Source organism: Arvicanthis niloticus, chromosome 4 (assembly GCF_011762505.2).
Source record: "Arvicanthis niloticus isolate mArvNil1 chromosome 4, mArvNil1.pat.X, whole genome shotgun sequence".
NCBI classification, from domain to species: Eukaryota; Metazoa; Chordata; class Mammalia; order Rodentia; family Muridae; genus Arvicanthis; species Arvicanthis niloticus.
The window spans coordinates 90,319,330-90,577,268 of record NC_047661.1 but is presented as its reverse complement, the minus strand read 5'-3'; the positions used below and the strand labels follow the sequence as shown (position 1 = coordinate 90,577,268).

Here is a 257,939-nt window from a genome sequence, read left to right as displayed (position 1 = left end):
ATGCTCTGATAATGGTTTACCTTGCCACTTTTTGCTGGTCTTCATTTGACTTTGGTGAAACTGGTCTTCACTGACTATGCTCTAGCACTGGTAAGCTTTGGTTCCTTCACTGATCATTGCTTGTCATGACTTCATAGAGAGAAATGCACCAAAGAACTTGTGATATTCTACCAGCTTCTTACTGCTTTTGCAGACTCAGGCCAATTAGTAGAGACTACAAGTTTCTTTCTTTTAAAAAAATATTTTATTTACATTCCAAATATTGTCTCCCTTCCAGTGTCTCCTCCATGACTTCTTTACCCCATCTCCCTACCCACTTTGCTTCTCAGAGGGTGCGCCAACTCCCACCTTACTCCACTAGCAACCCCCATTCCCCAAACTCCAACTTTCTACAGAATTAAGAGCATCCTTTCCCCCTGAGGCTAGTCCTCTGCTACATATAGAGCAGGAGCCATAGACCAGCCCATATATGCTCTTTGGCTGACATCTTAGCCTGTGAGAGCTCTGTTAGCAATGGGTAGTTGATAATGTTTTTTATTGGGTTGCCATCCCCTTTAGCTCCTTCTGTTCTTCCCCTAACTCTTCCCTAGTGGTCCTTGACCTTAATCCAGTAGTTGGCTGTAAGTATCTGAATCTGTCTCTGTCAGCTGCTGGTATTGTCCATCAGAGGACTGCTATGCTAGTCTCCTGTCTGCAAAAACATGGCATCTGTAACATGGCCAGGGTTTGGTGCCTGTGCATGGAATAGATTCCAAGTAAGACAGGTCCCTGGATGTCCTTTCTTTCAGTCACTGCTCCATTTTTGCCTCTGTATTTCCTTTAGTCAGGAACAATTGTGGGTTAAGAATTTTGAAGATGCTTGGGCTACACTATGTCTCAAATGCAAGCCATGTCTACATACTAGAGGTGGTCTCTTTAGGTTTGATCTACCCACTGCTGGGCATTTTGGTTAAGAACATCTCCATTGGGTCCTGGAAGCCTCTCTCATCTTTTTTGTCTAGGATTTTTGAGAGGTTCCCCGTGCCCTCCATCCCCTACTGCTACATATTTCTATTAATACTCCTAGCCCCCTGGGCTTCTCTCTTTTCTCCCTTCATACCCAACCCTACAAGCTCCCTTTATCCCCTCCCTTCCCTCTCCCACCCAGGTCCTTCACTCCTTTTGCTTCTGGTTATCATTATTTTTCACCCTTGTATGGGTGATTGATGTATTCACACTTGGGACTTCATTCTTATTAAGCTTCGTATGGTCTGTGAGTTATACCATGGGTATTCTGAACATTTTAGCTAATATCCACTTATCAGTGAGTACACAACATGTATGTCCTTTTTGGTCTGGGTTTCCTTACTCGGGGTAATATTTATGAGTGCCATCCCTTTGCCTGCAAAATTCATGATATGCTCATTTTTAATGGAAAGAACAATTCTTTTTTTTTTTTTTTGATAAATGAAAATATGTTTATTTGAAGTTTGGCCAAACAAAAGACTCCTAGCTTTCCCCACATTTTCTTTTTTTCCAAGTTTTTATTACATATTATAAAGCCTATGATTAACATTTTTTAAAAATGTATAAATGCAAAAAGGAAAAGGGGGCATGGGATAGGGGTTTCCTAAGGGGGGAATGGGGAAAGGGGATGGCATCTGAAGTGGAAAGAACAATTCTTAACTTTATATGGAATAACAAAAAACACAGGATAGTGAAAACAATTGTCAACAATAAAAGAAATAGGGGAATTGCCATACACACACACACATACACAGTATTGGTTCAAAGACAGGTTGATCAATAGAATAGAATTGAAGACCCAGAAATAAACCCACATACCTATGAACATTTGATCTTTGACAAAGAAGCCAACATTATACAGTAGAGCAGAAAAGAATATTCAACAAATAGTGCTGGTTTAACTGGGGTGTGGGGGGTCTACATTTAGAAGAATCTAAATAGATCTGTGTTTATTACATTGTACAAAGTTCAAGTCTAAGTGGAACAAAGATGTCCATATAAAACCAGATTTACTGAACCTAGTAGAAGAGAAAGTGGAAAATAACCTGGGACACTTTGCAACAGGTGACAATTTCCTGAACAGATAAATGGCTCAGATTATAAGAACAAAAATTGACAAATGTGACCTCATGAAACTGAAAAGCTTCTTTATGGCAAAGGACACTGTGAATAAGACAAATCAGCAACTTAGAGATTGGGAGAAGATTTTCATTAACCATAAATCCTATATAAAGCCAATATCTGAAATATATAAATAATTCAAGAAGTTAGACTCCAGAAAACCAAATAACCCAATTAAAAATAAATAAGCTACAGAGCTAAACAGAGGATTTTCAACTGTGGAATATGGAATGGTTGAGAAGCACGTATAGAAACATTCAACATTCTTAGCCATCAGGATGTTCCAAATGACTAAGGTTGTCATTCAAATCAAAATGACTAAGATTCCACTTTATATCAAACAGAATGGCTAAGACCAAAATCTCAAGAGACAGCACATGCTGGAAAGGAGGTGGAGAAAGAGGATTTGTAGTAGGGATTGCAAGCAGAAAATTGGAAATAGTTCTACCTGAAGACACGGCTATAATACTCCTGGGCATATAGCCAAAAGATGCTCCAATATATATATGTTCATAGCAGCCTTATGTGTAATACCAGAAGGTTGAAACAACCTAGATGTCCTGTAATTGACAAATGTATATAGAAAATGTGGCTCATTTACAAAATAGAATACTATTCAGCCACTAAAAACAAGGACATCATGAATTTTTCAGCCTATCAGTTTCTTCTGGAAGAAACTGCTTTTGCTGATTGTTGAATGGTTCGTTAGTGGATCAACCTCCCACTGCTGCTTCTGGTGAATGGAACTGATGATGTCCTGATAATGAATATTGGCATCACCTCTAGGAATTATTTCTAAACAATTCCACATCCCCCTTTGCCCTATCATTCTTTCCTGCCCATCACCTCTGGTGAGTTGGGCTAGAAGAGAGGTTAAAGCATGTAAGAACCCTTATTAAGCTAGATTTTGAAAATCAAAGCCTACACCCCAGCCTCTGCAAATGTACTTAATCTTGTAAATTATGTTAATAAATTGAGATTATGTTGATGGTTTCCATCTGATAAAAATTCTGTGTCATGGTGATTTTTATTTTTACACTAGTTATCACTAACACATGGTTAATGGTAGCGTGTGAATCCTCTTCTAGAAGGTTCTTTGTAAGATTGACTCAGTTTTCCCAGTATTTGCTAAATTAAAATAATTTCATGGTGAATCCATACACCATATATCACCTATTTAGCAATTATTGTCAGAACAGTGATATTCAATAGCAATTCTAACTGCTTGTATACTAAGGACTCTGTAGGTTTTAAAGCTTATTTTTAACATATAATATAGTCTGACTAAAAAGTGAATAAATATATAGGTAGATCTTTTTATTGTGCCTTAAAATCATGATTAAATGTCCTGGAAAGTGTAGTCAGCACAGTAAGTGTAATACATGTTTCATTTAGAAGCCCTATATGTCCAGGTGAAAACACAGGATCAAGAAGCCTACCCAACAAGTATGCTTTGCTTTTCCAGATGGAAAGGACAATGTGCACTGTAATCAATATCCATAATGAATAGTAATATGTGAAATTAACATTTTAGTAATATTATTGTGAATTTAAGTGAAGAATGAATTAATTTAATCCATTTTTTCACATTATAGACAAACTCTCAATTGATTTTAACTTTTAAAAAATGTACAAAGAAAATATGGTTCCCAATTGTTAGCTATGATTAGATTTTATAAAGTAAATGTAGTACAGTATAGCAGTAATTATTCTATATTCATGCGCATATTTATTTTCTTTTGCTCTACTATATATATAATGTTAATGAAAGGCATTTTTGTTTACATCTCTGTGAAATTAAAAATGAAGATTATATATAAATCTTAATTAAAATACAAAATCAGAAAATTTGCAAATCAGAAAATTTGGAGATGATAGTATTTTTATTTTTTCAAAGAATAGCTTTCTTTTTTCCGGGTTTTAAAATTTTTTAATTTGATATTTTATTTATTTACATTTCATATGTCATCTCCTTTCCCCATTTCCTCTCCCTAGAAACCTCCATCCCATACCCCTCCTCCTTTTTGCTTTTATATCATTTTAATTAAATGCAAGTATTAAGGTCAGTTCTAGGTTGAGGAACAAGCAATAAAATAAATGCAAATGGTCAAGGAACAAGTAAGACATTGAACATAAATAGTCAAAGAAGAAGCAAGGCAATAAACAAAATTTCATGAACTCTCTCTTGTTGCATTTCTCTATGATTTTATGTTAGCAAGAAATAAAGTTGGGACAGAATCTGGGTTTCAAATAAGGGTTAGTACATGTGTTAAGGCTATTTTAATTGTCAAGTTAAAATTAATTTTGTTTCTTCTACAGTATTTAATGTAAGTTGCATTGATTGTACACTTTCTAATTGTGTTAGTGTGTTGAAATCTGACATGTCAGTTATGGAGGTCTATCAACCAGCTTTTCTTTTATTGCCCTGAGTATCACAGAAGCTTAAAACTGTAAACTGGATATCTATGTAAATTACCAGAAGTTTTAATGCTCTCATCTGATTTTCTGGAAAAAATATTTTAGAATATGTAGTATTCAGTATGCTTATACACTATGAAAGATAAAACAGAAGGCATGTGATAACTTTTAGAGAAAACAATAACACAATGTATATCTAAGTGTGACAATCTATTAATATACTCACTCTCATGTTGAAAGTAGTGTACAATAGTTTTTCTATAATTTATGTAAACAACCATTTAAAACCTTATTGGAAACAGGACTTCCAGATATCAGATACTTTTTGTACAGTTCTGAGTATTGCCATTCTGATTTTGGAAATGTATTTTCTGTGACCTTAGAGTCACTGGAGTCATTCAGGGACATAAATATTGATTCTATTTCAATTTCTGAAGTTTATCATAGATACAATTCAAACGTACATAATGAAGAATTCCAAACATCCAAATCTACTTAGCTGTGTTACTGCATACCTTTCATCCCAGCACTTGAAAAGTAGAGTCACTTGGATGTCTAGATTTCCAGACTTACCGGGATTACATTGAGATCACATCTAAAAACAATCACTAAAAAAAGTTAATCTAAAATATGTAAATGTCAAAAAATATTTGCCAAGTTCAGTGCTATTTTTGTATCATACATTAAAATGACATTAAATATATTAATTAGTTGAGACTTTGTTAATTATATGTCTTATAGTTCAATAATGGACTATATTAGATTGTGAGTTATGATATATAATCAATGGATGCTGCTTTTTTCTGTCATGAGCAGTAAAGGATACATATTTCCTCAACTCATGAATAATTCATAACATTGACAAGGCTGATAATTTCTTTTTCATTATTATTATTTTATTGGATATTTTATTTACATTTCAGATGCCATCCCCTTTCCCCATTCTCCACCTCCCCAGAAACCCCTATCCCATGCCCCCTTTTTCTTTTTGCTTTACTACACTTTTTAAAAATGTTAATCAAAGGCTTTATAACTTTGGTAATGCTCAATCATAAGTGTAACCTAATACTCAGCCTAGATAAATCAACTATCTTTGACTGATGAAGACACGTGAAAAATTGCCTCCATATCCCCCCTCTCATTCTTTCTCTTTCTCTCTCTCATCACCTAGCTTCTCCTCTCCTTCTTCTCTTCTTCTCTTCTTCTCCTTACTCCTTCTCTTCCTCTCAGTACCCCTCTCAACTTAGCTCCTCCTACATATCACCCTTCCTGTTAAAATAAAACTTTTCTCTCAAAATACAATTAGCGCATAATTATGCCAATTTGTACCAGTGAGGTACAAGATAGTCCTAATACCCAGTCCATCATTTTGTTGACTAACCAGAACCTCTGTCATCTCTCCTAACTAAAACACTTAGTTCTGAACCTGGCTTTTTTCTTGGCTTTAGAATAAATGTCAGCTGAAAACCAGCCATGCAAATCTTTTCTCTCAAGTAAATAGCCAAGATTGGCTATGGGACTATAAGTTTTCAACCCTGTCAGGAATCCAGAGTGACTGAGTTAACTAAAATTATGGGAAGCACAAAGCATAGCTTCTAAAACTTAACCAACTTATAGAGACCGTTGAAACCTGGATACTCCCTATACTATAAAACGTTGGAGCATCTGCTCTTCTGCCTTCTGGCCCAGGATCATCTGACAGACCTTAGTGCTGCAGATTTATTAAGGGCTGATTACTCTGTCTAGGCAGATATAATCAATTGACTATTCTGCAAGAGTGTCTTTTTCTGAACAGTAATTTTTCTGTAGATGAAAAGAGGCAATTCTTGCCTAGTGGCTGTCTCACCACGACTGTAGTAACTCCAAAGATGCTCAATTTCTTCTTAGAATCCAAGACAGGAAGCCTTCAGGAGCAGACAGGTCTCTGATCAAAATGAACATTACTACAGAAATGTTTGTAATGTCAAAAAATTTCAGTGGACTTCTGACATTTTGACAACCAAATATCCATGTAAGGTAATCTGGACTGTTGTCTGTTAACTCCACTCAGCTATTTCTAAATAAAATATAGAAAACACCCTAACAATAAACTCCAAGCCATGAATTTTCTATAGTCCCTTAACTCACAGGCTAACCATCTCAAATCAGTTGAAAAAGTTAAAGAAGGACTGGGTCGAGGTCTTGTATTCCTAAATGTGTTATACAGGCACAATGCCTATGATAGTATCAATATTCATCTCACTTTTATGTCAATAAGAAGCTCGTACCAAAGAAAACCTTAAATTTGAAATCAAAGTAAATTTTGTACCATTTAAGAAATGATAACTTCATCTTGATAATAATTATACAGATTTCTACCAATAGGTTATGGCTATGCCATAAATCCTTGCTACTCCTCCCTATTCCCACAAAAGCCACTATTTTTCCCTAGAAAGACAGCCCAATATTAACCACTTTAGTCCCCAAAAGGCTGATAATTTCATGGACAATGAAAAAGTGATAAACAGGATCCTCATATTTTCTACATCATTTACTTGCATAAAATTTTATTCAATAAATTATTTTTTATCTTTTTTCATAGACTTAATTTTAACATGTTTAACCTATCTAATTTTATATTGACTAGTATAAACACTAATCTGAGGTTAATGATTCTAGTTTAATTGTGATATATGACATAAGTATACATAATATTTTTTTAGTCAGAACTCTCCCTAAAATTGAAAAATCAGAAACAAATATATTAGGATTCATAACTTTTCAAAAAGGTTACAATTTCTATATTCACTGCCAATTACTACTCTACAAAATAATGTCATCTTTGAGTTTCTAATGGATAACCGGAAATTTATTTCAGAATGTGTTTGGGGCCTTATATCAGTTGGTGTATGCTGCCTGATTGGTGGCTCACTGTCTGAGAGATCTCGGGGGTCCAGATTAATTAAGACTGCTGGTCTTTCGACAGGGTCACCGTCCTCCTCAGCTTCTTCCAGTCTTTCCCTAATTCAACCACTGGAGTCATCTGCAGCTTCTTTCCATTAGTTGGCTGCAAATATGTGCATCCGACTCTTTCAACACTTGTTGGATCTTTTGGAGGGCAGTCATAATAGGTCCCTTTTAGTGAGCACTCCATAGCCTCAGTAATAGTGTCTGGCCTTGGGGTCTTCACATGAGCTGGATCCCACTTTGGGCCTATCCCACGATCTTCTTCTCCTCAGGCTCTTCCCCATTTTTTTCCCTGCAGCTCTTTCAAACAGGAACAATTATGAGTCAGAATTTTTGACTGTGGGATGGCAATCCCATCCTTCATTTGTTGCCCTGTCTTTCTGCCAGAGGTGGCCTCTCCAACTTCTCTGTCCCCACTGTAGGCATTTCATCTAACGTCCGTCCTATTGAGTCCTGAGAGTCTCTCACCTCCCAGGTCTCTGATACATTCTTGAGGGTCCCTACACCTCCTACCTCCCTATGTTGCCTGTTTCCATTTTTTTTCTGCTGACCCTCTGGTCTTCAGTCCCTTTCCCCCACCCAATACCAGACCATGTTCGCATCTTTGTTCCATGTCCCATTTCCTACCCATGTCCTTCCCTCCCTGCTCCCTCCTGTGATTGTTTTCTTCTCCATCCCAAGGGATTGAGGTGTCCTCACTTGGGTCCTTTGGCTTGTTAACCTTTTTGAGTTCTGTGGAATATATGTTGGCTGTTCTATACATTATTTGGTTACTATCCACTTAGTGAGCACATACCATGCATGTACTTTTGGGTATGAAATACCCCCCTCAGGACGATATTTTCTAGTTTCGTCCATTTGCCTGCAAAACTCAGATGTCCTCATTCTTAATTTCTGAATAGTATTTTGTTGTATACATGAGCCACACTTTCTGTATCTGTTCTTCTGTCGTGGGACATCTGTTTTTTTTTCCAGCTTCTTACTGTCACAAACAAGGACACTATGAACATAGTGGAACATGTACCCCTGTTGGCCAGGTTGTGGAGAAAGAGGAACACTCTTCCATTGCTGGTGGGATTACAAACTGGCACAACCATTCTCAAAATCAATCTGGAGGTTCCTCAGAAAATTGGAAATAGATCTACCTAAAGAACCAGCTATAACACTCTTGGGAATATACCTAAAAAATGCCCCACCAGAATTCTAAATATATGGCAAAATCACATTTCCCAGTTTACACTGGTCATAATTTATCTTATTTATGAAAATGTAACATTATTTTAGACAGTTTATTTGTGAAATTAAATATGTATAAGTAGCATGTTACTTGATGTCACAAAAAGACATGCTAGCTGAAATTGCATGGTATTCTATGCCAATGTTTCTAAGGAAGTATCTTTACCAATTAACTTTAGATATGTCGCATACATCTTTAACTTACATTTAATCAGAATAACATTTATACTTTTTCTTATATAGTTTTATTTAGTCCAAAGTGATTTAAAGAACACAAAGTAATATGCATACTTCATATTAGCCCTCCATTGATTTTTTATTATAATAATGACTATAATTGTTATCCTATTAAAACTAACAAGTTTTCAAAATTAATGTTAATATGTGTTATTACAGTAGTTTACTTTCAAATGCATCTTATTTACAAATTTTCACATATTTCTGATTGATGTATTAATGATTTGTATAATTATAGATAAAACAATTAAGATGAAATTTTTAACATGTAATTGAGTTGCAAGCCAAAAGGGCTCATGGAAAACCCTAACTACTTCAGTCTGTTTCCAATGCTACTTCACGCTCTCCACAAACTGATGGCAAGGCCCCCTATAGCTGGAGACAACACTTAAATAACTCTGAGCATTTAATGAACATGGGTGAGTGCTGTAGAATATGCACCAGCTGGTCTCCAGTACACTAAAGCAGAACATTATTTGGCTTTTCTCTAAGCTCCTGGTTTTTCTAGTCTCAGATACTTGGGCACCTGAGCAGGGACAGAAATAGATTCCATCTCATGGACTGGGCTTTGCATCGAATCATATATTGGTTTGTGACTCCCACATACTGTATCGCACTATTACAACAACATATCTTGCAGGCACAGATTACTGCTGTAGAAAAGGATTTGTAACTGGGTTGCTATTTCCTTTGGTAGTATGCAATGTACCTCACAGTACCATGAATACAAACCCTCCTTCTGCTAAAGAAACACAGTGATAAAATTATTCCTAGTGACATTGTGCTGTGGTCATCTGTGCCCAGTTTAGCCATTATAAGATAAACTTCCAAGTGCAGGAACAAATACATAACCATTCAGTATGTCAGTTGTGAGAAACCTTGGAACATTCAGACCTAAATGGGATGTCTTTATTCAGTTCATTCCCTCGGGGTTCAAGGAACACTGAAAATAAGGAGGCAAAAATATTGTAAGAGTCAGAGAGGATAGGGAACAATGAGAAAATAAAACCCTCTATACAGAGGATCACCCACAAACATATAAACTCACAGAGACTGTAGCATCATACAAAGGGCTTGCATGGGTCTCTTTTTTCAAAATATTTATTTGATTATGTTAGAATTTCATATCATGTACCCCAATAACAATCATTTCCCAGTTCTTGCAAGTTCAAGCCTCACAATTATAACTCAGCCAAAGAAGGAGGTTGAGGAGGAAGATGAGGAAGAGGAGGATGAAGAAGAAAGGAGGAAGAGACACAGGCCTAATTTTTCTTACCAACACACTCCCTGGAGCATGGTCAAACTCCCAGCGGTCAGCCCTGTAAAGAAAACTGAGTCTTTGCCCACCTGTACCTCTGCCAGTAGCCATTAATTTTTGAGAGCTACATTTTAACATCTGAATTACAATTTTTAATAGTTCTCTTTGATAGACTGTTAGGATGTCACTGTCTAGGATGTTACTTTTGAAGGGTGGTGTGTGAATGGGAGAGAAGAGTTTCTCACAGAAGCCTTTTATGTCCCTAATTCTCACCTGATTCTACAGTCATTGATACTGCTGCCAAAGTAGCTTCCTTGCTTTTTGGAGTCGGTGGGAGCATAGATCATGGACTTCCACATGTCTCATAATGTTGTATTGTGCCATTATCATAACCTTAGATATCCTTTCTGTCTATATAATGATTTCTGGTTTTGTAATTTTATGGAACTCTGTGTATAAAAACATGTGTATCTCTGCATCTTTGGGTTTCTCATACTTTTTCCTTTTCACTGGCTCTTTTGCATCTGTTTATTTGTCTTTTCCTTATATTTTATTTTTTTTGTTTTTTGTTTTATTTCTATTTGTTATTCTTTATATAACTTATATAACTTTTATTCTAATGAAAACAGAAATGAGATGGGTCAGATAGTAGGGAAAGTTGAGAGGATCTCAAAGGATTGGGGGAAAACAAACTATTATCAGACTATGTTAGATGAAAATTTTCTTTAAAAGAAGAAAAGGGCATTTACAAGTAACATGTAGAAAATACTTTTTATTTAAGCAAAGAAGTGCTCTTCAATGTCTTTTGGTTTCTATGCTAGGATATGAAAATTTAAGATCAGAGGTTTGGCTGGACATGCAGGTACACACCTTTAATTCCTGCACTAGGTAGATCTGTGAGTTCAAGGCCAGTATGCTTTACATGTGAAATTCCAAGACAACCCAGATCTTCATAGTAAAATCCTATCTCCAAAAAATATAGAAAGGTTTGATAGTGACTTTAGGAATTATCAAATTATACAAATTTAAAACTAAAATTTAATTTATTTGGGGGATTATTTTTGTTTGCTTTTACTGTTTGTTTATTTTAGGGAGAAAAGTGGAAAGGGGACACATAATCAGAAAATTTTCAATGGGTAATGCAGGGAGCAGAGAAACAGGAGTACTTCAGAAAACCACTAAGTTCCTATAACATGGTTTCTGTAGGACATGTGCTCTTTGGGAGGTGCTGGTGTTCTTTGGGCGGTAGTGGGTTGACTGTTGACTTTATTTCAATTTCCTGTCATTTCTTAATTTTTTTTATTCTTTGTACAGTTAAATTTACCTTTGTTTTATGTGCATATGCTAAGGTGCTATTGAATGTGCCTGCATATACAGACTTGCACATAGCCCTTTGTCTCCACTGGTCATGTTTATAAATTCAACTAAATATGGACAAAATATATTCAGAAGAGAAAATTGTGCTTATATTGCTCATATCATTTTTCTTACATTATTCCCAAAACAATATAACATAATAAAGAGTAACATAGTAATTACAGTATATTAAATAATACAAGCAATCTAGAGATGATTTAAGCTATAAACAAAAGATGTGTATAGAATAAAAAAAAATGTTATGCTATTTAATATAAGGGCCATGAACAAATGTGGATTTGGGCATTAATGTAATTTCTGGAACCCATTGTTTATTGATACCAATAAATTACTATATTTATTAATTTAATTTATAAGAAAAATCTGGAAGGCTACATTTTATATAAAACTCTCAACTATCTTCTGGTGCTGAAGTAAGAAGAGCTTTTTCTTAATGGTCCTTTGCTTTGTTTTATAAATGTTCTTGCAATGTGTAAATAGTAATAGCAAATATGACTTATTTTGACATAGTAACCCATACAAATATGCACAAATGTTTCATGGCAAATTACATCAACATTAACTGATAAAGTTTATCTGCTATGAGCTCAGGATTCCATAAAAAAAAATACACTGTTAAGTTTTACCTCCAGAACTTTCTGTTTTAGCTGGCCATGCTCTACTCGTTTCTTTTATTTTTTCCAACAAGCCGCATCTCCCTCAGAGACAAGCTGCCTTTCTGAAGTGCACCTGCTGCTATTCTACTTGACTATCTGATTCAGCTTCACAAATCACAAATACAAGAAATCTGATTCACAAATACAAGAGAGGAAATAGTAACACTCAATGTAGAAACTCTTCTTTCTATTCAGAATCACTTATCAGTACAATGAAAACAAACTGATATTTCTAACAGCTTGAGTTTTACAAATATGTTTGTATTATGTACAATTCATATTAAAATTGTGAAGGCCAATCTTTGAATTAGTTTATTTAACTCAAAAGCCACAGTAGTTAGGAAGCCATGGGATTATCCCAAACCCAATAGATTTGCCTCAATTTAGACATTTTTTTTTTTATAATTTATTTTTAATTTTTTTTACAGACCAGACTTTATCTCACTCCCGGTGCACCTTCCAACTGTTCCACACCCCACACCTCCTCTACATCCCTCCCCATCTCCACAAGGATGTCCTGAACCCCCACTAGCACCCCACCAGACCTCCCAACTCCCTAGGGCCCCAAGTCTCTTGAGTGTTACATGCATCTTCTTTGACTTAACCCAGACCCAGCAGTCCTATGCTGTATACTTAATGGGGGCCTCATATTATCTGGTGTATGCTGCCTGGTTAGTGGCTCAGTGTCTGAAATATCCCGGGGGTCCAGTTTAGTTGAGATTGCTGGTCTTTCTTTAGGGATGCCCTCCTCCTCAGCTTCTTCTATCTTTTCCCTAGTTCAACCACAGGGGTCAGCAGCTTCAGTTCATTAGTTAGGTATAAATAATTGCATCTGACTCTTTCAAGTGCTTGTTGGACCTTTCGGAGGGCAGTCATGATAGACTCCTGGTTTTCTTTACTCTTTAAAGCTATTACTTTTTTCCAGTTGTATTTGGTTCAATCTGTGTCTCACGGTTGCCCTGCCTTTATTTTTTTTTCCTATTTATGCAGTGTCCTGAAGTAGGCTTCAAAATTAAACAGCTATTGGTTGGCCACTCACACACCTCCTGCATAACCATTATCCCAGCAAATCTTGCAGGCTGGGCATATTGTGGGTAGAAGATTTAATGGCTGGATTGAGAATCTTGTTTGATTACAGAAGATGGATAGTTCAGGCTCCATATCCCCTATTACTAGGAGACTTCCATAGGTTCATTCTGGTTCATTCCAGAATTTCTGTTTTACTATGTTTCAACATCCCCCCCCAAATGCACTCCAATACCTGATACATCTTTTTTGGATGGAGACAAGGAGGAATGGACTGAAGGAAGAGAGGAGTAAAGTGGATAGTACTAGGAGGGATGGAGTTAGGAGAAACTGTTATCAACATGTAATATATGTAAATAATAAAAGGCAAAATAAAGAAAAATGCTAATGTTTTATTCCTAAATATTCTATATGGACAATGAATTACTAAATATAACCATAACCAGATTTAAGAAACTTCCATTTCACTACTTAAACAGGACATACAAAATTGTGCATGTGCACTGAGTAATTATAAAACAAATATGGTAGCAATGAAGGAATCATGTTAGAGAGTAAACGCACACACACACAAGTATTTTCTTTGAATATTTTGTTAAATAAAAATTTTAAAAATCAAAGAAAAATTTAATAATGAAAAATATACTAACATGCTATGAAGTTACCAAACAACATACAAAATGAAAATACAAAGAATAAATGAAACAAAGTGTTCATTCTTTGAAAAAATAAAAAAGGTATACAAATTCTTAGACTAAGTAAAAGGCACAGAAAGAATATCCAAAATAACAAAATCAAAAGGTAAAAGGAGGATATAATAACCATCACTGAGGAAATCCAAAGAATCATGAGGTCTTACTTCAAAAAACTGTACCCCACAAAATTTTAAAATAAATAAAATGAACAATTTTCTCAAAAAAAATACAACTTACCAGAGTTAAATAAAGAATAGATAAACAATGTAAATAGATCTAAACCCCCAAGGAGACATTAAAATTCTCTCAACCCCCCAAAAGTACAAGCCCTTATGGTTTTAGCACAGAATTCTAGAAGACTGAAACAAAGAGTTACTACTAATATTTCTCAAATTATTTCACAAAATAGAAATAGAAAAAAAAACATTGTTAAACTCATTTTATGAGGCCATACACTTACTTTAATAGCTAAATCACACAAAGACTCAAAAAAGTAGATAGATATTTTCAGACCAATTTTCCTCATGAACTTTTATGCAAAGGTATGTGAAAAATACAAACCAAATACAAGAACACATGAAAAATATCAAATAGGCTTTATGACAGACAGGAAGAAATAGTTCAACACACGAAAATCTCCCAATATAGTCCACCACATAAGCAAACTGAAAGAAAAAATGCATAATTATCTGATTTGATGCTGAAAAGCTTTTGACAAAATCCAACAATCCCTCATGATAAAAGTCTTAGAGAAACCAGGAATATGAGGCACATGCTTCAACACAATAAAAGCAATACATAGCAAGCCAATAGTAAATTTAAAAAAATAAAAAAGCCATTAAATGATATGAAGAGGAACTCAAAGCAATTCCATATGGTCAACATCAAAGAACTTCCAGAGAACATTCTACTGGAACTTTTCACCAACATCCCCACTGGATAGCTGCAGTACAACTTTCTCCTGGTCTACATCCTCTGGGAAGACCTTATCAATATGGTAACCCTATGGAAGTGCACAAGCATTTGAAAGGATTTCATCATCAAAGACCAGGATGAACCTATGGAAGACTGAAAGATCTATAGCCTGTGCACCCTACAGAGGAGCCTCCTTTGGAATTGTACCAAAGAGAACATGATATCATGGTGGATAAACTCCAACCGGGGGTGGGAGTGAGTAGAAGGCTGAGAACCTCCCTGGGGACCATAGCACAAGCTTTCTGGACACTAAGATCAAGAAGTATTTTGTCATTTCTTATTGGATGTTTGCCAAACCCCAGATGGTGAACCCTAAATCTGAGGGTTACTGGAAGGATCTGTTGGATACCTTTCAGCCTGACATTGTGGTTAAGGAATGGTTTAATTACAAAACAGACTGTAGCTGAACCTATCACTTCCGTGTACAGCTGGCCTCTGCTGACTACGTTGTCTTGATCTCCTATGAGCCTTCACCTGTGACCACTGAATAGTGGAATAATGCCAAGTGACAAGAGATCTACCACACCTTGTCTGATTATCCTCCAGGCATCTGTCACAACCTTTTGCAACATGGGAGCAAAGAAACTCAGTTCTGGAAAGGCTGGTACAGCTCTGAATTGCCAACAGCAGGATCACTATCAGCCACAGGAACAGGCAAGTACCCTGCTCCTACCAGAACTGTACTAGAAGACACTGTAATAATAGGAGGAAGACACCCTGGTTTGGCTCCAAAATCTATGATGGCATACTTTATATATCTATCTGTCTACCTCTGCTGGAGTTGGTCAAATGATCCCTCTTGGCAAGAGCTAAGCACTTAGTGGGCAGTCAGGTTCCCAGTTTCATGAGCACCTGCCCTACACAACATTGGGCAAACCCACCGACTCAGTGGTGATACAGACACACAGCTCTGACATTTTGTTGTAATGAATGTTTTCGTTAATATTAAAAAAATTCAGGAACAAGATGAAGCTATCCACTCTTTCTCTATGTATTCAATATAGTATTTGAAGCTTTAACTAGAGCAAAATTATTACTAAAGAGGAGATGAATGGGAAAGAAGTTATTCAAAATGTTACTATTTGCAGATAATATGACAGTATACCTTAGCAAATGAAAAAATGTTACCAAGGAACTTCTATAGCAGATAAACACCTTTAGCAAAGTAGGTGGATACAAAATTAAAAGCAAAACTTAATACCCCCCATATATAGATGGTAAATGGGCTAAGGAAACAATCAAGGAAACAACACCATTCAGAATAGCTGCAAATAAGATAACTTGCTGTAATTCTAGCCAAGTAAGTAAAAGACCTGAATGACAAGTACTTCAAGTCATTGAAGAAAGATATTAAAGAAGATATCTGAAAATGGAAAGCTTTTCCATGTTCACAAATCTGTAGGACTAATATAGAAAATATTTATTTCTTGTGTTTTCTTTGGTGTATTTACCTTCCTTGTATTTGGAATTTTTCTTCTAGTATCCTTCATAGGTCTGGTTATATGGAAAGATATTTTCAATTAGATTTTGTTATGGAATAGCTTGTTTTCTCTGTCTACAATAATTGGAAATATTGTTGGGTATAGTAGTCTGGTCTAGAATCTGTGATCTCTTAGAGACAGTTAGATATCTTCCAAGGCCCTTCTAACTTTTAATATCTCTGCCTTTATATGCTACTTGGCATTTATCTCTTATGGCTTTTAGTATTCTTCATTTGTTCTGTACATTTAGTCCTTTGATTATTATATGGCAGGGAGATTTTCTTTCTTGGTCCACTCGATTTGGAGCTTTGTAAGCATCTTGTACATTTATAGACATCTCTTTGTTCAGGTTAGAAAATTTTTCTTCAATGATTTTGTTGAAGATATTTACTGGGCCTTCAAGCTGAGACTCTCCTTCTTTTCCTGTCATTTTTAGGTTTTCCGATCACTCTTAGGTATTCATAGTTTCCCAAATTACCTGGATTTTTTTTTATTTGAATCTTTTTAATTTTAGCATTTTCTTTAAGAAAGGTATCAATTTCTCTTCTTTTTTATTTCTTATTCTAAATCTAAAATTAGATTTAATGTCATTCTAGTGTATCTTCTATGCCTGAGATTCTCTCTTCCATCTCTTTTATTCTGTTGGTGATGATTGTGTCTATAGTTCCTGTTAACTTTTCTAGCTTTTCCATCTCCAGGATTGTTTCAGTTTGTATTTTCTTTATTGTCTCTACTTCCTGATTCAGGATTTAAACAATCTTATTTATTTCGTCCAACAGTTTGATTGTATTTTTATGTAATTCTTTATATATATTTGTTTCCTCTTTAAGGGTCTCAACCTGGTTTAATGTAGCTTCCTATATTTTTTATAAAGTTATTTTCTTCATTTTCCCTTTAAAGGCCTCTATCATCTTCATAATATTAGATTAAAGTCATTTTCTAATAAGTAAGTTTTGTTATTAGAGCTTGTTGTTGTAGGGTAGCTGGGTTCCATCTGTGCGATATTGCTCTGGCTTTTATTGATTGTGTTCTTATGCTAGCCTTTAGTCATCTAATGCCTTATAGATGCAGAGCTCTTGGGTTGCAGGTTAAGTTGGTTGTCCCTGATGTTAACAGGCTTCTGGGATTGCAAGTAGAAATGATTATCCCTGGTAAAATTTTGACATGGATTTTGGAGAAATCCAGAAGTAACTAACCCGAAGCTTCCTCCCTGAAAACTGGATCTCATACTTTCAGAACATAGTATGTAAACTGTCAAGGAGAAAAATATCCCTTTCTGCTGGGGCAGACTCCCAGCTTGTCTGCTCCTGTGAAGATACCATATTATGACCCATCCTAGAAGATTCAGTACACTCAGAGCAGTTGGTAAGAATCAATCCCCACAACCCAAAGTACCACAGCTGCAGTTGGGATCTGGGCTCACTTGGGACCCATCACCCAGCAAAACTCTGCCCTGCCAAATAACAATCCCCTTCTGCCTCTTCAGCTTGATTCTTTCTGCTGGGGCAGACTCCTAGATGATCTTCTCCTGTGAAGACACCATATCCTGGCCCATTGACATGGGTTCCTTCCAGTCTGAGCCAATGCCCTGAGCAGAACTTGGGTAATAGATCTGCATCCAATGTAAAAACACACAGAGAAAACTGGACTCCAGGAGCTCTAACACACACAGAATCATAAAGGAAGCTTGACTCCAGAAGCTCTAACACACCCAGGAACATAGAATCATAGGATCACAGGATTGTGCTCAGGAACTTCGTCACACCAGGATATCAGGATCCCAGAGGAAGCCTGACTCCTAGGAGTTCTTAAACTTAGGACCTCATCAGGATCAGAAAGATAGCTAGACTCTGAGGAGTTCTGGCACAACCAAGATAACAGGAGATACAGGCTCCTGTCAGAGACAGTGAGTACAGGTAGCATTAGAGATAACCAGATGGCAAAGGCAAGAACAAGAACATAAGCAACAGAAACTAAGGTTACTTGGCATCATCAGAACCCAGTTCTCCCATCATAGCAAGTCCTGGATACCCCATCACAATAGAAAACCAAGATTCAGATTTAAATTACTCCTCATGATAATGATAGAGAACTTTAAGGACATAAAGAACTCCCTTAAAAAATACAGAAGAAAACAGGTAAACAGGTAGAAGCCCTTAAAGAAGAAACATAAAAAAATCCCTGAAAGAATTACAATAAAACACCACTAAACAGGTGAAGGAATTGAACAAAACCATCCAGGATCTAAAAATGGAAGTAGAAACAATAAAAAAATTACAAAGGGAGACTACCCTGAAGAAAGAGATCAGGAGTCATAGATGCAAGCATCACCAACAGAATACAAGAGGGAGAAGAGAGAATCTCAGGGGCAGAAGATACCATAGAAAGCATTGACATGACAGTCAAAGAAAATGCAAAATGCAAAAATCTCCTAACCCCAAACATCCAGAAAATTCAGGACATAATCAGAAGACCAAACCTAAGGATAATAGGTATAGAAGAGAGTGAAGATTCCCAACTTAAAGGGCCAGTAAATATTTTCAACAAAGTTATAAAAGAAAACTTCCTTAACATAAAGAAAGAGATGCCCATAAATATGCAAGAAGCCTACAGAACTCCAAATACACTAGACCAGAAAAGAAATCCCTCCTGTCACATAAAAATCAAAACACCAAATGCACAAAACCAAGAAAGAATATTAAGAGCAGTAAGGGAAAATGGTCAAGTAGTATATAAAGGTAGACCTATAAGAATTACACAAAATTTCTCACCAGAGACTATAAAAGCCAGAAGATCCTAAACAGATGTCATACAGACCCTGAGAATACACAAATGCCATCCCAAGCTACTATACCCAGCAAAACTCTCAATTACCATAGATGGAGAAACCAAGATATTCCATGACAAAACCAAATTTACACAATATCTTTTCACAAGTCCATCCCTACAAAGGAAAATAGATAGAAAATCCCAACACACGGAGGGAAGCTATACCATAGGAACAAAAAACAAGAAAGTAATCTTCTTCCAACAAATACAAAAGAAGATAGCCACAAAAACATAACAATCACGTTTACTTCATAACTCTTAACATCAATGGATTGAATTTACCAATAAAAAGACACAGACAAAAAGGATGGATATATAAACAGAACTCAGCATATTGCTGTATACAAAAAACACACCTTAGTGACAAATACTGGAAAATAACTTTCTAAGCAAATGGTCCCAATAAACAAGCTGAAATAGCCATTGTAGTATCGAATAGAATAGACCCTCCACCAAAAGTTATCAAAAAAGATAAGGAAGGACACTTCACAGTCGTCAAAGAAATTATCTACCAAGATGAACACTCAATTCATCTCACTATAACTCAAACAATGATAGTGGGAGATTTCAACACCTCACTCTCAGCAATGGACAGATCATGAAAACAAGCTAAACAGAGACACAGTGAAACTAACAGAAGTTATGAACCAAATGGATTTAACAGATATCTATAGAACAAAACAAAGAACATACCTTCTTAGCACCTCATAGTACCTTCTCCAAAATAGACCATATAATTTATTAGTCATAAAACAGGCCTCAACAGATACAAGAAAATAGAAAGAATCCCATGCATCCTATGAAATCATCACAGACTAAGGCTGATCTTCAATAACAACAAAAACAGACAAGCGAACATCAGCCTCCATACACCTTTCTCTTGTTCTCCTCTCTCTCCTAGCTCCTCCTCTTCCTTCTCTTCCTCTCCTCCCTCCTCCTCTTCTTCTTTACTCCTCTCACCTTAGTTCCTCCTACACATGCACAATGGGCATTTGTCTTTTTTACTTCAGGATAGAGTGGGAATCAATAGTAACATGAATATAAAAATCAACTGAAAATATCAATCATAGTTACTTAATACCATTGCATGTTCAAGTCTACTTGAAGTATTGAATTTCAAAAAAGAAGTTCTGCTCATGCTATTACATTGTACTTATATAACCATAAAAATTATCAAAAACTATTTGGAATTATGTTCAGCAATGATGCTAGAGCACATATTTCCTCTGAATTTTTAATTTAAATGAAATATATCCAGGACAATATGGTTATCTCAATTGTAGTTGAAATTATTAGGTCCTTGTGAATTTATGTGTCATGCATTGAAATACTGAGAAAGGTTGTGTGAAGAGTTAGTATAATGAGCCATTGGAAAAGACACGTTCTAAAGATAAATTCCTAGGGAGTGAATAGATTATTCACGAAGCTACTCGATTAACTTGCTTTAAACATGCATTATTATTGAACACTTTGTTACTTATCTCTTTTTTCTCTTCCATTCTCTTTCTTTCTTTCTTTCTTCTTTTGAGCATACAGAGCAATAGTTTGAAGAATGCTTTTGTACAAAACTATCTGAAAAATTTATCTGTCTGAATTCCACAATAATCTTGAACATGCAGTTGTAAACATTGCTCTCAAAAAAGTAAGACATAATTTTGCCAACTTAGCATGAAATATTTTAGTTTTACTTAAAAGAAACCTTGTTATTTTAAAAGATGAACTATTTTTGCTAAAGGGTGGGAGATTATAAAGCTAATTTCTTTTATGTAAAAACCTTCATAGAGTGTAGAGATCAAACAAATACATAGTTCATGCTCTAGGACACATTGCATTTATAGCACCAGGAATAAAACTTTTAAAATCTTATATCTTACATAATTAATTTTGTTTTTCCTTTCAGAATATGAAATAATTTCAAAAGAAGATCACACCATTAAGCTATAATACTTAATCCTTAAGATGTCTTCAACAGAGTAGAGAGATTCCCTTTAGATTACAGTGCATCTCACTCGTTGCCTACTTTCTCTCTTAATACACTCCTGCTGTGTATAAACAGAAGTCTTTGGAAATAGCCTACAAATTTGGTCATGACTAAGAGTTCCTGTGTAAAACTCAAATCAAAAGCTCCCACTACTGCATACACATCTTACTTTTAGACACAAAAGTATAAGTATACTTGTTAGAAAAAGAAATAAGCAAACATCTGTCATGGGAATAAATATGTTTTAGAATTTCTACAAATATTTTAGACATAAACCAAACAACACAATGAAAATATGTGTTCACAAACAAAATAATGGCATCTTCTTTATGCAAATAGTCTTCTTGAAGATCTAATGTGCATCAGTCTACATGCTTAAGAGTCATGAAGAAACCCAAAAATCTTCATGTAAAACTTCACTGATTCGGCAATCCACTTCATTAGTCTGAATGTCGTTTGACCAGAACTGTGTGCTTATAGTTCTGAGTATATTTCACTATTATATTTTTCTAAAATATCACATATTTTTTCTTTACATAAACACAGCAATGAGTAACATCTGGTTTTGTATATGTATTACACTACCTCAAGAGGTTTATTGCTCTTACAAGATTTCATTATATCAGAATAAATTGTATAAATTATCTAGCCATAAATCATCTTTTGTTAATAAAGTGTTTAAATTATTTAACAAATTGAGTAAAGAGTAAGCTAAGGAATGACAAACTGATCAACTTCTTAAATTATTGAAGATAAAGTCCTTCTACCAAATACATATTTTATTGTACTCAATTTAAGCATTAATAATACATAGTACTAAGGAAACCACATGCATTTTTTTTTTTTTTTTTGTAAATAAGGAGTCTGTTTCAATAAATGAGATCTGTGGTTTCATGCTGTGAGCTCTTTTACTTGGTTATTACGTTGCTGTTTGATTGTTTCTTCTCCTCATTTAAATATTTAATGAAAGGTTTTATCCATTCTTTTCCTTAGGTTTTGAGGCAAAGGGCATAATTTAAACCATCGAATAAGTAAACAAATGTCATAATACTAGAAAACTTGGGATATGCAAAACATATTAAAAGCCCAGTTTTCATAATAGAATAACAAATTCTACTTTTCTCTTGAGAATATAAAGTATAAGAAATGGGATTCAATAAATCTAAAATATTTGACAACATAGCTAAGCAATACTGCCTTTTATAAATGTTTCTGTTGTTGTGTCACATTTATACTTCCAGCTAAGAAATAATTGAAGTGATGAAAATAAGTCCTATTAAACATTACTTCAAAATCTATCAAAGCTTTGTTTAATATATTCTAATACCATGTTGTATAGGCACACTGGTGAAAAGGATCTTTTAATAGCGATGAGGACAGTGAAGTATGTGAGTACTTAATAAACAGTGTGTTTACTTTTTTCAGGAAAATACATGTATGAAGTTGTATGATGTGCCTCATGTTTGTGTGTGCATCTTTACTTATGTATGTGAAGATCAGGTATTGATAACAAGCCTCTTTCCAGATGATTCTTCTCATTGTTTTCTGAGATTTGACTCTTGCTGACTTAACACTTTGAAGGCTAAAATAGTTGCCCAATGAGCTGAGTAGATTCTTCTGTCTCATCTGTATCCTGGATTTTAAATTGGTATTGGAGATATAAAATAGGGGAACTAATTAAGGAAGAGTGTTGAAAAAATACAGAAAAGGATATGCTGGGAATATAATTGTAATATACATTATAATGCACTAAGAACTTAGTAGTTTATGAGAAGAATTCTCCCATTAAAAAGTACTTAAAGCTCCTTATCTACATTGCCAAATTAATATTTATTGAAATAATACTTTCAATTTTAATCTCATATGCAGTGTAAATAAATTTTTAGGAATTTCTGTCCATATGTTTAATCTGTTCCTTTGTTAAACTTTGCTGACTTTGATTTTACTATGTGGTATTCCTGAGAAAACAGTATTTTTCCATGAATTTCAACTTTCTGCCACTTTAGCTTTAGTAATGTATGTAATTTCAACATCAGGATCATATAAAGCCTCAATAATATTAGGCCATATGTTATACCTGACAACTGATTATTTAGTTAAATGTTTTGTATAAATATTTATAGTCAAGCTTTAGTGCCACAGCTATGAATAAAAGCCCACAAATCTGCTATTTTCATTCAAGATTAATGACTTTAGTTTCAATAAGAGATTATTTATCTTTAGATTATTTCATCTCATGTCTTTCCAATCTTGGGTCTTCTAAAGGTAACTTGTACTCCTAGCGCTGACCTAAATATTTTAGTAGTTGATCAAAATGAAGCTATGAAAGAAAGACTATCACCCACATAATTAATGGATGGTAATTCAAGTATTTTTTACTTACTTAATTAATTTTGAACTTCAAATTTTATTCCCCTTCAGGTCCATCCTCAAACAGTTTCACATCTCATACCTCCTTCCCACCCCCTTGTCTTCAGGAGGATGGCCCCACCTTCCATTCTACCAGACCTCTAAACTCCCTTGGGACTCCAGTCTCTTGAGAGTTAGGTGCATCTTCTCTGACTAAATCCAGATCCCACAGTCCTCTGCTGCATATGTGTTGGGGGTCTCATATCAGCTGGTGTATGCTGCCTTGTTGGTGGTCCGGTGTTTAAGCGACTGCTCAATTAACCAGGGGTCCAGGTTAATTGAGACTGCTGGTCTTCCTACAGGGTCACCCTCCCCCTCTGCTTCTTCCAGCTTTGCCTTAATTCAACCACAGGGATCAGCAGCTTCTAATCATTAGTTGGGTGCAAATATCTGCATCTGACTCTTTCAGCTGCTTGTTGGGTCTTTTGGAGGGTAAGTCAAATATCAAGAACTAAATATACCTACTGGTTCGATTGTGCAAACAGCTCATAACTTTAAAGTGATAAAAATTATGGCTTTCTGCTACATATAAAAATCATTGTAATGTCTGCTGAATTAAAAGTTTCCAGGTGCTTTCATCTTAAATAAATGTTTATGAAGACAGCAAATTTTGTAACAGTTCTTGCAATGCTATCACTCTTTCTGAGATAGAATTTTGGAAAATGCTAAGAAACGTTGAAACTATATATACTGTCTGAAATGTGCAATATTGAGAATGTGTACACACACACACACACACACACACACACACAAGCAAATCAGTAAATATATTCTTGGCTATCACAGTAGAAAAGGCATGAGAGTAATTCTTTTGTTGTACATAAGTCCACATTAATTGGACATGAAATAGTAAAGATTATAAGGCATTTGTAGCTTTAAAAAAGCATTATGATAATTGGCAAATCTTTCTTTAAGAGTCTCATGCTCTACTGACAAAACTGTTTAAGCACTGAGAAATTTTTTGTATTAAAATGAATAAGATGAGAATAGTTCATACTCCCATTTTCATTAGTGTATGTGTAGAGATGTGCATTTCTCAGAATCAATTCAATGATATGTTAGGCCTATCAGTTTAATAAACAGAAAATCAAACTTTAGGATCCTCCAAGATTCTATAGCTCATGTTATTGTATGTATTATATTGGTTGTTGTATAAATAAACAATCTTATATTATTTTTTAAATGTTGATATGTATTTGTATAATTTATGCTTAGAGTCAATATTCATTTACTAAGAGATAATACATTTATTATTATTTAAAACTTAATCAGTATATAATGATAATATTAATTATATACATGACAGCTGTTCTTTGGAAAAGTGGCACCCCAAAAATATAAGTTTAGTTAAACAAAATCATTAAGTCTGGAAGGAAATTCCCATTTTACACATACTCTGTGTCCTTTCAGTCAATTGTCAACACTGTAGAAGGTAACTCTTGGTATTGTAATTATTGTATATGCCTAACCTCAAGTAGACTTCAAAATATGCATAAGGGTGTTAAACAAGGTTGCTGGCTCAAAATATTACTTTGTGGATTTAATATTATGGAAGTTTTAGATAATCCTCATATGGAAATCAAGGTAGAATAAAATTCTTAAAATGTGATTGAAACTACCATTTTTTACACTAGGCTCTACTGTACCAAACATGCAAAATATAATATTTTAATTTAACAATTATGTAGCAATAGATTATATTGCACATGTAAATCAAAAACCAAACAAATAAAAAATCACTTTCTCATTCTTTAAGTATACATATTTTTATGTATAACCAATAAAATAAAGCTGCTCACAATCATATTTTATTTTTCTTAATACTCTGACATCTATTTCACACAATGAAAATATACCATAATCATAACTTAAATTGATATTGTTAGTGTTGCTTTTATACTCTAAAAGAAGTAAATATATCATTACAAGAAAAATACAGAAGAAAACTCAGTGAAGTTGACAGAAAATGTTTGCGTATATTTTTAAATCTTTTATTGTCAGCACTTTAGATATGGCTGTTATTATATTCTGTAAAAAATCAACTTTCCATACCATATAAACTAATTTCCAAGAAATGCCCATATATCATGATACTATTCCTCAGAGGAAATAAGATTATAAACCTATCAGCTGCAGAAACAAATCTTATGATGTTTACATTATTTTACTTCATACTAAAAATGTAAAAAATATAAAAAGTTTATACTTAGAAAGAATGCAAGTTTTAAAAGATATAATTATTGTCCTTATTATATATGAATATAATTTTACTACTTACTTACACATAAGAAAAATATTTTTCTGTTCTGCAGAGTATTCTTTTAAATTTTATATACATTTGTGTGATCATGTCTGTACATGTGTTTTTATATGGAAAATTTTTAAAATGCTTAATCATAGAGTATAACTACATAGACACATTTCTAAAATCTATTTTATAGTTCCACTATCATAACTCAGTTATCCACAGCATATATACCTCTTTTCCAACCTGTTCTTCCACATTTCTACAGCTCCTGCTTTGCAAAGCCATCTTGAACAATGCAAAATGCCTATAAGCATGCCCAATGAAAGATATTCCAAAAATTTCAAAACAAATTTGCTTGATTCAAAAGCACTCATTGCTGTCATGTTTTTTGACTGATATTGTAGCTCAGAAATCTTATTGCTCAATATTAACTATAGTATATATCACATCTTCATGTGGCACAAGAAAGCATTAGTTTTGCTTTACTTGATCAAAGATTGAAAAAATAAATGTCACCACTGCCATGACAGAATCAACTTTGAGAATGAAATAGCTTTAATTAAGGTTCTTGTCATCCTTATTTTCCTCTTCCAGTGGTGTGTGGCAATAGGAAAAACTGCCTATCTTAAAGGCAAGCTCCTTAAGGTATACTTCTTTAAGAGAGGAAGATCCTCACACTGACCAGATTTATTAAGCCCCTATATTCTCAAACATGCATTGAAGAGTAAAAACTGCTTAGATAGTCTTAGACATACTGAATTTTCTAGAAGTATGCAGACCAGCAGAGCCATCTAGATCAGGTGAGCCACCTAACAGCAGTGAAGATTACCCAAGTAATATGCAAGTCGCTCAGAACAACTAAGCTGCCTGAAAGCAACAGTAGGATCCTGTCTGCCAGTTGTGTAGTTCACTCCAAGTTTTCTAACATATGTGAACTGTCACACATGCTGGCATGAGCTTTTGCTGATTCAGCTGCCTCTGAGTCATTTCAGCTACTATTACACCTCACCATACTCCTGTAAAGAGCCCTAATAAAACTCATTCAGAAAAAGATTGCACATGATCATTTTTCAAATATTTGCATTGCTCTATGAATAGAAAGACAAATTTAAACTGTAGTTCTCTAAGACTTGCAACATACTTTTAATGTTCATATCTCCCTTCAGGAAATTTAGGTTTTTTTCTGAATTTGTCACTATCTCAAAATTGATATATCAATTTTTCTTGTTTTTCTTTGTCTATGTCAATTATAGGCACATAACTTTAGCCACAGTTCACTCATATTTCTTTTTAGATCTTAACACTAATTTCTTATGTATAATTTTGTTCTGAATCCATTACTAATACTACTAAGTGTGAAAATACACACAAAGCATCAGTATAGTCAGTTATATTCGGTCTTGAAGAATAGCCTTTATAGCATCAGATGTATTAATATTTCATGGAAATATTTAAATATTATTTTATCATATTTATCTAGGCAGTATGAAAAGACAAACCAATTTGGCTATAATGGTAAAAAAAATATTTCTTTATAAAATGTTTTTTTCTTTTTGCTTCAGGAATATAGAATGATAATAAAAATATATTCATTTTAAATATATTTTGTTAATTTCTCAAGCCCATGGTAAACCATTTTATTCAAAAACAACTATGTAATAACATCTTTGCCACGTGACATACAAGTGTAGTGGTTTATATAGAAAAATATCTCTTTTGTTATCCCTAATCTATTCCAAAATAACATAGAGGATACTGGCTAATATTCCATATATGGGCCCCTTGCTGTGATGTAGGATTTCAAGTACTTCCTAATTATCAAATACTGTTATCAGGACAAAGATATACCATCCATTATCATGTGCTATTAGTCTCATAACTAGGGTTATACACAATATGACCCTGTTTCATGCTGTTGGGTTGTGCATATCTGTGTATGTTAACAGGCAAAATAGGAAAATTTAACATCTTTTCATCCCATTACTGATATTTACTGACAACCAAGTAAGCAAGAGCATTGGCTATTGTAGGAATTATGTTGATTTTAGTATTTAAGTAGCTTGAGAAATTATCTGTCTGTTTAATGCCATTTGCTTAAGATGTTCTTCACAATCCTAATATCTGGTCTTCTCTTTTCCTGACCTATCTGTACTTCATTTATAGCTTCTCCTTCCAAATCCATGAACTCATAATATCCTTTTGGTACTGAATCACCAGTGCTTTATTCCTGAATGCTTTACAATGAAGGCTTATTTTATTAATCAAATTCAACCCTGTAAGACTCTACTTACAAATTTTTCATATTTAAAATCATTCAGCCTTAAGAGACCTATTTGAGGTGGATATTATTTTTATCACTGTTGTAGAGGGAATTTAGAACATATTTAAATATAAAAAACATATACTTTTTAAGCTTTCCAAGTTTGCATTTAGTTTGAAATGTCTTATAAATTAAATCAAGATAATATCTGAAAGTATTTCTAATTCAATGGATTTCTGATATGAAACATGGTTGTATAAAATATGGTGAAGTGTTTATATGATATTAACAAACCTTTATTCGATCAATATATTATCTGAGGAGAAATTAAGTACACATATAAACTTAAAATATGAAATATTTTCATGAAGTTATAGAAATCCTGTAAGTTAAATATTTAATTCATTTTATATAGCAAAGAAACAAGATTAAAGTACTAATTTTAATCCTTAATTCCTACCAGGTGTGACTGCAGACTTCAGTTTCTTGCCTGTACCTATATTTAAACACATGTGCTGCTGTCATATGGGCAAACAGAAGTTTTACAGCCATTCATAGCCTTTGTCCTTTGAAATAGATGTATGTGAAAGGATAAAGATTTCAGGAAGGAATGGCCATCCTGAACTACCCCACCTAGGGACCCATCCCATCTTCAGACACCAAATCTCAGGAAGTTGGTGTACTTGTTTCCTGGGAGGTTCTGCCAGCACCTGACCAATGCAGATGACGTTGTTCACAGCTAACCATCAGACTGAGCTCAGGCACCCAGTGGGGGAGCAGAGGGAAGGACTGCAGTAGTGCATGGGATTGTAATACCATAGGAAGAATTATTTCTGCTGGCTGTACCACCCAGAGCTCCCAGGGACTAGATCACCAAGCAAGGAGTGTACATGGAGGAATCCATGGCTCCAGATACATATATAGCAGAAGATGGCCTTGTCTGACATCAGTGGGAAGTGAGACCCTTGGTCCTGTGAAGGCTTGATGCCCCAGCATAGGTTAATGCTGGAGCAGTGGGGTAGGAGTGAGTAGGGGGAAGGTGGAGAGGTCAGTTGGGATGGGGGAGTTGTGAAGGGGTAATGTGGAAGAGGGATATCATTTGAGATGTAACCAAACCAAATGGAATGATTAAAAAATAAATAAATAAATAAATAAATAAATAAATAAATAAAAAGCATTTTAGTCCTTAAATAAGTTTTAGAAGACATTTGTATTTTAAATGTTTTCCTTAGACTGTAGAGAACATCTTTTCAATAATAAATTCTGATTTAGCTTACTTTTAAAATTAAACTGTGATTGACAAGTATACATTGTATTATGATGCATGACCTAATATAGCCCATCTTAGTCAAGATGATTATGATGCTCAGCACTTCACAAAAAGGAGGCTACTCCTAACGCGAGCTCAGCGGTCTTCAGGATTTTGTTGTTTTTACTTTTATTCACTGTGTTGTACAATAAATCTCTTGACCTCATATAATTAGAATTTTGGGCTGTTTGTATTTTAAACTTTTTACCAGAACTCTACCTTCTGCACATATGCACACATGCACACACACACACTCACACACACACACACACACACACACACACACACACACACACACACACAAATTAGGAGTTACATAGAAGAAATTATTCTCTTAACTAGTATCGATATTTATGCTCTAGTTTCTTCTACAAACTATATTTTCAGATAATTTTTTTGCATTGTGTATCTTTTTTTTATTGGATATTTTATTTACATTTAAGATGATTCTTTCTTTCCACATTTCACCCATACACAGTAACCCCCATATCCCATCCCCCTCTTCCTGCTTCTATAAGAATGTGCACCCACCCATCCAACCATCTCCAGGCCTTCTAATTCCCCCACACTAGGGCATCCAGCCTTCACAAGACCAAGGACCTCCTTTCCCACCTATGCCTCACAAGTCCAGCCTCCCCTGCATATACAGCTACAGCCATGGGTCCCTCCCTATGTGCTCCCAGGCTGGTGGTTTAGATCCTGAGAGCTCTGGTTGGTTGATAATGTTGCTTTCTCCCATGGAGCCACAAATCCTTTCAACTCCTTCAGTCTTCTCTCTAACTCTTCCAGTGGGAACCCAGTGATCAGTTCAATGGTTAGCTGTGAGCATCCACCTCTGTATATGTCAGGCTTTGGCAGAACTTAAAAAGACAGCTATACATACTGTATCATACCTGTCTTATTTTACAAGGTATTTTCTATTTTTATCATGACTACTTTTTTCTTCATTTTTAATTTTTTTATTAATCATTTTTTATTTACATTTAAAGTGATATTCCTGCTTTTGGGTTATACCTCCACAACCCCAATCCCATTTGCCCTTTCCTCCATCCTTTTGCCTCTATGAGGATGCTCCTCCACCCACTCACCCACTCCTGCCTCCCCACTCTAGCATCCCCCTTTGCTGAGGTCTCAAGTCTCCACAGGACCAAGGGCTTCCCACTACATTGATGTCAGAGAAGGCCATCCTCTGCTACATATGTATCTGGAGCCATGCATCCTTCCATGAATATACTTTGGTTGGTCGTTTAGTATCTGGGAGCTCTGGGTGGTCTGGTTAGTTGATATTGTTCTTCCTATGGGGTTGCAACCCTCTTCTGCTCCTTTAGACATAATTCCAGCTCTTCTGTTTGTGACCTCAGGGCTCAGTCTGGAGTTTGGCTATGAGTATCTGTATCTGTATCTGTATATCTGTATCTGTATCTGTGAATGTTCCACTTTTTCCACATCCTCTCCATCATCAGCTGTCACCTGCTTTTTTGAACTTAGCCATTCTGACTGGTGTGAAGTGGAATCTTAGGGTTATTTTGATTTGCATTTCCCTGATGACTAAAAATGTTGTGCATTTCCAATACTTCTCAACCATTCAAGATTTCTCAGTTGAGAAATATTTGTTTAGCTTTGCATCCCATTTTGTAATAGGGTTATTTGGTTGTCTGGAGTCTAACTTCTTGAGTTCTTTGTGCATTTTGAATATTAGCCCTCTATTGGATGAAAGTTTGGTAAAGATCATTTTCCATTCATGACCATTTTTAAAAAAATTCTTTCATCTTCCCTTTAAATGTACATAGGATATTTAGTATAAAGCAACTGTTGATGTAATATAAACAACATTTAGTCATCTCACTTTGATAAGCAATCTGAAATTTTAAGCTGACAATAGAGGCAGTAAATTACCTCTAATAAGTAGTGCTGGACTAGGAGCATAGTTGAGAGCTCTTTGGCAAAGAATATAAAATGACAAATTTTGTTTTTGTAAATAGTCAATAAAAAGGTTTTAAATATTCTCAGAAATAAATTACAGGTATATGAGTTAGCACGTATACCAACCAGCTTACTTTTTCCACTTTATGATATATCCTTATTTCAAAATATCACTACTACAAATAAATATACAATATTTTTTCAGTGCACATAGAGGACTGTACCTATGACATTCAGAATTAAAAATAATTACATGCCAATTCACTGTATCTATGTAAAATTTGTACATATCTTATGTTATACATAAAATTATCTGTTTAAAACATAATTAAGACAATTTAAATGATGTATAGATTGCATTTTAGCCACACAAAAATACATATGTTCAATATATATCATATGTTTAATATATATATATATATATTTATATATATATATATATATATATATATATATATATATATATAATATATCTCCCCTTTCATTGACATTTTCCATTTAAAGTTATTGTTTTTTATGTTGAATCTACTAATAAAGATAAATGTATAAGTAGTTTTTTTATAATTAAAAATAAAGGTAAACATAGGGTCAGGAAATTGAACAGAGGTGTGTAGCAATGGGGGATAGGGAACTGGGGTTAGCCACCAGGAAATGCCAGATGCCAGGAAAGTAAGGGGCTCCCAGGACCCAACAGGTTGACATTAGCAACAAAGGGGACAGAGAACCTGTAAAAACCATATCCAGAGGACAGATAATACCCGTGGTTGAGGTAGGGGGCTACCACTCATCTCCAAAATTATAACCCAGAATTTCTCCTGACTAAAGGAAATATAGAGACAAAGTGTGAAGCAAAGACTGAAAGAAAGGCCATCCAGAGACCGCCCCACCTGCAGATCCATCCCATATACCAACACCAAACCCAGACAAAATTGTAGATGCCAAGAGGTGCTTGCTGACAAGAGCCTAATATAGCTGTCTCCTGAGAGGCTCTGCTAGAGCCTGGCAAATACAGATGCAGATGCTTGCAGCCTAGCCTATTACTGAACAATGTGACCCCAAGAGGAATTAGGATAAGGACTGGAGGAGCTGAAGGGGTTTTTAACCCCATAGGAAGAAGAACAATGTCAACCAACCATACTTCCCAGAGTTTCCAGGGACTAAACCACCACCAAAAAAAAAAAAAAAGAAAAAAACCAAAAACCCATGTCTTCATTTGTCGCAGAAGATGGAGGGCCTTATTTGGCATCAATGGCAGGGGAGGCCCTTAGTCCTGTGAAGGCTAGATGGACCAGTGTAGGAAAATGCTAGAGTGGTTAGGTGGGAGCTGGTGTATGGGGAGCACCCTCATAGAAGCAGGGGAAAGGGGGATCAGATAGCGAGTTTGTGAAGGAGAAACTGAGAAAGAGGGTAACATTTGAAGTATGAATAAATAAAATGTTGAATAAAAATAGAAAAATTGTAAAACAAAGGAAAAAACAAAAGTAAAACTTTTTTATTTATAAAAATTAGATTTACTTCTGAGTTTTAATTGTATTTCCTTCATTTATATGTTTGTTTATAACAAACAATAGACACTTTGCTACCTATTTTACAGTTTGTTAGTTTGATTCCATTGGACTTTCCCTGTTTTATGCAGGATTTTTTAATTTTTGATCTTAGATACTTATTAATTTTAATTTTTCTGACCTTCTGAAAAGTATCATTTGATTATTGACAGAAATTCCATTTGATTGAAAGATTGTTGGTAGAGTACTTACAGTTTCAATGATTTAATATTTATGAACAGGGAATATGTTTTTATTTGAGTTCTAGTAAATTTATTGTGGGTTCTATAGTTTTCAATTAAAATATATTTTCTCTTTATTGGTAAGTTTTCAAAGTAATATTTAAGGCTATTGGGAGTGAAATGTATTTTCTGATATCTTTTCTATTCTGAAAGTCATTGATATTGTACAAAATGCAGCTGGGTGGGCAGGATTCAGGAGGCAGTGTCAGGTGGTTCTGTTGAGTTCAATGGATATCTGCTTTACACAATGAGTTCTAAATTAGACAAGCTAAGACAATAAAATAATACAAATATATACTCAAAGAAAACAAAACAATATATTCACAACATAATAAGTGAAAAATATGCATAGTATCTGGTTTTTTTGGCTAACTTATTATGGACATCAATATGGTTGATACTGATTTTCTTTTTTTTTTTTTTTTTTTACTTCTTTGATCATCATTTTTGTTGTTTTGCTTACTTATTCTGAGAGATGTGGAACATGTTTTGTGTGGGCAGTGAGGTGCAGTACATTTAGGAGAAAGTAGGGAAGGTTAAATAATATAATTTAAAATGTTTTAATTAAAATTTAAATAAAAATAAAATGAAAATGATCATTTTATTAATTTAAAATATTGGTGGGTTTTGTATGTTTGTAGTATGAAACTGGATTTCTTTATTCAGCTATATTTGAGTCTATAGAGTTTTCTAAATATATCATCATGTCCCTGGAAACAATATAATTGAACTAATACTCTTTCATTTGGATCCATGTTTATTTGCTTTCCCTAGTTATTCTAGCAATGACTATAGTTATTCTGTCACAAATAATAACAAATAATAGTTTTGAGAAGCTTATTACCTAACAGGATTGAATCATGAAAATTAGAAGCATGGATAGATTCATGATGAATTGAGCATCACTCATTTTGAAAAAAAAAAAAACTCTACCATATCATTTTAAAGAAAAAACATTCTTATTTTTTTTCAAGGTAGCATTATACTGTAACTGAAGTACAAAAAGGATACAACATAAAAATGGCTGACATATCATTAGTGAGCATATCTACATACTCCATTAAATATTTATAAATAACACTGGAGAATTCATATATAGAACAGGTGGTCATGGTAAAAAGATACTTATCCCCCAAAATGCAAGTATGGTCCAACTTAAACAAATGAATAATTAGGATACAAGTATTGATAACTTGAAATTTTAAAGAGCAGAAAATAACATCTCATGAAATGGAGATAATATGGCATTATTCTTGTGATATATTCCCTAACATTGAAGTACAGAAGAGAGTTATTTTAGTTCATTCAAGACTACTTATCACGAGTTCACAACTTGAAGCATACTCAACCATTAAAATTAAATATCAGAAAATTACTTGAAACAATTTTAGATATTTTATTTTAATAATGGGAATATTTTAAGAGTTTAATATTTACATGAAAAATTTCATCACATCAATGTAATTGTCAGGATATAATCTAAATTCAAAGGAAACAGTGATCAAAACAAATTTCAGTAAATAACTATAAAATTTTCTAGAAAAAAAACTGTAAAATTAAAACACCAATTTTCATGTGAAATGCTATACTGATTAATATTATTTTGCATTATGTTCAAAAGGACATTAGTTGCTTATCTCCAAGAATTATCTGACAGAGGCAATAACAGTAGTTTTAAATTAAACAAATTTTAATATACTAAGGTATTTATTCTAGAAAAGGGAATGTTATAGGTTTTTGTTTTTAATTGTATTCACAGGATATTAAAAAGTAGCTCCAGAAAATTAAGAATCAATGATGTGTAAACTGTTGACATTTTTAATGGTTCAGTTCACACTGTTACACCATTAGGAAAATCATTGCCTTTAGGATAAAATTTCAGACTCTTTATGTCAACTTAAAAATTTTAAGTACAATAATACATGTACTTTCAAAATACGGGCAACTATCTAGCTAGGTTATTGACCTGCTATGTTTAATAATACTTTTTTCAAACTTCTCAAAAATATTTACTGCAATTTTATTTATTTTGTATTTTAGATATGAGTTATAAAATTAGTATATTAATTTCTACTATGAAACATTAGATATATAAACATATAAATTATGATATAAAGATGGTAGTTCATTAAATGTTGTAAGTAGTCTAGGTTATCATGGATAATCTTTATAACACTAAAATGCTTCTGACATATTGCTAAGAATTTGGCTGAGGATAACTTACTTTTTATTATTGTAAATATTTTTGCCAGAAAACAGCCTAACAAAATACATATTCAAACATAAACTTGGGTCTTACATTTTTAGAGAGATGTCTTCAAATATGTCTCAAACTAAATGAATGAAAGACCTCTTGGAGGTAAAATAGAATGATAAATAACTCCTGAAAGCAACGGTTTTTTTTTTTGATAATTTTTTTATTATCAAATCATAATTTTTACTTTTTAACACAGGGGTTATAAATAAAAAGGCAGGATGTGGGGAAGGGGATAACACAGGAGCATAGTTGTTCAGGGGGAGTACAAATATCTTTCAGAACAGGGTATCAGCTGGGTAAAGGTTCAGGGGACAGGTCACTATGACTCTGCCTATGATTCACTTGTCCTTATCTAAGTTGGTACTATCTGCCAAGGCTGCCTATTTACAAGGTCTATGACTACTCAGGCTAGTAAATTTTCACAAAAGCTGCCTGTTTACAATAGCTTATAGCCATCTGCTTCAGTGTTTTTCCACAGAGACCCAAGACTTTATGTTAACAGGCATGTATGTCAAGCCTATTGCTGATTTTAGGCTTTTGGATGATTTTAGGCCTTCAGTGTATAAGCAGGGCTACCCCTGACCTCTGCTCCCTTCTCCAAGTATAGAAGGGCCATGATTTGTATTCTATTTCTATGAAAAATATCATAACAAAATACAACATGGGAAGATGGTTTATTTGACTTTCTCATCTAGATTATGGTCTTTCATTGGGTAGAATCAAGGTAGGAACTTAGGCAAGATCAATCAACAAATGCTCCAGAGACTTGCAAAGAAGCAAGTATGACAGGTTATGGCTTCTCAGGTTTGTTTGGTGTAATGTCAAGTTGGCAAAAAGCAATAAGTGCACTTCTCATCACCAAAAAATGCAATGCAACCTCATGCAAGGAGATTTCCTAGTTTTGTGCAGTTCTTTCACGCTAAAAATACTTTAATAAGGTTTTCACTTAGTTTTATACTACATGAAAATTCATAGTATTTTCTCATGATGCTGTGCAATCTCTTTAATTCAATACATTAGCTGGATTCCTCCTAATGTGCTATAATCGATAGTTTAGAGAAATAAATAAATAGAAAAATTATTAAATAAATAAAACAGTTTTCTAACTAAGTTATACAATATTGACATACAATTGAATAATAAAGGTGTTCCTGTGGTGAAGTACACAAAGTTCTCTTTATTTTTCAATTCTCACTGTTGTGAATTTTAGTTTAAGTGACTTTTATTCCTATTTCTATAGAATAGTGTCTTAGTTAGGGTTTTACTTTTGCAAGCAGACAGGATGTCCAAGGCAAGTCTTATAAAGGACAACATTTAATTTGGGCTGGCTCATAGGTTCAGAGGTTTAGTCCATTACTATAAAGGGAGTAATGTGGCAGCATCCAGACAGGCATGGTACAGGAGGAGCTGAGAGTTCTACATCTTCATTTGAAAGCTCATAGTGGAAGACTGACTTCCAGGCAGCTAGGGTGAGGGTCTTCAGGCTATACCCAGAGTGACACACCTACTCCAACACAGCCACACCTCCTAATAGTGCCACTTCTTAGGCCAAGCATATATAAACTATCACAACTAGTAAAGTTCATTGTACTTTTCAGGAGAGAACCAAAGCATACAATTTCTAGTATCTTGAAGACTTGCCATTATCTCACATGAGCAACAATTGTATTCACTTTAATATAAAACAAAGCACAATGGATTAGATATCTGACAAAATTACTACTTCATAAATAACATTACAATAGGCTTAGTTACTAATTAATGATGTACTTAAGCAACTGTTATATGAAATGTATTAAGTTCTGAGATACCAAATGAAGGTAATTTAATTTGATTTATTGTATGAAGTTAGATTTATAATGACATAACTCACAACTTCTATTAGCTTCTAATAGAAAATTCCTAAAAATACTATGACTATATGGTAGTCATATGAAAATGTAAACTGGATACATTAAATTTAATAGAAGAGAAAGTGGGAAATAGCCTTGAACTGATTGGTACAGTAGAAAACTTTCTTAACAGAACACCAATGGCTCAGGCTTTAAAATCAACAACTGATAAATGGGACCTCATGAAACTGAAAAGCTTCTGTAAGGCAAAAGACAGCGTCATTAGGATAAAATGACAGTCTACAGATTGGAAAAGTTTCTGCACCAACCCTAAATCTGATAAAGGACAAATATCCAAAATTTAAGAGAATCCAAGAAGACAGACACCAACAACCCAAATAATCCAATTAACAGTGGGACTCTCAAATGGCCAAGAAACACCTAAAGAAATATTCACTGTCCTTAATAATCAGGGAAATGTCAAAATGACTCTGACTTTCTATCATACATCAGCCAAAATGACTAAAAAATCTCAAGTGATAGTCCATCCTGGCAATGAAGTGGAGCAAGGAGAACATCCCTTCATTGCTGGTGGGAGTGCAAACTTTTACAAACCCTTAGGAAATCAATTTGGCAGTTTCTCAGAAAACTGAGCATGGTTACACCGCAAGACACAGCTGTGCAACACCTTGTCATATACTTAAAATGTAACCCACTATACCACAGAAACATTTGCTCAACTATGTTCATAGCAGCTTTATTCATAATAGGCAGAAACTGGAAACAAACTACATGTCACTCAACTAAAAAAGAAATACAGAAAACGGGATATATTTGCACAACTGAGTATAATTCGGCTATTAAAAACAAAGGCATCATGAATTTTGCAGGCAAATAAGTGGAAATTGATAATATCATTTTGAGTGAGGTAACCCAATCCCAAAATGACATGCATAGCATGTACTCACTTATAATTGTATATTCATCATAAAATACAGGATACCCATGCTATGCTCTACAGACCCAAAGAAAATATATAAGAAGGAAGAACCAAGCAAGGATAGTTGAATCTCACTTAGAGGGAAAATAAAATAGTTGTAGGAGACAGACAGAGGGAGAGAATTGGGTGGGAGATTGTATGGGGAAGGAAAAGTGGGCAGTTTTAGGATCAGGTATGAGGGACAGAAGAGATATCATATGGCCATGAGAATGAAAGTCATATGCAGCTGGAGTGTATAGGGTTGGGGAGATGGGGGCATCTCCAATATATGCCAGAGAACTTGGATAAGAGAGGTTTCCAAACATCAATGGGTTGACTTTAGCTGTGACTCACATCATTGGAGATATGAAACTAGAAGAGGCTGCCTCCTGTAGCCAGCCAAGAATCCCAGTAGAGAAATAGGGACACCAACCCACCCACAAAATTTCCAACCTAAAATTTTCCTGCCTACAAGAAATACAGGGACAGGGAGATGGAGCCGAGACTGAGGGAATGGCCAAGCAATAATTTGTCTAACCAGAGACCCATCCCATGGGCAAGCAATAATCCCTGACACTATTAGTGGTATTTTGTTATGCTTGCAGAACATAACTGTCCTCTGAGATGTTCCAACCAGCAGCTGACAGATGCAGAGACTCATGGCTCAAAATTGGATGGAGATTGGGGACTCATGAAAGAGTTGAGGAAAGGATTGATGGTCCTGAGGGAGATAGGAACTCCACGGGAAGACCAGCAGAAAGAATGATCCTAAATCCTTGGGGGATCTCAGAGATTAAACTACCAACCAAAGAGAAGACACAGGATGGACCAAAACCCTTCCATATATGTAGCAGCTGTGTACCTATGTCTTCATGTATTTCCTGAAGAATGGGAGTAGGGGATATTCCTAAAGCTATTGCCTATTTGTGGAATCCATTCTCCTAACTTGGCTGTCTTGTCTGGCCTCGATGGGAGAAACAGCACCTAGCCCTGAAAAGACTTGATGTGCCAAGATGAAGTTCTGCTCTCTCAGTGGGGAAGTGGGGAGAGACTATGCAAGGGGGAGGACCAGGAGAGGAGAGAGAATAATGATAGGATATAAAGCAAATAAAAATAATAATAGTAATAAAAAGTAAACAGATTTTACATAAAATTAAGACATTAAAAGCAGTAAAATTACCATAATATATAATATATAACATACACTCTGCTTAAAATAAAATTAATCAATTATCTGTCATGATTTTCTTATAAAAATAGCACTCGCCAATAAATCTGTGGTTTGCAGTGGTTGTTATCCCATTATGGCATAAAATAAGTAATGTATAATTTCATTGCCTGTTTGTTTTTAGAAAGCAAAAGTACATTTTTAAGATTTTATACTCATGGAACTATGCTCAAAATGTTTTGGTTCCTCTTCCATTTAGTAGCATTCATGTATACATCTAAACAAATCATATATACTTTAAACATGAAAATGCATACAATTATTAACCTGTTTATAAAAATCTCGCATATTACTATAGCAACATTTCCTATGTCCAAATCATAGGAGTAAAACGTTCCTTCAGGAACATGATAAAACTTCACTTTTTATTGCTAAATACACTAAATTGAAAATAAAAACATAGACATAGGAAACAATTTAACATGCTGTTCTCAAAAACAAAAAGAAACAAAAACACAAACAAACAAAACAATAATTTAAAAAATGTTGTTCAGGAGAAATTTCTGAAAGAGCTGCATAGTAGCAAAACCAGCAATAAAGAATATATTTAAGAGATCATTAGGAGGGAGGGAGAAGAATTTCTTCAAGCTACTGTATTATTTTTGGAGGAAGAAGAAAGTCTATTTATTCTTCCATCCAAGGGAGAGAAAAGAGGTAAGCAACACCTTCCAGGAGCAGTGTTACTCAGCTGATGGAAACATTAATGTATTATATAACCTTGCATTAGTTATGTGACTTTTACTTTATTGTATTAGTCAATGATAAGTGAGTTTTTGCCCATATTAGTGATGGTGAGTGTTCAATTAAAGACTTCTCGACAACTTTAATAACTATTTTCTAGAAAATTCATGATGTCTTTGTTTTAATAGCTGAATCATATTCCATTGTATAAATGAACCCCATTTTCTGTATCCATTCTTCTTGTTGGGAAACATCTTCAACAAATGGTGCTGGTCTAACTGGCAATCTGCCTGTAGAAAAATGCAAACTGATCTATACTTATCTCCATGTACACAGTTCAAGTCAAAGTAGATCAAGATTCTCCAAGTAAAACCAGATAAATTGATTCTAATACAGAAGAACATGGGAAATAGCCTTAAACACATTGGCACAGGGGAAAGTTTTTGTGAACCAACAGATCAGGCTCTGTGATCAATAATTGACAAATGGGATGGCATGAAACTCAAAAGCTCCTCTAAAACAAAGGACACTGTCAGTAGGACAAAATGGCCACTTACAGATTCTGAAAAGATCTTTACTAACCCTACATCTGATAGAGAGATAATATCCAAACTATACAAAGAACTTTTTAATTAATTTTTACAACTGAAAACAAATTTAAATTTACCCTAGGAAATGTAGACTAATAATATTAATGAACATGACTTCTTTGTCATTATTTGCTTTCCCAACTATGCAATAATATAGGGCCAATTACTTCTTAAACTTTGGTCAGTTTTGGCATGTTGTTGATTAGTTACTGTAGGCTTAAATTCTTTTAATCCTACTTTATTTAGGGTTCTTGAACACTTTAAACTTCATTGTAGCCCACTGACCAGAAGTAGGAGAAAAAAAAAAAAAAAAAGGCTTATGGAAAAGGGGGTTTTGGAACTGTTTAGAAGTAGTTCTTTAAGGCAATTCCATTCATCATTGCCAGGATACTAGCAGTTCAGTCCAATAGCAAACACCAAACACAAAGCAGTAGTCATCAGTGGCAGTCTAATCCAATAGTAAACACCAAACAGGCATCAGTAGCAGCTCCTAGATCCAATACAAACCTCAAGACTCCACCAAATTGTCACGAGTCAGCAGAAGCAGCAAGAATCAGCCAGAATACCACAAGAAGTTCTTTGATACTTTTCTTTCTATGAAGTAAAGACCAGAGAAGTATTTCATCAACATTGAAGATGAGCAAAGACCAGCAAACTGTTGCACGGTGTCGAATACAAGAGCATCTTTTCATTGTCTGTACAGTTTCCAAGCATCATATGCCCTCTTAAATGTCTGCTCCAGCAAAACATCACACGCCCTTTACTTGTCTACTTCAACCAAACACCCTCTCATCAAACAGCTTCTAGGCAAAAATTTCATGAAACAGACTTTCCAAAGAAACCAGAAATTCTCACTTCAAGGTACTCTGTTAGTTACATGCTACAAAGAGAACTCAGCAAATTAAATGTTTCATCATTGTTTGAATCAGATAAGCTGCACTTAAAGCTAAATGTTTCCTTCTCTTTGCATATCAATTATTTCATAATTTTAACAGTTGGAATGAATCAAACCATAAAGTTTGCAGACCTCAGGTACAAAACTTTATACAGTTTGGTATTAAAGCAATTATCAATTCTGCTACAAACCTCATATATCTGAATCCATTTAGTCATATAGTTACAATTCTTGTATAAATATCAAGAAACAAATTTTCTGGATCCTTGGGTAACTTTTTATGAGAAATTACCAAGGACTTACCCAATGTGATGTTACCATTTTCTACTATTACAGAAATGATGAGAATAGGAATGCTCCCACCCATATCTTCAACTAGCACTTAAATTACTGTTCTTAAAAATTATAAAGCATGTGTAGTATTGACCCACTTAATTTGAATTTTTGAATGACCCATATTAAGACTAATTTTTAAAAACAGTGTTCAGCTACATGTGCTAATTTATGCACAAATTTTGATTTATGTTGAAATACATTTAGAAAATTGGAAATATCTCAGCTCAGACAAATATCATCTTACAAATACTTAAAGATAAGAAAAATGTTTGATGAATGTAAATGTGTATGTGTCTGTGTAGTAGTTAATGATATCACTTGATATCATTGAATAAAGGTAAGTCTACTACATAAAAAGAACATTTATCAAAGATGCTCTCTATATAATATGTACATGGTGCCTATCACTGTCCAGAAAAACAAACACAGAGGTCGATTTATTGCTAACAAATTTCTGCAAATAATATCATTTATCATACAATACTATGTTAAGTACATAAGTCCCACCTATTACTGTTTTGAATTCTAACATGATAAGAAGCATGTATGAAATAGATGTTCTTGTGACATATAAGTGGTATTTATGTTACCAGAAACACTGGTTAATGGCTAGACATTATTAATTAAGCTTATGGCACAAAATTATTTGTTATTACAACTGCATAGCAATAGGTAGCTTTTAACATGATTGAAAGATTTACTTTCCAGTTTTTGCTATTTTTTTACTAGGTTTTTAAATGAACCTATTTAGTTCATCAATATTTAGTTTTAGTGGGTGTTTGGGTTTTATATAATACTTTACAAGTACAGTTTATCATTCTACTGGCACTGTGTTTCACAATGCAGATAGGCTTTAATTTTGATAAAGTCCATTTTCTTATCTTCTCTCTCTTTTTTCTTTATCATTTCTTATTCTAAAAGGTTATCTGGAGCTCAATGCTTCCTGTGTGAATTTAAAAGTTGTGTCTTAGTAATTTTATGATATTTTACTTTGTATCCATCAGAGATACTTCTTATTTGTCTAAATACTTTTTTAAATCTACTCTTTATCATTACTCATGATTGGTTGTTAAAAATTAGATGGTAAATTAGCTTCTGATGCTTCATGCTTAACAGAATTTCGCTGTCTTTCTTACTCTGAAAAAATATATCCTGACATGCATATAAAATTATTTTACTGTGTTAAGTTCTATCTCTATTTCAAGAAGTAAATTTTTAGTCTGTTGAAGTATTTTGAGTAACCATCCTTCCTTTTTTTATCTTATTATTTATAGACATTTTGAATTTTGCCTAATGTGTAGTTCTTTATATTGTAACAGCTGTGAACACGAAGGCATAGGTGAACTTATATGCACAGTTTAAATCTGAGATTTTAAAGATGTTTCTAATTTAAAATTTTAATGTTTTGTTGTTTGAGGGATTTTTTTTAAGGAAATGTTGGAAGGCAAACATATATAATGGTCCCAAGTCAGTCAGGAACTTCAGGCTGCAATATCCTTCAGGCTAATATCAAATGCCTTGCTTATTCTGTGTAATTTTACTCATGTTTTCCATTTTATAACTTCATATTCAATGAAAATTAAACTTTTTTCATGTGAAAAACACTTTTCAAATATATTATTTCACAAACAAGCCTACTGTAATTTTTGTTTTCATTTTTAAAGGTTTTAGATATTTATTCAAGTACTTCTGAGCAATTTTATAGCCTCAATTTTTTACCATCTTAGCAGTGCTCATTTTATTTCAGCAGCTGTATTATTTAGAAGGTGAAGGTTAATTTTATTCAGTTTAATTGAACTACTGAGTGCTCACTCAAATGGGTTAAATAACTTTATGGGTGTGTCTATATGGAAATACACCTTAGTCAGGTTTTATTTTTTTCTATGAAAAGACACCATGACCAAGAAAATTCTTATAAAGTCCAACATTTTATTGCTGCTGGCTTACAGGTTCAGAGATTTAGTCCATGATCATCAAGGTAGGAAACAAAGCACCGTCCAGCCAGACATGGTGCTGGAGGAGCTGAGAGTTCTGATTCTTGTTGCAAAGGCAAAAAGGAGAAGAGTGTTCTTCATGTGATTAGGAGGAGGGTCTTTAAGCCTCCACAGTGACACACTTCCTTCAACAAGGCCATGCCTCCTAATAGTGCAAATCCCAGAGCCAAGAATATTAAAACCACCACAGTGTATATGAATGAAATTATTTCAAACAGTATGTAAAGTAAAACAGTTGATGCTCATGTATAAGAGGGCTTCCTTCTCTTTTCTAAAGGCATTAAGGAGCAAGGGGAACACTCCTCCACTGTTGGTTGGAAGGTAAACTTGTGAGGCCACTGTGACAGTCAATTTGGAGGTTCTTCAAAACCATTGGGAAGGATCAACATCACGATTCAGCTACACAACTTTTGGGTATACACACAAAATATGCCCCATCTTATTACAAGGACACCAACTCAACTATGTTCCTAGCAGCTTTATTCATAATAGCCAGATATCTTAGATGTCTCTCAACCAAAAAAGTAAACAAAAATTATGTTATATTTACACAATGGGGTTCAACTCACCTGTTAGAGAAAAATGACATCATGAAATTTGCAGGCAAATTAATGACACTAGAAAAATATTACCCTGGAAGTGGCAACCCAGATCAAGGAAGACAAACATAATATGTACTCACTCATAAGTGAATACTAGCTTTTAAGTAAAGTATAATCATGCTACAATCCAGAGATACAAACATGCTACGTGACAAGGGGTGCTCTAGATGGGGTTCTGGGAATAGGAAATAGAGTGGATTTTGAGGGTGGCCTGGTGGATAGTGTAGATAGAATAAGAGGGACAGAGGGAGAAAGTACAAGGAGAAATGACTGAAATTGGGGACATTTAGTGGGAAAGATACAAACCTAGAGTAGTGGAAATTTCCTGTAACTATGGTGCCAACCAGAGGGAAGACTACTTGTAATAGAGACTTTGGAGCATGAACTGGACATCTTCTGTTACTGGGAAAGTTGTAAGACTGGGACACCAACATAGCCACAAAACTTTCAACCCACAAACTCTCCTTTGTTAAAGAAGTAATGGGAAATGGAGGCTCAGAGCATGTGAGAATGACCAGCTGATGACTAGAATTGAGTTTTGCCTAATGTGTGGTACTTTATATTGTGAACACAAAGGCATAGGTGAACTTATATACACAATTTAAAACTTCTGAGATTTAAAAAAAATGGTTCTAATTTAAAATTTTAGTGTTTTGTTGTTGGTTTGAGGGATTTTTTAAGACAAAGTTGGAAGGCAAATATTTGTAATAATCCTAAGTCAGTCTGGACACACAACATGAGATGGAGTCCATGCCTACACTGCCTGAATGGCCAGGAACAGGAAACACAACAGCCAAAAAGAAAGGACAAGACAATACAATACAAAAAAAGATCAATGAAATGATTCCTAAACTATATTATACACTGAGGTCAGTACCTACTCCAATCATCCAAGAGGCATCCTCTCGCAGCTGTTGGGAGCAGGTGCAGAAACCCACGGACAAACATTGGATATACTTGAGGAACCACACAGAAGAAGGGGAGGAATTATTATAGGAGGGAGACAGGTCAAAAAGACAATTAAAAGATGGCTCACAGAATAAATTAGTCAGGACTCATAGGTACTCACAGAGACTGAAGTGTTACTCACAGAACTTGCATGAGTCTGCACTATGTCCTCTGCATATGTTATAGATATTAGCTTGAGTTCTTTGTGGGAATCCTAACAGTGAGACTTGAGTTATCTCTGACTCTTTTGCTTGCTTTTGCGACCCTTCTACTGGGGTTGGATCATCCAATCTTGAAATGAGGACTGTGCCCAGTCTTATTGAGTATTGTTATGGTACATTCAGAGTATAGCACAGGAAGCCCTGGTCTTTTCTAAAGGGATGTGATAGAATTGGAATGAGGAGAGAACTGGGAGGAGTGGAAGAAGGGAAGGCTGTGGTAGAGATGCATTGTAAGATTGAAAAATTAGTGAAAAGGCAAAAGATAAAATCTGTATAGTCAAGTTTGAATCAGAACTTCTATTAAGTTTTCTACTTCTTACATTTTGACACATAGAGTACAACTGTATACCCTGCTTGGTTTTCATATCTACCACTACAAGCATTGAGATTTCTTTTTTATTTTACCTGCAATGGTTAATTCCTTAAAAGTAATCAATTTGTGTGTGTGTGTGTGTGTGTGTGTGTGTGTGTGCGTGTGCGTGTGCATGTGCATGTGTGTACATGTGATAGATATATTTTTTTATATTTTTTTCTGATTACTCTAAGATTCACTGATTAAATAGTTTATGATTTGTAAATCTTTTATAACACTTTTTAAATTATTTTACTTTAATTTTTGAAGTGTAACTCCAGTGAAAACTGTATAATTTAAAATACTTTTATTTTTAGTTTGCTATGGTTGGAGTGGTGATCAGTCTCATATATTACAAGACACTCTGATCTTCTTAGAGGAGAATGATACTATGAATTAGTTCTTCAAATTGATGTTCATGTATGCTACTTCTTAAAATAATTTGTGATTCATGGACACATTCAGAATTCAAAGGAGAAAAAAGTTTGAAATCATGTTCTGCATAACAATTATATTTTCTTGATTATTTTATAATCCTGGATTTGTTCACAATTCTCATTCTGCATGGATTTCAGGCTTTCTGTTCCTCATGCAAGGTGTATATTATTTAGAGTTTTTAAATAGCAGAGGTAAATATGAACTGTAATACAGAATGATTGCTTTGTGCTTCATGATTTAACATAATTTCTGGACTCACTTTCTTATTTATTTGTGACTTATTTAAAATGATTTACCTTTAAAAATAATATATACATTTTAAATGTTTTGCATAAAAGTGGATACATTGGATAATAAAACAAACATAATAATCAAAAAATAAAATGCACATTATATATTTCTTAGCAGGTCTGAAATAAGAATCTTTATTTTCATATTGACTGAATGAACACTATTTTTAAACATATATCATATGGTTATTCATATTACATATATCTATGTAATTTTATAACATTTGAAATAATGAAACTATTTGATCATTATTAACAATCCAAATTTAATTTCAGCCATGTATTTTTTAATAAAATTGATTCAGTAATATCTTTTAGTTTAATCGTTTCAAAGCATGATGATCCCAAGCATGTTTTTACATTGGTTTTTATTTTTTAATAAATATTCTCTGGAATAATTCTTTAATGAAAGGTTCAAAATGACTATCCTTTTCTAAGAAATATATAAATATTTTATCTATTAATGGAGTATGTGAAGGGATGTAGATAATTAGCATTATTTCTCATGAGCACTAAGTGGTGATATTTGGTAATAGTAAGACAAATTAATACAGTATTTGGCAATGTTATTTGGTTGTGGTTTAAAACACCTCTCCCAAGTGGGATTGGACAACAGGAAGAAGTCAGTTGGGGATGGAGGTACTTACAATATACCTGGAAAGTTCCATGTAGATTAACATTTTTCCTTCCTTCAAATAGGCCTTATATTACCTTTGATATTAAACCACAGTTGTCTTTTAATAAAAGCTTTATATTAAATTCTCTCTCTGCTGAGCACTTCCTGAATGACAAAAGCAGTGGCAGATCTTTATACAGGGGATGTTTTTATTTGTGGGAAAAGTAATTTTTGTAAGAATGACTCATAGGTCACTCTATTCCCTACTAAAAAAGAAATGTTTTAAATTCCTGACATGTTACACTGTTCAGTGCTTCCATAGTTTATGGAAGTGGCTGAGTTTTAATCAGATGAAATTCCCAACACTAAAACTAACTGTTGATCTTAGGGCCCTAAATGTATTTGCTGCAACTTTTCATTACCTTGGACCTAGAAGAAGAACAGATATTAGAAATAAATCATCCAGTACTTCAAAGAGAAATTAGAGAAATAGTCATGATGACATTAAAGGGTGTTCTTATTATGATAATTGTCACCAGACATTATTTTAATTATAAATAATTAAATTAGTAATAATTTTAATTATAAATAATTAAAATGCATTTGGAGAATTTATATTTAATAATTATGATCATTTAAAATTTTACATTATATGTCAGTTTTACTTTTCTTAAAATTTGAAAAAATAAGTGATTCTTTTTCACATATATTTGAAACTAGTTTATGCTTGAATATAAAATTATATAAATTTGTTAAAAATCTATATTAAATATAGAAAACTATTTCTGTGGTTTTCTGAGTCTATGCTTTAGAACACAGTGTATAGTTGGTCATATGGTAACTGTTTTAATTTTTTATATGTAAACATAGATTTCTGAATAGTACAAGTTTAATTAAAGTTATTTTTTTTTACTTGGAAAATCAGTTTAGGGCATTTGTGTATTATATTTTTTAGTTAGCTCTAAATATTAATTTTTAAGCAACTCTTGTTATTCCTTCGAAAGGAATTATTCTAACTTTAAACTATTTTAAGTATTCTCATTTGGGCCTTCCTTCTTGATTAACTTCTTAGGATCTGTGGGTACCCAAGTATCTTGGGTATCCTGTACTTTTTGGTTACTATCCACTGATCAGTGAGTACATACCATGCATGTCCTTTAGGGCCTGTGCTTACTCACTCAGGATGATATTTTATCATCCCATCCATTTGCCTACAAAATTTATGATGTCCTTGGTGTTAATATGTGAATAGTATTCCATTGTGTAAATGAACCACATTTTATGTATCCATTCTTTGATTGAGGAACATCTGGGTTACTTCCAGTTTCTGGCTATTACAAATAACACTGTTATGAACATAGTGGAGCACATGTTCTTGTAGTATGGTGGCACATATTTTGGGTATATGCCTAGGTGTGGTATAGCTGTGTCTTCAAGTAGAATTACTTCCAATTTCCAGAGGAGCTGCTAAATTGATTTCCAGAGTGGCTGTGCCAGTTTTTAATCACACCAGAAATGGAAAAGTTTTCCTCTTTCTCCACATCTTCAGCAACATGTGCTGTCACCCGAGGTTTTAATGTTAGCCATTTTGGTTGGTGTATTGTGGAATCTCAGGGTCATTTTGATTTTCACTTCCCTGATGTCTAAAAATGTTGAATGTTTCTTTAAGTCTTTCTTGGACATTAGAGATTCCTCTGTTGAGAATTATTTGTATATCTCTGTAACCAATTTTTTTCTTTAAAAATGTGTTTATTTTTTAATTGTTGTATACAAAAGTGCTTCTTGGTTTTTAATTTTCAAGATAGACTCCCAACCCTCCACCCATAAGCCCACCCTGCTTCTGTGGTATTTCTTGTAATGAGCCTATTTACCCCTTACAAGAAGTTAATGGCTCAGAATAAATACTGAGTTTACCATCACTAACACACGTTTTAGAGATGTAAAGAAGCTAACAAGCAAGGTTCTTTCAAAGTGAAGTTAAAAAAATCCCAATAATGGCAGTAACTTCCACAAAGGACCATTAAATGCTGAAAGCTAAAAAATAGATAATACTTTCAATAATATTTCTTTTTCTATTAGAAAAGTCTTGTAATTACATTAAATAAGCCTCTATTGCCCCACAGAAATTGTCTAGCTTTTATTATGATGCCTATAAATTTAAGTGACTGTAAGCAGACATGATCAGTAAAAGCATAGTGCAATGACTTCAATCACTTGTCTCAGAACCATACAGACCTGTGCCACACCTAATCACAGATAGCAGAGTGGTGGCAATAACAAAGCCACAGGCAACACAATCATGGCACCTTCCAGTTATGACTACAGGCTTTGTTGGTTCTAGAAGTCTAAGAAAGCAGTAACAAGATAGGTAAGGGAAATACATCCTACCCCCCACCAAATAAACCTTGAGGTTTGTACTCTGTGTTGCAACCGTGCAAACAAAGTATATCAGTATATCACAACATATGTAAACACTGGAATTCATGCTTGAGAAAAGGCTATTTCTCAGTGACACCAACTGGTTGATAGGTACACACTTATTTAAACAGATACTGAATGATAAAAATGTGACTTGAAACATCAACTCCTTCGAACTAGAAAAAGTAATTAATACAGAACCATTTTATGAAATAAATTTAACTATGAACAGATACCTTTTTTTAATATAAACCCTGATTCCATCTATGTACAATATACCTGACTTCACCGTTTGCTTCCCAAATTCATCATAAACAACTACTCCACTAAAACTTCATTTCCAGTGCTGCTACACTAGATTGCAAAACCATCCTACTTCTCCTGCAGTTTTAAATGCTGTATGATGCTTACGCTCACAGCTGGGCTCCACTTTTTACATTCGTAAAATTGCTCAACTGCATAACCAGTAATACGTAAAATGCTGTGATATATCTTGTGAGTAAAACCTACTGTCAATTCTTTTTTGCAGATACTTAAGATTTTTGCATAGTGTTAAATGTCATCAACAATCAGAAATATAAAAAATTACAAAAAAAATGTTTTAGCCTTATTTGATAGGTTAGTTACACTTCTCAAAGTTCAAAGCAAAAATCAGCTACTCACACAATTCCATATGGTCTACAGAGTAAAACACTACCTCAGTCTCCAAACATGCATTAAAGGAACATTTAACACATTTGATTTTATGGGGTAATCTAAAGTATTAGTATTTAATAGTACCTCTTATGTTTTACATAATTCATTAAAAACTTATTGATTAAGACACATAAATATAATGTTGAATCCACTTATTCTCATTTTATAGATATTGATCTTAATTTCTAGTGTTAAAATATTTAATGGAAAATTTTATACTACAATTAGAAACTGGACATTAACATCGAAAATAGCTTTCTAAAGCATCTTGGATTTAGCACAGTCTAAGTTGACTTGATATTCAAAGACCTCCTGTGTTAAAGTTGGTTTTTTAATTAAAACTGTTTTAACTTCTAGTTGCCATTCATCTGTAAATTTAAAGACTTTCTTGTTGCTGTCATATACTATACTTCATTAGCACATATTTGATCCTTCCTTTAGAAGACATTGCAGTAGATGTTTTGATTTATTATTTTTAAAGCATAAATAAAGTTAGTCTATTAATTTTAAATGATAGCATGGTAATATTAACTACTTTAAAAATTTTGAAATAGCCTCATCATTGATATTAAATATTAATTTATTTGTGTTTTATATGTCTAAATATATGTCTTTCATATAACAGTAATTTCAATATTTTGCACACATCTGAGAATGCTAAATGTGTGATGATGGCACTATTCACAATAACTATCATGATTATTCTGGTTTCCTGCACTTAATTTTAATTAACATTGTGACATGTGATATTTCAGACCATTACTTTTTATGATTATATCAACAATTTTATTTATTTATTTTTTTTATTTTTTAGTTTTTCGAGACAGGGTTTCTCTGTATAGCCTTGGCTGTCCTGGAACTCACTCGGTACACCAGGCTGGCCTCGAACTCAGAAATCCGCCTGCCTCTGCCTCCCAAGTGCTGGGACTAAAGGTTTGCGCCACCACCGCCCGGCAACAATTTTATTTTAAAAGAAGTCTCCATTCCTGTAATCTAAAATTAGAGACTTATACCATGAATGAATGAAGGCTGTTCTACACCTGAACAAGTTTCCTTTACATTCGTTAACTCAGCCACTTAGAGAATTTTCTCACAATTTTATTTCCTACTCTGACCTGCCACTTACAATTTGGGCATGTCACTGGACCTCCTTTCTCTCATGCTCTTCACCATTTTTGTTCCTGTAGTTCCTTCACACAGGAATAATTCTGGGTAAGAGCTTTTGACTGAGGGATGGCAACCCCATCTTTCCAATTGATGTCCTGTCCTCCCAATGGAGGTTGACTATAAAAGTTTCCCCTCCCTACTTGTATAGCATTTCATCCAAGGTCCATTCTTTTGAGTCCTGAAAGTCTCTCACCTCCCAGATCTCAGGTACATTCTACAGGGTCACCCAACCTCCTACCTTGCAAAGTTGCCTGTTTCCAATCTTTCTGCTGGCCCTCAGGGCTTCAGTCCTGCCCCCTCCTAATACCTGACCATGGTCCCCCTTTCTCTCCTGTCCCCTCTACCACACAGGTCCCTCCTTCTCTCTGCCCATCCCAGGACTGTTGAGCAGACAACCCACACAATCTCAATTCCTTTGACCATGGCTAGCCATAATGAAGAGTAAGAACTCCAGCTTTGTCCGGAGTGTCTTAAGACCAAGATTAGTGCAGCTGCTAGCTGTAATGTAGCACCAAGTGCATATCTTCCAGAGACATGTCCTTAAGTTTCAAACAATTTTAGAACGATTCCTCAGCCTCTGCTTATTGACCTAAACATAGCAAAAGCTTTGCTGAAACATTTCATTCAGAAACAAACATAAAGGCTTTAATATACATTTCATTAAAAGCCAAACATAAAATCTTTATTATACATGTCACTGCAGATAATATTTATGTCTGTTTCCTTTAAATTATGAGAGAGATTAAATTCTCTATTTAGTCTTATTTACTACAACCAGAACAGCTTTGGAATTGGTCTGATGAAATGGCATTTAGATATTCAAATATACAGAGAAATTGCAATTAGGTAGGCCATGATCTCTTATGGAGATCACAAGCAGTTAGAATTATAAAGAATGAAGGAGCTAATCTTGGTTGGAGGTTTCTATAAGAAAGCAAATTAAAGCTGAAGTCAAAGAAGTTGCCATGGATGTTTTTCCTCATATTTTCAATATCCCTACTCTGACCAAGGAAAGACTTTGCCAGTGCAAGCAATCTTAGGTCTTTGATATGAAAAAGCTGTTGTCAAAAGTTCACATGTCTCTGCTTCCCACAATTATTTAAATTTATTGAATTAAATTATATATGGTGTATATATATGTATACACATATACATGTATATTATATATAAAATGGTATATGTATTTGTATATGTGTGTATGTGTGTATATATGTGCATGTATATGGGTATGTGTGTGTATGTGTGTATGGGTATATGTATATGATGTATGTATGTGTGTATGTGTATGTGAATGTGTATGTCTGTGTCTGTGTATGTGAATGTGTATGTGTGTATGTGTATGTGAATGTGTATGTGTGTGTATGTGTATGTGAATGTGTATGTGTGTATGTGTATGTATATGTTTATGTGTATATGTATATATAAAATTTGTTTGAATATGCTTGGCCCACGGAGTGGAACTACTAGGAGTTGTGGCCTTGTTGGAGTAGGTATGCCCTTGTTGGAGGAAGTGTGTCACTGTGAAAGTGGGTTTAAACCTTTGCCCTAGCTGCTTGGAAGTCAGTCTTCTCCTGTTTGCCTTTGGAATGAGATGTAGAACTCTCAGCTCTTCCCACATCATCCATACCTAAATGCTGCGATGCTCCTACCTTTATGATAATGGACTGAACCTCTGAACGTTTAAGCTAGCTCCAATTTAATGTTGTTCTTTGTTAGAATTGCCTTGATAATGATGACTGTTAACAGCAGTAAAACCCTAACTAAGACACATATATGCACATATATTTATATATAAATAATTTATATATAATTTTTTATTTGACATTTTCATACAAATATAAAATACATTCTAATTCCTCTTACCTTTTACTCCAAGTTGAATATCAACTTCCCAGTCCTCCATATCTTTCTCTTTCCAACATTCATGACTTTGCTTTGTTCTCTGACCAGTGATTTAAACAAGGCCTATGACTATGACTTAGGAAGTCTACATTAGCAATTAGTGGGCTCACTGAAATAAAAAAAATTCTAAAGACAATTACTCCTATAATTATCAGAAGACAATAATTTAGATCATATAATGATCAGGTCCCATAAACTCCCCATTCATTCATAATTCATTGAACACAAGACCATTTTTTATTATAAAACAAAATTTGGGGTTTTGATTTTTAGCAATAATAGAAAAAGTAAATTCATGTAATCTTAAAGACAAACTGGGTATTGTTTTCAGTATGAAATAGAATGAACCTTTGAGAAGTAGAAGGGGAATGTGATATACATCCCCCAAACTCCAGATGTCACCTGGGTCACAGGCTGAGCGTCCAGGTGGTAACAATTTGGAGAGCTAATGGAATGAAAGAAGGTCACAAAAGACATGCCTTTGGAAAATATATGGTACTCTTGCTCCTTCGCATTTCTGAAATTTGTTTTCTGGACCACTATGAAGTAAGGGGCTTTGCTTTCTTCAGTGGTTCTTGGAATAATAATTTGTTGTACCATGAAGATTCTGTAGTGACAATGCTGAGTAACTATTAATTGATACCTTTGAAACAGTGAACAAGATAAATCTTCCTTCCATTCCATTTTCTTATCTTGGATATCTTTACACCATGGCTGAAAGTAACAAAAAGAAACAAATAACATCAATTAGACACACTTGAAAAATAACAATGACTTCCTAATGAACCTGTTAACTCTATTAATAAATGGAGAGATATTGTTTGGAAAATGCTATAAAATATTTGTATAGCTGTATTTTAATTAAATTGGAATGTGTGAATTGAAAAGGCATGACTGTCTTAAGAATGGAATGTTCAGTGCAATTAGCAATACACAAAATAAAACCCTTGCATACCAGAAGAACAACTCTTTGTGAGCAATGTTTCATCATATATTATAAACATTCATTTATTTATTACACATTGAAATACATGCTAATATAGGAGAGAATTGTAATTTTTAGATACTATGTTTGTTGGAATAGCCCAGGGTTTGCTTGGCTTCTTCAGACACAAATCTTAGCACTATGTGAATATCTCAGCTTGCTTGAAGCTGCTCTCATAATTAACCATATGTTGTTTGACAATTTTTAATTAAAAGTTATATTATTTTATTAATAAAATATCTTAAATAATTATAAAAAGATGAATAAAATTATCCATAAGTGCTTAGTATTATTGATAGAAAGAAATATGAGTAATACATTATGAAATCAATATTATTAGCACAATTCGTTAGAATATGATATAACAATGTCACAATATATAATAGTGTTATTGTTCATAATTGTAAGATTAATGTCACAAATTAAAAGTAAATATATATGTATGGTAACACCCCTTATTAATGATATTCCTGTATATAAATTCTCTATTACTTATCAGCATACACAGTCAAAGAAACACAGTTTTATGTGTTTGTAAAAGTAAAGTGCATTATTTACACTTGAAAATATCTTGAATTATGTATATCTTCTGATAGTTGTCAATATCTGTTAGTTTATAGTCTGTTTAGAATGTCACTTATACATTTTACTGCAGATTTGTAATTTTAGTCTGTTTGTAAAAAATAAATTAGTTATTAATTTAATTTAATTAGTTATTACTTTTAATTTCATGCATATATTACCAAATACACATACTCCCTCCCTTTGATTCTAAGAGGGTGCTCCCACACTCACTTATCCATTTCTACATTATCCCTTTAGTATCCCCCTTCTCTGGTACACCAAACATGCACCAATCATATACCCCTTACACTGAGGACAGACTAGGCAGGCCTCTGCTATATATGGGCAGGGGACATGGACCAACACATGTATGCTCTTTGATTGGTGACTTAGTCTCTGGGAGATCTGAGGGGTCCAGTTAATTGCTATTGATGTTCTTCTTTGGGGTTGCAATCCTTTTCAGCTTCTTCAGTCCTGCCCTTGACTTTTCCATAGGGTTCCCAGATTTCAGTCCAATGGTTGGATGTTTAACTATCTACATCTGTGTTAGTCAGGTGCTGGTAGAGCCTCTCAGAGGACAGCCATACCAGGCTCCTGTCTGCAAGACAACATGGCATCAGTAATTGTGTCCAGGTTTGGTATCTGTACATGGACTGGATCCCAGGTTGGGGCAGTCTCTAGGTGGCCTTTCCTTCTGTCTACGCTAGATTTTTGTTGTCCATAGACTTCCTTTAGAAAGGAACAATTTTGGGTCAAATTTTGAGATGGGTAGAAGGCCCAATCACTCAACTAAGGGCCATGTTTATCTCTTCAAAGTGATCTCTTCAGGTTTCTTTTTATAAGATGGCTACTTTTACTATATTATACTTAAGTATCCATGAATCCATGAGCATGGGATATCTTTCTATCATCTACTATCTTCCTCAAATTCTTTCTTCTGAATTTAAAGTTCTTGTCATATAGGTCTTCTACTTTTTGGTTAGATTTATGGCAATATATTCTATATTATGATATTTATTATAAAGGATCTTGTTTCCCTAATTTCTTTCTTGGCCCATTTACAATTTGTATAAAATAGGACTACTAACTTTTTTATTTAACTTTAATTCAGACATTTTACTGAAGGTGTTTATTAGCTTCAGAAGTTCTTTGGTTGAATTTTTGAGTTAGCTTATATATGCTACCATAACATCTGCAAATAGTGATACTTCGACTGCTTTTCCAAATTGCATCCCTAAGATCTTTCATTGTCCTATTGCTCTGGATAGAATTTCAAGTCCTGTAGAGTATAGTTTCAAATAATTAACTAAATCTGGCTATGCAATAGCAACAATGGTCTAGCCCACCTAATGGCCAGCTCCAAATGGCCATGTTGCCCTGTTTCCAAGACCAGCTTGCTGCTGTTAAACTAATCAGGTCAAAACCTAGCTCCCAAGCCAGCTCTGCTGGACTCTACTTGCTAAACTGACCAAACTAGTCTTTCTTGAAATGCCTGGAGCCACTACTTTAATTTTCCAGGCCATCCACACCCTGTGGCTGGCCTGCATAAAGCCAGCTACCAAATATTCAGATCCTCTTAATCCTGTGAAATTAAAAGACTAGAGACTTATAATATACCAGCCTGATATATAATAGTAAATCTCTAACCACAAAATGCCTGCAAAAAGAACACAAAACTCACTTCATGTAAATACAAGCTGTACACCTAGATTGAGCAAATCTATTCTACATTACTCTATTGCCCATCTATAGAATCCCTAGCTACTTCTGCACCTCCAGGCCACATGGTTCCGGTTCATCTTCATCTTCTTCTCCCTTCATTTCTTCATCCTTCATCCTCTGTATTATCTTGCTTCTTCTTTCTCTTTCCGCTCTTTAAAATTTTCAGCTCTCTCTTTTCACTTGGATATTCAATAATCACAGGATAATCTCATTAGATGGTGAAAAATGTAATATAACATCATGTTAAAAGTTTTTAAGTGATCAAGAATTGATGGCACCTACTGAAACATAATAAAAAGCAACACACAGCAAAACGATTGTGAACATCACATTAAATGAAGACAGTCTTGTAATCTCATGTAGCAGGATGGTTTCCTGCTGCTGCTACTGTTTAGAGTGGAGCTATTGGGGAGGAGCTAATGTGGGAGGAGGAAGAGGATAAAGAAGATGAAAAGCGAGGAGAAGGAAGGAGAGGCAGCAGGAGAGATGGCTGAAGACGTCCACGAGTCTTTAGCAATTTTGAGTAGTTATTCATATCTAGGTTAGTTAATTGGATTTACAATTCTAACTGTGTGGCCATCTTGTAAATTAAGCATAACCAAATATATAAACAGTGGATAATCTTTAAGAATAAGAGTTTTCATTTTTCCATTGATATGTATGAACTGTCCTTCTCTGTCTCTTTTGATTCCATTTGGTTGAAACCCATTTCCCCAGACATGAGAATGGCTACTCTAGCTTGCTTCTTGAGTCCACTTACTTGGAAAACTTTTTATTTCTGAGCCCATTACCTTAAGGTAATGTCTAATTATATTGCTGAAGTGTGTTCATATATGCAGCAAAATGATGGATCATATTTTTGTATTTATTTTGTTAACCTTTGTCTTTTTATTGGTGGACTGAGACCATTGATGTTGAGAAATATTAATAACCAATGATCATTATTTTGATGTTGTTGTTGTTGGTGGTGGTGGTGGTAATGGTGGTGGTGGTGGTAGTGGTGGTGGTGGTGTGTGTGTGTATTTTGCTGTTATAAAGTTACTTATTTTCTGAGTTTTTGGGTTGGAGTTTTTTTCTAGCATTTTCTGTAGAGCTAGATCTGTGAATAAATATTTTTTAAATTTGGATTTGTCATGAAATATATTATATTCTCCATCTATGATGATTGACCTAGGTATAGCAAACTAGGTTGACATCTGTGGGTTTTTTTTTTTTTTTTTTTTTTTTAAGAGGTTGCGATTTATCTGTACAGGCCCTTATAACTTTTCAAGTCTCTGTTGCAAAGTCTGGCATAACATTGATACATTTACCTTGTATGTTACCTGCCCTTTTCCCCTTGCTGCTTTTAATCAAACTATCCTGAGGTTCAATCTTATACCCATCAGAATGCCTAAGATGAAAAACTCTAGTGATAACACATGATGGCAAGAAGGTGAAGCAAGAAGAACACTTCTGCATTGCTGCTGGGAGTACAAACATATGCAACCACTTTGGAAATCAATTTATTGGTTTCTCAGAAAACTGGGAATAGTTATACCTAAAAATTCACTCTATATCAACTTTGGATATACCTAAAAGATTCTCCACCACCTCACAAAGACACTTGCTCAACTATGTTCATACCAGCTTATTTGTAATAGCCAGAAACTGGAAACAACATAGATTTCTCTCATCTGTAGAATGGATATAGAAAAGGTGGTACATCTACAAAATTGAATAGTATTTAGCTATTAAAAACAAATATATCATAGATTTTGCAGACAAATGGATGGAACTCGAGAATATCATCCTGAGTAAATTAACCCAGTCTCCCAAAAACATGTGTGTTATGTACTCAGTTATAAGTGGATGCTAACCACAATCTATGATAAACTCCAAAAACTCAAAGAAGCTTAACAAGAATATAGGCACAAAGATGCTTGAATCTCACTTAGAAGTAGGAATAAAATAGTCATAAAAGACAAATGGAAAAAGGGAACTAGATGGAATAGGAGATGGAAGGAAATGGGGGGGGTCAGGATCATATGTGGGGAGGAACAAGAGAGATAGCCAGATAGCCATGAGAATGAATGAAAATTTGGAACTGACTGAGAAGGAGAAGTAGTGAGGGGCAACTCCAGGATGTGACAGAGACCTGGGATAAGGGGAGGGGCACCCAAGAATCAATGGGGGCAACTTTAGCTGTGACTCTTATCACTGGAGATATGGAACCTGAAGATGTCACTAACTGTAGCCAGGCAGAAACCCCAGTGGAGCGATAGGGACACCAACCCACCATTTAAATTCTAAGTTTAAATAAATTTTAAAAAATCTTTTGACCCAAAATTTATCCTGACTACAAGAAATGTTGTGACAGTGGATGGAGCAGACTGAAGGAATTGCCAACCAGTAACTGGCCCAACTTGAGACCTGTCCCATGGGCAAGCACCAATCCCTGACACTATTAGTGACATTCTGTTATGCTTGCAGATAGGAGTCTAGTGTATCTGTCCTCTGAGAGGATCTACCTAGCAACTGACTCACAAATGAGGACACCCACAGCCAAACAGCAGATGGAGCTTGGGGGACTCTTATGGAAAATTAGGAGCAAGAATTGTGGACCCCAAAGGGGCTGGATAGTAACTCTACAGAAAGACCAACTAAATAAATTGACCAGGAACCTTGGGGCTCTTACAGTCTAAAATACCAACCAAAGAACAAAGACCTAGACCTCCCCACACATATATACCAGATGTGAAGGTTGGTCTGCATGTGGGTCCCTAATAGGTAGAGTAGGTTCTATCCCAAAATCTGTTGCCTGTCCTTTGGACATGTTCTTCTAGCATAACTGACTTGTCTGACCTCAGTGGGAGATGATTTTCTTAGCCTGGCTGAGTTGATGTGCCAGGGTGAGGGATGACCATGGGGAACCCTCCAAATCAGAGGGGAAGAGGAGAGAGAAAAGAGGGAAAGATTATGCAGGGGGTAAGTGGGAGGGGGCAGTGAGCTGGATGTAAAATGAATAATTAAAAATAAACCAAAACAAATTTTAAAAATTAGCCATAGTGCTTGTCAATAAGCTTATCTTGTCTAAAATTTTTGACTAAAAGAATTTATAATTGGTAATATTTTGATATTGCTGCTGTGAACTGTAACTCTTTATCCACTAAGAAAAATTTAAAAATTTGCATGGGGGCTAGAAAATGGATGGGATAGTAAAAACATGTACCCCTTTTTCAGCAAGTGAGTATGGTTCCCAGGATACAAGTGGTGTCTTACAACTGCTTGTAACTCGAACCTTAAGGGATACTTCTGGCCTCTACAAGCAAAAGGACACACACACAAGTATAACGAAAATATACTTATTATAAGTTAACAAGAAACATATATAATACATTTGCAAATGTTGATACATATGAATTATTTTTGAACATAGAATAACATATTGAAAAATGCCTATCATTGATTTGAAGGCGGATTATTCTTGCAACAAGAATTAGTCGGTTGTCCTAAGTAGATTCTCAACAACACATATGCAGTCTACTAATCTGCCACAAAAGCAGATTATAAAAATCTATTGTAAAGGTACTGAATAAAAGGCTATAATTATGAAGACTTTAAATTGGGATTTAACTATCATAATATTTGATTACTTTGTTTACCTCAATTAGGAATACTTGTCTCTGGACATCAGACCATTTATAATTATAGTGTCAGTCATGTATTTGATTGGAAGTATTGTTTGTCTTTGCTGTAGGATGAGATGATGCAGAATAATAATTAACCTAGTTGTCAAATAATATGCAACATGCAATATTTGGTGTTGTGCTATTTACTATATTGATTTTGTCTTGTATGGTTTCTTTTGAAAAATCAGTGTACATAACCTTTAGCATAACACATTTACATTTATTATTTATCTTCACCTAATAATATTAATAGATATTCTCATCTGAAATTTTCTATGTAACATGTCAAATTTGAGGACAAGAAGTAAGCTTAAAAATATATATTAATTTAATTAGTCTTTTAAGTCATTTTAATGAAAATTATTCAGAACACTGGATACACAAATGAATTTTGTGTTGTGTGTCATATGATGATACTTTGGTTTATTGTGTATATTGTGTTTTCTCTTGTATGACTATTATTTTTAATGGAGAATTTTTTATTGGATATTTTATTTACATTTCAGATGCCATCCCCTTACCCCATTTCTCCTCCATAGAAAACCACTATCCCATGCCCCCTTCTCCTTTTTGCTTTTATACAATTTTTTTTAATATTAACCAAAAGCTTTATAAGTTTGGTAGTGCTCAATATCAATCAGAAGTGTAACCCAATACCCAACAGAGATATATCAACTATCTTTGACTAGGGGAGACATGTGAACATCTGCCTATATGTCCCCCCCTTTTTCTTTCTCTCATCACCTAGATCCTCTTTTCCTTCTCCCCCTCCTCTCCTTACTCCTCCTCTTTCTCTCTGTACTCCTGGCTGTCCTCAAACTCAGAAATCCTTCTGTCTCTGCCTCCTAAGTGCTGGGATTAAAGGCTTGCACCACTACTGCCCAGCTTTGTATGACTATTATAAAATGGTGTTCATGAAGTATTAAGACTTACAACAAAAAATAACTTTGAAAATACAATGCTTTTGGATTTGTGTTTTCGTTTATTCCTTTAACCCTACATCATATCAGCAGAAGCCATATGACGTAAGAATTTGTTTTCCTTTTTCTGCAATATGGTGTTTTAGATTGACAGGTGACAAGGTTTGTCATCAAGCTCCAATAAATTTTGAACCAGCTCTCTGATGTTAGGACTGTCTTAATCTTGCATAATTACGTGGACTAAAACTCGGAGTAATATATTATCAAATATTTTTAGGAATGGGTACTTTTTTAAGTGCTAAAATTTATATGAAATATTTTTAGAATTTCTCAAAAAATATAAGGTTGTAAGTTGTCACATGCAGTCTTTACTATATTAATATGCTTCATATGTATTGAACATGTTGATAGTTTTCATTAAAAGTCTAATTAGTTTAAAATGAAATTAGTTTATATGAAAGATTTTTAGAATTTCTCAAAAAATATAAGGTTGTATGTTGTCACATGCAGTCTTTACAATATTAATATGCTTCGTATGTATTGAACATGTTCAGAGTTTTCATTAAAAGTCTAATTAGTTTGTTTTATTCTACAATTAGAGATGCTCTGATGATTTTTATCCTTCATTTTTGTGGCATAATTCCTTATTTGTTTTTTAACTTGTAACATCCCTCTATATTTGATATGACTTTCAATCATAGAATAGGATCTTAATATTGTTGAATTTAATTTGTTGGTATTTATATAAATAATAAATTATTTACATCAATATTATTGTCCAATATTGAAAAGTATAGTCTTGTGATTCACAGCAACATCCAAGTACAAAATACTGTATTGTATTAAATGAGACAGATGAAGGGAGGTAACTAAATATTTTATCATCTTTCTTATATAAAGGACCAAAATTATTTAATTAGAATATAAAAGAGGTATTAAAGAACATGAAATAATTTTGGTAATATAGGATAAATAAATAATAAAAAATTGTTTGCTTAAAAATAGAAGAAATAAATGTATGTTGAGGAAATATAGACAAGATAAAAAGATGTCTGGTGTCAGGGGAGAAGGAAAGAAAGCTTATTGGATATTTGATGAAACATCCAGAAATAACAGGTTTTAATCAACACATAAGACTAAAGAGTTATGTGGCCTATACCGATTCTCAGATAAAGGTCTGTCCAGTCAAGTTTCTATGATACTTCAGAATATTTTCTCTACTTTTGCATGAATACTTATTACACTTGATCTGCTTCCTATTCTACATTCAATAGTGCAGACTATGAGTTTTAATTATTGTAAATTTATTTTGTCATCATGCATTTGTATACTATGTTATGTATACTGTGTTAAAGAGAGTCATATATGTATTTTGATACAATAAATAACATTATTTTCAGAACTATTGCCATTGTAAACAAACATCAGTAAATACTCCATTTTTTATCAGAATAAATAAATTTCTATTATGATAACAGGATTCTGATTTTCCTCTTCAAGAAAATTGTTAAAGGAGTACGTGGAAGAAAATAAACTTAGGGCTGAAATCAATAAATTTCAATCAAAGGGAACAATATAAAGAATCAATGAAACCAAGAGCTGTTTTTTAAAAAGAAAATCAGGAAGATAGACAAACCCTTAGCCAAATTAACTAAAGGCAGAGGGAGAATATTCCAATTACCAAAATGAGAAAGGAAAGGGGGACATGACAACAGACCCCAAGGAAATACAAAGTATCATTTAGGTCTTACTTCAAAATCCTATATCTTACAAAAAATTAAAAAATCTACAAAAAATGGAAAATTTTCTCGATACATATCATTTATTAAAGTTAAATCAAGTTTGGGTAAACAATTTTAATAGACCTATAACCCCTAAGGAAATAGAAGCAATAATTTAAAACTTCCATAGACATAAAGCCTAAGGCCAGGTGGTTTTATTTCAGAATTCTACCAGATTTTCAAAGAAGAGCAAATACAAATATTCTTCAAACTACTCCAGAAAATAGAAACAAAAGGAACACTGACAAACTCATTGTACAAGGCCACAGTCACACTGATATCTAAACTACACAAGACTCAACCAAAAAAAGGGAACTTCAGACCATTGCCCTTATGAACACTGATAACATTGATGTGAAAATACTCAATAAAATACTTGCAAAGTGAGTCCAAGAACACATAAAAATTTGTTATCCACCATGATCAAGCAGGATTCATCCCAGGGAGGAAGAGGTGATTGAACATATGAAATCCATTCATGTAAAGTGAAGAAGAAAAAATAACATGATTATTTCATTAGATGCTGTGAAACCCTGTGACAAAATCAAACACTTCTTCTTGGTAACAATCTTGGAGAGTCCCGGTATACAGAGCACATACCTAAAAACAGCAAAAGCAATGTCCAACAAGCCAATAGACAATACTAAATTAAATGTTGAGAAACTTGAAGCAATTCCACTAAAATCAGAGACAAGACAAAGCTGTTTCTCTCTTCAGATCTACTCAATATCATACATAAAATTTTTGCTACAGCAGTAAGACAGCTAAAGGAGAACAGATGGATACAAATCGGAAATGAAGAAGTCAAAGTATAGGTATGTACAAATGATATGCTAGTATACAAAATGACAGCAAAAATTCTACCAGAGAATTTCTACAGCTAGTAAACACCTGTAGTAAAGTGTCTGAAAACAAAATTAACTAAAAATTCAATAGCATGCATTTATACAAATGACAAATTGGCTGAGACAGAAATTAGGGAAATAATACCCTTCACAATAGCTACAAATAATATAAAATATCTTGGAATAACTATCCATTAAACGAAAGACATATATGAGAACTTCAAGTCTTTGAAAAAAATTGAAGAAGATATCAGAAGATGGAAAGATTTCCTATGCTCATGGATTGGTAGTATTCACATAGTAAAAATAGCCATCTTTTCAAAAGCAATCTACAGATTCAATGCAATTTACATTAAAATTCCAACATAATTCTTTACAGACCATGAAAGAAAATTACTCAGGGTTACAGTGGGAGCATGTTGAAGATAGAAAAGCAAGGATAGATAAAACAATCCTGTACAATAAAAGGTGTTCTGGTTATATTACCATCCCAGAACTCAAGCTTATATTGTATCACGACAGAGTGATAAAATGTAAGAAATATTATATTGGCATAAAAACAAAGAGATTGATCCATGAAAACAAATTAAATACCCAAAAGTAAACACACACACATATGGACTTTGATTTTTAAAAAAGAAGGCAAAACTTTACAAAGAAAAAAGAAAACATCTTCATCAAATGGAGCTGCTCTAACTTAATGTGTGCATGAAGAAGAATGCAAATATATCCATATTTATCACCCTGCACAGAACTCAAGTCCAAGTGCATCTAATACCTCAACATAAAACAACATGCACTAAATCTTATAGAAGACACTAAGTTAAACAATTAATAAACAGGATTTCACAAAACTGAAAAGATTCTTTAAGGGAAAGAACACTGTCAATAGGGCAAAATCACAAGATAAAAAATGGTAAAAGATCAAATATTCATACAACAGGCTGCTGACAAATAAAATAAATAAGGAACTCGGAAAATTAAATATCACCAAACTAAATAACCTAATTACACACTCGGTACAGAGCAAAATAAGGAGTTATTGACAAAAGACTCTCTAATGGCTGAGAATCACGTAAAGAAATGTTAGTCATTCAAAAACAGAAATAAAAGTTATTTTGAGAGTCTATCTTATACCATTTAAAATGACTAAGATCAAAATTTCAAGGGACAGATAATTCTGGCAAAGAGGTGGATCAAGGGGAATACTTCAAAATTGCTTGCAGAAGTACAGACTTGTATAACCATTTTGAAAATTAATTTGTCAATTTCTCAGAAAGTTGGAAATAATCTTACCTCAAGACTCAGTTACACCTCTCCTTTGCATAAATCCAAAAGATGCTCTACTGTATCACAATGACACATGCTGAACTATGTTCATAGCAGTTTTATTCTTAATAATCAGCACCTGGAAACAATCTAGATTTCTCTCAACTGAAAAATAAAGAAAATGTGGTATATTTATAAATATAATATTACTCAGCTTTAAAAAAAATAACATCATGAAATTTTCAGGCAAATGAACGTAACTAGAAAATATCCTGAGTGAGATAAATGAGACCCAGAAAGACAAGTACAATATGTACTAACATATAAGTGGATATTGGCTATAAATATAGATTAAACATGCTGCAATTAACAGATCCAAAGCTTGGTAAAATGAAGGACAAAAGGGAGGGTGGTTGAATCTCATTGAAAAAATAAAATAAATAGACTTCAGATGTGGATGAAGTGGGAGATCTGGATGGAGAAGATGATGGGGAGAAAAGAGTACATATGGGGTGGGGGGGGCACATGCCTCAAGCTGGATATGTAGCAGAAGATTGCGTTATCAGGAATCACTAGGAAAGGAGCTCCTTGGTACTGTGGAGGCTCCCAGTATAGGGGAATGCTAGGGCACTGAGTCAAGAGTGGGTGGGAAGGTGGAACAGCACCCTCATAGAGGCAGGGATTAAGGAAGAAGGGATAAGGTATTTGTGGAGGAGAAACTGAGAAGGATGATAACATTTGATATGTAAATAAATAAAATAACCAATAAAAATTTGGGAGTGAACGAAAAAGGAAAAAAGAAGAAAACCAGGAGGTATCACGTGTGGAAAGGATGCTGGGAGAGAGAACTGGTATCAGTGGAGGGGGAGCATCTCTGGGAGCAGCTAGAAGTAACAATGGAAACTCCCAGGAATCTATGAGGGTTGCTCTAGCTAAGACTCCTTAAAGTAAGAATATAGAGCCTAAAATGTCAACCTTCTGTAACCAGGCAAGACTTTCAAAGGAAGGAGGGGGACACCAACCCAGCCACAAAACATTAGATCCACAATTTGTTCTGCCTACAAGATGCTGAGGGAGAAAGAGAGAGCAGCTATTGAGGATAAGGACAACCAATGACTGGTCCAACTTGAGAACAATGACATGTGAAAGAGTGTGCCCCTAACACTATTAATTATATTCTGCTGTATTTGGAGAGAGGAGCTGAGCATAACTGTCATCAGAGAAGCTTCACCCAGCAGGTGATGAAAACAGATGCAGAGACCTACAGCCAAACATTAGGCAGAGCTCTCAAAAAAAGGGAATCTTTGGAAGAGGGATTTAAGGCCTAAAGAAGTCAGAGAGGTCAAGGACTCAACAACTTAGAGAATTAACCTTGACCCATAGGGACTCACTGAGACTGTACTGGCAACCAGAAAGTAGGCATGGGAGGGACCTAGGGCCCCTACACTTATGTTACAAATGTGCAATTCTGTATACTTGTGGAATCCATAACAGCAAGAACAGAGGCTAACTTTGACTCTGTTGTCTGCCTTTGAACCCCCTTCCCCTAACTTGACTGCCTTGTCTAGCCTCAACAGAAGGAGATGCATCTAGTTCTACTGCAACTTGTTATGCTAAGAAGGGTTGATTTCAGTGGTAGTCCTTCCCTTCTCTGAGGAGAAATGGAAGGGAGATGAAGGGAGGAGAGGAGAGAACTAGGAACTGGCAAGAAAACAGAGAAGAGAAGCTGTAATTGGGATTTGAAGTAAATAAATAAGTTAATGAAAAAATTGTTAAAATGAACACCTAAATGCAATTAAAATTATATAAATGTAGAGTTATAATTTTCATGTCTCTCCAGAAAATTATAAATTAAGATGATATATTAAGATTTATAAGTTATTACAGATAAACACATGAATCCAAAATATTTGTCATATATGGTTGATTATATATCATTTTGATAGAGTTTTCTCCATTATATTATGGTATCATTCACTAATAAGATATCAGAAAATAAAGCATGATATTTTATGTTCCACTTAGAATGTTGGGCATACTAATTTAATAAAACTGATATTCCCATGTTCTGAACAAAATAGTATCTAAGTGATAACTATCTAAATTAAAACAACCAAAATGTCTATTAACATGTAATGGTTACTGACAAATAAATGGGGTGATTAAAAGCTGAAAGCTAATCTGAGTGAGTTATCCACTTTCTAAACACTGAATTTCTAAAATATGAAAATGAATTTGCTACAAAATTGAAAAATACACTGGAGTGCTCTCCTGTTTTCATTGCAACATGGCAAAAGTCCAAGTTCTTCATTAAGCTTGAAACTTCTAAAGGGAAAATATATGAAACTTCAGAAATATTTTTCTGACCATAGAATACTTCTGTGTAAAACAAACAAATAAACAAAACTTCTCTGTACATGGCCATTGGGATCTCCTGATTTGAGAAAAGTTGCAATCAGAGACAGTCATTTTCCAAATCCTACGATTTTAAGACTCATAATCATGACAGCATGTCAAGTTTTTTCTCTAATCTAAGCTCCAGAGAACATTTATCTTGAAGGAGAGAATAATAAATTAAGATGACAAAATCCAGAGAGTGAGAATAAATACCAACATCTGTTTCCATTCTTCTTGTATGTGGGTATCCAGGAAATTACACAGACCCAGTAATGGAGAATTTAATTTACAGTCTTGTGACAAATTTTAAAAGAACTCACTGGTTAAGCCCATGTAACTTCATCTGTGCGCCTGTTGAATCCTGTCTCCTGACTCCTTCAGAGCTGCTTATTCTCATAAAGTCATGTGTGCCTCAGGCAGCATCCAGCTATCAGGGCTCTGCACACCCAGGAGCTAATTGGCGGAACCAGTTTTCATCAAATATTCATACCAGAAACTATTTTTAAACTTAATTTCAAAACTACCACTCTTTTCATTTTAATCTCACATATTGCTGTTGAAACTTCATGTGATATCTCTACTTACAGACAACCCTAAAAGGTATTGCCTGCTATGAACTTTCCTTAGTAGAAAAAGGAAGGTGACTTCATTGTCATTCTACATGCCTCTGGCTTCACTGAAATTAGGCCTGAGCCACTGTCACAATAGAAGACAGCACTGGAAATTATATATTCATTGGCGTTAATGTGGATGATGCTGTCAATAAAAATATGTATATTCTGTATATTCCCTATATTAAAATTATATTTTGTACCACTATACAAAAATTAATTGTAATTTTATTTAATGCATTTTAAAATATATTATATCATCATATACACTTGAGAAGGCCTTATATTTTTTATTAATTCTTTTTTTCATTTAAGAAAACCAAGAGAAACCATATTCAAATTCCAGGTCTAAGAGAACTTTTATAATCAACATCATTAGATTAATTGACATAACTACATACTGTTCTGTTAAATTTTAAATATTATGAACACTTAAAGTTTAGCAGTGCTACAGTTCCAACTTTATTTGTTTTAGTAAATTTCAGTGAAGTAGACATATATCAAGAGAATTTTAGCACAGAAAGAATTTTAAAAACTTGGCTCAGTTTAGACTTACATAACTGAGTGAAACAAAAATAAACAGGAAATTTAATATGCACATATCAGTGCTTTGTAGGCCCTAAGTGACATTTGTACTTTTTAAAAAAGTATTATTTAATTTTTTTTACACTCTAGATTTTATCCCCATCCTGGTCTCTGACTGTCAAAATCCCATACCTCCTTCCCCCCATCTCCACAAGGATGTCTCCAATCCCACCCGCCACCCCATCTCCCACCCCATTAGGCCTCCCCACTCTCTGAGGCCTCTAGCCTCTTAAGGGTTAGGTGCTTCTTCTCTGACTGAAATCTGACCCGGAAGTATTCTTCTGTATATGTGTTGAGTGCCTCATATCAGCTGGTGTATGCTGCTTGTTTGGTGATCCAGTGAGAAATCTCAGGGGTACAGGTTATTTAATACTGCTGGTCCTTCTAAAGGGTCGCCCTCCTCCTTTGCTTCTTCCAACTTTTCCCTAATTCAACCCCAAGGATCACCAGTTTCTCTGAATCTGACTCTATCAGCTGCTTGTTGGGTCTTTTGGACGGCAATCATGATGGGTCTCTTTTTGTGAGCAGACCATAGCCTCAATAATAATGTCAGGCCTTGGGGCCTCCTCTTGTGCTGGATACCAATTTGGGTCTGTCATTGAACCTTCTTTTTTTCAGGTTCCTCTTCATTTCCATCCCTGCAGTTCTTTCAGACAGGAACAACTATGGGTCAACCATTGGGTTGCCATCCCTCACTTGGTGCCTTCTTTCTGCTAGAGGTGGGCTTTACAAGTTCCCTCTCCCTATTGTAGAGCATTTCATCTAAGGTCCCGCCCTTTGAGTTCTGAGATTCTCTCACCTCCCATGTCTGTGGTACATTCTGGAGGGTTCCCCCAACCTTCTACCTCCCAAGGTTGCCTGTTTCTATTCTTTCTGCTGACCCTCAGGGCTTCAGTTCTTTTCCCTCACCCAACACCTGATTATTTTCTCTTCTTCCCCTCCCTGTCCCCTTTCCCACTCAGGATGCTCCCTTTTCCCTCCCCCTCTTGTGATTGCTTTCTTCTTCCTCCATAGTGGGATTGACATATTTTCACTTGGGTCCTTCTGCTTGTTAACCTTTTTGAGTTCTGTGGCCTGTATCCTGGGAATTATGTAATTTTTTTTGTCTAATATCCACTAATTACTAAGTACATACCATGCATTTTTTTTGGGTCGAGTTACCTCACTTTGGATGATGTTTTCTAGATCCATCTATTTGCCTGCAAAACATAGGATGTTCTCATTCTTAATAGCTGAGTAGTATTCCATTGTGTGAATGAACCACATTTTCTGTATCCATTCTTCTCTTATGGCACATTTAGGTTTTTTCCAGGTTCTGGCTCTCACAAACAAGTCCACTATGAACATAGTAGAACATGAACACATGCCTCTGTGGCAAGGTGGGGCACCTATTGGGTATACTCCTAATAGTGGTAGAGCTGGACCTTCAGGTAGATCTATTTCCAATTTTCTAAGGAATCTCCAGATTGATTTCCACAGTGTTTGTACCAGTTTCCAATCCCGCCAGTAATGAGGAGTGTTCCTCTTTCTCCACATCCTTGACCAACATGTGCTATCACCTGTGGTTATTATCTCAGCCATTGTGATTGGTGTATGGTTGAATTTCAAGGTTGTTTTGATTTACATTTCCCTGATCACTAAGGACTTTAACATTTCTTTAAGTGCTTCTTAGCCATTCAAGATTCCTCTGATCTAAATTTTCTGTTTAGTTTTATATCCCGTTTTTTGATTGGGTTGTTTGGGTTTTTCGTGTTAACATTCTTGAGTTCTTTATATATTTTGGATATTAGCCCTCTATTCGGATGTGGGGTAAGGGAGGATTTTTTTTCACAGTCTGTAGGTTGGCAATTCATTCTATTGACTATGTCCTTTGCGTTACAGAAACTTTTCAATTTTATGGGGTTCTATTTCTCAAATTTTTAATTGGGTATTATATTTACATTTCAGATTTTATCCCCTTACCCCACTTCCCACCACCACCAAGAAACCTCCTATCCCATCCCCCCTCCTCATGCTTCTATGAGGCTCTGTCCCTGCTCATCCCCCATCCCCACTACCCCCTCACCACCCTCACATTCCCCCCAACTCTGTGTTCATCATTCATGGGACCAAGAATCTCCTCTGCCACCTATGCCCGAAAAGGCCATCCTCCCCTACATATACAGCTGGAGTCATGGGTCCCTCCCTATGTGCTCCCAGGCTGATGGTTTAGGCCCCTATTTCTCAATTCTTGACCTTAGAGCATGAGCCATTTGAGTTCTGTTCAGAAAATTCCCCATGTGCAAATAAATTCAAGGCTCTTTCCCACTTTCTCTTCTATTAGATTCAGTGTATCTGGTTTTATGTTGAGGTCCTTGATCTACTTGGACTTGATCTTTGTGCAAGGTTACAAATATGGATCTATTTTCATTTTTCTACATACAGACAGCCAGTTAGATCAGCACCATTTATTGAAGATGCTAACTTTTTCCATTGTATATTTTTGGCTTCTTTGTCAAAGATCACGTGTCTAAAAGTATATTGTTTTATTTCTGGGTCTTCAATTCTATTCCATTATGAAAATACATTAAAGTAATTCACCATATAATCAAGCAAAGAAAAAAATCACATCATCAGCTACTTAAATGGAGTAAAACCATTTGACAAAATATAAAATGAGATAACCTGTGGTTTAAAAGTCATGTCATTCTCCAATTCCCATATTTTTGTTCTATCACTTTGTACAAAGATGTTGCAACAGATAGATATATATTAAGTATTTTAAGAACACAGTGAAACAGCATAGGTAGCAAACAGAAGAAAACAAGAATAGTGAAAGAACAATAAATAACACTATCCAGAGTAGGTTTTATAGTATAAATAATGGGTTCCATCATTATTTTTAGCATATGGCTTTATCAATTTCAATATCTCTACATTCTGCCTTCATGATATAACTACAGCTTATTCAACTACATGTTTCTCCAATTTCAGACAGAGGGTAGGCATATGAGAATAATTCTACAATAAAGAGTTCTGTTTTAGAACCAAATTAAACACAATCCACATGTAAAGAGGAGTATGTCATTACTACTTGAAAAGTGGTAGGATAGAAGCTAACTTTATTATGTTTAGTTACAGTATTTTATGTCTGTACATTATTATGTATAGGCTTTATGCATAGGTGAATTATGAAGGCACTTTTTATTTAACTCAGCAATTTTAGGTTTCATACTTGTTGTAAGTCAGTGATAGTGAGACTGTGTTTTAATTCCTGTTTCTCCCTGTGGCAGCATGCTGCTCTCTTGTGAATTACATGTCTAAGTGGTTATATCTAATGTCTTTATAAATATGTAAAGTCATAGTGACACATACTATTTCTGGCCACATGCACATATATAGCAAACTGCATTGTCTGTTGTCTCCTGCAGTAGTAATTTAGTAAATAATAGTAGATGTGTAAGTTATATTCTTCTTGCTGTCACTTTGATGAAATGAGTTTCATGAATGCAGGAAACACAGCAGCCTTACACTTTACCCTACACATGTTTTTGTGTTTCTCTTATACAATGTTTCTGTCCCTAAAGTCTGTATAATTGACATAGCTCAGGATCTTTGTAGTTGGCTATGTAAAATGAGGTTTGTCTTCTTGAGAAATAACATACACAAGATCAAAACTAATTTCTGCAGCCCCACTAAATTTTCTCAGTATGTCAACAGCTTCTGGCTGGTGCTTAGTTTTGTCTACCTCATTAAGTTCTTGAGAATGCTTCCACTCTCAGTAGGCAGTGACTTTTCAAAGATTTTTTGGCCAGGAGCCTCTGAATCTACTTTTAAAAGAAATTTAAGAAATCTTGCTGTGCAAGATGATAAATATGAACCTATTTGTATTCTTCTATATGTATACATCCAGTTAGACCAGCACCATTTGCTGAAGATGACTTCTTTTTATTCCCATTGTACAGTTTTGTGTTCTTTTTCAAAAAGAAAAGAAAAGAAACAAATGTTCATAAGTGTATGGGTTTCTTTTTGGGTCTTCAATTCAATTCCAGTACTCAACCAGTCTGTTTCTGAACCAATAACATGCAGTTTTTAATCACTATTGCTCTGTAGCACAGCTTGAGGTCAGGGATGGTGATTCCTAAAGAAGTTGCTTTATTGTTCAGGACTGCTATCGCTATCCCATATTTTTTTGTTGTTTTTTTTTGTTTTGTTTTTGTTTTGTTTTGTTTTCCCATATAAAATTTGGAATTGCTCTTTCAAGGTCTGTAAAAGTTGTTTTGGAATTTTGATGATAATTGCATTAAAACTGTAGATTCCTTTTGGAAAGACAGCCATTTTCACTATGTTAATCCTACTGATACCTGAGCATGGGAGATCTTGCCATCTTATGATTTCTTCAATTTCTTTCTTCAGAGACTTGAAGTTTCTCTCAATCAGATCTTTTGCTTGCTTGGCTAGAGTTATACCAAGATATTTTATATGGTTTATAGCTATTGTGAATGATATCATTTCCTTAATTTCTTTCTCAGCCCACTTATTATTTGAATAAAGAAGGGATATTAATTTTATATCTGGCCACATTGCTGAAATTACTTATTTCCTTAGGAGTTCTCTGATAGAATTTTGAGGATCCCTTATGTATAATATTATATCATCTATAAATAAGGATGCTTTAACTTCTTCATTTCTAATTTGTGTCCTTTTGATCTCCTTTTGTTGTTTAATTGCTCTAGCTAGAAATTCAAGTACTATAAAGATTAGACAAAGAAAGAATGAGCAGCCTTGTCTTATCCCTGATTGGTAAAAAAGAAAATCTGTTGACATAACACCAATGGCTCAGGCTATAAGATCAATAATTTATAAATGGGACCTCAAGAAAATGAAAAGCTTTGACAAGGCCAAGGACACTGGTCAATAGGAGAAAACAGCAGCCTACACTTTCTGAAAAAATCTTTACTAACCTTACATCTGACAGAAGACTAATATTCAAAATGTATGAGGAATTCAAAAAGTTAGACTCCAAGAACCAAATAACCCAGTTAGAAACAATTAGAACCCAATTAGAAAAAAAAGAAATGGTCATCATCCTCAGTCATTACAAAAATGGAAATGCAAATGCGAAGGCAAACAATCATGGGATTCAACCTTACATAAATCGGAATGGCTAGGATCAAAACCTCAATTGGCAGTATATGTAGTGAGGATGTGTAGCAAGGGAAAACCCTTTCATTGTTGGTGTGCCGGAGGCCTGCTCTGTTGTTCTGGGTCCCTCTTGAAGGTAGCTGAGGGGGAAGCATGTAGGCATGTGGGGGGGGTGTGGCAAGACTTGTTCTTGTGAAAGATTAGGGTTGCTTTTTATTATAATTGCTATCTTGAGTTTAAGTTAATCTGAGGCCAGAAATATAGACATTCATTGCTAACTGACAGGGAATTAGGTTAAGGATTTATTGCTAGTACTCACTTCCCTGGACAGGCAGCCAGGAACCCCTTATTGATTTTTCTGATTAACTCTTTTTTAACCAGAGATAAAGGAAAAGAAAGGAATTAAAATCTTTTACATAGGCAAACAAGACAGGACATACATTCATACACACATTACATTTTCTTTCAAATTCTCATTTATACATTAACACATTCACATTTAAGTTGGGCTCCACCTCGTGTCTCAAACACTCCATAAGTATTCATTCATGCTTATATGCATACACAAATACCTACACACTTATATACAGACAAAAAGACATATATTTTGATGGATGGATGGATGGATGGATGGATGGATGGATGGATGGATGAATTGGTAGATGGGGCAGAGCCCCTCAAGCCAAACATCCAACAAACTCCATTTTTTTTCCTCAGGCCTTTTTATACTGTCTTGGGAAAAAAAACTTCTTTAGAAAATTACCTCATGGATAAAATGATCCATAGAATCAGGGTAACAGAAGAATATCAATAACAAGTTCAATGCAGTGTTTCATACTGCAAGCTTGTTATAAATTCAAAGCAACAGTTTTTACATGACATTGCCTTATCAGAGTACACATGTGTCACTTTGTCCTAGGACCTAAATATTTTTCCTTGAACATAAATTTGTCTCAATCCTATTTCTACTTTTAGTGTAATTATGAAAGCTCATTGTATCTCTTATTATGCAGCCTTTACTTACTATATTAGAAATGGACACATTCTATTCTTGACTCTAACTTTATTGAATATTTCTAGCAAAGCATCTAAGACCATCTCTTAAAATTTTTCTCATAAATTTATTTGAATCAAAACAGGACTCATATTGAATCATTAATTAACCTAAACAGCATTAGTTCATCTTTATGGTGATCTGCAAGAAATCTGCACATTAGAGTGGGTTAATGCCCAGAGAGTGTTATATTAATTTAATTATGACAGGAAAGACATATCACCTGCAAGGAACAATTCTGATAACGAGTCTCCTTGGTCTTGCCATAGGACTCACCCATTCTAGACCAGGCAAAAATGATGGGAAATTTGCTTGCCTTAAGATATTCAGGATGACTCCTGTTACTGGTAGGATCACAAACTAGCACAACCTCTCTGGAAATCAATCTGAGAGTTTCCTAGAAAATTGGAAATAGTTCTACTGAGGACCTAGCCATACAATATCTGAGGATATATCTAAAAGATTCCTCAACATCCCACAAAGACACTTTCTCATCTATGTTCTCAGCAGCTTTATTCATAACAGCTTTAACATTGAAACAAATGAGATGCCCTACAACAGAAGAATTTATACAGAAAAGGTGGTTCATTTACACAATGGTAGACAATTTAGCTATTGAAAGGATATCATGAATTCCTCAGATAAATCAATGTAACTAAAAAATATCATCCTAAGTGAGACTACCCAGACACAAAAGTACATTCATGACATGAATTCATTGATTAGTGAATGTTACCCATAAAATACAGGATACCCATGATACACACCACAGACCTAAAGAAGATAATCAAAAAGGAAGGCCTAAGGGAAGATGCTTGAATCTCACTTGGAAGGGATAATAAAATAGTCACAGAAACAGAGTGAGTGAATTGGGTGGGAGAGGGTAGGGGGAGAGATGAACATACAAAGATCTCAACATAAAACAAGACACAATAAATATATTAAAAGAGAAAGTTGGGTATAGTCTTGAACTCATTGATACAGGGGACAACTTCATGAACAGAATACCAATAGCTCAGCCACTAAGATCAATAATTAATAAATGGGACCTCATGATACTGAAAAGCTTCTGTGAGGCAAAAGTCACTGTCAACAGGAACAAAACAGCAGCCTAACAGATTGGGAAAAGGTATTCACTGACACTACATCCAACAGAGGTCTACTATCCAAAATATTTAAAGAACCCTAGAAGTTAATTCCAATAAACCAAATAACCAAATTAAAAAATGTAGTACATTGTTAAACATATAATTGAAACAGGAATTTTTAATGGCAGATAAGCACTTAAAGAAATGTTCAACATTCTTAGTCATCAGGGAGATTCAAATAAAAATGACTCTGAGAATCTACCTTAAAGCTCTAAGAATGGCTAAAGTCAAAAACTCAATGGACAGTACATATTTGCCAGGATGTGTAGTAGTGAAACACTCCTGTATTATTGGTGGAATGTGCACTTGTGCAACATCTCTGGAAATCAATCTGTAATTTCTCAGACAACTGGGAATAGTTCTACTGCAAGGCCACTATACCACTCCTTGTAATGTACCTAAAAGATGTTCCACCATAACACAGGAATAATTGCTCAAAAATATTCATAGCAGATTTATTTGTAAATAAGCCAGAAATTCAAAACAACCCAGATGTCCCTCAACCAAAGTATGAATATAGAAAGTATGGCTCATTTACACAATGGAATACAGCTTTTGAAACTAAGGGAATCATAAAATTTTCAGGTAAATGGCTAAAACTAGAAAATACCTGAGTGAGGTAACCCAGACCCAAAAAGACATGCATAGTATGTTGTCACTTCTAATTGGATATTAGCCATAAAATACAGGATACCAATGTTACAACCCATAGGTCAAAGCTAAAAAACATGGAGCGTCGAAAGGAAGAAGCATAAATCAGAATATAATGTGAATAATTGATTAATTAATTAATTTTAAAAAAATGTTAGTATTTTTTTGATAATTATCTGTTTTATAGTGCATGCTTAGGTCATTTTAAAATAATTTGAAAATTTTCCATTTTACCCAGAATATAAGCAATATTATTTAGAAACACCAGTATAACTTTCACTGCTATTGTTTTAATAATAAAAGTTCCTTCTTTTTAATGAGCAGAACTCTCAGTTTTAAAATAAGACATTGGTTATGCACAATAACAGAATCATAATAATTAGCTCAAAATGCTCAAAGATGTTCTATTATATATGTTTCAAAAAGTTTCAAATGCACTAACTCTTAAAACAGAAACTTCTGCTATCCTGTGTCTATTATAAACCTCAAGTCTCCCAGAAACTTTAAAACACCAAGATGCAAATCAGAGAATATTCTGTTTTAGGCACTCCTTTTTGTCCCTCAATTATCGTAGTGTATTTCCCATACTTTCCAAAAAATTCTTGTACAAAATTAAATATATAACCATGTATGTCATTTTATTGATGATAAATATTAGGTAATATTTCTTAATAGGAAAATGCTTTTTGATATCAAACATTCATATAATTAATTTTCTCGCATAAATTGTGATATACTAGCTTTAAGATAATACAATAATATGATAATATGCCTATGCCAGAAAAGATGAGTCATCACTCCAGAGATCAAAAATCTCATTAATAGGAGAAATATAGGAGATAAAATAGGATTCACTGGATTAATGCCCATAATTGGGGTATGACCAGAATAATTTAGATAGATCTTAAAAGGATTATTGCTTATACCCTATGATGGCTAAAGAAAAACTAAGGTGGATGATATTATAAGATTGTGCACCACCATTCTAAAGGATATTACAGAGAATACTAAATATCTGTGACTCATGTAAGGATAATTTAAATATTAGAAGTTTGAGTACATAGACCCCAGCTTTAAATAAGAAGTAAAACAGACACAGGAAATATTCAGTAAAGTGTCACATGTATAACATAAGAAAGTTGAACTAATTAGGTTTTATTATTAACATAGAAATACAGTGACAATTATGATTTTTCCTTTATTGATTTAATTGTCTATAAATTTTGCAAAGCCTATTTTATAACTGTAATATTTGTCCATATTTTGTTAATAATATCACAAAAGTACATTATTATTATTCACAGACATACTTATCTTGTTGAAAATATTGCTTAACTGTGATTATTGACTGGACAATCAGTTCTTGATTTAGTCATGAACTAATAATAATCCTTACAAACATGCCCTCCCCCAAACTTTGGAAAATAACTCATTAATGTATTAATGGTAAAGGTGCTTAATATTAGGTTAAAGTACTCATGCAATTGCTCCAAGGCGATTCTTTGTCATATTCATGTTGGGCTCATATAATCAAATGTCCATAATGAAAAAGACTGAGACAAGATCGTGAATGAGACCTTAGTGGAATAAACTGAGATTTCAAAGTTCTATAAGTTAGTTCAGGTGGCAGAGGATATGTTTACACAATAGAAATTATGAAGAGCAAGGAAAAAGTTTTCTTCCCTAACAAGCAACATAGTCTTTGAATTGACCTTGGTTTCAGTCCAGTGAAACCCATTTCTAACTTGCATACCTCTATTATTACGAAATTTTCACATTTAAACTGTCATTAATAGTTGTCAACATAATGCATATATCCTATTACTCATTTTAAAAACTTCGCATGGCACAACATATTTAAGAAAAAAAATACCACAATTATATTTAAAAATTAAGTTTCTCAATGCTCATCATGATATAAAATCCCTTTTAAAATAGTGGTATAATATTGATATAGTAGACAAATGCAAAAGGTTATTTATTTAACAGCAAAATACAATTATTGAATTACTTAGATCTTCAGTCATATTTATTTAGATATGGGATACTTTTCATAAAATAAATGTAAGTTTTACATAGTAATTTATTTCACATAAATTACACACAATTTTACATAATTTATTATGGTATGTTGTACAATGTTTAACTTAATATCCTAAAGATAACTCTGTAATTCATTTAAAATTAGGTTTTTAATTATTGTGGGAATAGTATTATCTATTAATTTCTATAATTGAAGAACACTTGCTTGAAAAAATTCTTTTGAAAAAATTGGTGTAATTTTACTAGTTTTGAAACCATTAGAAGAATACTACTAAACAAAAAGGAAAGAAAGAAAGAAAGAAAGAAAGAAAGAAAGAAAGAAAGAAAGGAAGAAAGGAAGAAAGGAAGAAAGGAAGAAAGGAAGGAAGGAAAAAAGGAGAAAGGAAAGAAAGACAAGTACTTTAGATTTTGAAGAATAATTTAAACTAAAGGGAAGCTGTATGCCTTTAATGAAGATACTTTTTCACATAAAACAACCATAGAGTGTGAATTTTTATAATTCTTGCACTATAATTTCTTTTCTTTTTCTGATATTCACATTTATTATTTTTATTGGATATTAAATTTACATTTCAGATTTTATCCCCTTAACCCACTACCCCCACCCAAGAACCCCCTATACCATACCACCTCCTACTGCTTCTATGAAGATGTGCCCCCACCTACCCCCCTACTCCCAACTCCCCACCCTCAAATCCCCCCCACACACACACACACTTGGTGTCCAGCCTTCACGGGACCAAGGATCTCCTCTCCCACCTATGCCCTACAAGGCCATCCTCCTGAACATATACAACTGGAGTCATGGGTCCCTCTCTATGTGCACCCAGGCTGGTGGTTTAGACCCAGAGGAGCTCTGGTTAGTAAGTATAGTCGCTCTCTTCACCAGGCCACAAACACTTTCAGCTCCTTCAGTCTTATTTCTAACTCATCCATTGGGAACCCCTTAACCAGATCAATGGTTAGCTGTGAGCATCTGCCTCTGAATATGTCAGACACTGGGAGACCTCTAAGGAGACAGCTATATCAGGCTCTCGTCGGCATGTACTTCCTGACATCCACATTAGCATCTACCTTTGGTGACTGCACATGGGATGGATACACAGGTGGAATGGTCTCCAGACAGCCCCCCCTTCAGTTTCTGTCTCACACTTTGTCTCCATATTTGCTCCCTTGAGTATTTTGTTACTTCTTTTAAGTAGGACTGAGGTACCCACACTTGGTCTTCCTCCTTCATGAGCTTCATGTGGTCTGTGAGTTGAATCTTGAGTATTTCAAGCTTTTGGGCTAATATTCACTTATCACTGAGTAAATACCATGTGTGTTCTTTTGAGAACACACATTGGGTTACTTCAATTAATTATTTTTAATAGCTGAGTAATACTCCATTGTGTAAATGTACCCTATTTTTTGTATCCATTCCTCTGATGAAGGACATTTGGGGGGCTTCTTTCCAGTTTCTGGCTATTATAAATAAGGATGCTATGAACATAGTGGAGCAAATATCCTTGTTATATGTTGGAGCATCTTCTGGGTATATGCCCAGGAGTGGTATAGCTAGATCCTCAGGTAATGGTATGTCCAATTTTCTGAGGAACCACCAGACTGATTTCCAGAGTGGTTGTACCACCTTGCAATCCCACCAACAATGGAGGAGTGTTCCTCTTTCTCCACATCATAGCCAGCATCTACTATCACTTGAGTTTTTTTATCTTAACCATTCTGACTGGTGTTAGGTGGTATCTCAGGGTTGTTTTGATTTGCATTTCCCTGATGACTAAGGATGTTGAACATTTCTTAAGGTGCTTCTCGGCCATTCGAGTTTCCTTAGTTGAGAATTCTTTGTTTAGCTCTGTACCCCATTTTTAATAGGGTTATTTGGTTGTCTAGACTCTAATTTCTTAAGTTCTATGTATATATTGGATATTAGCCCTCTACAGAATGTAGGATTGGTAATGATCTTTTCCCAATCTGTTGGTTGCCATTTTGTCTTATTGACAATTGCCTTACAGAAGCATGTAATGAGGTCCCATTTGTCAATTCTTGATCTTAGACCATAAGCCATTGGTGTTCTCTTCAGGAACTTTTCCCCTGTGTCTAGGTATTTGAGGGTCTTCCCCACCTTCTATTAGTTTCAGTGTACCTGATTTGATGTGAAGGTCCTTTATCCACTTGGATTTGAGATTTGTACAAGGAGATAAGAATGGATTGATTTGCATTTTTTACATGCTGACCTCCAATTGAACCAGCACCATTTGTTGAAAATGCTGTCCTTTTTCCACTGGATGGTTTTAGCTTCTTTGATAAAGATCAAGTGATCATAGGTGTGTGGGTTCATTTCTAGAACTGCAGTTCTATTCCATTGATCTTCCTTCTTGTCTCTGTACCAATACCATGCAGTTTTTATCACTATTGCTCTGTAGTACAGTCTGAGGTCAGGGATGGTGATTCCCCCAGAAGTTCTTTTATTGTTGGGAATATTTCTTGCTATCCTGGGTTTTTTGTTATTCCAAATGAATTTGTAAATTCCTCTTTCTATCTCTATTGATAGAATTGATTTGGAATTTTGATGGGGATTGCATTGAATCTGTAGACTGCTTTTGGCAAGATGGCCATTTTTACTAAATTAATCCTTCTAATCCACAAGAATTGGAGATCTTTCCATCTTCTGAGATCTTCTTCAATTTCTTTCTTCAGAGATTTGAAGTTATTGTCATACAGATCTTTCACTGGTTTGGTTAGATTCACTTAAAGATATTTTATATTATTTGTGACTCTTGTGAAGGGTGTCATTTCCCTAATTCCATTTTCATCTGTTTATCCTTTGAATAGAGGAAGGCTACTGATTTGTTTGAGTTGATTTTATATCCATCCACTTAGCTGAAGTTGTTTATCAGGGTTAGAGTTCTCTAGTGGAAGTTTTAGGGACGCTTAAGTATACTATCATATCATCTGCAAATAGTGAAATTTTGATTTCTTCCTTTCCTATTTGTATCCATTTGACTTCCTTTTGTTGTCTAATTGCTCTGGCTAGGACTTCTAGTACTATATTGAATAGGTAGGGTAAGAGTGGGCAGTTTTGTCTAGTCCCTGGCCTTAGTGGGATTCTCTCTTCAAGATTCTCTCCATTTAGTTTGATTTTGGCTACTGGCTTGCTGTATATTGCTTTTACTGTGTTTAGGTATGGGCTTTGAATTACTGAACTTTCCAAGAGTTTTAACAAGAAGGGATGTTGAATTTTGTCAAATGATTTCTCAGCATCTAGTGAGATGATCATGTGGCTTTTTTCTTTGAGTTTGTTTCTATAGTGGATTACATTGATCAATTTCCGAATATTGAACCATCCCTGCATTTCTGGGATAAAGCCTACTTGATCATGATGGATGATTGTTTTGATGTGTTCTTGGATTCTGTTTGCGAGATTTTTATTGAATATTTTTGCATCAATATTCATAAGAGAGATTGGTCTGAAGTTCTCTTTCTTTGTTGGGTCTTTGTGAGGTTTAGGTATTAGCATGATTGTAGTTTCATAGAATGAATTGGGTACTGTTCTTTCTGTTTCTATTCTGTGAAATAGTTTGAAGAGAATTGGTATTAGGTCTTCCTTGAAGTTCTGATAGAATCCTTCACTAAAACCATCTGGTCCCAGACATTTTTGGTGGGGAGTATTTTAATGACTGCTTCTATTCCTTTAGGGGTTATAGGATTGTATAGATGGTTTGTCTGCTCCTGATTTAATTTTGGTACCTGGTATCTGCCTAGAAATTTGTCCATTTCATCCAGATTTTCTAATTTGTTGAGTATAAGACTTTGTAGTAGGATTTGATGGTTTTTTTTAATCTTCTCAGTTTTTGTTGTTATGTCTCTCTTTTCAATTCTGATTTTATTAATTTTGATATTGTCTCTGTGCCCTTTGGTTACTCTGGCTAAGGGTTTATCTATCTTGTTGAGTTTTTCAATGAACCAGATCCTGGTTTTGTTGATATTTTGTATAGTTCTGTTACTACTTGGTTGGTTTGAGCCCTGAGTTTGACTATTTACTGCTTTCTACTCCTCGTGGGTGTATTTGCTTCTTTTTGTTCTAATGCTTTCAGGTGTGCTGTCAATTTTTAGTATATGTTCTCTCCAGTTTCTTTTTTTAGGCATTTAGAGCTATGAATTTTCCTCTTAGTACTGCTTTCATGGAGTCCCACAAATTTTAGTATGATGTGTCCTCATTTTCAGTAAATTCTAAAAAGTCTTTAATTTCTTTCTTTATTTCTTCCCTGAACAAGTCATCACTGAGTATTGGGATGTTGAGTTTCCACGTGTATGTGGGCTTCCATTGTTTTTGTCATTATTAAAGACCACCCTTAGTCCATGGTGATCTGATAGAGTGCAAGGGATTATTTCAATCTTTTCTATCTGTTGAGGACTGATTTGTGACCAAAATATGGTCTATTTTAGAGAAGGTATCATGAGGTGCTGAGAATAGGGTATATTCTTTTGCTTTAGGATGAAATGTTCTATAGATATCTATTAAATTCTTTGGTTCATAACTTCCATTAATTCCATTGTGTCTCTGTTTAGTTTCTGTTTGCATGATCTGTTCATTGCTGAGAGTGGGGTCCTGAAATCTCCCACTATTATTGTGTGAGATACAATGTATGCTTTGAGCTTTAGTAAAGTTTCTGTTATGTATGTGGGTACCCTTGCATTTGGCGCATAATGTTCAGAATTGAGAGTTCATCTTGGTAGATGTTTTCATTTGATTAGTATGAAGTGTCCTTCCTTATCTTTTTTGATTACTTTTCATTGAAAGTCTATTTTATTTGATATTAGAATTGCTACTCCAGCTAGTTTCTTGGGTCAATTTACTTGGAAGATTATTTTCCATCCTTTTATTTTGAGGTAGTGTCTCTCTTTTTCACTGAGATGAGATTCCTGTATGCAGCAAAATGCTGGGTCTTGTTTAGGTATCCAGTTTGATAGTCTATATCTTTTTATTTGAGAATTGAGTCCATTGATATTAAGAGATATTAAGAAAAAATGAGTGTTGCTTCCTGTTATTTTTATTATTAAAGGTGAAATTATGTTTGTGTAACTATCTTCTTTTAGGGTTGTTGGAGGATTACTTCCTTGCTTTTTGCTTTTTCTAGGTTGTAGTTTCCCTTTTTGTGTTGGATATTTCCATCAATTATCCTTTGAAGTGCTGTATTGTGGGAAGATAATGTGTAAATTTAGTTTTGTCATGGAATATCTTGGTTTCTCCATCAATAGTGATTGAGAATTTTGAAGGGGATAGTAGTCTTGGCTGGCATTTGTATTTTCTTAGGGTCTGTATGATATCAGTACAGGATCTTCTGGCATTTATAGTCTCTGGTGAAAAGTCTGGTGTAATTCTTATAGGTCTGCCTTTATATGTTACTTCATCTTTTTCTCTTACTGCTTTTAGTATTTTTTTCTTTGTTTTGTAAATTTGATGTTTTGATTATTATGTGGTGGGAGGTATTTCTTTTCTGGTCTAAACTATTTGGAGTTCTGTAGGCTACTTGTATATTTATGGACATCTCTTTCTTTAGTTTAGGGAAGATTTCCTCTATAATTTTGTTGAAGATATTTACTGGCCCTTTAATTTGGGAATCTTCACCCTAGTCTAGGACTATTATCCTTAGGTTTGGTCTTCTCATTGTGTCCTGGATTTCCTGAATGTTTTGGGTTAGTATCTTTTTGAATTTTGCATTTTTTGACAGTTGTGTCAATGTTTTCCATGGTATCTTCTGCACATGAGATTCTCTCTTCTATCTCTTGTATTCTGTTGGTGATACTTGAGTCTGTGTCTCCTGATCTCTTTCCTAGGTTTTCTATCTCCAGGGTAGTCACTCTTTGAGATTTCTTTATTGTTTCTACTTCAATTTTTAGATCCTGGATTGTTTTATTTAATTTCTTCACCTGTTTGGTTGTGTTTTCTTGCAATTCTTTAAGGGATTTTTGTGTTTCCTCTTTAAGGGCTTCTATCTGTTTACCTGTGTTCTCCTGTACTTCTTTAAGGGAGTTATTTATGTCATTCTTAAAGTCCCTTATCATCATCATGATAAGTGATTTTAATTCCAAATCCTGCTTTTCCAGTGTGATGGGGTGTCCAGGGCTTGCTATGGTGGGAAAACTGGGTTCTGATGATGCCAAGTAAATTTGGTTTCTGTTGCTTATGTTCTTGTGCTTGTCTTTTGCTATCTGGTTAACTCTAGTGCTACTTAAACTCACTGTCTCTGACTAGAGGCTGTCTTCCCAGTTATCTTGCTTGTGTCAGAACTTCTCAGGGTCTAGATGCCTCTATGATCCTGTGATCCTCAGTGCCAGCTGCTCTGAGTACAGTGGCTCCTCTAGTATGTCTCAGGATATGGTATCTGTAGGGTAGCAGACAAGCCAGGTATCTTCCCCAACCACAAGGACCAAGCAAGGCGCCCAAGGGCAGTGGTATTCTACAGGAGCAGGGTTGAGTACCTGGTGGGTCCTGAGTGCACCCTGCTCCCAGTTGTAGCTTTGGGGCATAGGGTAGTAAGAGAGTGTTCTTACCTGTTGTGCTGAGTTCAGTGGCTTCTCCAGGATGTCTCAGGATATGGTGTCTTCATGGGAGCAGACCAGCTAGGTGTCTGCCCCAGCCACAAGGGCTTTAGTGTAGTTTCAATTGTTATTAACCTCATTATAGACTCTAAAACAAACATCCGTATTAATTGTAAATTTTATTTTGACCCTACTAGATATACTAGAATTTCTTTTTGAGTATGTCATATAGTGATGGTATTCAAATCAAAGCCTCTATGTTTGAGTTATAAAATAATGAAGGAAAATAAATGCTACATTAGTCAGGATATTTCATAAATTAACCTCATCATAACAGCCTTCAGGGTTCTAAGAGTAGTTCTTCTTTAATATATATTTAATATTGTAGAGAGATGAAAGGGAAATTGAGATTCAGATTGTAAGAATGGACTGGAGCAAGTATTGGAATATGAATACATAAGGACAACCCTCACAGTAACCAAGACATATTGCTCTGTTAAACATTTCTCATAGTCTAATATACAGATAAGTATATATACCACTATTAAGTCCTATGGTTTCTTTGGAGATTTTGAGTTATACTATGACCGAGTAGGCCATACATTTTCAACAACTTGATGTTCCTCTTGAAAACTCTGGATACTTTGAAGTAAAGAAAGTTTCAGTTACATGCATTGCTCTGATAGCGATAGTTTGCAAAATTACAAGAAACTTTTTGAAGATGAGACTGTTTGCTGCCTTTCAAGAAATATGTATATTATTTACATGCACAAACAGACAGACACACACACATATTCTAGTATATATATATATATAATATACATACATATATATATGTGTGTATATATATACATTACATATGAGTAGAACATATACTATATATTATATTTTTATATTATATATATATATGGCATACATATATATGTATGATATTATATATATACATATATATATATAGAAAATGCCTATGCTTTTAATTTAGACATGTTCAGAACTGGTTTGATTGAAGAAGCATGGCATTCCTCTTCATAATTTATCTCTTCTTTGTGTATGCATGTATGTATTTATGTATGTATGTATGTATCTATCTATCTATCATCATCATCATCATCATCTGTCTGTTTGTATGTATATGTTTGCCTCTATCTCTGTGAACATAGAAATTTCCACTTTATTAACTAAGAGATTATAATTATCCTGGATTCCAAAAGTCTCTGAGCATTTTCAGGATTTTATTCAGTTTGTTGGAGACATGAGTTATATAATACCAGAAAGAGACCTTGGAAATGCATTCCTGCCCATCATTCTCCTCCAAAAGATCAGACTGACATCCACCTTTAGCATTAGGAAAGAAGAAAATTGAGGTTTATAAGTATAGAAAGTAAGAATAATAAACTTAGTGAATCAATTACAGAATAATTTTCTTAGATAAAAGAGTTATGTCATATAGAGTTGAAATAAGGTACAAGGATTGGATTCTATTTCAAATTCCTAAGTGTGGCTCATTCTGTTGTAGGCTGTTTCATTGTCTTTGTTTTGTAATCTATTTATTGTAGGTCTTTTAGCTCCATTTTTATTTTATTCCTCATCATTCAAAAATGTACTTTAATGATACTATGAATTAAATGTAATTTATATTCATTCATCAGCATGAACAAAGTTGACATTATCTGTCAGACATATCTGCCATAGAGCTCTAAAATAAAATTTATTCTATAACTAGAAATTTTTTTGAGTTCATAGTTTAAGAAATAATTGGTCTCTAAAATTGTCACACTTTAAAATATTGTCCAGAAGTCATAGCGTAGACAAAGTACAATACAGCAGAACATAATATGTATTTAATCACAAGTAGAATAACTATTGATATTCTATAGAATATATTGAATATCTATAGAATATATATTTTCTACTTGTGATTGGTTCATTATATACTCTAAATATATTCTATATATATTTATGTTTTAAGGTATATATTATGCACAAATATATACATATATATGCATACAAGACAAATATGTGCTATATTTGTAATATATTAAATGTTTATTTTACTTGTGATTAATTTATTGTAAATATTCTATATTACATTCAATTATATTCAGATATACATATGAAATTAATCACAAGTAGAATATATATATGCAATTATTTAATTATGTATCAAAAGAAATTAAAATATATGATAAACATTTAGTTTGATATAATGAGAAAAATCCAAGCTAAAATGACAAAAGATTAAAGTCTAGCACAGTAATCTGGCAGAATGTGTGTTGTAATGTTGGCCTCTACGTAGCCTCAGATGAACCTTGCTTCCTTGGTTAAATATGTCTCTGTAATATACTCCTATGAATCAAACTGGCTGGAATGAGCAATGGAATACAAATGAAGTAAATTTTCTGTTTGTATTTAATATTGTAGAAACATGGTTACTTGCTTAAATTTTGATTGCTCAATCTGAGGACACCCTTGAATATGTCATTCTTAAGGACACCTAAATAATTTATAGAATTGAGTGCCACACCAAACTAGCCATCCATAATTTGCATTACATCATCATTTATCATTTTCTGTTGTCCTATACTTGATTCCAAAATACATGTGAACTACTTTAGCATCACTTTGCTTGATTATAAGCCCATAATTGAAAGAGGTATTTTGTTATAAGTTGACAAGAAATTCTAAGATATATCCACCTAACTGAATTTCTACTAAATTTCTGAGAAAACATCTAAGCGTATCACTTAATAAAATACTAATGAACAGGCAAACAAGCAAACACACAAATAAATAAATACAGGCATTGGTGGTAGCATATAGATAATAAGAGATGGTGGTATACCCATCTTATACATGATTTTAAGGTATAAGATGATAAAAAAATTCATATCAATGGAAATATATACAGCATCATAAAATAAAATTTCCATACTGAGTAAGATATATAACAAACAATTGCTGATTTCAGAAACATTAAAAATAAAGTTTGGTGATTATACCTGAGATCAAAGAAGGAAAAGAAAATATGAAGGCAAAGAAGTTAAGAGAATAAATAAATGAGCTATGGCAGCACACAATTTATTCCCAGTACTCAGAAGGCAGTAGAGACAGATCTCTGAGTTCGAGCCCAGCCTGGTCTACATAGTGAGTTCAAGGACAGCCAGTGCTTCTACACAGAAAAATACTGTATGGAAAAATCATAACTCTATCTAGAGATAGTCACCCAAGCAATATTCAGATTTTTGAGGAAATGAAACAGAAGTAGACATTGAAAAGATGCTTGCTGATGGTAGGAGGGAAAAAAAAAAAAGCATCCTTGTAACATCTGATTTTTTTTTTTTAGTTGATTGTGCCACATCATAATGGAGATGCTGGATTTATGTTTATCTCCTAATCAATACACATGTTATGCCCACTTCTTAAGTTATACAACCATTCACTGCTGTATGACAGAGGAACATAGTGAGACATTCGCTGTTAGGTGATATGGCCATTTTGTAAGATATCAGAATTCTGCAGACTGAGATATGATAGGTTAGCCACTTGATATGGCTTCTCTCATGTGAAAAAGAAGCCCAGGCAACACAGTCTGCTGTACTGTTTGTATGCATAGGATATTACTGATAGTAATACACTGCCATCATTATGTTCAGAACTATCATTGACTAAAATGCTTCTGTGCCCTGAAAGACTATTTTACATTATAAATTCATTTACTAAACACTAGTAAGGTCCTATTTTTTAATCACAAAACTTTTCAAGCACTTAATAAATTTTAAAATTCAATTTTCATAGCACTAATTATCAATATAAATTGTATTTATTTGACTTGCTGTATGAAAGCGTGAAGCCAAGACTCAGAGTACATAAAAAAAGTATTTTAGAAAAATGCATACTGTAAAAGACAATAAAAATTCACTCTCAGGCAATTTGATATTTTCTATTTGTAGATAAGTTTGTAAATATCACACTTTCTGGCTTGCACTCTGATTTTTCAATATGATGGAAGCTTTTGGCCTCGTTTTTTGTAATGGCACCTAAGAAACTTATACATAAATTGAGTTCCACACATAATAAACTACAAAAAATTTAATGCCTACTTGATGATGTTGGTGTTTTGTTGTTGTAACTATTTTGATTTCTATTTTTTTTTTGTCTGATGTGGTTGGTTATTTTTAAGTGATTTTGTTCAATTTAAGAAGAGAAGAGAGAACATACTTTGATTTTCATGGGTTGACTGCATTTTTCAACACTTACATGTTAAAACGTGTGATCTGCATCTGTATAATTCAGGTGCTGGCAAAGACTCTCAGGGGACATCTATACCAGCTCCTGTCAGCAAGCACTTCTTGGCATCATCAATAGTGTCCTGGTTTGGTATCTGCAGATGAGATGGATCCCTATGTATAGTGGTCTCTGGAAGGCCTTTCCTTCAGTTTTGTTCCATTCTTTGTCCCTATGTTTCCTTTAGACAAAAACAATTCTACATTAAAATTTTGAGCTTGTGGGTGCCCATCACTCAACTGAGGGCCTTGCCTATCTTCTGGAGGTGGTCTCTACCAGTTTACTTTCTCATTTGTTGCATATTGCAGCCAAATCATTTCCACTGGGTGGGGGGAACCTCTTGCTTCCCTGGAATCTTGAACTTTCTAGTGGCTTCTCAACTTCCCCACCCCCACTGATACATATTTCTATTTGATATCCTGAACCTCTGTACATCTCTTCTGTCCCTGCTAATAACTGATGTTGCTCCCCTTTCCCTCATCCTCTTCTCTCCCTTCCAGGTCCCTGCCTTCTTCTACCTCCTATGATTATTTTCCCCTTCTAAGTAGGATTCAAGCATCCACACTTTGGTCTTCCTACTTGTTAAGCTTCATATGGTGTGTGAGTTGTATCATGGGTATTCTGAACTTTTGGGCTAATATCCACCTATCAGTGATTAAATACCCTGTGTGTCCTTTTATGCCTATGTTACTTCACTCAGGATGATACCTGACTAATGCAGATTCAGATTCTCCTAGACAACCATATATTGGATTGTGTCAGAGGACACCAATGGAAGAGTTAGAGGGAGGACTTAAGGAGCTAAAGGGGATTGCAACCCCATAGAAAGAACAACAATATTAGCTAACTAGACCTCAAAGAGCTCCCTGGGACTAAACCATCAGCCAGAGTATGCATGGATGGGCCTTTCACTCCAGCTACATATGAAGCAAAAGATAGCCTTATCTGGCATCAGTGGGAGGGAAGGCCCATGGTCCTGTGGATGGTTGCTGCCCAAGAATAAGGGAATGTTAGATCAGTGAGGTGGAAGTGAGTAAAGGAGCACAGTCTTAGAGACAAAAGAGAGAGGGGATGAGATGGAAAGTTTGTGAGGGGAGACCAGGAAGGGGGACAATATTTGAAATGTAAATAAATAAAATAACCAATAAAAAATGAAAAAAAAAATGTGTGATCTGGTAACAGTATATAGGCCTCTCTTTTGCTTCCAGAATGTTCTGGGAATGTTGAATGTAAGATACTTTCATATTAAATATCTTAGGTATATAATTGTGGAAAATGAATTATAGAAGATTGGGTATTTGTATTGTATATACTTTAACATAACCAGCATCATTTAAGATAATTAGAAAACATATTTCTACAGATATGTCAACTATTGAATTCAATAATAAAGAAGGGGTGGAGAGAAGTCTAAAATACCTCAAATAATAAAAATTTTCCTAGTGATTTTAGTAATGACCATTAATGTCACTGAATTGCTCTTCTTAGATAAACTGCTCCAAAGAACATAAATGAGAATACTGTTATTGTGAATCCCCATATAAATTTATTGGAGATTTAAAAACTGATTTGTATAAATCACTGTGCACTGAAGTCAATTCTGGTAAATTAATTCTGTAAAACAGTAAAATTAAATTTGTGCATTGGAATATGCATAGATAAATGCATAGATAAATTATTGCAGTATATTTCTGCAATTTCTAAATAAAAATAATTTTAAAAGCTTGTAACTTACACTTAAACATAAAATATTGATAGTACCTTGACATAGGCATGGAAAATGGAAACAGGTCAATTTTATTTTGAATGCAGCAGATCTTATAATCTTATACATCTGATTTTCAAAGGAGAGGCATTGCTATGTACCAATGACAACTGATATCATAAGTATTCTTGAAAGATTCTTACAACTTTGTAACTCCATGGGTTATCTGGTCCTTGTTCAGTTTCATCTGTTGTCTATGGGTATGTGTTATCATTTTGCTTTACCTAGTAAATTTGTGTCCGTAAGTGTGTGATTTTATTTCAGGGTCTTAAATTCCATTCCATTGATCAATGTATCTGTCTTTGTACCAGTTTTTATCACTATTGCTCTGTAGTAAAGTTTGAGTATGCCCTTCCCCCAGGCCCGAGCAGGCCTGCGATTTACCCAAACAATAGGACATAGGATGAATGACATTGCTGGCCTTGGTGCCCTGAAGTCTGTTACAGAAGCTAAGAAGAATGGACTTCCTGCTGAGCTTGCCTTGATACCTTTGGGCTACTATCTCCTCACCCAGCCCCTGGGCTGAACCAAGAAGAGACTCTGGGGGGTGGGGCTCCCCCTTTATTTGTGAAAGCAAAATACTAAACTTTGGGCCTTGGTCAGAATACTGTTGTCTTGGCCCCATGCTTCTCTCACTCTCTATTCCCCTTTCATTCCCAGCCTTCTTCTCAGGTGAACCCGGTTACCCATAGCTGCTGGCAGCTACAGAATGGTGCCTAACTGTGGAACCTGAGAATGTAAGACCATCTGAGGAACACTGTCTTGGTGGAGCTCTACAGAAAATGGAAAAAAAAGCAGAGTATCTGGAGCACTTGGTAAACAACAAACAGTACTGATGGTTAAGCTATGGCTGTGTTTGCAGGAAGTATGTTTCAGTGGGATACGGGTCTAGATTGAGTGAGCATCAACCCGACTCATCTAGGAGATGAGTGATTTTGGGATTGGAGAATAATTGGCATCTGCCCACAGCCCGAGAGCAGTCTCAGGTGAGAGGAGCAGGGTTTAAAAAAATTGGAAAACTAAAAAAGACAGCACACTGAGTAGTATCCATTATTCTCCCTTCTTTATTTATTGTTTGTCCTTGGCGCACCAATGTCCATGTGTATCAATTGTCTGTTTTTTTGTTCAGTTGTCTGAATGATCGGTGTTCTATGTTTTATGGTGTTCTATGTTTGATGTTCAAAAGATCGTTTAAATTGCTTGATCCAACCCTTGGTCTAGTTTATCTTGGTTTCAAAGGCAGTCTTAATATGCAGAGCAATGGCTGATAAGTTTTCTTAACACCTGTAGCTAAGAGTCAGAGCTGAGCTGGAAAAGCCTTTCTAACAGTTGATTGTCCATATAAGCTGCTTTTAAAGGGATGAGCAGGTTTTTTGGATTCTATAAAGAAGTTAAGAGTTGTTTGTCCTAAAAAAAATCTCGATGACAAGGTGCTTTTATCTTGAAATTACAGCTAGAAAAAGCAAGAAATTTTGTTTGGTTTAAATATATAAGATGTGTTGTCACTTCATTTTTGTTTCTGATTGGTTTTAATGATATAAATATGTTCTGCATGTCTTGGATATAAATTATTGGCCTATAAGTTATTGGGTATGATTAAAAAATTTACAACCTTGGTAACAAAAAGTTGACTTAAGATTGGTAATTCAGGGTTAGAGTCATTCAGAAACCAGATGTATAAAGATAAGATTTAACAACAATGCCTCTTTAGTGAGATATTAAAAGCTGCACTATTGTGCATTCATATATAAGGACTGGCAGCAAAACTTTGTAACATAAAGGTAATCTACTTGGTGTTGATTTTAGAGAAAATAGATTGCTTACATCGTTAAAAATTGGTTTTGTTTCTCAAAATTATGGTTATACTCTAATGTTACAAATGAAGCATAAATATATAGTTAAACTGCCAATATTCCATTGGCTACAGTTGGCAGTTCAATCATGAGTTTGAGATTTTTTGATTCACCCATGTTTATAGAAAAAAAAAAAAAAGATACAGCACATAGAGTTAAATTAAAGTTAAAAACAAAAACCAAAACTTGCAGCTTAGTTCAGGCCTCAGAAAACAGCCAGAGATTAAGAACATTTACATTTGAATTAAGAGAATGCAGACTGAACTCAGCAGAAGCATAGGTGCAAAACATTCCTTTTGTACTGGGTCTTCAAGACCAGCTCCTATTTGGGGGGGGGGGGGGAGAGGAAGGGTCAATCTAAGACACAAAGACATTCACAACAAAGAGTTTATGGGCCAGGGGTTATAACTGTACCTGCTGACAAAAATATTGTTCAATTTGTTTTTGATCCTTTGCATTCACTTCCTTCCAAATTTAAGAATAAGAATGTATATTGGTTCAATCTATACTTTGGTTGCTCTTTGGTTCCTCTAATGTATATTAGATTCAATCTATTACTACAAAGAGACCAAATCTTAAGTTATTTAACAATTATTAGAGGACAAGATTGCCTCCAGTGTGGCCCTTATCTGATATTCTCACTCAGCTAAAAAAGATTGGATATTAAAATAATACAAAACAAAGTTCAAACTTAAGAGTTATGAAACTAATGGGGTATTACAGCTTGACTTGTCTACTCCATCTGCCATTCCAGTAAATACATATAGAATTGTTATAGATCTAAAAGATTGTTTTTATACCATTCCTTTACATTTCTAGTAAAGGTAGGAGGTTTGCATTCAGTAAATTTGTTTGTAATTATTTAGAGCCCATAAAGTGATATAATTAAAAAGGTTTGCCTCAAAGAATGGTTCATTGCACATATATATATATATATATATATATATATATATATATATATATATGTGTGTGTGTGTGTGTGTGTGTGTGTGTGTGTGTGGTGTGTGTGTGTATGTATGTATATATAATATTGTTGTTGATTTAATACAAGAAATTAAGAGTTTGAATTTTTTAGTGTATATTATTCATTATATTATATTTTATTAGCTGATTTCTCTAAAGAAATTTTTCTGCAAGCCTCTGCTTTAAAAATTTTGGAGTACTTATTGCTCCAGAAAAGATTCAAAGACAATTATATTTTCTTTATTTGAGACCTCAGTTATATCCTAAGAAAATTGTGGCACAGAAAATTCTAATAAAAATAGATAGTTGGGGCTAGAGAGAGGTTCAGCCTTTAAAGACTAGACTCATAACTAAAAATATAAAATTGAATTCCCAGCACCCACCTGGTGGCTCACAACCATTTGTGGTGGGATCTAGTGACCTCTTCTGGCTTACAAGTGTACATGCAAAAAAAATGGTTTGCTTTTAATTTGATTTGCATTTAATGATTTTCAAAGGTGGTTAAGCGATATTAATTGGCTAAAATCTTATCTTAAGCTTACTGAAGGAGAATTTGAACCTCTGTTTGATATTCTCAAGGGATGCAAGTCATAATTCCCCTTGACAATTAACTATAAAAGAGAGATAGCTTTGCTAAAAATAAAGTAAGCTGTTAGTTATCAACAGATAAATTATATAGACTATAAAAAATTGTTGGCTGTTTATATTATTACTACTCATGTGCTCACAGCAGCCCTTTGACAAAAGAAACCATTAATGTAGATTTATCTTTCTTCATCTACAAGTAAATTTTGAACATCCTATTATAAAACTATTATTGTAATACAAAATTATATGATAGAATCCTAAAGGCATTTTAGATAAAAGATTTATTCCTTATTCCAAATAGCAATTAAATTGGTTATTGAAAAATAATGATATTTGGCCTATTACATGGCAAACTTTTTAGGCAAATTTGATGATCTTTATCCAAAAGACAAGTTGTTACAATTTTTCTGTATGCATGCTTTTATATTTCTTAAAATTTACTACACATGCAGCCCATAGAAAAGATGTTTGCTATACTTACTATATTTACAGATGCCTCATCTATTAAAAAGGCAGTAGATGTAATTAAATCATATTTATATTTTTTTTAAGTTTACCCTGCTTCAACACAAATAATTAAATTATGTGTTGTAGCCAATGTTTAAAATGAAAAAAAAAAAAAAAAAACAAACAAAAAAAAAACCAAGCTTTCAATTTATATATGCATAGTCAGTATATGGCTCATGATTTATAATTGCTTAAAATTATTTCTTTTTTAGATATAGCTAATTCTCAAATTTTATTTATACAAATACAGATTAATTTTAAAAGACACATACTGTTTCTTAACTTTATAAGACATTTTAAAGCTCTTTGGATTGCCTGAACCCCAGGACAATGCCAGAGCAGATTTGTATACTAGGCATATTATAGGCCTTTCAAAAATAATTGGCCATACAATCTTATTCTTTACAGTATCAAAATAGTAATAGCTTAAGACAACAATTTGGCATTTCTAGAAAATATGCAAGTTAAATTGCAAAAACTTGTTCTCAATATCTTCAATTTTTCATAATGGTGTTAAGCCTTGGGGATTTATCCGTAATCAATTTTGGCAAATAGATGTTATTCATTTTTGATTTTAAAAAATTAAAATATGTACATATGACTTGACACCTTTTAAGCTTTCTAGTTGCAACTACTTTAACAAGAGAAGTAACTAAAGATATAATTAGTTATTGCCTATATTATTTTCCTGTGCTTGGTGTTCCACATCAGACTAAGATAGGTAATGGAACTGGCTATTGCAGTTATTTGATTACAGTCAAACATTTGAGATGTTTGTGGACAATTTAATATTACTGATATTTTCTTATTATCCTCAAAGACAAGAAATTGTGAAAGAGAGATTATGAAACTTTAGATTAATATCTTCATAACTCTCTGAGTATGGGAAAAGCAGCTGTTGGGAGCCGACTTTTAGCAGAAAGCAGCTATCAGCTTTCCATCCATCATGAGCCACGTACCCTGACATGAGACTTGTTTTACAATAGCCTACAACAGCTGAGCACACTCTGATAACATCTTGCTTAAGATACCCAGGATTTTCCTTGGGTATGTGAGATTAAAGGTGTGTGAGATTAAAGGTGTGTGATTTAAGAGTGTGACCTAGAGATCAGATTTAGAGACAAGACCTAAGGGCATGATTAAAGGTGTAACTTAAAGGCATGGCTTAGAAGTGAGACATATAAAAGTCGAGAGGCAGACAGGAGAGTTCAGAACAATTTGGAGTAACAGAGATTCAGACACTAGGAGTAGGAGTAGACATTAGACACTCGGAAGAGAACAATGGGAGTACAACTAGGAACTAGAAGGAGTACAACTAGGAACTAGGAACTAGGAACTCAGGACTTGGGACTTGGACTAGGAAGAGAGACTGAAGAATAAACAGAATTGAATCACACTGTCTGGTCTCCATTCTTCGAGTCTGTCCTCACTCTCTCTCTTGCTGAACCCCAACCCGTTGACCTGAGCAGCAGCTTGGGCCGGGATACAGTGGCCACCAAGCATGGAGTAGAGAAGCCCACAACATTTTTGGCTGCCCAAAGTGGGGCAACTCGGGCCCCAACAAGCAGCTAATGGTGCTTTCCTGGTTTTACAAAAAACTCTTTGAAAATTGGCCTTTTTTTTTTTTTTTTTTTTAAACTTACAAAAGCACACCTTGTTTTTGTCTTTTAAATTTTCTGCAAATTTAAATCTTTTAAATTTTCTGCAAACTGATGCTAAAGGTCAGTCTGCAGTGGATCAGCACTGGCACCCAGTTACTTCTAGCACATTTGCCACGGTCTTGTGGAGAGACCCCTTAACTAATACTTGGTGTAGTCCCGACCCTGTTTTAATTTGGGATTGTGGGTCAGTCTACATTAAAAAAAAATTGAGAGAGAATAGAGCCTGATGGCTGCCTGAAAGACTGGTCCATCAAGTGGACACAGATCTTGAGCCTAATAATTATGATTCTAATGATGAAGATGACCCAAAATCTTTATCAACCACCTGATTTAACTTGATTTAACAGTCTCCACTATTACTGGAGAGTAACAATTATTTTTATTAAGCCACCCACCTGGTGGCCAGACTTGTGTCTGATCCCTACTAATTAGCAGGTGGATTAGACCACTTCCAACTTTATTTTCTACATTGCTTGGATAATCATGTTGCTTTTAACCTTTGAACCTTGTATTTTAAGCAGACTGATTGCCCTCACCCAGGATCACTCTCAGCAAGCTCAGCTATTTATCATGGCAGTTACACATCACTGTGAAGAACTGCATCTAGTGCATGCCCACAGGTCCTTTAGTCTGAATGTGGTCTTGGTCTAAAGAGTTTGCCAATGATGGCTGGTTAGTCAACAACAGGTAATAGTGTTTTGAGTTCCTATAAACCTAAGACAGAGCATACATCATTATATTATGTATGTTTTCCTCAATGGCGGGTAATACAGGAGTAATATAAATGCCAACCTAAGCCAGGCATGGTTGCCCTGGCCACTCGAGACCCCAGATGGGATGAAATACTGTGCCCCATCCAGATATTGGCACTGCCATCTTAAAAAATTAAGGGAAGAACTGTGCCCTTTTCCTAGGCCCAAGCAGGCCTGTGATTTACCACAGTAGACCAAACAATAGGACATGGGATGTTTGGCATTTTTGGCCTTGGTGCCCTGCAGTCTGTTACAGGAGCTAAGAAGAATGGACTTCCTGCTGAGCTTGCCTTGACACCTTCGGACTACTATCTCCTCACCCAGCCCCTGGGCTGAACCAAGAAGAGATTCAGGGTGGTGGGGCTCCCCTTTTATATGTGAAAGCAAAATATTAAATTTCAGGCCTTGATCAGAATATGCTGTCTTGGCCCCATGCTTCTCTTGCCCTCCATTCCCCTTTCATTCCCAGCCTTCCTCTCAGGTGAACCCGATTACCTGTAGCAGCTGGCAGCTACATTTAAGGTCAGGAATGGTGATTCTCTCAGCAGTCCTTTTATTGTTAAGAAGTTTTTGCTATTCTGTGTTTTTTGCCTTTCTAGATGAATTTGAAAGTTGCTCTTTTCATGTCTTTGAAGAATTTTGTTGGCATGTTGATGGGGATTGAATCTGTAGACTTTCTTTGGTAGAATGGCCATTTTCACTATATTAATTCTGTCAATCCATGAGCATTGGAGATCTCTGCATTTTCTAAGATCTTGTTTGATTTCTCTTTTGAGAGACTTGGAATTATTGTCATACATGTCTTTTACTTGTTTGGTTAGAGTTACCCCAAGATATTTTATATTATTTGTAGCCTTTGTGAATGAAATTATTTTCCTAATTTCTTTCTCTGCCGATTTATATCATTCATATAAAGGAAGGCTACTGGTTTATTTGAGTTAATTTTATATCCAGCCACATTGCTGGAGTACTTTATCAGCTACAGAACCTCTCTGGTAGAATTTTTCGGCTCACTTACATATACTATTTTATCATCTCCAAATAGTGATACCTTTATTTCTTTTTTGCAAATTTGTTTCCCCTTGATCTCTTTTTGTTGTCTTATTGTTCTATCACTTTGCATCCTATATTGGATAGATATGAGGAAAGTGGGCATCTTTGTCTTGTCCCCGATTTTATTGGGATTGATTGTTTCTATTTAACTAGATTTAGCTTTTGGTTTGCAATAAATTACTTTTATTATGTTTTGGTATGGGTCTTAAATTTCTGATCTCTTCAATACCTTTAACATGAAGGAGTGTTGTATTTTGTCAAATGCCTTTTCTGCATCTAAGGAGATAATCATGTGATTTTTTTTGAGTTTGTTTATATAGTGGTTTATGTTAATATATTTTTGTATATTTAGCAAACCTTGCATCCCTGGGATGAAGCCTGTTTGATCATGGTGAATGATTGTTTTGATGTGTTCTTGGATTTGGTTTGCAAGAATTTTATTGACTATTTTTGCATTGATATTCATACATGAGGTTGTTCTGAAGTTTTCTTTTTTGTTTGGGTTTTTGTGTGGTTTAGGTATTTAGGGCAATTGTGGCTTCAAAGAACAAGTTAGTTAGTGTTGTTTCTGTTTCTATTTTATGAAGTAGTTTGAGGAATATTTGCATCAGGTCTTTTTGTGAGGTCTGATAGAATTCTGCACTAAATCCATCAGGCCCTGGGAATTTTTGGTTGGGTGGGTTTAATAACTTCTTTCATTTCTTTGTGTGATATGGGTCTGTTTAGATAGTTTAACTGCTCTTGATTTAACTTTGGTATGTGGTATCTGTCTAGAAAACCATCCATTTCATCTAGATTTTCCAGTTTGTTGAGTATAGGCTTTTATAGTAGGATCTGATGATTTTTTGAATTTTCTTCATTTCTCTTGTTATGTCTCCCTTTTCAATTCTGATTTTGTTAATTTGGATACTGCCTCTGGGCCCTTTAGTTAGTTTGGCTAGGGTTTATCTATCTTGTTGATTCTCTAAAAGGAGCAGCTTTTGGTTGTGTTGATTCTTTGTATTCTTCTCTTTGTTTCTATTTGGTTGACTTCACCCCTGGGTTTGACTATTTCTTACTGTCTACTCCTTTTAGGTGAGTTTACTTCCTTTTGTTCTAGAGCTCTCAGGTATGCTGTTAAGTTGCTAGTGTAAGGTATCTCCAGTTTCTTTACCAGGACACTTAGTGCTATGAATTTTCCTTTTAGCACTGTTTTCATTGTGTCCCATATGTTTGGGTATGATATGGAATTTTCATTAAATTCCAGGAAGTCTTTCATTTCTTTCTTTTTTTCTTACCTGACCAAGTTATCACTGAGTAGAGAGTTGTTCAGTTTCCACTTCTATGTGAGCTTTCTTTTTCCTATTATTGAAGACCAGCTTTAGGCCATGGTGATCTGATAGGATGAAAGGAATTCTTTCGATCTTCTTGTATTTCTTGAAGGTTGTTTTGTGATTAATTGTATGGCCAACTTTGGAGAAGATACTACTAGTTGCTGAGGAAAAGTTTATTCTTTTGTTTTAGGATGAAATGTTCTATAGATTTCTGTTAAATCCATTTGGTTCATAACCTCTACTAGTTTCACTATGTCTCTGTTTAGTTTCTGTTTCAATGACCCATCCATTGGTGAGATTGGTGTATTGATGTCTCCCACTATTAATTTGTAGGGTTCAATGTATATTTTGAACTTTAGTAAAGTTTCTTTTTTGTATGTGGGTGCACTTGCATTTGCAGCATACATGTTCAGAATTGAGACTTTCTCTTGGTGGATTTTCTCTTTGATGAATATGAAGTATCCTTCCTCATCATGCTTGATAACTTTTGGTTGAAAGTCTATTTTATTGGATGTTAGGATGGCAACTCCAGTCTGTTTCTGAGGACCATTTGTTTGGAACACCTTTTTCCATCCTTTTACTGAGATAGTGTCTGTCTTTCTTATTTACTGGTGTTTCTTATATGCAGCAAAATGCTGGGTCTTGCTTGTGTATCTAGTCTGTTAGCTTATGCCTTTTTATATGTGAGTTGATTCCATTAATATTGAGAGATATTAAAGTCAGATGACTGTTGGTTCCCAATGGTTTTATTTATTTATTTATTTATTTATTTATTTATTTTTGTAGTTGGTTTTATGTGCCTGTGGTTCTCTCCTTTTAGATTTGTTGTGAGATTCTTAATATATTGTCATTTCTTTGGTGTAGGTACCTTCTTTGTGTTGGAGTTTTCCTTCTAGAATTCTCTGTAGGGCTGAATTGGTAGATAGATACTGTTTGAATTTGGTTTTATCCTGGAATATATATTTTTCTCAAAATGGGTTCTAATGTGGCAATGAGGAAAGGTACTTAAAAGATGGCACAGTATGTAAATATACTTGTTTTTGTAGAGAACCTAGATTCAGTTCATAAAACCAATGTCAGGTTCACAATTGGTTATAACTTCAATTGAAGTGAATACAACACCCTCCTCTGGCATGTGAGTCCACTAGGCACTCACATGGCTTACAAACATAAAACAGGTGTTGTTTTTAAGGGAAGAATCTGTATTAGCAAAGAATAGGCAGAAGACTCAAATTCTTATCCCACTTTTACTTTATATAATCAGGAAGTCTGGAATTCAGAGTACAGATTTAAAAACTCTGACCCTTGTAGAAGAAAAATCATATGTCTGTTTACTTATGTTTCTTGTTGTGGTATCTGTTTCAACAGAAAGAGTCATGGCTGTGGATGTTTTATGATTACCACAGCTCTTCAAAGGTCAAGCAAAACTGAAGGCAGATGACAGTATATCAATTTACTAACTGAAAATGATGAATGAATTTTTAAAAAATTAAATGATTTGAATGGTCACCCAGAACCTGGTCTTGATAAGCACACTCTAATTTGTAATATAATGACCTCATCATCTAAAATAATAGCTTAGAAAACTTTCTTATTGAATTTGAACATAACATCAAGTATACAGAAGAAATAGTTATTACATTTGCAAGGTGAATCTAATTTTATTTTTAAAACCCTTGACAATCTCCTGATATAAAATAACATTGTCAGCAAAATCTAATAGGAAAAATATAAATCTTTGTGTACTTGAAAACTTATAGATATATAAGGAAAACTTTCAAAAATCATACATTAAAAGTATAATATAAAAAAATTATCTTGGAACTGATTTTACAAATATCACTCAGTAGATTGCTTTAATTTAAAAAAACAAAAAACAAAAAGAGATGGACATTGGAAACAGTGAGGAAACATACATAAAACACAATAATTTTTTTCATGTGGTTTCCAATGGAGGAGTTAGAGAGAATACTGAAGGGGTTTCAACCCCATGGAGAGAGCAACAATATCAACCAACCAGAGCTCCCAGGGACTAAACTACCAATCTGGGAGCACACATGGAGGGACCCATTGCTCCAGCTGTATATGTGGTGGAGGTTGGCCTTGTTGGGCATCAGTGGGAAAGGAGGTCTTTGGTCCTGTGAAGACTGGATGCCCCACCATGGGAAAATTTGAGGGTGGGGAGCTAGGAATGAGTGGGTGGGGCACACATTCATAGAAGCAGGAGGGGTGGGATAGGTCTTTTCTGGGGGTGGAGTGGAGAAAGGGGATAACATCTGAAATGTAAATAAATAAAATATCCAAAAAAACAAGGAAATACTAAAAAAAATTTAATTGAGTACTTATATAAATATTATGTTAGGCAATTTTAAACAGTAAGGTAAAAGATAAATATTTTTCACTAGGAAATAGTTCATTTTGAGAAAATACCATAAAACAGATATAACAGAGAACTGAAAGTTACATCAACTAAAATTTGTACAATGTCATTATAGAAAAAGTTGAAGAATCCATTCTTGAATTTGTTTATAAATACAATGAAAAAGCTTATTCTGAGAATGTGTAATATTTAATTTTTTCTAATCAAAATGTTTGATTAAATCAATAGTGAGTTCATTTATTGTTTGATGTCTAAATAGTTATTGGAAAATAAATACTGGTGATAGGTTAAAAGAAAATTTCTAAAAGAGTGTTGAGGAACATTTACATATTTGAAAGAAAGAGACAATTAAAACAAATAAAACAAACTACCTATGAAAGAACATCATGTGTTTTGCAGACAAATGGATGGAAGTAAAAAAAAAAAATCATCCCGAGTGAGGTAATTCATACCCAAAAGAACATGCATGGTATGTACTCACAAATAAGTGGATTTTAGCCAAAAAAGTACAGAATACCCAAAATACAATCCACAGATCTCAAGAAGGTTATCAAACTGAAGTACCCAAGTGAGGATGCTTCAATCTAACTTGGGAGGGAGAAGAAAGCAATCACAGGAGTCAGAGGCAGGAAAAAACCTGAATAGGAGAAAAAACAGGGAGGGGAAATGGAGAATATGATCATGTTGGAGGCTGGGGGCTACAGAAGTGAAGCCTGGATGGAGCAGAATGAATGAAAACTAGCAATGTCTGAATATGGGAGGCAGCTTGAACCTCTAGAATGTACAAGAGACCTGGGAGATGAGAGGCTCTTAGGACTCAAAGGCAAGTACCTTATATGAAATGTGCAACAGTGGGGATAGGAAACTTGTAGAGTCCACCTCCAGTAAAAAGACAGGAAATCAAGTGGAAGGATGTGGTTGTCTCTGACCCAGAATTGTTTCTGACTAAAAGAACTAACTGCAGGGATAAAAAATTGAGAAGAAACCGAGGGAAAAGAGGCCCAGTGACCAGCCCAAATTGCTAACTATCTCAGTGGGAGGCTCCAAAACCTGACACTATGACTGATGCTATGGTGTGCTTACAGACAGGAACCTAGCTAATATGGTTGCCCTCCAAGAGGTCCAACAAGCAGCTGACCAAGACAGAGGACAGATGCAGATACTTATACCCAAGCAATGGACTGAAGTTGAGGACCCCATGGTTGAATTAGGAAAATGCTAGATGAATTTGAGGACAGTGGTGTACCCACAGGAAGATCAGCAGTGTCAACTAATCTGGACCCCTAGATCACTCAAACACTGAGTTATCAACCAGACAACATACACCAGCTGGTAAAAGGCTCCCTAGACATATACTGTAAAAGACTGCCTGGTCTGGCCTCAGTGAGAGAGGATGCACCTAACCCTGGAGAGACTTGAGACCCTGGTGGGGAGGAGTGAGGACCCTTGGCAGATAGAATGGGTTAGAGGGGCTGGGGACATCTTCTTGGAGACAGGGAGAGGAAGAATGGGATGAGGCACTATCAGAGGGCAGACTAGGAGGGGAATAGAGACTGGACTGTAAATAAAAGATTAGGGATAATTAAACAAAAACAAAACAATCAAACAAACATAAGAAAACAAAAATACCTTCCACTCTGTAACTTAAATGTTGTATGAACAAAAGTCATACAAAAATTTTATTGTTTATGAGAAGCTATAGATAGTTGACTATAGATTTATAGATATAGTTTATCTTTCACTTTCTCTCTAACACATACAAATTGCACGAATGTGTGTGTGTGTTTGTGTGCACAAATGTGTGTGTATTAGATTGACATGTATAGAAACTTTAATAATTAAAAAAAAACTGAATTTGTTATATAAATTAGGGGTGCCTGGCTAAAAATTTGTGTGAAAACTCATTTGTGATTATATATACCCCAAGTTTTTAATGTATAAATACATACATTTATACTTATGCAACAATACAAAAACATTCAAAATTTTTGTTAAAATACAAAGAAATGATGAACAATTTGATTCCTGTGCCATTTTTGGGAGCCAGAAATTTTGATGCAGCAGTATTTTTGCACATATATTCTATAGTTAAAAGAAAGTTTATGTGGTGTGAAGGTCAGTGTGAAATAAGGAAAGCATCACAAAGGACTGGGTAAATTCCAGATGGGAAGAAATATGTGTGTGTTAACTATGTAGTACATTCTAGTTTGCATATCTATATATATGATATTATATTATTATTATATATTAATATTATAATATATAAATATATTATATTATTATTATATATTAATATATATTATGATATTATGATATCTCTCCTACCTGTATTGGAAGTTTATGACTGCTTAAGGGAAAGGCCTAGAGTATGTAACATGAGAGAGAGAGAGAGAGAGAGAAACAGAGAAACAGAGACAGACAGACAGAGGCAGACAAAGCGATAGACAAGAGAGAGACAAAGACAGAAACAGAGAAACAGATATAGAGGCCGAGAGGTTTCTTCAGTGATGTGCCCCTATGAGGCTATCATTGCTCCAGTAGATGGCCTTATACACATATACATATTGATAGTACTGAACAGAGCAAATGAATACTACAAGCAAACAAGCAAAATTACAGGAAGATGGCAAAATGGGAAGGAATTGAAGCAAAGGCACATTATGCTTGTAGTGGTTTGAATGCGAATGTCCCTCCTAAGCTAAAATGTTTAAATCCTTAGTCTTAAAAGAACTTTTTGAGAAGGATTAGGAGGTGTGGACTGTTTGAAGCAAGCATAGCCTTGTTAAAGGAGGTGGATCACTTGGATAGTCTTTGAGGTATCCAGACTCATGACACACATTTTCCCCTCATCACTACTGCCCTCCCTTCCTCATCCTCCCTTCCTACTCATCTGTCAGGCCTGACAGGAGGTCTGATCTCCATTCAACCTTCACCCTTCAGTCAAGTACTCAGGTGGAGGGCGCCCTAGAGAGATTTGCATACTAATGAGGTACCTGAAGGCCAGAGGGTGGAGCCAAATAAGCATTCCTCCCCAGTCCCTTCCCCCTCTCTCTTTCCCTATTTAACTAAGGTATGCCCTGAGTTTTGGGAGCACACATCCAGATCCATCCACCATCTGCCATGCCAATAAACCCGTTTTGGAAACCCATGGACTTTCTCTCGTGTGTTGGGGCCGATCCATGAGGAACAGTGGAGAGGCCTTTAATGAGCAGCTGGGTCTAACTTCCAGGTGGAGGAACCCAGAGGGTTCCCAGCCAAGGGCACACAGCCTTTTTTTTTTTTTTTTTTTCCTACACTGTCTCTCCCTCCCTCAACCTCCCTCCCTCTATCCCTCTCCCCTCCCCCAACCACCTGCTTTTCCACCTGCCTGTAGATCAGGATGTTGCTTGCTGTATCATACATTCCTGGGTCTTCACACTTCAAGTGCTTTACTTTAAATAAACAAATAAATAAATAATCCCTCATTGGTGTTTTAATGAATTCTAGATGTAATCAGGTTGACAACCAAGAATAGCCATGACAACCTACATTATATTGACAGCACCATTGCACAGTCCAGGTTCCAGTTCTGAATAAAACAGGAATGACCAGCTGTGCACCTTCCTAACTACAGATGCAAAATACCAATCTACCTCAAGATTCTGCTATACTTCCCTGATGTGATGAATGATGCCCTTGAACCATGGGCCAGAATAAATCATTACCTTCTTTCTGGTGTTGATTTTGTCAGTTTATATTATAGCAACAAAAGGAAAAGTAAATAACACTTGTGCATAATTTGGATAGCTTTTCTCATTTTCTAGGAAATGAGGAACTCATGGAATTTTGGGGCAGATACAGGGTTGAAATGCTGTATATAACTCCAGTTTTTATTTAGATTGATGCATGAGGTAGATGGCACTAATAGGTTGCATTACTCATAATACTAAGTAACTCAAGGGATAAATGTGTTTAAGTACATACTAAAACTTACATGGCTGCTATGGTACACTGTCAGTTACAGATACTGAACTTATTTGTATACATTATTATTATATTCATATAGGTTTTCAGTAGAGACAAATGGAAAGGATAACATTATAAATCACCAGCATCTGAATGGTCTTCACAAAGAATCACACAGTACTATGAATTTGCATCAAAGTCATTTATTTCCTTTGTGATATTGCCTATCCAAAATAAGGTCTTATATTTGTGTTTACTGAATATGATAGAAATGATGCCATCCTTGTTCATTCACCAGAAAAATATATACCTTTTTATAAAACAAGACCATTTGTTAAGGATCAATTTTTACCACACTTTTTTTTTTATTCTGAAAACTCTTCTCTTTTGTTCAGATTTTATAGGCTAAGTAAAGTAACTGTCACCATCCTTTCATCTTGTCTCCTCTCTCCAGGAAGGCAGATAAGCTCCTAACAGCAAACAAAAATACTGTATTTCAGTTTCAGGTGCAGTTACTACACTTACAACAGAATGGGATCATGTTTCTTTCCCATTAACTCTATTATGGGCTTGTTTCCTAGGCCAGTGGTAAACGTTTTGATTGTCCTAATATCATTCCTTCCAAGCCCATATCTGAACACTCTTCTAAATTCTATTCCTAGTTTATATGCTTTGAGATTATTTCTCCTCTTAGTTTGATTATGGTCACAAAATCTTTTAGTCTGATGACAATAATATTTTTCTGCTCTTTTTTTCAATTTATAGACACTAATAATGACATATCTGATAAAATTATTTCATTAATTCCAGTGTTCATTTTTTTGTGCTTCCAACCCAATTTTTTTTCTTTTTGTGTAAAATGAAACAAGTATATTCTTTATGCTAAATCAATCACACACTATTATAGGAAGGTATTATCTACCACTATTTTTTTTTCAGAAAAGACACTGTTATATATCGGTAAATAAATATTGCCATTCTTTCCCTTAACTTTTCTGGAGATATAGGCTTACTTAATTGCCATAGTTCTTTTTAATTTTAATTAATTTGTGTCATAGTTTATTTTGATTTATAGTGAATTGAAATCTAAGCTTTACAAAAATCCAGCCCCAGAAGGCATTCTTCATTACTTTATAATTATCACCAGCATGTCAGTGTTAATAGTTGTTGAATATAATATGAGAAATCTATATACTGATATGATTAAATTCATCATTAAAATGCAATGTTCTTTATAGAAAAAAAGTACCATGATGCTATTAACACTAGTATGGTTCTATAGCTATGAAAATAGAATATTTATAATTGAACAGACATTTAAAAATAATACAATTTATTTTCAACAACATATTAAAAAGTAAACCACAGGGAGGGATGTGTGGCTGTCATTCTGAAGGATAAATAAAATAGACATTGTACGTGGATGAAGGGAAAGAACTGAGCAACAGCAGGAAGAGGAGGCAAACAGAAGGATGGGGATCAGGTGGAGGAATGCCGCTGTGGGATAGAGTTTAGAGAGAGAAAAGAAATTGACTTCGGATCATCTCTGGGACTAGCTAGAGACTAGGGATAAGGAAGTTTCCCAGGAGTCTATGGAGGTAACCCTAACTATGGTTCCTATCAGCTAGGGATATGGAGACTGAAATGGCCACCTCGTGTATCCAGATAAGACTTCAAGGAGAAAAAGGGTGTCACCAATCCACCCACAAAACTTTCAAGCACAGGGATAAAGATGGAGCAGAGACTGAGAGAACACCCAACCAATGAATGCCCTAACTTGAGAACCCTGCAATTATAGAGAGCCAACACATGGCACCATTAATGATACCCTGTTACGCTTGCAGACATGAGCCTAGCATAACTGTTTTCTGAGAGGCTTCATCCAGCAGCACATGGAAACAGATGCAGAGACTCATAGGAAAACATCAGACAGAGCTAAAGGAGTCTTGTGGAAAAGTAGGGGATAGGATTGAACAATCTGAAGGAGTCAAGAACACCAATTAGAAGACCTACAGAGTGAACTAACCTGTGCCCATGTGGACTCAGAGACAGAACTACTAACCAAAAAGCATGTAGGGGTTAGTCCTAGGACCCCTACATATTTGTAGCAGATGCGTAGTTTGGTTTTTATATGTATTCTCTACCAATTGTAGCCATGTTTGACTCACTTGCCTAGTAATGGAAACCCTCGCCCTAGTTGGACTGCCTTGTTAGGTTTCAGAGGGAGAGGGTACCCTTAGTACTGTTGTAACTTGATGTCCCAGGGCAGGGAGGAACACAAGCAGGGCTATCCCTTACTCTGAGGAGAGGAGGAGAGAGTGATGGGATTAAGTTTGTTGGGGTGGGACTTGGTAGAAAGGAGCAGGAGCTGAGATTGGGATGCAAGGTAGACAAATAAATAAACAAGCAAACAAACAAACAAACTAAAGGAAAAAATATAGGCCACAAGGTCAGGAAGATCAGTCAGTGGATAAAGTACTTATTGTATGAGCAATACATCCTAAATTTAGATCTCCAGCACCTATGCTCAGTGTATATATCTAATTAATGATCTTGAAATTATATGAATTGTATTTTGGACTCTAGCTCAGTATTCACAACACCTGATGGAAATTAAACTCAGATCAAGTGATCCTTTTAAAGCTACAATTGAGGAGGTCACCTGAGAGTCTCAATCCTTTGCTTAGTAAACTTTAAAAGTTACTTATAGTATCTTCATAAAATACAGACATTTAATTCACTAAGAAATTAAAATGTGTAATTGGATATTGGGTTGATCAAGCAAAACTGTACAAAAAGTAACAATCTTTGAGATTCAAAAGTGTTGAATACATACCAATATTATTAAGTGAAGTTCTTTCATATATATATATATATATATATATATATATATATATATATATATATATATATATATATATTGTGTTTTTAACTTATAAGAAATAGCCAAGAATATAGAATACATGATTCCTTTGCTGACAATTTTTTTCTTTGTTGCTGCTTTTAATAGTAGATTTTTCAGTAGGTTTTCAAAACTTGAACATACATTTTAAATATGTGTGTGTGTTTGTGTATAGTGTGTGTATATATATGTATATGTGTGTGTATGTTATATATGTATACAAGATATATATGTATGTATGTTTATGTATGTATGACTAAATAATTTATCTATTTATATAACTTACTCATGTGTCTACATTACAGCAATATAATATAATAATATAATAATACCTTTACTTAAAAATATAAAATGATAAAGAGATAAGCATTTAACAACAATGAAATGGATCCAGCATTTCACATTTCTGAAAAGTCTTTATTTAGACATCCATGTATGAAAAGTCATTATTAGTCATCCATAATAACTTGGTACTAAGTTCTGAGAGAATAGAAACATCACAGAAATCATTCCTCTATGGTCTGATAAGGCTTAAATATACCCTATAATAACATTAGAACATTATATTCCACATTTCAGAAAGCAAGACCTACAGTGGAGTACAAATGCTCTTTCAAATAGATACTAACCTTGAGAATATTTTTCTAATGTTAGTATATATCAAGTAACTGCTCTCCTCAATTCCCAGTGCTTGGGCTAGAAGAGTAGTTGTCACATTTATATCCGACTCATATACACATAAATATGCTTATTATAGTGAATCTTGACAATAATGAAAGTGTTCATTGGCTTAATATGTAATATTTCATTTGTTAGATAAAAATGATAAACATTTCTATTCTATTGTTACTTTATTTACATAGAAAAATATCCTTGTATAATGAAAGATTTTAGTAAAATAATTCATGATCAGAGAGATATAATCATAGTTATTAGAATATAACCAAAAGCAACAAGAACATGAACATAGTGAACTATTTTGATATTGATCACTCAGCATTTTTTTTTTTTAGCTTTCTGTACATTTGGACATCAAGCTGAATTGTATGGTATTTTCAACAATATGCTTAAAATAGTAAAATGGCATAAAATTTTGTATAATGAATCTTTAATAAAAAATTTAAATAAAAAAAATTAGTTGACACCATGAGCAGTTACAAGTTGACTGCAATGTCCTCCCTGAAAACTCATTTAATACTGCAGTGTGATGACTGTCCATGTAGACTGTGAATCAGCCAAGTAGTTAGGAAGGCTGATCATTTTATTTACATCGTATTCACACAATCTGCTATAGTGACATAGCCACAGTTTGCCAATTTGGTGCTTATTACATTGTTGTTAGATTTTGCTGCTATTTCTTGTTTGGTTTAAGCAGTCTTGGCATTTCTAGCTTGGTAACTCCTAGAGGATTGCTGGTTATGGTGATAAGTATTCTAGGGGAGAGTTTTGGTTAGCTCATGTTTTGGAATTTGAAAAAGCTCTATTGTCACAGAGCATGTTCAATTTACTTCCCCTTTCCTCTTTCAAATATGCATATTCTTTCTGTGTTTGCAGTCTTCATCGATGTTTGCTTTCATTTCTGTTTATATATAATGTGTATTTGAGATATTATCTAAAATTATACACATACATTATGTGTTTGAGCATATTTGTGAATTTTATCAAATTTCAAGGGGCATAAGTTCCAATGAAGTTCACATTCTTTTCAGGAATTTGATGTTATGTTTCACTAGTCATTCAAGCTCTGAACTTTTTTCATAAAATGTATCACATACCCTAACACTTTCTAAGTTAGAATTTATTATCTATATTCTACATGGCAGAACTTTGGGCTTAGAAACTAAAGTATACCTCTGTGGTACTTAATATCATAAAACTGATCCTACACATTATATTTACAATTTAGAACTTGAAATTAGAGAAAAAATTTTTATAGGTAATCATTATAGCTTTAAGTAAATCCGTAGAAAAGTAATGAGTTTTTGTCTTTATATGTATTTTTAAATGGTAATACCCTTAGTCATACATGGAGGGATTCATGATTCCAACCTCATATGTAGCAGAGTATGGCCTTGTTGGGCATCAATGGGAGGAAAGGCCCTTGGTCCTGTGAAGGGTTGATGCCCCAGTGTAGGGGAATGCCAGGACAGGGAGGCTGGAGTGGGTGAGTGGGTCAGGGAACACCCTCATAGAATCAGGGGGATGGGTGATGGGATGAGGGTTTCTGGGAAGGAAACCAGGAAAGGGGATAACATTGAAATGTAAATAGAGAAAATACCCAATAAAAAGAAAGGAAAAAAAGTAAATTTCCAGACTCTAAAATTCTCAATTACATGTATAATACAATAATTTATATTGCATATATAGTAAAATAAACACAGAACCTGAAGACTTCTAAAACTCAATAAATACACAAATTATGTAATTCAAATTTTGGTAAAGCATTTAAGGTAATATTCCACCAAAGGCAGCATCAATATTTCAAACAGAACTGTAAGCGGCACAACCACAATAGCCAATCAATAAATAACAAATAAACCCCTATCCAGATACTCTGTCAATTATATGAGTAGTTAAAATGTTATAGACTAACCCCATTTATCATTGAAATGGAAGAAGAGAATCACCATTGAAATCAGAATGTTAATTACACATAATGATGGCATCCTGAATAAAGTCTACATTGTATAAACTCCATTATCCAAATTCTAGAAAGCTTCAGAAGTATTATAATGAAATAAGAATCTGCAACTTCCTGAGAAAGAGATACATACACACTCTTATTATAATCAAAGATCAGAAACATATATATAATATGTGTGTACTATGAATTTGTATGTGTGTGTTTATGTATGTATATACATATACATGTATATATGTGTATATATATATATATATATATATATATATATATATATATATTAGTGTTGGTGGAGAAAATTTGAAATATTGTGATTCTTATGGTAATATTATTCATCCTCCAACATTATTCTGTTTCTATTTCCCACAGACAAAATGCCTTATAATCATGATGAAACTGCAAAACATGCACATTAATGCAAATAGTCTCACAAAAGCTTTCTTAACACTTAAAGTTTTAAACTGCAATTATTTTTAATTATTTTGTAAAGTTTAATTATTTCTATTAATTCTAAACAATTTAAAGAATTTGATATTCTATCATGTATATAAATTTGATGAAATTAGCAACAAAACAAAAAACAAAACATCTCAGACTTGTATTAGTTACTAATCCTATTTGATTTTATGACAAAGTGCTAAAACATCCTAGAACTCTGAGATGCTTACAAATATTGATTGTTATTTAAAATAGTAGTTTGTGATCTTTTATCTTTCTTTCTCTCTCTTTCTCTATTTCTCTCTCTCTCTCTTTCTTTCTTTCTTTCTTTCTTTCTTTCTATCCTTCTTTCTTTTGTAAAATTTTTTTACTTGTAAGGTTTCAAAATGTAATCCTCTAGTCTACAGCAACAGGTAATAAGGTAATAGCATCTACCTAAAAAAATCATTTACAGAGCCCTGACATTTGAACAGCAGGGAGCTAAGTTCCCTGAAGTGTTTCTAAGAATTTCAGGCTCAATGAGTCAAGACTAAATAAAACTCAGCTTCTGTGAAACAAACACCACCAGATAAACCCACTAATGTGTGGTTAACCATTTGCATTCCTTCCCCCTCCAAGGTGTTTCCAGGTATTGCATTAAAATCTAACTGCAACAAATCAGGATACAGGACTTCCCTTGATTATTTCATATTATTATGTAAGGAGAGAAGATTGGAAAATCTGATCAGAGTACTGGTGGAGAGAATGATGTGATACTTAATAGGAGAACAATTATATTTTCATAAATACACATTTTCACAAAGTACAAAATGGAACTCTTGGTGTTGTTTTAATTCAATACAAGAATATTATTAAAGTCACAAATTACTTTCTCATCTATGACCCTTTATTGTACTTTCATTCTAGACAGAGAATTTTAAAGCAGAGGGAAAAATTAGAGTCAAAGATATTACACATAAAATGACACTCTATAGTCAATACATAGTTTTATGTGGAAATAGTTATGAGAAGAGTTTTTGTGGGGTGACTTTTAGATCTAAGAAAAAGGAAGATAGATTACCTCTCTTTCTTGGATGGATGAGGTTAGAGTCAACCTCTAGCATGCCCAGCATATGGAACAAAATAATGAATGGTGGCACATAATTTATCTCTGTGGAAGAGGGCATATGATTCGGACAAGCGACCTGCACATTGAACATTTGATCTCTTATCTGTAACACCGTTGACTGTTTCTGAGTTTGGACCTAAAGTCTGGAGATTAGACCAGGAAGTGAAGAACACTTGTTCTGTTTCTTTGTTTGTTTGTTTTTCTTTTTTCTTTTTTTTTCATTTTTATTTCATCCCCCCTCCTCATGCTTCTATGAGGATGTGCCCACACCTACCCCCCCACTCCCACCTGCCCACCATTGAATTCCCCCCTACTCGGTGTTGAGCCATCATGGGACCAAGAAAATCCTCTCCCACCTATGCCCAACAAAGCCATCCCCCCTACATGTACAGATGGAGTCATGGGTCCCTCCCTATGTGCTCCCAGGCTGGTGGTTTAGACCCTGGAAAGCTCTGGTTGGTTGGTATTGTTGCTTTCCTCAAACAACCCTTTCCACAAACCCTTTCCACTTCCTCAGTCTTCTCTCTAACCTATCCATTGGGAAACACTTGAAAAGATCAGTGGTTAGCTGTGAGCATCTGCCTCTGAATATGTCAGACTCTGGCAGACCTCTAAGGAGACAGCTATATCAGGCTCTTGTCATCATGCAATTCCTGCCATCCACATCAGTGTCTACCTTTAGTGACTGTACATGGGATGGATACCCAGGTGGGATGGTCTCCAGACAGCTCCTCCTTCAGTTTCTGTCCCACACTTTGTCTCCATATTTGCTCCCTTTCGTATTTTGTTACTCCTTCTAAGTAAGACAGAAGCATCCACACTTGGTCTTCCTTCTTTATGAGCTTCTTGTGGTCTGTGAGTTGAGTCTTGGCTATTCCAAGATCTTGGGCTAATACCCTGTGTGTTCTTTTGTGTTTGGGTTAACCTACTCGGGGTGATATTTTCTAGTTCCATCCATTTATCTAAGAATTTCTTGAGTTCATTATTTTTAATAGCTAAGTAATACTCGATTGTGTAAATGTACCACATGTTTTGTATCCATTCCTCTGTTGAAGGACATCTGGCTTCTTTCCAGCTTCTGGCTATTATAAATAAGGCCGCTATGAACATAGTGGAACATATGTCCTTGTTATATGTTGGAGCATTTTCTGGGTATATGCTCAGGAGTGGTATAGCAGGATCCTCAGGTAATGCTATGTCCAATTCTCTGAGGAACCACCAGACTGATTTCCAGAGTGGTTGTACCAGCTTTCAATCCCACCAATAATGGAGGAGTGTTCCTCTTTCTCCATATCCTTGCCAGCATCTACTAACACCTGAGTTTTTGATCTTAGCCATTCTAACTGGTGTGAGGTGGTATCTCAGGGTTGTTTTAATTTGCATTTCCCTGATGACTAAGGATGTTTGTTGCAGCCCGAGCTGCCCCATGTTTGGGGACCAAAATGTAGCAGACCGCTCTGTCAATGTTGGAACCCGTACTGCCAAAAGCCTTGGGTGCTAAATTGTTCCAACTCGAACTGCATCAACCTGCTCCAGTCAGCAGGTCGGGATTAGCAAGAGAGAATGAGGATGGACTCGAGGAATGAGGAATACAGACCAGACAGAGTGTGATTCAATCTCGTTTATTCCTCAGTCTCTCTTTTTCTCTCCTAGTCCCTAGTTCATAGTACCAAGTCTCAGGTCCTGGGCTTCAGCACTAAGTCTCAAGTCCTAATTCCTAGTTCTAGTTGCTAGTCTCTTTCCCAGTTCCAAGTTCATTCTCCAAGTGCTAAGTGCCTAATAATAGTTGCTTGTCTTGAGTCTCAAGTGCCTACTCCCTGGGCCTAATACTTAGTAATAATTTCTTCTGTCTGCCTCTTGCCTTTTATATGTCTCACTTCTAAGCCACACCTTTAAGTCACGCCTTTAAGTCATGCACTTAGGCCTTGTCTCTAAATCTGATCTCTAAGTCACACCCTTAAGTCACACACCTTTAAGTCTCACACACCCAAGGGAAAATCCTGGTTATCTAAAACAAGATGTTATCAGAGTGTGCTCAGCTGTTGTAGGCTATTGTAATCAAGTCTCTTGTCAGGCTATACAGCTCAACATGGCTGCAAGGATGATAGCTACCTTCAGTTGGCACCCCAAAGATGTTGAGCATTTCTTAAGGTGTTTCTAGGCCATTCAAGTTTCTTCAGCTGAGAATTCTTTGTTTAGCTCTGTACCCCATTTTTAATAGGGCTATTTGGTTGTATAGAGTATAATTTCTTAAGTTCTTTGTATATACTGTATATTAGCCCTCTACAGGATGTAGGACTAGTAATGATCTTTTCCCAATCTGTTGGTTGCCCTTTTGTCCTATTGACAGTGTACTTTGACTTACAGAAGCTTTGCAATTTTATGAGGTCCCATTTATCAATTCTTGTTCTTAGAGCATAAGCCATTGTTGTTCTGTTCAGGAACTTTTCCCCTGTGCCTGGGTATTCAAGGGTCTTCTCCACCTTCTCTTCTATTAGTTTCAGTGTATCTGGTTTTATGTGAAGGACCTTTATCCACTTGAACTTGAGCTTTGTACAAGGAGATAAGAATGGATTGATTTGCATCCTTTAATGTGCTGACTTCCAGTTGAACAAGCACCATTTGTTGAAAATACTGTCCTTTTTTCATTGGATGGTTATACCTCCTTTGTCAAAGATCAAGTGATCATAGGTGTGTGGGTTCATTTCTGGATCTTAAATTCTATTCCATTGATCTTCCTGCCTGTTTCTGTATCAATACCATGCAGTTTTTATCACTATTGCTCAATATTACAATTTGAAGTCAGGGATGGTGATTATTCCCCCTGAAGTTCTTTTATTGTTGAGAATAGTTCTTGCTATCCTGTTTTTTTTGTTATTCCAAATGAATTCGCAAGTTGTTCTTTCCATCCCAATGGAAGAATTGATTTGGAATTTTAATGGGTATTGCATTGAATCTGTAGATTGCTTTTGGCAAGATGGCCATTTTTACTAAACTAATCCTGCCAATCCAGAAGCATGGGAGATCTTTCCATCTTCTGAGATCTCCTTCAATTTCTTTCTTCAGAGACTTGAAGTTCTTGTCATATAGATCTTTCACTTGCTTGGTTAGATTCACACCAAGATATTTTATATTATTTGTGACTATTGTGAAGGGTGTCATTTGCCTAATTTTTTTCTCAGCCTGTTTATCCTTTGAGTAGAGGAAGGCTACTGATTGGTTTGAGTTAATTTTATATCCAGCCACTTTGCTGAAGTTTTTTTTATCAGGTTTAGGAGTTCTCTGGGGGATTTCAACACTCCATTCTCAGCAATGGACAGATCATGGAAACAAAAATAAACTGAGACACAGTGAAACTTTCAGAAGTTATGAACCAATTGGATTTAAATGATATTTATAGAACATTTCATCTTAAAACAAAAGAATATACCTTTTTCTCAGCACCTCATGGTACCTTCTCCAAAATAGATCATATAATTGGCCACAAAACAGGCCTCAACAGATATAAAAAGATTGAAATAATCCAGTGTACTCTCTCAGACTACCTTGGACTAAGGCTGGTCTTTAATAATGACAAAAACAATGGAAAGCCCACATACACATGGAAACTGAACAACACTCAACTCAAGGATGACTTGATCAAGGAAGAAATAAAGAAAGAAATTAAAGACTTTTTAGAATTTAATGAAAATGAGGACACATCATATCAAAACTTGTGGGACTCCATGAAAGCAGTACTAAGAGGAAAACTCATAGTTCTAAGTGCCTACAAAAAGAAATTGGAAAGAGCATACACTAACCACTTGAAAGCACATCTGAAAGCATTAGAATGAAAAGAAGCAAATACACCCAGGAGGAGTAGACTGCAGGAAATAATCAAACACAGGACTGAAATCAACCAAGTAGAAACAGAAAGAACTAAACAAAATATCAACAAAACCAGGAGCTGGTTCTTTGAGAAAATCAACAAGATAGATAAACCCTTAGCCAGACTAATCAAAGGGCACAGAGACAGTATTCAAATTAATAAAATCAGAATTGAAAAGGGAGCCATAACAACAGAATCTGAGGAAATTAAAAAAAATCATCAGATTCTACTACAAAGGTCTATACTCAACAAAATTGGAAAATCTGGATGAAATGGACAATTTTCTAGACTGATACCAGGTATCAAAATTAAATCAGGAACTGATAAACCATGTAAACAGTCCCATAACCTCTAAAGAAATAGAAGCAGACATTAAAAGTCTCTCCACAAAAAAAAAAAAAAAAAAAAAAAAAAAAAAAAAAAAAAAAAAAAAAAATCCAGGATCAGATGGTTTTAGTGCAGAATTCTATCAGACCTTCAAGGAAGACCTAATACCAATTCTTTTCAAACTATTCCACAGAATAGAAACAGAAGAAACACTACCCAATTTGTTGTATGAGGCTACAATTACGCTCATACCTAAACCTCACAAAGACCCAACAAAGAAAGAGAACTACAGACCAATCTGTCTCATGAATATTGACGCAAAAATACTCAATAAAATTCAAACAAAGTAAATCCAAGAACACATCAAAACCATCATCCATCATGATCAATTTTGGGGAGCCGGCAGAATGCGGCTATCATCCTTTCAGCCATCTTGAGCCATATTACCTAATAAGAGACATGATTACAATAGCCTACAACAGCTGAGCACACTCTGATAACATCTTGTTTTAGATACCCAGGATCTTTCCTTGGGTGTGTGAGACTTAAAGGTGTGTGACTTAAGGGTGTGACTTAGAGATCAGATTTAGAGACAAGGCCTAAGGGCATGACTTAAAGGTGTGACTTAAAGGCCTGGCTTAGAAGTGAGACATATAAAAGGCAAGAGGCAGACAGAAGAGTTCAGTACAACTTGGAGGAAGAACTTGGACACAGTACAACTTGGATCTAGGAATTAGGTTAAACAGTACAACTTGGAACAAGAACTAGGAACTAGGAACTCAAGACTTGGGACTTGGACTAGGAAGAAAGACTGAAGAATAAACATTATTGAATCACACTCTGTCTGGTCTCCATTCCTCGAGTTCTTCCTCACTCTCTCTCTTGCTGAACCCCGACCCATGGACCGGAGCTGCTTGGGACAGTGCAGGACAATTGAGCACCCAAGGCTTTTGGCAGTGCAGGTTCCAACATTGACAGAACAGTCCGAGACATTTCTGGCCCCAAGCGTGGGGCAACTCGGGCCGCAACAATCAAGCAGGCTTTATCCCAGGAATGCAGGGGCAGTTTAATATTCAGAAATCCATCAATGTAATCTATTACATAAATAAACTCAAAGAAAAAAGCCACATTATCATCTCACTAGATGCTGAGGAAGCATTTGACAAAATTTAACATCCCTTCATGTTAAAAGTCTTGGAAAGATCAGGAATTCAAGGCCTATACCTAAATATTGTAAAAGCATTATACAACAAGCCAGTAGCCAACATCAAACTAAATGGAGAGAAACTTGAAGCAATCCCACTAAGATCAGGGACTAGACAAGGCTGCCCACTCTTACCCTACCTATTCAATATAGTACTGGAAGTCCTAGCCAGAGCAATTAGACAACAAAAATAAGTCAAAGGGATACAAATAGGAAAGGAAGAAGTCAAAATTTCACTATATGCAGATGATATGATAGTATACTTAAGAACACTTGTTCTTATAGAACACCCATGTTCACTTCCCAGCAACACATGGCTTGATAAAACAGTCTGTCATGCCAATTTCAGGGAATCTAACACTTTCTTGCTAGAAGGAGAAATATGGGTCAGTTGGAATACAATGTACAAATTTTCAGTTTATTTTGGGATTCTGGTCTCTGCATACCTCTTAGATTTTTCTCCTATATTTTGTAAAACAAGCATTTTACTCTCATCCATGTCTCTACCATGATATTTCTGCATCATGATTAGTTTTAAATCATTGGATGCAACCATCTGTGGTCTGACATGTCCCAAATCATGAACTGAGACAAGGTCCCCACTATGAAACTTGAGTAATTCCTGTAGTTTTAAATAGTAGAAAACTGCCACACAGGTATGTTGTGAGAGATCAGATTTCTTCTTTAAAAACCTTACCTGAAGCTGAGCTCAAGTTAACTAACAGCCTGGCACCTAGCACCAATTTCCAGGTTTCTCTCCACCAAATCTACACCTCCAGATTACAATCCTGCCCCTGGCACTTCACTTTCTAACAATCACCTTTAGGAAGAAAGCAGAAGTTAAGTTTATGGTTTGGCTCCAAATACCAGCCAATTATATTAAAGGAGAATAAAATTCCATAATGCCCTCCTGCTTTCCTCAGATATGTTTCAGGCTAGATACCCCCTACTTGCCTCTATAAATACCTGCTTAAAATTAGACACAAGGATCCACCTTCTTGTCCTGCTGTGTGAGGGTTGGCAGAGAGCCCAAGCTCAAACTTGAATAAAAGACCCTTCTGTGATTATATCAAAGTCCAGTGTTGGCAATCAATAATATTTTTGGGTTAATAAATGGACACAACAGTTGCAGGTTATTTTCTACAGATTTAATAGAAAAAAATGTATTCTCTGATGGTTTGTATATTCTCAGCCCAGGGACTGGCACTATTAAAAGATATGGCCCTGTTGGAGTAGGTGTGTCACTCTTGGTGTGGGCTATAAGACCCTCATCCTAGCTGCCTGGAAGCCAGTTTTCTGCTAGCAGCCTTCAGATGAAGATGTAAAACTTTCAGCTCTGCCTGCACCATGCCTGCCTGGATGCTGCTGTGTTCCTGCCTTGATGATAATGGACAGAACCTCTGAACATGTAAGCCAGTCTCAATTAAATGCTGTCCTTTGTATGACCTGCATTGGTCAGGGGGTCAGTTCACAGCAGTAAAGCCCTAACTAAGACATGTTACCATAATAATGTGATGAGTCCATGAATAAAATTTCTAATTCCTCAGAAAATGAAAGATTGATGCCATATCCAAGCATGTATATTTATTTGACTAAAGACTATGTTTAAATGAGCCAAAGAAATTAGACCAATGTTTGAGAGGATTATCCCAAAGGGCAATGTCAGATGATCTCTTAGAGGTATGCTCAATATGAATTCGCTTTCATCATGACATTTTTCAAATAAAATTTCTCTTTGTGTTTTTTCTTTCTCCATGCCCATCTACTCAGATCTCATCTCTCCTATTGTTCCCTGCTTCCATCTGTAGTCACATTTGCCTTTTCATGTAGTCTCAGAGGTTTATCTGTCTTTGCCACTACTCAATCATAATTTCATACATAAAAACCACTCTTCACCTTTATTTTTGGGCTGCATATAAACATTAAGATTAATGCATAAAGTGAACATATTATATTTGTCTTTTAGTCTAAGTGGTCATCTCATTTAATTTAAAATTTCTAGTTTCACCTATTTTTGTTCAGATTTCATAGCAGCATTTTTCCTTAAGAGATAAAGAAAATTCCATTATCTACACATTCAGTATTTTCATTATCTATTTTCTTTGGATGATACAGATGTTATATACTATTCTAAATGTATTCATTTATTCAAACATTTTATCATTGAATTATTCATTATAGAATATAATTATAGAAAAGTCATAAGATAAAATGTATTAGGAATTGTTTTAGAAAATGAACAATTTTTAACTTTGTTCTAAAGTGAAAAACAAAGTATCACTTAGCAAACAGTGTTTGTATTTGTATCTAGACTTTTGTTTTCAGATATTAAACATTTTCCTTAATAAACTTTAGATTTTAATATACTTCCAAGTACTTAGTTTTTATTGCTATATTCAGTGAAATTTGGTATCTGTATTTCTATTTCACAAACTTACTACTGTTTCTGGATTTCATTTTCTTCTAGATTCTTAAGCTTACCAAGAGCTTTAAAGTTCCAATAGATTTAGGAAGATTCAACTAGGACAGTATCCTAAATCATCTATCTTTCTGAGCTTCATATATCCAACTTGATTGGAAAATTGTCATTCAACATAACTGAATTAGTGAACTACTCTAAGCGATTTATAGAGTAGCTAAATTTGTTTTCAGAAAATAAATAAATGGGAAAACATATGCACTGTTACATTTGATTTTTTTCCAGTGATAGATAAATAGCAAGTAGAAGAGTATAATCCAGAAAGCTCTATATACTTCCTATTAGATCTTGGTAGGAAATTGCTCATTGCCCCTCAGAACTAGAAGTGAGCAAGCCTAGCTTTTTATGGGAAGCCAGTGATGGTTACAGTAAAGATCACAGAATGACCCTTGTCAAGTCAGAAATTCATGAGGGCAATACCCTATCTTCAAGATTGCAGAGCCAGAAATGATCGTGAAACAGGACAGGTAACAAGAAGAGTCCGTTCCCTATTTTGAAACAAAAAAATACACATTGAGGGACCTATGGCTCCAGGTGCATATGTAGGAGAGGATTGGTTTATCTGTCATCTATGAGAAGGAAGTCCCTTGGTCCTGTGGAGGCTAGATGCCTCAGAATAGGGCGATGATATGGTGATGAGACAGGAGTGGGTGGGTCAGTAGGGAGCACCCTCATAGAGGCAGGGAAGAGAAGGAATGAAATAGGGAGTTTGTGGAGGAGAAACTTGGAAGGGGGACAACATTTGAAATATAAATAAATAAAATCACCAATATAAAAAAGAAAGACTTTGGTCAACATGTTATGCTCTTTCTGAAATATCTTGATCATTATCTCAGAATTGAGTTAAGATATCTTTTTCTCTTCTTCTTGTTCTTCTTGTTCTCCCTGTTCGTGTTCTTCTTGCTCTTCTTGCTCTTCTTGTTCTTCTTCCTGTTCTTCTTGTTCTTCTTGTTCTTGTTCTTCTTGTTCTTGATCTTCTTCTTCTTCTTCTTCTTCTTCTTCTTCTTCTTCTTCTTCTTCTTCTTCTTCTTCTTCTTCTTCTTCTTCTTCTTCTTCTTCTTCTTCTTCTTCATCTTCTTCTCCTTCTCCTCCTTCTCCATCTCCTTTTCCTTCTCCTTCTCATTCTCCTTCTTGTCCTCCTCCTCCTCCTCCTCCTCCTCCTCCTCCTCCTCCTCCTCCTCCTCCTCCTCCTCCTCCTCCTCCTCCTCTTCTTCTTCTTCTTCTTCTTCTTCTTCTTCTTCTTCTTCTTCTTCTTCTTCTTCTTCTTCTTCTTCTTCTTCTTCTTCTCCTCCTCTTCCTCCTCCTCCTCCTCTCCTCCTCCTCCTCCTCCTCCTCCTCCTCTTTTTCTTCTTCTTCTTCTTCTTCTTCTTCTTCTTCTTCTTCTTCTTCTTCTTCTTCTTCTTCTTCTTCTCCTCTTCTTCTTTTTCTTCTCCTTCTCCTCCTCCTCTTCTTCTTCTTCTTCTTCTTCTTCTTCTTCTTCTTCTTCTTCTTCTTCTTCTTCTTCTTCTTCTTCTTCTTCTTCTTCTTCTTCTTCTTCTCCTCTTCTTTTTCTTCTCCTTCTCCTCTTCTTCTTCTTCTTCTTCTTCTTCTTCTTCTTCTTCTTCTTCTTCTTCTTCTTCTTCTTCTTCCTCTTGTCTTCTTCTTCTTGTCTTCTTCTCCTTCTCCTCCTCCTCCTCCTCCTCCTCCTCTTCTTCTTCTTCTTCTTCTTCTTCTTCTTCTTCTTCTTCTTCTTCTTCTTCTTCTTCTTCTTCTTCTTCTTCTTCTTCTCCTTCTCCTCTTCTTCTTTTTCTTCTCCTTCTCCTCTTCTTCTTTTTCTTCTTCTTTTTCTTCTTGTCTTCTTTTTCTTCTTCTTCTTCTTCTTCTTCTTCTTCTTCTTCTTCTTCTTCTTCTTCTTCTTCTTCTTCTTCTTCTTCTTCTTCTCCTTCTCCTCTTCTTCTTTTTCTTCTCCTTCTCCTCTTCTTCTTTTTCTTCTTTTTTTTCTTCTTGTCTTCTTTTTCTTCTTCTTCTTCTTCTTCTTCTTCTTCTTCTTCTTCTTCTTCTTCTTCTTCTTCTTCTTCTTCTTCTTTTTCCTCTGCTCCTCCTCCTCCTTTATTTCCTCCTTTTTCTTCTCCTTCTGTTCTTCCTCCTCCTCTTCCTCCTCCTCTTGTTGCTTCTTCTTTCAGCTTTACTATTAGTGCTGACTTTCAAAATTTCTCTGTACTTCTACACAGCCATATGCTTTTTAAAATTATTTTTCTTATCTGATGATGTTTGAGTACTGGCTAATATCCTTGAAAAATACTGAGGAAGCTAACCCTCAGTTTTTTTTTTTATTGTATTTTATGCACTGATTAATTTCTTCAGTTTATGTTTTCTCTTTATATCTAGCTGTAGTATTAAATTTTTAACATTAATAGAGTATTTTGAAATATGATCATTTTAGTTTGTAAACAGCCACTCTAAAATGCATCTTAAATACACAACAAGTGTGGTTATTTGTTACACCATTCTAGTATTTTTGTCAAGAGAATTTATAATAATCTGAACTCACTGATTGTTAAAATAGTTAATGGAAGCATGGATCTCTTCATTTTCTAATGTTCCAATTAATGGCTTTATTAAAACTATTCCTTAGGTTAATCATTTTCTAATAATCATCCAGGTGAGCCAAGTAACAAGAACTTTATATAGATAAACATTAAATTTTGTTTGAAGAGTGATATACTGCTTTAATTTTGAATAATTAAAATTTTCCATGTTATTTGGTAACCAGTGTATCTGAATCTTAAGAATAGTATCCTTCTCAGATTCTAGTCATAACCTTTGTTTACCTTGATAAATTTAACTCCTTCTATTTTAGTACATAGCTCTTCTCAGATGGGCTTGCCACCAATTTTTGTTAGGATTTGAATTCTAAAAACTAAACAAGGAAGTCACAAGAAGAACTTTTGTCAAACCCAGTACTTGAGCTTCTAAGGGAGGCATCATGTGGATTCAGTTGTTTGAATACAGCCAAGACCAAAAAAAAAAAAAAAAATAAGTAAATATCACCATGACTTGTAGTATCATTAGAGAACGTAAATCATTCTTCAAATAACTAACAGAATAGCTGTTACTAGACTGAAACAGTTTTTAAATAATTTTTGAGTCTTTAAAAAATCAATATAAAAACAATCCTCCAGAAAATCAAATATTTACATGTACTGTCTTTTTAGTTACATTATTATAACATATATTTATAGTTTTATTTTTAATAAATTTTATGTAGGCATATATTTTCCCTAGTGGCACTTAATTATTATAAAATATCTAGAATACTTTTATTACTAATATCAATTATCAAAATATCTTTAACCTAGTTTTTATAAGGTACTTGCATTTTACATACTAAAAATAAAATCAATATGTAACAAGGCAATATCTCAAATAAATATATTATTCATAATTCATATTTAATGCAAGAACACTATATTACAACATGAAATTATAAAGCAACTTTTCACATTCTTGTCTTCATTTCTACTTTCTGTCAATTAAAGGCACAACTAAATATTAATTTATTAGTTAATGGAAAGGAAAACATTAATTTATATAAGGCATTATAACTCTAAAAGAAAAATGGCATAGTAAATTCAGAGACACTGTAAAAATTCTGAATTAGACTTTGACTTTTTCTAGGTTTTTGCCTTACCATGCCTTGTATCTTAAGTTTTGATATAGAACTAGGGTCCAAAACCACAGAAAACACAAAATATATTAAAATCTGGTTCTGACTGCAGTATAAGCATTAATATCCTTAGTTATTGATAGAGGAAAAATATTTTTACTCATGTTTACATCTTATATTTTAAATCATAGTTAAGTCTAAAATATACCTGACTCTATAAATCACCATTTTTGTTCATTTTAAATATAAAAGGTAGTTTATGATGCAATTCTAAGTAAATATGATAAGATAAATATAATAACAAACATTGCCTTTGGTGTTTCGGTGATTAAAACTAGGTAGACTTTTACACTTATTCCTTGCCTTGGAGTCCATGGGAACTTGCATGACAATATGCTTTCAATGGCTCTGAGTAAGGTTTTTATACATCTAAATCTGAGTAAGACTTTCTCCATCTTTCTTTCCTAAATCCTAATCAAAATAACGGTTGACTTTTTGGTAGAAACTTTAAAAGCAAAAAAACAAAATATACCTGAAATTCTGAATACCACTTTTGCCAACCTAGACTACAATGCCTAGCAAAAATATCTGCCAATTTGAAGGGTAAACAATTTTTTTTCTATTATATAAACAAATCCAAATCCTGTTGTATTAACTAACTCTGCAAAGAATAGTAGATGTAATTCTTCAGGCTGAAGACAGGAAGAATAGCCAATTAACAACAAGAGAAAATTAATGAAGTTATAATTACTAAACCACAAATAAGACTTAAAATGCAAACAACAACATCAAAATGATAAATAAAAACAAACTTCTAAACAATAATTATATTTTAATGATGAAGAGTCAGGAGACAAAGTATATTTAATTGTTTTGAGAAACAAAATTTATCTTTTTGTTATAAATTTATTTTACCTTTAAGGAGAAGGTGCCTCCTTAGAGTAAAAGAATGGAAGGAATACTTCAAGGGAATTAAACCATGAGCCAAAAATGGGTTACTCTCCTAATAGCATAAGAAATACTAGGGTACTGTATTCTGATAAAAATAAAACAATTAAGACAAGTGACTTCCAAAAAGAAATAAGAAGCAACAAATTTGACCCTAAAGGAAGCAATGAAGTATCAGAATTGTTTTATCAAACATAAAATAATATAGAAAAGTCATGTTCAATTACAGTGAAAGATATTCACAGTCATAAACAAAATAACCAGTAAAAAAAAAAAAATAGATGGGGAGCATTAAAAAATGTGCATTCTAGAAATATTTTCTCAAACTTCTTTGGAGACTTCGTAAATAAAAATATAGAAAAAAAGGCATGTGGCAATAAATTCAAAATCCTGATGATAATTTCTGGACAGATTTAAGAGTTTTGATGCAATCTAGTATGAAACTGCTTGAAGAAAATATATAAGGGTAAATTAAAAGCTATCTTATTATGGTAAGATTGACAGATTGGTTGATTAATTGCTTAAATTTGTTGTGGTATGTATGGAATACAAGGCCTTGTCTCTGCTGAGGAAATAATTTCTTACTGGCCATTTGATAAAGAAAGAAATTTCTTTCACATAGAATAGTAACTTTTATCACAAACAAAATTATTTTAAATCTTTTATTTTAAATTTAAAAATATATAGTTCAGCAGAAACTGATGCAGGCAAATGGTTAAAATTGAGAAGGAAAATAAAAGATTTCTTAGTTTTGTAAATATTGATTTTTAAATGGATAATAACAAATCACATAAAATTAGAAAAATAAAGCTAGTAGTCTTTCAGAGAATGGAAATTATAAATGATGATTGTACATAAAAATGGCTGAGACAGACAATTACAGAAGTAGTTGTAATTTAAGCCCATTCAATTTCCAAAGTAAAAGTATTGAATATATTAAATATTAGAGAAATACTGTACCATGGATGTTATTGTAAGAAATTAAATGGAATATATACAAAATAAAATATTTTGTTTTAAATATTTTAGCATTCCTATTGCAGAATATTATTTTACAATTTGGTGCATGCTTCAGCTAAAACGAGTTCTCATTTACAAGGCAAAGTATATGTGAAAACATTCATGAAAATTGCTTATCATATCCAGAAATAACACATAAATATTTAAACTGTATGCAGTCTAAAGCATGTTATCAGTGAACAGTTGGGAACTTCTATGTGTACATGCTGGCACACAGAGGCTAGGTAAAGCTAAGTTTTAGAGATTCTGACCTTAGACCATTGACCCAGAAGAAAACATAACATTAATTGTATACAAATTACATATGTCTAACTCTTGAGTTACGCATAGTAACTATAATTCAGTAACATATATTACATATATCCTTACTTCAGATGGAAATTTTCTATACTTTAAATTGATAAAATAAAATATATATAGCCTAAGATGCATCCTTGCATTAATCAATGAAGACAGATTTCATTTCTCCAACACAATAAAACCATGCTCAAGTTGTGACACACAGAGTATTTTCGTAATGAGATCTACTTATAAATATAATACTGAAATTTTAATACTAATTGCCTATATTTAAAATTAAATTATTTCAATTTGTATGAGATTACCTTATACATACCTTATTTTACTTTGTATCTTTTAAAATGGATAGAAGCATATGTTCTTGACATTATAGTCATTAAGTGTTTACCAAGTGGAGATCTCAAATAACAATTAAATGTAGATTAAAAAAACCCATCATTACAGAATTTGCAAGCTGATGAAATATATTATTACTAAGTAATACTTATATTATAGGCTGAGAATTGAGATATAATACTTTCTCCTGTGGGTATTTCTATAATAAAAAAATGGTCAAAGTCTGTGGAGTTTCTATTTTGAAGTATTATTTTAAATTCCTTTCAATAACAACACCAGTGCTGTAAACAGAGGATAAGAAAGTCTTGACTTGACATAGATAAGGATAAAGGTTGAAAGAAAGCTTTTAGAGCTTTTTTGATATTTTTCATGTACTAAAATAAAATCTGAGTAAATTCAATGTCTTAAAGCATAAAAGTGTATTTATAAATACTAAAAACACTAAAAAAGAGGCTAAATATATAAAAAGTAATATATGTGTGTTTTGTCTAATTACTGAATATATTTAGTTCCAGCAACACATTACATCTGTGGTTAGTAAACTACAGAACAAAAGATGTTATTGTATTTAGTCATGAATTTGCTTCTACTTAATGGCATCAATAATACAGCAAATGTATGACAAGGTTAAATGCTTTTTGCCTCTTCTTTCATAATGTCTGCTAGTTCTATTAGGGGGCTAATGTAGAAATCCTATTAAGAATGAACATTAACAGTTATTATTATCAATACTTTGAACTGCAATGACTCTAATATTAAAAGAAAATTCATCTAGCCATGGTTGAAAGCACCACAAATCTTTACATTATATACAAATATATAGGCATATATAGATATATATGTATAGACAAATACACAACTATATATTTTTGTGTAAAATGACTGTTTATAAAAATACAAACTGTAGGTTTAACACAAGTCTGAACAATCTGCCTAGCCATGTATTTCTGATTGCATTTACAGTACCAAACATATATTTTTTTCTGGGTAATAGGCTTCAAATCCAAATGGAAAACAATTGATTATCCCATAGCAGTCTTAGTATTATTGCACTGGTGAGATTATCTTGCCTGTCATTTCAATAGTGTATGATGCAAAGCCCTGTACTACATAATATCAATGATGTTTTTCTCTCACAACACCCTGCATATCACCTTCTGGCACTATGAAAGCTACTCAACATAGAGAAAGTTTTCCAGTCAGTATAAAATTAATTTGTTTATGCCTTACAGTTAAAGTGTGTGGTGTCATAAACCATATGGTCTACAGCAATGAAAAACATCAAATGAATTCAGAGGTGGTGCTCAGAATGAGATAGTCTTTGCCAGCTATTCCTCTGACAGATGATTATGTTCTAACTTTCAAAAATATCTTTCATCAGACTTCTTAACATTTATAAACAAAGACATTTAAAATCTGTGCTAATATTATTGACCCTATCCAATCTTTATTTCATTACTTGATTTTGGAGATATATTCATACAGAACTTCATATGCTATATGAGACTCAGTATGATTTGATTATTTGATTATTATAAAATCTGAGTTCATGCTAATTCTTCCAGAACAGGAATGGTTTGTGGAAATATTTCTGTCACTAAATCATAGATGTGCTAATTGATCCTATGAAAATGTAAATATAAAGTAGTGTTTATATCAAGATTTGAATAAGTACCATGGCTTCTGACAGAAGGAAAAAGTCAGCAACAGATTATTAAATAAGACTTAAAGATTAATTAAAAATAATGTCTGTCCAAGATGTGTATAAAGTTGATCATGAAGGGGTTTGTTTATGTATGTTTAAAAAGACAGAAATTTTTTGATTTTCATACTATACTTGAAATTTGTGGATATGCCAGACTAGAGATGAGGCTACATTATGAGAGTGATTGTCTAGCATGCTCAAGGCCCTATTTTTGATGCCCAGCACTGCATAAACCAGGTATAGTGTTATACCTAGTACTCTTGAGGTAAAGGCTGATTAGAAATTCAAGGTCATTCTTGGATCTTTAGCAAGTTTGAAAACACACTTAATACATACTTATATTTGTGAGTAATTTATTATCATTTACAATATGCAGAATGGCTAATATCAAAACCTAAGGTGACAGCAGATGCTGGCAAGGATGTGCACAAAGAGAAACACTCCTCCATTGATGGTGGGATTAAAGGTTGGTAAAACTACTTTGTAAAAGAATCTGTGGGTTCCACAGAAAATTGGAAATAATTCTACCTGAAGACCCAGCTACATCACTCTTGGGCATATACCTAAAAGTTGTTCCAACATACAACAAGGACACATGCTCCACTATGTTCATAACAGTCTTATTTATAATAGCCAGAAGTTGGAAATAACTCAGATGTCTTTAAACAGAGGAATGGATAGAGATACAACTCATCGATCATATGAAGCTTTAAAAGAAGGAAGGCCAAAGTGTAGATGTTTCAATCTTACTTAGGAACAAAATAATCAGGAGAGGTATAAGAAGAGAGGGACCTGAAAAGGAAAGAAGGGGTCAGGTAAAAGAGGGAGCAGACTCAGGTATGGGAAGAGGCAGGAGAGTAGTACAGAGGGTCAGGAAAATAAAATGAAATATGTAGCAGTGGGGGTTAGAGAACAAGGTATAGACATTAGAAAGTCCCAGACACCAAGGAAGTGAGTGGTTTCTAGGACCCAAAAGGGATGACATTAGTTGAAATATCCACCATGGGCAGACAGAACTTGTAGAGACCACCTCCAGTAGATAGCCACAACTCCCAGATGAGGGTTGCTCACCAACCCATCTCAAAAATTTTAATGCAGAATTGTTTCTGCCTAAAGGAAATGCAGGAACATAAAAGAATAGAGCACAGACTGAAGGAAAGGACATCCAGAGACCACCCCACGAAGGATCCATCCTATCTGCAGACTACAAACACAGACACTATTGTTGATGCCAAGAAGTGCCTGCTGACAGAAGCATGTTATGGCTGTCCCCTGAAATGCTCTGCCAGTGCCTGGCTAATACAGAAGCACACACTTGTATCCAAATATCAGATTGAGCCTAGGGATCCCAATGGAAGAGTTAGGGGAAGGACTGAAGGAACTGAAAAGGATTTCAATCCCATAAGAAGACCAATATCAACTAACTGGAGTCCTAAGAGCTCCCAGGGACTAAACCACCAACCAAAGTATATACATGAAGAAATCCCTGACTTTAGCTACATATATAGCAGACAATTGCCTTATCTCTCATCAAGTGGGAGGTCCTGTGGAGGCTTGATGCTCCAGCTTAGGGTGATGGTAGAGCGGTGAGCTAGGAGTGGGTGGGTGGTTGGGTGGAAGAACAACTTCATAGAAGCAAAGGTGAGGGAGAATGACACAGTGGGTTTGCAGAGGGGAGAGCAGGAAGGGGAATAACATATGAAATGTAAATAAATAAAATAATTGATAAAACAACAATACAATATGCATAATATTTTAAACTTAATATGTGAGATTATGCAAAATAGAAAAAATCAGGAATTAGAAATTCCTCCTGTATAAAACCATTGAACTGCCATAAATAATAAGTGTTATCTTTTTTATTGGATATAATGCCAAAAAAGAATATGCAATCATGCCATGCCAGATGAAGAAATAAATTCTTTTCTACTCACTCTCTTAAACGTTGTATTAAAGCATATTGTCATATGTAAAATGTTCAAAGCATGTGCCATGAAAGATAGACAATTAAATGGCTATAGATTAATCATTTATTTTTTGTGTAATGTTCTGTTCTTTCTGTCATCATTGGAATTGACAGCTCTTGAAATTATAGTACATGATTTTTCTTTATATAAATATTTTCTTAGTTACATGTGCATTTTACAGGTTATTTTATATTTAAATAATCTTGAAATTAATAGTCTTCTGTATTATATTGTCTGAGAGACTTTTCTTGAGGAGCCATTGTTGCGGCCCGAGCTGCCCCACGCTTCGGGGCCAAAATGTTTGGGCCCACTCTATCAATGGTATAACCCGCACTGCCAAAAGCCTTGGGGGTTAAATTGTTAGAGCCCGCACTGCCCCAAGCTGCTCCAGTCTGCGGGTAGGGTTTCAGCAAGAGTGAGAGTGAGGATGGACATGAAGAATGGAGACCAGACAGAGTGTGATTCAACCTTGTTTATTCTTCAGTCTCTCTTCTTCTCTCCAAGTTCCTAGTTTCTAGTCCCTAGTTCCTAGTCTCTAGTTCTTAGTACCAAGTCTTGGGTCCTAATCCCAGTCCTAAATTTCTAGTCTCTTCCCAGTTCCAAGTTACTTCTTCCAAGTGTCTAGTCCAAGTTTAAGTGTCTAATAATAGTTGCCTATCTCAAGTCTCAAGTGCCTACTTCCTAGTTCTCTTTCCAAGTCTCAAGTGTCTAATAATTTCTTCTGTCTGCTTCTGACCTTTTATATGTCTCACTTCTAAGCCACGCCTTTTTTGTCACACCTTTAAGTCTTATCTCTAAATCACACCCGTTCAGTCATGCCTTTAAGTCTCGCCTCTAAATCATACCTTTAAGTCTCACACACCCAAGGGAAAATCCTGGATATCTAAAAACAAGATGTTATCAGAGTGTGCTCAGCTGTTGTAGGCTATTGTAAACAAGTCTCTTGTCAGGGTATATGGCTCAAGATGGCTGCAAGGATGATAGCCGCCTTCTGTTGGTTCCCCATAAGCCATAACAGACAAACACATCTATCATCCCCGCAGAGACACATGAGAGACCAAGTTGAACATGGAGAACCAATTTTTTTTTATTATAGTTATAATAATCACTACTGTTGAGAGCTTACTTTCAGGAGCTAGGATGACTAAAGAGTAGCTGCATCACTGAAAATAATACACTAATAAAGGTGGTGACTTTTGTTTTCAAGTAAGTAACCTGAAAGTAGCTCATGTGTTCCAAGAATCTCATCTTGGAAACTTCACTAGTCAGAACTGTCTTCTTTAACCTGTTGTTTCCTTTCCACAGAGTTTAGGAGGAAACCTTGAAAATCTTACAAACTTCTTTCTACCTAGGCCCATGATATTTTGCTTACTTCTAGTTCTAATGCCCTTAACTTTCATTCCCAGGGTAATGTTGTAATATAATATGTATTTAGTTAATTTGAAAAGCAGAAGACCTCATGAATAGCAGAAATAATATCTTTTAATACCATTAAGATAACAAAAAATTTCTGTAATGTCTGGGAAGAAATGTTTAATTGGCTGTGTTCTCTGGCCTTTTGGTATCTCATTAATATAGAGATCTGTCTTGAGACTCTGTGGCCAGTAGTCATGTCCTCTACCTTTGGAGGGGCTAGAGTCCTACGTGCTTGGAGGATGTCACTCTATGGAGGTCTTCAGCCTCATGTCAGGAGCCTAGAGTCGAGGAATGTGGCGAAATGCATGCTGTCCCTTGCAGGATCTCCAGCCACCTTCAGCCAGTGCCCAACCAGAAACCATGCTGTCTTTTCACTGTCCTACAGTTGACTAGCAGAAATCATCTGAAGCAACATAAACATGGATTCTGTCTCATTAATGATTGCTGAAAATCTAAAAATGTTTTTTAACATGTTTTCTTTTTAAAAAGTACAAGACATGCCAATGCAATCTTCCAAAAAGATTTCCCTAAAAGAACAATTCACTATCTTATTCCTAACATTTTCTTTCTGGACACAACTAGTCTTACATTATAATTGCATTGGCATGTCTTGTGCTTTTTTAGAAGACATGTTAAAAACTTTTGCAGATATTCTTGGTCTTATTCCACATATTCCAGATTATGTAATGGGCCTTCACTTTAGTTTTGATGTTTCACACTTCATTTAAATGACTTGTGAAATGATAATCAACTTTTATGACAGTCATCAAACATCAAACACCTTTCTGAGTTTCCCTGATGCCATTACACTTGGTTGAGCCAGCTATTCCCCTTTACAAACTCATCTGTCATTCCGCTCTACTAGAAGGTGTGTTTCACTGATATTCCTATCACTGCACTTGTTCTCCCAATTTTGTATTTTTTGTGGTCCCACTCAATTTTGCATTTCATGTTATGCATCCCCCCCCACATGAACACAAACACTCTGTGTTTTATTGTGGGTAATATTAATTTAGTATATACATGTGTGTGTGTGCATATGCATGCACACTTTGTTCCTTGAATCTCTATTTTTATCATTTCTTTAGAAAATTGACTGTACATTTTTTTACTAAGGCCTTTTTCTCAGTGTGCCATAAAAATACCACTTGTTGTATGTCTTAAATTATATAGATTTATTTTCATGGAGTTTTTCAATGAAAATTGCAAAATAAACATCCCAGAAATCTTAGTTTTTATGAAACATTATTTCCTTAAAGAAATAGCTTTTTGCATTGTATTTTCACATTCATATTTCTCTGTGTTCTTGGAAAAACAAACAAGATACTATTACTAAACAAGGACAAGGATCAGGTGAAAGAGAGAGAGAGGAGGCAGAGATAAAGATAGGAGAGGGGGCTGAAGGAATAAGGGGAAAGAAGGAAAAGAGAGAAAATGGGACAAGAGTAAAAAGAAAGATAGATTTAACACAAAGAAATGAGGTATATATGCTGTGATTTGAAAGGAGGAAAAGATAGAATGAAATGATGCAATAGCATAAAAATTTCAAAAATAAAAAAATAACTGTTCTAACAATCTCTTTGTGAATAAATGCCACTATGTTTGCATAATGAATCTTATAAATCTGCAGATTCTTGTGTTTATTAGTTGTTTTCTTACAAAGTGAAAAATATGTTTTGAGAAACATATTACATTCCAATTTGAAAATGCTTTTTTGTTCTCAGCTCTCATGTTCTCTCTCCAATCTGGGATATGACAATAAACAATACCTCCAGGGCCAAACATGGTAACATATGTATTTCATACAATTTACATTGGTAGGTACTATAATTAGGAAGAAGTTTAATGACATGTGCAGTGTATTTGGCATAATTCTAACACATCTCAGGAAGTTTTAATGATACTTAGGGAGCTTATGAATTTCAAGAATGCTACTCTTCTGAGTGTTGATGCAGTAGACACTGCAGATAAAATTACCCATGGCCTGAGATCAGTATTTCTATTTTGGTCAAGTTTCAGAAAATGGCTTATATATAGCTTCATCATGTAGGCCCTTCTTGTCCTGGGAATACTTTTATTCCTGCCTATTATGTTAAAGCTTTTCTTCAACAACATCAACATGTTGGCAACAAAATACATGGCTTGAACCTTAAAATGGACCACCCCCCCACAGACATATTTATTAAATTAACAGGCTCGCAAGCCAAGGATAGGTAAGATTCTGCACAAAGCCTTACCAACTTAAGACAGATGTCCATTACTTTTGATAATCCATACTCCATGATGGGTAACAAAGGCATTCTTGTCAGAATGACCTAAGACTGGCTCAGTCTTGTTAATGAAATAAAAAAGGGGGAGAGGCAGAGAGCCTTTGTGGCTGCTTGGCAAGAATCTGCATGGGCCAAGGAAAAGGAAATGGGCTGTTTGGCAGGAATACGACTCTGGCCATGGACAAGGAATTAGGCTTCAAGCAGGAATCTGATATTAGGCTAAAACAAAAAAGTAATCTCAGGCAGGAACCTAAATATTAGTCTAGAACAAAGATGTAACTTCAGATATGAATCTAAATTTTAGGCTGGAACAAGGAAGTAGGCTTCAGACATTAAAATGATCTTGGGCTAGGACAGGGAAGTAGGCTCAGATACTTTGATCATTCTGATAAGCACTGAGAAACAGTATTCATGGGAGTGTTCATGTAATTGGGTTTAAAGCCTTACTTTTTCTTTGACTATTTGTGTTATTTTGGTCAATTATTACAGTTATTTTATTATAGTCAAATTAGTCAAATATTACAATTATGATTATTACTTACATTATAATTGTCATAGGAAAGTGGCCTTTGATAATAATTTTTCAATTAATTTGTGGTAAAACAATCTCTACCTTTGTAAAAAAGCAAACACAATTCACAGATTCTTTATATTTTAGTAATAATGTCAGGGTTTGTGGCCAGTCAATGAGATGGACCAGAGTTGAATTATCTTTGGATGACCTTTTCTTCTATCTCTACTCACTATTTGTCTCTGCATTTCCTTCAGACAGGAATAATTCTGGGTCAATAATTTTGAAGGCAGGTTAGTGACCCCATCTCTCCATCTGGAGGTGGTATCTTCAGGTTTCATCTTCCTACTCTTGCATATTTTGGCTAAGGTAATCCTTATACCCCAGATCTCTGGAACATTCAATAAGGATTCCAGGTCCCCAACCTTCTCCTACAGATGCATATTTCCATTTATTCCCCTGATCCTCTGGGCTTCTCTCTTGTGTCTTCTGATACCTGATACTCCTCTATGTTTCCCCTTACCCAACCTTCTGCCACACAGGTCTCTCCCTCCCTCTTCTTCCCTTCATTATTTTGTACCCCCTTCTAAATGGGATTGAAGCATCCTAATTTGAGCCTTCCTTCTTGTTAAATTTCTTATGGTCTGTGGGTTTTATCGTGGGTATTTTGAACTTTTTGACTAATATACACCTATCACTAAGTACATAACATGCATTTCTTTTGGGGTGTGAGTTACCTCATTAGGGATGGTATTGCATAGTTTCATCCTTTCACCTGCAAAATTTATGCTGTCCTTGCTTTTAATATCTGAATAGTATTCCATTGTGTAAATTAACAATATTTTATGTATCTATTCCTTGAGTCTCTTAAGAGAGTCATTGAAGAAAATCTCAAAAGATGGAAAGGTCTCCCATATTTATGATTAAGTAGGACTAACATAGTAAAAAATTACCATCTCACCAAAAGCAATCTACAAATTCAGTGGAATTCCTATCAAAATTCCAAAACTATTTTTCACAGTTATTGAAAAGCAATTCTCAATTCCATATGGAAAAACAAAAAACTCAGGACAGTGAAAACATTTCTCAACAATAAAAGAACTGGGGAATCACTATCACTGACCTCAAACTGTACTACAGAGCAACAGTGGTAAAGAGCACATGGTATTTGCACAGAGACAGACATGTTGATCAATGGAATAGAATTGAAGACCCAGAAATAAAACCACACACATATGGACACATGATTTTTGGCAATGAAGCCAAAACCATACACTCAAAAAAAAGAAAGCATCTTCAACAAATGGTCCTCGTCTAACTCATGGTCTGATTGGAGAAGACTACAAATTGATCCATATTTATCACTTTGTACAAAGTAAAGACCAAATGGATCAAGGACCTCAACATAAACCAGATACACTGAATCTAATAGAAGAGAAAGTGGAAAATATCCTTAAATGCATTGACCCTGGGGGAAAATGTCATGAACAGAACAACAATGGCTCAGGCTCAAAGATCAACAATTGACACATGGGACCTCATGAAACTGAAAAGCTTCTGTAATGAAAAGGACACCATCAATAATACAAAATGGCAACCTACAGATTTGGAAAAGCTTTTCATTAACCCTATATCCAATAGAATGATAATATCTAAACTCAAGAAGTAAGACTTCAAAAATCCAAATAACCCAATTAAAAATGAGGTACACTGGTAAACAGGGAATTCCCAACATAGGAATAGCTGATAGCCAAGAAGCACTTAAAGAAAGTTGGTTGTAGGGTGGGAGGTGAGGACATCCTTGTGGAAACAGAGAGTGGGAAGAAGGTATGGGATATGGAGGAATCAGAGGGTGAACCAGGAGGGGAAAATAAAATCTAGAGTGTAAAAATAAATAAATAAATAAATAACCAAAATCCCCCAAAAGTTCAACATCCCTAGTCATCAGGCAAATGGAAATCAAAAGAACCATGAGCTTCCATCTTACACCAATCAGAACAGCAAAGGCCAAAAAATCAATTGACAGCATATGCTGGAGAAGATGTGCAGAAATAGGAATACTCCTTCATTGCCAGTGGAACTGTAAGCTTGTACAACTACTCTGGAAATTATTCTGGCCATTCCACAGAAAATTGAAAATATTTTTCTTTGAAGACCCACCCATACTGCTCCTGGGCATATACCCAAGAGATGTTCTACCATACAACAAGAACACCTGCTCCACTATGTTTATAGCAGCCTTATTCAAGCCAGAAGCTGGAAATAACACAGATATCTCGCAAATTTTGTGTTCTATGTGGAAATTTAAAACATATTTAATAATTATAATTTTCTTTTATCGTTATATATTTTAGCAAGACATTTTCATTCCCTAATTGTGACTTCATTCTTTCATTTTCATACCATTCAATGAATAGCTACAAGTATATATTGCAAACATCAGAGTGAAGATACAATTCCTTTGAATGACAATGATAATACTTTGTTTTCATGGTCTATTTGAAATTTCCTATAGCATTTAAAAATAATTAACCTTTAAAATTGTATAATTTCACTACACCTAGATACTTTTATCTTGTAATTTGTGAGTCAATTCTTACTTAGAAGTTCAAGAATATATACTATTTACTTTAACAAATACAAACTGAAGTAAACTGAAACAATTCAGTTATAGTATAAGATATAAAATCAACTAGTTTTGTTTCAATATCAAAATAATTTTAAGGTGTTCATTCGAAATAAGTTTGTTTATTTTTAAGATTAATTACTCTTTGAATATTTAACTTATTCATTTTAATATTGAATATGTCAGTTTTATAATTACTATTTTAACCAAAGCATGACAAAATTATTCTTAAGAGAATTAGTCAGTATTTTTTTATTTTTTATTTTGGTTTTTCGAGACAGGGTTTCTCTGCGTAGCCCTGGCTGTCCTGAAACTCACTCTGTAGACCAGACTGGCCTCGAACTCAGAAATCCGCCTGCCTCTTCCTCCCAAGTGCTGGGATTAGAGGCATGTGCCACCACCGCCTGGCTGTACAGTACTTTTTAATTCCACTTTTTAATGCTCATGAATAGTTTCATCAACACATTAAGAAGATTTATGCAAGAGTTTGATGTTACTTAGCATTACAGGACAGTGGTATGCAGTAAGCATTCTGTTGATTTATTTTAATGAGACAATGTAAATCTTCTTATAATATAGTATTGCCTGACACTGAATAACTAGGTTCATAGCATGGTCCTGACATCCTAGTTAGCCTGAGACAAATTAATTAATCTTTCTGTTTCACTCATTTTTAAATTGAGAATAACAATAATCCTTAGAACTAATATGAATATTTAATTATATTAGCATGCATAAAATGATTGAAAAAGTGGCTATCATAAAATGAACCTTTTTTTATTATTAATGCTTAATTTTTTAAATTAAATATGTTTTTATACAATATATTTTGGTCATGATTTTTTCTTCTTTCTTGGATATTTTATTTACTTATAATACAGATGTCATTCTATTTCCCCATTTTCTCTCCCTAGGACCCCCCAGTCCCATTCTCCCTCCATTTTTTTGGATTACATGCATGTATTAATGTCAGTTCTAGTTTAAGGGTCTAGTAATTACAAATATATTTTTCTAACTGATATTTTTATTGAATAAAAAAGTCACATAAAAGAATAGTAAAACTATTATGAATTTTATTGAGAGTCATTGAATGGCTGGTCATGTTGGCACATGCCTTTAATTCCAGCACATTGAAAGCTGAGGTGTAGAGATTTCTTTGTTTTTTTTTTTTTTTTTTAACTTAGTTTAAAATATATAAAAAGAACCAAACCAGCCACGGATATACAGTGAGACACTGTCATACAGACATGAAACACAGAATCATAAATATAGATGAGTAATGTATTGAATTATTCATGGTAAACTGAATTTTATTATTTTTAATAATAAAAATGATACAGCTTGACAGTATCAAAATTTCAAAAGGCAACAAATAAGACATTTTAAATACACCAATATGGGAATCATAGAAAGCTTTATAATTTTGATGTTTTTGGAGTTACTGTGAAACATGAATTTACATTAGATCATCCATTTGGGTGTACTACTGAAAAAGAAGTTCTAAAGATATTAAAATATTAGCATTTTCTGGGAGTTTAAAGAGAAATAAAAAATGAATAAAATATCAGAGCAAGTGTTGCAAAGGATGACAGTAATCATTATATCTGAGTGGTTAAAATATTTGGTAATTTAATGTTTTTCTTTGAAATATGTTAAACAAAAATAAAAATATGTTGTTTATGAAATGAGGGTGTTTATATCATGTTTTTGGCAAACTTAAAATAAAACTCATGTTTTCAGCAAATCCTACTGAAATATTGTCATAAATATACATAATCTCACTGGAATAATACTATGAGGAAGCCAAAGATCACAAACCCAAAGCACTGCATATAAAGGAAGTCATCATAGAATATGATATATATATATATATATATATCACATATATACATATATATATACATATATATATCACAGAGTATATTTAAAACTCCTTTTATGAAATGACTACTTATATATTATTGTTTTATATGTGAGATATCCACATAGAGTACTTCACTCTCAATACAGTCTTTGAGCTCAGTATTAGCTTAAGTTGAAAATAAATTTAAACCCAGAAACCATCTTGACCGCCTCTCTTTCTACCCAAAGACATAGTGTAAACATCACTTCACAGGATGGTTTTTTTTACCTGCTGCCATAGCAAGACCAAGAAGCCCGCATTTATTGTATTTATCTACAAATACCAGAGTCAGGTACAGGGTTGACTTCAAAAACCAAATTTTCCTAAAACAATCTTTGTCTGTTATTATTTTGCCTTGTATACTTATCAATATTAGGTGTGATCTGACTACAAGTTACATACCAGAAATCATGTGCTGACATTTTGTTGTCCACTGTAATGACACTGACAAATGAAGACAGTGATTTTGTAAAATTACTCTATTTAAGAATATGTAGATGTGCTTCAGAGGGACTTGACTAGTGGCCTGCTGACCTGATTAAGTCTGCAAAGGGTGAGTTACATCTCAAGAGATAGAACCAATAACCATGACATGTATTTGTGAAAAAAAAGAGCATAAAAACTTGCCCCCTTTTTTTCAAACGCACACTCTTCTAAATATGCCTGCTCTCCCTCTGATTTGCTGCCCTGTGTACAGGCAGCATGAATGAGTACCCAACAGGCAGCCCCATTATTAAATTTTTCTTTACTTACAATTTGAAATATCTTGAGTACTTTTCATATCAGCTAAAAACAATCAATAACATTAATGCAACAAGATTAAACCCCTCAGCTTCGTTTAATATTTCTCCATCAATATTGATCATTTTAAGATTGTACATATGACTCCAATTCTACTGATACCTTACTTTTTTAAAAGTTTTACCATATTCCATGGACAAATAAACTATTTTATTTTTCTTATTTATCCATTCATTATCAGTTTGATTTGTGAACCCAGCTAATTTAAAATTTTATTTATTTATGTATTTTTTAATATATGAGTGCTCTGTCTGCATGCATACACACATGCAAGCAGAGGAAATCAGATCCTATTATAGATGGTTTTGAGTTGTCATATGCTTGCTGGAAATTCCAGAGCACTTGTCTGGAAGAACAGACAGTGTTCTTAACCTCTGGGCCATTTCTCCAGCATATGAACCCAATTTACCCATAATTTAGCTTTCTATTTATTTATTTTTTGATCCCTGGCTATTGTTACCTAAGAGAGTAGTATAAAGTAGTTTTCTACTACACATCGTTTGAAGTCAGAGAAACCATGGATCTCAATGCCAGACTTAATGTTTATGGTTCAGATAGCTACAGGGAATAACCTGGCTGCACTGTATTGTTCCCTTATCTGGAAGTAGATATTATAATAACACCTCATAATGTTGTTGAGAGGATTAATAGAGAAGATGTTTTTAGCATAGTACTTATTATACAGTTGGCATTTAATTAATTTTCCCATTTATTATTTTATATGAAACCTAGAGAAAGCCATTCTTCTGTATCAAATGACCTGGAAAAATATTATCTTTTTTAAAAATGAGTGTAACCTGAATCAGATTGAGAAGTTAATTAATACTATGTCTTAAGAAAGAAAATTGCATAATAAAATATCAGGAATACACCTTGGAACCAATTTTAGGTGCTCAATATATATCAGTTAAATACATAAACTATTGAAAGAAAGTTTTAGTGTATGATATAAAAATATTCTTGTAATATATCTGAAATATTTATGGATAATATTTCATAAACTATTAGCTACTTACAAAATATTAAATCCCCTTTGGCCCATGAAATAAAATTTTACCTCTTGCTACTTCAAAACAAAGTTCTTCATTTTGTTAATTTGTTTATCAACTATTATTGAATCAGAAAATATAAGGTGACATCACCTATCTGAAGCTTCTATTCTGATTTTTACTTATTTGTTTCATGTCTGAGGGCTTTTTCCACAAGGAGAAATAGAAGACAGACACACAGTAACTGACTCCCTCACAGATGTTCCTAAGCATACGGGGAGTGAGAAATTATTCTCATTAGTGATATCAGCTAGATATAATTGCCCATTGATCTTATCCTAGTTAGGATTTCCATTGCTGTGAACAGACACCATAACCATAGCAGTTCTTATGAAGAAATACATTTAACTGGGGCTAGGTTACAGTTAAGAGGTTTGATTCATTATTGTTATGGTGAGAATCATGGTCGCATGGAAGCACACATGGTACTGGAGAGGTAGCTAAGAGATCTATGTCTGGATGTGTAGGCACCATGAAAAGAGTAATACTAGACTTGGGTTGAGCATATGAGAACCTAAAACCTGCCTTCATTGATGTACTTCCTCCACCAAAAATTACATCTACCCCAGCAGGTTCAAACCTCCCAATAGTACCACTCCATATAAACCTAAAAGGGACATTTTCATTCAAACCAACACAGAGCTCAAGTGTCTTTAAATATGGTATTCTGTGAGTTTCTCCTGTAAGCTGTTGAGAACCACTCTGTCCCATGCTTGGAGGCCAGAATGTTGGGGACTGCTCTATCAATGTTGGAACCTGCACTGCCAAAAGCCTTGGGGGATAAATTGTTAGAGCCCATACTGCCCCAAGATGCTTCAGTCCACTGGCTGTGTGTTCAGCAAGAGAGAGAGTGAGGATGGACCTGAAGAATGGAGACCAGACAGAATGTGATTCAATCCCGTTTATTCTTCAGTCTCTCTTCTTCTATCCAAGTCCCTAGTTCCAAGTTCCAAGTCCCTAGTTTCTAGTACCAAGTCTCAGGTCATAATCCTAGTTCCAGCTGTAATAAGTCTAAAGTTCCAGTTCCAAGTGTCTCTTGTCTACTTACAAGTCTCAGGTACTCTCTTCTGTCTGCCTCTCACCTTTTCTATGTCTCACTTCTAAGCCACCCCTTTAAGTCACACCCTTAAGTTTCATACCTTTAAGTCTCACACACCCAAGCGAAGATCCTGGCTATCTAAAACAAGATGTTATCAGAGTGGGCTCAGCTGTTGTAGGCTATTGTAAACAAGTCTTCTGTCATGGTATATGGCTCAAGATGGCTGAAAGGATGACAGCCACCTTCTGTGAGTTCCCCACAGTAAGCCACTTTAAAATGACTTATATTTGGAATCACCCAAAATATAAATACTTTATTATAGTTGTATATTAAAACTTAATAATATATTGTTAACTTTTTTTTATATTTTATTTATATTTCAGATGCCATCCCCTTTCCCCATTTCCCCTCCCTAGAAAACCCCTATCCCATGTTTTTTAAGTGTTAGTCAAAGGCTTTATATGTTTGGTAATGCTCAATCAGAAGTGTAACCCAATACCTAACTTAGATATATACACTGTCTTTGACTGGTGGAAACACATGGAGATCTGCCTCCATGCCCCCTCCTCTCTTTCTCTCGTTCTCTCTCTCATCATCTTACTTCTCCTCTCCTTCATCTTCTCCTCTCCCTACTCCATCCCTTCCTCTCGGTACTCCTTCCCCCTTAGCTCCTCCTACCTATCACCCTTCACTTTTCTTTCAAAATACAGTTAGAGCATAATTATTCCTATTTGTACCAGTGAGATACAAGATAGTTCTAATACCCAGTCCATCATTTTGTTGACTAACCAGAACCTCTGTCGTCTCTCCTAACTAAAACATTTAGCTTTGAACCTGGCTTTTTTCTTGGCTTAGAATAAATGTCAGCTGAAAACCTTCCACTCAGATCTTTTCTCTCAAAATAAATAGCCAGGACTGGCTATGAGACTATAGGTCATCAACCCGTCAGAAATCTAGAATGACTGAATTAACTGAAATTATGTGAAGCACAAAGCATAGCTTCTAAAACTTAGCCAATTTATAGAGACCGCTGAACACCTGGACAGCCTCTATACTACAGAACGTTGATATTACAGAATACACAGCCTCAGTGTATCTACTCATCAAGCAAACTGAGCAGACCTGCTCAAACCTCCGATGTCCTGGAATTCCAACCTGGATGCAGTGAAGACACAGTGTCAGAGGCTTATCGATTTACTCTTCCCCACCACCCCTCTTCTAATATCTCAACGCCCGTAATCAGCTTGAAGAAGTTAAAGAAGAGTCAGTGCGCCTATTCCCTGGGCATGGGGACTAAGGTGGTTAATATTGGACTGTCTTTTTAGGGAAAAGTAGAGGTTTTGTTTGAAAGGGAGGCTTAGCTAGGATTTATTGCATAGCCACAACCTATTGATAGAAATCTGTATAATTAGTATCAAGATGAAGTTATAATTTCTTAAATGGTACAAAATTTACTTTGATTTCAAATTTAAGGTTTTCATTGGTACGAGTTTCTTATTGATATAAAAATGAGATGAATATTGGTACTCTCATGGGAATTGTGCTTGTATAACACATTTAGGAATACAAGGCTTAGACCCACTCCTTCTTTAACTTTTTAAACAGATTTGAAATGGTTAGCTTGTGAATTAAGGGACTATAGTAAATTCATGGCTTGGAGTTTATTGTTAGGGTGTTCTCTATGTTTTATTTAGAAATAGCTGAGAGGAGTTAACAGACAACAGTCCAGGTTACCTTACATGGATAGCTGGTTTTCAAAACATCAGAAGTCCATGGAACTGACGCTACAAATATTTATATATTAATGTTCATATTGATTAGAGACCTGTCTGCTCCTGACAGCTTCCTGTCATGGATTCTAAGAAGAAATTGAGCATCCTTGGAGTTACTCCAGTTGTGTGGTAACAGCCACTAGGCAAGAATTGCCTCTCTCCATCTACAGACAAATTACTGTCCAGAAAAGGACAAACATGCAGAATAGTCGACTGATTATATCTTCTTAGACAGAGTAATCAGTCCTTAATAATCCTGCATCACCGAGGTCTGTCAGATGATTCTGGGCCAGAAGGCTGAAGATTTGATGCTTCAACGTTCGGTAGTATAGGGACTTTTCAGGTGTTCAGAGGTCTCTATAAATTGGCTAAGTTTTTAGAAGCTATGCTTTGTGCTTCCCACAATTATAGTTAACTCAGTCATTCTGGATTTCTGACGGGGTTGAAAACTTATAGCTATTTACCGTAAGAGAAAAGATTTGAGTGGATGGTCATCAGCTGACATTCATCTTAAAGCCAGGTTCAGAACTAAATGTTTTAGTTAGGATAGATGACAGAGGTGCTGGTTAGTCAACAAAATAATGGACTGGGTATTAGGACTATCTTGTACCTCACTGGTACAAATTTGCATTTTGAGAGAAAAGTTTCATTTTAACAGGAAGGGTGATGTGTAGGAGGAGCTAAGGTAGGAGGAGTACTGAGAGGAAGAAAAGGAGTAAGAAGAGGAGGAGAAGAAGGATAGGAGAAGGTAGGTGATGAAAGAGAGAAAGAGGGGGGAGACAGGGAGGCAGATATTCATGTATCTCCACCAGTCAAAGATAGTTGTTATATCTAGGTTGGTCAGTGGGTTACACCTCTGATTGAACAATTCCAAACTTATAAAGCCTATGATTAACATTTCTTAAAAAAAAAATGTATAAATGCAAAAAGGAAAAGGGGGCATGGGATAGGGGTTTTCTAAGGGGGGGGGAATGGGGAAACGGGATGGTATCTGAAGTGTAAATGAAAGATCTAATAAAAAAAAAAGGAAAAAAAAAAGAAAGAGTCATCTTCTTCAGAATGCACCCCTTAACTACAGAATGCAGAGATAGTCACAAGGCAAGAATCGCCTCTTTCCATCTACAGACAAGTTACCATACAGAAAAGGACACACTTGCAGAATAGTCGACTGGTTATATCTGCCTAGACAGAGTAATCAGCCCTTAATAACTCTGCATCACTAAATTCTGTCAGATGATTCTGGGCCAGAAGGCTGAAGATTTGATGCTCCAACGTTCTGTAGTATTGTTAACATTTTGATGGTCATTGAAAGGAAAAGAGCTTACATATGTAACCTAATGTTTTTAAGTTTTGCCAATTATGGGCAAAAAAGCTCATATTTATAGACTACTTGAAATTTTAAAGAAAATTACTCTTCATGTTACAGACATGATAAATATAATTTGAAGGAAAGGAAGATTTTTTCCTAATTTTGATGTTATTAACACTCGATAATCAAAAACATAAGATATGAGTATCCCACCCACATTGATCCAAACTCACTTATGAATGAAGGACTAAGAGAAATCAAATGATATGAAATCACTAAACAAAGAACTACATTACAAATCATCAGATAATACTATAGTCATAAAAGAAAAAAGATACATTTTCCTTTGTCTCTTATGTATTTTCTTTCACCTATTGATCACTGCCCTGGTCTCACCATAGAAGAGGCTACAAAATACAGCAGTGACAAAGAAAATGTGGTATATAAATCATTCTTTTGTGATTAATGAGCAAAGAAAAAAATACACATGTAAGAAACTTTAAAGATAACAACTCTGTAAATCAATTTGACAGTTCCTCAGAAAATTAGAAATACTTCTACCTGAAGATCCAGATATTCCACACCTGGGCACGTACCCAAAAATTACTACTTAATAACACAAGGACACATACTACACTTTGTTCATAGCAGCCTTATTTATAATAGCCAGAAGCTGAAAACAACCCAGATATTGTTCACCAAATAATGGATACAAAAGATCTGGTATATTTGCACAATGAAATACTACTCAGCTGTTAAAAATGAGAGCATCATGAAATTTGCATACAAATGGATGGAACTAGAAAATATCATCTTGAGTGAGGTAACCCAATCCAAAATGACATATATGGTATATACTTGCTGATATGTAGATGTTAGCCACAAAGATCAGAATAGCAATGATACAGTTCACAGACCATAGGAAGCTCAAGCACAGACCATAGGAAGGCTCAAGGGTGGATGCTTCAATACCACTTAGAAGGGGAACAAAATAGTCGCAGGAGACACAGGGAGGGAGGAACCTGAATAGGAGAGAAAATGGGGAGGGAAAATGGGGTCAGGATATGGTGTGGGTGATACAAGAAAGAAGCTAAGAGGGCCAAAAGAATGAATAGAAATATGCAGCAGTGTGAGTTGGGGGACATTGAGGAGAACCTATAGAACTTCCTAGACACTAGAGATGTGAAAGGCTCTTGGGAAAAATGGGGATGACATTAGCAGAAATGCCCAAAAGTGGGAGATAAAACCTGAAGAGACCACCTCCAGAAGACAGACATGGCCCATTTTAAGGGATGGGGACACACATGTCGATTTTTTTTGTCTTAGAATTGTTCCTGTCTAAAAAAAAATGCAGGGACAAAAAAAAATGGAGCAGAGACTGAAGAAAAGGCCATCCAGAAACTACCCCAACTTGAAATCAATCCCATGTGCAGATATCAAGCCCCGACACTACTGCTGATGCCAATGTGTGCTTGCAGACAGGAAACTGGTATGGCTGTCCTCTGACAGGCTCTTCCAGAACCTGACTGAGAAAAATACACATACTTAGAGCCAACTCAAAGTATGACTGAGCCTTGGGATTCCTATGAAAGAGTTAAGGGATGGATCAAATGAGCTGAAGTGTATTGCAACATCATAGGATAAACAACAACATCAATTACTGGGACTAAGCCATCAACCAAAGAGCATACATATACTGGTCTGTGTCTTCCACAAATATGGAGCAGAAGACTGCTTTGTCTGGCCTTAATAGGAGGGGATGTGCTTGGTCCTGAGGCTTGATGCACTAGAAAAAAAGGAATGCTAGAGGAGTGAGGAGGGAGTGTGTGTGGGGGTGCCACCCTTTTGGAAGTAAAGGGAAGAATGGGGTACTCATGGAAATAGACCTGGAAGGGGGACAACATTTGAAATATAAATTAATAAAATAATTAATACTAAGAGAAAGAAATATTATCAAGTTCTTCCTATTAAAGAGATATTCACTATGTCTGCTCAAACATAGAAAATGTCTATTAAATTTGAGTTCTGAGTAACAGATAAAACACTGTGGACAAGACTATAGACAGTTAAACACATTCATACAAACACACACACACACACACACACACACTCAACAATTACAAATGACACACACACACAAGTACATATAAAAACAGATTAGCATGAAAGCACTCTTACATGCATGTATATGTGCTGATAAAACATATGGTCATGTGAAAACACATACATATACATACACAGAGACACATGTATGCATATACATTCATGCACTAAAACATATAAATACACATGAACTTGGGGTAAGAAGAGTATATTTTAAGTCTGGAGAATAATGAAATCAGTTTAAACACTCATTTCTTAATCTTCTATTCAAAATATATCAGACATATAATTCTATATGTGAAAATGGAGAAAACTATATCAAACTTTTTGAAAATTCAACTTAACCACCTGAAAAAGAATAAAGAACAGCATAAAAAATGAAGCATTCAAGGAAACAAGGTCATGGCTGCTTATAGGACACAGGAATGGAAGAAATATTTTTTGCTTCTTTTAATGTTCCAAAGTTACTTAAGGTTGAGCTGAAAAAAATCAGAACGATACAAAACATAAATAATCCTTTATTTATGTAACAATATTACATAATACCCCCAAAGCTACGCATTTCAAATTTAGTACGCAAATAAATAGGTCTCAGTCATTGGATCTGTGAGCTCTATCTGGACATTGTCCCCATGCTCAGAGTCTAAATAATGGTAGGATAAAGGCAGAAATATTCTGACACAGGAGGTAGAGAACTATAGAAAGAACACTATAGATTTATTTCAATGGAACCTACATTGACTTTCATCCTACTAACAAAATTATGTACTGCCCCCACACATAAAGTACTTCTGAGAAACTAGGTAACATACAGTTGTCCTCTAAAAATAACTAATGAACATTTAGGGCATCATAAAAAGCCAATGCAAGAAAATCAATTCTTATTTAGGGAAAGGACCACAACGGAATCCACTAATTTACTTTATTATTCAGTACTTTCAAATTTAACCTATTTTGGAAGCCATGATTGTGTGTGAAATGGGCTTGAGATTTCTCAGTATTTTTTAAAAGTTTTATAATTTCTTGATCCTTTTAAACAAGGAAAAATAGGTCAGATAAAGGATTTAGACTCTGGAGAGTTGATGAAGTAAATTGTTTTATGATCTTTTTGGCAGCTGTTCAAATAATCAAACCAGGACTTTCAGAAATCAAAAGGTCACTGTGGCCAAATGAGTGAAACAATGATGACCTTGTAAAAGTTAAATATCTGACTCCTTTGAAGGTGATTTACATTCACTGCAGAAAAGCAGTTTCCCAGTAGCAGAGATTTAAATGATGTGAAACAAAACAAAACAAAACAAAACAGATAGCCATGATTATTCAAAAATGATTATGTTGTTACATCAAAATAGTATTGTTAAATTTTTATTTACTGCTTACTGACCATGAATGTTTTATTTTATGTAAATTAATGAAATGAATTTGTTATTTCATTTTGTTTTTGCAATACTATTTACAGCAGCTGATATTTGGATGAATATTCAACATCCCATGGAGAGAATTGTCACATGAGAAACAAGTTTAGATGGGGAAACTGAAATTGAATGAAGAGACACAACCTACCCCATTAGCAATGCCAAAAACAGTTGCCAGGTTACATTATTTTTTCTTTCTAGAATCCTTATAGCTAAATTACTGGCTTTCAAAAAACACATGTTTAAGGAGATGATGTTTAACATAACACTTAGGATTGGGATGTTATTTGCATGTTCTTGCAAAAAGACCTTTTTATTTTATATCTGAGGGATACTCTGGAAATTACTCTTCAATTAGTTCCAAAATTCAAATTATTGACATCATGACTAAATTTAGTAATCGTTTATTAAAAACGTAAGGCTTTTAATTTTTAGTATTGGCTTTACTTACTTTAAGGTCCTCATACAATGTCATAATACTAGCTCAATGTGGTAGCTCAAATGCTTTTAGTTCCAGCACTCTTGATGCAGGGGCAGAGGAACAGGCAGAGGCAGGTACACACACACACATACACACACACACACACACACACACACGTGAGTTCAAGGCCAGGTTGGTTTACATAATGATGTTCTACCTCATAGAGAAATAGAAGAGTGAGGTGAGGGGAGGAATACAGAGAAACAGTGAAAAACAGAGCAGAAAAAAAAGAAAGAACAGTCAGAAAAAAATAAGGAAGATTGTACAGCCATCCTCTAGGACAAAATATTACAGGGACATGCAACATACAACACCAAAGTCAATACAGTTGATTGTATAGTGAATATACTTTCATAGTAAGACAGTTAGACTTAGAATGTAAGTGTAATAAACACCTTCTATGTTGAGAATAAACTTCATAAACTTCACTATTAGACAAGATATCCCAATAGGGTCTTCTTACTTATAACACTAGCTTATAAAGTCTAGAAGATGAATTGTCTATACTAACAAATTTTCAGTAAATACATACCATACAGGTCTATACATAGGCAAACATGCAAATAAATATTTATTACTTAATGTGGTTTCAAGTAATTTTAAAAATGTCTCCATGCATCTTGTTGATCTAGACAGTAAAATAATTGTGGTTCAGTTGCTTTCAAAACAAAACTTACAGTTATCATACAAAGATAATCCAAATGGTAGAAACAAGAGCCACTGAATCTGGCTAAGAGGAAAGAGCTTTGCTGAAGAATTCTGGACAAGACAAAGCACTTACTAAGACAGATAAACAACCAGAATTAAAGAAATTAAGAACAATAAAATTTTAAGCAGAATCTCATGAAAATTTTGTCTCTAACACAATGGAATAAGTGCAACTGTATGTTAGAGACTTAAACCACGACTTTTGTTGGTAACATTACTAGTGTTCAACTTAGTGCTCTATTGCTATAAAAATTAAGCATGTAGAAGTTTGAAATAGTGACCCACAGCTTGCCCTTTACAAGTGAGGGAGGAAAAGATCTCTATCGGGAAATAATCTACTGATGAATGCTTATGGCTGATATTTATAGAAAGCTTTAGTGAATGAAGAAAATATGAAGTCTTGGATATATAGGGACATCTGGAACATGTCACACAGGAATCATGAAAACTAATGTAAGTCATAAAAGTGGAAACTGCCTTTACAAGTTAAAATCAAAACGAAGAGTTTGTAATTTGCAGATATATAAACAGATCATGATTATAGTGTTAGCAAATTGAAGCAAAAGACAGAAGAAAATGTACATTGCTCATGAAAAACCCCAAACATATACTTGAAAACTGAATGGAGATACTAGACTTAAAAGCATATTTCTCTAATCTTGATCAGTTGTAATGGTGCTACCTTGGGATGAAACAATGAAGGACTCCAAGTTAAGAGTCAAATTTTCAGTTATTATTTCTAATCAAAGAAACAAAGTGGCTCCAAACAGAACACCCAGTTCCTTAGAATAAAAATACAGTATGTCTTCATGTAAATGCAGAATTATTATAAAACGCTACTCAAATTTGGAGAGAAATTGAGCCTTTAGAGAGACTTCAATTAGCAAGCCTCTTATAGATGAATGTTTCATAAATTGTCCAACAGATACATCTTTTTCAGCAGCTACCGTGATCAGCAACAAACATGCTGCACAAACATACATGCAGGCAAACTCCCCTGCATAGCATTTTCAAAACAGCATTTGAGTATAATATTGTAGACACCAAAAATCATTTAGTAAAGGTAAAAGTGATCACATCTGATTTTACAAGAGATATATTAAATGATATTAAATTTGTTAGGCTAAAATATTTTGGGAATCAATTGAAAATTGAAACTGGACATAAGATGTATAAACGATACTAATGAAAATAGAGAAATCTGAATACTAACTGCAAATAAATACTAAAATGTTAGATCATAAAACAGTTCAAAAAGTGTAATGACAAACTGAATTAGTAAAGGAATACATTTTATTATCATTTTAGACTTCATTCTTTACTGAACATTTCTATTGAAAATCATAAAACGCAAAGTTTGAAAATTTGTTTCCTGTTTTGCAAGATATTCTGTATATATTAAACCAAAATAGAAAAATACTTCATAGCTACAACATTATTCAAAAGAGTAAAGTAACTTTGAACATTGAATCAAAGGCTTCTCACAAATATATAAGGGATGAAGTGAGCATACATTAGATTTAATTACATTTGAAATTATTTTAGATAGAAAAACAAAAAGGTCAAAACATTATAGAAGAGGCTGTAAACATCATTTATGAAGAGAAACAATGGAAGATCAAAAAAGAGCACAAAGCAAATATATTATCATGGGCTTAAACATTTTAGGTAGGAAAATATGTTTGCATTTAACAAAAACTTTACAGAAGAGCAAGGATAATTACCAATATTGTTGAAGCTCTCCATTGGTAAATCTTGTTAAAAATGAAAACACCACTGGGAAAATCAAAGCAAGATATAGAAAAGGAGATGTTTTGAAGAAAATCTTTGAACATGAATGAGGAAAGTGAAACATAGTCTACTGGTTAACCCAGTAGTGAGAATCTATTAAAATGAAAGTATTAGCATAGAAACCCAGAATTGAACAGCATCTACTCATCTGTAAAGGGAAACATCCTGAGTTACAAATACAAATAACTCAAGTTAAAAATTAGTGCAAAATTCTTTATGATAAAAACAAACAAACAATACACAAGCAGTAGTTGATATTCTACAATACTGTGTCCATAAAAAAAAAAAAACACAGTTTCTTTTAACTTCTAAACATATGATGTCCAAGTTAATAAACCCTTGTATGAAGAAAGGGAAGATGGCTTGAATCATGATTCAACCTCAAATCTTATTTGATGATTATTATAAGTTCATAAAAGGCAAATCATTTTACCAATTAATCATTTCATGTAGCTAAAATTTTCACAGATTTGGGTATAATTGCCCAACTGTGCATAGGTAATAACATACATACTTAGTATATTCTGTTGTCAAAAATAACTTTTTAATTGAAGTATAAAAAATATAGCACAGTGAATTCCAAATTTTTGCTACAATGTCTTCAGTATAATGCAAAAATGTAAGCTTTTCTTGAAACATTGGACCCTTCAGGCCATCTACAACTTCTCTATAAAGAACATAAAATGCAAATGCTTTGAGGAGGTAGAATTGGTACAAGAAAGTACAGGATAGATAGCAGACATGATTTGAATGGTTGAAAATATGCAAATAACAATTTAACTGTTTGACATTACATACTTATTTAAATTCATATTCAGTTTTTAAAATGCCATGTTACATTATTTGAATAACAGTTATAAGCTACTATCTTTTCTAAAAATTCTGTTAAGTCTAAATGACAAGGTTAACAATAGGGCTCAAAAAGTAAAGGTATTATTTTCTAACACAACATCAATAACCCAAATGAAAACAAAACAAAACAAACAAACAAACAAAAAGAGTCAGAATTAAGTTAAACAGCAAAACTTCCCCACTCAGTGCCATGATGTTTGTTTTTCATTATAGCAAATATCAAGTAGCAGTTTTGTTGGGTTGTATTCGTACTGACCAAGCCAGCTCAGTCAGTCAACAGAATCTCCAGGGCAGGAGTGAAGATTAAAAGGAAAGAGACAATTAGAAAACATTGTAGCATGACCCCAGCCAGTTCTGAGGATGAGGCAGGTTTAGTTTTTCCCAATTTGCTTTTATACCATTTTAATTGCATGTAAGTATTAAGGCCAGTTCTAGGTTAAGGAACTAATAATACAATAGATGCAGATAGTCAAGGAACAAGCAAGATAATAAACACAAATAGTCAAAGAACAAGCAAGGCAGTAAACAAAGTCTCATGATTACTCATTCCCCTGATCACTGTTTCTAAGGGCTTATCAGGATGACCAAAATGTCGGAGCCTACTTCCCAGTCCTAGTCCAAAGTCATTTTCATGCCTGAAGCCTACTACTTTGTTCTAGCCCAAAGTCATATTCATTCCTGAAGCCTACTTCTTTGTTCTAGCCTACGATTTAGATTCCTGCCAGAAATTACTTACTTGTCATAACCCAGTGTCAGATTCCTGCCTAAAGCCCATTCCCCTGTCCTTGGCCAATGTCAGATTCCTGCCAGCAGTCCCAAAAAGCTCTCCACAGTGTACTTTAGCATAGATCAGCCTTATTACCTCTCTCTTTGCACTTCAAGATTTCTACTGCAGGAGTAATTGAGGAACAGAGAGGGAGAGGGAGAGAGAGAGAGGAGAGAGAGAGGAGAGAGAGAGAGAGAGAGAGAGAGAGAGAGAGAGAGACAGAGAGAGAGAGAGAGAGAGAGAGAGAGAAGAGAGAGAGACTTAGAGAGATAGAGACAAACAGAGACAGAGAGACAGAGACAGAGACATAGAGACAGAGAGGATGGAATTCAATGGAAAGTTCAAAGGAAATATGTTCCAGAACCATGAAAACAAAATAATTTTTATGTTCTGTTGGATAGTGAAAAACTGAAGAATATAGAAAAATATGATTTTATAAAAATTAATGTTCTTGCTATGACATTAATCAGATTTGCATAAGGGATAGAAATTATCCTCACAGGGTCAAATCATTCCAACAATGGAGTAATGAATTTTATCAAATCCAATGATAACTCTATAATTAAGTACTTACCAAGTCCTTTAAATATTAGAATTCCAGATTTACATTAGGGGAAATGAATCATACTGTATACTTGTTTGAAATGATCTGACATCCTTATTTTGCATCTGGGGACATCAAGCATGCATCTTGTACATTGACATACATATAGTAAAAGTACCTATACATAAAAAATTATAGTATTTAAAATAAAGAGATGTGCAATTTATGAGTATTCAATTTTTATGTTCAAAATGACATAAAAATTGAATACTCATAAATTGTTCAACTTCAGAGAAGACATAACTGTGAATTATTCATCCCTAAGTGGAACATCTATACCTTACTCCTTCATCTAAGACTCAGAGAACATTGAAGAAGTAAAGAGTGGAGGAGGCTAAAAAGATGGTAAGAGACAAGTGGTTGTGGAAACTTCTGGGAGACAGTGTCTTCTGGACATGAATGGCGCCTACACTAAAAGATGAAAAAAGAGTGATGTCTCTCTCATGATACCTGCATGAAATCAAGTTAATTAAAAAGTCCTGCATGCATAGTAGAGAGGCTTACATGGCCTGACATCAAGTTGTGGAGTTATAGATGATTGATGATTTGGGGGGTATGAAAAATCCCTTTTCCATGTGGGTGTGGTTTCTAATATATTCTCTATGTACTGCAGAAGGCAGTATACCCATTGAATGCAAGATAGAGAAATAACTCAGTAGGTTATTTATTATGTACATAAATATAAAAGAAATATGAAGTTGGAAGAGGAAACTGATGGGGTGTTTTGGCAGAGTTGAAGGTATATGTGGATATAATATAAACTATATGTTATATATAATGTACATCTCTCTATATATATAATTCTAAAAATAAATAAAATATATACTTCAATAAAGTAAACTAAAATAAAAAAACATTAAAATTTGTAAAATGGCATGCTAAATTTAAGCCTGAATGTATCATATCTTGACATTATTGTGTCTCTGAAAGTGTATAAACTCTCAAATATGAGAGTACTTTAAGTCATGTAAGCATTGTTGATACTTTCCCTTTGTGCTGCTTTCTTCAGGCTTAGAAAAGCACTTGTCCTGAGTTAGGTGAGATAAACTGATGTGAACTTATTGACTGTATGTCAATTTTTTTTTAAAGTCATTTTTGAATGTCAAATGGTCTTTTGTTTTTCCACCTCAAGATTCATGTCTCTATTCTTTGTCTGTATTTCATGTATGCCTGTTCTTTCAACCCCCTTGGAGTGCAGCCAGGCACTGCAGCCTACAGTGTGAATATGCCAGCTATATTCCTATTTGATCTTCTTCCCTTGATGTGTCAGTTTCTTTGTGGGCTGCCTACTTGTCAAACCATTTTTATTCTTCCAAACTTCATACATAATTTTTAAATAAGCTCTGCAGATCTTGGAATGCTAGATGAATTTTTCACGAGTTAATCACACTCAAAGAACATAAACAACTTCATTTATATGCAAACATTCTTAAAGCAAACAAATGTTTACTGTACCACAATGTATTATGTGAAAATACTCAAACTGTAGGTTAAAGAAAATTATCTGTGTTCCTTTTATAGATTAGTAAAATAAGTAGATTTAAAAGCCTATGCAAAAAGTTTAACACTCACAAGCACAGAAAAAAAAGATTATATGTATTTACTTCTCTAAAATATAAAAGACTGATTCCACACATGCTGTTTAACAATTTTTGCATAATGGTATAAATATATCAACTCAAATATCTGACAGTTACACAGCCAAATTATTTTTCAGGTTTGAGAAAATACACAGCTTATGCTTATTTATCTTTTTCACCCACTGTAAGGAAGATACTTTGTAATCAGATATTTTGAAAAATGTGGCATTTGCAGGGACAGAGGATGAACTTTAACTATGTGCTTCACACAACCTGAGGTCAGAGGCACAAAGTAATTGTAAAGAATTGTAAAACCTGCTGCACCTTAGAGCATAAATCATTCTTCACAAAGTCTTGGTAAACTATAGTGAAACTTTACTAATCAATGGAATTAAATACATTCAAAATGTGTATTCAGCACATTACTGATAATGTTATCCTTGAGGGGAATATATATATACACATACACACACACACAAGGGCATCTTAAGAGTAAAAAAACCTCAAGTGAGAGCAAAATAATCCATCTTAACCCAATCTAGTAAAGGTCAGATAAAAAGGAATTTAAGTAAACTGTGCACTTTTATAAGCTGTTGTGAAGGTCAACCCAAGTTAATATTTCTTTGTCCTGAAGTAGTAACAGTAGCAAAAGGGCAAATATGTCCAAGAACAATAAATAAAAAAATGTTTTATAATAAATCAGAAAATGATTTATTTTCATTCTTATGTACTTCTTCACTAGGATCGTAAAAATCACTCTGCAGCTCTTTTAATTGATTTAATCCATCTCAAAATAGAAAAACCGACAGGTACTTGCTGAAAGCTAGGAGACATTTGGAACTCCAAATCAGTACATTTTGTAAGGACTGCCAGTTGTCTAAGATTAAACTGCACTGTGTGAAGTCACTGGGCTAAAGTGAGTGCCAAGGTATGACTCAGAAATCACCAGCACAGCATGGCTGTATACAGAGATGGCAGGCCATGGTGAATTCAAACAAAATGGGCAGAGTCTTGTTTACAGGAGTGAGATGGCATCTGCCGATAGGTTGCAGAAAATACTCAGAACCTCAACCAACAACAAAAGGTAATCTTCAACAAGAACAACAAATATAAGCAAGGTGAGATTCAAAGAGAAAAAAATTGAAAGAGAATACTATCTGATGGGCAGAACAAGACTGTTAATCTCTCTTTTATGTAAAAGAAAACCAAAATAGTATTTTGTTACTATGTAGTGAATTATGTTCCTCAGCTACACATGCAGATACATACAGGAATGCACAATACACAGACACACAAATACAGTTACACCCATCCACACACTCAAACACAATACAAACTATGTAACACATATAATTACATAACTACAAATTTCTTTAGTTTAAATTGAGAGACAATTTTGTTTATTCTTAGATATAACTAATTTCTTATTGTTCATATTTGGTATATACTCCACTGCTTACACATTAGATAATCTTATACTGATTACATGGTTTTTAAAAATCATTTGTGTGTGTGTGTGTGTGTGTTGCCATGACAAGCCACCACAAAAATATAAAGATCATTGGACAACTTGCAAAAGTCAGTTCTTCTTTTTGAACATGATGTTCTATGAATATGCTTGGTTGATATTGTTGTTCTTCTTATGGGTTACAAACCCCTTCAGCTCCTTTAGTCCTTTCTCTAATCCTCCATTGGAGACCCCTTGCTCAGTCTAAAGGTTGACTACCACCATCTGCCTCTGTATTTGTCAAGCTCTGCCAGAGGCCTTCAGAAGATATCTATATCAGAGTCCTGTCTGCAAGCACTTCTTTGCATCTGCAATGTCTGGGTTTGGTGACTGTATATGGGACAGATACCCAGAAGGGGCGGTCTCTGGATGGTCTTTCTTTCAATCTCTGCTCCAGACTTTATCTCTGTATTTCCTCCTGTGAGTATTTTGTTCTCCCTTCTAAGAAAGACTGAAACATCCACATTTTGGTCTTTCTTCTTCTTGTGCTTCATGTGTTCTGTGAATTGTATCTTCGGTATTCTGAGCCTTTTGGCTAATATCCACTTATCAGTGAGAATATACCATGAATGTTCTTTTGTGACTGGGTTACCCCACTCAGGATAGTATTTTCCAATTTTATCCATTTGCCTAAGAATTTCATGAATTCATTGTTTTAATGGCTGAGTATTACTCCATTGTGTAAATGTTATATCTCTCTTTTCATTCCTGATTTTTTTGATTTGGTTACTGTCTCTGGATTCTTTATTTAGTTTGGCTAAAGATTTATCTATTTTGTTAATTTTCTAAAAAAAAAAAAAACAAAAAAAACCCAGCTTTTGGTTTTGTTGATTCTTTGTATTGTTTTCTTTGTTTCTATTTGGTTGATTTCAGCCCTGAGTTTGACTGTCATGACTACACTCCAGAGACCCAACAAGCAGCTGAATGAGTCAGATGCAGATATTTGTACCCAACCAATGGAGAGAAGCTGCTGACCCCTGTGGTTGAATTAGGGAAAGGCTAAAAGAAGCTGAAGAGGAGAGCAACCCAGTAGGCAGTTTAGCAGTCTCAATTAACCTGGCCCCCTAGATTTCTCAAACCTGGACCACCAACCAGACAGCATAAACCAGCTGATATGAAGCCCTTAACACATACAGCATAGGACTGCTCGGTCTGGGTTCAGTCAGAGAAGATGCACCTAACACTCAGTAGACTGGAGACTCCAGGAAGTTTAGAAGTCTGGTTGGGTAGGGGGTGAGGGGTGTGGACATCCTCATGGAGAAAGGGGGTAGAGAGGAGGTATGGAATGTGGAACCATTGGACTGGGAGGGGGGAATAAAATCTGGAGTGTAAATATATAAATAAATAAAAGACAAAAATAAGAATAAAAAAGTGAACAAAATTCTACATGTATCTGTTACTTTATAAAAGGTAAGTGATAAAGTTGGGATCTTGGCTGAATAAGTACCCGGCACATTTGAAATATATGCTTGGCTTCTATATAAAATATTTTCACTATAAAAAAATGTTGACGTGAGAAAACTGTGATGGGACAATTATGGATTTTATTTATGGATATGCCAGGTCCAGATATATCACCTAGGATGTCATTCTCACTTCCAGTGTCCAAATATACTGTAAAATGTCTTATACCCAGAGATCACAGGACAAAACTTCTAGGGATCATATCATATGATCAAACAAAAATAATTATGTAAGCTTCAAAACTCAGGTAAAGGAGGCTTTAAGGGATATTTCTGTCTATAAAATCAATTTTTAAATGTTCTTTTCTATATTCCTTTCATGATTCTGTCACTTATCTTTTACACAAACTAAATTTTTAATAAAATTATATTTTTTCTTTCCTAATTTCTTTCTGGCTATTTTTTTAATATCTTGACTGGATTTTCTCCCACCACCTTTCCTTTCAATCCCTCTCACCTCTTTCTCTAATCACTCCCTAATCACTACTCCTCTATTTCTCTTCAGGAAACATCAAGTCTTCCATGGATATCAACAAATTATGGCATATCAAGTTGCAGTAAGATGAAACTCCTCCATTCATATTGGGAAAAGTGTCCGAAAGACAGACAAAGGAGTCAGAGATAGCTCTTGCTTCTATTGTTAAATTTTCACAAGAAAACCAAATAGCATAACTGTAACATATATACAGATGACCTAGGACAGTCCCATGCAAACTCTCTGGTTGTCAGGTCAGCCTTGTGACCCCCTATTATGCTAGGTTGGTTGATTTTGTGGGTTTTCTTATGATGTTCTCAATCCCTTGTTCTCCCATGATCTATCCTCTCTTCCTTAGGATTGCCTGAGCTGTCTAATGTTTGGTTGTGAGTTTCTGCATCTATTTTCATCAGTTTTTGGGTGAACCCTCTCCTATGAAAACTGGACTAGGCACCAGTTTAGAAGCCTATGAGAATATCATTAGGAATTATTTTCTCTCCTAGATCTTTAGGATATAAATTCTTTGGGTCCTGGCCATACAGGCAGTATCTATCAGGGTATTGTCTCATGATTTGAGTCTTACAATGAACCAGTCATTGGTAGGAAACTCCAACAATTTCTGAGCTACCTTTACCCCAGCATATTTTGTAGGCAGAACAAAGTATAGGTCAAAGGTTATGTGGCTGGGTGGGTGTCACAATACCTCCATTAGATTTCTTGCCTGGTTTTAGGAGAGAGCTGGTAAATCCTCCATATCCCCCATGCTAGGATCACCCTTGTAAGATCCTGGGAGTTTCCACACACTAGGATTTTAGGTCATCCTATAATGCTCCCCAATTCCTTTTTGTTTTTTTGTTTTTTTGTTTTGTTTTGTTTTGTTTTTGCTTTTAGAGTCATTCATATTCAAGTTATTTTATAAAGACTTAACAAAACGGCACATGACACAAGTGTTTCCATGTAATGACCATTAAGCAAATAAATAAACAGTTCAGCAAGGTGTAAAATAACATGTAACTTGAATTCTATTGAATGATAGTTTATTAGGTCTTTTTTATTGAATATTGTATTTATTTACAATATAGATGTCATCCCCTTTTCCCATTTGCCCTCCCTAGAAATCCTTATTCCATCCCCCCTCCTCCTTTTTGCTTTTCTACCATTTTGATCACATGCATGTATTAAAGTCAGATCTAGGTTGAGGGTCTAGCAACACAATAGATGCAAATAGCCAAAAAACCAAGCAGTACAATAAACACAGATAGTTAAAGAAAAAGCAAGGCATTAAACCCAATTATGTGAAAATTCCCTCCCAAAGTCATTATTTTTAAGGGTTTATCAGATTGAACAAAGTATCTGGGCCTACTTCCCTGTCCAAGTCCAAGGACATTTCCATGTCTGAAGCCTACTTCAACTCCTAACCCTGATAAACAATTTCAGCAAAGTAGCTGGATATAAAATTACCTCAAACAAATCAGTAGCCTTCCTCTACTTAAAAGATAAGCAGGCTGAGAAAAAATTAGGGAAATAACAGCCTTCACAATAGTCACAAATAATATAAATATACCTTAGTGTGAATCTAGTCAAGCAAATGACATATCTGTATGACAAGAACTTCAAGTCCCTGAAGAAAGAAATTGAAGAAGATCACAGAAGATGGGAAGTTCTCCCATGCTCAGGAATTGGCAGGATTAATATAGTAAAAATGGCCATCTTGCCAAGAGCAATCTAAAAATTTAATGCAATCCCAATCAAAATTCCACTCAATTCTTCACAGAGATAGAAAGAGCAATTCTCAAATTCATTTGGAATAACAAAAAACTCAGGATAGCGAAACTATTTTCAACAATAGAAGAACATCTGGGGGAATCAATATCCCTGACTCCAAGCTGCACTACAGAGTAGTAGTGATAAAAAAAAAATTGCATAGTAATGGTACACAGCTAGGCAAGAAGATCAATGGAATAGAATAGAAGACCCAGAAATGAACCCACATACCTACAGTCACTTGATCTTTGACAAATGAGCTAAAACCATACAATGGAAAAAAGACATTTTCAACAGGTACTGTTGTTTGAACTGGAGGTCAGCAAGTAGAAAAATGCAAATTGATCCATTCTCATCCCCTTGTACAAAACTCAAGTCCAAGTGGATCAAGGACCTCCATATAAAACCTGACACATTGAAACTAATATAGAAGAGAAAGTTGGCACATGGCACACAAGGGCACAGGGGAAAAGTTCCTGAACAGGAGAACAGTGGCTTATGCTCTAAGATCAAGAATTGACAAATGGGACCTCATAAAATTTCAAAACTTCTGTAAGGCAAGGGACACTGTCAATAAGATTAATAAGCTACCCATAGATTGGGAAAAGATCCTTACCAATCGTACATCTGATAGAGGGCTAATATCCAAAAATTTACAAGAAACTCAAAAAATTAAACTCCAGACAATCAAATGACCCTATTGAAAATGGGGTACAGAGCTCAACAAAGAATTTTTAACTGAGAAATATCAAATGTCCATCAAGCACCTAAAGAAATGTACAACATTTTTATTCATCAGAGAAATGCAAATCAAAACAACTCTGAGATTCCACCTCACACCAGTCAGAATGGCTAAGATTAAAAACTAAGATGACAGCAGACGCTTGCAAGGATGTGGAGAAATAGAAACACTGCTCCATTGTTGGAAGGATTGTAAGCTTATACAATCACTCTGGAAATCAGTCTGGTGTTTCCTCAAAAAATTAGGCATAATATTACCTGTGGATGCAGTGATACCACTCCTGGGCATATACCCAGAAGATGCTCCAACATATAACAAGGACACATGCTCCACTATGTTCATAGCAGCCTTATTTATAATAGCCAGAAGTGGAAAGAACCCAGATGTTCTTCAACATAGGAATGGATACAGAAAATGTGGTACATTTACAGAATGGAGTATTATTCACTATTAAAAACAATGAATTCATGAAATTCTTAGTCAAATAGATAGAACTAGAAAATATTATCCTGAGTGAGGTAACCCAATCACAAAAGAACAGATATAGCATGCACTCACTGATAAGCGGATATTTGCCCAAAATCTCACAATACCCAAGACATAAGTCACAGGCCACATGAAGCCCAAGACAAAGAAAGATCAAAGTGTGGGTGCTTTGGTCATTCTTAGAAGGTGTAACAAAATATTCACAGGGGCAAATATGAGACAATGTGTGGGGCAGAAACTGGAGGAGAGACCATCCAGAGACTGCTCCACCTGGAGATCCCTACCAGATGCAATCACCATAAGCAAATATTATTGTGGATGTCGGGAAGTGCATGCTGACAGAAGCCTGATATACCTGTCTCCTGAGTGGCACTGCCAGAGTCTGACATATATAGACACAGATGCTCACAGCTAATCATAAAACAGACCACAAGGTTCCCAGTGAAGGAGTTAGAGAGAAGAATGAAAGAGTTGAAGGGGCTTGTGCCCCATAGGGAGAGCTACAATTTCAACCAACCAGAGCTCCCTGGGTCTAAACAGCTATCTTGGGAACACTCATGGAAGGACCCATGTCTTTAGCTGTATTTGTTGAGGAGGATGGGCTTGTAGAGCTCAGTGGGAGAGGAGGGCATTGATCCCTTGAAGGCTGGATGCCCCAGTGAGGGGAAATGGAAGAGGAGGTGGGTGGGTGGGTGGGGGCACACCCTCACATATATAGGAGGAGGGAAGATGGGTTAAGGGGTTTCTGGGGGTGGGGAATGGAGAAAGGGAATAACATCTGATATGTAGATAAATAAAGTACCCAATAATTTAAAAAGAAAAAGAAGAAAAATCAATAAACAAACAAACAAATAATGGAACTGGCTATGGCAGTCGAACATTTGAAACTCTTAGCAGCAATTTAATATTACCAATATTATGGGAATTCCTTATATTTGTCAAGGACAAGAGACTGTGGAACAGGCCCATGGAAATTTAAAACAATATTTTCATAAAATAAAACAGGGGGAGATATATCCCTGTAAGCCAAAAATTTATTTAAATCGTATTTGTTTTATTTTAATTTTTATTTTAAAGGTTTTTGTTGTTGTTGTTTTGTTTTTGTTTTTTTGGTGTTTTTTTTTCTTTTTTTTTGTTTTTTGTTTGGTTTTTTTTGTTGTTTTTTTTGTTTTTTTGTTTTTGTTTTTTTGTTTTTTGGGTTTTTTGTTTTTTTTGGGTTTTTTTTGTTTTGTTTTGTTTTGTTTTTTGTTGTTGTTGTTTTTAATTTGGATGCCCAGGAACTTTCTGCTGAGTGTCTATGGTGCTCTACAGCTAGACATATTTATGCATAGGTGAAAGAGAAGGATCCACTTACTGGCATATGTCATGATCCTGATCAGGTATTAAATATAGGGAAGAGAGCATGTTTGTGTTTTTTCTGCAGGATGCTGAAGTGTTCCACGCCCCTTTTTGAGTCCCCTTTGCCCACGAAAGAGACACGTGAGGCAGTGTTCAGGTGGTTACTACAATGAGGCTTTATTCTTGTATCAGCAGAAGTGGAAAAGACTCAAAGCCCAGGAAAGGCACTGTTATATGTACCCTAGAGTGGCGTGTTCACTTCTGATTGGCTGTTCACTCATCACCCCATATTATGCCCCGGGGATGGGCAGTGACTTTGGCGCACTTATGCCTTTTGCACCTGCGCAGTTAGTTGTTTACTTGTGGGAGTACAGGATGCCCGCGCCATCTTGTAATGGCGAATGTTGTCACGCTCACTGCGGCTCTTAACACTGAAGGAACATAGTGGCCACCATAGCAATGTGTGAGATATGCTGATGCCAGGAAAAAGATTGATGCTGACCTGTGAGCTTGCTGAGTGCCCTGACAATGCTGACTGGGAAGCTGTATTGGACATAAGTTCCCAACCTACCATTGCTTACCTATACCGATGATGGGATAAGCTGCCTTGCCTCAAGTTCGTTGACCTTGTAAAACAGAGAATCAAAAAGAGAAGTTATAATGTCTTTTGTATTGTTATTAAATGTGACTAGTTATTCGACTCCATCCTGGACTGGTCTAGAGATCAATCCAATATTGGAAATACCAGTCTTCATTTGGAAGTCTGGTTCTGGATATTTTCATATATATATATATATATATGGAAATTAGTTGTAGTTCTCTATGATGTTATGTTAGCAAGGGATAAAGTTGGGGCAGGATCTGTATTTCAAACTGGTGTTAGCACATGTGTTAAGGATCTTTTAGTTGTCAAGTTAAAAATATTTTTGTTTCTTCTACAGTGTTTAATATAAGTTACATTGGTTGTACACCTTATAATTGTGTTCATGTTTTGAAATCTGGCATCTCAGTTATCAAGGTCTATCAACCAGCTTTGATTTTAGTGTCCTGTGTCTCACAGAACCTTGGTATTCTAAATATATCTTACAAGTACTGGAAGAAATGAGGCAGGCTTTAAGCAGAAGGAAGAGAGAGGGTAGTGGGCTGGATTATTGCTGGTATAACAGCTTTAATTACATTAATTGCTAGCACCACTGCTTCTGTAATTGCTGTGACACAAGCAGTTAAGACAGCTACTTTTGTTAATCATTTAACAAAAAATGTGACTAATGTGTTGAATATACCAGATAATTTAGATAGGCATTTGGAAGAATGGGTTGATGCTGTTTATCCTATTCAAATTACTGGAAAGAGGTTCAGTATTTAAAGGTAAGGAACTATCCTGAGTGTCATGCCAAATGCCATTGGACTCATATTAGTTCTACAATTTACAATGGTAGGTACTATAATTAGGAAGAAGTTTAATGACATGTGCAGTGTATTTGGCATAATTCTAATACCTCTCTGGCTGTTTTAATGATACATAGGGAACTTATGGATTTCAAGAATGCTGCTCTGCTGAGCATTGATGCAGATGAAATTATCCATGGCCTGAGGTCAGTATTTCTATTTTGGTCAAGCTTCAAAAATAGCATATGTAACTTGATCATGCTAGCACTTTATGTCCTGGGAATACATTTATTTCTGCCCATTGTGTTCAAGCTTTTCTTCAACAACATCAACATGTTGGCAACAAAATACAATGCTTGAACCTGAAAATGGAACCACCAGACAGATTTATTAAATTAACAGGCTGACAAGCCAAGGACAGGTAAGATTCTGCACAGAGCCTTACCAACCTAAGACAGAAGTGCATTGCTTTGGATAATGCATATTCGATGATGGGTAAGAAAGACATTCTTGTCAAGATGATCTAAGACAGGCTAAATCTTGTTAATGAAATCAAAAATAGGGAGAGGCAGAGAGCCTTTGTGGCTGCTTGGCAAGAATCTGCCTTGGGCCAAGGAAAGGAAATGGGCTGCTTGACAGAAATATGACATTGGCCAAGGACAAGGAAGTAGGCTTCAGGCAGGTATCTGACATTAGGCTAGAACAAAGAAGTAAGTTTAGGTAGGAATCTAAATATTAGCTATAACAAAGAAGTAATTTCAGACAGGAATCTAAATTTTAGTCCATTTCTATTTGTATCACCCAGTATTCCAGTACTCTTTTCCTCCATCTTTTCCCAGCCTGAACCCTCTTCTTATTATACTCACTCTCCACCTAGAGCAATACCTCCAGCTAATCTATCCCCAATGTCTATTCAATACCCCCTTTCTAGGGATATTCATATGACCCAATCCCTTAAGGTCTTAGATCAAGTTACTTAGCTCCTGTAGATTTGTGGATTGTAGCATGTTTAACCTTTATTTTACACCTAATATCTACTTTTAAGTGAGTACATATCAAGTTTGTCTTTCTATTTCTGGGTTACCTCACTTGGATGATATTTTCTGGTTCTATTCATTTGCCTCCTAATTTCACAATGATATTGTTTCTAAAAGTTAAATAATATCCCATTGTGTAAATGCACCTTATTTTCCCTATCCATTTTTAGTTGAAGAACATGTAAAGAGTTTCTATTTTCCAGCTATTATGAATATTGCTGCTATGAACATGTTTGAGCAAGTGTTATTTTATATGGTGGATTTCACTTTGTATATAGGTCTAGAAGTAGTATAGCTGGGTTTGGGGAAAAATTGATACTGTTTTCTGAGATGTCAAAATATTGATTTTCAAAGTAGCTATACAACTTTGCACTCCCATCAACAATGGATGAGTGTTCTCTTTACTCCATATTCCCACCAGCATGAGCTGTCACTTGTATTTTGATTATATCCATTCTGATGTGTGTAAGTTGATTCTGAGTCATTTTAACTTGCCTTTCTCTGATGGATAAAGATATCTATCATTTCTTTAAGTGCTTCTTGGCCATTTGAGATTCTTCTGTTGAGAATTATTCAATTTAGACCTCAATTTTTAATTAGATTGTTTGGTCTGTTGATGTCTAGTTTCTTGAAATCATTATATATTTTGAAAATTAGCTCTCTTTCAGATGTGGTGTAGGTGAAGATCTTTTCCCATTCTGTAAGCTTCTGTTTTTTCTATTACTAAGTCCTTTATCTTAAAGAAGATTTTCAGTTTCATGAGGTCCCATTTATTAATTATTGATCTGAGTGCTTGTGCTACTGGTGTTTGTTCAGTAAGTTGTCTCCTGTGCCACGGTGTTAAAAGTTATTTCCTACTTTCTCTTTTATCAGGTTCATTATACCTGGATTCATGTTGAGGTCTTTGATTCATTTGGACTTGAGCCTTGTTCAGGGCAATAAGTATGATCTTTTTTCATTGTTCTACATGTGAATATAGGTTAGACAAGCAGTACTTGTATATACTTTTTTCTCATTTACTAAATTTGGATTCTATGTCAAAAATTAACTGTAAATTTTATGTAAATTTAGCTGTGTTTTCAATTTGCTTTCATTGATTAATCTGTCTGTTTCTATCCCAATAATAAGTATATTTATTAATATTTCTCTGTAGTAAGGTAGTAATTGAGGATGCTGATATCTCTAGAATTTCTTTTATTATACAGAATTGCTTTAGTTGTCCTGGTTTTTAGTTTCTCCATATGAAGATAAATATAATTCTTTTAAATTTGTAAAGAAATTTGTTGTAATTTTGAACGGAATTGCATTGAATTTATAGATAGCTTTTGGTAAGATGTCCTTTTTAATAAGTTAATTTTACTGATCCATGAATATGTTTGATGGCAATTGCATCTATTGCATTAAAATTTATTTTCTGAACTGTATTGTATATATTGTGTGGTTTTTAGACTGTTTGTGTATTTCCTCTACTGTTTGGTTAGCATAGTGCTGTTTAAGTATATATGCTAAACACTGGCCCCAATATCTATTTTTGTCCCTGATCAGCAGATTCTTATGTACACCAAATGATGCTATGTCAACTTTGCTTATTAATTTAAAGCTGTTGGTTAATTAAAAATAGTTTCAGATAATTCCTGCAGGGGGGAGGCATAGAGGTGAACAGAGTTTCATTTACATGGATGGGGGGCTAGATAGGGATCAGGAGGAGAGAGAGAAGGAGAGGAAGGAGGAAGATTGAGAAAAAGGAGTTCTTGATGAATCCATGTAATTGACCAAGAATACATTTCTAAATGAAATGCTCTCCCATCCCCCAGGACAGACTGCTGGAGTAGAAGTTAACTGAGAGAGACTCAAACAGCAATACTTGTGGAGAGCAGCTGGGATGTAAACATTCTAACATATAGAAAAATAGAGTAGAGTTGATCCCCCAGTAAATGGAGAAGAGCTGATTAAAAAGATCCATAGGACTCTGACTCAATTATTGGTGGGCTGGCTGGCTAATATTAAGAACTAATAGAGTTATTCATTAAGTATTAAATCAATTTACAGTATATGTGCTGTTTGTTTTCTTGCATCATTCACATCTATATTGTGTTTAGTTCTTTTCATTGCTTTAAAAATTGTAATAATTTATATGAATTGAGAGGTTAGTTTTGCCATAAACTGGAAAGCTTGCAGTTAAAATTAACATATTTCCCTCAATAGAGGAAGATTTGCAATACTGAAACTTGATATGCCAAGACCAGTTGATATCCATAGGAGGCCTCCCCTTTGTTTGAGTATAGTATGAGGAAAAGTTTGTCAGGAGTGAGGCAACTGGAGAAGGAATCAGAGGAAAGAGAGGAGGAAAAACTGTATTCAGGCCATAAAGTTAATTAATTAATTAATTAAAATAAAAATAAGTACATTTAAATTTATTATTATACATTGTATATTTTATTTATTTACTAACATTATTATTTAAAATTTTATTAGCACATAAGTTTCTTCTGAGAATATTTTTTGAGAAAAATATTTGGTATACTAATAATTACACTCAGTATTTCTATGGTTCCTCTATCATAGGTTTTATCACATGATAATTGTTATTGTGCAGTCCAAGTTAAACTGTGTTAATTCTTCAATCTGAGCAAAGGAAAGATGGTAATATTATTTAAGCTAAGACCAATGAAAGAGAATCAGAGTGTATGTTGTCGTAAACCTGCACTGAAAGTCCTAATTCTACATATCTTTATACACTCTCTTTTCTTTTTTAGAGGCTTACCTAGGCTTATTCCTTTAAGTAATGTCATATATCCCATTTTATCCTGCAAAAACCTATTGTTGAGGTGTCAGTTACAAAAAGCACTATGTGACTAAAAAATGGGACTGATGTAGAAACACAATTTTTAAATATTCTAGTGTCAATACTTTATCAGAATACACTTATTATAAATTTAATAATTTATCAGTTTTTCATCTTACATCTGAAATGAAAAATATTCAGTATTACTACTGATTGTTTTCCAGTCACTGTGTGGTGAGATAGAGAGATAGAGATCATATAATAAGATGTGTTAATAACTAATCATTATCATATTGCTCAAGAATTTACATACATAAAAATATTCATTTAATTCATGAGACTGATAAAGAAGTTTGGTACATATATGATAAATATACCAAATATTTGTTTCTATAAGCTGTTGAAAGATGATATTCTTTCACTAATTTAGTCTGTATTTTCCTTCAAAAGAATCTATTTTTCTTCAGAAACTATTTTCTTTGTTTTATATCTTAATAAATATATAATTTTTCATCTGAGTGGAGTTTGGTTCTGGGGTCCTAACTGACATATGCTTCTGATCTACCTTTATTTTATTTTATTTTATTTTATTTTATTTCATTTGTTTCTTTAATTATGTAATCCCACTTTGAAAGTTTTATATTTATAAAGTAAAATTAAATATGGTCGTATATGCATATACATATAATTCTGTCTTCAGGTTTCCTCATACATCTGCATCATACCTCTTTCCAATTTTGTTTATTTAATTTTTTACATAATTTACTGAATTCTGTTAGTGCTGCCCAAAGGTTCATTGGTTTGGGGACATATACCCACTGTAGCCTAAGAGTCCTATCAGTGGGCCTTTTCTCAATTAATAATGATTCTTTTTTTTTTTAATTTCTTTATTGACAAAATTATCATTAAGTAGAGAGTTGTTTAGTTTCTATGGCTATGTGGGTTTTCTGTAGTTTCTGTTGTTATTGAAGACCAATCTAGTGCCTGGTGATCTGATAGGATACATGGAATTATTTCAAACTTCTCGTATCAGGTAAAGCTTGTGTGGCTTCCTTGAATACAGTGTAAATGAAGACACAGAATACCTACACTTATAGAACACAATGAAAGCAGTGCTAGGAGGAAATTTTATAGCACTACGTGCCCTGGTAAAGAAATTGAAGAGATCCTACCCTAGCAACTTAACAGCACACCTGAGAGCTCTAGAACAAAAACAAGAGAAGTAGATAGCAGTAAATAGTCAAATTAAAAAAATGAAATCAACCAAATATAAACAAAGAGAAGTATACAAAGAATCAACAAAGCCAAAAGCTTTTTTTAAAAAAGAAAATCAACAAAATAGATAAACCCCTAGACAAACTAAATAAAGGTTCCAGAGACAGTATCTGAATCAATAAAATCAGAAATGAAAAGAGAGACATAACAAGAGAAACTGAGGAAACTTTTTAAAAAATCATCAGATCTTATGACAAAAGCCTATATTCAACAAAACTGGAAATTCTACATGAAATGGATGAATTTATAAACAGATATCATGGACCAAAGTTAAATCAAGAGCAGGTAAACTATCTAAAAAGGTCCATATCCCATAAGGAAATAGAAGAAGTCCTTAAAATTCTCCCAAGCTAAAAGAGCCCAGGGCCAGATGGCTGTAGTGCAGAAATCTACCAGATCTTCAAAAAAGAGCTAATACCAATATTCTTTAAACTATTCAATAAAATAGAAAAAAGAAGGAACATTATGTAATTCATTCTATGAAGCCACAATTACTCTGAAACCTAAACCACACAAGGACTCAACAAAAAAGGAGAACTTCAGACCAATTTCACTTATGAATATTGATGCCAAACTACTCAATAAAATTTTCTCAAACTGAATCCAAGAACATGCCAAAATCAATATCCACCATGATCAAGTAAGATTCATACCAGGGATGCAAGGTTGTTTCAGTATATGAAAATTCATTAACGTAATCCACTATATAAACAAACTAAAAGAAAAAAAAATCACTTGATCATCTCATTTGATGTTGAAAAGGCATTTGACAAAATACAAAACCCCTTCCTGTTAAATGTATTGAAGAGATCAGGAATTCAAGGCACATACCTAAAACTAACATAAGCAATATACATCAAACCAACAGCCAATATCAAATTAAATGGAGAGATAATTGAAGCAGTCTTAGTAAAATCGGGGACAAGAGAAGGATGTCTACTTCTCCTTGTCTATTCAATATACTACTCGAAGTTTTAGCCAGAGCAATTAGAAAACAAAAGAAGTAAAAAAGATATAAATTGGAAAAGAAGAAGTCAAAATATCACTATTTGCAGATGATAGTATAGTATCCTTAAGTGATCACAAAAGTTCAACTAGAGAACTTCTACAGCTGATAAACAACTTCAGGAAAGTGGCTGGATATAAAATTAACTCAAACAAATCAGTAGCCTTCCTCAACTCAAAGGATCAAAAGGCTGAGAAAGAAATTAGGGAAGCAACACACTTCATAATAGTCACAAATAATATAAAATATGTTGGTGTGTCTCTAACAATGGAAGTGAAAGACCTGTATGATCAGAAATTTAAGTCTACAAGAAAAGAAAATGCAGAAGACCTCAGAAAATGGAGAGATCTCCAATGTTCATGGATTGGTAGAATTAACAGTAAAAATGGCCATCCTTTAAAAAGCAGTCTACAGATTCAAGGCAGTCTCCATCAAAATACCAACACAATTCTTCAAGGACATGGAAAGAGCAGTTCTCAAATTCATCTGGAAAAATACAACAAAACAAAACAAAAAACAGAAGAGAATTCTTAATAGTAAAAGAATTTCTGGGGGAATCTCCATCCCTGACCTTAAGCTATACTAGCAATAGTGATAAAAAATAGTATAGTATTGGTACAGAGAGAGACAGGTTGATCTGTGGAATAGAACTGAAGACCCAGAAATAAAACCACACATTTACGGCCACTTGATTTTTGATAAAGAAACCAAAAATATAAAATGAATAAAATACATCTTCAATAAATGGCTCTAGTCTATCTGATAGTTTGTATGCAGATAAATGAAAATAAATACATATTTCTTACCTGGCACAAAGCTCAAGTCCAAGTGGATCAAGGACCTCAACATAAAACCAGACATACTGAATATAATAGAAGTGAAATTGAGAAAGAGTCTTAAATTCCTTTGGCACAGGGGGAATTTTTTAAAACAGAACTCTAATGAATCAAGCTCTAAGATCAAGAATTGATAAATGGGACCTCATTAAACAGGAAAATCTCTGTAAGGCAAAGGAATACGTAGTCAATAGGACAAATGTGCAACCTACAGATTGGGAGAAAAACCTTTACTAACTACACTTCTGATAGCAGGCTAATATCCAAAATATATAAAGAACTCAAACTACCACAAAAACAACCCAATTAAAAAATGTGATATAGAACTAAACAGAGAATTCACAATAGAGTAATCTTAAATGCCTGAGAAGCACTTAAAGTAATGGTCAAAGTCCTTAGTGAGAGGGGAAGTGCAAATCAAAACAACCCTGAGTTTCCACTTCACACCTATCAGAATGGCTAAGATCAAAAACTTAGGTGACAGCACATGCTGGCGAGGATGTGGAGAAAGAGGAACACTCCTCCATTGTTGTTGGAATTGCAAAATGGTAAAACCACTCTGGAAATCAATCTGGACATTCCTCCGAAAATTGGAAATAGATCTACTTGAAGACACAGCTATACCACTCTTGGCATATACTCAAAAGATGCTACCCTCTGTTATAGGGGCAAGTGTTCCACTATGTTCATAGTGGCCTTATTTGTCATATCCAGAAGCTGGAAGCAACCCAGAAATTCCATCATGAAAGAATGGATAGACAAACTGTGGTTCATTTACACAATAAAATTCTACCCAGCTATGAAGAACTAGGAAATTATGAATTTTGCAGGCAAATGAATGTAACTAGAAAATATCACCCTGAGTGAGTTATCTTAGGACTCAAAAGGACATGCATGGCATGTACTCACAAATAAGTGGATATTAGCCAAAAATGTACAGAATACTGAGGACACAATTCACAGGACTTAAGAAGGTTAACAAGCCAAATGGCTCAAGTAAGAATGCCTCAATCCCTTTTGGGAAGGACAAGAAAGCAGTCATGGAGGACCTGGGTGGAAGAAAAGACAGGGAGGATATGGGAGGAATATAATCATGAATGTGAGCAAGATAAGGACTGAAGCCCTGAGTAAGAGCAGAAAGAATGGAAACAGGCAACATTGGGAGGCAGGTTGTGGGGGGAACCACTAGAATGTACCAAAGACCTGGGAGTTGAGAGACTCTCAGGACTCAAAGGGAGTGACCATACATGAAATGCCCAACAGTAGGGAGAGGGAACTTGTAGTAGAGTCCACCTCCATTAGAAACATAGGACAAGTGGAGGGATGGGGTTCCCAGCCCATATTCAAAAACTCTGACCCCAAATTGTTCCTGTCTAAAAGAACTGCAGGGACAAAAATGGAGATGAGACTGAGAAAAAGGAAGTCCAATAATAAACCCAAATTGGGATCCAGCTCAAGGGGAAGCCGAGGGACCTGAGACTATTACTAAAGATGTGGTGTGCTTGCAGACAAGATCCTAGCATAGCCGCTTTCATAGAGGCCCAACAAGCAGCTTAAAGAGTCAGATACAGATACTAGCACACAACAAATCTACAGAAGCTGGAGACTCCTGTGGTTGAATTAAGGAAAAGCTGGAAGAAGCTGAGGAGCACAGCGGCCTTATAGGAAGTTCAGAAGTCTCAACTGACCTGGACCCCCGAGATTTCTCAGACACTGAATCAACAACCAGAAAGCATACACCAGATGATATGAGGCCCCTAACACACATACAGCAGAAGACTGCCACGTCTGTCCTCAGTGAGAGAAGATGCACCTAACCCTTGAGAGACTTGGGGTCCTAGGGAATTGGGAGATCTGGTGAGGTGGGGATGGTGGGATGGGGACATCTTTTTGGAGATGAGGGGTAAGGAGGGATAGGATCGGGAGCAGTCAGGGGAAGACCAGGAGGTGAATGAAGTCTGGACTGTAAAAAAGATTAAAGAATTAAAAACAAAGTATGATTTTTTGTGGTATAACCATCCACTGCTTATAGCTCTTTAAAATGAGGTGGGGGCTACATATCATTACCCCAGCTATGCCAGGGTTTGCCTGGCTTGACATTACAAAGGTTTTATCCTTATAACTATAGCTGAATTAGTTCACTATTATAAAATTCATGTCTTTTACAGAAGATACAGTGTCATAGCACTGTTCCCCATCCTAAATCTCTTACATTTTCCTTGATTTCCTTACAATTTTCTCCTTTTTCTTGATAAACTAGGTCTTTGGTAGGGACAAAAATGGTGCTTAACCTAGAAGTTTCATTTATGACTCTGTGCTCAGGTTCTTATTCTCAGGAAAAAAAAGGTTTTCATCTCAACATATACTGATGCATTGCCAAAACAAGTTCCATTGACTAATGGTGATAATAGCCTAGATCCATGGCAAAAAAAATGTAAATATTTAGTAGGCATTTTGACGACATGACTTTTCAGCAAAATAAAAAAATGCTGAATCTGTGATGTGGCCCCATACCCATGGCTTTTGATTAGCATATCAGTGCTTGGTATTATATTGTTTCCTGTGGTACAATCCTAAAATGCAATTATCAAACTCTTACTCACCATGTAAGAGTTGTGCCACTAATGTACATCTTCCCTGGATGGTCACTATTATTGAGTGCAGGTTCCAGAAATGTTAAGATCTCTGATTTCTTTCCCCTCCGGTTACTTTAAATATCATCCTGTGGTACTATAAATGTTATCCAACAGGAAGGAATTTTCCTGGTCAATTGACAATTTATTTCTCTGTAGCCAATGTACGTAGTTTCTTCACCAATAATTTCTTACCATGTAATTATTATGTGTAACCAAGGAGAATAACAATTTTAAGAGAGATTCATATATCAATATAAGTAATTGTTCATTCATAACATAATAACACTATAGGTAACTGATTTTTATCAAAGATATTAAAATATTCACTGGAAATAAGACAATATTTCCAACAAATGGCATTGGAAAATCTAAATGCCAGCATGCAGAATAAGTAAATTAGCGCATTCTTTCTCAATGTGCATGATTCACCTCTAAATAAGTAAAGGATATTAATGTAAAATTTTATACCCTTAAATTGCTAGAAGAAGAAACAGAGAAAATATTTCAATTGGTTTAGAAATGCAAGGACACTTTGTACTGTGTACTCCAGTAACACAATGAATAAGACCAACAATCAACAAATGTAATCTTATGAAGAAATGCCTGTATGACAACAAATACTGTGATGCAATCATATAGGCAGACCACAGAATAGGACAAAATCAGTGCAAGCTATTTATCTGATAGGAGATTAATGAAAGGATATACACAGAACTTAAAAAAAAACAAAGTAAAGAAAGAAAGAAAGAAAGACAGAAAGAAAGAAAGAAAGAAAGAACGAGAGGGAGAGAGAAAGAGAGGGAGGGAGGGAGAGAGGGAGGGAGGGAGGGAGGGAGGGAGGGAGGGAGGGAGGAAGGAAGAAAGAAATGAAGGAAGGAAGGAAGGAAGGAAGGAAGGAAGGAAGGAAGGAAGAAAGGAAGGAAGGAAGGAAGAAATGTAGGTAATGGTTCTAAAAAGAAAATTCTCAAAAGAAAAAAATCAATTGGGCCTGAAACAGTTTAAAATGTACTCAGAAAAATAGATATTAAACCACTTCAATGTTCCATCTCACTCCAGTCCAAATGATTATAATCAGAAATACAAATGACAACAAATCTTGGTATGTATATGGGGAAATGCAAACAATCATACACTGTTTTTGGAAGAGTAAACTAGTGCTGGGACTTTGGCAATAATTCTAATAGTTTTTCCAAACACTAGACACAGAATTATTGGTTGAACCAGCTCTGCTCCTCCTGCATTTGATCCTACAGTCTGTATCCTATCATAGGAAAAAACTTACAATCATCGGTGTTATATTAAGAGTAGCTTAAAAACAAAATCAACCTAATTGTCCATAAATAGATTACTGAATTAAAAATGTGACACATGTACATTATGAAATATTAACCAATTTTAAGGAAATTTTTATCAAGAAAACTACTCATGACCAGAAAGACAAACACGTTATACTTTATCATATATGAAACCTATCTTTAAATCTTGTTCTTGCTTTATTAATTTGGAGTGCAAATAGAATTCAGAAAATAGAAAGTTCCCTTTTAATATGGACATGATAATGTAAGATATGACAGTCATTTATAAGTAAAACAAAAATTATGTGTTGAAATACTGATGAGAGAAAGGCACAAAAAGATGGTTTTAGGGGTATAAGAAAAACAAGAAGTAAAAGGGAGGGTTAAGTCAAGAGATGAGTTGTGTAGAGACACAGGGAAGTCTACCATAATCTCACAGCCTGATCTGGAAATAATAAGTTAAAGTATAGTATAGCACATGTGAAAAGAAAGATGTAGAATACAGAAGGTTGAAGATTAGCCAAGGGGTGAGAGTGAGAGGATAAGGGAGAGAAGAGAATTGGTTAAACCAAATTAAGGATGTCTAAGAAAGCCTTATGCAAACCTACTAGTTAGCAAATTGTGAAATAAATCTTTAAAAGAGAGAAGTGTTTGAACAGAATTTGCCTTCGTGGGAGACAATGATGTTCCCAGAGGATACAGGTTAGTTAGAGAAAATAGCAGCTCAAGGCATGAGATACATCTTTAGGAGTTATTGGTCAGACAGGCCCCAGAAATCTTCAAATCCTCACTTAATCTTCAATGTACCCTCTTTTGGTAAAGTTTTTTGTTTCTTCTTGGTATCAGTACCTCCTTTTTATTGCTTGGAAAGCAGCACCTTTGAAATTATTTTCCTCTAATTTTCAGCTGAAAGATTTTTGAATTACTGCTGCTGCTTTATTATATTCTTTTTGCATCTCTTCATTATCCATTATAATTCCAGACTTGTTCCCACAAGTGAAACTGCTTTGCAGTGGCTCAATTTTTGGGAGATGAGTCCCAGTAGAAGTTTTTTTTAAGTCCAGTGGGATATTATATTCTCAAGAGGGTTTGAGGTACCCTAGATTTCTAGTCTCATTTTCTCTCAGTGACTTGCTCTTTGATGTTATCAGTGATTGTCGATAGATGTTTAAATGTGCTTTTATTCACCTGATATTACTGTCTTCAGGCAGACTGCTGAATAAGCTCACCCTTTCCAGTTTTATTTTTTTTTTTTCTGAACTCTGACTGGCTGGTTCCATTCAGCCATTCTGGTTTATACTCCTCTCCAAGCTCTCTGATTCACTCTGGCTTCTGAAGTAGAAATTTCTGGTTTTATTAAAAACCTAACTATGTCATGTAATTTGGTTGTTTGTTTGTTTGTCTTTATGGAAACTGTCTTATGAGATGATGTATTGCTGAAAACAGACACATTATTTTTTTTTTCTGCAAGCTGCCTGGTGAAAGTGAATTGCTCTGTTTGGCCTCATGAACTCTGGCAATTGGTTCTAAACTTCCTGGTTGTTCTTATTCTCTGGCTTCAACTGCATTTGCTGACCTCCTCTGAACTGTGTGAATTTACTAATGAATTCAACTCCACTGTATACTGTGCTCAGTGAATTCACCTGTTTCCAATTGAACTCATTGAACTGAAGTGACTTTAATTCAACTTGCATGCCTCTCTCTGCAGTTTTTTAAAGAGTCTCTCTTTCCTATGTTGTTCTCCTGAGAGTTGGGCACATCATAATCTGTCACATCTTTCTCTGATTCACCAATTTGTCTGTACTACAACCAGAAGTCAGTGCTTGACATGAAATATGTATACTAGGTGTGTGTCTGTATTCTACCCAGAAGAACATGTGTAGCATGACTGTATTCCAGCCAGATAACAAAAACTACAGTGTGTTTAAGTGTGATCAGAGCAACCATGCTGCTGGATTAAAATTCCTCCACAAAGATGTTACTCTAGAGTACAAACATCAGTACTGTGATTGAGCACTGATTGTTTTTCCTTCTTTTTCACAGCAAAATATGTAGCACGTTCTGGCACTGTGCAACCAAGGCATCAAGAAGAGATTCTCCTATTTGTTGAAGTTAACTTTTTTATAGGCTTCATTGAAAGTGAGCGATAGCATCTTAAACCTACATACAATTTTTAACTATTAATATTTTGGAAAATATCAGAGTTATAAAATATACATAAATATACACTTGTTCAGAGTTATAATACTTAAAAATACTTATGTTTTCTACAGTAATTAAAATTGTCTTTATAATTGTGTATGCATAGTGCAGAAAAATTGAAATATGATAGTAAATACATTGCATAAGTTTTGAACCATTCCTGAAATTAAAAATAATCACTATTACTGTGAATTTTTCCTAATTTAGTCCTTATTAGCAAGTAACACCAGCTTAATGTAGAAATTTAAACAGGGGGCTACAGAGAGATCCCTCAATGGTTAAGAAATCTTACTGTTCTGACAAAGGAGATAAGTTCAGTTCTTAGCACCTACATTGTAGCTCTCAACTTCTTATACTTTTTTCTTTTATTTTATTCTATATTTTATTTACATTTCAGATGTGATCCCCTTTCCCCATTTCCTTCCCACCCAGGAACCCTCAATCCCATTCTCCCTCCTCCTGCTTCTATGAGGATGTGCCCCCACCCACCTGCCCACTCCTACATCCCCACCAGCGAATTCCCCCACACTGGGGAATCTAGCTTTCACTAGACCAAGGACTATGCCCTACAAGGCCATCCTTCCCTACATATACTGCTGGAGACATTTTCTCCTTATGTGCTCCCAGGCTGGTAATTTAGACAGTGGAAGCTATGGTTGGTTGGTATTGTTGCTCTTCCCATGGTGCCACGAACTCTTCCAGCTCCTTCAGTCTTCTCTTGCACTCCTCCATTGGGAACCCCATGATCAGTTCAATGGTTAGCTGTGAATATCCACCTCTGTATATGTCAGGTTCTGGCAGACCTCTAAGGAGACAGCTATATCAGGCTCCTGTCAGCATGAACATCCTGGCATTCACACCAGCATTTGCCTTTGGTGACTGCACAAGGGATGGATACCAAGGTGGAACAGTCTCCAGATGGCCCCTCCTTCAGTTTCTGTCCCATGCTTTGTCTCCATATTTGCTCTCATGAGTATTTTGTTACTCCTTCTAAGGAAGACCGAGGTATACACACTTGGTCTTCTTCATGAGCTTCATGTGGTCTGTGAGTTGAATCTTGGCTATTTCAGGCTTTTGGACTAATATCCACTTATCAGTGAGTAAATACTGTGTGTGTTCTTTTGTGATTGGGTTACCTCACTCAGGATGACATTTTCTAGTTTCATCCATTTGCCTAAAAATTTCATGAATTCATTGTTTTTCATAGCTGAGTAATTTTCCATTGTGCAAATGTACCATATTTTCTGTGTCCATTCCTCCATTGAAGAACATCTGGGTTCTTTCCAGCTTCAAATTAAAATTACAGCAAGTTATTATAAATAAGGCTGCTATTTATAATAACTTCTTATACTTTTAATTTCTGGTTTCAAACACTATTTTTGGCTTCTGTGGCCACTATACAAGCATGCCACACACTCATTTATGGAGACAAAACACTCATACATATAGACAATAAAAAAATAAAATTGAAAATGGTCTCAAAATTTTAAATCAACAGAAAATATACTATGTTTAGTCACTAGAATAATAAATTCAGAACAAAACAACTACAAGAACACTGATGAATCCCAAAGTTTAGCATTTCAGATAGAGCTTTATTCTTGTGCTTCCTGCACATTGAGTTATAAATTAAGACTCAGTAGCAGCGGCTGGCTTAAATATCAAATAAGGGATAAAATTAATTTAAAAAAACTAATTCTTTCCAATTAGTCTTTGTAACTTTATAAGGCGTTTTTATGCTGGTTTCATAAATATTACCCATTTAAGATCACAAGAAGTTGAATTATTGTTGCTTTCATTATGACTTGAAACTAAAAATGGACTCCCAGAGTTATTAATTTAACAGGCTCACAAGCCAAGGATGGGTAAGATTCTGCATAGAACCTTACCAACCTAAGACATAAGTGCATTGCTTATGATAATATTCCATAACAGGTAAAGAAGGCTTTCTTGTCAGAATGACCTAAGACATGCTCAGTCTGGTTTTTGCAATAAAAAGGGGTAGATGTGGATAGCTTTGGGGATGCCTAGCATGAATCTGACATTGGCAATGGCCAAAGAGAAGAAAATGGGCTAGTTGGGAGAAATCTGACATAGGCCCACAATCTTAAGTACCTGAACACATAGTACCCAGTGGATGGTGTTGTTTGCATACGTTTACAAGTATGGCATTGCTTGAGTACATATGTCACTGGGAATAATATTTGAGAATTTAAATATTTAGGTAATTTCTTTCTTCATGCTTATGGTTGAAAGTATGAGCTCTCAGCTTGCTATTCTAGTTACTATGCATGGTGCTATACTTGCTGCTCTCTGTAATAGCAATTATAATCCTAAGATTGAATAAAGCCCTCCTACTACAAGTTGTATTAGTCTTGGAATTATTACATCAATAAAAATGTAAGCAAACAACAGCAATATATTATGTACCTTAAAGTTTAATATCCCTTATTTCAGGGCTCAAGAGCTCCTGAAAATCTCTAACCAGAATTTCATCTACTTTTCTGTCCTACTTGACTTTTGTGGATTACTAGAAAACACTAATTGGAAGCTTAGTGTTAATGATAAGTTAATGATAAGTTAATGATTAATTTCACATATGAATTTTGAATCCTGACGAATGCATATATACCTCCTATATATAATCAAGACCTATCAGTAGTTCTGCAGCCATACAAAAAACCCCAGCTATTTCTATTGTTAAAATAACCTGTCTTGTCAGTAGACTAGTAAAATCACCACCTAGTGAGATGAAAATCTCTCACTTTAGTACCAATGTTTGAGGATTTACTTTTAATATGTAAAATATGACATTGGCTTAGGAAAATTAGTATCAGAATGAATCGAATTGTCATTTGAATTAAACTTAGTCAATGATACAGTTTGGGTTTTTTTTTTTTTGTCTTAGTTAAAAATAACTCCCTCATATCATATAACACTTTTGTACTTTTGATTGTGTTTGCTTTATATTAATTTATGTAAAATTTTGCAACATTCATTTTTAACTTTAACCTAATATTATTTATTAGCATATCAGTGTGCTAACCTTACCATTACATAATTTCAATAAGTAAGTAATTTTCCCCAAATCTTTGCTTTTTAATGCTATTTTTGATCTAAAAAAACTATCCACTCATGTAAATCTGTTAATATTCCTACCATTGTAATCTTCACTGCAATACATATTAAATGTTTTGTTGTATCTTAAACACAGTTAAAAGAGACAATTTCTTTATTATAGTACCTGGCATATAGTTATGTTTTAATCTATAAAGATTCCTGCAATATTATAGTCCTATCTATGCTGATCTCATCAGTTTTCTTACTCTAATATATTGTGATAATACTCATGAAACTAATGTTAATTCATTTTTATAAACCAGTAATTTCTCAGCAGAAACCCAAACTCTGGCCAAATAAATGTACAGTGTTTTTCAGATTATACAAATGGATATATTTATAGTTGACTATAAATGCAGAGATAGAAATTATAAATTAAGGATGAGCATCACAGGTTGAGTTATGATATTGCCCATAATGAAAGTCAAGGGTTTTTTATTGTAGATTAATATCTTTTATATGTTAACTTTTAGTTTCATTAAAAGGACAATGAATAATTGATAGAATTACATCTTAATTTTGATAATGTATAAACTTATTTGTTTTTCCCTATTTTCTCCTTTTTTTTTCTCAACACTCTCATTACAAAAAGAAGAAGCTAAAATTGTATTAATCATGGTTGGAGAGGAATAGTGATAGAGAATGCTTACTGCTCTTACCAAAAACCCAAGTTTAATTCCCAGCACCAATATAGCAGTTCACAAATATTTGTGACTCTAGTTCAAAAAAACAGACTGGCACTAGGAAGGTATGTGCTGAAGATATTCATGCTGGCAAAATAAAAAAAATTACAAATAGAATTAGGTACATGTATAAAGAATGTGGTAGTTATATTTCTTCTTACATTTCTAAGGATATTTTTCATTTCATCCTTTAATTTCCAAAGTATTCGGTTGCTCCATATTTAGAATTATTATAAGCATATTTATTATATTTTGCACACTAACTTTCATATTAAACAAAAACAAAAATGAAAACACTTAAAACATCAAAACATAATAATATTGATCAGAATTAAATTAAGATACTTGTTTTATTATAAAACAAAACAAAAATCATTATATCAGCTTGAAACCTTTCCTGTTATTATCAGCTTATCAAATTTTCTATACCAAATGATTCAAGATAGTTTTTGCTATGATTTTTCTTATTCTTTCCTTTCAAACTTTCAAAGCTACAGAGTTAATATATATTTTTAGTTTTAATCTTAGTAAAACTTCAACAAAGTATGTATAATTTCAAAATTATATATTATTTTAGTTTCCACATCATTTACTGTACTGTATCATGTGGTAATGCGCTAAGAAATTATTCAGTGTTCCAATCACTTTCCTGCTCTTCTCTAAATTCATTTTTTGGTTTTTGTTTTTTTCTTGCTTGCATCTTAGAGTAGTTCTTTAGTTAAGTATTTTCTGTATTGGTGAGCTTAGTCTCCTCAGTGACTTTCACTTCATACCTGCTCCCAAGTAGCATATATACAAGTAGTTTCTACTTTATTCACTATCAGTTGTGTAATTTTAAGAACAGTTAGAAGTACATACAGTAAATGAATACTTTATACCTTTTCTAAGTCACTTAATTTTTTCCTAATGCAGTTTTCCCAACCTTATTGACACAATTTTCAACCATTTATGTTTTACCATTATTTTAAACATTTTAATGTAGACATAAGAAGTGCTTTAAATTATAAACTTGGCTTACTTTATGCATTACAAATAATCACAACTTTATTCATGCTTTTTGAAATTATATACAAAATGTTTTCATTATTCTATATCCACATAGTTTTCATGGATGCTTTTATAAACCTTAGTTTAATAAACTTGAAATCTTGTTATTTAAAAGCAAACTTAAAAGAAAGTTTTTAAATTAGAGTTAAGCAAAAATATGTGTGTGTTACATATATGTTTATATATTTTTATATGCATATATATACACATATATATTTGTGTATTCACAATGACTCTTCCTAAATATGATGAAAACGGATGAATAAAAATATTCTTAATTTAGAGGGTTAAAAAGCCAAATCATGAGTAGCTGGTTTTTCATCAGGTAAACATTATCTTTACATATAATCCATCCATGGTGCTATGACTGAAGTATCATTCTCATTTGATGGATATATAATAGTTGGCCCTATTCCAATTCGCCAGTCTTTACCTCTCATCAGAAACTGACTGGTTAATTCAAATTCTAATTTCTATACTTTCACATAAGATTATAATATCTCTCCTTTTTGTCCATGTATTAGTACCACTATAATCTAATTTCTGTTGTCATCATTTCCTTTTAAATAAATAAATAAATTTATTTATTTAAGCTATAGTTAAAGAATGCTAATATCATTTGTTTCTTGTATTACATGTTAGATACTTCATTGTATATTTAGCAACCATCAAAGACTGAAAAATTTATAATATTTGAATTATCTTGTCTTCAAATCATGTGCTGCTGCTCTTACTGAGTGGTTATAGAAACATCATTTTAAATATAAAATAAGTTAAGGTCAAATTCATATTGTGTTTAAAGCAGTCTTCCTGTTAAAGAGTATGGTAATCTACCTGTAATGTGCCTAAATCAACTGAAACAAATAAAGAAAATATTAATTTAACTCAGATACAAATGAATAAGGAAGAATATGAGAGGTAGGTGTTTAGTGATTGGAGATGTGTAACCTCTTCTTTTACACACTGGCATTTATGAAAAAAATTAAAAAGTATTGAATGAGTTCCATGTTCTAAAGATGAAATGCTTAGCAATGCATCTTAATATTGATAAAAAGAAATTTTTGGACTAAAAAAGTAGAAGAAAGTATGTAGCTATACCTGAAACATTAGTAGTCATCATAAATGCTAATACTACATTAATATGGTAGAATAATAGAAAGCAGGAGCTGAGAAGTCTATTTATTCTAGCTGTCTACAGTAAAATGCCTACACATTTCCAAATGACATTTATGCACATGTTGAATTTTTCTTTTGGTAGTCTTTTATTTTGTTTGTTTTATTTTAGATTGAGCTATATGAGTTAAGGGTGTTGCTACATAACCTAGTCTGGTCAGCAATGCATGATATAGCCAAAGATAGCCTCATAATCATATACAAATTCACACATACATACCCATATATTTTCATGCAAATCACTTCGGCTTAGCTACGTACTTATAATCACATACTTACACACACACATCCATACAACATATGCATACAGAACATAAGACCAAGTGCCAGTATAGAAAGCACTCACTCATTCTGGATTAAAAAAATGAGCTGCAATTTTTATTGCATAAAGAAAAACCATTTAAACGTTTATTGCTAAATGAATTAAACCCAAGTCTGTAAGAAAAAAAAAAAAAGGTTTGTCTTGTTTAGAACGATTGAGCCTCTCATGCTGTTAAGAAAAAAAAAACATAAAACAAAAAACTGTTGTTTCATGTAGTAAGGAGATAACTGCCCATTTCTTCTGTTCTCTTTCCAGTGTCTTTTGTCCCTCTTTCTCTCTGAATTTTGAGTATTACTGTCTTGATTTCTAAGTTCCATTTTAATTTCTACATCTTTTTATTCTTCGATCCTTCTTTATCCTCCCATTCTTACTTTCTCCTTCTGCTATAATGTTATAATAATCTCTGATGTAATAACATAGTAATGGTTCCTAGTCTTTTGTATCTTTTCTAAGAGAATAGATCACATGATTTTTTCAAGCATTTTTTAAAAAAGTTTCACTACATGTACAAACATAAATTTAAATCATAAATTTAACAAGAAGTTTACAATAGAGAATGTTTATATGTGTATCATTAAGACTAATTATCTGGCTAAATATTAATTATCTGTCACTAGCTCTACAGGTTCATGGAAAGTTAAAGACCATAAATAAGTTATCATTGAAGTTTTATACAGATTAATCCAGTCAATATTTTATCTTCTGTCCTTCAACTTACAATAAATCATTAATTCCACTTTTAAAAAGTCAGTGGGTTACACCTCTGATTGAACAATTCCAAACTTATAAAGCCTATGATTAACATTATTTTAAAAAATGTATAAATGCAAAAAGAAAAAGGGGGCATGGGATAGGGGTTTCCTAAGGGGGGTGGGGGGAATGGGGATAGGGGATGCCATCTGAAGTGTAAATAAAATATCTAATAAAATATATATATATATATATATGAAAAACAGAGGAAGCTGTACAAGTTTCCAAACAGTGATGAACATCATTCTTTTAAATTATCATTTTCTTTAAATAAATCACAATTTTTATTATCTATGTTGAAAAAAAAAGTTGTTTTATTTACTTAGATTCCAAATGTTGCTCCCATTCCTGGTCCCGCCTCCAAGAGTTCTTCACCCCTTCCACCTTCCACTTTGCCTCTTGGAGGGTGTTCCCCAATTCCCCATCCTCTACTTCTCTGATGTACCAACCCACCCTCACCTTACCCCACCCCCTCATCTTCCTTTCCTGGGGAATAATGTGTCTATAGGATTAGCTGCATCCTCTCCCACTGAGTCAAACCCATTCCTCTTCTACACATGTGCCTGGAACCTCAGGCCAGCTCATGCATGCTCTTTGGTTAGTGACTTAATCTCTGAAAGCTCCCAGGTGTCCACGTTAGTTGATACTGTTGGTCTTCCTATAGAGATCCCATTCCCTTCAGCTCCTTCAAACCTTCCCCTAACTCTTTCATAAGGGTCCCTGACCTAAGTTCAAAGGTTAGCTGTAATTAACCATATCTGTCTCATTCAGTTGCTGAGCCTATCAGAGGACACCCATGCTAGTCTCCTGCCTGCAAGCACAACATGTCTTCAGTAATAATGTCACAGTTTGGTGCCCACCCATGGGATGGATCCCAAGTTGTGCTAGTCACTGGATGGACTACCCTTCAATCTCTGCTCCATTTTTGTTTCTCCATTTCTTTTAGAAATTAACAATTCTAGATAAAATAATTTGAAGGTAGGTTGGTGACAATATTCCTTTACTGGGGAATAAATCTATCTACTGGAGATGATTTCTTTATGTTCCATCTCCCCGCTGTTGGGCATTTCTGTTAGTTAGTTTTTTTTTTTAATCAACTTTGGTTAATTATTTTCCAGCCTCTTGGTATATATGTTCTAAGTTGTAAATGCCTGCTTTCTAACTCAGAAGCAATTAACTGGTGACACTCGAAGACTAGCTGAGTTTGCATTGCAATTTTCACATCAGAAAGAACTTATTGGCAGTCCCATTATAAAAAATGCTTAATAATTGCTAATATAATTTTAAGATTTTTATAGGATCATTATTAAGAATTAAGATATCATTGATTTGTCTATATAGCATCACTACAAGCCAGTACATCATTGTTGTTCTGTAGAAATCTGCTAAGGAGGGTGGGCTAATAACTAGTTTTCTATCCTTGTGCCCCCTTACACAGTCTCTCTCTTCATCTCCCTTTTCCTTCTCCTCTGAGAAGGTGGGGGGGTCCCTAGATATCTCTACACCCTGGTACATCAAGTCTTTGAAGGGTTAGGGTCATCCTTTCCCAGAGGCCAGACAAGGCAGCCCAGTTTGGAAACGGATTCTACAGAAAAACAACTATTTAAGGGACTGTGCTTAGTTGTTAGGCAACTAAGAGGAGTATCAATGGTAGGATGTCCCACAAAGACAGCCACTGTAGGGAATTTGGGAGGAGGTTGAACTTTGAAGCACTGCATTGGGGCTGGTGCTTGATAACTTCTGGTGTGGGTTCATCATCAGAATCCTATTTTAGGTAATGGACCTGGAGTGGCTTAGCCGCCAGGTTATCTACCTGGGTTTTTATGAAGATAGTAAGGTGAGAGAAGTCCCAGGGGCCAAAAGAAATGAGCAAGAGAAGGCCAATGAGAGGTCCAAAGATAGAAGGGAGCAACGTAGAAAGCCAAGCCGAGGTAGAGAACGAGTTCTTATACCAGCTCTCGCTCTTTTTTTGTCTCTTTTCCCTAAGCCTTTTTAAACTCTGTACATGCTCTTTTACCACCCCTGATTTATCTGCAAAGAAGCAGCACTTTTTCTTTATAGTGGTGCAGAGTCCTTCCTGTTGAAGGAGTAAGAGATCTAGGCCTTGTCTATTCTGAAGTACAAATTTAGCTAAAGAGGAAAGTGACTCACTAAGGGCTTCGATGCTCTGCTGTCACTCACTAACATCTTGATCAATGGTGGCACTAAGTTCAGAGTAGTAGTGGTTTGAGAGGACAAGGGAGGAATTCCAGTCCCAGCACTCACCGCCTCCAGCCTCAAGATGACTGCAATGGTCATTGCAATGATGGGCTCTCGCTTTTGTCGGAGGAGAACTTTATCGTGTCTTGAGGGTGAGGTCTAGGAAAGGCGCTCCTCTTGGTTCCATAAGTGAAAAAAGTCATCTGAGGAGTAATAGGCTAACCACAGGAGAACCTGTACAAAAGATCTTTTGAAGCCTTAAAGGTAGTAAGGTGTATGCATGGAGTAAGTCCAGAGGAGCAGGGCTACCATGTATCCTCAAGAGGGATAAGGTAAAAGTCGCCTGTAAAGTTAAAAGAGGTTTGAATCTGATTATAATGCAAGCAAAGGCAGGAGGCAGCTTGTTCCCGGGAGAGGTGATGTAGGTACCAGATCCTGAGACCATCTCCAAAGAAAATCTTTTAAAGGAGGACTATTGCCAACAGCAGGAACTATGTTCTGTGGAGAGAGTAAAATTATTATGGGGGATAGCAATTCCTTCATAGAAAGGAGGAGAGGAATAATAAGGCCAGCACTCTTGCGTGAGCTCTGGATGAGAATAATTGATGGCAGCAAATGTCTCTTCTACAAGGAAAAAGACAAGGTATGAAGAAGAATGATGAGAAACTGTTGTTAACATGGGTGTTGAATCTGGCGCGGCATGATCCTGTGAATGAGAAGCAGGAGGAGGAGGTTGAGTGTTGGAAGGTGGATCAGGTTGGTGAGGGACCAAAACTGGATTAGGTCCTATGTCGACAGAGGAGGTTTTATGCTGGATTTCTTTGAAAAGTTTGCTGCAAAGGGATGATGGATGTGAGTCAATGGCTGTGTCAGTTTGATGGGTGAGATGATAGGAAACGGGATCACCATCAGTGATAGGATCATCATTTTGGGGGGAACATTTTCTATGGAAGAAGCACAAGGGAGATCATCCTCAGCTGGGAACTTGAGGGTCCTGGCTGGGAAGTTTGGTCCTTTGGTTCTGCCCAGGTAGTGGCCATGAATTCTACAACCTGGTGGCCTATCCAGATTGAACCCTTGAACCCAGAATGGCTGGCTCCAGAGGCTCTGGCGGCTCCAATGGGACCCGGGCTTTGATCACAGCTGCTCAGACAGTGTCGAGTACCTGATGCTCAACTTTGGACCCTTTGATACAGTGCATCACTGGCTGCGCCTCCCGCCCTGTGACAATTTGTGGGCACCCATCGCAACAAGCACACAGTTGTAGCATATAAAAATGCCATCTATGTGTTTGGTGGAGACAATGGAAAGACAATGCTCAATGAACTCCTGTCTTTCGATGTGAAGGATTGCTGCTGGTGCAGAGAGTAGGGGAGGGGAGGAATGGCCAAGCTTAGTGAGCATGGCTTTAAGAGACTGTTGGGCTCTTTCCACAATACCTTGACCTTGTGGGTTATAGGGGATGCCAGTGATGTGTTTGATGCCAAGTCTGGCACAGAAGGTTTTAAAGCTATATCCTGTGTAGCCAGGGCCATTATCTGTTTTTATGATCTTAGATTGACCCATGACTGCTAAACAATTTATAACATGAGAAATAGCATGTATTGAAGCCTCTCCAGCGAGGAGTGGGGCATAAATGAAGCCATTGTAGGTGTCAATAGATACATGAACATACTTGAGCTTACTAAAACTAGGTATGTGTGTCACATCCATCTGCCATAGTTCATTTGGAAGCAGGCCTCTGGAATTAAACCCCAAATGTGGGACTGGGTGAAAAGGAATACAAGCCTTGCAGGACTTAAGCCTGTTTATGGGTGATCTTAAAGAATAGGTGAAGAGAATGTGCATTTAGGTGATGGAGGAAGTGAGCCTGTCTTGCAAGCTCAAGAGAATCAGGGTGAGAGGCAAGGTAAATATGCTGTCTGGTAGCCAGATCAGCAAGTGTATTTCCCTCAGAAAGTGGTTCAGTGAGGCCGGAATGAGCGCAAAGGTGGCTAACAAAGAAGGGGAGCATGTGAGAATGAATCAGGGTCTGTATTTGTAGAATTAGGAGAAAAGCCTCTGAGGAATCTTTAATATAGGGGACAGTATCAAGGAGAAGTAAGGAGTGGGCAACATAAGAACTATTTGTGTAAATGTTGAGAGCCTTATGGAGAAAAGCAAGAAAAACCTGTAATATGGCATATAACTCAACAAGTTGAGCAGAAAAATAAGGGGTCTGGAAGGTATGAGGGTCATTATCTACAACATAGGCAGCAATACCATTGGCAGAACCATCAGTTAAGGCAAGTTGTGCCTTTTTTAGTGGCTCTAATGAGGTCTTTTTTGGAAAAATCAAAGGGATGGATACAACGGATCTTCAGGGTAATGATTTTTGATAATGCCTGAAAATTGAGCAAAGGCAATGCCCCAAGGATCTGAGGACTGGAAAAGCCAGTCAACCTGTTCAGCAGTGAAAGGGACAATGATAGAATTGGGGTCCTTAGCAAAGTACAAGCAGGAGAGTTTGTGTCCCCTGGAGACCAATTGGGTGACCAGGGAGGAATAGGTAGCAAGAAACTTGGTGGGGGAAGAGGGGAGAGAGACCCAAAAAAGGAGGGACACTATCTTGGAGCAGGGGATAACAGGGCTCTGCCAAAATGTTCCAAGAGGGGAGTGAGGAGTAGCACAAACAACAAAAAAAGGGGGAGCTTATGAATTTGGACAGAAGTCTGGGAGTTTATGGCATTTTCTATTTTTTGAAGTGAGGAGCAGGCCTTGAAGGTGATCTCTCAGGGGATAAAGGATGTGAATCTCCTTTGAGTAGATCATAAAAAGGGAGCATTGTATCAGGGGAAATCTTAAGATACGGAAGTAAAAATTGAAGATTACCTAGAATCTTTTGGAAGTTATGTAAGGTATTGAAGGATGAGGTTTGAAGCTCCAGTCTAGGCAGAAATATCCCACCAGAGCGGAGCTCATATCCCAGATAACTAAAGGGTTCAGAAAGCTGTATTTTTTTTCTGGAGCCACCTTAAGATTTGCTGTTGAAAGGGCACACTGTAATTGTTGGACACAAGATAAAACATGAGTTTGGCAGTCAGTTGCCAGGAGGATAGTGGAGGATATATACATCTGGCCAAGCATCTCTGACAGATTGTATAACTTGTCCCACAAATTTTCTGGCCAATGTGGGGCTATTGGCCATCCCCTGGGGGAGGACATGCCAATGATATCAGGGTGTGGGTGCCTGAAAAGTAGGCTGTGGTAGGCTGAAAGCAAAATGAGCACAGTCATCAGGGTGTAAAGGAATGGTAAAAAAGCAATCTTTAAGTTAATAAACAGGGAGGAATAAGGGGTCATTGTCCCCATGTGCTGTAATGTACCTAGGGGGTGGAGGCAGGGATGAACCCAATTGCCCCAGGGCTCATCTGAGAGTTGGTAGCTGGAGGATGCCCCCTGATCAAGTTTTCTGACTCAGGAGAGGGAAGCACATTGCCCAGCAGGTCAGTGTGAGAATGGCACTCATTAGGCCAATGGAGCATGCACTTACATTGGGGACAAACAGTAGTGGGCTGTAGATGGTTAGTAAGAGGAGTGCCAGATGGAAAGGCAGATAGCAGGGGCCGAGGAGTCACAGCTGGTCTAGGGTGGGGACACTCCCAAGCAAAATGGCCAGCCTGGCCTCAGTAGAAGCATGTCCTATTAGGCTGCCCTTGCATGCCCGCCCTCTGGAGGGCCAGTCCTATCATATGGCTGGAGCCTATCCCTGAACCAAGGCGGATGTAATCGGAAAGGGTACCCTTGTGATGATGTCTCAAAGCATCCTGACAAACTGGGTTAGCATTTTCAAAGGCAAGTTGTTTAATAAAAGGGCTATTGTCTTCCTGAGGCCCTAGGAGGGGGTGAGCTGTCTCCTCCAAGCAGCTAACAAAACTACTATAAGGTTCCTCAGGACCCTGTCTGATCTTAGTCAATGCTCCCGAAGCAGTATTCTTAGGTGGGAGTTTCCTCCAAGCTCCCACTGCTGCTTGGTGAACCTGAGCCAAGAGACCAGGTGTATAAAGTCTCTGGGCATCGGGTTTATTGTAAGGTGGTTTGCTCATAAGTTTGGCAGCTGTCCAATCACCAGTATCAGGGTTTTGGTGTTATGAAGGGCCAGGTTACAAGCCTCTTCTTGAAATTCAGCCTTCCATAATACATAATCTCCTCCCTCTAGTGCACCATGAGCCAGTTGAAAAAATTCATTTGGAGTTAACCAAGCCTAGAAGTGGCTGATTTAAGTTTTTTCAGAATTGACAAATTAAGAGAAGTATACACAAGGGTATGTTGGTCTAGGGTTAACTTCTCTGTGGCAGCTACAGCCACCGAATCTTCATCCTCACAAATAATACCTTTGGGATTAAGATTACGAGGGTGAGCCTCACTAGAAGATGGCTTGTCACCTGCTTCTTGGGGAGCAGACTCTCCACTGCTAAGTGAAAGTGGAAAAGTGAGTGCTGTGTGAGGGGCCTTTCCAGTTTTCTTCTTAAGGGACTGGGCCTCATCATGAAATAAATGTTGTTGGCCTGTGGGGAGGGAGAAATCTGCTAATTGTGTATCCAGGTCATGAAGAGTTTTTAAAAGTGAACGTTGTTCCTGGCAATTACAGACCAAATCTGTGAGGACACTCAAGTTGGCAGTAGCCGTGGTGGAGCGTGTGTGCAGGAGGGTGGGTTTGTTAGAAAAACTTGATCAAGAGGAGATGACAGATAGGGCGGCGGGGGATAGAAAGGGGGGAGAAGTTGATTAGAGAGTGGCTCCGGATTTTTGGAGGTTGAACGAGCCACAGTTTTCTTGAGAGGGGCCAGTCTGGATTGTGATATCCAGCAGCCTCCTCGTCAAGGGCAGCTGCATCTTCTGGATCGAGGGGTTCCTCTCTGTCTTTGTCCTCAAGACCAATCAAAGAGGGATAAAGAGGGGTGGCTTTAATTATTTTAGTGGGCAAAGTTGAAGGTGCGTTTTGAGAAATTTCTACAAGTGAGGGGCCCTCGGGACAGGAATTTTGAGAGAGTGGTCGCAAACAAGGGGATTCGGAAGGAAGGCAGGAACTCTGACATAGGGCCCTCTCTCCCTCTTCAATGACATTTTGAACATCAGGCCAATTATTGTGAGTCTTTAATAGGTCATGAATGAGATTCCAGTAGCTAAAAGCTGTAACAGAGACCTTTTCTGGATCAAGGATCTTATAATAATCTTGTAAACAATCACTGACTCTCTTCCCCTTCTTCTGATTAATAGTTTCTTCTTGGGGGAACCAGGGACAAAGGTAAACCAAAAAAAAAAAAAAATTCTCTTTAAGTCTTTCTCTTCAACCCTGGCTCTCCGGATCTCAAGGGAATGCTTAAGCCCTGAAATGAATAAAAATCTTGCTGAGAAATATTCTGACCCATGTCTATATAATACACCACCTGATTACTCATCAAATGCCCTTCTCAGCCTCGGGGAACTCCCAGAGTCCTGAATTCCAGCTTTGCTGCCACTCAAAGGTGGGCTGGTGGTCCCTTCCAGGGTCTCAGAACCCCACAATAGGCACCACTTGTCCAGTCCAGCTGGACAATCAAGTGGGACCCTTACACCCTGTGGAGAGGACTGAGATACACGAGAAAATAAAAAGGCACATCAAGTCAAGAAGTCTGATCAAGCTGGCAAAGATTTAATTGTTCACATGGGTTATATACTCTGAAAATAGGATATGGGGAGGGGTAAGAATGGAAAAAGGGCTTTGCAGGTGGAGGAAGCTAGCTGCAGCAGTGGGGTCTAACTAAGTTATTCTTACAAAGCCTTGCCGTTACCAGGGTTTCTAAAAACATCTATTTAGCAGGATGTTGGCTAAATCTAAAGATCAGGAGGCAGGGTTACTAAGGTGGGTTGCTATGACACCTTTTTTGAAGTTCTGAGAACTGACAAGTTAATCATGAAAGGTAAGCAGAAAGAATAGTAAATAGGAGAGCTAAGGGTGAGTGTTTGCCAAGAGTATGGTCTTGCCATGGCTTCCCACAGGGAGGGATTGCAGCATTCTGGGTGTAAATATATAAAATAAAATTAATTACTAAAAATGAAAAAATAAACAATTTAGAGGATAGTATAGTGTTATACTGTATAGACAAGATTTTAAAAGCATAAGAAGGATATAATTTTATGATACCAAATGCTTCCAGGTGAATTTTAGCTTGATTTCTTCATAAACTCATCCTAATGCAGGTGACATATTAAGCAAGTGTATTGCCATAAAATTCCTTAATCTATTATCTCCTAGAATATAGGATTCAGCTCCATTGTACTTTCAGTGACCCTTTAATATTTAATAATTTGTATTTTTCCTTTCTAAACTTGCTACACTTGCTCAAATTGCTCTCTTTGAGATTTAAACTGAAAACAAAGTCCCTGTTTGGCTTTTTTGAGACTTGTCAATGCAATTAATATCATTCTCTTTACCTTAGCCTACATGATAATACATGGGTATTCTATACTTTTTGACTGATGTCCATCCGTGAGTATATAATTTCCATGTCCTTTGGGGTCTGAGTTACCTCACGCAGGATGATATTTTCTAGTTTCATCCATTTGTTGTGAAAATTAACATGACGGAAGATATCCCATAGTTTTATTTGACAAACTATGTGTTTTCAGGAATCATATCTGTAGTGTAGCTTCTATTAAATCCATGCTTTTATGTGAAAATGTGTGTGATCCTAAGGATGGAGGCTACAAATTATTTAATTTACATATGGCATTTTAGAATATTCTGAGTAGATTTTCCTTCCACTTTTATTACCACATCTTGCATCCTCTCCCTACTTAAACATACCACCCATTATATATATATATATATTTTAATATATAATATATATATATATATATATATATATATATATATATATATATTTGGTATCAGAAGGCAAACAGTAAAATAGTTAGAAATGTATGCCAGAATGTTCTAGACATTAAATGAATTATTCCTGTGAGTTATTCTTGCACATAGATCTCAGGTATATAATTTCAAGAATCATAAAGAGAGCAGGATTTCTATAGTAGCAAAGTTTACCACAAATCATTCATATAATTTTCTCAATGCCATGCGTATGAGTATCAACAAAACATAGTATATGAAGTAAAATGAGTCATGTTCAAATAAAATTACATGGGCAATTTGGGGAACTTGTTTCAAACAATAAAAAATTAGAATATACAGGGATTTTCATTGTTATTAAGAAACAGTCTTACAGTAAAGGGTTCTCATGGGAATGATAACACACTTTGTTCCTAACAATTTTTCTTAAACAAATAAAAACCTCGATATTATACTACTATGATCCGATAATATATAACAAGACTGTCATATGACATCTTGAGAAATTACAGTAGGATGATGATGATGATGACAATGAAAGTATTAAGAAGAGGAGGAAGGATTTGAATTAAAATAAGAGTGTTTGAATTAAAATAAATAGCACATTTAATATTAATATTTTTTCTTTTATTAATTTTTATTTACATTTCAAATGTTTCTAGTTCTCCCTTCCACAGACGCCCTATCCCCTCCCGCTCCCTATGCCTCTATGAGAATGTTCCCCCTCCCACATACTTACTCCTGCCCTGGCATTTGGCTACACTGGTGAGTTGAGCCTTCACAGGACCAAGGTCCACTCTGTCTTTAGTTGATCTTTTTGTGCTGACTGTGGAAAAGAAAGACCCTGGGAACAGAAAGCTGTCACTTGGGTTTTTTGGGGGTTTTTTACTTTTTTTTTTTTTATATATATATATATATAATGTGACAAATTTAGCAGGCACTTTCCAATTTAAAGAGACAGTGACCCAGGGAAAAAAGTCAGTTTTTTTCTTTTCTAACAAAACTTCAACATAATTGCTAAATTATGTATTTTTCCCCTTTTCTTTTTTAATTTGTTTATTACTAATTAAGTTATTTATTTCCTTTACAGCTGATCACTGCTTCCATTTCTTCCTCTTCTCTCTTTCCCTCTTTCTCAAATCACTATTTACCTTTCCTCCTCTTCTCAGGAAAAGTGGAAGCCTCCTGTGAGTATCAACTAGCCTTGGCATGTCAATAAGTCTAGGCACATTTATTGGGACTAAACAATGCATCCCACTTAGAGGAAAGTGACAGTGAAATCAGAGATAGCCCCTGCTCCTGCTTCAAAATATCTACATCAAGACTTAGCTGCACAACTGTTACATATATGCAGAGGGCCTTGGTCTGCTCCATGTATGCATTCTGCTGGGCAGTTCAGTATATATTTTGCCTCTATGGGGGAATGGTTAGTTTATTCTGTAGGTTTTCTTGTGGTATTCTTGAGCTTTCTGGTTCCTTAAATCCTTCCTCTTCTTCCTCACAGTATTCCCCAAGCTCCAGTTAATTTTTGGCTGTGGGTTTCTTATTAATTTCCATCAGCTTCTGGCTGAGCCTCTTTGATGACACTTATGCTAGGTTCCTGTCCGAAAATATAGAAGAATATCATTAATAGTGTCAGGGGAGGGCTCATTCTCATGGCCTGCATCTCAAGCTGGGCTAGCCATTGATTCACTCTTCCTTCAAATTCTGCTCCAACTTTTACCTTTGCACATCTTGTAGGCAAGATAAATTGTGGATCCCAGGTTTTGTGACTCATTTGGTGTCCCAGTTCCTTTACTGAAAATCTTGCCAGGTCATTGTTTTTACTAACCATTGTGTGCTGAACGTTAATTTTTTTATTCGGTAGACGTAGAATTTAAGTAATCTAAAACTAATGAAAAATGTAGTGCCACAAAATTAAAAAAATACTATTCTGAACAAAATAATAGTTCTTCAATAAGTACTGAAAACTTATTTTTAAATTAATTTTGGCATTTACATATGTGTATGAGTGGTCTGCACAGGTGCCTGTGTGCAGCTGTTTGAATATTTGTAGAACCAGGTGTCCAATACAGTGAAGTTGGAGTTACAGGTAGTTATGAGCTTTCATGTGAGTGTGTGTGTGTGAGTGTGTGTGTGTGTGCATGTGTGTGCGTGTGTGTGTCCGTGAGTGTGCGTGAGTGTGTGTGTGTGTATGTGTACTGAACTTTGATCCACAGAAAGAGTAGCTAGTAATCTTAACCACTAAGGTATATCTCCACCCTTGATTGAAAACTAATGTGGAAACTACTTTAATTTTAACAAGCATTCTTCTCTAAACTCTCTTAGTATTAAATTATTGAAACGTGACTGCTATTGATTATAATAAATGTTATACTGACAGTATCTGACATAATGCCAAGAAGAAGAAAATTCTAAAATATATGCATATTCTGAAAATTTAATTTTAATAAGAATAAATGATTTGTAAGTTTTTCTGTTGTATTTTCCTGTTTTTAATTTTTTTTTCTAATTTTAGACATCTTTTCTGTGTGATTTTTCACACAGTTATTTAGATACATTTTAAACAGAAATTATTGAGCAATATGAATTACCAGAAGTATATTTTATTTACAAGTTCATAATTACATTGGTATAGTTTTGTCTGAGATAATAATAGTCCAACTTCAGAGATCTTGAGAAGCTTACTGACTCCAAGGAAAAATTCAGCATTCAACTACAGTTACAGTTCAGAAATATATTAGTAACTATCACTATACAACTTCACAATTCTATGTGAGTTGATTTTGTTTCTGAATGAAATACTGGACTTAACCCTTAATGCTTAGGCTCAAAATGTAATCTAAAGTAGGAAGTATCTTATATGAGATTTATTTTGATATTTATATCCATCAATATTTACATTTAGTAGCTCTGCATATATTCTTTTACAACTTCATATTCATAATCAAGAAGTAGTAAAAGTTAAATTCTACATATGAGAAAAAATATACACAAGGGAAGAAAAGAAGTTAGAAGGGGTCAAGGAGAAAAGAAAAAAAACAAAGAGTTTTGGTTGTAAAATATCATCACTGAAATATGGTAATCTGAAAGTGTTGGCTAACATTTTATTTATTTTAATGATTATGCAAAAAATGATTATTTTTGTATCTCATGCCATCAGTTACAACACTTTCTCATAGACTTTCCAGTAAGCTTCAGGGTTTTGATCTCAGTGGGATAGTATGAATATCATTCAAGTTCATGGAATATATACACATACACACACATACTGAAATAAATATATATATATATATATACATACATATATATATGTGTGTGTGTGTTTGTATGTATGTATGTGTACATATATATATGTATATATATGTGTGTGTATACATATACATACATACATATACGTATACGTATACATATATATATATATATATATATATATGTTTATGTATACAATTAGGACACATATATGATTCCTTAAGGTTTTTTTATTTCTTAAAAATTTTATGGATGGTTACATTGTTTATTTTTATTTTCAATTTATAAATTTTCATATGACATATTTTGATCACTATTCTCTAAATGTCTCCTATTTTTTCCAGGTCTTCCCTGTACCAGCCTACTCAGCTTTGACAACCTTCCCATCTAAGTGTTAGGAACCCTTCTGACTTATAGCTTTATAGATACTACATTCATTGTTACAATCTCTGTGAGCTCATACATGTAACAGTCCTTTTGTGTAACAAAGCCATTGTTTTTTTGGTTATACACAAATTGTTTTGCCTCCTTGTCTACATAGATATCTGAGCATTCAAGTTAGGGATATTATGATGCCATCCAAGTCAGGGCTGGGGTCATTATGCAGTTGTAGATCTTTGTGTTCATTTACATCAAGGAAATCAAATGGTTTCATCATACAGTAGAGCAACCAATGCCCTGGCTAGATATGTTATTTGAACAAGTAGGGCCATAAAAGGGTTGCATGTTGTTGATTCATTAGCTACAGTCTTCTGCTGACTGCCAAACATCATGAGTATTGCCAATGGTTACTTTCCACAACATTATTACTTATGCCATTGAACAGTGACATAGAACAGGATGACCAACTAGAATTTTACCCCTGGTGACTAGAATTCATATTGTTGGAAACTACTCTGCATGCTCTCAAAGAAGGAAGGTAACCATCAACTTAACCCAGCTACAAACCATACTACCTACAATATACTACCTAGAGCATATGCAGTTACAATTATGGCACATATGTTATGTGAGGCAACAAACACAGTTTTTGTCATTGTTATTGTTTTAATTTAAGCCTCACTCCATGAGTTGAACTTCTGCCAGAAACTACTAAAGTGATCAAAAGCATGAGAATAGAGGAGTCATGAATCTGGAAAAAACTCTGCTTCTACTGCTCTTTCAAAGGAACATAACAATAAGATGATCCCTAATGACATTGCTATAGTCATAGATTAGAATATCAGGCAACCTTCATCAGAAAACCTTTCAGGGTGTCGATTTTTATTGTTACCTTTATCTCAGTATATTACCTGATTAAAAGTCAATTTTAGAAAGGTTTTGTTTTCTATAATATAAGAAAAGCGACAAACATTTCCATTCATGAAACCTTTATACTTGTTCACTATATCCAACACATCTTCTCCAACTTCCTCATGTGTTCACATACTCGTGTAGTATGTTCAGCCAATAGATTGAAATGCTTCTCATATTGTTTATTATTTTATATTAATATTTATTTCTTATATTTTATAAAATATCATATTACCTGATTTGGGACTACTTAAGTATTTTTACAGCCCATCCTCAAAACACTGAATAGTCTTATCCTTTCCTTGATTACCAGTTTTACTACTTGAAAGTTAAAATTATTTGCCAGCTTGATTCAGGGGGCACATTTTCACTTCTTTCACTGTGTTAGAATTACGATAAAAGACTTCACCCATTTCCTCCCCTAGGAATTTATATGGTCTCTGGAGTCTGACCTTTAATGCTCATACATGCATGGAAGGAGCTTTACCCATTAATCCATCGCCCCAGCCCCTCAATATACAATTTGAATGTCTTTTTTTAATTAGATATTTTATCCACATTTCAGATCTTATCCCTTTACCCCATTTTCCCCATGCCCAGGAACTCCCATATCCTAGCCCCCCTTCTGCTTCTATGAGGATGTGCCACCACCCCCCACTCCCACCTCCCCACCCTAGAATTCCCCCCACACTCAGCATTTAGCCTTCATGGGACCAAGGATCTCTTCTCCCACCTACGCCCAACAAGGCCATCCTCCCCTACATATACCTCTGAAGCCATGGGTCTTTCCTTATGTGCACCCAGACTGGTGGTTTAGACACTGGGAGCTCTGGTTGGTTGGTATTATTGCTCTCCTCATCGTGCCACAAACCCTTTCAGTTTCTTCAATCTTCTCTCTCACTCCTCCATTGGGAACCACATGATCAGTTCAATTGTTAGTTGTGAGCATCCACCTCTGAATATGTCATACTCTGGCAGACCTCTAAGGAGACAGCTATATCAAGCTCCTGTCAGCATGCATTTCCTGACATCCACATCAGTGTCTACCTTTGGTGACTGCACATGGGATGGATACCTGTGGGGAGCCTACAGAAGGTGGCTATCATCTTTGCAGCCATCTTGAGCCACATACCCTGACAAGAGACTTGTTTCCAATAGCCTACAACAGCTGAGCACACTCTGATAACATCTTGTTTTATATAACCAGGATTTTTCCTTGTATGTGTGAGACTTAAAGGCATGACTTAAAGGCGTGACTAAAAGGCATGACTTAGAAGTGAGACATATAAAAGGTGAGAGTCAGAGAGAAGAAAGAACTTGAGACTTGGGAGTGGAAAACTTGGAACTTGGAAAAAGACTTGGAACTTGTAACTGGGAAAGAGACTAGCAACAGAGAACAGGATAAGGACTTGAGACTTATTACAGCTGGAAATGGGATTAGGACCTGAAACTTGGTACTAGGAACTCCAAACTTGGAACTAGGGACTTGGACCTAGGGACTTGGAGAGAAGAAGAGAGACTGAAGACTAAATGGGATCGAATCACACTCTGTCTGGGCTCCATTCTTCACATACGTCCTCACTCTCTCTCTAGCTGAACCCAGACCTGTGGACCAGAGCAGTTTAGGGCAGTAAGAGCTGGAACAATTTAGTGCCCAAGGCTTTTGGCAGTGTGGGTTCCAACATTGATAGAGCGGTCCCCAACATTTTGGTCCCCAAGTGTAGGGCAGAGCAGTCCACAACAGATACCCAGGTGGAACAGTCTCTAGATGGCCCCTCCTTCAGTTTCTGTTATACATCTTGTCTCCATATTTGCTCCATTGAGTATTTTGTTACTCCTTTTAAGAAGGACTGAATCACCCACACTTTAGTCTTCCTTCTTCATGAGCTTCATGTGGTCTGTGAGTTGCATCTTGGGTATTGCGAGCTTCTGGGCTAATATCCAATTATCAGTGAGTACATACCATATGTGTTCTTTCGTTATTGGGTTACCTCACTCAAGATGATATTTTCTAGTTCCATCCATTTACCTAAGAATTTCTCAAATTCATTATTTTAATAGCTGAGTAATATTCCATTGTGTAAATGTACTACATTTTCTGTATCCGTTCCTCTGTTGAAGAACATCTGGATTTTCCAGCTTCTGGCTATTATAAATAAGGCTGCTATGAACATAATGCTTCATAGTATGTTCATAATGCTAGGAACATAATCCTTGCTGTATGCTGGAGAATCTTCTGGGTATATGCCCAGGAGTGGTATAACTGGGTTCTCAGGTAATGCTATATCCAATTTTCTGAGGAACCACCAGACTGATTTCCAAAGTGGTTGTAACAGCTTGCAATCCCACCAAAAATGGAAGAGAGTTTTTCTTTCTCCACATCCTCACCAGCATCTGCTATCACCTGAGTTTTTGATCTCTCCTTGTACAAAGCTCAAGTGGATAAAGGACCTTCACATAAAACCAGATACACTGAAACTAATAGAAGAGAAGGTAGAGAAAACACTTGAATACCTGGGAACAGGAGAAAAGTTCCTGAACAGAACACCAATGGCTTAAGCTCTAAGATCAAGAATTGACAAATGGGACGTCATAAAATTACAAAGTTTCTGTAAGGAAAGGACACTGTCAATAGGACAAAACGGCAACCAACAGATTGGGAAAAGATGTTTAACAATTCCACACCTGATACTGGGCTAATATCCAATATATACAAAGAACTCAAGAAGTTAGACTCCAGTCAACCAAATAACCCTTTTAAAAAATGGGGTACAGAGGTAAATGAAGAATTCTCAACTGAGAAAACTTGAATGGCTGAGAAGCACTTAAAGAAATGTTCAGCATCCTTAGTCATCAGGGAAATGCAAATTAAAACAACCCTGAGATTCTACCTCACATCAGTCAGAATGGCAAAGATCAAAAACTTAATATACTTTATTTTGAAATAAAGGAGACTTTCCTCATTTTCATTATCTTGATGTCAATTTATCATGCTTGTTATGGAAAGGTAACTCACTTTTGTTATACATAGTTATCAAAATTCTTTTTCTAAATTTGCTTCCAGAAAAAAAAATATTTAACTGCCATTTTTTTTGAATCTCATATTTTTTCACCTGTCTCTTTTCAAATTTTTATTAATTATTGACAAATATGTATTCTTGAGAAAAGATTTATAAAGATAAAAATTTTGCAATTTTACATATTCCTGTTTTCTGCTTTAATAACAATGTTGTGGTCAGATTAAAAAAAAACTTTTGATAAAAATTACTTTCTAATTATAAGGAAATGCTTCAAAGAAGGTACTTAAAACCATCATGAATTCTGTGTGCTCTATCATTTTAGGTGACCTAAGTTGCTCTGTTAGTATTTTATCCATGGTACATTTTAAATGCTCTTGATGATAACCTTTCATTTAATCTTACTGTTGATAATTGTATTGGGACTGCATTGAATTATTTCATTCTTGAAATCCAAATAAAGTTCATTTTAAAGAATATGTTAAATTATTTACTAATGAGTTTCTCCTTTGTTCCACTTTTTCCTTCTTCTGGCATTGCTAATATTTGCATTATTAAAGACTTAGTCTTGAATCTTTAATTTCTCAAAGCCAAGAAAATTGTGGGCAAAAATAATGACTGTGTAAAATATTTTGCTATACAAATTGGGTGAACTGGAATCAATCCCCAAAACCATTGTCAAAAGCTAGAAGCAGTACCTAACATTTGTAATCCAGTACTTTTTATAGGGAAATTAACTGATTAAAGTAGAAGAAATTCTCAGAGTATCAAGAGCAGGACTCTGAATGGAAACATGAAAGACCATGCCTGAACATGGTGTAGAGGGAGAATGAATTCTGGAAAATTGACCTGCCAGACCTACTTCTGCCTCTGTGTTGGCATATGTGCATGCACTTGCACACACACGTACACAGACATTCACACACACACACAAACACACACACACACATCTACAGACACACACGGACACACACAGATACACACACAGAGATACACACAGAAATATAGGTTACATGAAGAAAATAAATGTTTAGAATTTTTTCTTTTCATTTCTATTCCATTGAGTCAAGTTAAATTTTGTCAAGTCTATTTTTCATCTCTAGCAGTTGTAGTATTTTATAAGATGTTAGGTGCTAAAATTTCTTTACTGTCTATTATTGTTTTTGATAGTTCCTTCAATTTCTGTGCTGCTTTTTATGCCAACTGTCCTTAGAAAACAACACTCATAAACCAAATAGTCTGGTAATACCACTGAAAAGAAAGGGTCTTTGTAAAGAAGAATAGAACAGAACTACTGAGCAAAGATGCTGTGTCATGCCAATGAGTTCAAGGGTCTTTTTCACTTTCTCTTCTGTTAGATTCATTGTATCTGGTTTTATGTTGAGGTTCTTGATCCACCTGGACTTGAGCTTCAGACCATTGATGAAGTAGCTGAAGGGGTTTGCAACCCCATAGGAAGAACAGCAATATCAACCAGTATAACGCGCGCCTCCCGTGTCCCCCCACGCCCGTGGAAGAGAAACACGAGAGGCAGAATTTGGGTAGTTACTGCAAAATGAGGCTTTACTCTGTAACACAGACAAGGAAAACGAAGAAGGGCGGAAAAAGCCAGAAGCGGCCTAGCTTAAATACACCCTAGAGTGACGTATTCACTTCTGATTGGCTGTTCGCTCACCACCCAATATTACGCCTCAGGATTGGCCAGTGACTTGGCGGTCTTTCTGCCTTTGCAGCTGCGCAGTTAATTGTTTACAAGTGGGAAGACACGAGGCCAGCGCCATCTTGGGATGGCAGATTATACCACCGCTGACAGCTGCTTCCTACATCTCTCCCTGTTTAAATTATTAATATGAAACAGCATTTTGTCTATCAAACGCAGTACCAATCAATATTCGAACTCAAACCCGATCAAGCAAACTCCATCTTGGGGGAATAAGCGATCAAGAGCTTATAGCCCGAAGATTTTCCCTTACCCTTCCAGGTGCGATGGAAACAAGTCCTCTGGGTGCAAGGGCTAAGGGGATGTAAAGAGGAATTGACACCCGTCCCTGTGCAATGGAGTATAGCTCCCAGGAGTGCAAGGGCTGTCAACCTACTATTCAGGTACCACAGCTATTTAGGCAAGGGCTGGCTGGACTTAGACCTCTCATCGACCCAGTGCAATGGGCTGAACCCTTGGGGTGCATCGACTGTGGATCTCAGTCATCGGCTACTTTCTTAGCCTAGATAGTCAAATTTCAGGGAGAGATGCTTGCTCCAAGGCTGCGAGTGCTTGGCCTAAAGCAGCCTTGTCACGTTTTTGTTGGGCTCTGAGCTTACAGACCAACCATCTATGAACACTAATCCACAATATAGGGCTGTATCAAACAGGCCTACCCCACTCTTTAAGAAAGAAAGAAAGAGGCAGAAGAAATTCAAGAAGTAAAATCTCGAGGGGTAACGGAGTCCATCTGTGCTCCACCAAGGCTTGAAATCCGAAGTTCCTTCAAGGCTTGAAATCCGGATCTGCGATTGTTGCTGCACCTGGTGCAGCTTCCCATTCCAATTCTCTTTTAAATAAGCAGAAAGATTATGGCTTTAAATAAATGTATCATTCACAAATCTCAGAGGTGTAATACCTGGATGTGGGGTTGCTGACACTCAGCTTATTTGAACCACATCCGTGAGCTGCTCCACATGGGCTTGGAGCAAATCAACTCTCTGATTGACCAAAGTCTCTTTTAAGTCTCCATAATGATGTACTGGGATGGGCACAAAGGTAGGCACATGCACAACCAAGGCTAGGTCTAATGATCCATTCCAGCATTGTGCCAAAAAGCACGTAACATTCTTACAATCCAAGATATCAGAATTATTCTGAAAGTTGGATAACATAAAGAAAAATGGAGGGTCCACACACACCAACACCGGTTGTGCAGATGCATTCTTAAAACACCTTATTAATTTTAATGTTATTCAAATGGCTAGAGATATTAAATCTTGTAGCCGAAACATTCTGCACTTCATGAAATATATCATTCAACAAGACAAAAGCAGATATACCCCTTTTTTAACATTTTAAACAGTGGCTACAACACGTAATTTAATTGTGTTGAAGCAGGGTAAATTCAAGAAAATACACATATGATTTAATTTAGGACTTGCATCCCTTTGAAAACATTAAACAGAGGTTTAAATCCTCCTATGGTAAGCTTAAGATGAGGATTTAGCCAAATAATATCTCTTAACAACTTTTAAAAATCACTAAGAGCAAATCAAGATTAAAAGTAAACTATTTTCCTTTTGTATGTACACTCACAAGCCAGAAGATGGCGTTAGATCCCCACCACAAATGGTTGTGAGCCACCATTGGTTGCTGGGAGTTCAGCCTTTATATTTTAAATTAAGTCCAGCCTTTAACAGCTGAGCCCTTTCTCTAGCCCAACTTGTCTCAAATATTGAAAGACACTGTCTTTGAATCTTTTTTTGAAGTAACAAGTACTCTAAAAAATTTTTAAAGCTTGTTATATTGAAGCAATAGCTTGTAGAAAAAACTTCCTTAGAGAAATCCACTAATAAAGTATCACACAATGAATAATACACACCAAAAGATTTAACCTCTTACTTTTTTGTATTAAAGCAATAACAATATTTGTATATATAAAATGTAAAACATTTAACCATTTTCTGAAGCAATTATTTCTAACAAATATCGCTTCATGGGCTCTTAAAAATTATGAATAAATTTACTAACTGCAAATCTCTCACCTTTACCATAAATGTAAAGGGATAATATAAAAACATCTTTTATATCTATAAAATTCTATAAGCATTTACTGAAATGGCAGCTGGAGTAGACAACTTATGTTGTATAAATCTTAAATTTGAACTTTATTTCGGATTAATTTAGTAACCAATCTTTTTTAGTCCCATGAGAATATAGGATAAAAGCCAACCTTATTCTCCACTAATTGTTAAAGGAATTAAAACAATTTGAACCATATTTTATCAGCAGGTACAGTTATACTAATGGAGGGAAGCAGGCATAATTTTAATTTCTGTAGCATAAACATAACTTTTAGCCCACAGACTGTTGTAAAGTCTTTGGTTCTTAGGTTTATCTCTCTTCTCACAAGAAACACTGAAGTCCCTGTAAGCACATTTCTAGGATCTGGTCTGAAGACTCAGAACAAAAGGAGCTTAGCACTTGGGCTTCTGTAGTTCAGTCTGCATTCAAATGTAAATGTACTTAACCTCCCTCTGCCTGCTCTCTGAGGCTTGGCTATGCCGAATTGTGCCATTTTGATTTTAACTTTAAACCTTAAATTTAAACTGTAAACCTTAAAAGACACTTGTTGTATCTTTTCTCTATAAACATAGGCAAATCAAAAATTTTCAAACTCTCAGCTGAGCTACCAACTGTAGCCAATGGATGATTGGCAGTTTAACTATGTTTTAAAGCCTCTTTTGTAAGTAACACTCAAATAGCTGTAATCAAAAGGCAGTACTTCAGCATTTGAATATACTGGCAAGAGAACAGTTCAAGATCTGACTATGGCCCACAGCGGTATACTTATCGCCAAATGGAACTTCAGTATCAGGAGACTCAGAGCTGTAATCTTGCAACCTAGCTTCATTCTTCACAATCTGCACCAGCCGCACAGGGACCCAAATTAAATTGTTTTCACCTGTGGAATAAGCACAAACAGCCTCCCTCCCTGGGCCACAGCAAGCCCTTAGCCAATCTTGTAGCCTCTTGTTCTTATGAGGGACAATGGCTGCACGGCATTTAGCTGTGGCATTTTCAAAAATCATCTGTTCTATCACTGGCATTGTTTGCTCTGAGCTCGCGGGACACTCCCTGTGTGCCTGCCGCACTTCCCAGGGCAGACTATCTCTCTCCTCTGTCTGCCTGTAAGTCTGCTCTGCCTGCCACAGGTAGCAGAGCGCAGACGCTTCCCCAAAGATTCTGTCATAAAGGAGGATCTTTTTTTCCTCCGACCTCTCTCCACCCGCCGATGGAGGTTTCTCAAGCTTAATGGACTCTGCAGCAGTCCTTGTTCCTCTTGAGTATTCTATATCTCCAGGCTCTTTGGCCTGACCTCCAGACCCCTTGGCCTGATGCCGGCTATCACACCCTGGTTCTGGTATGCTAGAGTGGCCCCTTTTCTCACAACACACATAAGTTAAAAACAAATGCAATGCAAGCAAGAGGCTAGCTACTGGAGCGGCAGCGGTGAGTTTAAATCCGCTTGCCACAAACGCCACCCCAGGCATATCTTCCAAAGGTGTACCTCAAAACCTTCAGTCTTTTAACCCTCCTCGAGTCTCGGGGGCCTTCCGCAACGCCTTGAAATTCCCGGGTTCTCAGCGCCAGATATAACGCGTGCCTCCCGTGTCCCCCCACGCCCGTGGAAGAGAAACACGAGAAGCAGAATTTGGGTAGTTACTGCAAAACGAGGCTTTACTCTGTAACACAGACAAGAAAAACGCGGAAGGGCGGAAAAAGCCGGAAGCAGCCTAGCTTAAATACACCCTAGAGTGACGTATTCACTTCTGATTGGCTGTTCGCTCACCACCCAATATTACGCCTCGGGATTGGCCAGTGACTTGGCGGTCTTTCTGCCTTTACAGCTGCGCAGTTAATTGTTTACAAGTGGGAAGACACGAGGCCAGCACCATCTTGGGATGGCAGATTATACCACTGCTGACAGCGGCTTCCTACAAACCAGGTGGATCCAATTGGACTTGAGCTTCAGACCCTTGATGAAGTAGCTGAAGGGGTTTGCAACCCCATAGGAAGAACAGCAATATCAACCAGGTGGATCAAGGACCTCAACATAAAACCAGATACACTGAATCTAATAGAAGAGAAAGTGAAAAAGACCCTTGAACTCATTGGCATGGGGAAATTTCCTAAACCTAACTCTAATGGCTCAGGCTCTAAGATCAAGAAGTGATAAATGGGACTTCCTGATTTGGATAGCTTCTGTAAGTCAAAGAACATAGTCAATAGGACAAATCATTAACGTATAGATTGGCAAAAAATCTTCACTAACCCCATATTCATTAGAGGGTTAATATCCAAAATATATAAAGAACTCAAGAAGCTAACCTCTAAAAAAGCAAAACAACCCAATCAAAAATTGGGGAACTAAACAGAGAATTCACAACAGAGCAATCTCTAATGGCTGAAAAGCACTTAAAGAAATGTTCAAATTTTTAGTCATCGGGGAAATACAAATCAAAACGACCCTGAGATTCCACCTTATACCAATTACAGTAGCTAAGCTAAAACTCAAGAGACAGTACATGCTGGCAAGGATGTGTAGAAAGAGGACCACTCCTCCATTGCTGGTGGGATTTCAAACTGGTATAACCTGTCTGGCCATCAATCTGCTTACTGCTGGCAGTATTGTTGTTGTTATTGTTGGTTGGTTGGTTTTTTATTTTTATTTATTTATTTTTTATTCTTTAATCCTTTCTTATAGTCCAGATTCCATCCCCATCCAGGTCCAACTCTAACTGTTCCACATCTCACACCTCCTCCTCCAGTTTCCAAGGTGACAACCTCACCCCAATACCACATCCATCTTACCAGACTACCCCACTCCCTGAGGCTCCAAGTCTCTTGAGGGTTAGGTGCACCTTCTCTGAGTCCAGACCTGGACCTGAGTACAGTCCTCTGCTGTATATTTGTCAAGGACCTCATACCAGCTGGTGTATGCTGCCTGGTTGGTGGCTCAGTGTGCAAGGGATCTCAGTTGTCCTGACTAGTTGAGCCTACAGGTCTTCCCATAGTGTCACCCTCTTCCTCAGTTTCTTCTAGCTTCTCAACTCAAACACAGGGCTCACTGGCTTCTGTCTATTAGCTGGGTGTAAATATCTGCATCTGAGTCTTTAAGCTGCTTGTAGGGCAGTCATGATAGGCTGTAATCACACCACAGCATCTGTAATAGTGTCAGGCCTTGGGGACTCCCCCTGAGCTGGATCTCAAATTGGGCCTGTCACTGGAACTTTTTTCTTCAGGCTCTTCTCCATTTTTGTTTCAGCAGTTATTGGTTTATGTTTTAATTGTTTTTCTCAAATGCTTTGAATAGTAGGAATGTCTTATTAATGTGTTTTAGAATACACTTGTACTGGCGAGATATCTGCATTCCTATGTTTTCTGCTTACTTTTGACCACACACAATCAGCTCAGTTTTTGGTATTTTTTAATTACAATCTCTTATTAAATGCCTTCTTGGTTATCTGATAACTTTTAAGAAGGAAGTGTTGGAGGCAAAACAGAAGCTTTGTCTATGGGAAATACTGGCCTTTGGTTGATTGGCTTTATTCTGGGATGAACTCTCTGGGGTCCTGATGAGAATAAATAAAACTAACATTCTTAATCCTTAGTCCAATTTCTTCAGATGACTTTCCTTGACTTTCTGAATAGAATGAGGTCCAAGAACCAATAGACTGATAGATAAATTATCTCTTTATAAGTATAAATAACTGTTTGTTTTAGATTATCTATTCCTGTTAATCAACAAGATACTCTAATCTCTATTAATTTCCTTCAGATATTGAGTCTAGGTCTTCCTGTAAGAAAAATAATTCTACTTGAAAGAGAAAAAAAATCCCTACAGAAAGGGAGAGTGAAGATGAAATTACTGGTTTCTTTAGAGACTCAGATGTGTTGTATGATGTTTCTCTGGAAGCTGTATTACAAGAGGATGTTTTGTTAAAGCAGAAATGTAAGAGGATGTTTTAGGAAGACAGACATGTCATGTTTTTTTGTTTTTTTGTTTTTTTGTTTTTTTTCTGGAAGCTGTCTTGTGAAAGAACATGTGTGGTTTTGCTGGAGAGCATGCTTGACAGGGGTTGTGATGTCTGGAAAGATATAAATATAACCCCACAGATAACACTCTTACATGCTTTTGCCTTGTGATGCTTTGAATGTCTTCACTAATGACCCTCTTGCCTTGGTATGGCTTGCAACACTTTGCTGGGCTTTGCAGATCTTTACATGTCATGACTTAAAAGAGAAAAATGTGCCAGAAAAAAATCTCCTGGCATTTTGGCTGCTTTTTGTCACTTCTGTGGACACCTGCTGATCCAGTGGATCCTCACAGTTTCTTCAAGATCAAGCTGCTGCTCTTGATTCATGTTTGGTGTTTTAGATTGGCTGGTAATATCCTGAAAATAAAGATTAAAATCACCTCAAATAACTACTTCTAAACAAGTCCACATCCCCTGTTTCCTATTGACCTTTCTGTTTCTCTACCTCTAGTAGGTGGGCTAGAAGGGAAGTTGAGGCATTTAAGAGCCCTTATTATAGTAGGCTTTTAAAAATCTAAGCCTACAGAAAAGAATCCTGAAAATAGGAGGATTATTACAACAAACATGTGAATGGGCATCTCACCCACTTGTCTGATTAATAGTTCTTCTTTCTGTTGCAGTTAGGGTACATCCCTTTGTTTCCCATTATGGGCTGGATTAAATCTGCAGCCTTCTACATCTCTACAGCCAATATACAATGATGCTCATTTTTTAAATTGTGTTTTCTATTGCTTTTATAAGAATTCCTGCATCCTTGTGTGTAGACACCAAATTCTTCCCTTTAGGTAAGTTCAAATGGGCCAAAACTGAACATATAGATGTAAGCTACCACCTTCAGGTAAATTTAAAGCAAACTTCTTTATATGAAACTTTTTTCAGGACAAATGGATTAAATATAACTTTTAGGTTATTAATTTGACAAAAAAATGACTAACTGAAAATTGTAAGTTGACCTCAAATTTAGATAAACTTTATTAGTTTTCATTTGTGAGTATAACAGATTAATTTGATAAATATAGTTTAAAATACCACAGAATGTGAGACTCTTGATCAAGATAACATATTTCAAGATGAAAATGCTGGCATAAAATCCTCTTTGTAATTACTCTGAGGAAAATTTTGTCCTATGTTTCCCTGCTAGTTTCTGGAATTGGAAGAGAACTGGAAAGCATAGCTGTTCTTATGCATCAGTTATATTGAATTTCTGCTCCATCCCACCAGTGCCTTTTCCTCTGTTGTACATTTCCCCCTTATCTATCTATTTTTAATCTATTTTCCAAATGAAATAACATCAAGAAATTTGAACACATCTATGGTTCACCACCATTTGTTTGTACAGAAAAATCATTGTTTTATAGTACTTTATGTATTTTCTTCAACTTGGTATTTTTGTTAAAAATAAAGAAATTGGTACTTTAAAACTGCAGTCAGTTGCTTACATGGTTTTATGAAATTAACATATGTAATTTTTCCAATGCTTATAAATTTCAATTGTTAAAGAAGTGAGTATGGATGGATGAACAAATTAAGCTAAAAATCTGAATTAAATGCTCACGAAGGCGTGACAAAATAAGAATTACTCAACCAAGCATGCCAGAACAGATGATACTCTTTGTGTGTGCAATGTAGCAAAGTGTAATAGGAGGTATAAAACTGACATAGTATTGTATTTATCAGAATTGGTTCACAAAATGCATGTTTCTAAAACTTAACATTGTATGTGCAATCAGCAAGAAAATATTCTCAGAAATACAAAATAAGTTTAATTTTTTAACCATCTATTTAATAATTTTGATTCCCATAAAGCATTTGAAACCAGTTCAGTTTCATTATTGAGTACATAACTCTGATTCTTTATTTATATATGATGCAACCTTCCATAAAGCATACGTTCAGAATTTAGGCTTTTGATTTAATCTATAAAAAATCATGAAAAATTGTATGAGCATACTTAATGATATTGTTAATCTAAAAGAGATACTTCTAAACTTTATTTTAAATATTCCCTTTAAAAATATTTTACCTTTATAAACATGTTTTGTAGGAATATTAAATTTCATATTAAAATATAGCTTTATGTTAGATGAACTGTGTAAATTTAATATGCAAATATGTTTACATCACATTTATAGTTTTCTATGTCAAAATGCAATGCAAATACTAATTAAATTATTACCATGTTATTAGAGCAATGAAATCTGTTTTCTCATAATACTGACATTTATTTTGATGGGTGGTTATTGGCTTAATTATAGTTAAGCTTTTAACTGAACATCAACTCTGCATTGCCATCCCCAATTACATACCTTGTCCATGTCTCTGCTGTTTATCAATTCAAGAGGTGATAATACTGTCTGCAACCAGGAAGGAAGATTACTGAACAGATAATCACTTTCATGTTTTCAACAGAAGCCCATGATGTAGTCAACATAGAACTTTCTATGAGAAGGATAGGTATGCTGAAGAGGATCAGGGCTTGTTTCCACTCCTTGCAGTCATAACATTACCTTGGTGATGCAAATACCAGGCTTCAGAGTTACAGTTATAAAGACCAATTCAATTTTTTTCAGTGACAATATTTACTTAGAAATTACTTAAAGGCTACTAAAATAAGTCCCATACTACAATCTTATCTGTATGATACATGTTACATTTGAGTTTACATACAATTTTTAAGCTCTCCAGACTGTGCAGAAATAAGCTTTTTCCTTATCACCCTTGTTTAGTGGTCGACAGACGTTCAAATTTCAGAAAATTGGGTTGTGAATGAATAAGCAGAAAGTATTCAAGAAAGTTCAGAGTCTTTCTCAGTTTAAGAATATTCAAAGTATATTACATATATCTATTTCTAAAATTCTCTTAAAGACAAACTACAGCATACCATGTAGCCAAACCATCACATCAGTAAGAAGACTGTATGTAGGAGGAAAGATAATGGATCCTCTGAAACACTCAGTCTTATTACTAAGAGAATATGAATTTCTTACCTTATCTGGGAAAAGATTCTTACCAAATGTGATTAAAGTTAAAAGCCTTTGGATGGGAAGTTTAACCTGGATACCTGAGGTGACTTTCATTTTTAAAAGAAATCCATGAAAGTAAAAAGCTGTAACTAGGTGGTTCAAAAGGAGAGAATTAGCAATGGAAGGAATACCAGAGGAAGATGATGTAAATAGTGTTAATTGAATATTGGAAAAGGAACAAAGGAACCATGAGCTAAGCAACATGAGAAGGATAGGTATGCTGAAGAGGATCAAGGCTTATTTCCACTCCTTGTAGTCATAACATTACCTTGGAGATGCAAATACCAGGCTTCAGAGTTACATGCCATTAAGATATTAGCCCAGTATTGTTTTCACTTAGTAAGAAGAGGCACTTGGTGTCTTCTCACTGAGGTTTTAGCTAAGAAATAAAAAAGAGTGGCTACTGTGTACTCAATAGTCCAATATCAATCTCATTAACCTGTTTTATTCTGCCTTACTCATATAAAGCAAAGTATTTCTAAAAGGCTACTGTCCCATCCAATTAAGGGCATTACAAATCAAATAATTATGGTGTTGGGGACCACTCTGCCAAATGTTGGAACCCACACTGCCAAAAGCTTGGGAGCCAAAATTGTTAGAGCCCGCACTGCCCCAAGCTTTGGGGGATAAATTGTCAGACTTGTACTGCTGCTCCAGTCTGCGGGTCAGTGTTCAGCAAGAGAGAGAATGAGGGCAGATGCGAAGAATGGAGACCAGACACAGTGTGATTCAGCCCCATTTATTCTCAAGTCTCTCTTCTTATCTCCTTCCAAATTTCTTGTTCCTACTCCAAGTCCCAAGTCTCGAGTTCCTAGTCCCTAGTTCCTAGTTCCTAGTGCCTCAAGTTCCACGTTTCCAGTCCTCCTCTTTCTGCCTCTTGCCTTTTATAAGTCTCACTTCTTAAGTCATGTCTTTAAGTCATACCTTTAAGTCACACACACCCAAGGGAAAATTCTGGGTATATAAAACAAGATGTTATTAGAGTGTGCTCAGCTGTTGTAGGCTGTCGAAAACAAGTCTCATGTCAGGGTATATGGCTCAAGATGGCTGCAAGGATGATAGCTGCCTTCTGTTGGCTCCCCACATTATGGCATCTATAGTCTTGACAAAATTAATCAAAGATATTCAGTGTCCCACTAATTATATGCCCAAAATGTTTATCTTAGTGGCTCAAAATTTAAAGATCTGCATGAAAATAATCAGAGTTCTGTCTGTTGATTCCTTTAACAGTCATAATGTTGTCCTATAAACTTGTTCCCAATTTCTCTCATCATAAGATTTGTGGATATTATTCCAATTACATCATTACTAATTATTGGTGTCTGTGATTCTGCTGTTGATTAACTGAACCTCTGACATGCATTTTTCCTAATTATGCATGCAAAAATTAGACTTAGCAAATTAAATACATGACCTTTGTTGTATAATCCCATATCTGTGAGAGTTGGCATCCATCACGTATACAGGAAAATGTCTTTAATATATTTAGAACCCAAAGTGTGTTGACTCACACAAAGAATGGGCAATGATTAGTCTAAGTGCAAGGAAATTAGGTGGCTGGAGTATTCATACATAATGATTTTTCTAGTTATAATAAAAATAGAAACAAGACAAATATGATATGTATTCATACAGATGTAAATATTAGCCATTAAATTAAATGATATCCTATGTAAAATCTGTAAACCTAAAAAGATTAGCTATAGAAGGGAGTAGGGTCCCTGGGTCTTCCTGGAAGAGAGAAAAAGAATATATTATATGGATTTACTGGAGCTGGTGTGGGGAATGACAATAGAAGCATCGGGAAGGGAGGGGAAGGGGTGATGAGGTAGAAGCAAGTGCATAGAGGTACATCTAAATTAAAGGACATCTGAGAGCAGTATGAAAACCTAGTGCAATGAAAATTTTCTAAAGCATATAAAGATGATCCTAATAAAATCTCCAAGATATGAGACAGTTGGAGTCTCAAAAGGCTGATTCTTTTAATCAAACAAAGCTTCCAGCAGTTGGACTAGTTTATGACTAATTGAGGTTTTAGGCAACTAATCCCATTGAAATATTTAACAACCCATTCTGTTTCCAAGGCAAGTTGCTCTCCACAAACTGAAAGCAAAGTCTCATTGCTGAAAATAATATCCACACAATCATTGAACAGGAAGAGATCCAGTTGGTGACTACATAGAAACTACATCAACATTATGTAGTGTCTTTGTTACAGGAAAGTACTCAGCAGACTACTAAAAGAGAAACACAAAGAGCAACCAAGCCTTAAACATTTTGATCAACATTACATCTAGTACTCAAAATGTACTGGAGCAAGGGTGGCACAAATCAAGTGGAGTAACCAAAAAATGTCTAATTTGACTTAAGATCTACTTCACAAGGTAGAACCATAACTGACACTGGTTGGGTCACCAAGAACCAGAGACTAGATAGCTCAGAGACATATGCACAAACCTAAATAATACTGGTTTAAAATATAACTTTGAAATGAAACTATTAATAGTCTGTTCTACTTATTCAATCATCATTAAAGAAGCTTCCTCCTCGAGAAGATGGGAACAAATACAGAGAGAGAGAGAGAGAGAGAGAGAGAGAGAGAGAGAGAGAGAGAGAGAGAGAGAGAGAGAGAAACTAAGTAGGAAAGAGAAAGAGTGAACTTGGAACACACAACTCTAAATTGAATGTATCTGCCAAATACCACTCTTTAGAGCTCAGGAAACCCACAGAAGACAGGGCCAAAGTAGTACGAGAATCAAAGGGTATGAAGAACATAAGAAGCACAAAAATCAATTGAGTAAAGCAATAATTTTGAATCTGGCCAGATGTGTTTCAGGCTATATTCATCTCCTTCTGTATTGCATAATAGGTGAGCATGTGTAGTGCTGCACTCATGCTTTGGACTTAGAACACAGGCAACAGTGAGAATGCTCCCCAAAACTTCTTAGACTCATTACTTTTATTCTTGAATTCATCTGGGGAGTCACTGTGTACTTTTGCCAAATTTTCTCAATTCTACATTCAGTTATGCAACTCTGTATCAGGTCATGACCCTGTATTAGGTTGAAGAACTTGTGCTCTGTATAAAAGCAGGTGAAAACACTGGTATTATGTAGCAAATTGCTTCAGTTCAGCACTTTATGAATTCTCAGAGCACACTCTCAGATCAATACTAGAAGACATTCCCTGATATGTTAAAAGCTCTATTAAATTTCAGTTCAAGGTTATGTTATTGTAAAATAGAATATTTGGGATGAAGCCCAATTTATATGTAAGGATTGATGTAGAGAGTAAAGTCAATTAAAACCTCCAACACCTTAATTGAAATATGGATACCATGAATAAATAGAATGGTATATCATGGCAATGCTGTATCTCCCAAATAGCTAAACATCTGAGCATCCTTCTGTGCTAAACAATGTTGTGAGACATTCAATCTTAAGAACAAAGAGAAAAATCACAATATTTGATTATAAAATAATGGGATGGTGAAATTTTAAATCTATTTTATTGGCCATAATAGCAAATGAAGTGTTATAAAAGTATCTGTCTAGAAGAAAGTTTAAAATAATTAATGTATAACCGAATTTACTTTGATTCATTAAATATGCATTTGTGAGTAAAATAATTTTTTTAGTTCACTTGTCTTATTGTTGGTCAGTGCATCATTTCATTATTGAAAGACTTCTTGAACACATGTTATATTAAAATTAAACCAAAATATGATGCCTAAATAAGCTATTTAATGGACTTCAAATATGTGCTTGTGTATTTAGTAAAACAAACTAAAACTTGAAAAATAAAGCTTCATTTTAAAAAATTTAGCAAATTTTAAATATATTTTAAGACTGTTACCTCTGTGTTTAAAATTACACATTTTATTCTATTAATAATTTGTCATTATTCCAGCTTTTAAATAAATTAATAAATAAAACAAGACTTGGTTTTTATATTTTGAATTTTCTCCTTTCTTGTATTAAATTGCTTTTGATATTGTCTTTCTTTTTGAATATAGAGATTAGACATAGTTTTCCAGAAAAAAATAAACTAATAGTTATTTTATAGTTAAGTACAATAGAAGTTGAATTATGGGACCAGTAAAGCAAACTGATAACTTGTGCTGTTGTCATCCTATAGATTACAAAGATAGGAGAGTTCAGTGAAAAGCTCAACCTCAGGGTAAAGTCCAATACCCATGAATCTACTAATACCCATGAGCTTCAGGCACTGTTTTCGACAGGAGAGATGATAGAGAAGAAAAAGACACAACTACAAATAAAAATGAGAAGAGAGAGTTATGGTAGAAGGAAAGGAGATAGACTGTAAATTCAATGTTTAAATGCCACTTTAAAAAAATTCTATAGGCATTAGTGGGTTTATTTCCATTGTAATTGTAAAAGCTGGTATTTAGTGAGTCTAGTAATGAATATTCTAATTTCTTTAGGAAACATTCTAAATTTATTCAAGTGAAAAAGTGTTATCGAGCTAAGTGGGCCTTCCTATGGCAGTCAAGATAACACCAATATTCTTTATGAATTCTTTATGAATTATTAAATTGTTCTGATTAGTCAGTCCTGAAGGAACATCAGAAACATATTCACTTTAACCATCACAGGAATGTGGCCTATAAAACAGATTCTCAATCTGAGAGTCTTGACCTCTTGGGCACAACTCTATATCCAAAGGATTTACATTATGATTTATAACAGTAGCAAAATTACAATTTTGAGTAGAAATAAAAATTATTTTGTGTTTGGGGTTCACCACAACATGAGGAATTGTATTATAGGCTTTCAGCATTTGGAAGGTTGAGAAACATTGAGCTAAGCAATTTAAATTAAAATTTAAATCTTTTCTTACAGCTGAGATAGAGAGGAGTGATTTATTAGAAAATTAATAAATTTGTTATGCTAGGTATTTTAGAGTGAGGCACACAGAGTTAAGATTTTAATATGTGCCTGCTTACTTCTTCTTAAAGTTTGTTTGAAAGTGATTAAAGTATAAAGCAAGAATACTTTATAATTCTTCCCCATGTTAGAGGTAAATATCTTTACAAAGGCATAAGGAATCACAAGAGCTGGTATTCTAAGATGGAAATAAAGCCACAGCAATGAACAACCTTCTTAGAGACTTCATCTTCCCTTAACTATGTGCATACATGAAACGAATAATCAAAAACCTTTGGCTTGGAAAAGGTCATAAGCTGTACATAGTTGTATCCTTCAGTAATCCTTTTTGAACTCCAGAATAACACAACCTTTACAAGTCCCATCTTTATTAAGTCTATTATTTTATGTATAAGGTTTGTTTTGGCCATAACATCTGAACACTATGTGAATGTAGTGTCCTTGAATACTGCAGAAGTGATCATTTTACTTAGGACTGAGTTACATACAGTTGTGAACCATCACATAGGGGTTGAAAAACTGAACCCAGGTCTCCTGGAAGAACAGCCAAAGTCTTCATCACTGAGTCATCTTTACAACCAACATTTGAACTTGTAACAAATATTGTTATAATAAATTTTCCTGATTAATAAACCGTGTTTAAAGTTTTGACAGAGATGTACATTATATCATGACATAAAATAATTTCTCAGATAAATTAAAATGGAAAACTTGCCTACTGTTTTCTTTGACAATCTCAAGAATGTGAGTATAAGGAAGATGTGGACTGGTTCAAAAGATCAAACCATAAGCACATGTACACACTGTTCACAAGAATTTTATACATGCGGAATTGTTATCTTCATCAGAGGAAGTGAGAATTAATTGTCCTTTTCTTAGTCAAATATATCTTTTATTTCTTTAGAATGTAATTATTTCATTATTATTAATTTTATGATACCCTATCAGATGTTAAAAACAAATCAGCATCATGAAAGATGCAGTACTTTATGGGATTAAAAAATTCAGACAAAGCCAGAAGAATAAGAAAATGTGTTGAGATTTTATTAATGGAGTACAGTTTGCCTGAGGTCTTCCCATCAGTAAGATATCATCTCATGAAGCACACATAAAGCACAAGATTCAAGGTATTTCATAATGTCACTGTCTGCTAGGACAGTCTATTTTCATTTTGTCTACACCTGTTCAGAATGCCCATGGTGTGTTTAATACTTCCAAGTTGAATCACAGCTGTCATTTTAAAGTTTTCATTAAGTCTTTATTGTACCATAGTGTGCAATAAATGACAAGAGAAGAGATTTTTAAAAGTTTTTTCAAATACGCTTTGTGAAGAATGGGTAAAATCAAGTGAAAGTATTTCATAATACTTTTAACACTTCTGTATCAAAGTTTTGTAGTCACTTTGCCTTACTAAATCTTTAATAACAGAATACGTAAATTTCTTAATTATGTGGATTTTTGTTTGAAATACCACTAAATGCTTTTTCTAATCTGTTAAAACTATGAACATTAAATTCTTTGAGATTAGTTAATCTTTATGCATATGTGTGTTTTGGGTATAGTCATGTAAATACACCATGGATATTTAGTGGCCCAAAAAGCCAGATTAGGACAGTCATTGTATTCCCTGGAACTGGAATTAGAGATGATTGAGGGCTACCATGTGCATACTTAGAACTAAATTTGAATTCTTTAAAAAAGTACCAAGAGTCATAATCACTAATTCGTCTCTCTAACTAATAACCTGTTATTTTAGAAACTATTAAAGCCATAAGTCATTCACAATGATTTAATCTGCCATTGGTTGAGTAAACAAAGACCAGAAAATATGAATTGAGTTAGTATAAGTGACCTACTCCTCTGTGTATATGAGTGTTCTCTAAGACTTAAACATACCAATCAACCACAGAATTTACCAAATATATCTATGAAAACATCAGAAGGCTGTCTAGAACAAAACAGAGAAATCTCCATTATAATTTTCATATGTTATGAGCTTTATAGATTTAGGCAATTATGAGCATCCCAGGGCCAATCAACCCTAGCATGTTATCAATTATTCTATGATGTATACAAAATATCTCTCTATATATAGAAGCAGTTAAATAATGGAAACCAAACTTCCCCATCAAACAAAAAACTGGACAACCCAGAGCTCCCAGGGACTAACCCATGAACCAAATAGTACACATGGAGGGACCCAGGTCCCAGATACATACTTAGCAAAAGATGGCCTTATCTGACATCAACTGGAGTAGAGGGAGGCTTGATGCCCCAGCATAGGTGGATGTTAGAGAGGTGAGGCAGGAGTGGTTGAATGGTTGGAGGAGCACTCTTATAGAGGCAAAGGGAAGGAAGGTGAGGGGGAATGAGATGAGGGGTTTGTGGAAGGGTAACCAGGAAGGGGGATATCATTTAAAATGTAAACAAATAAATTATTAATAAAAATAATAAAAAAGAAAATAGTAATAGAAATTTCTCCCAAAGCACCTTATATAGAGATAATGATTAAACAGAACATTACCTAGAAAAGGTAGTATGCTCTGTCATGAAAATATTTTATAGCCAAAACCACAGTCCTTGTCTTCTTTCTCTCCCTTTCTACAAATCTTAATATTTATCTTGGATCTTTAACAAAAAACTTCTGTTTATTGAATGTCTTCAGTTTATTGAATGTATTCTATTGTGAACACATTGATTAAAATGTCATTCCCTTGAATACACAACTGCCCCTCATTAAACAAACAAACAAACAAATATTGAAATCTCTGCTTAGTTCAACTGTAGGAATTGAGATGTTGTTCTAAAACCCTCAAAACATCTAGATATGTACAGCTTAAACCATAGCATTGTATAAGTTTTAAGTCTAATGAACACATTTTAAAACATCTTTAAGTAATAAAGCCCTAGATGTTCTGATTTTTTACAATAGTTACATGTAAAAAAAACATAATTTAAATTGACTTAAAAACATTGTATTTGGAAGGTGCAATAAGTTTGATTAAGCTACAGAATCTCTAAGGTGGCTTTTATACTTCCACTTTGTGACCTTGAAAATGTATTTAGTATTTTACATTTCATATTTCATGTAAATATACATGAACATGTACACTAGAATAAATATAATTTCTTCTTATATTGTCTTACATATACATATCATGATTTTTGTACAACTGTGAAATGAACATCATGTGAATTATGCACATTATGTAAATGATTTGAATCTATTATTTTCTTAACTTTTACACAACAAATACACATTTAATTGGTATTATATTATTCTATTACATATCTATAGCAGTAGTAGGTGAATTTGGATAGCTAAAGAGGAACTTGTGTTTCAAATACATCAAGCTTCACTTCCCATGTTTAATGGGATCAATCAACTATGTTGCCCCCTTGTTGCAGTAAATCAATTTCCTGTAGGTCTTTGGTTTGCTTGAACATTATAACCAAGTGTTCTGAAACACTTTGACTTTAGAAGGTTGATGGGGAAATTGTAAAGGGTCTCTGTTTAGAGCAGGAGAACTAAAAGTCAACACACCATGTCTCCATAGCCTTGTGAGTGATTTTTTTTACATATATGAAGCACAAAATATTCTTCTTCCTTTAAATTATGTAACCTCTACTTATTCCTGTGGATCTTCTCATGAGTCAAGTTTTCCTTAAACTGAGAATCCTATTGAAGGCATGTGGGTCCAAACACAAAAAGTATCACAGGTCATTTCCATCCACATACCTTCTATAAATCACAGGTTCACAAATCATACCTAAATAATAATAAATAACAACAACAATAGCAATAGTAAAACATAAAAAAAGTCTACTAGAGATTTCATCTATTTTAGACAGAAGAAAAGGAAGTTAGGTTAGGAACTACAGAACTTTTTTATCTTTAGTTTAGATAGGATAAAAAGGTCCCAATAATTGAAAGATGAAGTAATAATTCTAAAAGAAAGTGAGCTAGGAGTAAAAATACAAAGAAAATATTAACATAAAAACCCACTATAATGAAAATATTCAAGAGAAAAACCCAGACTAAATGGCTATATCCAGATATAAGAAAGGGCAACAGCAGAATTACCCCAATCACAGCTCACTTATTCCTCAAGTGTGTCTCTACTTGTCCCAATGCTCAGTGTTCTGGATATGTCAGTAAATAATAGTTATCATAGAAGGTTTTCTCAAAACAATTGGGTCAAAATGTAGATCTGGTAAGTATAGTACTAATGTACAGTTTATTAACTTATTTTGATTGAAGTTTCTTTGGCTGTGATGAAAAAGAAACTGAGCAAAACAAATGAGATACAAGGTGTATTAGGCTTATGTAGTAATCCATCATTCCAGAAAGTTAAGGCAGGGACTCAAGTCAGGGACTGAAACAGAGATGATCAAAGACTTCTGTTGCATGCATAACTCCACTGAATGGATATTGTTTGTTTGTTTGTTTGTTGAAGTCTCACTTGTGATCACCACCAGAAACATGTTTTCACTAGACTTCTGCTACCTTTCCTGATCTCTGTTTAGCCCAGCCAAACTGCCTTTTATTCTCTGTGACAGGTGATGGAGCAAGTGTATTTGCTCAGGAATCTCATAGGCTCCAATACTTCACATATTAGATATATTTGCATCCTTGGATGTTAGACTGGAAGTCATCTAGACAAATTTCTTCTTAGAGGTGAGAGAATTTGGAGAGCAAAAGACAGTCATTTTCCTAGCCAGTTTTGCATTATATATAAAAATAATTTATATATGGACCCATTTACATATTTACACACATACACACAAACACACACACACACACATATATACTAATTTGTATTATAAAGTTTAAATTTCATTATTATTATTATTATTATTATTATTATTATTATTATTATTATTATTAAATCTTCTTTTTATAGTCCAGTCATTATCCTCCTCTCAGTCTGCTCTCCGACTGTTTCTCATCTCATTCATCCTCCACTGTTTTCAAGATGATATCCCCATGCCCCCAACGCTCACACCACTAGACCCCTCTACTCCCTAGAGCCTCAAGTCTTTCAAGGGTTAAGTGCTCCTTCTCTTGCTGAGGCCAGACCAGGCAGTCCTCTGCTCTATATGTGTCAGAGACCTCATATCAGCTGGTGTATGGTTGGTGGCTCAGTGTCTGAGAAATCTCGGAGGTCCAGGATAGTGGAGACTGTTGCTCTTTCTGTGGGGTAGCCCTCTTCTTCAGCTTCGTCCAGCTTTTCCCTAATTCATATGGAAGAGTATCCAGTTTCTATCCATTTAATGGGTGTAAAATATCTGCATCTAACACTTTCAAATGATTATTGGACCTTTCTGAGGGCAACCATGCTAGGCTCCTGTCTGTAAGCACACCATAGCATCAGTACAAGTGTCAAGTTTTAGAGCCTCCCCTTCAGCTAGATTTCAACTTGGGCCTGTTATTGAACACCCTTTCCTTCAGTATCTCCTCCATATATGTCACTGAAGTTCTTTTAGACAGGAACAATTCATAGATGATGACAGAGTTGTAATTGTAAACATGATACTTTCTTGAAATATCTTGTGTTTTTGGTCTAACTTGGAGGATATTATTGAGGTATTTTCCATTCTCTTTTTTGCTATGTGATATACCTTAGATTCTTGTCTTTTGCTGTCCTCAACACCAGAAAATGGCTTTTTTTTTTAGTCTGATACCTTATGTAAAGGGCTTTGTGTAAAGGACAATATCATGTGCCAAATTGCTACCAGCAATAATTATGACAAACCTTGAAAATTTGTTCACCATAGAAATTAACTCCAATGATATAGATTTTCTCACCCAGTCTAACTTCATGGTCCTTTTAGGTCTATTGTGTTTCCTTTAAGCCATTTTTCTAATCTCACATTTCTGAGCTTACAAGGAACAACTACATTACAAACAAAAACAGGACCAATAACTTTATAATTAGAGAGTAAAGCTCATTTTCTTCCATAGAAATTAAGAAAATTAAATTATAGTTAATGCTTTACCATCACCAAAAGAGAATGTAGGTAAAATCAATGGGAAAGTTCACTCTCACGTCTGGTTGATCCCATGTAAATACATGAATCAATTTCCATGGCATGTGGCTAGTGTATATGGTATTTATCACTTCTATCACATGTCCAGTTCTTTGGCCATGATATCTGATTGCTTCACAATAACAAAGAAGATCAGCAAATGGTATTTTCTAATGGCTCCTTAGCAGAGAAGATGGAAATATTATTAAAATAAAAATACATATTTGTCAAAATAGCAACAGTAACAGACTACACACAAATACTCTTCTCTCTCATATGAAATAATTTCTTACTTTATATAGATACAGTGATAATGAAGAAGAAATTACTATATAAAATAAAATTAAATTTGGTCATAGTTATATTTTTTATCATTTTCCAATTCCATTTTTAATTAACTCTGTAACATGAAAAAATATTTATCATTTATAATTATTTCTTCCTACCTTAATTTAGTTTTGACTTAGATCAGAAGGTAATTTCAATTGCTCATAGAAAGAACATAACATGACAAGATTTAAGAACCTAAAGATTTTTATCTAGAGTTCTGAATGCTTGTGATTAGCAAAAATAGTAGAAAAAATAAGAAATTATATTTGTTGTCTTCAGGCATTTAATTATACATGTTGATTTTTAGTTTATGCACTTTGTAATTTTCAGAGTATTGACAACACTAGCTATATGTCTTTCATATACTTCTAATAATTTTCTGTAATATAGTTTTAAAAGCTGTTCACTGCAGTAGCACATGTCTGTAAGCAAGCAAAGTTGACTTAGGAGTTGGAGATGGACAAATCCTCAAAAATTTGCTGGCTAGTTATCTTGGCATGCAAGATGTGGCCAAGAAAGTTTGTTTAAAATGAGGTGACAGTTAAGGTTTTCCTCTCACCTTGTTACATATTGATACCTACACTCATAAATCTGAACACACACACGCACACACAGCGAGAGAGAGAGAGACAGAGACAGAGACAGAGACAGAGAGACAGAGAGATGGAGTCAGAGACAGACAGACAGACAAACAGACACAGAGAATAAAACAGAGAACAACAGAGGGACAGAGACAGAGACTTTAAGTTGAAAATCTATCCAAGTAAAAACTTCACCTCCTAGCTTCTGTTCTATACTAGACAGGGAATTTGTTACCACAAAGAACTCAATTGGGAAATGGTTTGCTTCACCTCTAGATGTTGCACTTCCATGGTTATAAAAGTCTCAACTTTACTCACTATTATTCTTGAGTTTTTCTTTCTGCAGTTTGATGTTGAGGTCATTGTAAAATGAAGGACGAAATTATGTGAAACTGAAACTTATACTATACACTTATACTATAGTCTCTTAAGTTACACTATAAAGTAGAATGTGGCCCTTCAAGAAACCTATAAGTATAATCTTCTCAAGAAAGTCAAAGTTCAACTATCTGCCTCATATTGACAAATGACAGTATACATGGCATAAGCAGCTAGAGAAGGAGCTTCCTTTAGAGTTCAATGTTTATATAATGCCACAGACAATGTACTGGGATACCAATGGGACAAGGACTATTGGACACTAAGAAAATTAAGGAGGATAGGTTAAGACATTGGATGGAAGAAGAAGAGGTCTTGCCTTGTACTATGGGAATGTGTAGAATCTACAAGATTAGGAGATGGTCAAGAAAAGGCACCTTAGTATAAAAGTAACATTTCTCTCTGAGGTAACTGTCATCCTGGGGGCTTACTGCTGTGTGTGCTCACATTTCCTAGTTCTTTCTTCTGAAATAACTCAGCTATTTTGGATCAAACTCCTCTCTAAGCTTACTGACTGATTCCATTTCACTTCTCTTAGCTTCTCACTGAATTGTTCTTCTTGATCTCAAATTAACTCTGTCAATTTGCTTTACTCTTCTGACTCCTTATTTTCTGGCTTCATTTGCCTCTGCTGACTTTCACTAAACCACATGAACTCCTGAATTAACTCTACTCAACTCTACTGTACTACATTCACTGTACTGACACCCAAAACTAAACTGAACTGCCCCAAACTACTCCATAACCGAACTCTGTCTTCCTTTGCTGCTCTTAAATACCCACCTTTCCTGTATACTTTTCTGAAGGTTGAACCTATCCTATTTCTGACTCATCTATCAACTCTTTCTCTGATTCATCACTTTGCCTCTCAGTTAAACTTTACTTACATACATGGCTGCTTCCTTCTACAAATTAACAGTATCTATACTTTTGTGGATTACAGGTTTATATTAAGGGTGTGTCTGCATTCTTTCTATATTACACAGACCTAGAAAGATTTAGATGTGATCCCTTGCCAGAGCTAACATGTTGCTGAATTTAAGTTCTTCTACACCTTAGATGTATTCAGCCTATGGGAAGAGAATATTCCTTAGTCTTTTGACATCTCATGCCAAAGTGTATAGGCTCCTGTCATTATTCTTGAATCCAGACACATAGTTTGACTAATTATCAGACAGTTTGTTGACCTCTCTTTGTGGCATTTGTGAGACAAAAACAAGCTATGAGAATTGATTTCCTGAAATACAGAAGAGTGTAGTGAGAAGAACCCAGAAAGACTCATAGAAATTTACAAACACCTCCTGATGTAGTGTCTCCTAATATCTTTAAAATCTCACTGGAAAATTTTCTCAATATTACCTAGCTCAAACATTAAAAGATAGAGTGCAATTCTGGAATTTAGGACTATTTTAGTTTAGTTTACTTTGCAAATATAAAAGTGCACTGCAGAATAAATTACCAATAAATACTTATTTGAATAAATGAATGAAGGAATTACATACGCAGGGAGTTGGCTGATGACAGGGATAGTACATTCCTGTTAGTAAAGCACTTACTGTCACTTTTCAGCTTGCTCCTTATTTTTCAAGAAAGGCTGGAAATGGGAATGGTTACAGGTTTATTCTGAACATTTTCAAATACTTCATAGTACAAGAATATAATTCCCTTGAGTTACACTTAGCTCACTGACTACCAAACTCAACATTGCTAAGTGGAATGGTTCTCAAGTCTGATGAGCACACAGTGCTTTGAAGAACACTTGGGGGCATTTAAAATAATTTAAAAGTCTAGCATTTTTGCAAAAATCTCATGCATAATTTTTGGGAGTATGGTAGCTATAGATAAATAATAGGGTTTCTCTCTGTACTCAGGCTGTTCTGGAACTCAGACTGGAACCAGGCTGGCCTTTAACTCAGAGATCCACTTGTCTCTACTTCCCACTGCTACGATTAAAAATTTGTACCACCTCTACTGGGCAGTACATATTTCGTAATATTCTTATCCACAACCTAAAATTAACTAGTGGGATGGGACTGAGACCTTATTAAATTACAGGGAAGTTCTGTTTTATAATTTACCTTCTTATATAAAATTAACAAAATAATTATAGTAAATTACAAATTGCAAAGTTAGAATCTCCAAATTAATGCCAAATTTTACTGATTTCCAAAAGTTTTGTCTTTCTTTTTATCAATGTGTTACATCACACCAATTCACCCTTGTTGGTTTGGGTTTAGTGTATCATTCATTTATTTGACAATTATTTGTATTTAGTATTATTCTGAGCACTGGTACCTACAGAAGTCATCTAATCATAGCCTGACATATGTGACAACTGACATCATTATGGTTGGCTCTTCTTGTCTTCATGCTCACACTTTATAATATTAAAAATATAATGAATTTAATATATGGGAAAATTATTTATTGTTCAGTGATTTTTGTATTTAGTAGTAAATTATAACTTGTGCCTTAAATATGTCATTGATTTAGATGATGGATGTGTAATAAGGATCTTCCTTTTCTCATTTAGTTATTAAGATGTGTGAACAAGAAACACACAATGAACAAGTGTGTGTTCATGTGCTTGGTGTGAGTATTGAGGATAAATAATAAAAAGAAAAATCAGAGAAGCATGTATGACTGATAAGACCAGCCAATTTTTCTGTTGGATATTATGATCAGAGATGTAACATTTTAGCATTAACCTCAAAAAGATGCACAGTCTTTACAAATTAGAAAAAGGACAGAATAGTCCAGAGTCAGTGAACATAAATTGTGCCAAGTTAGAAAAAAATATAAGTGCAATTAAGAAAGAAACAAATGAGAAAAACAGTGGAATCAGAGATATCAAGTAGGAAAGCATACTGAAACAGAAACGGAGGGCTAGACAGTAGAGGACATTATCACATTCTAATGCTTTTCTTTTTCTCTCACTAGATTTAGACATTAATTGGAAACATAACAAGCTTAAATTTGAGTGATGAATCAGGGCCAGTACACCAGCTCCAAAAAAGAAAGGATATAGGTTTAACAACCACAGTAGCTTTGATTTTAGTGAACCAAACTCAGATTTAATGCACTATCTACTCAATGAATGGAACCTCATATAATTTTACATTATCTATAAATATCAAAATAATACATATCATATTCTGCAGTTATTATATTCACCTATTATAAAATGAATTTTGCAATGATAAAATCAAAACATAAAAATTAGTATACTGAAAACTACTTACTATTAAGTCAACATTAATGTAAATACAACAGAGTATATAAGATGTAATCCTGACATTTTTTTACTACTTTTAATTTTTTTTAAATTTCTTAGGAAACAATTTATTTTGAGACTCAAATTTAGCTAAGCATACACATAAATCATATACTGTAAGTTTCTCATTACATACTCAACCAAATATAAAAATCATAATTTTTCTTAAATATATTGATTTCATTATATTCATGTTTTGCTACTAGAATTTACCTGGTTAAGTATTAAACAATTATTTATGAAACATTTATTTAATTTGTACATATTGAGGTAAATTTTGATTCACCACAACACGATTTCAGACACAAAAGAACAAATGATAATGCTTAGAATATTGCCATAATTCAATATGAAACTCTAAAAGACTTTATTTATAAAACCAATAATTTTACACAAAATCACTGAATTATAATTATTAAGAAAAATATCCAGTGTTCTGAGTGTGTATGTTCATTAATTATGATATATATTTTTGAAAGACAAAGAAGATTTATGTAAGTAATTATTGGGCACAAAGCTTTATTAGCAGGTTTGAAATAGACATATAATTATGAAAAGTAAGAATCATGTTCAAGCATGTAAATAGTGCAGTTAACTCTGAGGTGATGATAAAATAACCTTGATTTTCACTAATTCAGTAATGAAAACTCTCTAAGTCTTCAGTAAGGAATAATATGTTACACCTGTGAAAATTTAAAATTTTTAAAATTACATTTATGATTATGAATTAGGATGCCAGATGACAATTTGCTCAGAAGTAAAAAGAAAATATCTAAGAAAAAAAAACAAAGTTAGAGTTGATGAGTGTAGAAACTGGTAAGTAGAAAACTCAGGCTTATCTTTACAGTGGAGAAGCATGTGTCATGATAATCCTGATCCATTGTCTACTTACATGATCCTGCCCCTATCCAGCAATGAAGGATGAGGGAAAAGAATGAAAATTTGCAAATGGACTCAGATTTTTAAAAATGTGAACTGACACCTTCACAGATTAGTCTATTTTAAATATCAGTAATTTGAATTGGGACATCTCATTGAGGCAATTTAAAACACAGAACTATGAACCTTAAATAAAAATGTATACAATAGAGCCTATGAGATAGGTCATAAAGCTGCTTGGCTCCAAACATTATGACCTGAGTTTAAGCTTCAAGACCATATTGTGGAACAAAGGAACAGAGGTTCCCTCTGATTACATTCTGACAACACAGAAAGACACAGTCATAGACCCAGAAACACAGACACACAGACACATACACACATAAACACACACACACACACACACACACACACACACACACACACACACACACACACGAGAGAGAGAGAGAAAGAGAAAGACCACACATACAAATCAAACACTCAGTCAATTAAAGTTAATGAAATTAAGTATATATTCTTCTATTGTGCTTTGCACATGTTTTTCTTCACTAGTTCATGATTAAAATTTTATGCTTTATTACTGAGGTCACAATATATGGTACTAAGTTTTGGAAAAAAGCAGGCATTTTCAATGATTTTATTTTTATTTATATTTTCCTTATTTTAATAAAAAGTCTCACAAGGCCCTAAATTGCCTGAATTGGCTACCTAGATTATGGTAGCCTGGAACTTATAGCAATATGCATGCCTCTACACTAAAAGTTCTAGGGACCATCGCACCATGCAATCCATTCTATCTACAGCCATCAAACCAAGAGACTATTGCTGATGCCAAGATGGGCTTGCAGACAGGAACCTGTCATGGCTATTCTGCAAGCACCTAGCCGAGACATATACATATACTAACAGCCAATCATTGGACTGACCACAGGGACCATAGTGGAAGAGATAGGGAAGGGCTGAAGGATCTGAAGGGGATTGCAACCCAAGGGAAAAACAACAGAATCAATTAACTGTACCCCAAGAGCTCCCAGGGACTAAACCACCAACCAAAGTGTATACATGGTTAGATCATGGCTTCTGCTACATATGTAGCAGAGGACTGCCTCATCTGGCATCAGTGGGACAGGAGTTGCTTGCTCCTGTGAAGGAGTGATGACACAGAGAAGAGGGATGCTAAATGTGTGAGGGGAGAGTGGGTGGATGTGTGGGAGAGCAGCATTTTAGACTCAAGGGGGATGGAAATGGTGATGGGGTGGGGGCATCACAGATGTTAGCATTTGAAATGTAAACAAATACAATGATAAAAAATGTTATGGGGAAAAGGCATGCACTATTACTGCTGGTGTTCAAAGAATTTTATTTTATGATACATTCTTTTGATGGTAGCATATTCTGAAAAAGCTAGAAATAAATGATAAATAAACAAATAAATGTGAAGTAGACCCATGGAAGAAGAAGGAACATTGTTTCTGTTTTCCATGTTTAATTGCTGAGTGTTCTGAGCAACCAAGCTGGGCTTGGCTTAGTAGATAGACATATTATTTTTGACTCAATATATATAATGTATATTGTATATATATACAATATATATGTTGTATATATTGTATATATATATATATTGTTTATATATACAATATATATATTGTGTGTATATATATATAATGCATATAATAAGATGAGTATGCAAAGTCTTTATTTAGATTAGATACTTACCTTCTAGTAACAAATTCAAATGTTTAAACTCAGTTCCCAAAGCAAGAGTATCTGAGTAGGTCTTTTGTGTGATGTTTAATTCAAAAGTGTAGAGCTTTCATGAATGTGATTAGTCTTCTGTTTCAGACACAAAGTAACCATTTTTCCTGTTCTGCCATATAAAGTCACCATGAACAAATGAACCTCTTTGAAACAAGAAGAAGGAACTCAATAGATACTGCAGCTGTTGTGCTGAAAAATCAACTAGGATTTTTAAAAGATAAGCAGTATGAAAAATGCCTGACACTATTACTGATGCTATGGCGTGCTTACAAAAAGGGACCAATCATGATTGCCCTCTGAAAGGCCCAACAAGCAGCTGAGTCATATGCAGATACATTTGTATCCAACCAATGCACGAACATTCTGACCCTTGTGGTTGAATAGGGGAAAGGCTGGAAGAAGCTCAGGAGGACGGTGACCCCATAGGAAGACTAGCAGTCTCAACTAAGGTGGAACCCCGGGATCTCACAGACACTGGACCACCAAGCAAGCAGCATACAGCAGCTGCTATGAGCCCCCCCAAAGCATATACAGCAGAGGACTGCTGGGTCTGGACTCAGTCAGAAAAGATGCACCTAACCCTCAAGAGACTGGAGGCCCTAGGGAAGGCGGAGGTCAGGTAGAGTGGGGGCTCAAGTAGGGACATCCTCTTGGAGATGGAGGGAGGAGATGTGGAATGTGGAACAGTAGGAGAGTATACCCGGAAAGGGATAAAATCTAGACTGTAAAAAAAAATTGAAGAATAAAATTTTTAAAAGATCTTATAGTTGACAATGTAGTTAGAGCAACACATACAGACTAAAATTAGTAATTCATATGATTAAAATGTAGGGAAAGAAAAGGTGAGAGAATAACAGCCATTATCAATATCCTGTGAAAACTAAAATATGGAGTGTTTAAAAAGAAAAGAAACTATTGAAGGATATTAACACTTTATGATCTGATAAGAAGACTAGAAGAAAAAAATAAAATATGTTATTTTAAAAATCTAGAGGACTGGGGCCAAAAGATGGAAGCATTAGCTAGGTTAAATTACTGAGATCAGTTGAAAAATAGAAATATTATAAATACATTGGACATATTGCCTGAGATCACTGATCACTGTGAGTGAAGTTGTACCTTCTGCCCTTCACAGTCGCCACAAACACTGCTTTTGAATCAAGAGCTGCTTTGCTCATCCAGTCTTCACCCTATACTCGTAAAGGTCAGATATCTGGGCCTGTTGTATTATCTTCCTTTGTTCATTTCCTCATGTTTTGCTCTTAACAAGTATTGAGCCTTCTATTTATTAAATATAGTTAATATCTCTTTCTTTCTCTGTGTTAGTATATCACTGATATAATTCATGTTTGTCCACTTGCGTAAGTTTACTTTATTGCATATGCTCACATGAATTAAGTTAATTACAGTGGTTCCAGAAAAGACTTGAGCATGCACTCTATGTATTCTCTTTCAGTTCTTTGTAATCCAACATTTTATCTCTTTTTTATTTAATAACTTTTGGTAAATTTTCATAATTTTTAAAAAATCCCTTTTTTCTCACTATGTCTCATAATGCATATATATAAAACATTATATTTCTCTTCTCCCGAGACCTGTGACTTTCTTCATAAATGTTCCTATTCCACTTGTTATTTTCAAGAATAAAAAAACACTTGTTTTCTACATCCCATACCTCCTCTCTGCTGCACCTGCCCAGTCTTCATGAGCATGTCCCCACTCCCACTCACAACTCCACTGGGCCTCTAAACTCCCTGGGGCCTCCAGTCCCTTGAGGGTTAGGTGCATCTTCTCTGACTAAACCCATTCCCTGCAGTCCTATGCTGTACATCTGTTGGGGGCATCATATCAGTTGGTGTATGTTGCCTGGTTTGTGGTTCAGTGTCTGAGAGATCTCAGGGGTCCAGATTAAATTGAGATGTCTGGTCCTGTTACAAAATCACCCTCCTTCTCAGCTTCTAGCTTTCCCCTAATTCAACCACAAAGGTTAGCGGCTTCTGTCCATTGGTTGGGTGCAAGTATCTGCATCTGTCTTATTCAGCTGCTTGTTGGGTCTTTCAGAGGGCAGTCATGATAGGTCACTTTTTGTGAGTACTATATAGCCTCAGTAATAGTATCAGGTCTTGAGGCCACCTCTTGAGCTGGATCCTACTTTGAGCTGGTACCTGGAAACTCTTTTCTTCAGGCTTCTCTTTTTTTCCATCTTTGCAGTTTTTTTTTTTTTTTTTTTTTCAGACAGAAACAATTGTGGGTTAGAGTTTTGACTGTGAGCTGGCAACCCCATCCCTCACTTGATGCCCTGTATTTCTTCTGGGAGTGAACTTTACAAATTTCCTCTCCCCAATGTAGGGCATTTCATCTAAGTTCTGAGAGTTTCTCACCTCCCAGGTCTCTAGTAAATACTGGAGAGTCTCCTACTTTCAGAAATTGACTGTTTTCATTTTTTTTCTGCTGACCCTCAGGGCTTGAGTACTTTTCCCCTACCCAATACCAGATTATGTTCCCCTCTCCAAGTCCCTCCAATCCTCTTTCCCTCCAAGGTACATACCCCTCCCACCTTTGTGTTTGCTTTCTTCTCCCTTCTAAGTGGGTCTGAGGCATCCTCAATCGGGCCCTTCAGCTTGTTAACAGTTTTGAGTTCTGTGGACTGTATTTTGGATATTCTATACTTTTTTGGTTAATATTCAATTATTACTAAGTACATAGCATGCATGTCCTTTAGGGTCTGTAGAAAAATCAGAGGGTTGACTGGGAAGGGAATAAAATCTGGAGTTATAAATGAATAAATAAATAAATAAATAAATAAATAAATAAATAAATAAAAGAAAAACCCTGTCTTTCATCCTAAACCATTGAGATTTTGTGTATTTTTCTGTAGTTGTACTCTTCCTTATATATCACTGGCTTTATCATCTGAAAACTCTTCTCAAATTTATTTGTAGGCAACTCCATAATATATTACCTTTCCTACAACACCCATGGCCATTCAGGAAAACACTGTTTGCTTATTTCTTGTCTTTTCTTCATGTAGAATTGAAGGAATTTGGCATTCTTTCGCTAGATCCCATGACTCTATAACACTATCTGCCCACTTAATGTGCATTTGCTGCCATGAATCAAATTAATTACAGTGGTTCCAAAAAAACTACGAGACACTATGTTGGAGTAGTAGAACATCAAATAAGAAGCAGAATGTATCTATGAAAAGGATAATTATGAAGTCAGAGGGGCTAGAGAGGTGCCTCAATTTATAGAAGCATATCTTACTTTTCTAGAGAACTGAACAATGGCTACCAGCACACACATCAAGTAATTTGTATCTCTATCCAAGTTTCTGCAGATCTGACAACTGCTCTGACCTACAAAGGCACATCCCTGCCCCCACACACATACATGTTAGTCCACACACATACACATAAATTACATCTTTAAAAGTTTGATGATGTAGAAAATTAGACAGCTAGTATAAAGAATTTAATTGAATAAAGTTCTAAATAAATGATAATTTAGAGCTGAGAAAAAAAATATAGATAAGTGGGCCATATTGGAAATTGTAAAATTATTTTACAGGCAGTAGAGGCTGTATTCACATACCTGTGAAGTGACTAATCATTAACACAAAGATTTTTTTTCTCATTAAACAGAAACAGCAAATTGGGCAGTCATTGCTGCTCCACTTGTTTCCTGGCCATTTCAGTAAATTGGTTGGTTCTTGATTTCTCTTTTGCTTCTTTTCCCCTCTTTTCCATTTTTTTTTTTTAGTTGAAGCTCATAGTAACTCTGTAATTAGAAAATCTCAAATTGATCATTTCAGTTCAGTAGGTTAATGGAAATTGCTTTCGTATATTATACTGAAGATCACTGCATACGGCACTGGTGTTAAATTAATGTAAGACTGTTCTAATTCTTATAATATATATCTTTCTTCACTATATGTTCATGTCACAATACTGCAGTGCATTAATAAGACATTAAGAGCCATTTTATTCTGGCTAAATTTTAAAATCCTGTTAATCTCATGCCTATAATTTCTGTTGCTAGTCATATAACTCTACCTATTAAGTTTTATAAACTATCTTTTGTTGAAAATAGATACATTCAAACATTTTTGAAAATGCATGTAATTTTGTGTCTTTTTCATTCATTTTCAAGCACATATAGTCTCAAGCTTTAAGAACCCAAGAAATCTTTATATTAGAGATGACTTTTCTAAACTATGAGAGACTACTAATACTCTCAATATACCACTGACAAGCACTTACGAAATAGGTGAATAAGTTAATCTTAAAATTTGAAAACAATTTTGTGTTTGTTTATGTGCTTGTAATAAGTTTCCATGTACTTATGTATGCAGGAATCCACAATGAATACAAAGGGCCCCTGAATATGTACTTATAGTTGGTTTTAAGGCACCATGTATGTGCTGAGAAGTGAACCAATTACTTTTGCAGAATCAATGAGTGCTGTTAACTGTTGAGGAATCTCTCCAGCCCCAAATTTGATTTGTATTTCTAAACTCTGCAAATACTTCCATTACATGTTTGCATTTCTACAAGAGTATAATTAGATTTATTTATAGACTTATGTTTAAGCTTTCTGTATTGTTAATGAAATGAAAGCAGGCCCATTCTCTGAGATCAGTAGAAATATTTTATAGTTAAAATGTACATTTTCTACATCAACACAGAAGAATATGTGGACGTACACAAGAAAGTATTGATGAAAGATCCAGTATGGTAGACACTTTGCTAGAAAGACTTGTTTACCTCTGTGGCCATATTCTTTTTCTAACTAAGGACTAAAAAATAGAAAGCAGAAATATATTAGAAAAATGTTTGCCACTGAATAACTAACTTCAATTTATTAAAATAATAATTGACCTCATTTTATGAACAGATATCATTCACTCATTCATTCATTTCATATTTGTATGAAAAAACATACAAATAAAACCAAAAAACAAGCAAACAAAAATCTCCTGGACTTTGGATCCCCAGGAACCAATTTACAATTTGATTGTGATTGGTGCCCATTCTTTACGCCAAAGAATACTCTTCACTTGTCATGTTCTACTAATATAATAAAAGATATATAATTGGAAGGCTACTTATTTAGTGACAACCACATTGTCTTAAATGTGAGAATTTAAATATACATTATCATTTAAAATCATGAATGGAAAATAAATTTTACAATTTAAAATATTATTTTAAAACTTGTTCATCTAAGACATTAAAGTATATTATATGTCAATATTTTCATGTTTATTCTTATGAAAGTTAAACTTATTAATATTAATATAAAATTGTCTTTTGAGGAATTTTTCCATTGTGTAGATATTAGAATGATAATAATTTGTTCTATAAAAGAGAAATAATAGATATGTCTATAAATTTGTTTTTGTACACATACAGACATACATATATAAACATTTATAATATTAAAATAATTAGAATTTATTTCCTATATTTCAGATGACTAAAACAAAATGTTACTGTGAGTATTTTTCTTCTGGCTATAACTATCATTTTGAATGAGAAATACAAAAAAAATGGTTTAAGAATAATTTGAATTGCCTTCCACCTAGTTTTTTTCTGCTGGATAGACTGCTCCTCTGAAGACACCATATCCTGAGCCATCCTAAAAAATCCACTGCACTCAGAGCAGTTGGTAAGAATCCCCCTTATCAGAAATCACAGAGGTTGCCACAGGGGGACCAGTGAACTCCCACGATGGCAAGCCCTGATTACACCAACACACCTAAAGATCATGAAGCTGAGCTAAAAACCTATTTCATAAAGGTAATAGTCATTTAAGGAGGATATAAATAATAAACTGAAAGAAATACAGAAAAACACAGGTAAACAGGTAAAGGATTTAAATCAAGTGGTCCAAAACCTAAAAATGGAAGTAGAAACAATAAAGAAAACATAAATGGAGGCTTGTTGGTGTGATTCCAAGCTGGTACAACTACTCTGGAAATCAGTCTGGCGGTTCCTCAGAAAACTGGACATAGCATTACCCGAGGATCCAGCTATACCACTCCTGGGCATATACCCAGAAGATGCTCCAATATATAACAAGGATGTATGCTCCATTATGTTCATAGCAGCCTTATTTATAATAGACAGAAGCTGGAAAAAAACCCAGATGTCCTTCAACAGAGGAATGGATACAAAAAATGTGGTACATTTACAGAATGGAGTATTACTCAGCTATTAAAAATAATGAATTTGAGAAATTCTTAGGTAAATGGATGGAACTAGAAAATATCATCCTGAGTGAGTTAACTGAATCACAAAAGAACACACATGGTATTTACTAACTGATAAGCAGATATCCCAAAAGCTTTCAATAGCCAAAATTCAACTCACAGACCACATGAAGCTCATGAAGTAGGAAGACCAAGTGTGGATGCCTCTGTCCTACTTAGAAGGAATAACAAAACTACTCAAGAGAGCAAATATGGAGACAAAGTGTGGGACAGAAACTGAAGGAAGGACTGTCTGAAGACCATTCCACCTGAGTATCCATCCCATGTGAAGTCACCAAAGGTAGATGCTGATGTGAATGTCAGGAAGTGCATGCTGACAAGAGCCTGATATAGCTGTCTCCTTAGAGGTCTGCCAGAGTCTGATACTTTCAGAGGCAGATGATCACAGCTAACCACTGATTTGATCAATGATTTCCCAATGGAGAAGTTAGAGAGAAGACTGAAGGAGCTGAAAGTGTTTGTGGCCCCATGAGGAGAGCAACAATACCAACCAACCAGAGCTCCCAGGGTCTAAACCACCAGCCTGGGAGCACATAGGGAGGGACCCATGACTCCATCTGTACATGTAGGGGAGGATGGCTTTGTAGGGCATAGGTGGGAGAGGAGATCCTTGGTCCCATGAAGGCTGAACACTGAGTTGGGGGAATTAGAGGGTGGAAAGGTGGGAGAGGGTGGTAGGTGGGGGCACATCCTCATAGAAGCATGAGGAGGGAGGATGGAATAGGAGGTTCACTATGTGGTGGGGGTAAGGGGGTAAGGGGATAAAATCTGAAATGTAAATAAAATTCAATAAAAAATAAATGGAGGCAAACCTGGAAATGGAAAATCTAGGAAAGAGGTCAGGAATAACAGATGTAAGTATTATCAACAGACTAAAATAGGTAGAAGAGAGAATCTCCAGTATAGAAGACACCACAGAAGAGATTGACATAACTGTCAAAGAAAATTCAAAATGTAAATAATTCCTAACCCAAAGCATCCAGGAAATTCAGGATAAAATGAAAAGACCAAATCTAAGAATAATTGGAATAGAGGAGAACAAAGATTCCCAGCTCAAAGGACCTGAAAATGGCTTCAACAAATTCATAGAAGAAAACTTGCCAAACCAAAAGAAAGAGATGGCCATAAGGTACAAGAAGCCTATAGAATAACAAATGAATAAAAAATAAATATAGAATGAAGTAACATTATATGGACTTAACAGGTTATATCTATATCTAAATCCATATTCATATCCATACCCATACCCATACCCATACCCATACCGATACCCATACCCATATCTATATCTATATTTATGCACATGAGAAAAAGGCCCTGAAAGAGAACAGGGAAGAGTATAGGGAAGGGCTTGGAGAAATGTTGTAATTATATTGTAATGTCTAATTTAAAAGTTTAAATTAAAAAGATACACTGTATTATGTTCTCCTTGAATAAATAAAATTTATCAACAATAAAAAAAACCCAAACAAACAAAAAGAAGAGTTGTTTTCACTATTCTGAGTTTTTGCCTTTCCAGATGAATTTCAGAATTGCTCTTTCCATGTCGTATTTATTTATTTATTTATTTATTTAACTATTTTTATTGGATATTCTACCTATTCACATTTCAAATATTTTCCCTTTTTCCCATTTCCCTATCCCCCCAAGAACTCCCTACTTGGACTTCTTCTGCTGCTTCTATGAGGGTGTGCCCCCTCCCATCTACCCACTCTCTCTCTTCCCTACCCTTGAATTCCTCCACACTGGGGCATCCTGCCTTCACAGGACCAAGGACCTATTCTCTCACTAATGCCTGACAAGGCCATCCTCCACTGCACATATAGCTGTAGCCATGGATCCTTAACAATAAAAGAACATCTAGGGGAATCACCGTCCCTGATCTCAAGCTTTACTATGGAGAAATAATGATAAAAACTGCATGGTATTGATACAGAGATAGACAGGTTGACCAATGAAACAGAATTGAAGACCAAGAAATAAAACCATACACTTATGGACGCTTGAGCTTTTCTAAAAGAAGCCAAACATATACAATTGAAAAAAGAAACCATCTTCAATAAATGGTGCTGGTCTAACTGGCTGTCTGTATGTAGAATAATGAAAATAGACCCATATTTGTCACCTTGCACATAGCTCAAGTCCAAGTGAATCAAGGACTTTAAAGTAAAAGCAGATACACTGAATATAATAGAAGAGAAATTGCAAAAGAGCCTTGAACTTATTGGCACAGAAGAAAACTTCCTAAACAGCACTCTAATGGATCATGCTCTAAGACCAAGAATTGCTAAATTGGACCACCTGAAACTGAGAAGCTTCTGTAAGGCAAAGGACATAGTTATTAAGACAAATCAACAACCTACAGATTGGGAAAATAGCTTCACTAACCCCACATCCAATAGAGAGCTAATATCAAAATATATAAAGAACTCAAGAAGCTAACCACTAAAAAACCAAACAACTCCATGAAAAAATGGGGTATAGAACTAGACTGATAATCCATAACACAATTTTAAATGGCTGAGAAGCACCAAAAGAAATGTTCAAAGTTCTTAGTTATCAGAGAAATGCAAATCAAAATGACCCTGAGATTCTAACTTACACCAATAAAAAAGGCTAAGATGAAAACTTCAGGTGACAAAACTTGTTGGTGAGGATGTGGAGAAGAGGAACACTTCCATCGCTGATGGAATTGCAAACTGGTACAACTACTCTGGAAATCCATCTGGAGGGTCCTCAGAAAATCGAAATATATCTACGTGAAGAACTAGGTATTCCAATCTTTGGCAGATACCCAATAGATGCCCCTCCATGCCACAGAGGCACATGTTTCCCCTATGTTCACAGCATCCTTGTTTATTAGCCAGAAGCTGGAAACAACACAAATGTACCATGACAGAAGAATGGATACATAAAATGTGGTTCAATTACAAAATGGAATACTACCCAGCTATTAAGAATGAGGACATCCTGAGTTTTGCAGGCAAATCAATGGAAGTAGAAAATATCATCCTGAGCAAGGTAACTCAGACCTTAAAGGACATGCATGGCGCATACTCACTAATAAGTTGACACAGGAAAAAAAAAAAAAAGTACAGATTACCCAATACACAGTCCACAGAACTCAAAAAGGTCAACAAGCTGAAGGGCCCAAGTGAGGACGAATCAGTCCCACTTGTGAGGAAGAAAAAAAGCAGTAATAAGTGGGAGGGACTGAAGGACCTGCAAGGGAAAGTGGATGGATGTGGGGGAGAGAGGAACCTGATCTGGTATTGGGTGAGGGCAAAGGACTGAAGCCCTGAGGGCCAGTAGAAAGAAGAGAAACAGGCAACTTCAGGAGTTAGGAGGTTGGGGTAACCCTCCAGAATGCACCAGAGATGGGGGAGTCAGACACTCTTAGTACTCGATGGGACAGAACTTAGATGATCTAATCCATGGGCTAACACTAGATATTTTGCATCATCTTTATTTTTAACTGTGTTTTACAGTCAACAGATCCAATACAATATTTTTTTCCATTCTACTATAGTCTCTCATCCACATAAATGGGAAAATTTTGACCTTTTAAAACCAAACAGTGTAATGAAACTCTTGCTTTTAATCTTATTAATGAACTTTAGAGTTTGATTTTAATGTTTTGTATTATTTCATTATTTTATTAATTTATTTTTTAAATTTTATTATTGTATTATTTAATGTGTTGCAACCTTGTTAATGTTGTTTTTTCCTTTCTTTTCTTCACATTATTCTGTTATTTGTTCATTTGCACACTAATACTCCAACTTTTATTTACTATAAAAACTGTTTTTTCTTTTCTTAAAAGTTTTCTCAGTCTCAAATGATTTTCGTTGTGCTCATTTGTTTAGTCCATAACCAAGCAAAATGAATAACTCCTGAAACTCAATTAATTCCATCCATCCTGTGTTCTATGAAAATGTATAGAACCTCACACAGTAGAACACACGCTTGTATACCAAACATGGACTTCATCACATAATGACTGAATCAATAGAGTATTCAGTAAAATTATCAGTTATGTCAATCTTTTATAATGTGTAACCTTGTTTTGATGATTTTTCAAAAGTGTATACTGTCTATAATTAAGACTTTGTAGTTCTTTAACTTGAGAATTTCCCACAAACTTTAGTGAAATGAGAAATCTCAAAAAAAAAAAAAGTATCATTCACAAGTAGATTTTGGGGGCAACTGAGTTAAAAATCTCTTCAGAACACACTGAGAAGGTTTATATAGAGATGATGAAACTCAAAGATAAAACTATATGGAGAAAATTACTTGGTCCTATGTACTCACAATCTCTCCTCATCCTTTGGTCAAAGCAGTAAGGAGATCATACGCTATTATGACTATTCCACAAGGAAGTCTATGGGGGGGGGCTGTATGTGGGTGTGGGTGTTAAAAACAACAAGACTCAAAGATTCTGAATTACTGAGGTAAAAGAAACCATTCTTATTTATAAAGAAATTATCTTATTTTGTCACAGTTAAGAAAGTTTGATTAACACGTTGCTTTTTGATTATTATGGTCAGTACATATTCTTCTTTTTTCTTCTCATAATTCAGTAATTGTTAGCTAGTAGAAGAAGGGTTTCTTCTACTGTAAGAGGTTTTCTCTTTCTACTGTAAGAGGTTTTGCTGTAAGAGGTTTTCCTACTATAAGACAACAATTTTTCCGTGAAAAGCCACATTTCTGAAAGTAGTTAGAAAGCACAAATTAACTTTATTAGGAGAGAAGAAATGAAGAAGCTATAGCTGGAAAGAGATAGGGACAGTAATCATGAACAAAGCATGTACAAAATATTCAAAGAATTTGATTATCTTGATTGTCATCATGGCAGGACTTAGAACTACTACAAAGTAAGCCTCTGAGATCCCAGTTACATTTGGCCAATACATTTATGTTTATATATAAATATGTTTTATAATGAAATTATGAAAATCAAAAGCACACAACAGTTTTTACGAGGGCAGTTTAATTATAGTTTCAAATAAATGAAGTACAATGGATTTCTTTTATATGCTCTAAGGTTAGAAAACAGTACATAATATGCTTATAACTTAAGGAGAGAAAACGGTTCAAGATTGAATCAAATGATAAAAATTCAGGGTCTCTAAGATGACTCTGAATGTGTTACCAAGCCTCACTATATGAGATTATAACTAATGGCCCAGATTGCTAAAGAAAAGCCCTGACACCTACAAGCATTCCATTGACCTCCACTGACCTTCACACCTGTATGTCATATTTACATATGCATACCAAATAAGCACATAAGTAAAAAAAATTCAAATAACCACAAGTTCTTGAACTTAACTGAGAATACAAAAGCAAACCATACAAACAACATTAAATCAAAATCTAAGGTTTTAGAGAAGATAGGAAATAACAATGAAGTAACAGTGAATACATAATCTGTAAATAACTTGCAAGGCATACAACTGACAGAGGTTTAGGACATAAGATATATAAAATAAATAACCGTGAAAAGAAAAATGAGTAATCTACTTAAAAGTGGACATAAGTTATGAACAGAAATTTCTCAAAAACAATATAAAAGCAGCAAAAAAAGTATTTGAAAAAGTACTTAACGTAATTCAACTTTCATAAAGTGATGATTAAAGTTACCAAATAGATTGTACTTCATACCTTTCATAACATCTTTTGTGTTTGAGATAAAATGAAAAGTTCAAAGGAATGTGATGATGAGGGAACTGTCCTGCATTATTAATGTTATTCTAAATTATTACAACCACAACATATTGTATAGAAATAATCAAAAAGGTAAAAATGCAACAATACACTGTGCAGACATGACACTAATAGACATTTACAAAAGGGTGCAAAAGCAATGTTTCAACAATATATCTATTATTCTGTGCTCCCTGACACACTATTTACAGTATCCAAGCTATTATTAAGAGCTGAATACATAAAAAACCATATATATATAAAATATATATTATAACATTTAAATTCAATGTTATAATAGTTTTAAAAATGAAAAATAATTTATTTTAAGTACATAACTTGGAGAAATGTATACTAAACAAAATAAACTTGTGAAATGAAAAACATTTATACCCAATCTGTATAATATTTGGAACAGTATCTACAGAGAGAGAAAACTGGAAGCCTTCAGAAGCCAAGGGTTCATCATAGAACAAATATTTATCAAGAACTTAGTAAACTCAAAAGACTTATCTGGAACATTCTGAAATTCTACAATAAATATGCAAAGAGCTAAAACAGTTGTAAAGTTAGTTGATAACTAATTATATGAGTTAAATAAAACATGACATTGCTCAAAATAAGTGAAAATGGTTTAACCATGGATCCATGGAACATATTAAATATAGAAAAATGAATAAGTTAATAAGGTTTTAAGAAAAGATTGAGTTGAAGGATGAGTATAATTTTACTTTTAAATAATGTTGGAAATTGAGCAAATTAAATATAATGTATGACTGGATGTACATAGAAAAAGGAGTGTGTTTATTGAAATGTAACTAGTTCTACATTGCTAAGCTATTAATTTAAATATGGCCAATGGAAATGGAACAGAAGCTATTATCTCACTAGGGTCACAAGGTGTTATAATAACTTATTCTAAATTTAAACATTTCTTTCTGGTTTGACTAACATCATGGAGTTGATATAACTTACAAGGCATGATAATTACAGAACTCAACTTGCAAACACATCCAAAAATGTGATTCACAAGACTGTTTCCCAATGTTATGCATGGAGTAAAACTTCTGGACAGAAAAGGCATTCCAACTGCCCCAAGGTGCCTAAAAGTCAAGTAGAGACATTACCAATGCAGCTTTCATGCTACCTTTGAGTCACATACACATACCTTAGGAAACATGTCAGTGTACTAAAGTAAACAAGACTAGCAAGTGTCTCAGTTTCCAACTAGGGCTTTGGTAGAGTAGCTGCTTTGTCACTGTTTACCTAGTTTTAAATAAATGTTTGCTTACATCCCTGCAGAAAAATCACACAGAACAGATGTTAAAAAAAAACACATTTTTACACACTATACCATACTGATATATTTAATAGAAGACATCCATTAGTAAAATAGCAGAGGAGATTACACTAACTACTGAGTAGTTTATAAAGTTAAGAGAGATTTTATCTCATTTGCATAGCTCTTAGAAGGAACTATTATGCTCACATATATTTGGAAATTCTGTTCAAGCATTTTACAAATGGTAGTGATATGAGTTATTAGGTTGTTTCTTTTTCACCCATTCTTAAATAATTAAAAGGCCTTTAATATGAACAGGCATTAGATTTTGTCAAAGGCTTTTTCAGCATCTACTAAGATGATCATGTGATTTTTGTTTTTAAGTTTGTTTATATAGTGGGTTAGGTTGATACATTTTAATATATTAAGCCATCCCTACAACCCTAGGATGAAGACTACTTGATCATGTTGAATGATGTTTTTTATGTGTTCTTGGATTCAGTTTGCCAGTATTTTATTGAGTATATTTTTTGTCAACGTTCATAAGTAAAATTGGTCTGAAGTTGTCTTTCTTTGTTTAATGTCTGTATAGTCTAGGTATCAGAGTAACTGTGGCCTCATGAAGTGCAATTAATTAGGTAGTATTCCTTCTGTTTCTATTTTGTGGAATGGTTTGAGCAGTATTGGTGTTTACTCCTCTTTGAATGTCTGGTAGAATTCTACACTAAAAACATCAAGCCTTGGGATGTTTTGTTTAATGAGTGCCTCTATTTCTTTACAAGTTATGGGACTATTTAGATAGTTTATCTGATCTTTATATTTATTATTATTATTATTATTATTATTATTATTATTATTATTATTACTGATTATTTTATTTATTTACATTTCACATGTTGTCCCCCTTCCCATTCTCCCCTCCACAAACTGCCCTCATGCCATCTCTCCTCTCCTTAAATTTGGTATGTGGTATCTGCTTAGAAATTCATCCATTTTATTTAGATTCTTCAGTTTTGTGGAGTACAGGCATTGGAGGTAAGACCTAATGCTTTCTTGAATTTCTTCAGTTTCTGTTATTATGTCTCTGTTTTCATTTCTGATTTTGTTAATTTGGATTCTGTCTCTGCATTTTCTTTAGTTTAGCTACAGATTTTCTATTGTGTTGATTTTCTAAAAGAACCAGTTCATGGTTTTGTTGATTCTGTGTATTGTTTTCCTTGTTTCTAATTGATTGATTTCAGACTTGATTTTGACTATTTCCTGGTCTCTACTTTTCTAGAATGTGGTTGTTTCTTTTGTTCTAGAGCTCAGATGTGCTGTTAAGTTTTTAGCACGGGATCTCTCCAATTTCTTTATGAAGGCACTTAGTGATATGAATCCCTCTCAGCACTGTTTCATTGTGTCCCATATGTTTGGGTATGCTGTGCCTACATTTTCATTGAATTATAGAAAGTCATTTCCATAAAGGTATGTTATACAGCTCTTTGAAAAGAACATGAATAGTATGTATTCATTGATAAGTGGATATTAGCCATAAAATGCAGAATACTCATGATATGCCCCATACACCCAAAGAAGTTAAAAAGAGGGAAGACCTTAAACAAGGATGCTGGAATCTCACTTAGAAGAGAAAAAAAATAGTCATAGGAGGATAATGGAGGAAGGAAACTTGGGGAGAGAAGAAGGGAGAGGGAAGGTAATGGAAAGGAACGATCAGATCAGGTGCAAGAAGAAATAAGAGCGAGGCCCAGGAGACTGAATGGAAATCTGGAGCTTCCAGGGGTTGGAGGGGTCTCAATATCTAGGAAGTCTCAGAGGACTGGTATAACTGAGGCTTCAAAAAGTCAGTGGGAATAACCTTAGAACAGATTCCTAATGGTGGAGACATGGAACCTGAAGAGGCCACCTTTCTGTAGCAGGCAGGATCCCCATGGAAAGATAGAGAACCAAAAAACTTTCTACCCAAAATCTGTCCTGTCTAGAAGAAATGTAGGGAGGGAGCAGAGACCAAAAGAAAAGCCAACTAATAACCGTCCCAACTTGAAACCCATCCTATTGGCAAGCACAATGACCTGACATTATTAAAGATACTCTGTTGTGTTTATAGACAGAAGCCTAGCATAATTACCACCGAAAGACTGTACTCTGCAGCAACTGAAACAGAAGCAGATACCCACAGCCAAATATTAGATGGAGGTCAGGAATACTTGTGGAAGAGTTGGGGGGAAGGATTGAAGTCCCTGAAGTAGATGGCACAACACCACAAGAACAATAGAGACAACAAACTTGGACTCTAGGAACTCTCAGAATTTAAGCTACCAACCTTAAAGAATATACACAGGCTGGAATAGGCCCCCTGGCACATATGTAGTATACAAGAAGCTCAGTCTTCATGATTACCCTGACTGACCTCAGTAGGACAGATGACCTTAATCTTGCAGAGACTTGCTTGTGTCTAATCTCTCAGAGGGGAAGGAGTGAGGAATGGCTGGGAGGGTGAATAGCCATTGGGATATAAATAAATAAAACAATTAATATTTTAATTAATTATATTTATTAATTTTAATTGATTATATTAATTAATTGTAATTGATTATATTAATTAATTTTAATTAATTATATTAATTAATTAAAAAGCAGGGAAACAACCCAGTAAGAGATGTTTATTGGCAAACATTGCACATCTCTTGAGAACAAAGGTCCCCTACTCAGCCTGGAGCTGGAAAAACTGCTGATTATAGGGGATCTTTTGGTGGGGGTGGGGCTGAATATTTCTATCTTGTTTATTTTCTTCCTGTCTTCTGTTGGTTATAGGGTCTGCATGTTCCTTCTAGTACAAACATTAAGTCCTCTGGTTCTGTCCAGAATCATAGAAATATCCAGATGGATACTTGGGTCGCTTCAGGGTGTTTTAATAACCAAGAAGTAATATTAAAAGAAGTAAAAGAAAAATGTTGACTAATGTACCATACCAATTTAGGTGAGAATAGCCTCATCAAATACTGAACTGTTTCTGGTGGGCTTCATTATAACTCTAAACTCTGTGTAACAGAGAATAGATATAGTGATACATAGAAAAGTTTACAGATCATATTCTAATAAATGACAGTAGATATCATCATTGCTAGACACATACTTGTGGTAACTAGTCTCCTATTTTCAAAACCGTGAAATTCACTTATCCTTTTAATTCTGAATTTTGTAATGTACTATAAGAAATGGCTCAAAAATGTAATAGCAAAACCATTTAACACCTTCTTCTTGGGATTAGTAACTAGAAAATGACAAAATAATAACATGTAGTTATATTCATATTTTAAACTTATTTATGTATTTCCATTATACATATTTTAGAAATCAGCATTCCTAAAGCTGACAGTTTCACAGGTTCTTATTTTAGATTATGCTAATGCATGACACCCCCAACACCTGAAATTGAGAGGGAGACCAACAAATACTGTGAATTTCACAGAAATACAAATTTTCTTATAGTAAAATAATGATAGGAAGATTTGGAAAAAGTGTCAAAGATCTAAAATAAGTTGAGAACAAGCCAGGCTATATTTGTACAAGTGTTAAACATGTTCTAAACAATGATGTCACAACCTGATTTCAGAGACTCTCTGATTTTGAGTCCTACTTCTAGGATGACCTAGATTTTCTGGTAGAAGTCTCTACATGCTGGTTTACCTATCTGTTCCCTCTCCAGGGTCAGTGATGTCTGCTCCTTGACATTGCCTGGCTATTTGCCAGTAAATTTTCCCTCCTCAAATCAGCACTTTTCACAGCATTGGATTGCTGTTGCTCAGGCTATCAACACGCCATGCAGATAGCTGTGGTGAACACTCCTTTCCTATTATTAGTAACTGCTTATCAGTTAATTTTTAAAACTACCTTCAGGAATTTAAGACCTGTCTAAATCATTTGTCACAAAGAACAAGGTGCACTGTCACCTCTTCACCAAAGCCACAGTTAGAACCTGGAGGCCATGTGATGTGATGTGCTTGCTCAGTCTGTCTCTTCAAAACCTACTCTGCTTTTCTTGTTTCTATCCTTCTACTTATTTATCTACCAAAACAGTGCTATACTGGATGTATGTGTGTGAGAGATTCAGGCCTATCAATTCAATTAAAAATAGGTGAAACTGGAAGGTCTGGTAACTACAATCTGTACTCCATTAATCTCTTAGACTTTGGGAGTGTTTGGTGCTAAACAGGTGAAGGATCTGAAGAACAAGGTAGAAAGAATTTTGTTAAATCATCCTTGTTCCATGTAGTCAAAGTCCATGTCCCTGATCATTTCACAGATGTATTTGGGCAAATACCCTCATCTATTACCATGTCATAACTATACTTTTACCTCAATGCAATCCTCTTACTGGCAGTTTTAATGTTGAAATATCTCAAATTTATAAAGCACATTCAATAGAAATTACAATACCATGAACACTGAGGAACAGCTCTAATGAAAAAGAACTAAAGTGGTACCTGATCCTTTGATTTTCAGTTTTAACCTGAAAGTATAGAAAGATACATCTGCCAGGGTATTTTTTATTTACTCATCATTTGTCATTGTTCTATACATATGTTACTTTTATTTCATCTTTAAATATTACATAAATTGAGTTGATGTTATTTCATTATTATTTTCTGTCAGCTAAGGAAAGGAAAGAAACACAACAAAATATTATAAGCAGTAAGCATCATATCAGTCAAGGTTTCCTTAGAGGATTTTGGATTTAGCTTCATGCTAGAGTATTGCCAAGCAAAAACAAGGCTTTTGAGCTTAGTCAACAGCAAAAATCTGGAGAGGAGGCATGCTTTATTTCAAGGAATGATGCAGAGAAATTTTATTCTAGTAACATGATTGCTCTAGCAAGTGACCACATCCAAAGAACTAGGTATGTGTGACCCAGCTGGAATGAAGATACAGCACACAATTTTAATCCCTATGGTTGAAATATATACACACCCTTAGAAAGGGATAGCCATGATGTGAAAGTGATATGAAATTGAGGGGCAGAAAATGTGATAAATTATAGAAAGATTCGACAAAATGGGTCAGAGATACGATATAATAAACTCTCATAAGAACAGAACAGGAAGGAGAAACAATTTAAGAGCAGTGCAGGAAGAGAGTCAGATCTGAATTAGTTCAGTCAATGCAGTGTGTGTTGTGCAGTTGAATTCTTTCATGATATCTGTTCACTTTGTGCAGTTCATGCAGTGCAGGTCAGTGGAGGCAATTGAAGCAAGAGAATAAGACAGAGACGGAAGATTAGCACAAATTGCCAATTAGTTTGAGATCAATCAGACCAATTCAATGAGAAGCCAAAAGAAGTCAGACTGAATCAACCAGAGAGCATGAAGAGGAGTTTTATCCAGAACAGCTAAGTTGAACCAGCTAACAAGAGTTCAAAAAGTGTGAGCTTATTCAGTAGTAAACATCTGAGAAGACAATTGTATCAAGTGGATAAAAGATATATTTCCATGTAGGAGAAGCTAAGGTGGGAGGAGTAAAGAGAGGAAGAGGAGGAGGAAGGAGAAGGGGAGAAGGAAAAAGAGGAGCTAGGAGAGAGAGGAGAACAAGATAGAGGGGAACATAGAGGCAAACATGGAGGCAGATGTTCACATGTCTCCGCCAGTCAAAAGTAGTTGGTATATCTAGTTTGTGTATTGGGTCACACTTCTGATTGTATGGGTATCTTGTTATAGATCATTATCAAATATATAAAGTCTTTGGATAATCTAAGCATTAGAGTCTGATCTGTATAGAGCCCTTGTGGTTGGCAGGATGTCCAGGCACTGCCCAGCATTGTTGAGGCAGTGTGGAAGACTGGCAGAGCCATCTCCTATGCTGGCATCTTGTGGGTGGCAGGGCTGGTGTCTCTGGCTGGCTGTTTCTAGCTGCAGCACACACATAGCCTCTGGCCATGTGGTTGAGCTAGGCAGAGCCAATGCAGCCTAGACAATCGGCTTAACTAGCTTTTTAAAATAATTACTACAACATTTCCATCATTGAAATTGATGATTATAGAGACAGAGAAAATCTGTAAAAGCAGCTTGTAAGAAACATCTGTGGGAGAGTGTGGTCTGTCTCGCTCTGTTCTGTGGCGGTTTTCAGTTAAATGGGTCATACATAGTCATCCAGGTTATGAATAGTAATTTGTTATACTCAAATGATTCTGTATTAACTTTGCATCTCCTTCCCAGACACTTTCACACAAATATCTAAAATAATGTTTGACCAGATAGATACTAAATAGTGCCGAATTTGACAGAAAATAAATTATCATAGTGATTGCATACCTAACAAAACTAAAATTAGCATTCTTATTTATCAGGAATAATATATAATAAACTATATGACACCATTTATCCTTAACATACAGCTTTTTTCATAAAAATATTTTTGGTTACTTTATATTCTATGTCTGTTTCAGCTCACTTCAACTAAATTAAATACATGCCCAGAAGCAATAGGGAAAAACCAATAGTTAATATTTTTCATTATTGGGAAAAAAGGATATTTGTCTCTCTCATTCCTCACAATTTTCCACAATTCAATAAACAGCAAAGTGCACTTAAATACTCTTGATATTTCTCAAAATCTTAATTTACTTATACTTACAGACTATTCCTGGCTCTTCACAAATGAAACAATGTCAGGAAAATACCAGTTTTCTTTGTGCCAAGTATTTATTATTATTGTTGATTGTTTCATTTATTTTGTCAATTTAATTTTTAATATTTTATACAATTTATTCTTATCATATTGTTTTCCATCTCCCAATGACATCCACATGCCCTTATTCTTCCACTCAACTTCATGTTCTTCATTTTCTTTTCTCTTAAAAAGAAAACAAAACTAACATGTGGCCAACCCTGGTTTGTGGTTAATGTAGTGTTATTCCATTGAAGAAAATTAAAATTCCCTCTCCCAGCATCTACAAATTACATGTAGGTTTTTCTATATAGCAGTCGGTATTTTGGTTATACCTTTTCCACATGTAGAATTTTCTCTTTTTGGAGTTTTTTGTTTGTTTGTTTGTTTGTTTGTTTTTGTGGGGTTTTTTTGATGCTGTGCATGCTGCCATAACTGCTGTACAATCATCCATGTATTGTTGAGTCTGAAAATTTTTTTTATTGAATTATTACCACCTCAGGCTTCTTGAATCTTTCTACCTTATTTTACACATATATCTTTAAGCCCTGAGGGATGGCTGTGATTGAAATAAAATTCTAAGTGATGAGTTCTAGAGCAGTCTATGAATGGAGATGTATGTAGAGGAATTAAAGCCAGCAAAATGGCTGCTCTGCTCTGCTAAGGAGCACGTCCTAAAACCTTGTAAGTCTGCATGATCTAGCTCCAATGATACAATATTAATTCTTCTTGCTGCAATATAAACAATGAAGGTAAAGGTAAAGTTAGATGCAGCCCTGCTTGAGAGTGACATATAATTAAGAGGCAACTGAAGTGACAAATCAGAGAAATATTTAAATGAGTGAGAGACAGGATATTGAGAACAGTTATGAAAGATAAGTGACTTGAGAGAGAAAAGCAGAGAGAGATGTGAGAGTAGGGGTTTTGCAGGTGAAAACAAAATTAGCCAGCATATAAGAATGAGTCAGACTACTAGAATAGATTGCTAGAGTTAGTTTGAGGTCAACCAGAACAATTCAGTCAGAAGGTGAGAGAAGCCAGCTTGAATCAGGCAGCTTGGAAATGAGTTGTGACCCAGAACAGCTGATTTGAACCAGCCATCCAGAATTCAAAAAGAACTAAAATAGCTGATCTTATTCAACAATAAGACTCATAGATCACAATTATACTGTGTGAGGATATTTCTATGAGCTTGAGAAGAAACTCCAAGTTAATAAGGCCTGTACCTTAGAGCCTCATTTCCTCCAAAACATGGATTTGTTTTTAGAATGTGCTTCTAAGCACCTTCAGATCTAAATAGGATTTATTTCAGATATCCATCATTTTATTATTATCATTTAGATAGTGTTTTAAGTACCTGTTGTCATCCTGAGTGTATATAGCCCAAGCTCATGTGACCTTGCTCTTTTGACTGTATACAACTTGAATTCAAGTAAACTTTACTCATATGACCTTGCTTAACACTCAGGTGCTCTCAGAATATAAACTGTTAATCCCCTGAATAATGTTAGCTATTGCATGACACTTTAGTGTGCCTCATTTTTAGGCTATACTTTTCCATGATCACATTACCAAATAAAATGATAATAATGAAAAAATAAGTATGTGGTATATTTAACAATAGATATTATTTAGGTATTAAGAAAAAACTGAGGGTAAATTATTGGAACTAGAAACAATCATCCTAAAGAATATAACTCAGACACAGAGTAATTTTGCATTTTTTATCTTACAAAGGATATTAGCATTTAAGCTTGAGGTATGTATGTTTTACATAGAATATCTACAGTTTAGTTTAAGGATAAGAAGGAAACTTATCCTTTTTATGGCTGGCCATTTACTATTGAATATCCAATTGATGTTCTGTGTTCCAGAGAATACTTTTTTTTCCACTCTTCATTCCTTAGTTTCTTTTAGTTCTTTATTACAGCTGAGGCCATGGGAGAAAATTCAGAAGCTACACTAAAGAGATTTTTAAAAGCCATATGGAAATCTACTACTTTACAAGCTTTCTAAAGTATATATTTATGTATGTTAAAACTAGCTCATACTATGATATTCATAAGTAACTTGTCAGATTATGTAAAGCATTTAATGAATTTTTAAAAGTATTTTGAGGTCAAATTGTATTTGGTAGAAAAGATTGTGGTAATTACATATGTTTAGTTGCTCATAGCATAAGTATGGAGAAAATGAGAATGAAAATTATTTTTATATTGTTTATAGTGTATATGTCTTCAGAGTAAAGGAAGAAATCATTTGTGCTATCTAGCATATGCATATTATCTCATTCATATTTCTTTTACGGAGCATAGGTGATTGGGTTGAGGGAAAAATGGAAATTAGTATATAAATGGGTACACAGACCATTCTCAAAAGGTTTCTAAATTTCAAGTAAACAAAATTTCTGCAATAGTAGTTTCATCATAATAATTTTTTACTAGTCTAATTTCAGATTATCAAGTTTTTTCAATAAGCTTTTTCATAATAATTCCTTTTACTAATGAGGCTAAATCAAGAGTCATGTAATTAAAAAATAAATAATACTAATGTACTTTTCCCATTATAATGCTGATGGTCCTAGGAGAACCCTATTTTCTGTGATTTATATAAAAACCTAAATATAAAATGCATACCAATCATTCTGATGAGACTAATTAAGCTTTCCTTTCTATAATTAACAATGCATAACATTCTTGACAATGTGCTTTTGTGATCATAGATAATTGTATCCATCTGCTAATTTTAATGAATATGACAGCATGTATGCAGAAATTAATTGACAATAAAACATGTAAATTTATTATCAGATTTTAGTTCAAATATATTAGCCAAATGAGTTTACTATGCAAATATATTTAAAATAGTAATGATTACTTTTTACCTACAGGTAGGCTCACTCACTTTACTATTCCAAAAAAGCATTGCTGAGAAAATATTTAATTAATTGATGGTAATTATAAATTATAATATGCACAATTATAGTACACTAACAATGTCTAATTTCACTAGTGAAAAGCATACATAAATTAAAATATTCATGTATTTCTACTGCAGTGTATTGACCAATTGGAGAAAAGCAATTTATGGGGCTATTGTATTCAAATGTAAAATAAGTTCATTTGACTAAAACTTAATATAAAAAGGAAGAGTCAAAATAGAAGTAGCTAAGCTGAACAGTCTGTGTCTTGGGACATAGTTGCATCAGCCTAGGGAAATAAGTGTGTTGGAATATGTGGGTTTTCTATATTCATATAATATAGTTATACAAGATTGCAGAACCCCTGATAATTTGAAAGTACATACTGAGATTTACAAATTTTTTCAACTACAGAGCACCAAATCTATCCACAAAAATTTATGTAGTAATTTGCTTATTATAAATTGTTTGTTGAGGGAATTATTTTAATTGAAAATAAGGGACAGTTGATTTTCCTATTAGGGCATTAATAATTAAAACTTATAATATTCATCTGAAATGTGGAATGTTGTTTTAAGCATAATAAAAAACCTGAGATTGTTATAAACAAACATTAATTTTATTACTGTTAAAGAGAGTATTAGTATCTTAAAAATTAGAAAAATAATTTTACATTGTTGCATATAAAAATATGTGTTTTCCTCTACTTTTAAAGACATGGGCATTATGGCCTGAAAAATTTCTCTGCAGACTATGGAAAGAGAAACCTAGACATCAACCCAGGTAATAAACTATCTCATTAACATTTGCAAGATGCCCTGGGAATAACTATCCAAACTTATCTTTAATATGAGGTCCACCCCACAAGAAAATCAACAATATTTATAAATCCTTAGCTAAACTATCAACAAACAGAGAGGCAATATCCAAATAAATAAAATTGGTAATCAAAAGTGAGACATAACAACTAGAACTGAGGAAATTCAAAGAATCACTAGATCTTACTTCAAAAGTCTGTATTCCACACTATTGGAAAATCTTACTGAAATGGATGAATTTCCAGAGAGATACCACTTACCAAAGTTAAATCAAGTTATGTAAACTACTTAACCAGTCCTATAAGCTCTAAAGATATAGAGCATCAAAAGTACCGAACCCCCAAAAAAGCTCAGAGCCTGAAGGTTTTAGAGCAGAATTTTATCAGATTTTCAAAGAAGAGGTAATACCAGTACTTAGAAATAGAAGGAATACTTCCAGCTCATTCTATGAAGCCACAGTCACTCTGATAACTGAACTACACAAAGACTCAACGAAGAAAAAACTTCAGACTAATTTCTCTTATGAAAATTGATGCAATAATATTCAGTAAAATGAGCAAACATTTAATCCAGGAACACATTAAAAATGTCATCCATCATGAACAACTAGGCTTTATCCCAGGGATGCAGGGTTGGTTCAACATACAAAAATCCATCAATGTAATCCACCATATAAACAAAGTGAAAGAAAAAAAATCACATGATCTTCTTATTAGATGCTGAAAATGCCTTTGACAAAATCAATCACCATTTTATATTAAAAGGATTAGAGCGACCAGGGATACAAGGCACACACCTAACCATAATTAAAGCCATATATAGCAGCTAATAACCAATATCACACTAAATTTACCAAAACTGAAAGCAATTCTACTAATAGAAGGGTCAAGACAAAGCTGCCCATTATCTACCTATCATTCAATATAGTACTTAAAGTTCTAGCCAGAGAAATAAGAAAAGTAAGGAGATCAAGTGATTAAGGAGACACTAATTAGAAAGGAGGAAGTCAAAGTATTGTTACTTGCTAATGACATAAAAGTATTCATAAGGAATCCCAAAAGTTCTACTAGACAACTCCTTCAGCTGATAAACAAAGCAAGTTGATTCAAAATAAACTCAAGGGTATCAGTAGACCTCCTTTATACAAATCAGAAACAGACCAACAAAAAATTAGAGAAAGAATGGTATTTACAATAGCCACAAATAATATAAAATATCTTGGTGTAACTATAACCAAGCAAATGAAAGATCTGCATGAAAAGAACTTCAAGTCCCTGAAGAAAGAAATTTTAGAAGCTATTAGAAGATACAAAGAGCTCGCCTGCTCATAGATAGGTAAGATTAACATAGTGAAAATGGACATCTAACTGAAAACAAACTACAGATTTAATCTAATTCCCATCAACATACCAATACAATTTTTGTATACCTTGAAATAATAATTCTCAAATTCATATGGAAAAATAAAATACACAGAATAGCTAAAACAATCCTGAACAACAAAAGAACTTTGGGAGGTATCATTAGCCATGATCACAATTTGTACCACAGAGAATAGTAATAAAAACTGCATAGTTTTGTGTAGAAACAGATATGTTGATCCATGGAATCAAATTGAAAACACAGAAATAAACCTACACATCTATGAACACTTGATTTTTTGACAAAGAACTCCAAACTATACAATTGAAAAGGGAAACCATCTTCAACAAATGATGTTGGTGTAACTGGATGTCTACATGTAGAAGAATAAATATAGATCAATATTTACTCATCCTGTACAAAACTAAGGTCAAAGTGGATCAAGGACATCAACAGAAAACTCGATTCACTAAATCTCAGAGAAGAGAAATTGGGCAAGTCTTTGAATATGTTAACATAGGAGATAGTTTCCTGATAAGAACACCAATGGCTCAAACTCTAAATCAACAACTGGTCATGAAACCTCATGACCTCATGAAACTGAAAAGCTTCTGTAGGGCAAAGGACACTGTCAGTAGGACAAAATGTCAGCCTATCAATTGGGAAATAATCTTCACCAACCTTACATCTGACAGGGGGTAAGATCCAAAATATACAAAGAATTCAAGAAGTTAGACATCAACAACTCTAATAACCCAAATGAAATGAGGTACAAAGCTAAATAGAGTTGTCACCAGAAGAATATCAAATGACTGAGAGACACTTAAAGAAATGTTCAAAGTCCTTAGTCATCAGAGTAATGAAAATCAAAACATCTCTGGGGTTCCATTTTATTACCATCCCAATGTCTAAGATCAAAATCTCAAGAGACAGCACACGCTGGCAAAGATGTGAAGCAAGGGGAATACTCTTCCATTGCTGGTGCGAGTTCAAATTTATACAACCACTTAGGAAATCAATGTAGCATTTTCTCAGAAAACTGGGAATGATTGTACCTTAAGATCCAGTTTTACCACTCCTGGGCAGATATCTGAAAGATGCTATACCATCCCACAAAAGCTCTTGCTCAATTATGTTCATAGCAGATTTATTCATTATAGCTAGGAACTGGAAACAACCTAGTTTTACCTAAGTTGAAGAACTGATAAAGAAAATGTGGTACATCTACACAACAGAATACTATAAATTTATTAAAAACAGAGACATTGTGAATATTGCTGACAAATGGATAGATCTTGAGACTATAAACCTGAATGAGTGGTATGTAGTCACTTATAAGTACATATGCTTGGTGTCAGGAGTCCAGCATGGCTGTCCTGAGAGGTTCCAGCCAGCATCTAATTCAGACAGATGCAGACATCCACAGCCAGACAATAGGTGAAGCTTGGGGACTCTTATGGAAGAATATAGAGAAGGATTTCTGCTCAGAAGGGGATAGGGACTCCAC

At 34.9% G+C, this 257,939-nt stretch overlaps 1 pseudogene; it reads left to right on the top strand.

The window, feature by feature from the left end:
- Positions 1 to 14,850: 14,850 nt before the first annotated feature.
- Positions 14,851 to 178,662, top strand: LOC117707407 (F-box only protein 6 pseudogene; annotated as a pseudogene).
- Positions 178,663 to 257,939: the final 79,277 nt, after the last annotated feature.